General features: G+C 43.8%; 1 protein-coding gene across 8 annotated transcripts; it reads right to left on the bottom strand.

Annotated features, from left to right (window-relative positions):
* Positions 1-110,294: 110,294 nt before the first annotated feature.
* Positions 110,295-287,667, bottom strand: TMEM241 (transmembrane protein 241). 8 transcript variants are annotated; one of them, XR_012221268.1, is made up of 16 exons: positions 287,418-287,662; positions 284,608-284,654; positions 280,513-280,590; positions 258,882-258,963; positions 247,168-247,245; positions 239,868-239,893; positions 234,358-234,430; positions 215,314-215,362; positions 212,119-212,164; positions 207,014-207,049; positions 186,273-186,307; positions 174,817-174,886; positions 173,271-173,364; positions 125,261-125,325; positions 111,774-113,619; positions 110,295-111,688 (listed from the first exon to the last, which is right to left on the bottom strand). XR_012221268.1 is itself a non-coding variant. In XM_073550835.1 (15 exons), the coding sequence occupies exons 1-15, from the start codon at positions 287,487-287,489 to the stop codon at positions 113,559-113,561; spliced, it is 912 nt and encodes a 303-aa protein (XP_073406936.1). In that variant the 5' UTR covers positions 287,490-287,662; the 3' UTR covers positions 110,295-113,558. The 8 variants fall into 8 exon arrangements, 6 of the variants coding, with proteins under 6 accessions (XP_073406936.1, XP_073406938.1, XP_073406937.1 ...); XR_012221269.1 differs by lacking the exon at positions 110,295-111,688 and adding an exon at positions 164,432-164,579 and having other exon boundaries at positions 113,499-113,619; positions 287,418-287,666; XM_073550835.1 differs by having other exon boundaries at positions 110,295-113,619.
* Between the last annotated feature and the right edge of the window lie 494 nt (positions 287,668-288,161).

Below are 288,161 nucleotides of genomic sequence, written 5' to 3'. Positions count from 1 at the left end.
AACGCAAGATTGTGCGGATGTTGTATAAAGAACCTCGAATAACATCCAAACAAATTCAAGCTGCCCTGCAGTCCGAGGGTACAACAGTGTCAACCCGTACTATCCGTCGGTGTCTGAATGAAAAGGGACCCTATGGTAGGAGACCCAGGAAGACCCCACTTCTTACCCCGAGACATAAAAAAGCCAGGCTGGAGTTTGCCAAAACTTACTTGAAAAAGCCTAAAACATTTTGGAAGAATGTTCTCTGGTCAGATGAGACAAAAGTAGAGCTTTTTGGGCAAAGGCATCAACATAGAGTTTACAGTAGAAAAAAAGAGGCATTCAAAGAAAAAAACATGGTCCCTACAGTCAAACATGGCGGAGGTTCCCTGATGTTTTGAGGTTGCTTTGCTGCCTCTGGCACTGGACTGCTTGACCATGTGCATGGCATTATGAAGTCTGAAGACTACCAACACATTTTGCAGCATAATGTAGGGTCCAGTGTGAGAAAGCTGGGTCTCCCTCAGAGGTCATGGGTCTTCCAGCAGGACAATGACCCAAAACACACTTCAAAAAGCACTAGAAAATGGTTTGAGAGAAAGCACTGGAGACTTCTAAGGTGGCCAGCAATGAGTCCAGACCTGAATCCCATAGAACACCTGTGAAGAGATCTAAAAATGGCAGTTTGGAGAAGGCGCCCTTTAAATATCAGGGACCTGGAGCAGTTTGCCAAAGAAGAATGGTCTAAAATTCCAGCAGAGCATAGTAAGAAACTCATTGATGGTTACCGGAAGCGGTTGGTCGCAGTTATTTTGGCTAAAGGTTGTGCAACCAAGTATTAGGCTGAGGGTGCCAATTCTTTTGTCTGGCCCATTTTTGGAGTTTTGTGTGAAATGATCAATGTTTTGCTTTTTGCTTCATTCTCTTTTGTGTTTTTTCATTTAAGACAAATTAAATGAATAAATAGAGAAAGGCACCGCGCTCACAGGACGATTCAAAGATGATAACGTGAAAGTGAAAGTCCTGCCAGGACTTTCACTTTCACGTTATCATCTTTGAATCATCCTGTGAGCGCGGTGCCTTTCTCTATTTACTTATTTAACCCTTTTTTGGCAGAACAAGCACAGCTTCTGTCTAGGCACCAGCAGCCCTCCTTTTCTATTCGTAGCGCTGGTGTATATCTGTATACAAATTAAATGAAGATAATAATACCAAAGAATTTGTGATTGCAATCATTTTCAGGAAGAAACTGAGTATTATCTGACAGAATTGCAGGGGTGTCAATACTTTTGGCCACAACTGTAGCAAATGGGTATACCGAAGTACCAAAGATTTTATACAAAAACAAAAAGTGGCTATACTCAAAAAAACATACAGCTTTTGGGAAAAATATTGAAAAAATCATACAAAATATATTGTAAAGAAATAAGCCGGATATCCTATACTGAGGAAGGCCAAATAGCGAGAGAAATCTCTTCATGCTAAGGATATAGCAACCAGCAGAAAAGCTCGTATCTTATGTGCCAAAGCCTGATATAGATTTTCAAGGATAATGTTCCAGAGATGTATCCTAAGGCCACATCTAGAAGAAAAAAGAGGGGAAAGAAAAGGGGGTAAGACAGTACATAGACACATATGGACCGTCAATAGGTGTAGCCAAAGCAGGACTAAGAACGGACCACACACAGGAAAGTTTAAAGTTGTTTATAAAATCCGGTGAAGAGAAGCTCTTCATTAAGGCCATGGGGGGTAAGACTCTTAAGATTGTTGATCCATTTCGATTCACATCTGAGAAGTGTTTTAGTGAGATCCCCCCTCTGATGTTTACCACTACCGACTCAAGGCCCATCACATTCAGTCACGTGATTCGTCCCTGATGGGCATCTAAAAAATGTGATGCTACCGACTAAATACTCTTGCCTTTTTCCAGGTCCTTCTTTGCTGTGGAAACATTGGAGATATGTTGTTGTACTCTGCGACGAAGTTCTTGTGTCGTCTGTCCCACATATACTCGCGGACAATTGCAGATTAAGGCATAGACCAAATTCCGTGTCTTACAATTAAAGAAGGTCCTAGCGGGTTTGATCTGAAAAGGAAAGACAGAGTGTGAAGCCATCCTGGGCAACCATCAGTTGACAAATGTTGCAATTCCCGCAGGGGTAAGTGCCATAGGTCCTGATCCCTCTGTTCAATCTCACTTTTGAACGGACATTGTTATCACGTGAAGTCATTATTTCCCTCTACTCCTCTTTGGTCAGACCTCATCTGGAATATTGTGTCCAGTTTTGGGCACCACATTTTAAAAAAGACATCAACAAACTGGAGCAAGTTCAGAAAAGAGCGACCAGAATGGTGACCGGTCTGCAAACCCTGTCTTATGAGGAAAGGTTGCAGGATTTGGGAATGTTTAGTTTGCAAAAGAGAAGACTGAGAGGAGACTTAATAGCTGTCTACAAATATCTAAAGGGCTGTCACATTGTAGAAGGATCAACTTTATTCTCATTTGCACAAGGAAAGACTAGAAGCAATGGGATGAAACTGAATGGGAAGAGACACAGATTAGATATTAGAAAAAACTTTTTGACAGTTAGAGTGATCAATGAGTGGAACAGGCTGGCACGAGAAGTGGTGAGTTCTCCTTCAATGGAAGTCTTCAAACAGAGGCTGGACAGACATCTGACTGGGATGATTTAGCGAATCCTGCTTTGAGCAGGGGGTTGGACCAGATGGCCCAGGAGGTCCCTTCCAACTCTACGATTCTATGATTCTATGATTGAGTCACCGTAGGAGGCAAAAATAGAAATGCTAGCTAAGTCCAGAAAACCAGAGAAGTTGGCAGCTATCGGATTGCAGACCCCTGAACCTATCAACACAACTAGCAGTAGCCGTGGGGGGCTCCTACGATGCCCTAGGCCCCTCGATCACAGCCGGAGGACTACATAGCCTAAAGACAGAAAGGGAAATCTAAACTGCCCCAGAGCAGACCCCAAAGCAAAAGGCAGCCCCCCACATATAATGACGGTGAAGCAAGAAGAACAAAACACAGGCAGAAAGACTGAGCAAAGATGGGGCCCAAGCTAGCTTAGATAGGAAAGGACAGGAAGGCTGCTGTCTGCAATCCGTGAAAAACCCTATGAAAATAAGCGCCAACAAACTGACAGTAAAAAAGACCCAGAAGACGCTAGGCTTCAAAAAAGGCTATGTCAGCACTCAGGAATATTCTGAAGACAGAGCAACAGGCAAAAGGAGATTCAGCTCACCCCAGCAGGGAATGGCAGAATCCAGAAAAGCAAGGAAAAACAAAACACCAATGCAAAAAGGCAAAGCAGAAATCTTAGCTTTAGATGAGCAGGAATCAGACTGGTTTCCTAGAAGTCCACAGAGAAATCACCCGCAGGCCAGAAGGGCGTCGGCAGCCTTATATCCAGTCATTAACTCCACTCAGCCAGTCATCATCATCAGCCCCAGGTGTTTGACAATCAGGCTCACTACCTTTCTTCACCAGAAGAGGGAGTTCCTCGGGCCTCAGTAGTGAAGGGGAAAATGAACTCACAACAGGACATAATGGCTATGACAAAGCCAGTCCTTCAGATTCCTGTCACGCCTCGCTATCAAATTAGGGGAGGATGAGATGTATGGGGCCAATTTTGGTTCGCCCAATAAAAATGCCCCAGCTGCGGTTCAGAATTTTACGGATGTCTTGCCATTGGTTGTTAAAAGTAGTGACGATGCCCAGGAGCCTAGCCGACTCACCTGTCTTTCTTTGAAGTAGTTCCGGACGTGTGTTCCTAACCGCTCTTTGATATGCAGTGGAGATAACCTTCTTAGGGTAACCACGATTTTTGAAACGGTCGGTCAATTTTCTGGCCTCAGTCGAAGTCCAACATGCTGCTGCAATTACGTCTCAATCGCAAAAATTGATTGACCTGTAGGGATACCATTTCTGAGATGTCTAGGATGGAAGCTGGTGTAGTGTATCAGGCTATTGGTAGCCGTTGGTTTATGAAACAAACTTGTGGAGATATATGAACCCTCAACGGTAAGTCTAAGGTCCAAAAATTCCACAGAGGTGGATGAGATGTTGGAAGTCAACTTGATATTAAGAAGATTAGTGTTCAGTTCCATGATGAAGTTTTTGCAACTCTCTTCGGAGCCTGTCCAGAACAAAACATCATCGATGTATCGTAACCATTGACAACAGTGTAGACGGAAATCCTTGTGTCGATACACTACCAGCTCCTCCCACCACCCCAAAAACAGATTAGCATAAGCGGGAGCACAACGTGCTCCCATGGCGGTCCCTGTGGTTTGTCTATAGAAATTTCTATCAAAGACAAAGAAATTTTTATCCAGGACAAAGTGCAATAAGTTCAGAAGAAACAGGTCATGGTCCCTATCCCCTATAGATTTCTGCTCTAGGAAATAGGAAACAGCTTCTAGGCCTAAATCATGGCCGATACTTGTATAGAGGGACTTGTCGTCCAAGGTGACCAAAAGTGTATGTGGTGGAATACAAAGGTCACCCAGGAGTTGAATCAAATGCGTTGAGTCACGTATAAAAGATTGAAGTGCCATGGCCAATGGTTGTAAATAGAATTCTTGGTATATACAAGGTTTTTCCAATAACCCCCCTATACCCGAGACAATGGGCCTACCTGGAGGATTGTCCAAAGACTTATGCACCTTTGGCAAGAGGTAAAAAGTTGGTGTAACAGGCTCATCAGTCGACAAAAATTTGACTACTTTCTTGCTCAGGACACCTCGTCTTGATGCTTGTCCAATCAAACAGTCCTGTCGTGAGCTCATCTGTTCATTCACCTTTTGTGTCCGAAGACCTCCCTCTTCTGTTGAAGGAAGGTAGTGAGGCTGATTTGGATGAAAGAAACCAAACACCTGATCAGGTGGATTGTGACTGGGTAACAGGAACTTCAGACTGGATATAAGGCAGCCAACGCCCTTCTGAGTGGCTGGTGATTTCTCTGCTGGATTCTTGGAGACCAGTCTGATTCCTGCTTCCCAAAGGTAAGTTTTTGCTCTGCTATGGAACTTATTAGTTTTGGTTTTGTTTACCTTGTTTTTTGAGTTCAGCCATCCCCGGCCGGGGGTGTGCTGGATTCTTATTCCTTGATCAGTGTTCTCTTTTGCTCTGCTTTCAGAATATTCTGAGTGCTGATATAGGGTTTGAAGTCTAGTGACTTCAGGGTCCTTTTTGCTTATCAGTTGTGTTGGTAATATTTTTAGCAGGGTTTTCTCGGATTGCAGACAGCAGCTTTTCTGTCCTGTCCTTTTTGGTTAGTTTGGGCCCCATCGTTTGCTCAGCCTATCTTTCTATCTGTGTTAGTGTTTTCATCTCATTTCACCATCATTATATGTTGGGGGCTGCCTATCGCTTTGGGGTCTGCTCTGGGGCAGTCAGTTTTTGCCTTTTCTCTCTTTAGGCTTATTTAGATCTCCGGCTGTGACGAGGTGTCTAGGATCACCGTAGGAACACTCCACGGCTACTGCTAGTTGTGTGATAGGATTAGGCGTCTGCAATCCGCTAGTTTCCAACCTCTGATTTTCTGGGCTGAGCTTGTGTTTTGTTTTTTCCTCCTCGGTGACTCAATCATAACAGAATCACCAGCCATACCGCAGATTCTAGGGTACTCAAAAGCAGGAAGGAATTGTTAAAAGGGAAGAAAAAAAAGTGGGTTTTTTTTGTGTATATTTTTTCCTCTTTTTTTCTGAGGCCGTAGGAGGATTTTTTTTTCTGATGGAGTTTAAGCAATTGTCTGATCGTGTGAAGCAGCTTGCTGCTGAAGTGCGAGGAATTTCCGCCTATCTTGCTCATTCACACGCTGCTGAACCAAAAATCCCCACTCCTGATGTGTTTTTTGGGGATCGGTCTAAATTTTTGAATTTTAAGAATAATTGTAAATTATTTCTTGCCTTGAAGCCTAACTCATCGGGGAGCTCTGCGCAGCAGGTTAAAATTGTCATCTCCTTGCTGCGCGGCGATCCCCAGGATTGGGCGTTTTCTTTAGTACCAGATGATCCTATTCTAACTAATGTGGACGCATTTTTTCAGGCCTTGGGGTTGTTGTATGATGAACCTAATGAGATTGATCAAGCTGAAAAGACCCTGTTGGCATTGAGCCAGGGTCAAGATTCTGCAGAACTGTACTGTCAAAAATTCCGAAAGTGGGCAGTCCTCACCACTTGGAATGATGGTGCCTTGGCAGCTCTCTTTCGGAAGGGTTTGTCAGAAACCGTAAAAGATACTATGGTGGGATTTCCTGTTCCCTCTGGTCTTGACGATTCTATGTCATTAGCCATTCAGGTTGATCGGCGTTTACATGAACGTAAAATTACACGGGAAATGTTGCCACCTGTTGAACAAATGTCTGAACCTATGCAATGTGATAGAGTTTTGTCTAGGGTGCAACGTCAGGAGTTTAGAAGGCGTAATAAGCTGTGTTTTTTCTGTGGAGATGCCTCTCATATTATTTCTGTCTGCCCTAAACGAGAGAAACGTTTTGCACACACATTTGCTGTAGGTGGTGTACAACCTAAGTTTCTTCTGGCAAATACTCTGATCTGCTCCCTGTCCACATTTTCTGCTAAAGCCTTTGTGGGTTCAGGAGCGGCCTTGAACCTAATGGATTTGGATTTTGCTAAACGTTGTGGTTTCCCTATGACACCCCTGTGGACGCCTATTCCTTTGAGGGGTATTGATGCTACTCCCTTGGAGAAGAATAAACCTCAGTTTTGGACCCAGGTGGTAATACGGGTCGCCCCAGACCATCAAGAAAATTGCAGATTTTTCGTGTTGCATAATTTACATGATACCATCATGCTGGGGTTCCCCTGGTTGCTAATCCATAATCCAGTTTTGGATTGGAAATCTGTGTCTGTGGTGAGTTGGGGTTGTCGGTGTGCTCTTAGTGACACTCCTGTTTTCTCCACCTCTCCCCAGACGCATGAGGTTCCTGACTATTTGGCTGATTTTTATGATGTGTTTAGTGAGAGTAAGTCTGCGTCTTTGCCTACTCATAGGAGTTATGACTGTGCAATTGAGCTGAGTACGGGGTGTAAATTTCCCAAGGGTCGACTTTTTAATTTGTCTGTGCCCGAACATGAGGCTATGCGTTCTTATATTAAGGAGTCATTGGAGAAGGGTCATATTAGACCATTCTCTTCACCCTTGGGTGCTGGTTTTTTTTTTTGTGGCCAAAAAGGATTGTTCATTAAGGCCCTGTATTGACTATCGCTCCCTTAACAAAATTACTGTTAAATATCAGTGTCCGTTACCCCTGATTTCTGACCTATTTTCTAGAGTTGAAGGTGCTTTACTGGTTTACCAAGATTGACCTCAGGGGGGTGTATAATCTTATTCGCATTAAGCATGGGGATGAATGGAATACAGCGTTTAATACTCCGGAGGGACATTTTAAGTACCTGGTGATGCCTTTTGGGCTCACTAATGCCCCTTCTGTCTTCCAGTGCTTCATGAATGATATTTTCCAGGACTTTGTGGATAAGTTTCTGATCATCTATTTGGATGATATTTTGATCTTTTCCAGGGATTGGGACTCTCGTGTGGAACATGTTCGGACTGTGTTCCGGACTTTGAGGGAAAACTCCCTGTATGTTAAGGGATCGAAATGTCTTTTTGGTGTACAGAGGATTTCATTTTTGGGATTTATTTTGTCTCCGTCAACTATTGAAATGGACCCGGCCAAGGTACAGGCCATTTATGATTGGGTTCAGCCCACTTCTTTGAAGGCTCTCCAGAAGTTTTTGGGTTTTGCTAATTTTTATCGTAAGTTTATAGCCAATTTTTCTGTTATTGCCAAACCATTGACTCATTTGACTAAGAAAGGCGCTGATTTGCTGAATTGGTCTCCAGAGGCTGTTTCTTCTTTTCAGGAGCTGAAGCGGAGGTTCACCTCTTCTCCGGTTTTGCGACAACCCGATGTCTCACTTCCATTTCAGGTGGAGGTGGATGCTTCAGAGACTGGTGCAGGAGCTGTTTTGTCCCAAAAAGATCCTGTAACATCTAAAATGAACCCCTGTGCCTTCTTTTCCCAAAAGTTCTCTCCTTCGGAACGCAACTATGATGTGGGGAATCGAGAACTGTTGGCCATGGAGTGGAGACATTGGTGGGAGGGAGCTAGACATCAAGTTGTGGTCCTCACTGACCACAACAATTTGATCTACCTTCAGTCGGCTAAACGCTTGAATCCGAGACAGGCCAGGTGGGCCTTGTTTTTCACACGTTTTGATTTTGTGGTGTCCTTTCTACCGGGCACTAAGAACGTTAAGGCTGATGCCCTCTCTAGGAGTTTTTTGGCTGATTCTCCTATTGTGACCAAGCCTGCTACCATCTTCGGTAAGGGGGTGGTTCTTTCTGCCATCTCGCCTGATTTGAGACGTGCTCTGGAGAAGTTTCAGGAGGATAAGCCTGAGCGTTGTCCCAGTGGTAGGTTGTATGTTCCTGACCAGTGGAAGAGGAAAGTGATGTCTGAGGTTCATTGCTCCGCGTTGGCTGGTCATCCAGGTATTTTTGGTACTAGAGATTTGGTGAGTCGGTCTTTTTGGTGGCCTGCCTTGTCTCGTGATGTCAGAAATTTTGTGCAGTCCTGTGGGACTTGCTCCCGATCTAAGCCTTGTTCTCGTTCTAGTGGGGTGTTGATGCCTTTGCCGGTGCCCAGGAGGCCATGGACCCATATTTCAATGGATTTTATTTCTGATCTGCCTGTCTCTCAGAGGATGACTGTTATCTGGGTGATTTGTGATAGATTCTCTAAGATGGTCCATCTTGTACCACTCCCTAAGTTGCCATCTTCCTCAGAGTTGGTGCCCTTGTTTTTGCAACAGGTGGTTCGCTTGCACGGGATTCCTGAGAACATTGTATCGGACAGAGGAGTTCAGTTTGTCTCTAGATTTTGGAGGACCTTTTGTTCCAAGTTGGGAATTCAGTTGTCCTTCTCCTCTGCTTTTCACCCTCAGACCAATGGGCAGACGGAGAGAACAAACGAGACTTTGGAGGCTTATTTGAGATGTTTTATATCTGCTGATCAGGATGATTGGGTCTCATTTTTACCCTTGGCCGAATTTGCTTTAAATAATAGAGCTAGTTCTGCCACTTTGATCTCACCTTTTTTCTGTAACTTTGGGTTTCATCCTCGATTTTCTTCAGGGCAGATTTGGGACCAAGTGGTGGATAAGTTGTCTCTTTCCCAGGAAAAGGCCCAGCAGTTTTCTAACCGGCATAGGACCATTGGTCCCCGGTTTAAGGTGGGTGTATGGTCTGGTTGTCATCAAAGAATATCTCTATGAAAGTGGCTTCACCAAAGTTTAAACCTAGATTTATTGGACCTTACAAGATTTTGGAGATTATTAATCCGGTCTCTTTTCGGTTGGCTCTTCCTGTCACATTTAAGATTCATAATGTGTTGTGAGTTCATTTTTCCCTTCACCATTGAGGTCTGATGAACTCCCTCCTCTAGTGAAGGAAGGTAGTGAGACTGATTACCAAACACCTGGGCAGCTAGATTATGACTGGGTGGCTGGAATTGAGGACTGGATATAAGGCTGCCGACGCCCTTCTTCTTGGCTGGTGATTTTCCTGCTGGATTCTTGGAGACCAGTCTGATTCCTGCATCTCAAAGCTAAGTTTTTCTGCTCTGCTTTGTACTCTTCAGTTTTGTTTTTGTTTTGCTTTGTTTTTTGGGAGTTCTGCCATCCCTGGCCGGGGGTGAGCTGAATTCCATTTTTGTCTCTGATCTGTTGATATTTTGCTCTGTCTTCAGAATATACCTGAGTGCTGATATAGTCTTTTGAAGCCTAGCGACTTCAGGACCTGTTTTTCCTATCAGTCGGTTGGCTCATTTTGATAGGGTTTTTGCGGATGGCAGACAGCAGCTTTCCTATCCAGTCCTATGTAGTTATTGCTCATTTGCTCAACCTATCTTTCTATCTGTGTTAGTGTTTTCATCTTGCTTCACTGTCATTATATGTTGGGGGCTGCCTATTGCTTTGGGGTCTGCTCTGGGGCAGTTTAGTTTTTCCCCTTTCTGTCTTTAGGCTATATAGTTCTCCGGCTGTGATCGAGGGGTCTAGGGCACCGTAGGAACCCCCCACGGCTACTGCTAGTTGTTGTGGATAGGTTCAGGGGTCTGCAATCCGATAGCTGCCAACCTCTCTGGTTTTTCTGGACTTAGCTGGTATTTCGTTTTTTCCTCCTTCGGTGACTCATCATAACATAATGTGTTTCATAAGTCCTTGTTGAAGAGGTTTGTTGAACCAGTGGTTCCTGTGGCGGCACCTCCTGACCCTGTGTTGGTTGAAGGTAACATGGAATATGAGGTAGAGAAGATGCTGGATTCCCGTCTGGCTAGACGGAGACTCCAGTATTTGGTTAAGTGGAAAGGTTATGGTCAGGAGGATAATTCCTGGGTCTCTGCCTTTGGTATTCATGCCGAAAGATTGGTGCGTGCTTTTCATCGGGCTCATCCTGATCGGCCTGGTGGCTTGGATGAGGGTTAGGTGACCCCTCCTCAAGGGGGAGGTACTGTTGTGAGCTCATCTGTTCATTCACCTTTTGTGTCCGAGGATCTCCCTCTTCTGGTGAAGGAAGGTAATGAGGCTGATTTGGATGAAAGAAACCAAACACATGATCAGGTGGATTGTGACTGGGTAACAGGAACTTCTGAGTGGCTGGTGATTTCTCTGCTGGATTCTTGTAGACCAGTCTGATTCCTGCTTCCCAAAGATAAGTTTTTGCTCTGCTATTGAACTTATTAGTTTGGTTTTGTTTACCTTGTTTTTTGAGTTCAGCCATCCCCGGCCGGGGGTGTGCTGGATTCTTATTCCGTGATCAGTGTTCTCTTTTGATCTGCTTTCAGAATATTCTGAGTGCTGATATAGGGTTTGAAGTCTAGTGACTTCAGGGTCCTTTTTGCTTATCAGTTGTGTTGGTAATATTTTTAGCAGGGTTTTCTCGGATTGCAGACAGCAGCTTTTCTGTCCTGTCCTTTTTAGTTAGCTTGGGCCCCATCGTTTGCTTAACCTATCTTTCTATCTGTGTTAGTGTTTTCATCTCGTTTCACCGTCATATGTTGGGGGCTGCCTATTGCTTTGTGGTCTGCTCTGGGGCCATCAGTTTTTCCCTTTTCTCTCTTTAGGCTTATTTAGCTCTCCAGCTGTGACGAGGCGTCTAGGATCACCGTAGGAACACTCCACGGCTACTGCTAGTTGTGTGATAGGATTAGGGGCCTGCAATCCGCTAGTTTCCAACCTCTCTGATTTTCTGGGCTCAGCTTGTGTTTTGTTTTTTCCTCCTCGGTGACTCAATCATTACACAGTCCAATTTGTCTTTGAGCACAACTGTAGGATCCGCCGGAAGTCGAGTGTAACAGGAGGAATCCTGTAGCTGTCATGTTACATCCTGTAAATAAAGGGAGTTAGGCCATAAAACTATATTACCTCCCTTATCCGCTTCCCGGATAATAAAGTCCTTGTTCTGAAGATCTCGGATAGCTTTGTGCTCACTCTTGCTCAAGTTCTGATACCTGTTGCCATCAAGACGAAGGTCCTGGATGTCCCGACATACATTGTGGAAAAAGATGTTAACTGCAGGGAAGAGGGAGAGTGCGGGAGTGGCCTGAGAGGGGAGTCGTCCCGTAAATTTTCCTCTTGAGGATGTCCCTTTGTTCTCCTGAAGTAGATCAAGCAAGTCTCTAAGCGCTTGACGTTCATCGGTGGGAAGATTGTCAGCTGAGGAGGGATGGTGATACAACAATTTAAATGTTAATTGATGACAAAAAAGGTACACATCTTTGACAACCGTGAATTTATCCAAGATACTTGTAGGGGCAAATGTGAACCCCCATTGTAGAACCGATTTCTCAGGTTCTGTCAAAATATGTGTGGTCAAATTGATAATTTGCAAGTTACCTGTGTCATCGGACCCAATTGTATCAACAGAGGATCCAGGGGCATTTAATGTTTCCTTCGATTGTATCGAGTTTCCTGTTTGTACACTGGGGATGTCTGCTTGTAGCCCCTGTTCCTTTTCCTGGCACCTCTTAGTCTTCCGTCTACCCCTCCTACAGCTCCTTCTGGATCGCTTAGATCCGATGATAAAAAATCACTAGAAGATTGGTCTTGTCTCATATTCACATCCCTGTGTTTGGTCAAATCAAAGGAGACTGCCCGCTTATTGCCCCGATGTCTCCATTTAAAAGCACAATCATTATTGAAGTTAATGCCGCATCCCCCATGTCTCCTGTGATGTCTATACCGCAGCATCCATGTCTCCCATGATGACTATACCGCAGCCCCATGTCTCCTGTAATGTGTATATTGCAAGCCCCATGTCTCCTGTAAGGTCTATGCTACAGCTCCATGTCTCCTGTGATGACTACCGCAGCCCCCATATCTCCTGTGATTTCTATACTCCAACCCCAGTGTATCCTATTTGATGAATATTCTCCAGCACCATGTCTCCTCCTACGTTATGTACAGTGGGGCAAAAAAGTATTTAGTCAGCAATAGTGCAAGTTCCACCACTTAAAAAGATGAGAGGAGTCTGTAATTTACATCATAGGTAGACCTCAACTATGGGAGACAAACTGAGAAAAAAAAATCCAGAAAATCACATTGTCTGTTTTTTTTTCATTTTATTTGCATATTATGGTGGAAAATAAGTATTTGGTCAGAAACAAGCAATCAAGATTTCTGGCTCTCACAGACCTGTAACTTCTTTAAGAGTCTCCTCTTTCCTCCACTCATTACCTGTAGTAATGGCACCTGTTTAAACTTATCAGTATAAAAAGACACCTGTGCACACCCTCAAACAGACTGACTCCAAACTCCACTATGGTGAAGACCAAAGAGCTGTCAAAGGACACCAGAAACAAAATTGTAGCCCTGCACCAGGCTGGGAAGACTGAATCTGCAATAGCCAACCAGCTTGGAGTGAAGAAATCAACTGTGGGAGCAATAATTAGAAAATGGAAGACATACAAGACCACTGATAATCTCCCTCGATCTGGTGCTCCACGCAAAATCCCACCCCGTGGGGTCAGAATGATCACAAGAACGGTGAGCAAAAATCCCAGAACCACGCGGGGGGACCTAGTGAATGAACTGCAGAGAGCTGGGACCAATGTAACAAGGCCTACCATAAGTAACACACTACGCCACCATGGACTCAGATCCTGCAGTGCCAGACGTGTCCCACTGCTTAAGCCTGTACATGTCCGGGCCCGTCTGAAGTTTGCTAGAGAGCATTTGGATGATCCAGAGGAGTTTTGGGAGAATGTCCTATGGTCTGATGAAACCAAACTGGAACTGTTTGGTAGAAACACAACTTGTCGTGTTTGGAGGAAAAAGAATACTGAGTTGCATCCATCAAACACCATACCTACTGTAAAGCATGGTGGTGGAAACCATGCTTTGGGGCTGTTTCTCTGCAAAGGGGCCAGGACGACTGATCCGGGTACATGAAAGAATGAATGGGGCCATGTATCGTGAGATTTTGAGTGCAAACCTCCTTCCATCAGCAAGGGCATTGAATATGAAACGTGGCTGGGTCTTTCAACATGACAATGATCCAAAGCACACCGCCAGGGCAACGAAGGAGTGGCTTCGTAAGAAGCATTTCAAGGTCCTGGAGTGGCCTAGCCAGTCTCCAGATCTCAACCCTATAGAAAACCTTTGGAGGGAGTTGAAAGTCCGTGTTGCCAAGCGAAAAGCCAAAAACATCACTGCTCTAGAGGAGATCTGCATGGAGGAATGGGCCAACATACCAACAACAGTGTGTGGCATCCTTGTGAAGACTTACAGAAAACGTTTGACCTCTGTCATTGCCAACAAAGGATATATCACAAAGTATTGAGATGAAATTTTGTTTCTGACCAAATACTTATTTTCCACCATAATATGCAAATAAAATGAAAAAAAAACAGACAATGTGATTTTCTGGATTTTTTTTTCTCAGTTTGTCTCCCATAGTTGAGGTCTACCTATGATGTAAATTACAGACGCCTCTCATCTTTTTAAGTGGTGGAACTTGCACTATTGCTGACTGACTAAATACTTTTTTGCCCCACTGTATATAAAACAGTTTCAGTGTCTCTTGTGTGATGTGTACAGCAGTCTTGGTGTCTCCTATGTGATGTATATGCAACAGTCCTGGTTTCTCCTATGTGATATATGCACTGCAGTCTTGGTGTCTCCTATGTTATGTATACTGTAGATCACCCACTGCTTGAGTTCTATTAATGTAACGTGAGCAATGATGAACTTGTGAGGAGACCTGCAGTGTAATATACATCTGTGTTCAGTACAACTTACTGTGCGTGTTATTTACAAAGCGTATTATTGCAAAGAGTTGCCTGTGCTCCAGATCAACGTAAATCTGGAAAAGCAGTTATGAGTTTCAACATCATCCATACCACCTAACATCGCAGCCGCACCAAACAGAAGCAGTTCCAGCCATCACATTAGGGGTGAGTTCATTAAATGTTTGACCCAATATAGCAGGATAATTTTCAAATTGATAATTTTGCACAGCCCCTGAAGGATGGTCCAAATGGCCCTTGGTAGAAAAAAATGTTCCCCAACCCTGCTTTAAAGTCTCTTAAAGTCTCCATAGCCAACTTCTTTCAAGCTCTTTAACCCGTTTCTGACATCGTGTGTAATAGTAAGCCAATGTCGGACTCCAGTTTGGTGTGGGCTCTGGCACTGAGCCCGCACCTTTCCGGCCACATGACAGAGCTTATTTATACAGCTGACATGTGCTTGCAACAGCCACGGGTGGAATTGCGATCCAGCCGCGGCTGTTAACCCGTTAAATGCCGCTGTCAATTTCTGACAGCAGCATTAACTTGCGCTTCTGGCAACTTGATCGCTGGTCAATGATGGGTTGGCATGACAACCAGAGGTCTCCAGACCTCTATGGTTGCCACTACCGGATTGCTAGGAGCGCCGCCCTTGGTTGGCGCTCATAGCAAGTGAGCATTTCTGCTACATACAGGCGATCTGATCATTGCCTGTATGTAACAGAACCGATCAAAGTATTGCAGCTTCTAGTCTCCCATGGAAACTATTGTAGCATGCAAAAATTTAAAAAAAAAAATGTTTTTTAAAAAAAATATTAAAAAAAATAATTAAAGTTCAAATCACCCCCTTTCGTCCCATTCAAAATAAAACCATTAAAAAAATACACATATTTGGTATCGCCGCATTCAGAATCACCCGATCTATTAATACAAAAAAAAAATTAACTCGATTGTTAAACGGTGTTAACGAGAAAAAAGGTCAAAACGCCAGAATTACCTTTTTTGGGCGCCACAACATTGCATTAAAATGCAATAACAGGAGATCAAGAGATCGTATCTGCACCAAAATGGTATCATTAAAAAGTCAGCTTCGGCACGCAAAAAATAAGCCCTCATCCAAATCGAGATCACAAAAAGTGGAGACGCTATGGGTATCGGAAAATGGCAAATTTTTTTATTTATTTTTTTTAACAAACTTTGGAATTTTTTTTCACCACTTAAAAAAGAACCTAGACATGTTTGGTGTCTATGAACTCGTAATGACATGAAGAATCATAATGGTCAGTTTTAACATTTAGTAAACATGGTAAAAAAAAAGTGGGATTGCACTTTTTTGCAATTTCACCGCACTTTGAATTTTTTCCTGTTTTACAGTACACGCTATGTTAAAACCAATGGTGTCGCTCAAAACTACAACTCATCCCGCAAAAACAAGCCCTCACATGGCCATTTTGACTAAAAAATAAAAAAGTTATGGCTCTGGGAAGAAGGGGAGTGAAAAACGAAAATGCAAAAAAACAAAAATACCTCTGGTCATTAAGGAGTTAAAGAGGTTGTGATACCAGGTGAAAAGTGGCTAGTTTTTTTCTCGCATTTTTTATTCCTACTGCTCCAGTGTTTGTTTTTTTTTCAACCACCATATGGTTCTCGAGAAAATCCTTTGAGCACTGCTCCCTTGAAAAACATTATATACATATAGCGCTAAATAAAAAAAGCCCATATCTCTGAAACCATATGGCGCATATAAAAGAAAAATATATTTACTCAGGAGCAACAAAAATAAAATAAGCACAAAAACTGGCCACTTTTCACCTGGTGACAGGTCCTCTTTAAATAAAAGACTAAACTTAGTAATGTCAAAGTGACATCATATATATAGCTATGGATCCTACATGGAAGTAGTAAGCGGCCTGTGTTTTTAGAAACCTTGAACTGTTCTAAAGAAAAAAACAGTCCAAACCCCAAAGCTTTTAGGGAGCAGGTGCCTGCCAGAGTTTATACAAATCGAGACCTAGCTGCAGACCCAGAAGTCCATGGGGTCAGGGCTCAGGGCCTCTGCCGGTGAAAATGCACAGTCCAGATGTGACTGACCTGGTTGTTCAGGCGCCCTATCTGCTTATTGTTAGGTTGGTGCAGCAGATTAAAAAAAATAATTGGTCCATCATGCTCAAGAAACTGTATTGGCTGCTACTGGAGCAACTTTTTGTAGGAATAGCGCTGGCATAGGCGATGAAGTGGACAGAAGCCTTATGGCCAGCAGGAATCTTCTAGGAGAAAGCTAGTGTAAGGGGAAGAACCAAGGCAGGCGTACCTTTTCCGTGATGGAACCGGAACTGTTGGGGCTGTCACCTCTGTTGCACAGGGGAAAGCTTAAGGTCCCGGACCGACTGTTGATAGGGGACGCGACTAAGTTAAAAAGGCTGCAACGCGTGGGAAACAGGTCAGACTTGGCGGGAATGCGCAGCGCACAGGTGGACAGTGTGAGTGCTCTGATCCCAATCCCGAAGAGCCACAGCACCACTATTGGAGACTTCGACAAACACTTGCCTCGTGTCCACCGACTCCACTGCTATCGCTGACACCATTGATGTCTCTGACAGTGAGTCATTAGACCCGTGGAGTAGCGTAGACTCGCGCCCATACTGGTAGGAATGCTGGGTGACCCGTTTTGAACTGTGCCCCGATAAGTCTATATATAGTTGTCGCGCAGTGATAAACACTGCCCAGGATAGAGACTTTATCCTCTCCGTTCCCTCATCTTCCAGACCCAGGACTGTCACCAGGACCACGAGGAACCACCGCTGTCACCAGGATCCAGGGCACCACCTTCTCCAGGACCCCATATGCACAACGGCCTTGGTGTCAAAGTTTACACCCAGGACTCCCACTGCTGAAGTCGCTGGTTTGATAAGTTTAAGGCCGGAATCACACTACCATGTGTGATGCGAGAAACTTGCACGAGTCTCTCGCATCAACACCCGACACTGCCGCCGGCATTCAGGACCAGAGCTGCGGCTGCATGTAAGCAGCCAAGCATGCAGCTTTCCATACTTGTCAGAGTAACAGAGGAACACATCCAACTTTTCCACTGAGATTGTGTGGGTCTCCAACAGCCACAGAGCAGCAAGCAAGATTTAGAAACTGCTCTTTCTACATTCTTTGTTACATAAATGTGAGCGTTGGCTCTAATATAAATATAGGTGGGATGATATTGTTGATGCCACAGTTGTCTCTACTCACAAATTTGGTGGCCCTTTTTGAAATAGCTGAGAAGGTGACGTGTCCCTTATGATCTGCCAATGGTTGATCTCAAAATAACACCTCCTCCCTGTTCTCTGATGCATAATGAATCATTAACCGCTTTACTCTGCTTCTATCGATGGCCCAGGATATGCAAGGTGGAATTCCTGCAAGTCTAGGAAGGCGCTCTTAGCCACATAAGAATGATTGAGATACATAGTATAGTGGCAATTGACACTACCTTTCTCATGCTATCTTTTTAAAGAGAAACTGTTGTTTTCAAAAGCGCTGTTTACCTGTAGATATAGGGTTAATCTGCAGGTAAATAATGGCAAACCTGCCTGACTGCCTGCAGATTAACCATACATTTACAAGCAAATAGTATTTTAAGACATGAGAGATTTCATTTAAAAAAAAAAAAAAAGTTACCTCATTAAACTTCCAAATTAGGACGTGCACCATTCAGAGTCAATATGCCCAACTGAAATGCAGCCACAATGTTACTGCTTTTTTCACAGACTAGGACTCCGAGTTGTAGTTGGTGAAAAGATGTGGCGCCCCCAGGAGTATGGCCCCCACAGTGACTTTGCCTTCCTCCAGGGAGGGTAATGCCAGGCTTGGAAGCAGTGAAGGGTCTCTCTCGCCGTTAACCTATACATGCAACACAGTTCCACTCCAGGCCAGCAGGGGGGACTCTGAACCGGAATTGAGGGGAGGAGTGCTCTCTGAGGGCCAAGAAGAAGGAGTGGTCAGTTAGTGTGAGGAGGTCCACGTGTGCAGACGTGTGGAGAGAAGCTGGAGGTTGAGCTGAGGAAAGAGAGCTCCCTCACAGTGAGAGCGCATGAACTGGATCCTGGTCTCCTCGGTTGTACGGATACTAACGGTCCTGCGACAGATACCAGAGGAGTAGGAGGCTGTAAATGCCCTACTCCCATCTAAGACTTGGAGGCACAACAGCACGGAGTGAGCCAAGGGAGGAATACGGCTACAGCTGTCTGCCATACAAGGTAGTTCTAAGAGACAATAAGAGAAGTAGGAAGAACTTCAGTGTAACTCAGTACTAGGAGTACTTCACTCAAATAAGCGCTAAGAAGGAGACTGCACAGCCCATCTGCTGAGAGAGAATCCCTGAGCTGCTTCCAGGTTAGCCTGCTCCAGTACCATCTGTAATCAGGACTCTGGACTGCATTTATCAAGTAAAGGTACAGAAATTGCACCCTGCTGTGTCTTTGTCTGCTTCCTACCCTTCCGGCATTGCCACATCCCCGTGCCAACCACATGTACACTGCCCTGGGACTACAGCTTCACCTGTGGGGAGCTTTTACATCTTTGCTGCACCATACCATCAGTCCCAGTGGAGCTGCAGGCAGCGTCGGCTTAACATCTCACTTGCTGAACACCACAGGTGGCGTCAAGAACTATTCCATTAACTACATTCCACCATTCAACTTCCCCTATTACTTGGGCGCCCAGGGCCACGGACTGGGTCACCACTGCTGTGACACATCCCGCTGACACCGGCCTGGTACCAAGCACCCCACAGCCCTGGGAGGGCAACCCAACTTGGCGTCACGAACAGGATTACGGAGCCCGGTACCCCCCGGGTCCTGTGTGCCAGAGACTGTTGTGTGCTATAGACTGAATTGGCGCCAATTGCCGCGCTGCTTGGTGCGCGCGTGAAGAAAAAAGGGGCAGGCCTTCATGGGCGGAGCCTGCCACAGAGCGCGAAGAAGTGAAGTGCCACGCAGGAAGAGAGGACAGCGAGCGAGAAGGGGAGGAGCTGAGGCCTACAGCCCGGAGCGTCGGGCCTGCGAAGCGGCCGCCGGTGAGCTCACACAACCCCCGGCCTTGGCTAACGTTAACTAGGGGGGGAGAGAATGTCTGTGCCAAGCAACAATGCAGCAGCGGACACCGTCGCCAACCCTGCAGCGCCGCAAGGTGTAGCGCCCGCCGCAGCGGTCCCCATAATGCCACTGTCTATGCCCTACCTCCCGGGAGCGGCCTGGCTACCGCAGTACTTGGGTGAGTCACATACCCTGAGTGAATTTAAAGAGACTGTGCAGTTTATTTAAAGTATACCCTCTGTCTGAAAGCCAGAAAGTGAACATCCTTATTGGACAGCTAATGGGTGCAGCACAGAGAGAGGTGAAAGCCTGGCAAGACACTGACAAAGAGACTGTTAAAAAGATTTTAGCCAAGCTGAGAAGCACCTTTGACACCTGCCTGCAGCTGAAATCAAGATGCGATTCTTTGGATGTAAGCAGAGAGCGCAGGACAGTATCAGGGATTATGCTCTTAACCTGCAGGAGGCGCTGCGAGCAGTTAAGCAAGTTGATCCTGACAGTGTGAAGGAGGAAGATAAACTGTTAAAGGAGCAGTTCATTGAAGGACTCCTATCCAGTACCCACAGAGGACAGTTGCGCATCATAACCCTGCAAAACCCTGATCTGGACTTTGCTGATTTTAAGGACAGGTCTATTCGGGTACTGCAGGAATCAACTGACAGCCGTCCAGCGCCCCCTAGGCGCCCAGCGATCACCTACCATCAGGAAGCAACATCTTTTCCTTCCATCCCTGTGGAGGCTGACGCACAGACTCTGGATAAAGATCCTACAGAAGAGCTGTGTCTTCAGGTCCAGGAGTTGACCAAAGGGATGGCCACACTTACTAAAACCGTGCAGTCCCTGCAGGTGTCCTCCAAAGAAAAGATCCAGCTTGCTTCAAGTCTAGAGGATGTCCCGTGGCTCCAGAGGAGGCGAGCCCCTCCACTTCGAGGAAGGATCAACGATCGCTATGACCAGGACGGACGTCCCATCTGTCGTCGCTGCTACAAGGCAGGTCATCTTGCAAGATTTTGTCCTTTAAACGAAAAACCCCTGGGGCAGCGGGCCAACCCCCAGGAGTAGGACCACAAGGCCCAAGGAACTGGCGAGCCAAGTATGTGATTGACGGCATCCCCATGAACGCTTTGCTGGACACTGGCTCCCAGGTGACCACTATGCCCTATATCCTCTACAAGCGGTATTGGGCTGATTCCGAACTCACCCGTGACCCCACTGATGAACTATCAGTAGTTGCCAGTAATGGTCAGTCTTTACCACAAGTGTGATGTAAAGAAATTACTGTTAAAGAGGGAAGGGTGCAGTTAAAATCTCAAGGTCTGATAGTTGTGGATATTGATCGACGAGAATGTAATCCCATGATGACTCTTGGTACAAATGTAATTGAAAATTGTCTTTCCGAGGTTATTGTCTTGTTGCAACAGGTGGCTGAGACTGCTGGTTCCAGTGAACAACGAGTCCTGCAGAAGGAGATCAAGGCCCTGATGCAAAGACAACAGGTAGAACTCTCTGGCGGGGAAATTGGTAGTGTCAGAGTGAGTGATGCTTTCCCCATTGCAATAATCCCCAGAAATGTTGATTTGGTGTCGGGCAGCCATAGGCCTCAGAGGGAAGGATTACCAGGTATTGGTAGAACCAGTATATTCTGATAGCAGGCCCACTGTCCTGACAGCCAGAGGGGTGGTTGATGTACGTAAAGGGAGAGTACCTGTACGCCTTTTGAATTGTGGGGAGGAGGAGGCCACAATATCTTGGTACACCACAGTTGCTAAGCTGCTCACTGTTAATACCAACTCTTTGCAGGCAGCAGAGCCCTTGGTCTCATCCGACCAGGTGGAGGACAATGGCTCTGGAAAGCAGCTAGAGGAGTGGTACCAGCAACTGCAGGTGGGGACTGACTCTACACCTTCATACCAGAAAAATGGGGTTTACAGAGTGACACAAGAATATGAGCCGGTATTCAGTAAACACCCACTAGATTTTGGGCAGGCAAAAGGGGTTCAACATCATATCCCCACTGGAGATCATCCACCCATTAAAGAAAGGTACTGGCCTATACCCCCAACACAATACCAATGTGCAAAAGGGATGTTGAGAGAGATGAAGGAAGCAGGGGTTATCAGAGACAGTTGTAGCCCCTGGGCAGCTCCAATAGTTTTTGTAAAGAAAAAGGATGGTACCATGACAATGTGTATTGATTACAGGAAGATTAACAGTATCACACATAAAGATGCTTACCCATTGCCTAGAATTGAAGAGTCATTAGCTGCACTTAAAACTGCTAACTACTTTTCCACCTTGGATCTCACCAGTGGGTATTGGCAGGTTCCTGTGGCAGAGGCAGACAAGGAGAGAACAGCATTTACCACTCCAATGGGTCTCTGTGAGTTCAATTATATGCCATTTGGGCTCTGCACTGCCCCAGGAACATTTCAACGGCTGATGGAGTGCTGCCTGGGACACATGAACTTTGAGACAGTCCTGTTGTACCTTGATGTCATTGTTTTCTCCAAGACTTATGAAGACCATCTGGAGCACCTGGCTGAGGTGTTTAAAGCCTTGTCCAATTTTGGACTAAAGGTGAAGCTTTCCAAATGCCACCTCCTGAAGCCCAAGGTACAGTACCTCGGTCATGTAGTGAGTGCAGAAGGAGTGGCACCAGATTCTGACAAAGTCACAGTCATCCGGGACTGGCCAAAGCCCAGCAACCTCCATGAAGTACGCCAATTCCTAGGGTTGGTAGGCTACTACCGAAGGTTCATCAAAGGCTTCACTGAAATAGCCACTCCTATGCAAAATCTCCTGGTGGGGCAGTCCAAGAAAGCCAAACAGAAAAGTTCCACATTTTAATGGACTGAGGAGTTGGGAGAGGTCGTTCACCAGACTGAAGATGGCTCTCACAGGAGATGAAGTACTGGCCTACCCAGAATATGACAAACCATTTGTGTTGTATACGGATGCCAACAACGTGGGACTGGGAGTACTGTCACAGGTACAGAATGGCAAAGAAAGAGTGATCTCCTATGCCAGCAGGAAGCTTCGTCCCACTGAAAGGAACCCAGACAACTACAGTTCCTTCAAGCTGGAGTTCCTCGCCATAGTCTGGGCTGTGACTGAAAGGTTCAAGCATTACCTAGCTTCAGCCAAGTTTACCATCTTCACGGACAACAACCCGTTGACTCACTTGGACACTGCAAAACTAGGTGCACTCGAACAGCGATGGATGGCTCGGCTGTCTATGAGTTTACTATCAAGTACCGGGCAGGGCACAAGAATGCCAATGCTGATGCGCTATCCAGAATGCCTAATCTGCCAGATGCAGGAGAAGACCCTGAGGCTCTTGAAGAAATAGAGTTGCCTCCCTTCCACCGGCCACTTGCGGCCCAACGTGCCCAAGGAGTGAGATACAGACGGTCTGGCTTGAAAGAGGTCACCCTAAATCCATTGCCCCATTATGACTGGGCAGAAACTCAGGATAATGACCCCGCAGTCCGCCTGGTGAAGGAGCTTCTGTCACAAGCTGACTCACGCCCAGATTCGAATGCTCCTGAAGAAACCCAGCAGTTGTGGAAGGAAAAAGGTCGGCTGTTCATTTATGAAGGAAAGCTGTCGGAGGAGTATCAATGCCCGCACTCATGAGCTGGTTTGGCAGGTGATAGTCCCAAAGAGAGAAGCATCAATGGTCCTGGAAGCATACCACAATGGAGCTGGACACTTCGGATGGAAGAAGTTGGAAGCATTGCTCCGGGAGAGGTTCTACTGGGCTGGTATGAGGAAAGTCATTGAGAGGTGGTGCCAGGAGTGTGGACAATGTAACCTGCGCAGAAAGGATCGACACAGCCAGAGAGCTCCTCTACAGCCAATCATCACCAAACTGCCACTTGAGTTGGTAGCCCTGGACCATGTGAAGCTGGTTCCAAGCCGGACAGGCTACATCTATGCTCTTACCATTGTGGACCACTACTCAAGATTCCTGGTAGTTGTGCCTGTTAAAGATCAAACAGCCAGGACAGCAGCCAGTGCATTCCAACAGCACGTCTGTAGACCACATGGATATCCTGAGCAGGTGCTTACAGATCAAGGTCCCGCCTTTGAGGCAGAAGTGTTCCAGGAATTCTGTAACTTGTATGGTTGTAAGAAGATCCGGACAACACCGTATCACCCACAGACCAATGGCATGTGTGAGAAGATGAACCAGGTAGTGATTGACCTACTGAAGACCTTGCCTTTGGAAGAGAGGAATCTGTGGCCAGAAAAGTTGCCAGATCTGGTGGACCTCTACAACCACATTCCTGTGAATTCCACTAACTGTACTCCAGCCTACCTAATGAGAGCAAGGCCTGGGAAACTGCCTATTGATTTGGACATGGGAGTCCTGACACCAGAAGTAACGTCACCAGATGCTGACTGGGATACAGAAAGACAACAACAGTACAGAAGAGTTCAAGAATGCGTGGAAAAGAGTCTAGCTCAGGCAAGACAAAAGCAGGAAAGGCACTACAATCAGCATGCACCTTCAGTTCCCTTGTCACCAGGAGAACAAGTCCTCAAGAGGAAAAGATGACTGCATAAGCTGGATGATCAATACGAAGCTGAACCCTACACCATTCTACCCTCAAACTTTGACAATACCAAGGTGTGCCTAATTAGTAAAGATGGAGGAGAAGCCTCAGCAGTCGTGTCAAGGGATCATTTGAAATTTTGCCCCGACCAGTTAAGAGAAAGAGTTGAAGAACAAGATAACATCCAACCCATAGAGGAAGAGAAGGTCAGCACCATACTTGGAGAATTCCCTGCAAATTGGACTAAAGTAAATGATGCAATAGTGGTGCCAGTGTTGACCTTTTCCCAATTGGTAGCATAGGAAGAAGTGACTCAAGAAAATCCTGAAGATCAGGAAAATCAGGCAGCAGATGCCACACCAGCAGTGGAGCCAGAGAACCCTCGCCCTGCCAGTGGTGAACCGGTTATGCCCATGGTGAGTCTAAGAGTTCACAGACTGTCTAGTATCCCTGTGCCATGCAGAACCACCAGTAGAATATCCAGTACGTTACACACCACACCAGTATTACGCAGGTCTACCCGTACTACACAAGGTATACCATCCATCAGATATCGTATCTAGCTAAGTATATGTAAATGTTTAAATTGTGTATATATGTAACTGTTTTCAAGTTTTGTGCCTACAGGTAACCTGTAAGAGTTTCCTTTGAATTTGCCAGTTGTGTTTTATGGACACTGAACCACAGGACTGTGTGTGGTCAAAAACTTTATTTGTAAATAGTTCACCATTTGCCCAGGAATGGACCATGGACATTGATGCTTGGACTTATCATAGGACTGTTTTTGGATCTTGTGGTTTTTGTAAATTTTTCCCTTTTTACAAATCTTGTACAATTATAATTGTTCACATTGTCTAACTGTTTATATGTTTTTCATGTTTTGTACAACCCAGGAGTGCTGACTTGCACTAGGGGGGAATGTGGCGCCCCCAGGAGTATGGCTGCCACAGTGGCTTTGCCTTCCTTCAGGGAGGGTAATACCAGGCTTGGAAGCAGTGAAGAGTCTCTCTCGCAGTTTACCTATACATGCAACACAGTTCCACTCCAGGCCAGCAGGGGGGACTCTGAACCAGAATTGAGGGGAGGAGTGCTCTCTGAAGGCCAAGAAGAAGGAGTGGTCAGTTAGTGTGAGGTCCACGTGTGCAGACGTGTGGAGAGAAGCTGGAGGTTGAGCTGAGGAAAGAGAGCTCCCTCACAGTGAGAGCGCATGAACTGGAGCCTGGTCTCCACGGTTGTACGGATACTAACGGTCCTGCAACAGATACCGTAGGAGGCTGTAAATGCCCTACTCCCATCTAAGACTTGGAGGCACAACTGTTATGATTGAGTCACCGTAGGAGGCAGACACAAAAATAGAAGCTACGTCCAGAAAACCAGAGAAGTTGGCAACTATCAGATTGCAGACCCCTGAACCTATCAACACAACTATGTTATGATTGAGTCACCGTAGGAGGCAAAAACAGAAATGCTAGCTAAGTCCTGAAAACCAGAGAAGTTGGCAACTATCAGATTGCAGACCCCTGAACCTATCAACACAACTAGCAGTAGCCGTGGGGGGTTCCTACAATGACCTAGACCCCTCGATCACAGCTGGAGAGATAAATAGGCCTAAAGAAGGAAAGGGGAAATCTAACTGCCCCAGAGCAGACCCCAAAGCAATAGGCAGCCCCCCATATATAATGACGGTGAAGCAAGATGAAAACACTTACACAGACAGAAAGACAGGCTGAGCAAAGACGGGGCCCAAAAACTACCTAGATAGGAACGGATAGGAAAGCTGATATAAAAATGGCCCTGAAGCAACTAAGCTTCAAAAACTAAATCAGCACTCGGGTACCTTCAGAAGACAGAGCTCACGGAACACTGCACACTCCAGCAGGGAGTGGCAGAATCCAAAAAGCAAGAAAAACAAAAACAAATCTTAGATGCAAAAGGCAAAACGGAAAACTTAGCTTTAGGAGAGCAGGAATCAGACTGGTGTCCAAGAGTCCACAGAGAAATCACCCGCAGGGCAGAAAGGGCGTAGGCTGCCTTAAATCCAGTCAGTGACTCCACTCAGCCAATCGTCTTCATTAGTCCCAGGTGTCTGATAATCAGGCGCACTACCTTCCTTCACTAGAATAGGGAGTTCACCAGGCCTCAGTGACGAAGGGGAAAATGAACTCACAACACAACTAGCAGTAGCCGTGGGGGGTTCCTACGATGCCCTAGACCCCTCGATCACAGCCGGAGCGCTAAATAGCCTAAAGACAGAAAAGGAAATCTAAACTGCCCCAGAGCAGACCCCAAAGTAAAAGGCAGCCCTAAACATATAATGACGGTGAAGCAAGATGAAAAAACACTCACACAGATAGAAAGATAGGCTGAGCAAACGATGGGGCCCAAGCTAGCTAAACAGAACAGGAAAGGAAGGTTGCTGTCTGCAATCTGCCAAAATCCTATCAAAGACATAAGCCAACAAGCTGATATGAAAAAGACCCTGAAGCAGCTAGGCTTCAAAAACTAAATCACCACTCAGGTATTTTCAGAAGACAGAGCTAAAGGAATTCAGCACACCCCAGCAGGGAATGGCAGAAATCCAGAAAAGCAAAGCAAAACAAAGTCTAAGCACAAATGCAAAAAGCTGAGCAGAAAACTTAGCTTTAGAGGAGCAGGAATTCAGACTGGTCTCCAAGGATCCCACAGAGAAATCACCCGCAGGGCAGAAGGGCGTCGGCAGCCTTATATCCAGTCAGTAACTCCACTCAGCCAGTCATCATCATCAGACTCAGGTGTTTGATAATCAGGCTCACTACCTTTCTTTACCAGAAGAGGGAGTTCCTCGGGCCTCAGTAGTGAAGGGGAAAATGAACTCACAACACACAACAGCACGGAGTGAGCCAAGGGAGGAATACGGCTACAGCTGTCTGCCATACAAGGTAGTTCTAAGAGACAATAAGAGAAGTAGGAAGAACTTCAGTGTAACTCAGTACTAGGAGTACTTCACTCAAATAAGCGCTAAGAAGGAGACTGCACAGCCCATCTGCTGAGAGAGAATCCCTGAGCTGCTTCCAGGTTAGCCTGCTCCGGTACCATCTGTAATCAAGACCCTGGACTGCATTTATCAAGTAAAGGTACAGAAATTGCACCCTGCTGTGTCTTTGAGTGCTTCCTACCCTTCCGGCACTGCTACATCCGCATGCCAACCACATCTACACTGCCCTGGGACTACAGCTTCACCTGTGAGGAGCTTTTACATCTTTGCTGCACCATACCATCAGTCCCAGTGGAGCTGCAGGCAGCGTTGGCTTAACATCTCACTTGCCGAACACCACAGGTGGCGTCACAAATTATTCCATTAACTACTTTCCACCATTCAACTTCCCCTATTACTTGGGCGCCCAGGGCCACGGACCGGGTCACCGCTGCTGTGACACATCCTGCTGACACCAGCCCGGTACCGAGTACCCCACAGCCCTGGGAGGGCGACCCACAGATACCCAGCAAGAAATTTGCTGGTTGATGCAAGGTGAAACTACTTTGCATAGCTGTGCTAACCAAGACTCAACAGCTGTAAGTCTGGCAGCTCTTCAGCTTACTGTAGGCTTGCAGCTGGGCAGGTACTGGATGGATTGTATGTGTCAGCGAGGTGCCTAGCCTTGGTGATGTGAAACCTGGAGAAAAAGTCTCCAACACGGAAAGGAGTGGAGAGGTTGGTTAATGAGCCTTGATTTTTGGATCCTGGTTTTAGGAACGACTAGTAGAGCTGGGCGGGACTGGTCGATCAATCCTCCGATCCATGAGATTCAGCTGTGTTAAAAGGGAAGCTGAACTGTCTGAGGGTGAAGCAAAAAGACCTCTGGGACTTGACTCTGTGAGTGAAAGTCAAAGACTTGCTGTATACTGGTCAGCTAATGTCAGTGGCTATATAAGTCAGGGTATACTTTTGAAAGGGTGAGCCAGCTCTGTGAAGCCATAACTGCTACATAGATAGTTTATTTTCTGTTTACCTGAAAAGGCTGTTTTGCTTTTGTTTGGAAAGTTTGAGTTCTAAAACCTCCAAGTTTGCTTGGTGCCTGTGTGAACGCTACCAGCAGGGTCGAACTGACCTGGGGAGTATCAGCCCTTGGCTGTGGGAAGAAGGAGAGGGGGAGAAGGAGAAAAAAAAGTGTGGTTTTTAGTGGCGCAGACCCTTTAAAAGCGCAGGCAGAGTATTGCAGGGACGCGCACACGCAGCTTTTATTACATGAACTGCCGCTGTGCGCGTCCCGATCAATACTGAAGAGTGTGCGCCCATCGTCACCAGCGTATGATGTCAGTGTCATGCGCCACATGCGAAGGGTGCACACATTCTGCGCCGGCCTCTGCTATGTCGGTAGCTATTTTACTATGAGCGCAATAGACCTACAGAGGAGGACGCTGCCCTGCACTGGGAGCGCAGGAAGGTATGAGGAATCTTTTTTTTTCTTCTCCTCTCTCTCTTGCTCTCTCTCTGTGTGCATGAAGCCAGGACAAGGGGCCAGGATGGATACATATGGGGGGAGGCCAAGATGGATATATGGGGGCTCAGTATTGAGCAGAAGCACCCTTTTGAGCTAATACAGCCATGAGTCTTCTTGGGAATGATGCAACAAGTTTTTCACACCTGGATATGGGGATCCTCTGCCATTCTTCCTTACAGATCCTCTCCAGTTCCATCAAGATGGATGGTGAATGTTGGTGGACAGCCATTTTCAGGTCTAACCAGAGATGCTCAATTGGGTTTAGGTCACGGCTCTGGCTGGGCCAGTCAAGAATGGTCACAGAGTTGTTCTGAAGCCACTCCTTTGTTGTTTTAGCTGTGTTCTTAGTGTCATTGTCTTGTTGGAAGGTGAACTATCAACCAAGTCTGAGGTCCAGAGCACTCTGGAAGAGGTTTTCATCCAGGATATCTCTGTACTTGGCCACATTCATGTTTCATTCAATGGCAAGCAGTCCTGTCCCTGCAGCTGAAAATCACCCCCATAGCATGATGCTGCCACCATGTTTCACTGTTGGGATTGTATTGGGCAGGTGATGAGCAGTGCCTGTTTTTTCCACACATACAGTTTAGAATTATCACCAAAAAGTTCTATATTTGTCTTATCAGACCAGAGAATCTTATTTCTCATAGTCTGGGACTCCTTCGTGTGTGGTTTTTTGTTGTTTTTTTTAAGCAAACTCTATGCGGGCTTTCATATGTCTTGCACTGAGGAGAGTCTTCCATCGAGCCACTCAGCCATAAAGGCCCGACTGGTGGAGGGCTGCAATGATAGTTGACTTTGTGGAACTTTCTACCATCTCCCTGCTGCATCTGTGGAGCTCAGCCACAGTGATCTTGGGGTTCTTCTTTACCTCTCTCAACAAGGCTTTTCTCAAGCGATTGCTCAGTTTGGCTGGACGGCCAGGTCTAGGAAGACTTCTGGTGGTCTCAAACTTCTTCCATTTAAACATTATGGAGGCCACTGTGCTCTTAAAGGGAATCTGTCACCTGGTATTGGCGGGCTATTTAAATGAGGTCTGTCCGGTCCGATGGGCGGTGTTTCGGATCTTTGCCGCCTCCCCATCCTTGGCCGCCATCCACAGTTTTTTCATGAATAGGAGTAGGTGTCCGCCATCTTTCGCGCGTGCGCTAAGCATTCTTGGCTTACTCATGCGCAGTATGCTTTGCCCAACTGCGGGCAAAGCCGAAAAGCCTTACTGCGCATGCGCTGGTTAACTAGGCCCCGGAACACAGCAAAATACTTCCGGGGCTTAGTTAACCTGCGCATGCGCAGTAAGGCTTTTCGGCTTTGCCCGCAGTTGGGCAAAGCATACTGCGCGTGCGTGAGCCAAGAATGCTTAGCGCACGTGCGAAAGATGGCGGACACCTATTCCTATTGATGAAAAAACTGCGGACGGTGGCCAAGAATGGGGAGGCGGCAAAGATCCAAAATACCGCCCATCGGACCAGACAGACCTCATTTAAATAGCCCACCAAAACCAGGTGACAGATTCCCTTTAAGAACCTTGAGTACTGCAGAAATTCTTTTGTAACCTAGGCCAGATGTGTGTCTTGAAACAATTCTGTCTCTGAGCTCCTTGTCCATTTCCTTTGACCTCATGATTCTCATTTGGTCTGACATGCGCTGTGAGGTCTTATATAGACAGGTGTGTGCCTTTCCAAATCAAATCCTATCCCTTTAATTAAACACAGCTGGACTCCAATGAAGGAGCAGAACCATGTCAAGGAGGATCACAAGGAAATGGACAGCATGTAACTTAAATTTCTGAGCAAAGGGTCTGAATACTTATGACCATTTTTCTTTTTTAATAAATTTGCAAAAAGATTTACATTTCTGTTTTTTTTCAGTCAACATGGGGAGCAGAGTGTACATTAATGAGAAAAAAATGAACTTTTTTGAATTTACCAAAAGGCTGCAGTGAAACAGAGTGAAAAATTTAAAGGGGTCTGAATACTTTCAATACCCACTGTATTTGTGAACAGGTGAGCAAGCTCTGTTAAGCCATAATTGCTATATGGACTGTTTATTTTCTGGGGGGTTTTTCGGTTTACTATTTTTTTGCCGGGAAAAGGTTATTTTGTTTTAGTTTGGAAAATTTATGAATTCTAATAAACTTTCAAGTTTGCACCAAGAAGCTTTGTACCTGTGTGAACAGATACCAGTGGCCTAAAAGTAAGTGAATCCTTACATTATACAAATGAAAGTGAGGGGAAATGGAAGCCACGTTCTGCCCTATTACTGCTGGTGATGAGATTGCCATTGAGGATTATAGTGGAGTTGGATAAGTGCCACTTAAATGTGGAACCAAACCTGCACAATAAAGGAAGTGTCACAAATACTTGGACTCATTGCTGTGGTGCATCGTCAACACTGCCTTGCAAAACATTGACCTAGTGAGTTGAGAAAGGCAAGTAATTGCCCTTGCTGTAATTGCTGCTGCACATGATGATGCAGTGTAGCTTCATGCACAAATATTCCAAATGAGAGATACAAATTCTCCGCTTTTGACAGTAAATGGCAGGAATGGCTTTCTTGGAGAAATAATAGTAGTGGATTCCGCTAAGTGCATTACCAGCAATTTGATCAGAGATAATTGGATGACTGGGCTCATGTTTTCTGGCTATGCATTCAGGTATGGACTACTGATGATGAACAAAGGAATAGTAAGACAAGCAGTAGATGATTATAATGACTGTGTAAGGCCGGAGTCACGCTAGCGAGAAAAACAGACAAGTGCAATGCGATAAAACATTGCATTGCACTCGTCCCAATGTTAATCTATGGGGCAGCTCCCATCATCTGATTTTTTTCTCGGCCGTTTTAATCGGGCTGAGAAAATCGCAGCATGCAGCGATTGTCACCGATTAACGGCCCTGACTCGCCCATGCAAGTCTATGGGTGCAAGAAAAAAATGGATTACACATGGACCACAAGTGTGACTTGCGAGAAATGCGCATCGGTGTCCTTTAACAAAAGCCGGCAATTCAGTGCATGATACAGTAAAATCACACTGACATGCTTAATAAAGAATAGAGAGAATAGAGACATAGAATATATATATATATATATACACTCACTGGCCACTTTATTAGGTACACCTGTCCAACTGTGTGTTAAGACTTAATTTCTAATCAGCCAATCACATGGCGGCAACTCAGTGCATTTAGGCATGTAGACATGGTCAAGACAATCTCCTGCAGTTCAAACCGAGCATCAGTATGGGGAAGAAAGGTGATTTGAGTGCCTTTGAACGTGGCATGATTGTTGGTGCCAGAAGGGCTGGTCTGAGAATTTCAGAAACTGCTGATCTACTGGGATTTTCACGCACAACCATCTCTAGGGTTTACAGAGAATGGTCCGAAAAAGAAAAAAAATCCAGTGAGCGGCAGTTCTGTGGCCGGAAATGCCATGTTGATGCCAGAGGTCAGAGGAGAATGGGCAGACTGGTTCGAGCTGATAGAAAGGCAACAGTGACTCAAATTGCCACCCGTTACAACCAAGGTAGGCAGAAGAGCATCTCTGAACGCACAGTGCGTCGAACTTTGAGGCAGATGGGCTACAGCAGCAGAAGACCACACTGGGTACCACTCCTCTCAGCTAAGAACAGGAAACTGAGGCTACAATTTGCACAAGCTCATCGAAATTGGACAGTAGAAGATTGGAAAAACGTTGCCTGGTCTGATGAGTCTCGATTTCTGCTGCGACATTCGGATGGTAGGGTCAGAATTTGGCGTAAACAACATGAAAGCATGGATCCATCCTGCCTTGTATCAACGGTTCAGGCTGGTGGTGGTGGTGTCATGGTGTGGGGAATTTTTTCTGGGCACTCTTTGGGCCCCTTGGTACCAATTGAGCATCGTTGCAACGCCACAGCCTACCTGAGTATTGTTGCTGACCATGTCCATCCCTTTATGACCACAATGTACCCAACATCTGATGGCTACTTTCAGCAGGATAATGCGCCATGTCATAAAGCTCGAATCATCTCAGATTGGTTTCTTGAACATGACAATGAGTTTACTGTACTCAAATGGCCTCCTCAGTCACCAGATCTCAATCCAATAGAGCATCTTTGGGATGTGGTGGAACGGGAGATTCGCATCAGGGATGTGCAGCCGACAAATCTGCGCCAACTGTGTGATGCCATCATGTCAATATGGTCCAAAATCTCTGAGGAATGCTTCCAGCACCTTGTTGAATCTCTGCCACGAAGAATTGAGGCAGTTCTGAAGGCAAAAGGGGGTCCAACCCCTTACTAGCATGGTGTACCTAATAAAGTGGCCAGTGAGTGTATATATATATATATACACATGTCATTGAGACACACACACATATATATATATATATATATATATATATTTCATAGAGTTCTACATAGCAGAATAGCCGCTAAATCAATTGCCGGCTTCTGTAAAATCAATACAAAGACCAGCATGAAAGGACACATGGTTAACATACAGTAAAACATTTCATTTCATTTAGCTTTTTATATGTCTTTGACTAATAATTCGATTAGGGTATGTGTGCAAAATTTGGGACATGTAGGTGTTAAAATAAGGGCTTAATTCGTTGAAAAAAATTGTGTGGGCTCCTGCGGTAATTTATCCACCAGAGAGAGAAATCCAGTGAGTGAGGGCAGATATTAATAGCCTAGAGAGGGACTATTGTGTTTGCCCCCCCCCGGCTAAAAAAAATCTGCCCCCAGCCACCCCAGAAAATGCGCATCTATAAGATGCGCCTTTTCTGGCACTTAGCCTCTATTTTCCCATTGCCCTGTAGCGGTGGCTAATGGGTTAATGTCAACTTGCTATTGAAAGGTGACATTAAGCCGGGTTAATAATGGAGAGGTGTCAATAAGACACCTCTCCATTATTAATGCTAGAATAGTAAAGGATTAAAAAAAACAGAGATATTAATTAAAAATTCTTTTAATGATATAATCACACCAAGTTTTTGACAAAATTTATTATTCAGCTAATCCAAAAAAAGACCATGTTCTGTAAAAAAACAAAAAAAACAATATACATGCCTCTCCGCTGTTCAGTTAGGTCCCCCGCTGCAATCCATCAGAAGGGGTTAACTAGTTTACAACGGGGACCGGTGCTAATGCGACCGGCCCTGCTGTAAACCACTGCAGAATGAATTAGTTCATCTCTGTGCAGCCTCCTCTGCTGACCGGAGATGAACTAATAAGCTTGGGAAAGTTTCTGAACTTTTTCCCACGCTCATTAGTTCACCTCCGGTCAGCCAGGGACTCCGCGCAGCCTCACTGACGTCAGCGGTAGTCAGTAGCGGGAGAAAATGGACCACAAAATTTGTTGCGCAATTTCTCTCGAGTATGCAGATACCCCATATATGGGGGGAACTACTGTTTGGGCGCACAGCAGGGCTCAGAAAGGATGGAGTGATGTTTTGGAGTGCAGATTTTTCTGGAATGTGGAATGCGGGTGTCATGTCGCATTTGGAGAACACCTGATGTGCCTAAACAGTGGAAAATGTGTTGTGCAATTTCTCCACAGGTCCTATTCAGGATGCTAATAAACGTCTCCCATTTTCTTTGTGTATTTTTATGTCTCAGGATATCATCCCAGTTAATTGCACCAAAATCATCTCTCATTTGTTGGAAATTTGCCTTCCTGAAGTTTAGTGTCCTTGTAACCCCTCTACTGCACATCTTAATAAAGGATACATGAAAACTTATTAATTTGTGATCACTATTACCCAAGTGACCCCCAACCTTTATATTTGATATGTGGTCTGGCCTGTTGGTTAATATTAGGTATAGCAGTGCCCCCCCTTTTGTTGGGTCCTAAACCAGTTGTGAAAGGTAATTGTCTCTTCCTCAGGTTGACAATAGTTCTCAGAGAACCGTATGGCTTTTGTTTTAAAAGCGGAGGGTATAAAAATCCCCTTCCTTCCTCTTTCCTCGGGACTTCTCGTAGAACCTGCATTTGCACCAGTCCAAAACCTCCGCCTCCAGGGCTAGTTGTTCTGGAAACTTCCTGCAGGGTGTTAATTCAAAAGTCTGTTGGGGTGGATGGATGAAGTCTATCATTAGGCTATCCCTGATGACACTCAGGACCCAATAACTGGAGGAGATGTTCACCCAGGCAGGGAGAAAGAGAGAGAGCCTCCCCCTACCACTGACCTGACGTAATTGGGGGGGCTTTTATGATGATGTGGAGGGTCCTCTAAACATATGACCAGACCCATTTCTGTCTTTGAAGTCCCAGCTCTTCCTTTCTCCAGGGGGACGACCTCTATTAAATTTTCTCCTACGAAAAGAAGGCTTCCTGGTCTCCCCCGGGAAACGGAAACCCATTCTTTTTATTCCTTGCCTGCTCTAAGATGTCCTCCAGCTTCTGACCAAAGAGAAACTGACCATCACACTGAATGGAGCAGAGTCTATTTTTCGAAGGCAGGTGACCCGGACACCCTTTTAGCCACAAGGCCCTTCTAGCCGCATTAGGTCTGCCGCCCTAGCTGCCAACCTTACCGAATCTGCTGAGTCTGCTAGGAAGGCCGCTTCTCCTTGCACCAGAGTCATTGTTCTGCCCATTCTGTGCAGCTAGATATTACAGTTATGGCCATTAGTTGTCATAAGTTGCCCTTTTCCTTTATTCATGTGTTTGGAATTTTCTGTTCCCCAAATGGTTAATTGTTCAGAACCGCCCCTTCTTTCTGCCCTGGTCAACAACATGTAACCATTCTCCAGCCATCTCCTGAGTAGCTCCACCTGCTCAGCTCAGCTCTTTGCAAAAGCACTGCTATAACTAGCGGATTCCGGTAAGGATAATGCAATTATTAGTTATGCATCTGTGTTAGCAGCCATAATGCAACCCCCCATGATGTTTGCAATGCATGCTCAGCTCCTGTGATGTTATTTCACTGCATGTTATAAGCATCCTCTAGTTAAGCATCCTCTGTTCAGTCAGTGCAAGCTTGCAACCATTAGGTGTTTTAGACATCTTTCCCTTTTCTGGGTACGTTGTATTGCTCAACTCTTCTATAATGCATGATAACAGCATCCTGTATCATTGGCTTCTCTTGTGATAATACCCTGCATTGCTATTAGCTGCCAGTATTTGTGTATTGTATACTGTCTACAAGTACTTACATGCTGTATTATCTGTCTCTTGTAGTTTTTACCTGAATCATCCACATTTTGTACAACAATCTGCTGAATTATCCATAACTGTGTTCTACTATACCATCTGTTATCTCCCATCGTTGTCCATATCCCAATATGTCCCAATAAATAATAGACTTAAGCTCCTATACAGTCTTGTTTCTGGGAGTGGATGAAAGGTTAAGTCGTATGCTGGAATCCACACAGCGTCATACGTGGAAGACGGCAGAACAGTAAAAACGGAACCGCCGGTCACAAGCCGGTCCCATAACTGTGTTCTACTATACCATCTGTTATCATCTCCCATCGTTGTCCATATCCCAATATGTCCCAATAAATAATAGACTTAAGCTCCTAAACAGTCTTGTTTCTGGGAGTGGATGAAAGGTTAAGTCGTATGCTGGAATCCACACAGCGTCATACGTGGAAGATGGCAGAACAGTAAAAACGGAACCGCCGGTCCCAAGCAGTGGTTACCCAGGCTATATGGCACCGCTACCACCCAAACTGCTCCGCATACGGGTACTGCAGCAGCCGCAATACAGCCGCAGGGACAAGAGCACGGAGCTCAGTAAAAACGGAACCGCCGGTCGCAGGCGGTGGTTACCCAGGCTATACGGCACCGCTACCACCCAGACTGCTCCGCATACGGGTACTACAGCAGCCGTCATACAGCCGCAGGGATAAGAGCCCAGTAAAAACAGAACCGCCGGTCGCAGGCGGTGGTTACCCAGGCTATACGGCACCGCTACCACCCAGACTGCTCCGCATACGGGTACTACAGTAGTCGCCACACAGCCGCAGGGACAAGAGCACAGAGCTCAGTAAAAACGTACTGCTGGTCATAAGCGGTGGTTACCCAGGCTATACGGCACTGCTACCACCCAAACTGCTCCGCATACAGGTACTACAGCTGCCGCTACACAGCCGCAGGGACAAGAGCACAGAGCTCAGTAAAACGGACCGCGGTGGTTACTCAGGCTATACGGCATCTCTACCACCCAAACTGCTCTACCACCAGAAACTGCACGTCTGCAAGCAGAGAGAGAAGCCAAAACCGCACGTCTGCAAACAGAGAGGCTGAAACTGCACATCTGCAAGCACAAAGAGAGGCCGAAACTGCATGCCTGCAAGCAGAGTTAGAAAAACTTATGGCAGACAAAGACAGCAGCTGCAATAGCTAAAGCAGAGTATTTGGAAGCTATGAAAGGTCCTGATTGAAAGACGCAGCAATATTCTCGGACCAGATCTAGAGCAGCAAGATCCAGCGCAGCGTGTCGCAGAGTACGTCGGTCAACTTTCCGGCGTGGATGACAGCCCTGAAGCATCATATCAATCAGCCCATGCCGATTACCAGCGATCCGAGCATCACTACCATAGGCGAGGAGACATCCAGCACAGAGATGTCGATCACAGCTACCGTTCCACTGAGAAGAAGAGACAGCTCCCATCCTGCCTTAAAGATACACCTTCTTCATCGACAAGGTACCGCACAGATTATCCGGAGTCAGAAGCATCTTACAGGTATGGTGACACACTACACACTAGACATGACTATTACACACCGGTTCATGCCAGCACTGACGGAGCCACCATGGACCTTGCAAAGTTCCTTGCCCGCCGAGAACTGGTTGCAAAGGGACTTGTAAAGTTCTCTGATAAACCCGAGAACTATCGGTCATGGCGAGCCTCGTAGTGAGGAGTTAGATCTCCTGGTAAAGTGGCTCAGAAGTGAGTCAGTCGATCATGCCAAAAGACTGAGAGGCATAAATGTAAAGCATCCTCCCACAGCCCTACATAAAGTGTGGGAAAGACTTGAATGCTATGGGACAGTAGAAGTCATAGAGAATGCTTTATATAAAAGAATTGATGATTTTCTTAAGATAGGACCTAAAGGTTATCGAAAGCTTAGAGAACTGAGAGATTATTGAATGAGTTGCAGGTTGCCCAGCAGGAAGGAGACTTGCCCGGATTGGCATTCTTAGACACCGCTAGAGGTGTCAATCCAATAGTACAGAAATTTCCTTACAACCTACAAGAAAAGTGGATTACATGTGGTTCAGAGTATAAACAAAATCATAATGTATCATTCCCTCCTTTCACTGTATTTGTTGATTTTGTCACCAAACAATCTAGGATTAGAAATGACCCTAGTTTTGACTTTACTGTGTCATGTTCCACTGCCTCCTATCACTTCGCCAGGAACTGTGAAGCTAGCGTGAAATGTGCAGAATGCAGCAGCACGGATCACAATACAGCCTTGCACCCTGGATCACCTCCACGAATGTCGCAAGCAGAGGAGAACAATGAGAAGCAGGAGGACACTGACGAAGACACCCCTGTGGTCAGCTCTCAATGTACGGAGATCTGTAAGGGACTCACAGGAGGAAGGTCCTGTTCAAAAATCTGCCTTGTCCGAGTCTATCCTGCAGGCCGGAAGGACAAAGCCTTCAAGCTTTATGCAATCCTGGATGACCAAAGTAACAGGTCTCTAGCCAGGTCCATCTTCTTTGACAACGTCAACATTGTAGGCTCTGGTTCTCCCTACACCATGAGGACGTGTTCAGGTACCGATGAGACGGCGGGGAAAAAGCAACCGGATACAAAGTGGAGTCCATAGATGGCCAGACCTGCCTATCATTACCGTCCATCCTGGAGTGCAACCAGATTCCTGACAATAGGTCAGAAATACCTTCACGGGAGGTGGCGAGACATCACCCCCATCTAAAGCATATAGCCCACCTTATGTCTGAGATGCATACAGGAAACCCAATAGCTCTACTCCTGGGAAGAGATATACTATGAGTCCACAAGATTAGAGACTGTATAAATGGCTTTGGGAACGCTCCGTATGCACAGAGGCTCAACCATGGATGGGTCATCATAGGAGACGTCTGCCTAGGATGAGCACACAAGCCGGCCTCCGTCAACAGAATTCTTACCAGCACACTAGAAAGTGGATGTCCATCTCTCTTCTGGCCATGTCACAATAGTCTGCTGGTAAAGGAATTGCCAATCAGCACTCCACTACCAGGCCTGTGAAGGTGAACAAGACCACATGGGAGGTATGGTCTTCCACAGGACAAAGGAGGACGACAAGGTAGCGATGTCAATAGAAGATAGGATGTTCCTGGACATCATGGATACACAAGTAGTCAAAGACAACCTCAACAAGGGACAACCTATTCCTGGAGACAGCGTGCTAAAGAAGCTCGATCCAATTGTTGACCAAGACGGGCTGCTGAGAGTAGGTGGCCGTCTTCAAGAAGCCGAGGTAGAAGTTTCAAAGAAACACCCGGTAATAATCCCTGGACGTCATCACGTCACAACCCTGCTCATTCAACATCATCATAACTTAGTGAGACACCAAGGCCATTTGTTCTGCGGAATCTGCGGGTGGCTGGTCTATGGATAGTCGGCGCAAAGAGAAGCGTTAGCAAACTCATCTTCAACTGTGTTACGTGTCGCAAACTCCGTGGCCCGTTCCAAAATCCGAATATGGCCAATCTTCCATCCGACAGACTCAGTACCAAACCCCCTTCACCAATGTTGGACTAGACGTATTCGGTCCTTGGTCAGGGCTACTCGACGCACTAGGAAATCCAATACTGAAGCAAAGTATTGGGCTGTTCTATTCACTTGTCTGTCCATCAGAGCTGTTCATATCGAAGTAATCGAATCTATGGACACTTCAAGTTTCATAAATGCATTTTGATGCTTCATTGCAGTCAGAGGCCCTGTGAAGCATATTCGCTCCAACAGACGTACGAATTTCATTGGAGCGGCAAGAGAACTTCAAATCCCTTCCAATTTGGACATCGCTAATGTTAAAAGGTACCTAGGCGAGCAAGGATGCACATGGACTTTCAATCTGCCACATTCTTTGCTCATGGGAGGTGCCTGGGAGAGAATGATGGGCATAGCATGCAAGATACTAGACTCTATATTCTTGCAAACGAACACCAGTCTCACACTTGAGAGATCAACCAAGCTCTTGGCCGAGGTATCGGCTATCATGAACGCCAGGCCACTGTCAGCACTCTCCAGCGATTCCAGAGACCTGACTGTCCTTACTCCGGCAATGCTACTCACGCAGAAAACCTGTGTCCCGAGAGCTCCACTCGGAGAATTCAAAGATAAAGATCTCTTCAGACGCCAGTGGAGGCAAGTACAAAGCGTGTTCAATGTCTTCTGGGACAGATGGAAGAAACAATATCTATCCACTCTACAAACCAGGACAAAGCGGCAAAAAGACGGTCCAAACATCCAACCAGGCGATGTGGTACTTGTCAAAGACACTCAGTCACATCGTAATGAGTGGCCACTCGGCCTATTCACCAAGCCTCTTCCCAGCAAGGACGGGAAAGTGTGCAAGGTAGAGGTCAAAGTGAGCAAACTTGGGGAGAACAAACTGTTCCTCAGGCCAGTTACTGAACTTGTATTGTTATTATCCCCAAAAGAGCCAAATAGTGGCATCCGTTGATGCCAAGCAGGGAGTGTTCTGCCCATTCTGTGCAGCTAGATATTTTTAAGTGCTGTTACAGCTATGGCCATTAGGTGTCATAAGTTGCCCTTCTCCGTTATTCATGTGTTTGGAATTTTCTGTTCCCCAAATGGTTAATTGTTCAGAACCGCCCCTTCTTTCTGCCCTGGTCAACATGTAACCATTCTCCAGCCGTCTCCTGAGTAGCTCACACCTGCTCAGCTCTTTGCAAAACCATTGCTATAACAAGCAGATTCCGGTAAGGATAATGCAATTATTAGTTATGCATCTGTGTTAGCAGCCATAATGCAACCCCCCATGATGTTTGCAATGCATGTTCAGCTCCTGTGATGTTATTTCACTGCATGTTTGTTATAAGCATCCTCTAGTTAAGAATGCTCTGTTCAGTCAGTGCAAGCTTGCAACCATTAGGTGTTTTAGACATCTTTCTCTTTGCTGCTGGGTACATTATATTGCTCAGCTGTTACAGGATGCTATCATGCATTATATATCATTGCTTCTGTTGTGATAATACCCTGCATTGCTATTAGCTGCTAGTATCTGTGTATTGTATATTGTCTACCAGTACTGACATGCTGTATTATCTGTCTCTTGTAGTTTTTACCCTAATCATCCACATTTTGTATAACAATCTACTGAATCATCCACATTTTGTACAACAATCTGCTGAATTATCCATAACTGTGTTCTACTATACCATCTGTTATCTCCCATCGTTGTCCATATCATCCCAATAAATAATAGACTTAAGCACCTATACAGTCTTGTTTCTGGGAGTGGATGAAAGGTATGCTGGAATCCACACAGCGTCATACGTGGAAGAAGGCAGAACTGTCATATTGGCCAAGATCTCGTCCTTTGGAACCTTACTCCTCAGCTGTTCCTCTATCTGCTGCAACCAGACCATAAGGGAGCGGACCGTACGCTTCCTAGCTATTGCCGATTGCAGACCCCCTGCGGCTGCCTCCCAGGTGTGTCTCAGGAACCCATCAGCTTTTTTGTCTAATGGGTCTTCCAGCATGCCAGTCCTCTAAAGGCAGGGACAATTTTTATAGAGGGCGTAGCCACTGCCCGTCGGTCTTAGGGATTTTAGCCTAACTCTCCGAGTTGTTTTCCTCCAATTGGTATCTCCTTTTGAAAGACGAGGTCAGGCTACCAGACTTCTCCAGCTTCTTCCACTCCTTCTCCATGAGCCCTTTTACCCTAGAATTCACTGGAAAGGTGCGCTTCCATTTTTCCTTCAGGCCCCCAAACATAACATCCTCTAAGGCAGTGGTCCCCAACCTTTTTTGCACCAGGGACCGGCTTCAAGCAAGACCATTCTTCCATGGCCCGGCAGGGCGGGGATGGAGGTGTGGCAGGGGCGGGCTTTGGTCATAAGGGGGTGGGGCTATGGATGCGGCTGTAGTTCAGCAGTGCATACTTATTTCATTATAACATTTATAATGTGAATGTGACTCCACTCACCGTAGGTTTTGAATGAGTGGGAGCACCAGGCTTGTTTCCCTGTATCAGTGGGAGCACTGGGCTTGTTTTCCTGCAACAAGATGGTCCCATCTAGGGGTGATGGGAGGCAGCGAAACCCTTGTATGCATGGCTCTGCTCCCACCCTTGTATGCATGACTCTGCTCCCACCCTTGTATGCATGGCTCCACTCCCACCTGTTGTGAGTTCATTCTCTGGTTCACCAGTTGTGAGTTCTCCTTCTGGACTCCCTCTGGTGGTGACAGGAGGTAGTGAGGCTGATTTGATCGGTGGAGATCTGCCACCTGAGAATGAGGATGACGATTGGACCTCAGGAATCTCATATTGGATTTAAGTCAGCCGACGCCCTATTCAGTTGCTGGTGATTCCTTCTGGCTTGTAAGCAGTTGGTTTTCTCCTCTGTTCCAGTCATCTAAAGCTAAGTTTTTCTGATAATGTTCACACTTGATTTTGTTGGTCTATTCAGTTTTTGTGTGGTCAGCTAGCCCCGGCTGGGGGCTGTGCTGAATTTCCACTCTTATTTTGCCGATTTGCTTTTTGTCCCTTACTAGTTTGGCCTCTTTTTGCTCTGTCTCAGAATATTTCAGAGTGCTGATATAGTGGGAGAAGTCTAGTGACTTCAGGGTTAATTTTGCTATCAGAAGTGTTGGACATTATTTTTGTAGGGTTTTTTTGCAGGTTGCAGACAGTGTCTTTCCCTTTCCTTTCCTTGCTAGTTAGTTTGGGCCCCATTGTTTGCTCAGCATATTTTCCTGCCTGTGTTTGTGCTTTCATCTTGTTTCACCGTCAATACATGTGTGGGGGCTGTCTTTCCTTTGGGGTCTGCTCTGGGGCAGTTAGTTTCCCCTTTTCTTGCTTTAGGCTTATTTAGTCCTCCGGCTGTGCCAAGGCATCTAGGATCATCGTAGGTACGCTCCACGGCTGCTGCCAGTTGTGCGGTAGGATCAGGGATCTGCAATCTGCATAGATACCAACCTCTCTGGTTTTCTGTGACTTAGCTTGTTTTGCTTTTTTCTCCTCGGTGACCCATTCATAACAGAATCACCAGCCATACCACAGATTCTAGGGTACTCAAAAGCAGGAAAAAGTTGTTAAAAAAAAAAATTGTCAGAATTTTTTATTTTATATTTTTTCCTCTTCTTTCTCTGGGGCCATAGAAGAATTTTTTTTTTCTTTTTCCTAATGGAGATTAAGCAATTCTCTGATCATGTGGAGCAGCTTGCTGCTGAAGTGCAGGGAATTTCCACCTACTTAATTCAGTCACATGCTACTGAACCTAAGATCCCTACTCCTGATGTATTTTCTGGGGATCGGTCTAAATTTCTGAATTTTAAGAATTGTAAATTATTTCTGGCCTTGAAGCCTAACTCATCGGGAAACTCTGTGCAGCAGGTTAAAATTGTCATCTCCTTGCTGCGCGGCGATCCCCAGGATTGGGCTTTTTCTCTGACACCGGAAAATCCTATTCTGACTAATGTGGATGCATTTTTTCAAGCCTTGGGGTTGTTGTATGATGAATCTAATGCTGTTGATCAAGCTGAGAGAACCCTGTTGGCATTTATCCAGGGTCAGAATTCTGCAGAGTTATACTGTCAAAAACTCCAAAAGTGGGCGGTCCTTACTACATGGAATGATAGTGCATTGGCAGCTCTCTATCGGAAGGGTTTATCAGAGACCGTAAAAGATGTTATGGTGGGATTTCCTGTTCCCTCTGGTCTGAATGATTCTATGTCATTAGCCATTCAAGTTGATCGGCGTTTACGTGAACGTAAAACTACACGGGAGGCGCTGCCACCTTTGAACAAACGTCTGAAAATATGCAATGTGATGGGGGTTTGTCTAGGGCGCAACGTCAGGAATTTAGAAGGCGTAATAAGCTGTGTTTTTTCTGTGGAGACGTCTCTCATCCTATTTCTGTCTGCCCTAAACAAGAGATAAGTTTAGCACACACTTGCTGTGGGCAGTGTACAACCCAAGTTTCTTTTGGCAATTACTCTGATCTGCATCTTATCCACGTTTTCCACGAAGGCTTTTGTGGATTTAGGAGCAGCGTTGAATCTGATGGATTTGGACTTTGCTAAACGTTGTGGTTTTTCCATGACGCTTCTGCGGACGCCTAGTCCTTTGAGGGGTATTGATGCTACTCCTTTGGCGGAGAATAAACCTCAGTTTTGGACCCAGGTGACAATGCGAGTTGCCCCAGACCACCAAGAAAATTGTAAATTTTTGGTGCTGCATAATTTGCATGATACTATTGTTCTGGGTTTTCCTTGGTTGCAAACTCATAATCCAGTTTTGGATTGGAAATCTGGGTCTGTGGTGAATTGGGGTTGTCAATGTGTTCTTAGGGACGCTCCTGTTTTCTCCACCTCTCCTCAGTCTCATGATATTCCTGATTATCTAGCCGATTTTTCTGATGTATTTAGTGATAGCAAGTCTGCGTCTTTGCCTCCTCATAGGCGTTATGACTGTGCAATTGAGTTGATGCCTGGGTGTAAATTTCCCAAGGGTCGGCTTTTCAACTTATCAGTACCCGAACATGATGCTATGCGATCCTATATTAAGGAGTCGTTGGAGAAGGGTCATATTAGACCATCCTCGTCACCTTTAGGTGCTGGTTTATTTTTTGTGGCCAAGAAAGATGGTTCATTAAGACCGTGTATTGATTATCGTTCCCTTAACAAGATGACTGTTAAATATCAGTACCCGTTATCTCTGATGTCTGATTTATTCTCCAGAGTTAAGAATGCCTGCTGGTTTACTAAGCTTGACCTCAGGGGGGCGTATAATCTTATTCGCATCAAGCACGGGGATTAATGGAAGACGGCGTTTAATACTCCGGAGGGACATTTTGAGTACCTGGTGATGCCTTTTGGGCTCACTAATACCCCTTCTGTCTTCCTGTCCTTTATGAATGATATTTTCCGTGACTTTGTGGTTAAGTGTTTGATCATCTATCTGGATGATATTTTGATCTTTTCTAGTGATTGGGATTCTCATGTGGAACACGTCCGGACTGTGTTCCGGATTTTAAGGGAGAATTCCCTGTTTGTTAAGGGATCGAAATGCCTTTTTGGTGTACAGAGGATTTCATTTTTGGGATTTATCTTATCTCCATCGACTATTGAAATGGACCCGGCCAAGGTACAGGCCATTTATGATTGGGTTCAGCCTACTTCTTTGAAGGCCCTCCAGAAGTTTTTGGGTTTTGCTAATTTCTATCGTAAATTTATAGGTAATTTTTCTGGTATTGTCAAACCACTGACTGATCTGACCAAGAAGGGCGCTGATGTGCTGAATTGGTCTCCTGAGGCTATCTCAGCATTTCAGGAGCTTAAGCAGAGATTTACTTCAGCTCCAGTTTTACGGCAACCTGATGTCTCACTTCCATTTCAGGAGGAGGTAGATGCTTCTGAGATTGGTGCAGGAGCTGTTTTGTCCCAAAAAGACCCTGTGACTTCTAAGATGAATCCCTGTGCCTTTTTTTCTCGAAAGTTCTCCCCATCTGAACGCAACTATGATGTGGGGAATTGGGAATTGTTGGCTATGAAGTGGGCATTTGAGGAGTGGAGACATTGGTTGGAGGGAGCTAGACATCAAGTTGTGGTCCTCACCGATCACAAGAATTTGATTTATCTGGAGTCGGCCAAACGCTTGAATCCTAGACAGGCTAGATGGGCCTTGTTTTTCACGCGTTTTAATTTTGTGGTCTCTTTTCTTCCAGGCACTAAGAATGTCAAGGCAGACGCCCTTTCTAGGAGTTTCTTTGCCGATTCTCTTAGTGTGACCGAGCCTACTACCATCCTAGGTGAAGGGGTAGTTCTTTCTGCCATTTTGCCCGATTTGAGACGCGCCCTGGAGAAATTTCAGGAGGATAAACCTGAGCGTTGCCCTATGGGAAAATTGTATGTTCCTGACCAGTGGAGAAAGAGAGTGATGTCTGAAATTCATTGCTCCGCATTGGCTGGTCATCCAGGTATTTTTGGTACCAGAGATTTGGTGAGTCGGTCCTTTTGGTGGCCTGCCTTATCTCGTGACGTCAGGAATTTTGTACAGTCCTGTGGGACTTGTTCTCGGTCTAAACCCTGTTCTCGTTCTAGTGGGTTGCTGATGCCCTTGCTGGTGCCCAAGAGGCCATGGACCCATATCTCAATGGATTTTATTTCTGATCTTCCTGTCTCTCAGAGAATGACTGTTATCTGGGTGATTTGTGATAGATTTTCGAAGATGGTCCATCTTGTACCACTCCCAAAGTTGCCATCTTCTGCTGAGTTGGTGCCCTTGTGTTTACAACAGGTGGTTCGGTTACATGGGATTCCTGAGAACATTGTGTCCGACAGAGGAGTCCAGGTTGTTTCCAGATTCTGGAAAGCCTTTTGTTCCAATCTGGGAATTCCGTTATCTTTCTCCTCCGCGTTTCATCCCCAGACCAATGGACAGGCTGAGAGAACAAACCAGACCTTGGAGTCTTATTTGAGATGTTTTATATCTGCTGATCAGGATGATTGGGTCTCATTTTTGCCCTTGGCCGAATTCGCACTTAACAATAGAGCTAGTTCTGCCACTTTGGTGTCACCCTTTTTCTGTAATTTTGGGTTTCATCCTCGATTCTCTTCAGGGCAAGTGGAATCTTCGCCCTGCCCAGGAGTGGACACTGTGGTTAAGAGAATGCAGCAGATATGGGATCAAGTGGTGGATAAGTTGTCACTCTCTCAGGAAAAGGCCCAGCGATTTTCCAACCGGCATAGGACCATTGGTCCCCGGTTTAAAGTGGGTGATATGGCTTGGTTGTCGTCTAAGAATATTCCTATGAAGGTTGCATCTCCTAAATTTAAGCCAAGATTTATTGGTCCTTCTAAGATTTTGGAAATTCTTAATCCTGTTTCGTTTCGATTGGCTCTTCCAGTTATGTTCAAGATCCATGACGTATTTCACAAATCTCTGTTGAAGAGGTTTGTTGAGCCAGTGGTGCCTATGGCAGCACCTCCTGACCCTGTGTTGGTTGAAGGCAATGTGGAATATGAGGTAGAGAAAATATTGGATTCTCGTTTGGTTAGACAGAGACTCCAGTATTTGGTCAAATGGAAGGGTTATGGTCAGGAGGATAATTCTTGGGTCTCTGCCTCTGATATTCATGCCAATAGATTGGTTCGTGCTTTTCACCGGGCCCATCCTGGTCGGCCTGGTGGCGTGGATGAGGGTTCAGTGACCCCTCCTCAAGGGGGGGTACTGTTGTTCACCATTTGTGAGTTCTCCTTCCGGACTCCCTCTGGTGGTGACGGGAGGTGGTGAGGCTGATTTGATCGGTGGAGATCTGCCACCTGAGAATGAGGATGACGATTGGACCTCAGGAATCTCAGATAGGATTTAAGACAGCCGACGCCCTATTCAGTTGCTGGCTTGTCAGCTCTTGGTTTTCTGCTCTGTTCCAGTCATCTAAAGCTAAGTTTTTCTGCTAATGTTCACACTTGATTTTTTGGTCTATTCAGTTTTTGTGTAGTCAGCCAGCCCCGGCTGGGGGCTGTGCTGAATTTCCACTCTTATTTTGCCGATTTGCTTTTTGTCCCTTACTAGTTTGGCCTCTTTTTGCTCTGTCTCAGAATATTTCAGAGTGCTGATATAGTGGGAGAAGCCTAGTGACTTCAGGGTTAATTTTGCTATCAGAAGTGTTGGACATTATTTTTGTAGGGTTTTTTGCAGGTTGCAGACAGTGTCTTTCCCTTTCCTTTCTAGTTAGTTTGGGCCCCATCGTTTGCTCAGCCTATTTTCCTGCCTGTGTTTGTGCTTTCATCTTGTTTCACCGTCAATACATGTGTGGGGGCTGTCTTTCCTTTGGGTCTGCTCTGTGGCAGTTAGTTTTCCCCTTTTCTTGCTTTAGGCTTATTTATTCCTCTGGCCGTACCGAGGCGTCTAGGATAATTGTAGGTATGCTACACGGCTGCTGCTAGTTGTGCGGTAGGATCAGGGATCTGCAATCTGCATAGATACCAATCTCTCTGGTTTTCTGTGACTTAGCTTGTTTTGCTTTTTTCTCCTCGGTGACCCATTCGTAACACCCACCCTTGTATGCATGGCTCCGCTCCCACCCTTGTATACATGGCTGGGCTCCCCCGTCCTCCCCCATCAAACTTACCCTCACACTGTCGCTGAACTTCCCTGCATCTCTATCCTGGCGCGTCAGCTTCTTCCTATACGCAGCGGTCACATAGTACCGCTCATTATGGTCATGAATATGGGCGTCACACCAATGGGAGTGGAGTCGCGTCCATATTCATGACCTTAATGAGCAGTACTACGTGACCGCTCAGCACTGGATGAAGCTGTCGCGCCCGACAGGGATGCAGGAACTGAGGGTGAATATCGGTGTCTTCTGGAAGCCTGCGGTTGCAGCTGTCACTAAAGTGCTACAGCCACCGACTCCCCTTGTGTCCAGCATTCTGAGCCATGGCTCCGCCGACCGGCAACAGAACTGCAACGGCCCGGTCCTGGGCCGCGGATCGTTGGTTGGGGACCCCTGTTCTAAGGATTTAAGTGTCTCTCCTCCTTTAGGCCCATTATAGACCTGACTGCCCTAACCAGTCTATCCGTGGTCTTCGGCCAGAAAGCAAGGTCGGCCACCTAGATCACTGTCCGAGGAGGAGGAGGAGGGAGACGGGGATTCCCCATGATATTCCCAACTGGATTGTGAGGCCTCAGAATCCGTGATAAGCCCCCGGGGCTCTCTTGCCTCCCTTTTTCAAGGCTGACTTCAGGGAACCTTTTACCTCCGCCTTGATTATGGCCCTAAGGCTCGCGCCGAAGTCAGGGGTCTCTTCCCGTACTGTTTTTTTGTATACAGTCAACGTAGAGATCCTTCTGCCACTGAACTTCCAGCAGGGTTTTGCAAAGGGCACATTTCTTATTCTTTACTTTGGTGCTAGCCTTCCTCGACCCCTGGTGATTAAGCAGAAAATGGCCCCCAGTGCAACAAAGGTGACATTCTCGTAGATCACTCACCACCCACTTTCAATTAAGGATTCAGAGGCTGATCAGGGGTATGAACAACTTCCCTCCTGGATACAGAGGAGTCCCGTGACCTCTGCCACTCCTGCCACTAGAGTGCCTGCTCCTCTTAGTTCACCCTATCTGGTGACCAGGCATGCAACCTGGTGAGAGCTCCTGCTGCTGCTGTCCACCACAATCCTCCATAACGGGGAGCTTCGCACATGAGTGCCTCTTCTGTGGTCATCCCTCCCTATAAGAGGGATTCACTGAGCTCTACGCCTCCTCCGGGGCCCAGCTATGCCCCGCTACTCCGCCAGGTGGTGGGGTACAGAGTCCACGAGCCCCGGCCGGCATTTTCACCCTGGGCGCCACCATCTTGGTTTCGGTGCACACCCACTGAGGTCACGTGGGTGCGTCCATTCCCAGCGTGCCTCACGCGCAATGTCAGCAGCGTGTTCCCCGGAAACCCAGCTCACTGGAGCGGCGGACAGCAGGCAGAGGAGGGAGAGCAGTGCGGCAGCTTCAGAAGTGTCACAGGACCACTGACTGCGCAGCCCCACACCTGCACGTGCGTCGAAGCCCCACCGTATCCACGGATGGCGTTTCCACCACCTAAAGGTCAGCATACAGGTGCCCTGCCTGTTCTTCCAGAGCTGGGACAGGCGTTGGTGAGTGGATAAAGGTCTGTCAACTGCCGTTTTCAGCACAAGGGTCCCCGTCAGGACAGAAAACCCAACTGAAGTGAGAGAGAGGTACCGCCCTTTTATTTTCAGTAGGTTTTCTGTTCTGGCTGGGCAGATCCCGCTCTCAGAAGGGGAAAAACTACTTTTGAGGCACACTGCAAAACTCAAAAAAGAAGGAGCGCCATATTGGAGTTCAGATTTTGCTGGACTGGTTTGAGAATGCCATGTCACATTGGTAGAGCCCCTGAGGTGCCAGAACAGCATAACCCCCTATAAGCGACCCCATTTTACAAACTGCACCTCTCAATTAATTCATATACGGGTGCAGTGATCATATTAACACCACAGGTGTGTCACAGAATTTTATACCATTGGGCAGTGAAGAAAAAATAATTACATTTTTACCACCAAAATTTTGTTTTAGTGGCAGATGCTACATTTTCACACTGATAAATGGGTAAAAATGGAATCAAAGTTTGTCCCACAATTTCTGGTGAATGTGGAAATATCCCATATGTGACTGTACAGTACTGCTTAGCTATACGGAGAGACGCAGGAGGGACGGAGCGCTATTTGCTGGAATACTTTGCATCCTCCACATACAGAGTCCCTAAGTGCTAGAAGAACAGAGTCCCCCCTCAAGTGAACCCATTTTTGAAATAATACCCCTTTGCAAATTTATCTACAGGTGTAGTGACAATTTTGACTCCATGGGTGTTTTCCAGAAACAAGGAGCAGTGAATGTTGTGGAGTATTGTATTGCCCACTACATTGTAGTCAATAGTACGTTGTAGTCTCCGGTACATTGTGGTGCCCAGCTCATGCTTCTGGAGACATGCACCCATAAATTAGGCAGGCTGTCATCGCTACAGAAATGCCAAACATGTGCACGCTAAACGTGGTTTAGGCACATTGGGGCTCAGAAGGGAGGGGGCATTTGGATTTGGGAGTGCAGAATTTACTGAATTTGCTTTTCCAGAGCCTTTGTACTACCAGTAATGTGGAAGCTTCCTATATTTCCGTTAACAGATGATGGAGCTGAGTGGGGACTTTTTTTTTTGTGGCTTGAGTTGAAGCTTTTGTTGGGAACATTTTGCATAACATTTGGGATCACATTTATCCAGCGCTCTACGCTGAGGCTGAGCACGTAGATCGGTGTTTACATCTAAATCTCTAATGATTGACATGATTGAGATGAAGCCCCTGAGGGAGCCACTCAATATAATGCAGCAGCAGAGTTACTTTGGACTCCGTCTGGCCTCTGCTCAGATATGGCCTTCTTTTCAGAGGTACAAAAACTGTGGCGGATGGCGCTTTTATGCACATCTAAAAAGACCGTCACTGCCGGATCATATAAATAATTAGATTAGCGTGCACACTGTGTGAAATTCTGAGGTGTCGGTGTAATGGACTCAAGGTCCCAAATCGTAGGCCAGACAACATTTACAGTACCTCAATCTGCCTCATTATAGTGAATCTTACGCCAGCGGTTCTGTCTGAATCATGTGTTTCAGAGATTTACATGGAAACCCTGATGCAAGCACTCAGCGTAGAGCCTAGGACAAATGTGAGTCGAACCTTACTGCAATCTTTTGGAGGCGGAATTAAAAATATCAACAGCAGGTGAAGAACTGGTTTATTTTTTTACGCCGTTCCTCGTGCGGTATAAGTGATTAGATGCCTTTATTCTTCGTGTTGGTGCGATTTACAGTGATACCACATTTATATTTAAGTTTTGGCGCGTTCACGCAATAAAACTATATTATAGAAAAAATGATTATTTTTGCATCACTTTATACTAAGAGCTCTTTATGTTTCTGCTGACAGCTGTATGGTGGCTTTTTTTTTTGCAGAACAAGATGACGTTTTCAGCTGTACCATTTTTCTTTATATTTGTCTTTTTGATCGCGTTTTATTCCACTTTTTGTTTAGTGAAGTATTAAAGGTAATAGGGACTAAATCTGGGAAAGTATTTTATGATAAATAAACCTTAAAAACATCAGACCCCTCAGCCGGACTTAGCAGGTACAGGGAGTGGTTTTACCTTAAAGCTTTATTTTAATAACCAAGAACAAGTTCAAATGTTAAGACTTTATATTAGGAGAGATGTTATTACAGAGACTTTACTGTAGATTATTGGTTTAACTTTAATAAGTCTGCCAAAAGCAATGCAATGTTTGTAATTAGAAAAGTTTATCCATCGTTTTCTATTATGTAAGATGTTCAGAACACACATATGTGACTTATTTATTACTGTTTTTAATCTGCAGATTTTGCCAACTAAACTAACAAGTTTAGAAGCACAACATTATTTAAAATGAAATATTTAAAAATATTTACTCCCCTACCCTCATTCAATACAAGTTTTTACAAGGCCACAACTCTGAATCTGTTCTCACCACTTTGTTTAGAGTATGCTTCATGCGAGCGTGTCAATCAGCGCTCCCTCGTTGATGGTGTTATGTGCTACATGTAGCAGAATTGGAGCATGGCATGACATGCTTCCCTAAAGCCATGAACTCAAGACTACTGGGGTACATGTAAGGGGCGCTTCAATGGCAAATATCAGAGTATGGAGTGAACTTTTCTGCGTTATGTAACCATGAACCGCCACTGTAGAAGCTGTTGGACGTGTCATATTATGTATAGTTCTCACATGCTATGTGAAAGAGTGGTGCTTGAAAGTTTGTGAACCCTTCAGAATTTTCCATATTTCTACATAAATTTTTTTACACACGCTCCTAAAAGCAGATAAAGAGAACCAAGTCAAATGAGTGAAAAATATTTGACTGTGCTATTTTGTATTGGAGAAAATGATCCAATATCATGTCCTTGAGTGGCAAAAATATGTGAACCTTTGTTTCTCAGGATGTGGCGTGACTCACAATAACTGCATCTTAACATTTCCAGTATTTGTGGATTAGTTCTGCACTTTAGTTTAGGCATTTTAGCCATATCCTCCCATCAACACAGCTTCTGCTCCGTTAGTGGGTTTTCTCTAATGAACCACTTACTTCATATCTTTCCATAACATTTATACAGGATTTAACCATTGTTTCATAGCTTGACTTTGTGCTTTTGGTTACTTTGCTGCATGACCCCAGTTCTGTTATAACGCAGATCATGGACAGATGTTCTGACATTTTCCTTTAGAATTTTATGGTATAATTCCGAATTCACTATTCCATCAATGATGTCAGCCGTCCTAGCCAAGATGCAGCAAAGCAGGCTCAAACCATATTACTATCATTGTATTTCCAAGATGGTGTGAGGTTTTTATGTTCTAACGTAGTATTTGTCTTTCTCCAAACATAGCACTTCTCATTTAAGCCAAAAACGTATACAGTGGGTACGGAAAGTATTCAGACCGCTTTAGATTTTTCACTCTTTGTTTCATTGCAGCCATTTGGTAAATTAAAAAAAGTTCATTTTTTTCTCATTACTGTACACTCTGCACCCCATGTTTACTGAAAAAATAGAAATGTAGAAATTGTTGCAAATTTATTAAAAAAGAAAAACTGAAATATCACATGGTCATAAGTACTCAGACCCTTTGCTCAGTATTTAGTAGAAGCACCCTTTTGAGCTAGTACAGCCATTAGTCTTTTTGGGAATGATGCAACAAGTTTTTCATACCTGGATTTGGGGATCCTCTGCCAATTTTCCTTGCAGATCCTCTCCAGTTCCGTCAGGTTCGATGGTGAACATTGGTGGACAGCCATTTTCAGGTCTCTCCAGAGATGCTCAGTTGGGTTTAGGTCAGGGCTAAGAATGGTCACAGAGTTGTTCTGAAGCCACTCCTTTGTTATTTTAGCTGTGTGTTTAGGGTCATTGTCTTGTTGGAAGGTGAACCTTCGCCTAAGTGTTTTCATCCAGGATATCTCTATACTTGGCCGCATTCATGTTTCCTTCAATGGCATCCAGTCATCCTGTCTCTGCAGCTGAAAATCACCCCCATAGCATGATTCTGCAACCACCATGTTTCACTGTTGGAATTGTATTTGGCAGGTGATGAGCAATGCCTGATTTTCTCCACACATACCGCTTAGAATTATCACCAAAAAGGTCTATCTTCGTCTCATCAGACCAGAGAATCTTATTTCTCATAGTTTGGGAGTCCTTCATGTGTTTTTTAGCAAACTCTAGGCGGGCTATCATATGTCTTGCACTGAGGAGAGTCTTCCGTCGGGACACTCTGCCATAAAGGCCTGACTGGTGGAGGGCTGCAGTGATAGTTGACTTTGTGGAAATTTCTCCCAACTCCCTACTGCATCTCTGGAGCTCAGCCACAGTGATCTTGGGGTTCTTCTTTACCTCTCACACCAAGGCTTTTCTCCCACAATTGCTCAGTTTGGCTGGACAACCAGGTCTAGGAAGACTTCTGGTGGTCCCAAACTTCTTCCACTTAAGGGTTATGGAGGCCACTGTGCTCTTAGGAACTTTGAGTACTGCAGAAATTCTTTTGTAACCTTGGCCAGATCTGTGCCTTGCCACAATTCTGTCTCTGAGCTTCTTGGCCAGTTCCTTTGACCTCATGATTCTCATTTGGTCTAACTGTGGCGCCCCCAGGAGTATGGCCGCCACAGTGGCTTTGCCTTCCTCCAGGGAGGGTAATGCCAGGCTTGGAAGCAGTGAAGGGTCTCTCTCGCAGTTAACCTATACATGCAACACAGTTCCACTCCAGGCCAGCAGGGGGGACTCTGAACCGGATTTGAAGGGAGGAGTGCTCTCTGAGGGCCAAGAGGAAGGAGTAGTCAGTCAGTGTGAGGAAGGCCACGTGTGTAGACGTGTGGAGAGAAGCTGGAGGTTGAACTGAGGAAAGAAAGCTCCCTCACAGCGAGAGCGCATGAACTGGAGCCTGGTCTCCACGGTTGTACGGATACTAATGGTCCTGCAACAGACACCAGAGGAGTAGGAGGCTTTAAATGCCCTACCCCCATCTAAGACTCGGAGGCACAACAGCACGGAGTGAGCCAAGAGAGGAATAGCGGCTACATCTGTCTGCCATACGAGGAGTGCTAGTAGAAGAGAATTAGGAGGAACTTCAGTGTAACTCAGTACTAGAAGTGCTTCACTCAAATAAGTGCTAAGAAGGAGACTGCACAGCCCATCTGCTGAGAGAGAATCCCTGAGCTGCTTCCAGGCTAGCCTGCTCCAGTACCATCTGTGTTGTGAGTTCATTTTCCCCTTCACCATTGAGGTCTGATGAACTCCCTCTTCTGGTGAAGGAAGGTAGTGAGGCTGATTACAAAGCACCTGAGCAGAATGATGATGACTGGGTGACTGGGATTGCTGACTAGATATAAGGCAGCCGACGCCCTTTTGCCTTGCTGGTGATTACTCTGAGGGATTCTTGGAGACCAGTCTGATTCCTGCTCCTCAAATACCGCAGATCCTAGGCTACTCAATAGCAGGAAAGAATTGTAAAAAAAAAAAAAAAAAAGTGTGTATATTTTTTCCTCTATATTTCTGAGGCCGTAGGGGGAATTTTTTTTCTCTCAATGGGGATAAAGCAATTGTCTGATCGTGTGGAGCAGCTCGCTGCGGAAGTGCGGGGAATTTCTGCCTACCCTGCTCATTCACATGCTGCTGAACCAAAGATCCCTACTCCTGATGTGTTTTTTGGGGATCGGTCTAAATTTTTGAATTTCAAAAATAATTGTAAATTATTTTTTGCCTTGAAGCCTAACTCGTCAGGGAGCTCTGCGCAGCAGGTTAAAATTGTCATCTCTTTGCTGCGTGGCGATCCCCAGGATTGGGCGTTTTCTTTGAAACCAGATGATCCTATTCTGACTAATGTGAATGCATTTTTTCAAGCCTTGGGTTTGTTGTATGATGAACCTAATGCTATTGATCAGGCTGAAAAGACCCTGTTGGCATTGAGCCAGGGTCGAGATTCTGCAGAATTGTACTGTCAAAAATTCCAAAAGTGGGCGGTCCTTACTACCTGGAATGATAATGCCTTGGCAGCTCTCTTTCGGAAGGGTTTGTCAGAAGCCGTAAAAGATACTATGGTGGGATTTCCTGTTCCCTCTGGTCTTGACGATTCTATGTCATTAGCCATTCAGGTTGATCGGCATTTACGTGAACGCAGGACTGCACGAGAGGTGTTGCCACCTGTTGAACAAGTGTCTGAACCTATGCAATGTGATAGAGTTTTGTCCAGGGAGCAACGTCAGGAGTTCAAAAGGCGTAATAAGCTGTGTTTTTTTTGTGGAGATGCCTCGCATATTATTTCTGTCTGTCCTAAACGAGAAAAACGTTTTGCACACACGTTTTCTGTGGGTGGTGTTCAACCTAAGTTTCTTCTGGCAATTACTCTAATCTGCTCCCTGTCCACATTTTCCGCCAAGGCTTTTGTGGATTCGGGAGCAGCCCTGAATCTAATGGACTTGGATTTTGCTAAACGTTGTGGATTTCCGATGACACCTCTGTGGATGCCTATCCCTTTGAGGGGGATTGATGCTACTCCTTTGGTGAAAAATAAACCTCAGTTTTGGACTCAGGTGGTAATGCGGGTCGCCCCAGACCATCAAGAAAATTGCAGATTTTTGGTGTTGCATAATTTGCATGATACCATTGTTCTGGGGTTTCCCTGGTTGCAAATTCATAATCCAGTTTTGGATTGGAAATCTGTGTCTGTGGTGAGTTGGGGTTGTCTGTGTTCCCTTAGTGAGGCTCCGGTTTTTCCCACCTCTCCTCAGTCGCATGATGTTCCTGACTATTTGGCGGACTTTTATGATGTATTTAGTGAGAATGAGTCTGCGTCTGTGCCTCCTCATAGGAGTTATGACTGTGCAATTGAACTGAGCCCGGGGTGTAAATTTCCTAAGGGTCGGCTCTTCAATTTATCTGTACCCGAGCATGAGGCTATGCGATCCTATATTAAGGAGGCATTGGAGAAGGGTCATATTAGACCATCCTCTTCACCCTTAGGTGCCGGGTTTTTTTTCGTGGCCAAAAAGGATGGTTCATTAAGGCCTTGTATTGATTATCGTGCCCTCAACAAAATTACTTTTAAATATCAGTATCTGTTACCCCTGATTTCGGATCTATTCTCCAGAGTTAAAGGTGCTTGCTGGTTTACCAAGCTTGACCTCAGGGGGTTGTATAATCTTATCCGCATTAAGCATGGGGATGAATGGAAGACGGCGTTTAATACTCCGGAGGGACATTTTGAGTACCTGGTGATGCCTTTTGGGCTCACTAATGCCCCTTCTGTCTTCCAGTGCTTCATGGACGACATTTTCCGAGACTTTGTGGATAAATTTTTGATTATCTATCTGGATGATATTTTGATCTTCTCCGAGGATTGGGAGTCTCATGTGGAACATGTTCGGACTGTGTTCCGGATCTTGAGGGAGAATTCCCTGTATGTCAAAGGATCGAAATGCCTTTTTGGGGTACAGAGGATTTCATTTTTGGGATTTATTTTGTCTCCGTCAACTATTGAAATGGACCCGGCCAAGGTACAGGCCATTTATGATTGGGTTCAGCCCACTTCTTTGAAGGCCCTCCAGAAGTTTTTGGGTTTTGCTAATTTTTATCGGAAATTTATAGAAAAATTTTCTAGTATTGCCAAGCCATTGACTGATCTGACTAAAAAGGGTGCTGATGTGTTGAATTGGTCTCCGGAGGCTGTTTCTTCCTTTCAGGATTCACTTCCTGTTCCAGGTAGAGGTGGACGCTTCTGAGATTGGTGCAGGAGCTGTTTTGTCCCAAAAGGATCCTGTAACATCTAAAATGAATCCCTGTGCTTTCTTTTCCCGAAAGTTCTCTCCATCTGAACGTAATTATGATGTGGGGAATCGGGAACTGTTAGCCATGAAATGGGCATTTGAGGAGTGGAGACATTGGTTGGAGGGAGCTAAACACCAAGTCGTGGTCCTCACTGACCACAAGAATTTGATTTACCTGGAGTCGGCCAAACGCTTGAACCCTAGACAGGCTAGGTGGGCCTTGTTTTTTACACGTTTTGATTTTGTGGTCTCTTTTCTTCCTGGCACTAAGAATGTCAAAGCAGAAGCCCTCTCTAGGAGCTTCTTTGCTGATTCTCCTGTGGTCACCAAGCCTGCTACCATCTTAGGCGAAGGGGTAGTTCTTTCTGCCATCTCGCCCGATTTGAGACGTGCTCTGGAAGAGTTCCAGGAGGACAAACCTGAGCGTTGTCCCAGTGGAAAGTTGTATGTTCCTGACCAGTGGAAGAAGAAAGTGATGTCTGAAGTTCATTGCTCTGCATTAGCTGGTCATCCAAGTATTTTTGGTACTAGAGATCTGGTGAGTCGGTCTTTTTGGTGGCCCGCCTTGTCTCGTGATGTCAGGAATTTTGTGCAGTCCTGTGGGACTTGCTCCCGGTCTAAACCTTGTCCTCGCTCTAGTGGGTTGTTGATGCCTTTGCCAGTCCCCAGGAGGCCATGGACCCATATTTCAATGGATTTCATCTCTGATATGCCTGTCTCTCAGAGAATCACTGTTATTTGGGTGATTTGTGATAGGTTCTCTAAGATGGTTCATCTTGTACCACTCCCTAAGTTGCCATCTTCCTCTGAGTCGGTGCCGCTGTTTTTGCAACAGGTGGTTTGCTTGCACGGGATTCCTGAGAACATTGTATCTGACAGAGGAGTTCAATTTGTGTCTAGATTTTGGAGGACTTTCTGTTCCAAGCTGGGAATTCAGTTGTCCTTCTCCTCTGCTTTTCACCGTCAGACCAATGGGCAGACGGAGAGAACAAGCCAGACCTTGGAGTCGTATTTGAGATGTTATATTTCTGCCGATCAGGATGATTGGGTTTCATTTTTGCCCTTGGCCGAATTTGCTTTAAATAATAGAGCTAGTTCTGCCACTTTGATGTCACCTTTTTTTTGTAACTTTGGGTTTCATCCTCGATTTTCTTCAGGGCAGGTGGAGCCTTCTGCCTGCCCAGGTGTTGACACTGTGGTGGAGAGAATGCACCAGATCTGGGACCAAGTGGTGGATAAGTTATCTCTCTCCCAGGAAAAGGCCCAGTGGTTTTCCAACCGACATAGGACCATTGGTCCCCAGTTTAAGGTTGGTGATATGGTTTGGTTATCATCAAAAAATATCGCTATGACGGTGGCTTCTCCTAAGTTTAAGCCAGATTTATTGGACCTTACAAGATTTTGGAGATTATTAATCCGGTCTCTTTTCGTTTGGCTCTTCCTGTCACATTTAAAATTCATAATGTGTTTCATAAGTCCGTGAGGTTTGTTGAACCAGTTGTTCCTGGGGTGGCACCTCCGGACCCTGTATTAGTTGAAGGTAACATGGAATATGAGGTAGAGAAGATACTGGATTCCCGTCTGGCTAGAATGATGATGACTGGGTGACTGGGATTGCTGACTGGATATAAGGCAGCCGACGCCCTTCTGCCTTGCGGGTGATTACTCTGAGGGATTCTTGGAGACCAGTCTGATTCCTGCTCCTCAAAAGCTAAGTTTTCTGCTCTACTTTTTGCATTTGTGTTTTGGTTTTGTCTTGCCTTGTTTTTCTGGATTTCTGCCTTTCCCTGCTGGGTGAGCTAAATTCCTTTTTGCTCTGTCTTCAGATAATACCTGAGTACTGATATAGTCTTTTTGAAGCCTAGCGTCTTCAGGGCTTTTTTCCACTATCAGTCTGTTGGCTCTTGTTTTTGAGAGGGTTTTGGCGGATTGCAGACAGCAGCTTTTCTATTCTGTCCTATTTAGTTAGCTTGGGCCCCATCATTTGCTCAGCCTATCTTTCTATCTGTGTGAGTGTTTTTTCATCTTGCTTCACCGTCATTATATGTTGGGGGCTGCCTATTGCTTTGGGGTCTGCTCTGGGGCAGTTTAGATTTCCCTTTCTGTCTTTAGGCTATGTAGTTCTCCGGCTGTGATCGAGGGGTCTAGGGCACCGTAGGAACCCCCCACGGCTACTGCTAGTTGTTGTTGTTAGGTTCAGAGGTCTGCAATCCGATAGCTGCCAACTTCTCTTGTTTTCTGGACTTAGCTAGTATTTCTGTTTTTGCCTCCTACGGCGACTCATTCATAACACATCTGTAATCAGGACCCTGGACTGCATTTATCAAGTAAAGGTACAGAAATTGCACCCCTTTGGGTCTTTGTCTGCTTCCTACCCTTCTGGCACTGCGACATCCCCGTGCCAACCACATCTACACTGCCCTGGGACTAGAGCTTCACCTGTGGGGAGCTTTTACATCTTTGCTGCACCATACCATCAGTCTCAGTGGATCTGCATGCAGCGTCGGCTTAACATCTCACTTGCCGAACACCACAGGTGGCATCACAAACTATTCCATTAACTACATTTCACCATTCAAACTTCCCCTATTAATTGGGCGCCCAGGGCCACAGACCGGGTCACCGCTGCTGTGACACATCCCGCCGACACCGGCCTGGTACCGAGTACCCCACAGCCCTGGGAGGGCGACCCAACTTGGCGTCACGAACAGGATTACGGAGCCCGGTATCCCCGGGTCCTGTGTGCCAGAGACTGTTGTGTGCTATAGACTGTGTGCGAAATTGGCGCCATCGCCGCCATTATCCCTCTGATTGGCGCACGGGAAGAAAAAGGGGCAGGCCTTCGTGGGTGGAGCCTGCCACAGAGCGCGAAGAAGTGAAGTGCCTCGCGGGAAGAGAGGACAGCGCGTGAGAAGGGGAGGAACTGAGGCCTACATCCCGGAGTATCGGGCCTGTGAAGCGGCCGCCGGTAAGCTCACTCAACCCCCCGGCCCTGGCTAACGTTAACTGGGGGGAGAGAATGTATGTGCCAAGCAGCAATGCAGCAGCGGACGCCACCGCCAACCCCTCAGCGCCGCAAGGAGTAGCGCCCGCTGCAGCGGTCCCCATAATGCCACTGTCTATGCCCTACCTTCCGGGAGCGGCCTGGCTACCGCAGTACTCGGGTGAGTCACATACCCTGAGTGAATTTAAAGAGAGACTGTGCAGTTTGTTTAAAGTATACCCTCTGTCTGAAAGCCAGAAAGTGAACATCCTTATTGGACAGCAAACGGGTGCAGCACAGAGAGAGGTGAAAGCCTGACAGGACACTGACAAAGAGACTGTTAAAAAGATTCTAGCCAAGCTGAGAAGCACCTTTGACACCTGCACTGCAGCTGAAATCAAGACGCGATTCTTTGGATGTAAACAGAAAGCGCAGGACAGTATAAGGGACTATGCTCTTAATCTGCAGGAGGCGCTGCGAGCAGTTAAGCAAGTTGATCCTGACAGTGTGAAGGAGGAAGATAAACTGATAAAGGAGCAGTTCATTGAAGGATTCCTATCCAGTACCCACATGGGGCAGTTGCGCATCATAACCCTGCAAAACCCTGATCTGGACTTTGCCGATTTTAAGGACAGGGCTATTCGGGTGCTGCAGGAATCAACTGACAGCCGTCCAGCACCCCTTAGGCGCCCAGCGATCACCTACCATCAGGAAGCAACATCTTTTCCTTCCATCCCTGTGGAGGCTGATGCACAGACTCTGGATAAAGATCCAACTGAGGAGCTGCGTCTTCAGGTCCAGGAGTTGACCAGAGGTATGGCTGCACTTACTAAAACTGTGCAGTCCCTGCAGGTGTCCTCCAAAGAGAAGATCCAGCTTGCTTCCAATCCAGAGGATCTCACGTGGCTCTGGAGGAGGAGAACCCCGCCACTCCGAGGAAGGAACAACGACCGCTATGACCAGGACGGACGTCCCATCTGTCGTCGCTGCTACAAGGCAGGTCATCTTGCAAGATTTTGTCCTTTAAACGAGCAACCCCTGGGGCAGAGGGCCAACCCCCAGGAGTAGGACCACAGGGCCCAAGGAACTGGCGAGCCAAGTATGTTGGAGGGAGACCGGTCCTTCCTGTGGTGATTGACGGCATCCCCATAAACGCTTTGCTCGACACTGGCTCCCAAGTGACCACTATGCCCTATATCCTCTACAAGCGGTATTGGGCTGACTCTGAACTCACCCGTGGCCCAACTGATGAACTAACAGTAGCCAGTAATGGTCAGTCTTTACCACAAGTGGGATGTAAAGAAATTAATGTTAAAGTGGGGAGGGTGGAGTCAAAATCTCCAGGTCTGATAGTTGTGGATATTGATCGATGTGAATGTAATCCCATGATGACTCTTGGTACAAATGTAATTGAAAATTGTCTTTCCGAGGTTATTGTCTTGTTGCAACAGGTGGCTGAGACTGCTGGTTCCAGTGAACGACGAGTCCTGCAGAAGGAGATCAAGGCCCTGATGCAAAGACAACAGGTAGAACTCTCTGGCGGAGAAATTGGTAGTGTCAGAGTAAGTGATGCTTTCCCATTGCAATACCCCCCAGATGGGAAATGTTGATTTGGTGTCGGGCAGCCATAGGCCTCAGAGGGAAAGATTACCAGGCATTGGTAGAGCCACTATACTCTGATAGCAGGCCCACTGTCCTGACAGCCAGAGGGGTGGTTGATGTACGTAAAGGGAGAGTACCTGTACGCCTTTTGAATTGTGGGGAGGAGGAGGCCACAATACCTCAGTATGCCACAGTTGCTAAGCTGCTCACTGTTAAAAACAACTCTTTGCAGGCAGCAGAGCCCTTGGTCTCATCCGATCAGGTGGAGGACAATGGCTCTGTGAAGCAGATGGAGGAGTGGTGCCAGCAACTGCAGGTGGGGACTGACTCTACACCTTCATACCAGAAAAATGAGGTTTACAGAGTGACACAAGAATATGAGCGGGTATTCAGTAAACACCCACTAGATTTTGGGCAGGCAAAAGGGGTTCAACATCATATCCCCACTGGAGATCATCCACCCATTAAAGAAAGGTACCGGCCTATACCCCCAACACAATACCAATGTGCCAAAGGTATGTTGAGAGAGATGAAGGAAGCAGGGGTTATCAGAGACAGTTGTAGCCCGTGGGCAGCTCCAATAGTTTTTGTAAAGAAAAAGGATGGTACCATGAGAATGTGTGTTGATTACAGGAAAATTAACAGCATTACACATAAAGATGCCTACCCATTACCCAGAATTGAAGAGTCATTAGCTGCACTTAAAACTGCTAACTACTTTTCCACCTTGGATCTCACTAGTAGATATTGGCAGGTTCCCGTGGCAGAGGCAGACAAGGAGAAAACAGCATTTACCACTGTGATACCTATGTGATATGTATGGTGTGTGCATGAAGAAGATAGGTATCCAGATTCCAGATTAGGTGATCACGAGTCTTATTGTTCACTTTTTGCATTTAATTCAGCACAAGTTTAGAGGAGCTGAACTTGACCGATACATGACCTGTTAGGAACACGGTGGTTTCAGTGAAAAACAACCACAATGCGCCTGGGTAACACGAGCTGGCCACGAGCTCAAAGATTAACCACGCAGGCGCCAAGCATGAACGTGTTATATAAGCATTACTTGCAGAAAGTACTGCGCATGGTTGAACTGATATCTGATTATAAGCAATATAAAACAAAGGGGATTTTCACTGGTAGGGAGGGACGTTTCCAGGAGGCTTTATGGACGCATAACTTCTGTGATGTTGTGTTAACTGGATGTTTCCTCGTTACCCGTCGAGTCCCCCGAGGGAGGAGTGATGCTACAATATCCGGTAAAAAACGAATTGATGCTTACTTTTCTCTATTTTATAGATGATAATGATCAATGTAATGTTAGACTAGTGCTGCTATAATTCATGTGCCTATAACACACATATCAAAGTGTTACCTAAGTCATTAATTACTTAAATGTTTTCTCGTTACTAATAAAATATAAATTGTTTTACCGAAATAAAGACCTAGTAGTCTTTTTGCCTAATTAGTATATTAGTGAGTGCTATGTAAGTAAGGGGCTTGCCCCTCTCTAAGTAAAAATTCGGTAAGACATAAATTGGCGTAGTCGGCAGGATCTTTTTCAATATGTTTAAGAAATGAAAGGAAAAGCAGGAGGATGTAGTGGATGTGCCCGGTTGGACTGAGGCACCGTATAATATATTGGCACATGAGTTGAGCAGTTCTGGACTGGCGGAACAGTGGTCTAGTAAGCTTAAAGGTAGTGAACCCGCTGATGTTGTTAATGTACTCAGGGGGGTCCCCGCCAAGGCGGGTGAAGTTGTGTCGCTTGGGCGACGAACTTGGATTCTGCTCAGTGCATATCGCGCGATGCATGAGCGGAATCAACAAATGCAGAGGAAATGCTCTCAATTGGAACAAAAAGTTGCAGAGCTAGGAGGGCAGAAAGTGGTTCTGGATTGCAATACCCGTCTGCTCAAAGATAAGTTGGAACATTACCAGAGTGTAGCAGAGAAAGCTGCTATCAAAGTTGCTCAAAATAAATATCGTAAGAGAAGAGGAAAAATCAATAAAGAAAAAGTACATAAAAGTATAGCCACTGCATCTGTAAATTGGGACCCAGATAAGTGGGATGGGGATGTATGGGATACTTCCTCATCAGATGATTGGGAGAATCCACCTGATCCCGTTATTGATCCCCCAAAAGGATCTAAGGTAAAAGCCAATCCAATTCAGAGATGGATGGAACGGACAGAAAATGAAATTATTCGAGAGCAGGTCCGTGATGCAGGTGGCCGGCTCCAAATGGATGAGCACGGACAGCCTATTATGGTGGAGCGAACAGTTCCCCACACCCGTACTAGAGTTTCTGTGGAAGATTACACCCAAAATGAAATAGATAGCATTTTGACGCAATTTAAACAGCGGTCGGGAGAATCTGAACTCTCCTGGCTGGTCAGGATGCATGATTATGGAGGAATAGGAATAAATGTAGACCCACAGGATATTTCTAAATTTGTTACATTGTCCCGGGATCCAGTGATCCAAAGATATTTCAAAAATTACTTTAGAGAAAATGCAAAGGATAACATGCAGAATTTAGTGATCATTTTGGCTCGAGCAATTATGGATAAATATCCCACTGAAGCTGATATCCCAGCTAATGATAAACCATGGTATGCTTTACGAGATGGAATTGATAGACTAAAGGAGGAAGCGATGCGAGGTGTAGTGGCTGTACTTAATGTGGATGATGATTACTTGGAATTTCCAGTGACAGCTAGTATGAGGAGTAGGTTAGTGAAAACCGCCCCTCCTGCCTATAAAGCCATTATATTGACGTTAACTGTGGCTATGACAGGGAACCCAGTGAGTCAAGTAATCACACGTATGAGGGAATTGCAGGATATGGGTGATTGGAAGGAAACAGATCGTTTAGCCTCCTCTCAGAGTTCCTCTCAAAAACATCCAGGTAACAGTAAATCGTATAACCCTGAGTGGAAAAAAGATGGAAATACTACAAATCAAACAGATAGAGTGTCCAGGAAAGAGATGTTTCAGGCACTCTTAAAGGCTGGAATGAGCAGAGAATCTATAGATGGAAAACAGACAGGTGAATTATGGAGGTTGTATAAACAAAAGGTGCTGTCGGCAAAGAAAATTAATGCGGAAAAAGGAATTATCAAAACAAATAAAGCTGAAGATCAGGGTAAGACCCCCACAGCACCTGAGAAAGTGTCTTGGGAGGACTTTAAAAATGTCTATCCGTGGGAAGAATTAGCTGCAGCAGTAGTCACTCGAGTAAGTGATGGATGGGGTAGGAATGCCTATGAGGCAGCTACCGGGAAGGAGGATGTGGACTCCGATGAGGAGATCCCATAGGTAGCCAGCCAAGTCCCCGTATGGATAAAAGCTGATCAGCGTCCATACGTAAATTTAAGTATCCATTGGAAAGGGGGCAATGTGCAGAGAGTCCCTGCTTTGATTGATACTGGGGCGGAGGCTACTCTAATATATGGAAACCCCACGAAATTCAAAGGCCCAAAAATTAAAATTGCTGGACTAGGAGGACAGGTAATCACCGGAGTACAAACACAAGTTGCTTTGAAAATAGGAAACTTACCGATAAGAAATTACCGTGTTTTAGTAGTACCCATTCCAGAATATATATTGGGAATTGATGTTTTAAAAGGAATGACTTTAAATTTATCGGCTGGAAAATTCTCCTTTGGAGTAAAAAGGGCAAAAATACAAATGAGACCTGTAACGGTAGGAAAAGTAAAAATGCCCCCTGTACATATCCCTCCTGCTAACAAAATGGTGGCAATGAAACAGTATCGAATACCAGGGGGACACAAAGAGATTACTGAAACAATTAAAAATCTGGTGGACGCAGGAGTCATGCGTACCACTACTACTGCATGGAATTATCCAGTCTGGCCAGTTAAAAAGAGTGATGGCTCCTGGCGTATGACAGTGGATTACAGGGAATTGAACAAATGTACCCCTCCATTAACAGCTGCAGTGCCAGATACTATCACTATAATAGAAAATATACAGAGTCATAATGGAACTTGGTATGCAGTGATTGATTTGGCTAATGCCTTCTTTACAATTCCAATAGAGGAAAAGGCGCAGGATCAATTTGCTTTTACCTGGTTAGGTCGACAGTATACCATGACCAGATTGCCTCAAGGATGGCTTCATAGCCCTACTATTTGTCACCGGACGGTGGCAGAACATCTAGATCAGTTCTCCTTGCCCTCAGATATGCAAATTTCTCATTATATTGATGATATAATGATACAAGGAAATGAAGAGCAGGCAGTGAAATCACAATTGGAAAAACTTTTGGTGCATATGAGGAGCAAAGGATGGGAAATAAATGAGGCAAAAGTCCAAGGACCGGCCCAAGTTGTAAAATTCCTTGGAATCCAATGGAATAAAGGACATAGGGAAATCTTGCCACAAGCTAGACAGAAGATCATTAATTTCCCTACCCCAAAGTCTAAACAAGAGACTCAATCTTATATTGGGCTATTTGGATTTTGGAGACAGCATATACCTCATTTAGGACAAATGCTGTCTCCTTTGTATAAAGTTAAGAGGAAGAAATATGAATTTCATTGGGGGGAAGAACAACAAACCGCCTTTGAAATGGTAAAAGAGGCCATACAACAAGCTGTAGATTTATGGCCAATGGCAGCGGGGAGTGTAGAATTGCATGTATCAGTACAAAATATGTATGCCAATTGGTCACTATGGCAAAAACAAGGGGGAAAAAGAGTCCCCTTAGGATTTTGGAATCGAAAACTCCCTGATGCTGGAGAAAAGTATACTCCATTTGAACAACAATTGCTAGCTTGTTATTGGGCATTGGTAGAAACAGAACAGCTAACTTTAAGGCCTCTTTCACACTTCCGTTTTTTACAATCAGTCACAATCCGCCAGGTTTTGAAAAAAAACGGATCCTCAAATTTTTTTTGAGGATCCGTTTTTTTCCCATTGACTTGCATTAATGTCGGATTGTGACGGATTGCTGTCCGTTGCATCCGTTTTTTGTGAGGATCCGCCAAAAGTTGCTGTCCGTCACCATCCTGAAAAATTTCAAAACGGAGCTTGTAACGTTTTTTTCTCTGGCGGATCCTGCAAACACTGATTTAACCCGAATTTCTTTCTGGGTGCCGGACAAAAAAAAAAATTCTCTCTCTCTCTCTCTCTCTCTCTCTCTCTCTCTCTCTCTCTCTCTCTCTCTAAAAACGGATCCTGTGCCATCCGTTCACATCAGTTGAGAACGGATCCGCTTGTCCGCCTTTTTGGCGGATTATAACTGATGCAAAAAACTGAAGTGTGAAAGAGGCCATGAAGTCTTATTAAGACCAGCAATACCTATAATGCAATGGGTATTGTCTAACCCTAAAACCAATAGGGTAGGACATGCACAGGAACAAAGTATCATAAAATGGAAATGGTACATTTCTGAAAGAGCAAAGAAAGGAGAAGGCGGGATCGCCTCCCTCCATGAGAAAATAGCTGAAATAGGGGAAGAAATCAAATCCCCTATGAAACCAACTGTCCTGGAAGAGTCCCCTGTAAAATGAGGAAAATCTTATGAAGATTTAACAGAACAACAACATGCTTGGTTCACTGATGGGTCAGCTCGATATGTCAATGGAAAGCGACATTGGAAGAGTGTGGCCTATAACCCAAAACTAGAAAAACATTTGATTATGGAAGGTCACGGTAAAAGTAGTCAATATGCAGAATTATATGCTATCTTTCTGGCATTGAGTTTTGAACAAGGGAAGGAGTGTCACCTTTTCACAGACTCGTGGTCTGTGGCTAATGGTCTTGCAACTTGGATGATGGGATGGAAGAAATATGGTTGGTTAATACATGGTAAGGAAGTGTGGGGAAAAGAGGTGTGGGAATTTATAGAAGAAATGGTTCAAATCACACTTACTACTGTTTTTCATGTTGATGCACATATGCCTGCTGACTCACTTGATCGTTTGTTTAATTCTGAAGCAGATAAAGCCGCCGCTATTAGACAGACTTCTGAGGTTGATCAAGAAAAAGAAAAATGGCTGCAAGGTACAGCTGTTTGGACGCACAACAAGAGTGGACACCTTGGAGAAAAAGCCACTTACAGGTGGGCCCAAGAAAGAGGTGTTCCACTAACCATGGACATTATAAAACAAGTCATTGCACAGTGTCCAGTATGTCAACATTCACAAAGAAGGGAAGTTCCACATACAGTAATGGGACACACAGCTCGAGGGCAATTACCAGCTCAAATTTGGCAAATGGATTTTATTGGTCTACTTACTGAGAGTAGGGGATGTAAATATGTCTGTACAGCGGTAGACACCTACTCAGGACTCATGATAGGATTCCCTTGCAAAGCTGCCACACAGTGGAGCACATTACGTACACTGGAGATTATCACACAGTACTATGGTGTTCCACTGCAGATACAGACTGACAATGGGTCACACTTCACTGGTCAACAGATAAAGGATTATGCTAATGAGCATAATGTCCAATGGGTATATCATATGCCTTACTATCCCCAAGCTGCAGGGTTAGTGGAAAGGATGAATGGACTCTTGAAGTCCACTCTGAAAAAGATACACAATGCGGAAGGAGGATATGGCCAGTGGAGAGACAATCTAAGTGAGGCTTTACAAATTATTAACAATAGGCCAATTACTGATTCCATGACACCATTGATGAGAATGCTGACACCCAATCTTACCATACACGAAACTCATATTGTACATACAATTACTTGGTGGAAGATGAATCAAGAGGCTAAAATACCTGAAAGAGCAACTCCCCTATCTGCGGGATTGGATCTCAGTGCAATAGAAGTGACTATTGTACTTCCAGGTAAGACCGTTCCTATACTAACAGGATTGGGATGTCAAATGCCTAAAGGACATTATGGTCAGTTGGCAACTCGGTCTAGTTTTGCTTTAAAAGGGGCCATAGTGGTGGGAGGAGTAATTGATGCTGATTATCAAGGAGAAATCAAAGTTATTATGTCCAATTTAGGACAAGAGCCGCTAGTTATTTCTAAAGGACAAAAGATGGCTCAAATGTTGGTAATACCTATTAGTTTAGATCAAGCCATCGAAGGACAAGCTCCACTAGAACTCTCCTTACGGGGGGATAAAGCATTTGGGTCATCAGATGTGACCAATGTAGGAGCTAGAATTTGGGTACAGAGTCCTCAAGGACCGCCATCGGCGGCTGAAGTTATTGCTGTGGGCAAGGATCGTACTTTGCTAATCATGAGACCAGGAGTGGAAAAATGGGAATATGTTCCCCAGGAAAAATGTTATTTGCGTGAATAAATTTTTTTTTCTTTTCTCCCTTTAACAGATATTTCTGGGAATATGTGGAATTATTGGAATCCTTGGAAGCGAGTGTTTGGTGAAAGTTGAAGGATGGACACCGGGTACTCAAATCCAAAGTCAAAACACCAGTCGGATAAGGTGGTTGTGGAAGAAAAGCACAAAAGAACGAAAACATGAGGATTTTATTTGCCCAGAAGGACAGAACTGTAACATAGCTAATGTAACAGTGGAAGGATATGTATGGATAGGCCCCCGTGGGACCACCTCATTTCAAGTAGCATATATGTTACACAATATGCACGGAACTGTGAATATTACCGCTAAGGTGAACTTAACATGTTGTAACGCCGGTGGGGGTTTTGAGTCTTTGTCTTCAACTCAACAAACACGGATCTATAAGAACTGCACCCCCACCATTGGAAGTGGAACAGAATTAGTATTCAATATTAGTGTCCTACAGACTTTACTTTGTCATAATGCTACTAGTATAACAAATAGAGGTACTTGGGCACAAAGTATAACGTTTGTTAATATGAATTCGTCAAAAACGGAACCGGGACATATGAAGAGGATCCCCTCGTCCTGTGTAAAGACTGGGACTCAATCACAAAAGACTGTAGTAACAGCTATAGTGATATTTCCATCTAATGTTCTCTGCCCTATAAGACAAAAAAGGGCATGGTATGATATGTTGCTGGGGGGAGTGGGAACTGTTACTGGGACTTTGAATTCTTTTGATATTGAAACTCTAGCAAATCGCATGAGTAAAGCAGGTGCAGGAATACAAGATGTTTTAACTTTACAAGGTAAATGGATGACTACAATATGGCACCCACTGACACAAGCTTGGCAAGCAGATACATTTTTACTAGATATGCAGAATATTTCAAATTCTTTTATATTCAAGGAAGGATCAAATATTAGTGCGATTCTTAATTGGACTATGTGTACAATGCAGGCTATTTATCAGATGCAGCAGAAGGCAACAATGCAGACTCATCTTATGACAGGAAATGAATGGGTATGGAGGACTATGTTTAATAACACAATTCCTGGAGTTTCATGGCTTAAAATTGAAGCTCCCAAAATGGTTTGCAATGACACAGTATGTCAAGGGATATTGAATATATATAATGTAACCAACCAGCAAGTAATGTGTAGATATGTAGTTTTACCACTATTATTGTGACCCCCATGGGATCAATGGTTGTGGATGCCTAAAATGAATGGCTTATATATTGATGACAATAATCGCACGCATGATTTAAGCTTATGTGAAGACATATTAGAAGGTAAAATTTGTAGGTTGCATTCTGCTGTATATGAACCATGTTTGCTACAAGAGACTGTGAATATTTGTGAGTTCACCATTCTACCAATATCCTACAAGATGTTGGTGGAGATAGGTTCACAAGAAATTTGTGTAATAACTGATGTCCCTATTGTTCCTGGGATGAAAGTTCCTTACGTGGGGTGTTTACAGAATGTTTCCGCTTTACAGTGGGAAGACCAAACCTTCCTTCTCACTCATGACCGGGAAGTACAGAAAACAGTGCAGTGGCAACCGACCAAGTTGCAGGTAAAAAACTGGGAATTGAATATGACCCGGCTCAGGAATATTATGGAGGCATCTGAAGAAGGGAGTAGAATAATTCAAATGTTAAATAAAAGAATATAATATCATGTTGTTAGTACCACCATAGTGGCAGGGAAAATTATTAAAATGGGATCGGCAATTGCTGATGCCACTTCTCATCATTGGTATGATATTTTCATGGGTCATTCTCCTTCGGCTCAAAGGATGTTAAATTGGATCATTCACCCAGTGTTGGTGCTTGTCCTTGTAGTAATAATTCTATCCATATGGAATTGCTACATGGCATACAAAGTCTTCTGTAGGAAACCAAAAGTGCTGATGGTGACCTATAAAAGTGGAAAATAATTCCCGTGATCAAGGACCGATTGTGATACCTATGTGATATGTATGGTGTGTGCATGAAGAAGATAGGTATCCAGATTCCAGATTAGGTGATCACGAGTCTTATTGTTCACTTTTTGCATTTAATTCAGCACAAGTTTAGAGGAGCTGAACTTGACCGATACATGACCTGTTAGGAACACGGTGGTTTCAGTGAAAAACAACCACAATGCGCCTGCGTAACACGAGCTGGCCACAAGCTCAAAGATTAACCACGCAGGCGCCAAGCATGAACGTGTTATATAAGCATTACTTGCAGAAAGTACTGCGCATGGTTGAACTGATATCTGATTATAAGCAATATAAAACAAAGGGGATTTTCACTGGTGGGGAGGGATGTTTCCAGGAGGCTTTATGGACGCATAACTTCTGTGATGTTGTGTTAACTGGATGTTTCCTCGTTACCCGTCGAGTCCCCCGAGGGAGGAGTGATGCTACAATATCCGGTAAAAAACGAATTGATGCTTACTTTTCTCTATTTTATAGATGATGATAATGATCAATGTAATGTTAGATTAGTGCTGCTATAATTCATGTGCCTATAACACACATATCAAAGTGTTACCTAAGTCATTAATTACTTAAATGTTTTCTCATTACTAATAAAATATAAATTGTTTTACCGAAATAAAGACCTAGTAGTCTTTTTGCCTAATTAGTATATTAGTGAGTGCTATGTAAGTAAGGGGCTTGCCCCTCTCTAAGTAAAAATTTGGTAAGACAACCACTCCAATGGGTCTCTGTGAGTTCAACTATATTCCATTCGGGTTCTGCACTGCCCCAGGAACATTTCAACGGCTGATGGAGTGCTGCCTGGGACACATGAACTTTGAGACAGTCCTGTTGTACCTTGATGATGTCATTGTCTTCTCCAAGACTTATGAAGACCATCTGGAGCACCTGGCTGAAGTGTTTGAAGCCTTGTCCAATTTTGGCCTAAAGGTGAAGCCTTCCAAATGCCACCTCCTGAAGCCCAGGGTACAGTACCTCAGTCATGTAGTGAGTGCAGAAGGTGTGGCACCAGATCCGGACAAAGTCACAGTCATCCGGGACTGGCCAAAGCCCAGCAACCTCCATGAAGTACGCCAATTCCACAGGTTGGTAGGCTACTACCAAAGGTTCATCAAAGGCTTCACTGAAATAGCCACTCCTATGCAAAATCTTCTGGTGGGGCAGTCCAAGAAAGCCAAACAGAAGAATTCCACAATTGAATGGACTGAGGAGTTGGAGACGTCCTTCACCCGGCTGAAGATGGCTCTCACAGGGGATGAAGTTCTGGCCTACCCAGATTATGACAAACCCTTTGTGTTGTATACTGATGCCAGCAACGTGGGACTTGGAGCAGTACTGTCGCCGGTACAGAATGGCAAAGAAAGTGATCTCCTACGCCAGCAGGAAGCTTCGTCCCACTGAAAGGAACCCAGACAACTATAGTTCCTTCAAGCTGGAGTTCCTCGCCATAGTCTGGGCTGTGACTGAAAGGTTCAAGCATTACCTAGCTTCAGCCAAGTTTACCATCTTTACGGACAACAACTCGTTGACTCACTTGGACACTGCAAAACTAGGTGCACTGGAGCAGCGATGGATGGCTCGGCTGTCTAACTATGAGTTTACCATCAAGTACCGAGCAGGGCACAAGAATGCCAATGCTGATGCGCTGTCCAGAATGCCTAATCTGCCAGATGCAGGAGAAGACCCTGAGGCTCTTGAAGACATAGAGTTACCTCCCTTCCACCGGCCACTTGCGGCCCAGCGTGCTCAAGGAGTGAGAAACAGATGGTCTGGCTTGAAAGAGGTCACCCTAAATCCATTGCCCCATCATGACTAGGCAGAAACTCAGGAGGGCCCCGCAGTCCACCTGGTGAAGGAGCTACTGTCACAAGCTGACCATGCCCAGAGTCGAATGCTCCTGAGGAAACCCAGCAGTTGTGGAAGGAGAGAGGCCGGCTGTTCATTTATGAAGGAAAGCTGTGTCGGAGGTGTATCAATGCCCGCACTCATGAGCTGGTTTGGCAGGTGATAATCCCAAAGAGAGAGGCATCAATGGTCTTGGAAGCATACCGCAATGGAGCTGGACACTTCAGATGGAAGAAGTTTGAAGCATTGCTCCGGGAGAGTTTCTACTGGACTGGTATGAGGAAAGCCATTGAGAGGTGGTGCCGTGAGTGTGGACAATGTAACCTGCGCAGAAAGGATCAAAACAGCCAGAGAGCTCCTCTGCAGCCAATAGTGACCAAGCAGCCACTCGAGTTGGTAGCCCTGGACCATGTGAAGCTGGTTCCAAGCCGGTCAGGCTACCTCTATGCTCTTACCATTGTGGACCACTACTCAAGATTCCTGGTAGTTGTGCCTGTTAAAGATCAAACAGCCAGGACAGCAGCCAGAGCCTTCCAACAGCACTTTTGTAGACCACATGGATATCGCGAGCAAGTGCTTACAGATCAAGGTCCCGCCTTTGAGGCAGAAGTGTTCCAGGAATTCTGTAACTTGTATGGTTGTAAGAAAATCCGGACAACACCGTATCACCCACAGACCAATGGCATGTTTAAGAAGATGAACCAGGTAGTGATTGACCTGCTGAAGACCTTGCCTTGGGAGGAGAGGAATCTGTGGCCAGAAAAGTTGCCAGATCTGGTAGACCTCTACAACCACATTCCTGTGAATTCCACCAACTGTACTCCAGCCTACCTAATGAGAGCAAGGCCTGGGAAACTGCCTATTGATTTGGACATGGGAGTCCTGACACCTGAAGTAACATCACCAGATGCTGACAGGGATACAGAGAGGCAGCAACAGTACAGAAGAGTACAAGAATGTGTGGAAAAGAGTTTAGCTCAGGCTAGACAAAAGCAAGAAAGGAACTACAATCAGCATGCACCTGCAGTTCCCTTGTCACCAGGAGAACAAGTCCTCAAGAGGAAAAGAAGACTGCATAAATTGGATGACCAATGGGAAGCTGAACCCTACACCATTCTACCCTCAATCTTTGACAATACCAAGGTGTGCCTTATTAGTAAAGATGGAGGAGAAACCTCAACAGCAATATCAAGAGATCATTTGAAATTATGCCCTGATCAGCTAAAAGAAAGAATGGAAGAACAAGATAACATCCAACCCATAGAAGAAGAAAAGGTCAGCACCATACTTGGAGAATTCCCTGCAAATTGGACTAAAGTAAATGATGCAATAGTGGTGCCAGTATTGACCTTTCCCCAGCTGGTAGCACAGGAAGAAGTGACTCAAGAAAATCCTGAAGATCAGGAAAATCAGGCAACAGATGCCACACCAGCAGTGGAGGCAGAGAACCCTCGCCCTGCTAGTGGTGAACCTGTTGTGCCCCTGGTGAGTCTAAGAGTTCACAGACAATCTAGTATCCCTGTGCCATGCAGAACCACCAGTAGTGCATCCAGTACATTACACACTGCATCAGTATTACGCAGGTCTACCTGTACTACACAAGGTATACCACCCATCAGATATCGAATATAGCTAAGTTTATGTGAATGTTGAAAATATATATATATATATATATAAATCCAACAATGTAGACCAGCTCACTCCTGTGAACCACCTGGAACCTCAGCTGACCTGGTTAACTCCGTTGTGCCCGGGTCTGGATGTAGGAGTCCATCCATACAAATGTGAACAACGACAAAGCAAAGTCCAGCAATAACGTGAGCAATCCAGGATGCTGTTAAAAATGTTTTTCTTTTTATTCATAAATCCATTAAAATGCAATGGTCCAAGCAGTTCAAAACAGCAATAACGCAGGAAAGTCATGCAGATAGGACTACGCGTTTCAGCGGTAGAACCCGCCTTCTTCACGGTCCAGAATCTGCCTACAAAACTTGAAAACAAGTTTCCTTTGGAAAGTGTATAAATATATATACACTTTCCTTTCCTTTGGAAATGCAATGCCGAGGCGACTGTGTGGATGACACAGGGACATGTCATTCACATGAAGCAAGCAGGAGGACGACAATCGCAAGAAGACTGGAGGTGCCGGACCAAGACCTGCAACACCCCTCAGACCAGACCTCCCCGCAGGTGAATATAATAAAAGTTAATTTTCTTCTCTTTCAGGTTGGGCTGGGGGCAGTATACAGCATTATAGAATGCTGTATATCATCCCTAAAAGGTGATGGACTTATGTCATATTGGCCAAAACTAGTGACAGGTTCCCTTTAAATCCTGCACTTTTCCACTTTTTTGATATTGTGGCATGGAATTCCATCCTAAACCACAGTGTTGTAATATAGGTGTAACACCCCTTTAAGCTGCCTCTGAGGGCAGGGTGTTTGGTAGTTCTCAACTCAATATGGCGCAGTGCTTCCACCCGATTCTTGGTAGGAGATGTAGTGGGATGCAGGAGAGTTTTCCTCTTCTCCCAGGGGTCGACTTGGGAAACCCCTGTCCACATTCCATATGCAGTCACAAGAGATGAGGTTGGAAAAATTAAGAGGTTTATTTATAAAGCAGATAAATGGTGAATATGGTAAGGGAAATATCAAGTAAAACAATAATATTACACAATCTACAAATGTAATATAGGGCTTTGCAGTTAACCTCAATGTTAGGGATAAGGCTTCTTCTTTAAATCGCAACAAGCACACGCCTAACTAATACTGACTAAACTATAAATGGCTGCAGCAATGGAAACACCATTCAATGTTGAGACGCAGTTGATGGCGTGCTGGAAGAGTCCATTGGTGCACATAGTGCCATAGGAACAAGATCCCCTCCATGGTTAGTTCTATTACAACTCTAAGTGTGTTAGGTCACAAGTCCCAGCAATGCTCCCTTATAGATAACTCTTTTATAATTGTTCCCAGAGGAACCATAAGTCCCAGCAAGCTACTCACTCCTTGATGTGGCTGTTCTGAAGTCACACAGGGTTGCAACCTGGAGCTTCAGGATTCAGTTGCTTAGGGATACAAGGCAGAGTTCTTCTCCTTGATGGGAAGTGAGGAGGAGGTAGGCAACCTGACTGGTCTGTAGTTGTGGTGCAGCTCCAAGACTCACTGTCCTCTCATATGGGGCTGCAGAACGATCAGTCCACACACTGCGCTCTCCTCCTGGATCACTGCTGTCTCTTCTCAGTAATGGCTGACAACACTCATGTTCTTTGGTACTGTAACATCCTCCCTTCTCCAGATTGCTCAGCAAATCAGCCCTGTCCTCTGCGGCTGCCCCTCTGCATCCAGATTGCCAAGACAATGTAGGTAAATGGGAATTAATGTCTGTTAGGCTAGGTTCATATTGCGTTAGAGCAGTCCGTTCAACGCATGCGTTAAACGGACTGCTCTAACGCTGCTTAATTTTTTTGATCGTGTAATGTGATCGCGCTAGCGTAGCGTCTCCATCTGCGTTAGCAATGACAGACCCTTGAATGCTGCAGACCGCGTCCGAGGGTTCGTCACAGCATGACAGCACATCACTAACGCATACTGATTTTGACATGCGTTAGCGATGGGGCATATTATGGCAGTCTATGGCTGCGTTAACTGATGCGTTACATCGTGTTAATGCCGCGGTGTAACGCAATCCGTTAAACGGACTGCCATAACGTTATGTGAACCTAGCCTTCCTGAGAACCGCTGTCTGCTCCCATCAGACTCTATACACCAGTCTTCCCCTACAAGTGTTACATAAGTCACAGTGCTATGTAATTAATCTTTTTTAGAGTCAACAGTTCTACATCTCATGTGTTATTTGCATTGAACAATAGCAAGAACATAACGAATGTTCTAATAGCCGACATTAGGAAGAGCCAAAAAGATTAAAAGCAAAACAAATATAAATATTTTTTGTAAAGCCCTTGACTTTCAGATCAAGTTGTGTCCAACCAGCTGTTAACTATCCAATCCTTTAACACTGGTTTTGTTGAGCAGAGATTTTGCCTTGTCAGAATATGGGGTCAGGGAGAATGATCTTAATTGAAATATCCCTGTAATGCATTCCAGGCTTACTGAGAATATTCTACTTTGTTATTTGGTAGTACATATTGTGGGCTTGTGTTAGTCTCCGGCAGAATACTGATGTATGCGGTTTCCAATCACTTCCAGCTCATAAGAAACATGACATGTTAGCATGTGTGCTGTGGCTCGCTCATTCGGCCAGCATGTTTGCCTCTGAAGTCACACTTGTGGTTAGAGTTTCTTCCAAAAACATTTAGCTCAGCTATGCTGCTCTAAGTAGTGGAAATTCCCAGCTCCCAAATCAGTCTTCCCAGCAGCGTCAGCCTATAATTCCTAACAGCAAGAAGCGACTTATCCCTCATGGCGCACAGTGAAAGTACCCCAACTATGCATGTGTATAACTCAGTATGGCAAATATATACTCATACTGTACTAAAATACTGACAAAGGAACACTTATTTTTTTCAGGCAGAAGTGGTCTAGTTTTTGCATCATTTTACATTTATAATCCACCAGTTCTCTTTGGGCTCGTCCTCAGAGAAGTTTTTTTATCAGAATCAAAAAACGTTGAGTTTTCTAGAGCAAGCCATTTCAGGATGCGATCTTCCGCTTGGTGATTTTTTTGGAGGAGTTTTGTAGTTTCCTGGAGTGGTTTTGAGCAGTTTTTGGAGAGGGTTTTTTTTTTAAATTTCCCAAAGCTTTTTTTTACCTTCTACAGAATGTTTTCTAACATAACACGCTTTAAACATGCTTTTTCCCCACCAAACATTTTTTGGAAACCTGAAGCCGCCAAAAAAACAATAAAATAAAATAAAAGACGACGAGATCCAAGATGGCCTCTGACATGAACAGACACACATAGAGGAGCTCCAAGACTGGGCTTATCAATCCACTCCATCCAGCTCAATCAGGGCCCCCACAAATAACAATTGGAATACACCTAAACTCAGGATCCCTGAAAGCCCATTATATTGGGATCTGGACTGTAAATTCTTGCCCAGGGGAGTCAAAGGCATAAAAGCAGATGTGAGGCCTGCGGCCTACACCGACAGATGAGAGCCTGACCAAAAGTGATTGCTGACCCACAGAAGAATCCGGACAGTAGAAAGGAGCCCCCGGGGTGAGCTCACATAGACCCACCACTGGATGCACAAAGCCTGGACAATGATCCCACCAGATGAACCCTACAGCAGATGGGACTAAAAACATCCTCCTCTCCACCTTTCCTGAGGGAATCTGACTCACCCAGCCTGGCAGTGGATCCACAGCAGCACTCGACTGGCAGGTGCAGGCACTAGGGAGAGAGAGGGCAGTGCAGAGCCAGTGAGGCCATAAACGCTGAGGGGTGAGAGGCAGGAGGCCAGGGAGTGCTGGCAGACACACACAGGCTGGAAAGTCCCCAGCACAAGCTGGAACTTTGGCAGCATCTTGTGGCCAAGAGAGGAAAGCACACTATAAATTTATATTTGGTGTTTGTACACTACATAATAATAATAATAACAATAATAATAAAAAAAAATTCTATAGCGCCGACATATTCCGCAGCACTTTACATTTCAGAGGGGACTTGTACAGACAATAGACATTACAGCATAACAATAATCACATAGATCATAACAGATACCAAGAGGAATGAGGGCCCTGCTCGCAAGCTTACAATCTATGAGGAAAAAAAGTAGACACGAAAGGTGGGTGGCAACAGTTGCCCTGATTGTATGGACCAGCCATAATGTTAAGTGTGTGACAGTACAGACACAGAGGGCTAATGGATGCATAAAGCATGTGGGAACATGATGTGGGGAACCTGGTTATGGTAACATTTTTTGGCTGTGCCACATAGGGATAGATTAGGTTAATGTGTTGAGGCGGTAGGCCAGTCTGAATAAATGAGTTTTCAGGGCATGCTTAAAATTGTGGAGATTGGGGACTAATCGTATTGATCTGGAAAGTGCATTACAAAGAATTGGCGCAGCATGTGTATAGTCTTGGAGACGGGAGTGAGAGGTGGGCGCGAGTAGGATGGTATACTGAAACAAGGGAGATGTAGGGTGGTGCTGAGCCATGAAGAGCTTTGTGGGTGAGGGTAATAAGTTTGTACTGGATTCTGGAGTGGATGGGTAGCCAGTGTAATGACTGGCACAAGGTAGAGGCATCAGTGAAACAATTGGCGAGGAATATGATCCTGGCAGCAGCATTCAAGACAGATTGGAGGGGGGAGAGTTTGGTAAGAGGGAGACCGATTAGAAGACAGTTACAATAATTCACCCTCTGTACAAATCACTCGTCAGACCACACTTGGAGTATTGTGTGCAATTTTGGACGCCGGTGCTCAAGAAAGACATTAGTGAACTTGAAAGGGTTCAAAGGCGGGCTACTAAAATGATAAATGGAGTTGGTTCACTACAATACCCAGAAAGGTTATCAAAATTAGGTCTATTTACTCTAGAAAAGAGAAGACTTGTGGGAGACTTAATATACAGTGGGGAAAAAAAGTATTTAGTCAGTCAGCAATAGTGCAAGTTCCACCACTTAAAAAGATGAGAGGCGTCTGTAATTTACATCATAGGTAGACCTCAACTATGGGAGACAAACTGAGAAAAAAAAATCCAGAAAATCACATTGTCTGTTTTTTTTTTCATTTTATTTGCATATTATGGTGGAAAATAAGTATTTGGTCAGAAACAAGCAATCAAGATTTCTGGCTCTCACAGACCTGTAACTTCTTCTTTAAGAGTCTCCTCTTTCCTCCACTCATTACCTGTAGTAATGGCACCTGTTTAAACTTGTTATCAGTATAAAAAGACACCTGTGCACACCCTCAAACAGTCTGACTCCAAACTCCACTATGGTGAAGACCAAAGAGCTGTCAAAGGACACCAGAAACAAAATTGTAGCCCTGCACCAGGCTGGGAAGACTGAATCTGCAATAGCCAACCAGCTTGGAGTGAAGAAATCAACTGTGGGAGCAATAATTAGAAAATGGAAGACATACAAGACCACTGATAATCTCCCTCGATCTGGTGCTCCACGCAAAATCCCACCCCGTGGGGTCAGAATGATCACAAGAACGGTGAGCAAAAATCCCAGAACCACGCGGGGGGACCTAGTGAATGAACTGCAGAGAGCTGGGACCAATGTAACAAGGCCTACCATAAGTAACACACTACGCCACCATGGACTCAGATCCTGCAGTGCCAGACGTGTCCCACTGCTTAAGCCTGTACATGTCCGGGCCCGTCTGAAGTTTGCTAGAGAGCATTTGGATGATCCAGAGGAGTTTTGGGAGAATGTCCTATGGTCTGATGAAACCAAACTGGAACTGTTTGGTCGAAACACAACTTGTCGTGTTTGGAGGAAAAAGAATACTGAGTTGCATCCATCAAACACCATACCTACTGTAAAGCATGGTGGTGGAAACATCATGCTTTTGGGCTGTTTCTCTGCAAAGGGGCCAGGACGACTGATCCGGGTACATGAAAGAATGAATGGGGCCATGTATCGTGAGATTTTGAGTGCAAACCTCCTTCCATCAGCAAGGGCATTGAAGATTAAACGTGGCTGGGTCTTTCAACATGACAATGATCCAAAGCACACCACCAGGGCAACGAAGGAGTGGCTTCGTAAGAAGCATTTCAAGGTCCTGGAGTGGCCTAGCCAGTCTCCAGATCTCAACCCTATAGAAAACCTTTGGAGGGAGTTGAAAGTCCGTGTTGCCAAGCGAAAAGCCAAAAACATCACTGCTCTAGAGGAGATCTGCATGGAGGAATGGGCCAACATACCAACAACAGTGTGTGGCAACCTTGTGAAGACTTACAGAAAACGTTTGACCTCTGTCATTGCCAACAAAGGATATATCACAAAGTATTGAGATGAAATTTTGTTTCTGACCAAATACTTATTTTCCACCATAATATGCAAATAAAATAAAAAAAAAACAGACAATGTGATTTTCTGGATTTTTTTTTCTCAGTTTGTCTCCCATAGTTGAGGTCTACCTATGATGTAAATTACAGACGCCTCTCATCTTTTTAAGTGGTGGAACTTGCACTATTGCTGACTGACTAAATACTTTTTTTCCCCACTGTATATGTACAAGTATATCAGAGGGCAATACAGAGATCTCTCCAATGAACTGTTTGTATCAAGGACTGTGACAAGAACAAGGGGGCATTCTCTTCGTTTGGAGGAAAGACAATTTCTGCACCAGCATAGAAGAGGGTTCTTCATGGTAAGAGCAGTGAGGCTCTGGAATTCTCTTCCTGAGGAAGTGGTGATGGCCAACTCACTGAATGAATTTAAGAAAGGAATGGATGCTTTTCTTGTGAGTAACAGTATAGAAGGTTACGAATAACAGAATATTATAGGTAGATGGTTGACCCAGCTTAGGGGAAGGAATTTTTTTCCTATGGAGAAAATTGGCTTCTACTCTGTGGGTTTTTTGCCTTCCCCAGGATCAACAATGCAGAACAGCTGCACTAAAAATAGGCTGAACTATATGGACATAAGGTCTTCCTTCAGCCTTCAAAACTATGTTACTATGTATGTTACAATAGTCGAGACGAGAATGAATAAGAGAAACAATAAGAGTTTTTGTGGAGTCAAAAGTAAGAAAAGGTAGAATTCTAGAAATGCTTTTAGGTGCAGATAACAAGAGCGAGCCAGTGATCGTATGTGAAGGACAAAGGAAAGCTCAGAGTCAAGTATGACCCCAAGACAGCGGGCATGTTGCTGGGGAGTAATAGTGGAACCACACACGGAAATGGCAATGTCGGGTATAGGTACATTAGTAGCGGGAGGAAGCACAAGGAGTTCAGTCTTTGACAGGTTCAGTTTCAGATATAGTGAGGACATGATGTTAGACATAGCGTTTAGACAATTGCCAGTGTTTTCTAGAAAGGCTGGCGTGATGTCAGGAGAAGAAGCGTATAATTGGGTGTCGTCAGCATAGAGATGGTACTGGAAACCAAATCTACTGATTGTTTGACCAATAGGGGCAGTATACAAAGAGAAGAGGAGGGGCCTAGGACTGATCCTTGAGGAACCCCAACAGTAGGGGGAAGATGAGAGGATGAGGAGCCAGCAAAAGATACAGTAAAGGAGCAGTCAGAAAGATAGGAGAACCTGGAGAGAACGGTGTCCTTGAGGCCAATGGAATGGAGCATAGTGAGGAGGAGCTGATGATCCACAGTGTCGAATGCTGCAGAGAGATCCACGAGAATTCGCATGGAGTAATGACCATTTGATTTAGCTGTTAGTAGATCATTAGAGACTTTAGTGAGGGCAGTTTCAGTAGAGTGTAAAGAGCGGAAACTGGATTGGAAAAGGTCGAGAAGAGAGTTATCAAAGAGATAGCGGATAAGACGGGAGTGGACCAGGCATTCCAGGAGTTTAGAGATGAAGGGAAGATTGGAGACAGGTCTATAGTTAGCGGCACAGTTTTGGTCGAGGGATGGTTTTTTAAGTAGTGGATGTATGATGGCATGCTTAAATGAGGATGGAAAGATACCAGAAGAGAGAGAGAGGTTAAATATTTTAGTTAGGTGAGGGGTGACAGCAGGGGAAAGGGGCTGGAGTAGATGTGATGGAAATGGGTCACTGGTGCAAGTGGTTGGGGCGAGAAGATGCAAGGAGCCTGCTTACTTGTTCTTCTGTGACTGGTTCTAAATCAGAGAGTAAGCTAGATGCAGTGGGGGAGGGAGGACAGTGCATGGTATGAGGTGATTGGGAGAAAATTTCATGTCGGATCTGGTCAATTTTTTCTTTGAAGTAATTGGCCAGATCGTCAGCTCGAAGCTCCGTGGTTGGGGCCTGTACTCTTGGGTTGAGTAGATAATGAAAAGTGTCAAAGAGACGTTTAGGGTTATTGGACAGTGAGGTGATGAGGGTGTTGAAATAGGTTTGTTTTGAGAGGTGAAGGGCAGTGTTGTATGTTCGAAGCATAAACTTATAATGGATGAAATCTTTGGGTAGGGTACATATCCTCTTGATCATAACACCGAGGGATGAAAACTGAAAATGCCACTACATAGCCAGTTATTGAGATAAACTTCCAGAGGTCAGCGCTGAGCAGCGACTACTGCTTTTTTTTTTATAACGGCGCCTGCTTACACCTACACGTGTTTGGATAAATAACAGATAAAGCCCCCTTTTATCAGGGCTCACCTTCCGTATTGAGGTTGACTCCGGTCCAATTTGAGATATACCTTCGATAACAGGACTATGTAAGCTTCTTTAGCCATATCTTGGCTGTGGTATCCCCCCCTCTCTCTCTCTCTGTATACCTCATGGCTGCATACTCTGCTCCACCATCCATGGATAAATTTATGAATCAGGGTAGCTCCAAACCGGTCAAGCCCAGAGCTCAGGTTGCCAAATCTCCTCCTAAAACATCTGACTCTAACACCACCATGTCTGAAGAATCCCTGCAAGCAATTGCTGCTTCTATTACAATGAAGCTCATGCTGGTGATTGATGCCAGACTTCAATCATCACTGGAATCAATCACATCACAGCTAACTGAGCACACCAATAAAATTTCAGAGGCAGAACCGCGGATTTCTGACTTGGAGGACACAGTACAATCCTTTGATACTCAGATAAAAGACAGAGACCACGAGATAGAACAGCTTCGGGAAAAATTTGACCTGGAAAACCGGAGTCGTCGTAACAATCTACGGATCATCGGTGTTCCTGAATCTGTAAAGGACCTACACCACCTTACTTCCTCATGGCTCCCACGAGCACTTAATGTGCCTGACATACCTGGCTCTATGGTGGTGGAGCGAGCGCACAGAATTGGACCTGAGCGCTCTGATCCGAAAGTTCGTCCACGCCCGGTAATTTTCAAGTTACTCAATTACCAGGACAAACTTCAGTTGCTCCGGGTGTACCGAGCCACCTCCTCATTGAAATACGAGGGCCATTCCCTCCTTATGTTTCAAGATTTCTCCCCCTTGGTGGTGACCTAGCTCCGTTCTTTTTCTTCAGTATGTAACTATTACATGGCAAAGGCAATCGTTTTGCTCTTCTCTACCCTGCATAGATGTCCAAGGTATGATAAAATCACAAATCTTTATTAGATAACACAGGTAGAAAAGCACAAACAATGACAAACAAAGGGTGACACAAACAGAAGCAGAGCAAAGGGGTATACAGTGTCAAAAACCTCACTCTGACCCTTGTGAGTAAACACCTGGTGGTAAAGATAAATAAGTATCCAAGTATACACACCCGATATATAACAGGCAGACCAGTGAAAAGCAGTAAGGGGTAAAATCCCCAGCTGGACAGCCATATAATCAGGGGTGAAGTTACAAAGACACAAAAGCAAGGAACATACCAGGAGGGGAGAGGGGAGAGACATTGAATCCAAAGCTCAGCTGGGGTCAGCTGTGTTTGTCATTGTTTGTGCTTTTCTACCTGTGTTATCTAATAAAGATTTGTGATTTTATCATACCTTGGACATCTATGCACTGATTTCCTTTTGCTGCTTCTTATTGATTACAGTGTGTCCTACACTGATTTTCCATGGGCTGATTGTGTTGGTTTTCTTTTCATCTGCACCCACATGTAATATATGATGTTATACTGTTTCAGCCTTGTGGTCTGTCATTTTTATTTATCTTCTCTACCCTGCACGTCTTCGGGTGGTGCTTCAAGGAAAACCGGTATTTTTTGATGACTCAGATAAAGCATTAGAGGAAGTTGAGCGCTCTTTCCGGGCTTCCTCTCCGGTCACTTGACTCTGATTTGTAGCCATGTGTTATTTTGCCTTTAAGATTTGATTTTGAGCTTATGGTTTGATCTATATTGAACTTTTGTTCTTATCTCATGTTTTTTCCTTCTAGGGGATAACCCGATGTTTAACTTTTTGGTTTATATGTTGTTTCTCAGTTCAGTTGGGGTTTGGGGGTGGGTTCCCTCTCCTTGGGCACGCTCTATGTCCGGTCTTTTTGGCTAACTTGTGTTGGTAGGTTTGCTCGCTGGGACAGACCTTTGCCCAACTACTCTTTTTTTCTCATTTCTACATTCTGGCCCCAATGTGGGATAGGTTAACATGGCCGCCCCTAATAACATAGCTTCTCATATTAATATACGCTCCATTGAACTTCTATCATGGAATGTGGCTGGCCTCAATTCACCGGTAAAGCGCAGAAAAGTACTAGATCACATTACTCATTACTGGCTATGCAGGGGTCACCCAGCACTCCGTAATAGATATTATGCGGAGTGTTTGGAGGCTTCCTTTACACAGAAAAAACGTGGTGTGGCCATTTTGTTTCATAAGGTTCTCGATTATTCTATACAGGATGTGATGAGGGACCAGGCAGGGCGATATATATTAGTCAGAGCTATTATTGAACAGCGGGAATATTGCCTTATAAATGTTTACGCACCCAATACTACTAGCCCCTCCTTCTTTGCTAAACTTGAAGAGATGTTTCACGGCTGGCATCCTACCAATATATTATTGGGTGGAGATTTAAACACCCTTCATGCTTTTTTGGACAGATCTTCCCCCCTGCCCGCATCTCACCCTCCATCCAGAGTGATTTCTACCTGATTTCTACCTTGTTAAACAGGCTTGACTTGGTTGATGCCTGGAGGTGCTGCCACCCTACAGAAAGAGAATATACCTTCTATGCTAGGGAACATGATGTTCACACTCGAATTGATTATTGGCTAACTTCTGACTCTCTTCTTTCCCTTCTAAAAACAGTTGACATTCTCCCTTCAATTATCTCAGACCACTCGCCGGTCTTACTTACTCTGGAACTCCCCACTAATAGATGTGTCTTTGCGCTGGCGCTTCCCCTCATCTCTATACTTTAGATGATTTCAAGCGCTATATGACAGGCTGGTGGGAGACTTTCGTAGAGGACAACTTGGACAATATCAATCTATTTTGGGCCACTGCTAAAACAGTACTTAGGGGACATGTTATCTCTTACGTGTCCCAGAAAAAAAGGAAGTTGTTGTCCTCATTGCGGCCTCACCTAGACCAGCTCCCTCAGTCGTATAGAGACTTTAAATTACATAATACTCCCTCCTCCGAGAGGCTTACCTAACAGCTAAACAAAATTTAAATACCCTATTACATGAGCAGGCACACAACCAATTAGCTCATCAATGTAGCCGTTATTTTCGTTGGGGTAACAAACCAGGCCATCTCCTGGCATCTTTAACGAAGCCATTCAAAGCGGCTACTAGGGTTCCCAATATTGTCTTACCCGATGGCTCTATCACTCGTGACCCAACCTAAATTTGTGCGGTTTTTAGAGACTTTTATGCAGATCTTTATGGCCCATCCCTGGACTCAGGAGGATGGATATGCATTCCTACGCAAGGCTTGTCCACCAAGGCTTTCTCTCAGTTGAAGATCCTAAACCAACCAATTTCTTCTGAGGAGGTAAGATCAGTCATTAAATCTTCAAAACTGCATAAAGCCCCTGGCCCTGATGGGTTCTCGGTAGAGTTTTATAAACTGTTACAACCCTCAATTACTCCACACCTCACCTTTCTTTTTAACCATATTTTGGACTCGGGTTCTCGGCCAGATCGATTTAATGAAGCCTGTCTGTCATTACTACTAAAGCCGCTTCTCCCTGCCTCGTACCGCCCGATTTCCCTTTTAAATGTTGATTTTAAATTGCTCACCAAAATCATGGCTAATAGATTACAGTCTATGCTTCCTGTTTTTCTTACCTCATCTCAAACGGGCTTTGTCCATGGTCGGTCTATCACTTACAATATCAGGACAGTGTTAGCAGCCATCAAACATAGTTATCAGGCTAAGGCCAAGCAGAATATACTGGTCAGCCTCGACGCTAAGGCTTTTGACCGTGTGTCCTGGTCTCATTTTATCAAAACTCTGAAGTATAGACTGTTTGGCTTTACCTTTTTTAATTTTACACACACAATTTACACTAACTCCCAATCTTCAATTTGGCTTAATGGTATCCAGTCAACCCCTTTTTCCATCTTCAGGGGGACGAGGCAGGGCTGTCCACTGTCACCTTTGTTATTTAATATTGCCCTTGATCCCTTACTAAGATATCTGGAGATGATCCCTTCCTTTGGGGGCATAGGGGTCGATCAACATACACTTAAAACGTTGGCATTTGCTGATGATATCTTACTCATGATATCCAATCCTAAGGAATCCATTCCCTCTATAATGGACTCCTTTAATGAATTTGGAGCAGTTTCGGGATTTCGTATAAACTTTAATAAATCTCATGCTTTAGCTATTTTTAAAATTGCTCAGAAACGGTGGCTATTCCCTTTTCCCTTTCAGTGGAGGAGAAATTCTTTACCTTATCTTGGCGTTGACCTACCATGAAATCCTCATGATAGCTATAAATTAAATGTTCAGCCTCTTATTTCTGTAGTTTTACAAGAAATTCAATCCTGGAAATCCCTTTAATTATCCTTTGCAGGTAAAGCCCATCTAATTAAAATGATCTCTTTCCCTAAAATACTCTCCTTTACAGACGCTCCTGGTTCTATTTTCTAAAGCTGATGATAGGCTACTGACACGAGCTGTCCGCCAATTTATTTGGGGCACAGAAGGGGGCTCTAGAATTAGTGTTTTTAAGCTACAGCAAACCAAATCTTTGGGTGGACTAAATCTCCCAAATTTATGCCTCTACAGTATAGTGGCTGCTTTTCGCCATTCCCTTGATTGGATATACGCCTTTAATCGCTTCACTAATACCCCAATAGATGAGGCCAGGTGTACACCCTTCAGCCTCCCGGCATTGCTTCACCTATGAAATTCTGAAATTCCAGTGGAGGTTAGAGATAATCCTCTATCATGGTCAGTAATCTTGGGATGGCGTCAAGCTAGACGAGTTAGCGGTCTTGACCCCCACATCTCGATGTTTCTTCCCTTTCAAAGGTAAGCCCTCTTTTCTACAAGGCAAGTCACCTCCCATTTACAAGGTACTTGGAAACAATGGGTGTAGCCTGGTCCGAGATACGTTAACAAATAATCAATGCCTTCTTACCTTAGAGGACATGGTTTTCAAATACACAATCCTTACAGAAGACAATTTTACTATCTCTCAAATTAGACATTACGTAAGCTCAATATTGCGAGACATACCGGATGATGCTAGAACACACCCTCTAAATTTAATATCCATTAAAGCCCAAATGGGAACTTATTCTATGAGTCTTATATGTAAATCATTAAAGCCTTCTATACATTGGTCAGACTCTTCACCAGGCCCTGGAAAATGGGTTGCTCAATTAACGAACTGTCGGGTAAATTACCTTTTGAAAGCCACACTGCGTATTAACTCTATATTACCATATGACAGTTACATAACCATGTCTCTTATGATATTTCATAGAGAATACATCTCCCCAGAGGTCAAGTCTAAAATGTCCCCCTCAGGGGACTCTCCCTGCCCTAAATGCTTACACTCTCCAGCTGATATTTTCCATTGCCTTTGGAACTGCCCAAAAATAAGGGAGGTGTGGGATACACTTCTGCAACATCTCATCAACACTTTTGGCATATCTATCTCTCTCTCTCCCTGGAGTGGGCCATATTTAATATTCTCGCACAGGACCAGTTGGTGAGGCTTTCTGTCCAGCAGCGCCGCATCTTGTTCATATGTGCGGCAGCCACACGTAAAAGCATTCTCCATTTGTGGGCACAGGATGTAACACCTTCTTTAAGCTTAATTACTACAAAAGTAACATATCTCTTCAAAATGGATTGGATAGAGGCATTGCTCAATAAAGAAAAAGACACTGAACACTTTTTTCCACATGGTCCTCTTTTATCAATACTCAGACATCTTCCACACGCCAGGCGATACATAGTTGTTTCCAGCTCACCAACTGGTATATGAGAGAGGAGCTTGTCGGTAATATCCCTGTTAGACTGGATTGAAATTGTGGTGCGAAGTTATGGAGTTTGCCCGGGGGAGAGGATGGGGAGGGGCGGGGGGTGTTACAGTTGAAAAAGTGCCATCTAATGTTAATATTGCATAAATGTTCTTGTTATGTTATTGGACATCATATGTATACTTTGTATTACACTCGATAAAGACGGTTTAAAAAAATAAATAAAAGACGACTCATCAGATGAACACGAAAGTTGTTTTACAATATAAATAAATAGGAAAAGTCAATTGTTTTGGGCAGACATGCTGCAAAAGATTCTTAAAAACACCCCTGAGTTTGCACATAACCTCAGACTTCTTCAGTGATGCGCCGATACTATGCACTAAGTATCTTGTATGATTTTTAAAGAGAATCTGTCATGACTCATCTAATAGAAAATGCACTGGAGATTACACAGATGGGAGATTCATAACTGCAGCTAATTAGCAATAGAGGACTTACAATTATGAACTGTAGTTATAAATCTCCAAAAGCACACTACCTGTCAATTCCATCCAATTTCTGCGAATATAATCTCTAGTATATTGCTACAAGTTGTACGTGGAACATCCTGAAGAAGGGTTTGTATGAACCTTGAAATACATTGAATAAACCAATGCTAAACTTCTACCATATTCTGGGATTTCATCATTTGGGCAGCGCCGACGTGAATCCACATCCTACCTTGCAGTATACTAGATATAAACTGAACAGAGTGCTGATGGAGCATGGTAGTGCTTCGTTTCTAATGGAGGTGGCTGATGAACTTGAGTTCTGGTCAGATATTGCCCCATCAGCAGCTATTTTATATCTAACAAGGGAGGACTCTAAGTAATAAAGAGAGTGCGTTGTGAATACCAAAAATGAAAATATGCTATGTAAAGGACAAGAGACAATATTATGTAATAATGGGCAGTGCTGTACATAAAGAATGCTACATAAAGGACGGCACCATAACTAGAAAGGATGGGATTTAGTAAGGGATGGCGCTATACATAATAAAAGAAGAAATTATGTAATTAACCCCTTAACCCCCATGGGTGGTTTGCACGTTAATGACCGGGCCAATTTTTTACAATTCTGACCACTGTCCCTTTATGGGGTAATAACTCTGGAACACTTCCATGGATCCTGGAGATTCTGACAATGTTTTCTCATGACATATTGTACTTCATGTTAGTGGTAAAATGTCTTTGATATGACTTGCGTTTATTTGTAAAAAAACAGAAACTTGGCGAAAATCTTAAATTTCATAATTTTCCAACTTTGAATTTTCATGCCCTTAAATCACAGAGATATGGCACACAAAATACTTAATAAGTAACATTTCCCACATGTTTACTTTACATCAGCACAATTTTGGAACCAAAATTTTTTTTCGTTAGGCAATTATAAGGGTTAAAAGTTGACCAGCGATTTCTCATTTTTACAACACCATTTTATTTTTAGGGACCACATCACATTAGAAGTCACTTTGAGGGGTCTACAGTATATGATAGAAAATACCCAAAAGTGACACCATTATAAAAACTGCACCCTTCAATGTGCTCAAAATCACATTCAAGAAGTTTATTAACCATTCAGGTGCTTCACAGAAATTTTTTGAATGTTTAAAAAAATGAACATTTAACTTTTTTTCACACAAAAATTACTTCAGGTCCAGTTTTTTTTTACCAAGGGTAATAGGAGAAATTGGACTCCAAAAGTTATTGTGCAATTTGTCCTGAGTACGCTATTACCCCCATATGTGGGGGGAACCACTGTTTCTGCGCATGGCAGAGCACGGAAGGGAAGGAGCGCCGTTTGACTTTTTCAACACAAAATTGGCTGGAATTGAGATTGGATGCCATGTCGTGTTTGGAGAGCCCCTGATGTGCCTAAACAGTGGAAACCCCCCACAAATGACACCATTTTGGAATCTATACCCCCCCAAGGAACTTATCTAGATGTGTAATGAGCACTTTGAACCCCCAAGTGCTTCACAGAAGTTTATAACGCCCGGGCATGAAAAAAAAAAAAATTTTTTTCACAAGCATGATATTTTAGTCCCCAATTTTTTATTTTCCTAAGGGTAACAGGAGACATTGGACTCCAAAAGTTGTCCAATTTGTCCTTAGTACACTGATACCCTATATGTGGGAGAAAACTACTGTATGGGCACACATTCGGACTCGGAAGGGAAGTAGCGATGTTTTGCAATGCAGACTTTGATGGAATGGTCTGCGGGTGTCATGTCACGTTTGGAGAGCCCCTGATGTGCCTAAACAGTGGAAACCCCAACAAGTGACCCCATTTTTGGAAACTAGACCCCCCAAGGAACTTATTTAGGTGTGGTGAGCACTTTGAACCCTCAAGTGCTTCACAGAAGTTTATAACATAGAGCCATAAAAATAAAAAAAATCTTATTTTTTTCCACAATAATGATATTTTCACCCCCAAATTTCTATTTTCCCAAGGATAACAGGAGAAATTGGACCCCAAAAGTTGTTATGCAATTTGTCCTGAGTAGACCGATACCCCATATGTGGGGGTAAACCACTGTTTGGGCGCATGGCAGAGCTTGGAAGGGAAGGAGCACCGTTTGACTTTTTCAACGCAGAATTGGATGGAATTGAGATCAGACGCCCCAATTCTAACTTCAACGCTAACCCCAACACACCCCTAACCCAAATCCCAACCATAACCATAACCCTAATCCCAACCCTAGCCCTAACTTTAGCCCCAACCCTAACCTTAAACCTAATGAGAAAATGGAAATAAAAACATTTTATTTTATTATTTTTCCCTAACTAAGAGGGTGATAAAGGGGGGTTTGATTTACTATTTATAGCGGGTTTATATGTTTGGCAGCTGTCACATGCTAAAAGACGATTTTTATTGCAAAAAAACAGTTTTTGCATCACCACATTTTTAGAGCTATAATTTTTCCATATTTTGGTCCACAGAGACATGTGAGGTCTTATTTTTTGCGGGACTAGTTGACGTTTTTATTAGTACCATTTTCGGGCACATGACATTGTTTGATCGCTTTTTATTCTGATTTTTGGGGCGCAGAATAAACAAAAAACAGCAATTCATGAATTTTCTTTTGGGGGGCGTTTATACCATTCCACGTGTGGTAAAATTGATAAAGCGGTTTTATTCTTCGGGTTAGTACGATGACAGCGATACCTCATTTATATAATTTTTTTAATCTTTTGGCACTTATGCAATAAAAACAATTTTATATAAAAAGTTATTTTTGCATCACTTTTTTCTGCGAACTATAACTTATTTTTTCGCTGATGACGATGTATGGTGGCTCGTTTTTTGCGGGACAAGATGACGTTTTCAGCGGTATCAAGTTTATTTATATACGTCTTTTTGATCGCGTGTTATTCCACTTTTTGTTCGGCGGTATGATGATAAAGCAGTTTTTTCCTTGCTTATTTTTTTTAAGGGGTTCCCTAAAGGGGTTAACTACTGGGACAGTTTTATAGGGCGGGTAGTTACGGACGCGGCGATACTAAATTTATTGGGGAATATTTTTTTTTTTTTCTTTATTTAGGAATTTAAAAGAAAAATATTTTTACGTTATTTTTTTTTTGTTTTTTTTAAAAAACTTTTTTACATGGTCCCAGGGTGGGAAATTACTATGCAAAGTCAGATTGCTGATCTGACACTTTGCAGAGCACTGTGTCAGATCAGCGATCTGACAGGCAGTGTAGGAGTCTTCGCAGCGCCTGCTCTCAGCAGGCACTGAGAAGCCACCTCCCTGCAGGACCCGGAAGAACCCCGCAGCCATCTTGGATCTGGGGGCCTGCAGGGAGGAAGCCCTTGGAACAACGCGATCACACCGCATTGTTCTGAGGGTCTCAGGGAAGCATGCAGGGAGCCCCCTCCCTGCGCAATGCTTCCCTATGCCACCTGAACACTGCGATCATGTTTGATCGCAGTGTGCCGAGGGTTAATGTGCCGGGAGTGGTCCGTGACTGCTCATAGCACATAGTGCCGGGTGTCAGCTGTGATAGTCCGCGATCCCCCCCGTGAGCGCCGCTGATCGTTGATGATGTACTATACCGTCCATGGGCATTAAGGTAAGTCAAATGTCGTGAAGCGGTTAAGGATGGCATATATAGCAAGAACGTACACTATATACTAAAGGATGGCGCTATATATAGCGAGAAAGTAGATTATAAACTAAGGGACTGTACTATACATAATAAGGCTACATTTCTGTATCTGTGTGAAGTGTCAGTGTGGTGCCTGATTTCTTTTTTCTCGGACAGCGCACAGACCCACAGAGTATGTGCTATTCTAATCCTCAAAATCAGACCAGAAAAGGACAGATCTCATTCCCGGATATATTATTTTCACAGATATGTAACATAGTATTTAAGGTTGAAGGGAGACTTTAAGTCCATCTAGTTCAACCCATAGCCTAACATGTTAATCCAGAGGAAGGCAAAAAAAAAAAAAAAAAAAAAAACATGCGGCAAACCCTAAGCTCCACATTGGGGAAAAAAAATTCCTTCCCGACTCCACATACGGCAATCAGACTAGTTCCCTGGATCAACGCCCTATCAATGAATCTAATACTCGTATATACCCTGTAACATTATACTTTTCAAGAAAGCATCCAGTCCCTGCTTAAGTTTTAGGGTATGTTAGGGTATGTTCTCCTGCGGATTTTTCCGCACAAAAACCGCAGCTCTTGGCAGAAAACGCAGGTGCGTTTTTGCCACGGTTTTAATGCGTTTTTGCCGCGGTTTCAGTGCGGTTTTGCCTGCGGATTTCTATGCTTCTTTGTAAGCTAAATAAAGATATGTTATTTAGCAAAAAAAAAAAAAAAAAAGATTTGTGATGTCATTTCTGTCCAACCTCCTCTTTTACATTTGTCCAACCCACACTCCATTACACACACAGAGACCGATAGATAGATAATAGGTAAATATGGGATATAGATAGATATGGGATAGATATATCCATATAGCTGTCTATATCTAACTATCTATCCATCCATCCCATATCTATCTATAGATATTTCCAGAGATGTATCTACAGACATATACATAGATATATCTAAAGATATATAGCCATATATATTAAAGAAAAAAAACGGGGAAAAAAATGGTGTGGGCTCCCGCGCAATTTTCTGCGCCAGGGGGGAAAGCCGACGACCGGGGGGCCAATATTTGTAGCCTGGGAAGGGGGTAATACCCATGGCCCCTTCCCCAGGCTATGAATATCAGCCCGCAGCTGTCTGCGTAGCCTTTACTGGCTATTAAAATAGGTGTCCACCCCCCAAAAAAATGACGTGGGGTCCCCCCATATTTTATAACCAGAAAGGCTACACAGACAGCTGCGGGCTGATATTCATAGCCTAGGAAGGGGCCATGGATATTGGCCCCCCTGGCTACAAATACCAGCCCGCAGCTGCCCCAGAAATGGTGCATCTTTAAGATGCACCAATTCTGGCACTTAGCCCCTCTCTTCCCACTCCTATGTAGTGGTGGGATCATTAAGCCCGGTTAATAATGGAGAGGTGTCAATAAGACACTGATCCATTATTAATCTTTTGAAAGGGTTAAAAAAAACACACACATAAGAATAAAGTCGTTTAATGAAATAAAACACAACACGGTTTTCCTATGTTTATTGTATGCCCAGATCCAAGCAACGCCCTCGTCTTGTAGAAAAAAACAAAAAATAAGAAACCAACTGTATACTCCCTGTCCGATGCAGTCCAATTAATAACGAGGGTCCCACATCATCACATCAGGTGATGTCACTGCTCTACGGGGCCTCCCAGTGATGAACTGACAGGAGACAATGCCTCCTGCAGTCCATCACTGAGGTTACCGGAGTTTAGAGTCTCACTTTACAGCACTGCTGCGTGAGAATTAGGGTTAGGGTTAGGGGACCTCTTTCCCGGCAGAGGGATACACAGTGGAGGATTACCTTCTCCTGTCATTTCAGTGCTGGAGCCCCTGAAGAGCGGTTGCATCAGCTGATGTGGCTGTTCTCCACGGGAGATCGTCGTGGGACCCTCGATATTAATTGGACTACGGCGGAAAGGTAAATATAGGTTGGTTTATTATTATTTTTTTATTACAGGAGATCGAGGGCTTCGGGGAATTAGGTGTGTGTACATACTCTATGTTGTGTGTTGTATGTTATGTTCTGTATGTTGTATGTATGTTCTGTATGTTATATGTTCTGGATGTTATGTTGTTTTTTTTTCTTTTTACATTCAACACATTAGCCGGATGATGGGACTACTACTGTCCCATCATTGGCTAATGTGTCACTCACTGTCAGGGTAGCAGGCATGGCCTGATGGGACTTGTAGTCCCATCAGACGATGCCTGCATACACATACATACAGCCCCCCTGCACACCCACCGGACAGACTGATGACCCACAGGCAGCCCCCCTGCAAGACCCCCGACAGCCCAATGAGCCACGCACAGACCCTGACATCCCTGCTCCATCCCCCGACAGCCCGCTGAGCCATGCACAGTCCCCTGACAGCCCTGCACTGTCCCCCGACAGCCCAATGAGCCACGCACAGACCCCCGACAGCCCGATGAGCCACGCACAGACCTCCGACAGCCCAGAAACCCCCCCAACAGGCCCAGCCAGACCCCCGCATACACACATAGCCCGCACACATATACATGCCCAGTCACCGCCCACACAGTCTCCGCCCACACAGTCACCACCCACACTCTTCCCCCCTCCCGATCTGCAGCGCTTCATCTGTAGCAAAGCCGCAGATCTTTTTGAGACCTGCGGTTTTGCTGCGGATCAATCCAAGTCAATGGGTGCAGAAACGCTGCAGATCCGCCCAAAGAATTGACATGCTGCGGAACTAAACCCGCAGCTAATCCACGCGGATTTTTCCGCAGCATGTGCACAGTAGTTTTTGATTTCCATTGCCTAACATTGTACTGTACATGACTTGCGGATCTGCAGCGACAAATCCACTGCGGATCAGTGGGAGAATCCGCACTGTTTGAACGTGGCCTAAGTAGGGAATCACTCATTACAACATCATAAGGCAGAGAGTTCCATAGTCTCACTTACAGTAAAGAATCTGCGTCTGTGATTGATTAAACCTTCTTTCCTCCAGACGTAGAGGATGCCTCTTTATCATCGTCACAGGTCTAAAGCCCCCGTTACACATAGCGATATCGCTAGCAATATCGCTGTAACGTCACCGATTTTGTGACGTAGCAGCGATATTGCTAGCGATATTGCTATGTCTGATACCTCCAACCGGCTCCCCCGCTGCTCATCGCTGGTCACGCGAGAACGTCCTGGATCATTTCTCGTCGGGCGCTTCCTGTGGCGACGCGTGGACACGGGCGGGAGGACGTCAGGATCGCCGCTTCTGACAGGTAAGTAGCAACCCCCGACCGCTGCTATGTCGCTGGTGAGATCTGCCTGTGTGGCAGCTCACTAGCGACCACTTAGCGATGTACCAGCGATCCTGACAGCATCATATCGCTGGTGCATCGCTAAGTGTAACGGTACCCTAAGAGTAAAAAGATCATTAGAAAGGTCTTTGTACTGTCCCCGCATATATTTATACTTTGTAATAAGATCACCCCTAAGCCTTCGATTCTCCAAACTAAATAACCCCAAGTGTAATAACCTGTCTTGGTATTGCAGACCCCCTAGTTCCCTAATAACCTTGGTCGCTCTTCTCTGCACCCGCTCCAGTTCAGCTATGTCTTTCTTATACACCGGAGACCAAAACTGTGCACAGTATTCTAAGTGTGGTCGCACTAGTGACTTATATAGAGGTAAAATTATGTTCTCCTCATGAGCATCTATGCCTCTTTTAATGCATCCCATTATTTTATTTGCCTTTGCAGCAGCTGCCTGACACTGGCCACTAAATGTGAGTTTGTCGTGCACCCATTCACCCAGGTCTTTTTCAGTGACAGTTTTGCCCAGTGTCTTACAATTATGCACATAATTATACATCTTATTTCTTCTGGCCAAGTGCATGACCTTACATTTATCCCCAGTAAAGCTCATTTGCCATTTATCAGCCCAAGCTTCTAGTTTACATAAATATTCCTTTAATATTAAACTGTCCTCCTCTGTATTGATTACCCTGCAGAGTTTAGTGTCATATGCAAATATTGAAATTCTACTCTGTATTCCCCTATAAGGTCATTAATAAATATGTTAAAAAGAAGCGGGCCCAAACCCATCCCCTGTGGTACCCCACTTGCTAACCGTGACCCAGTCCATATGCTCCATTAATAACCACCTTTTTATTTCCTATCCCGGAGCCAGCTCTTAACCCACCTACACATTTTCCCCTATCTCCATTGTTCTCATTTTATGTATCAACCTTTTGTGTTACACCGTATCAAAAGCTTTTGAAAGGTCCATATACACCACGTCCACTGCGTTCCCTTGGGTCCAGTCCAGAACTTCTTTATAGAAACTCATCAGATTAGTCTGACAGGAACGGTCCCTCGTAAATCCATGTTTGTATTGGGTCATGAGGTTATTCTTGTTCAGATACTCCAGTATAGTATCTCTTAGAAAACCCTCCAGGATTTTACCCACAGTTGAGGTTAAACTTACTGGCCTATAATTTCCAAGTTCAGTTTTTATCCCTTTTTTGAATATTGGCACCACATTTGCTATACGCCAGTCATGTGGTACAATATGCAAAACACAAGCCGCGGAGACACCATCACATGTTTCTCAACGCAAGCAATGACTAGCCAGGTCTTTCCCCGGGAAGGAAGACCCACGGGAAGGGCAGTCTCCAATGAAGGAAACCACCTATGCCAAAACATGGTATCCATCCATAGACAGCTGTTTCGGGGGTATTGCCCCTCATCAGTGTGGAGTAGGAAACTGGCCAGTAGGAGCAATGCCTAGTAGAATACTGTGAAAAATGAGAATGAATGAACTCATGGAGATCAACATCCAACACTGCGGAGACACCATCACGTTTCTCAACGCAGTGATTCTAGAGCAATGCCCCCATCCCTTATGGGAAATATGTAAAAATATGCAAAACACAAGCCTGGCTAGTCATTGCTTGCGTTGAGAAACGTGATGGTGTCTCCGCGGCTTGTGTTTTGCATATTTTTACATATTTCCCATAAGGGATGGGGGCATTGCTCTAGAATCACTGCATTGAGATTCATGTGATGGTGTCTCCGCAGTGTTGGATGTTGATCTCCATGAGTTCATTCTGTAATGCTGTAGATAAGCCCCCGATGTACCCTGAAAGAGAAGAAAAATGGGTTATATTATACTCACCGGGGAGCGGTCCGGAGGGAGTCGCGGTCCAGTGCCTCCCATCTTGCAGCGATGACATCCTCTTCATTCCTGCCCGTCGCGGCTCCTGCCTTTTGAGGGCAGAGCAGATTACTGCAGTGCGCAGGACCTATTCAGGATGCTAATAAACGTCTCCCATTTTCTTTGTGTATTTTTTTGTCTCAGGATATCGTCCCAGTTAATTGCACTAAGATCATCTCTCATCCGTTGGAAATTTGCCTTCCTGAAGTTTAGTGTCCTTGTAACCCCTCTACTACACAGCTTATTAAAGGATACATGAAAACTTATTATTTTGTGATCACTATTACTCAAGTGACCCCCAACCCTTACATTTGATATGCGGTCTGGCCTGTTGGTTAATATTAGGTCTAGCAGTGCCCCCCCTCTTGTTGGGTCCTGAACCAGTTGTGAAAGGTAATTGTCTCTCATAGTTGTCAGAAACCTATTACCTTTGCTGGAACTGCAGGTTTCGGTTCCCCAATGTATTTTAGGGTAGTTGAAATCCCCCATAATAATGACTTCTCCTTGAGTGGCTGCTTCATATATTTGTTTTACGAGGATATTCTTCTTTGCTTCCATTATTTTTGGAGACTTATAACAAACCCCTATCAATTTATTTTTCCCCCTCCCCTTATCTCTACCCACAGGGACTCTACATTTTCATTAGATTCATATATATTATCACACAGGATGGGTTTTAAGGATGATTTTACATATAAACACACGCCTCCCCCTCGCTATATTTGTACGGTCATTTCTGAACAGATTATAGCCCTGTAAATTAACCGCCCAGTCGTGGCTCTCATCCAGCCATATCTCATATATCCCCACCATGTCATAATTACGTTCCAACAAAGTTAACTCTAATTCCTCAATTTTGTTGGCAAGGCTTCTGGCATTAGTATACATGCACTTTATGTATCTCTGTACCTCTATTCTTCCCCAAGATCTTAATTGTTCTAAACCCATCCCCCACGTCACCCCCAATTTCTTTATTTGTGCCCAGATCACTCTGCACTATCATCCCCTCCTATAAAATTAATACCCTCCCCCCAATCCCTAGTTTAAACACTCCTCCAGCCTTCTAGCCATTTTCTCCCCCAGCACAGCTGCACCCTCCCCATTGAGTTGCAGCCCGTCCCTAGCATGGAACCTGTAGCCAACTGAGAAGTCGGCCCAGTTCTCCAGGAACCCAAACCCCTCCTTCCTACACCAATTCCTGAGCCACTTACTAACCTCCTAATCTCCTGTTGCCTCTCTGGCGTGGCACAGGCAGTATTTCAGAGAATACCACCTTGGAGGTCCTTTAAGCTTGCGGCTTAAATCCCTGAAGTCATCTTTAAGATCTTCCACCTACCTTTAACTTTGTCATTTGTGCCAATGTCCACCATGACCGCTGGGTCCTCACCAGCCCCTCCCAATAATCTGTCAACACAATCAGCGATGTGTTGGACTCGAGCGCCAGGTAGGCAGCACACCGTTCGATGATCCTTGTCTTTGTGACAGATTGCCTTATCTGTTCCCTGTGTGAATGGATCTGTGAAATTTTGAGTTTGTAAACTGTCCAATAAAAATATCTGACATCACACGGTCATTTCACACGAATGTGGTCTAAGGGATGTTTTACATATAACAGAATTACTACCAAATCACACAGTATAAAGCAGGGGTGGGGAACGTACGGCCCGCCATATCATCTGATCTGGCCTGCAGCCACTCTAGAGCCGCGATCCGGTACCTTGCTGCAGGAGCCAGAGGAGCAGAGGAGGACCCGAGCTCTGCTTCCTTGCCCCACCCACCGGATACCGCACACTGATACGTGCACGCACTGACCGGGACTGAGTATACCCCGCCGGATCCCAGCGCCCCCCGCGCACTGATACCGGCTAATCATGGGTATCTGGAGGAGTCACCACGCGCCGCTACCCAGTGTAAGCTGTGCTGGACTGTCTGCGGCCTCCCTTTTTCATCACTCCAGCCTGCCTTCATCACCCCGGTCACCGGTGCGGTGGTGACCGTGTGCTGCTGTGTGTGCGGTGCGAGGCCTGGTCAGCGGGACTTACTTCCGTCACTGTGGACTCACTGGACCGCTCAAACACCAGGTCAGTATGTGCTGCCTAAGGCTACTTTCACACATCAGGTTTTCGGCTTCAGGCGTGATCCGGCGTCGTGCCGGAATGCCGGATCCGGCAAATGTTTTGTAAAACCTGATGTGCCGGATCCGGTTTTCTGCCGGATCCGTCTTGTTCTTGACAGACAAAACCGGATCCGTCTCATCCGGTTCATCCGTTTTTCTATCCGTTTTTCGACGGATTACGCCGGATCTGGTTTTTAAAATTGACCCTTGTGGCCTTCCGAACGGGATCGGCTACTGGAAAACTATATATAGCATGTTCCTACAGCCCTTCTTTGACAGGTTGTAGAGGAGAAAGTGCAGGTTGGAGAGAAGAGCAAGTTACTGGCGAAGATGGATGTTGTCATTGGAAATATTACCACTAGAAGTTCTGTGACGGTTTCAGTAATGAGGGACAATTTTGCACTATACTTTATGTCACCTCAAGGCAGAGTACACTGGCAGGATGACAGAGTGTGAAAGATTTGTGCCCTAACCAAACTTGTGTACCTTCTGGACCAACAGTATATACCTTTGCCAACCAAAGTTGGCTATCTTGTCATGGTCTACTATTTTTAGCTTTAGGCCACAGGTGTGTTCCTTGGTTGTGTTTTATGCAAAGTATTTCACCTTTTAACAAAAGTTGTGTTCATTGTTAGGAAATCACCAACAATAAACACAACTTTTCAGGTGAAATACTTTGCTTCAAACACAACCAGGAACACAACTGTGGCAAAAAGCTAAAATTTACCCACAGTTATATACCTGGTTTTGAATACCTTTTTACCTTTTAAATACCCTGTATTTAACCCTTTTTTTTAAACATATTTCGCCGCAGAAAGAAATGACAGACAACCAGTGTAAACAATAATTTAACTTTTATTTAAAATATTGTTTTTTGTGTAAACTGTTTTTAAAGTTAAAAAAACTTTTTTAATAAAGGTTTGAAACCAACCAAATGGGCATTTTTATTACAAAAAAAACATTATAACTCGGTGTAGTGTGGGGTGGAAATACTGCTGGAGGGGCTGCGGGACACTTCGACAATGGGAGTGTGGAGAGAGGACTGGGATCGTGGTGGGGAAGGTACAGTTAGAGGTGATGGTGTGGAAAAAGCTACAGAATGGGTGGACATGTGGGAGGCAGAAGAGGTGGTGGGCGGTGGAGTGGAGGGTTGGGCAGGGACTGTAGGAGCAGATGATGTTGATGGAAAGTTGTATGGGGAAGGAGTTTGGTACGGGGAAGGAGTTTGGTACGGGGAAGGAGTTTGGTACGGGGAAGGAGTTTGGTACGGGGAAGGAGTTTGGTACGGGGAAGGAGTTTGGTACGGGGAAGGAGTTTGGTACGGGGAAGGAGTTTGGTACGGGGAAGGAGTTTGGTACGGGGAAGGAGTTTGGTACGGGGCAGGTTGCTGGAAGTGGGGAGATGTCTGGTACTGGGGAGGTTGCTGGTACTGGGGAGGTTGCTGGTATGTAATAGGAGGGGGAGGATGGAAAGTGGCTGGAGGGGGTGCAGATGTAATAGGAGGGGGAGGATGGAAAGTGGCTGGAGGGGGTGCAGATGTAATAGGAGGGGGAGGATGGAAAGTGGCTGGAGGGGGTGCAGGTGGAGGAACTACAGTGGTGGGAGGTGGAGGTTGGGATGTAACCTGCTGTAGCGCACCGTGGCACGAATGCATTACATGCATCTGCTGGGTAGGAGATAGTGTTGCCATGCGCTCCACAACAGACCTGAAAAAGGTGTGGTTTGGCGAAGATCTTGCTTCTGAATGCATGGTTTGCAGAAGTGTCTTCACCTCCAGAATGCTGGAGTTGATCTGCTGAAAGCCTGCGGAGATTTGCTCTGACAAGACTTTTAGACAGTTCTGGAAAGATGCATTCAGATGCAAGAACTCTGGCGCATAACTCTTTTCCTGACCCCTCTGCCGCTGCCGCCCAGTACCCGCAGGTGTACTAGAGGTGGCAGGGGCAGAAGGGTGGGGTAAAGGGAAAGATCTCCTCACCAGCAGCTTCATGTAATGTAGGCGGCCACGATGCTCCTGTGCTGGTGGATGGGACAGATGGGTCGAATGTGTGGGAAGGCTGGGAAGGTGCAGATGTACCGGGTCGGTCGAAGTGTCCCTCGGTGCCGGTCTCCTCAGGGATCGCCTCAGAAGGGTCCAATCGTGCAGGCTCCCGAGTGCTGCTCACCGTGCTGTGGAATAAAGAGAAAAAAAAACAATTAAAATACTGACATGGTATGGCCCTGGCTGAAAAAAAAAAGTTACATCTAACATTTTTTTTCACATGTGGTGTGTAATATTTACCTTCTAGTGACCATTGTTTCCCGGAGGAACGACAGGGCTTGTGCGTACTTGTACTTGCTCCTGCGTCCTCCAGATCCACTCGGGGCCCGCATCTCTTTATTGAACTCCTTCTTGAAACGATCCCTCACAGACCGCCACCGATTCACAATTCTGTTCCCTGAAACGAGAAAGGAGTGGTTAGTATACAACATCAGTGTTTCACAAACTCCAGTCCTCATGGTCCCCAGGGGTCATGTTTTCAGGATTTCCATAGTAAATAGAAATCCTGAACACATGATCCGTGGGGACCACGAGGACTGGAGTTCGGGAAACACTGGTTTACATCAAGCAACCGGTACTGTATATACTTACGCTCTTTAATCTGGGCCCGAACATCGAGGTCCTCCCAGCGGCCCACAAGGAGCGAACAGATTTCCTCCCAGAGTCGTCGGGTAACGATAAGGTCAGCGTGGCGGCGGTCAGCCATATTCCAGAGCGGCTCCCTTTCTCTGACGAGATCGATGAGGTGGTCCACATCGAGTCCTCCATCCTCACCGTCAGAGTCGGGAGCACGCTGTGAAGGCTGTTAAAGAAAAAGACAAAAATAACATAATTAGCCTCCACAAAAGAAATGAAATAAAAAGTGCAAAAAAACAAAGCAAAAATATTTATACTTACACGCTGGTGACCGCCGCGTTGATGTCGCCGACGACCCTGGGAGGCACTGCGAGGACCTCTTGGCCGAGCACCAGATTGGGAAGACTAGAGAAGAAAACAAAAAATGTTATGTCTTTGGATGTAGGCATTTGTTTGCTGTGTGTGGTCTGCAGAACTTTGTTTTCTATGTGTTGTGTGTAGTGTGATGTTGTGTTTGATGCAAAAAACTTACCAATTGTGAGCCCACTCCAAGTGTCTGTCCACCCCTTCCTTCTTCTTCTGGGAGCTCCTCTTCATCTTGTGAATCCTGTTTTGAAATAAAAGGCAATGAATAGACATATATTACAGAGATGATGGATTTTGGAAATAAAAACTTACCGTCAAACGCTGACGATGCGAGGGAGGGCTCCCAGAAGATGATGTGCTGTCTTCCTGGTGGCCACACTCCATGCCTGTGGGTGGTGTTCCAGCTGCTGCCATTGCTGCTGCTGCTGCTGCATCTATTGGGCGGCTGTTGAATAAAGAGAAACAAAGGGCCAATGAATATCTTGATATTCAATAGCCCTAGTTTGGAGGAATGGGGGATTTGATAATTACCGTCTCTCATCTGCTGCTGGCCTCCCCTCCTCAGCATGTTCCATTTGCTGCTCCATTTGGGGTGGTGGTGCTGCTGATGGTGCTGCAGTGGTCTCCTGCCTTCTCCTGCTGCGCTTGGTTGCTTTCTTGGGTGGCATGTTGGGTGTGGCTGTGGCTGTGGGTCCCACTGTCTTGCTTTTATATATGTCTTGTGGGCAGAGCTACTGAGCATGCTCAGACCAAAAAAAACGGATCCGGCTTTCGCCGGATCAGTCGCATTGCGGCGCTCATAGGCTTTCATTGTGTGAAAAAGCCGGACGCGCCGGATCCGGCGTGTCCGGCTTTTTCGCCGGAGACAAAAAACGTTACAGTAGCCGTTTTTTCCAGACGCCGGATCGCGACACATTGCCGGATCCGGCGAAAACCGGATGAAACGCATGGCCATCCGGCGCGATCCGGCGCAAATGCAAGTCAATGGGGGGGAAACCGGATCTGGCATTGCATTTCGCCGGATCCGGTTTCTGTCAAAAGCGCCGGATCGCGCCTGACGGCGAAAACCTGATGTGTGAAAGAGGCCTAATGGGGCCTGTGCTGCCTAATGGGAACCTGTGATGCCTGTCTATTTGGGACCTGTGCTGCCTATTGGGGACTTGTGCTGCCTAATGGGGACATTTGCCTGCCTATTGGGGACCTGTGCTGCCTAATGGTGACATTTGCCTGTCTATTGGGGACCTGTGCTGCCTAACAGGGACATTTGCCTGTCTATTGGGGACCTGTGCTGCCTAATGGGGACATTTGCCTGCCTATTGAGGACCTGTGCTGCCTAATGGTGACATTTACCTGCCTATTGGGGACCTATGCTGCCTAATGGGGACCTGTCCTGCCTATTGGGGACCTATGCTGCCTAATGGTGACCTGTGCTGCCTAATGGGGACGTTTACCTGTGTAATGGGGACCTGTGCTGCCTAATGGGGACATTTGCCTGCCTATTGGGGAGCTGTGCTGCCTAATGGGGACATTTGCCTGCCTATTGGGGACCTGTGCTGCCTAATGGGGACATTTGCCTGCCTATTGGGGACCTGTGCTGCCTAATGGGGACATTTGCCTGCCTATTGGGGACCTGTGCTGCCTAATGGGGACATTTGCCTGCCTATTGGGGACTAAATATAGTTGGCTAATGTTTAAGTTGTTAATGAGTGATGAGCGAGTATACTCGTGCTCAGGTGTCCTCTGAGTATTTTGGCGCGCTCGGAGATTTAGTTTTTGTCGCCTCAGCTGCATGATTTGTGGCTGCTGGACAGACTGAATACATGTGTGGAATGCCTGTTTGTTAAGGAATCCCCACATGTATTCAGGCTGTCCAGCAGCTGCAAATCATGCAAATGCGTCGACAGAAACTAAATCTCCGAGCACGCCAAAATACTCAGAGAACACCCGAGCAACGAGTATACTCGCTCATCATTATTAATAATTTTATGCGGCCCCCGAACGCTATAAAATTCCAAATGGCCCTCGGCAGAAAAAAGGTTCCCCACCCCTGGTATAAAGAATACTTACAGCCAGTGACCGCTGACATCTTGTCTGATTAGAGCCATTTTCTGTTTCTTCTCCATCTGGTCAGACCTTATGTCGACATCTTTCAGCCACGACTCATCTTGTCACACTAATCGCTGCAGCCCTGAAAATAACAAAGTCTCATTTTGCATACATACATTTGTTTCTCCCATACTACAGATCTGTACCACACTAATAATATACAGGTGCTTCTCAAAGTTATAATATCAAAAAGTTTATTTATTTTAGTTCTTCAATACAAAAAGTGAAACTCACATAGAGGCATTACAATCAGAGTGATCTATTTCAAGTGTTTATTTCTGTTAATGTTGATGGTTATGGCTTACAGCCAATGAAAACCCAAAAGTCATTATCTCAGTAAATTAGAATACTTTATAACACCAGCTTGAAAAATGATTTTAAAATCTGAAATGTTGGCCTACTGAAATGTATGTTCAGTAAATGCACTCAGTACTTGGTCGGTGCACCTTTTGCATCATTATGCATCAAAGCGTTGTGGCATGGAGACGATCAGCCTGTGGCACTGCTGAGGTGTTATGGAAGCCCAGGTTAATTTGATCGCAGCCTTCAGCTCATCTGCATTGTTGAGTCTGGTGTCTCTCATCTTCCTCTTGACAGTACCCCATAGATTCTCTATGGGGTTAAGGTCAGGTGTTTGTTGGCCAATCAAGCACAGTGATACTATTGCTTTTAAACCAGGTATTGGTACGTTTGGCAGTGTGGACAGGTGCCTAGTCCTGCTGGAGAAATAAATTTCCTTCTCCAAAAAGCTTGTCAGCAGAAGGAAGCATGAAGTCCTCTAAAATTTCCTGGTTGACTGTTGCACTGACTTTGGTCTTGATAAAACACAGTGGACCTACACCAGCAGATGACATGGCTCCTCAAACCAGCACTGATTGTGGAAACTTCATACTAGACCTCAAGCAGCTTGGATTGTGGTCTCTCCACTCTTCCTCCAGACTCTGGGACCTTGGTTTCCAAATGAAATGCAAAATTTACTTTCATCTGAAACCACCACCTTAGATCACACTGAGCAACAGTCCAGTTCTTTTCTTCTTGGCCCAGGTAAGACACTTCTGGCATTGTCTATTGGTCATGAGTGGCTTGACACAAGGAATGTGACACTTGTACCCCATGTCCTGGATATGTCTGTGTGAAGTGGCTCTTGAAGCAATGACTCCAGCAGCAGTCCACTCCTTGTGAATCTCCCCAAAATTTTTGAATGGCCTTTTCTTAACAATCCTTTCAAGGCTGCGGTTATTCCAGTTGCTTTTGCATCTTTTTCTACCACACTTTTTCCGTCCACCCAACTTGCCATTAATATGCTTGGATACAGCACTCTGAGCAGCCAGCTTCTTTAGCAATGACCTTTTGTGGTTTACCCTCCTTGTGGAGTGTGTCAATGATTGCCTTCTGGATATCTGTCAAATCAGCAGTCTTCCCCATGATTGTAGAGCCTACTGAAACAGACTAAGGGACATTTTTAAATGCTTAGGAAGCCTTTGCAGGTGTTTTTTGTTAGTTATTCTAATTTACTGAGATAATGACTTTTGGGTTTTCATTGGCTGTAAGCCATAATCATCAACATTAATAGAAATAAACACTTGAAATAGATCACTGTTTGTAATGACTATGAGTTTCACTTTTCGTATTGAAGAACTGAAATAAATTAACTTTTTGATATGCTAATTTTGTGAGAAGCACCTGTATGTCCATGCTGGGTTTAACCCCTTCCCAACGTTGGACATCTCAGTGCTTCCTATTTCGCAGTGACTTCCCGACATTGAACGGATCTCGGTACATCCTGGCGATCGTGTGGGCACAGGAGCGGTGCTTGCACAATCGCAACTAGGAGCTCAGCATAAGTGATAGCAGAGAGCTCACTCTCCCCTATGATTGGTACCCCTGTGACATCACAGTGCATGGATGGTTGCCATGACAGCAGGAGGTCAAATGACAACCTCATCTGTCGGCTACAGTAGCCTTTTAGACCATGCCAGGAGTATGGTCTAACAGGCGTTCTGTCAGTGCAAAGCCTCTTTCACACATTCAAATGACTCTATATGAGTTTCACCTTTGTATTGTCAGGTGACATCAAGCCCACGGCTTAGTAATTGAGAGGCGTCTATAACACACCTATCCATTACTAATCCTATAGTTAAACAAAAAAAAACTAAAGTTCTTTATTAGAAATAAAACAAAACACTTTTACATTTTTATTTAAAAATAACAAACAGTTATACTCACCTAAGGCCTAATTCCATTGAATCACTTGTCTCCTGTAATAAAACAAAAATACAAAACCAACAATATCCCTCACCTGTCCGTCGTTCTGTCCCACACAGTAATTCATATCTGGAGGATAAATAGTTTTCAACCTGGACAGTGCCAATATGCGACTGTCCAGGCCGAGGACCAATGGTGAATGAGCTGGTCATTGACCAGCGGTGACATCATCAAGGTTACCACCGGTCAGTGAGGCTGCATTCCCAGCCGGGCTGAACTTCGGTGACCTCAGCACCATGGGGAAAAGTCAGTGACGACTGACAATATAAAGGTGACATCAGTCCCACAAATATTATCCCACTTGTCACCGCAACAGGGCAAAAAAAGCCAGGCAAAGCGCCAGAAAATGACCTGCATTTTACCTGCGGGTTTTCTGCGGATTTCGCTTGCGTTTTTACACCTGCTGATTTCCCAAAATGGAATTGGTATAAAAACACTGCCGATTTCGCACAAAGAATTGACATGCAGTGGAAAATAAACAGCTGCGTTTCTGCACGGAATTTTCCGCAGCATGTGCACAGCGTTTTTTGTTCCCCATAGGGTTACATGGTACTGTACACCACAAGGAAAACTGCTGCGGATCCGCAGGGCCAAATCTGCTGCGGAACCGCAGCCAAATCCGCAACGTGTGCACATACCCCAAGTTGTTTTTTTTCTTCTTATTTAATTTACAGATATGTCCTATACTTTGTCCTAAGTACACATGTAGTGGTGATGGTATATTGTTCTCCATCACAAACTATATGTATTTGATATTTACCATTGTTTACATGTGCACATAGCCTTTGAGGTATTTTTTCCCAATTAACTCTCTCAAAAGTAGTTTTCGACCACATATGCCATGCTCAGGAGAAATTGTATAAAACATTGTACCACTCATTTTCTCTTATTATCCTTTTTGAAAAATAAAAACTTGGGCCCAAAGTAACATTGTAATAGATTTTTTTTTTAATTTTCTATTTACTCAGCCCAATGTTATACAATTCAGTGAATCGCCTGAGGGTTAACAATACTCATTAATTACACCCTTAGAAGAATTCCTTGAGAGGTGCAGTTTCCAAAATGGAGTCACTTGTAGGGATTTCTGCTGTTTTGGCATGTCAGAAGATGTTCAAATGTGACATGGCATCCGCAGTCTATTACAGCCAAAATTGCGCTCTAGCATTCAATTGGCGCTCCTTTCCTTCAAAAAGGTAATTTTGTCCTGTTACCATTGTAAAATTTTAAAAAAAAGGCAGCTAAAGAAACATTTTGTGGGGAAAATGTGATTTCTTATTTACACGGCTCAACGTTCTAAAATTCTGTGAAGCACCTGGGGGGGGGTTCAAGGTGCTCAACACACATCTAGATAAGTTCCTTGAGGGGGTGTAGGTTCCAAAATGGGGTCAATCATGAAGGGTTTCTACTATTCAGGCACATCATGGGCTCTGCAAACATGACATGGGGTCCGCTATTGATTCCAGCCAATTTTGCGCTCGCAAAAGTCAAATGGTGTGCCTTTTTTTTCCCAGAGCCCTATCGTGCGTTCAAGCAGTAGTTTTCCACCACATATGGGGTATGGGTATACTGAGGAGAAATTGCACAACAAATTGTATAGTGTATTTTCTCCTGTTACCCTTGGGAAAATGAAAAATCTGGGGCTAAAGCAAGAATTTTATGGGAAATTTTTTTTTTTCATTTTCAACGTTACAAAGTTCTGTGAAGCACCTGTGTGTTTAAGGTGCTCACCACACCTCTAGATCAGTTCCCTGCGGGGTTCAGTTTCCACTGTTTAGGTACGTCAGGGGCCCTGAAACGCAACATGGTGTCCGCTATCTATTCCAGTGAATATTGTGCTTCTAAAGTCAAATGGTGCTTCTTCCCTTCCGAGTCCTGCTGTGCACCCAAATAGTAGTTTTCTAATCACACATGGGTATTGGCGTACTCGAGAAATTGCACCAACAAATTGTAAGGTCCATTTACTCCTGTTACCCTTGTGAAATTAAAAATTTCAGGCTAAAGCAACATTTTTGCGGGAAGAATGTATTTTTTCATTTTCACGGTTCAGTGTTAAATTCTTTGAAGCACCTGCTTCTAAATAAGTTCCTTTAGGGGTCTAGTTTCCAAAATGTCACTTGGGGGGGTTTCCCACTGTTTAGGTACATCAGGGGCTCTAATTAATCCTTTCGCATTACTTCAATTCCCGTGAAGTTAATAAACTTATTGAATGTGGTTTTGAGCACCTTGAGGGGTACAATTTTTAAAATGGTGTCACTACTGGGTATTTTCTGTCATGTAGGCCCCTAAATTTCACTTCAAATGTGATTTGGTCCCTAAAAAAATTGGTTTTGTAAAACTTTGCTGAAAAAAAAAAAATCTGCTGAATAACCATTCTAACTTCCGAACAAAAAATAGCTATTTTTTTTTAAATGATGCTAATGTACTGATGTAAAGAAAGACATGTGGTAAATGTTATTTATTATCAATTTTGTGTGATATAACTGGTTTAAGGGCATAAAAATTCAAAGTTTAAGAATTATGACAAATTCACAAATAAATGCAAAAAATATTGGCTCAATTTACCACCAACATGAAGTATAATGTGGAACGAAAAAAACAACCACTGTTATCTGTTGAAGTGTTCCACATTTACAACCACAAAGTGACACTGGCCAAAATGGTAAAATTTGGCCTGGTCAGGAAGGCGAAAGCAGGTGAAGGGGTTAATATTTGCAAAAATTATTTTTCCATTGGAAGAGAATGTTCATAAGTTTTGAAAATCATTCTAGAAAGGGTTTGCATTGCTAATTAAGGCACGCATGCGCAGATAGTGTAATGTGGTTACAAATTTCACACCAATTCACAAACGTATGAAATATATTTTAATCAGAACAGACATACGGTATGTATTTAACAAAATGTTCTATTTGACATGGACAAACTATATTCTGATATGCACAAATATATACAAAGACCATGTTGGAGCACTCAGAAAAATATGGTCATGGTTATTCGTAACATTTATACTGATTAACAACTGTGCCTCTACCCCAATTGGCATGATTGCATCATTATTTCAACATAAACACATTTATAGAAAAAAAAACTTAATGGGGTTGTCTAATACTAGGACACCCCCTTCTCATACCCCACACTTGGCCCTGATAAAATAAAAAAAGCTTATACTCCTTTCCTGTGCCGTTGCATGACACATGAGCCCTGCACCCAATCATCGCTGGTGTCACTGTCCCACCTTTGGACAATATGAACATGAAGAGGAAGTCAGAGATTAGAGTTATTGGGCGCCAGGCTCACGTGTCATTACAACCGCATGGGCACCAAGCGGAGAGCAAGTGCCGACACCGTGGGAACGGCGTCGTATGTGAGGAGAGTAGAAACTTTTTTATTTTATTGGGCCAAGTGTGGGGTATGACAAGGAGTCGTCCAAGTAGTGGACAACTTCTTTAAGGTGCATTTAAGCTGCATGATTATCCGTAAATGAGAATTTCTAGTAGCTCCTCTTCCAGATAGGTGCACAGTATGGACAGGCTGACTATCAGCTGACAAACAAGCAAAATGCTCGATCTTTGGGTGAAATTAGCTTTTGGCTGTCTTTAAAAAAAAAAATAAATAAATAAAAATATAAAAATAATAATCGTTCTCGGCAGTGCATCATCTGTTCTTCTGAGAAGAATGGCGCACTGAACAACCGATTACTGATATTTGTGTGCATATTAAATGCGATCTGACTGTCTAAACAGACTATGAATTACCCCAATTGGCAGAAGTTTAATGTCGCTAATCACAATGTTAATGAACCCTTTGGCTATGTTCACACGTTGTGTTTTTGTTGCATTTTTTTATGTACATTAAAAGCTGCTTTTTACAGTACCAGGAAAAGCTCTGAGATTTCAGAAATCTCATGCACACACATTGGTTTTTTTTCCCTGACTGAATTGGAAAACTTCAGCGTGTCAATTCTTTCAGCGTTTTTCACCCATAGAAAGCAATCAGAAAGTGCAAAAAAAAAGCCGTACAAAAACAATGCCATCAGTGTTTGCTACATTGTTTGTGAAAAAAGCAGGTAAATGTGAAAACCATTTATATTTGTGAAGGTCTCCTCCCCTGAGAATGGCAGTTTGGATGAGTACGGTTTACTTAAATTAGTGATGTGTGAAACGGAGCTTGGCCTGAGCAATGTGTGAAACGGAGCATGGCCTGAGCAATGTGTGAAACGGAGCATGGCCTGACCAATGTGTGAAACTGAGCATCGCCTGACCAATGTGTGAAACTGAGCATGGCCTGACCAATGTGTGAAACTGAGCATGGCCTGACCAATGTGTGAAACTGAGCATGGCCTGACCAATGTGTGAAACGGAGCATGGCCTGACCAATGTGTGAAACTGAGCATTGCCTGACCAATGTGTGAAACTGAGCATTGCCTGACCAATGTGTGAAACTGAGCATTGCCTGACCAATGTGTGAAACTGAGCATTGCCTGACCAATGTGTGAAACTGAGCATTGCCTGACCAATGTGTGAAACTGAGCATTGCCTGACCAATGTGTGAAACTGAGCATTGCCTGACCAATGTGTGAAACTGAGCATTGCCTGACCAATGTGTGAAACTGAGCATTGCCTGACTAATGTGTGAAACTGAGCATTGCCTGACTAATGTGGGAAAGTAAACATTGCCTGTCCTACAAATTCTCTGCTAATGTCTTGGGTAAACTATTCCAGACCAATCCAACTCCCTCTATTATATTTATAATTGTGCATTTTTCATTAACTTTTTGTTCAGAATAGTCATTAAGTTCAGACATAAAACCTTTTTCCACCAAATAATTTGATCAATTTGCCCTTTAATCTAAAAATGTTTTATGGTGTCACATATGACTTGCATTGGTGGCCTAACATCTTGTATTATTCATGCTTGTATGGTGGAAGCTAAGCTAAACTTTGGGTACCTGAAAAACACAGCAAGAAAATCAACAAAACCTGATTTTTGGCTGCAGCTTGTTACATACTGCCAAAAGCTCAGGTTTTCGCTGCAGAAAAAAGCAGCAGAAAAGATCCGTGTGAACATGGCCTTAGGCTAGATAGTCTTTAAATTAGTGGCATTAGATAATAAATTTAGTGCATCTTTAAGTCTCTTGTTTACTTTACACTACCTGAAGCTGGCTTACTTTGTGCTAAAATGTTGGCAAAATCTTGGTGCATAGTACGGTCTTCCTTATGGAGCAAGACCAAACAAATGTATAAAACACAGACAATTCTGTTGAAATTTAGCTTAGTAAGTCTTCCCCATTGTTACTTTAGCTAATGTACAATAAGTGTGTCATACAATTTATGATTCAACAAACCTTAGTAAAAATATATTTTTTGATGGTCTTTATGTCTTAAGGTGGCCATAAATAACAACCGTTGGACAAATAATCAATAATATAATCATGTAGTAAATAATCGCTACAAATTTATACACATTTTACTCCATATTAGCTAGTACATTCAATCTGGCCATAAAAGTTTAATAATCCTGGTGGATAACTTTTTTTTTTTTTTAAATTGATCTGGGAACAAAATCTAAAAGATCAATGTCCATAGACTTCCGACCATCAGAAATCACAGACAGCTTCTTTCCATACGAGAACTCGGAATCAGACATCTAAAACATTTGTTCATTGAAAAATGCCATCGGTTTCCCTTTAAAGCATCGGTTTTGATCAATTAAACAATTATTTTGAAAACTGTGGACTTATTTTATCATATGTTTTTGGACATTTACATTGAACAGAATGGAAACTGTGGAACTGAATCTTTATAGAGAAATTCTATATTAATACAGAAATCAGGCAGCCATTACTTGGTGGGTGTTCATGTCTCCCCATCTGGGCTGTAGAATGCCATTCGCCTTATCTTCTGAATTTTCCAGCTATAGTCCATTTTCATGTAATAGAGGCAGCTAAGCCTACTATCACTTGAGCGCGCCATGGTGATCACCAGCGCATGGTGTGAAACAGTCATACTGTTACTGAAGTCAGATAACGGTATAAAATCCAAGGTAAAGCTTGCTCATTAATTTCACGGAAAAGCCAATTCTGTAAAACATTTTTTTTCTTTTTGTGAATATCTTCTCATGCACCTGTCCTCTCTGTATACACAAGGAGAGCCTCTCCAAGAGCGCATGTCAGGAAACTGCCAAAACAAAACATAAAAAAATTACAAGAGAGAAAATCCTCTTCGCAGAGGTTCATCAAATTCAAGTAACATTGGTTTGACGACTTGAATTGAATTTTGGTCTCATCTTATTACATGAAAATTACAGTTTAATCAATCTTAATGGTCAGCAATTATGATAACCCACTGATTATACATAAAATTAGGTCATGTTAACCCACCCCTTTAGGTAAAATATCAACCCCATTGGGTCTTTAGACTCCTAGAATCAGCTATGAAACTAACTTTACTTAAAATAAACACGCCAAACACAACAGCGAAGAGATACTAAAAACGTAAATCTACTTGGCTCGAACAAAATGTCCTGTCTGCCTGTGCCACCAAGTCAGATCTACAGAATCTCACTATACTCCAAAGCGGAGGTCTGCAAGAACCATAAGGAGTAGTCAAAAGGATAAAAAAAATAACCTAAGTAGCAGGCTTATTTTGGCATGAAAGGGAATCTTGTCAGTAGGATTTCATATGCATATGTAGCTCTTTCAAAGAAATCCAGCAATACCTTTATATGGCCAGCCCGTTCCTGAGAAAACGACAAATGAGGCTTTAGAGCTATTGTAAATCTGAAGCCTCTGTCACTCCAGCTCTTTTCCTCGCCCAGCGCCACCACATCCTCCTGCTTGCCTAACTGCTCCCCTGCCTGAAGTCACAAGGTATAGAGGCTGCAAAGCAGAAGGAGGTTGTGCTGCGCAGGGAATAGAGCTGGAGTGATTAGGTATTAGATTGATATCAATACACATGTTGATTTCTCGGTGACAGAGAAAAGGACTGCTCATGTATAAGGCAATATACAGTATATGTCTTAGAAAGAGCTACATGTGCATATAAATGGGAGTGGGGGAGAATTCCTGCTGGCATTATCCCTTTAAAGGGGGATCAGTCACCAGATTTCACAATACAAACTGTAGAGTGAATTTTATTGGTCAAAAATTTTTCAAAAAAGGATGATACAACCATTTTGACATGGATTAGGCAGGTGGGTGGAAAAAAAAACACAAAGTAAAAATGCTTACAAGAGTAGAAGTATTCATTTTTTTTTTTGTTAATTGTTAAAAGAAAATAAACTAAGTGGATATGGCAAAAATATAGATCAGCTGTATATTGGATACAGAAAGTCCTATTAGGATGTAATGTTAAAAGGAATGGTCCGCAGGATTTCATATCTCAAACTATTTATATTCACATGTAACTCTTCCAAAGACAAGTCCAGCAATACCTTTACATGGACGGTCTGTTTCTCTTTTACTGAGAAATCAGCATTAATATGTAAATGTGGTTGAAGGAGTAAAAAGTAGATCTGAAGCCTCCACCACTCCAGCCCTTGCACCACCTTCTCCAGCTTGACTGATAACCTTTAGGCATGAGAAGGTGGCAATGGGTGGGAAATAGAGCCGGAGTGACAGAAGCTTCAGATTGAGTCTCATTTGCAAATCAATGCAAACAACAATTTATCAGTAACAGAGGAACCGATTGGCCATGTAAAGATATTGTTTGACTTGTCTTTAAAAGATCTACATGAACATATAAATAGCTTGAGGTGTGAAATCCAGTCGACAGAGTTCCATTAACGAAAAAAAAAAAAAAAACAACACATTTTTTTGATTGTTACATTTCACAATTCATAATTTTTTGGTGTAGCTGTATGAGGGATTATTTTTTTCCTGAAATCAGTTGTATTAGTCAGTGGCATCATATTGGGGTACAAATAATTACAGCACCACTCCAGCATTGCTTTTTTTTTTATTGCACAGCTGGAGTGGTGTTTTAAATGTTCGTCATCTACCCCTACATCAGCAATAGCAAAAATAGGGCGGACACACCATTGGTGCAACCTACACAGCCGCACAGGGGTCTGGGAGTTAAAGGGGTCACTTCCACCTCAAAAAGCAGCTTCTGTCACAGTCACATACAGGGTTCATTATGAGCAGTTATTGGACTGTAAAGGGCCCCTAGACTGGTCCTGCACACTGGCCTTCTTCTCTCTGGGTCCACCCCTGAATGAAACAGTATTCTGCCTCACTATCAGGTCATCTGTATTATAAAGATATCGCCGCTATACCACCCCTTGTCTGGCTAACAGTGGAACACAGGAAACCCATGTAAATAATGTCTGACTTGTGACCTGGTTTTGGCATGAACTGAATATGATGGTACAAGCTTTATGATTAAAAAAAAAAAAAAAATTACCCATCCTAAATTTGATAACATTGTTTGCATTTCTACCATTAATTTCTCTAATTGCCAGCGTGAACTTGGCTAGTCTACACGTCTTGCATCACAAAATCCATGTAAAACTAAAATGAAAGCAATCTTGGCTTTAAATTTTGCAAACACTTGATTTAAGAACCATTAAAGCGCCGTACTATGAAATAATTGTACATGTAATTTGGATGGCGTTGTGTCTGGGCGCTCAGCCCTTCACAACATGTGAACCTCTTGTAAGGTTTTGTTTTTTTCATGCTTCGCTGCCATCTACATAACACTAATCACAAAAACAGTTCTTGTCAAGTGTTTGGTATCGGCCTGCAGAACAGGACCAAGCCGTAATCCATAATCCCTGATTGACGGGAAGCAATCGGATGGCAAACAAATCGCTCACATGGCCTCGGATAATAGTTACAAATGTACATGCACAATGTATACTACGGTATATTTATTTTTTTCCATTATTGGCTTAGTCTTGGGAGAATGCAATTAGCAATACTTAAAAGGTGAATTGCCATCTCGTAGATACCCTATGGATGATAGTTTAATGTTCCAGATGTTGAAGCAGCACCTGTGACCCACCTAAATTAAAATGGTCATTAGCAGCTGCTGTTCACTCTAAAATTAGTGGAGAAGTGCCAGCCAGCCCAACATGTTAGGTTTCTATGGAGTTTAAAAAGCACCGATGTCATATTCTGTGGGGGTACAATAAGACCAGGATCCCAAATGCGAGAAACACAGCCGAGTCTCACATGTTAATACCCGGCACTCGGGAGTGGAGCCTGCGGCAACATGTATTGCTATGCAATGCGGCCGCACGCTCCGATCTGAGTGCCGGCCGCAGTGCCGCTTATTAACATGCGAGACTCGGCCGTGTTTCTCGCATGTGTAATCCCGGCCTAATAAGTCCAACCTAAGCAGATTGGAGCTCGCTTTTTCTGGTTCACTGCTCCAAATCTGTTTGATCAGTAACTGTCCCCTAGTGGCGGCTACAGGCACTGACTTATCACTGGGTACATTGTATCATCCATATATAATAATAATCTTTATTTTTATATAGCGCTAACATATTCCGCAGCGCTTTACAGTTTGCACACGGGGAGAACATTCAAACTCCTTGCACATGTTGTCCTTGGTGGGATTCGAACCCAGGAACCACTGAGCCATATATAGAAAGCTCCTATTCCCGCTCTAGTGGTGGCTGCGGCTGGCCAGAATTTATCAGGGAATTTTAAAGGGGGATGTCCATGCATAAGTCAAATGTCTGCAGTCAAGGAGATCACATGACAGTAAATTGCAATTGTATGTTCTGCACCACAACTACCGAGGATTTCTGACGGTCAAGATTTAGCTGTTTGCAGTCTCACTGACTTGATACTTTAGTCTCAAGCCTCGACCTTTAAGTTCTGAATCAGCACAATTGAGTTCTTATCAACATAAAGATACATGTAAAGAATGTAGACCGTGACTCTCCACACTTGCACAAAATTTTTTAGCGTACTTTATTGAAATTTCAAGTTAATAAATAAAATAATGACGGCTATGCTGACAAAATTCAGCACAATATTTCCCACTTGCAGTTCAAGAGCGTTACATGCTGTGTGTGACCTTTGAAACTTTTCGCCTTCCTTCATTGAGCGCCGTGCCTGGGAAAGAAGCCAAGTTAAAGTCATGTAGATTAGAGGAGATCAGAGCAGCAGGATTGTATTCCCCTTCATGAAACAAGTGAGAAGAGGCCTTTCTGAAACACACCAGAGATATGGGGTTTGCGGAACACAAGATGAACATTTTTCCATTGATCCACTGGTTTAATCTACACTGGCCCGTGTCGCCTATGGAAAAATTTAACCTTTCCTCTCCCAGCAATGAAATTATCAGCATGTTCCAGAGCAGAAAGCCAGTCACAGCGCAGATTGAAAAAAAAAAAACCTTTGAGGGAAAAATTTGTTCCTCCATAACCAATGGAAGGTTATTCTAACTGAAAATGTTATGTTAAAATGTGTGGACTAATTATATATTGATGACCTATCTTTAAGATAATCAGATGGATGGTGATTAGCCACCAAACACCCTCCACCGATCAGCTGTAGTGATGAGCGAGTATACTCGTCGATCAGCTTTTCCCGAGCATGCTCGGGTGGTCTCCGAGTATTTTGTAGTGTTCGGAGATTTTGTTTTTGTCGCCGTAGCTGCATGATTTGTGACTGCTAGACAGCCTGAATAAATGTGGGGATTCCCTAACAAACAGGTATTCCACACATGTACAGTCAAGGCCAAAAGTTTTGAGAATGACACAAATATAAATTTTTACAAAGTCTACTGCTTCATTTTTTCTAATGGCAATTTGCATATACTCCAGAATGTTACAAAGAGTGATCAGCTTAACAGCAATTACTTGCAAAGTCAATATTTGCCTAGAAAATGAACTTTATCCCCCAAAACACATTTCAACATCATTGCAGACCTGCCTTAAAAGGACCAGCTAACATCGTTTCAGTGATTGCTCCATTAACACAGGTGTGGGTGTTGATGAGGACAGGGCTGGAGATCAATCTGTCATGATTAAGTAAGAATGACACCACTGGACACTTTAAAAGGAGGCTGGTGCTTGGCATCATTGTTTCTCTTCTGTTAACCATGGTTATCTCTAAAGAAACACGTGCAGTCATCATTGCACTGCACAAAAATGGCCTAACAGGGAAGAGTATCGCAGCTAGAAAGATTGCACCTCAGTAAACAATCTATCGCATCATCAAGAACTTCAAGGAGAGAGGTTCCCTTGTTGCCAAAAAGGCTCCAGGGCGCCCAAGAAAGACCAGCAAGCGCCAGGACCCTCTCTTAAAAGTGTTTCAGCTGCGGGATCGGGCTACCAGCAGTGCAGAGCTTGCTCAGGAATGGCAGCAGGCAGGTGTGAGTGCATCTGCACGCACTGTGAGGCGGAGACTCTTGGAGCAAGGCCTGGTCTCAAGGAGGGCAGCAAAGAAGCCACTTCTCTCCAGGAAAAACATCATGGACAGACTGATATTCTGCAAGAGGTACAGGGAGTGGACTGCTGAGGACTGGGGTAAAGTCATTTTCTCTGATGAATCCCCTTTTCGATTGTTTGGGACATCTGGAAAACGGCTTATTCGGAGAAGACCAGGTGAGCGCTACCACCAGTCTGGTCTCATGCCAACTGTCAAGCATCCTGAAACCATTCATGTGTGGGGTTGCTTCTCAGCCAAGGGAATGGGCTCTCTCTCAGTCTTGCCTAAAAACACAGCCATGACTAAAGAATGGTACCAGAATGTCCTCCAAGAGCAACTTCTCCCAACCGTCCAAGAGCAGTTTGGCGATCAACAATGCCTTTTTCAACATGATGGAGCACCTTGCCATAAAGCAAAGGTGATAACTAAATGGCTCAGGGAACAAAACAGAGATTTTGGGACCATGGCCTGGAAACTCCCCAGATCTTAATCCCATTGAGAACTTGTGGTCAATCATCAAGAGACGGGTGGACAAACAAAAACCTTCAAATTCAGACAAAATAAAAGCATTGATTTTGCAAGAATGGACTGCTATCAGTCAGGATTTGATCCAGAAGTTGATTGAGAGCATGCCAGGGAGAATTGCTGAGGTCCTGAAGAAGAAGGGTCAACACTGCAAATATTGACTTGCTGCATTAACTCATTCTAACTGTCAATATAACCTTTTGTTACTCATAATATGATTGCAATTATATTTCTGCATGTGATAAAAACATCTGACAAACACACATAAAAACCAGAGGCCAGCAGATCATGTGAAAATATAATATTTGTGTCATTCTCAAAACTTTTTGCCATGACTGTATTCAAGCTGTCTAGCCGTCACAAATCATGCAGCTGAGACGACCAAAACTACATCTCCGAGCACACCAAAATACTCGGAGACCACCCGAGAATACTCTGTGAAACCCGAGTAACGAGGATACTCACTCATCACTAATCAGCTGTTCTAAACTACAGCGGCAGCCCTGCACAGCTCCATTTAATGCGGAGAAGCTGCTTCTCAATAGGAGCTGTGCAGAACCAGTCATCATTCGATATATATGGAACAAAGCAGTGCTGTCCAGCACTGTTCAAAGGTTATATCCGGCCGCCACAGGCGTTAACAACAGGTGATCAATGGGGGTGTCCGACCAGCACCGATCTGATAACGATTACATATCCTAAGAATGGGTCATTAATACCATATGCTTGGTCATCCCCTTTAACGCTTTCTGTAAGGAAAGAAGGTAATTTACTGTTGTGACCTCATTCAAAACTAACTGTTATTATTTAGACTTCTGGTGCGGAGTTTGCTTTCAGTTTCTGTTGCACAACTTATTCTCCTTTTCAACATCATTAAACACAAGGGTCTACAGGGTGCTGGGCCTACGAGGAGCTGGGCCCACCCCCCCAGGAAGCCCATTTGTGTATCTCTGAATGACATTGTGTATTGTATGCTGCAGCACTAAGGTAGGCAAGCTGTTCGACAATGATAGAATGAATGCATGCATGTGGGGAAGCAAGTGAAAGGAAGTTCCAGCAGCTATAGTGCTGGCAGAATACTTATGAAGAGAAAAAAAAACAAAAAACACTAAAAGTAGAGCAGATGGCAAGTTGAGGAGAACGAAAATCAAGTAATTCCTGGTCATATTAGATTGTTATATGCACCAAACGCAGTATTAACTTGATCAGGGCATTAACACAGCAAGTTTTTCAACAGGCTGTGTGAAAGTTTAAAAAGTAAAATTGACTACATTAGTTTATGGTTGTGGTGTGGTTACTAGAAAGAGAACATTTTATTATCAAGGTTGTATGCACCGTTCTACATCATAGCGGTTCTCATTCCTAAATGTGTTACTAATATATTCGGAATCTGATACACTACCGTTCAAAAGTTTAGGGTCACCCAGACAATTGTGTTTTCCATGAAAACTCATACTTTTATTAATCAAATGAGTTGCCAAATGAATTTAAAATCTAGTCCAGACATTGACAAGGTTGGAAAAAAAGATTTTTATTTGAAATAATAATTTTCTTCTTCAAACTTTGCTTTCGTCAAAGAATGCTCCCTTTGCAGCAATTACAGCATTGCAGACCTTTGGCATTCTAGCAGTTAATTTGCTGAGATAATCTGGAGAAATTTCACCCCATGCTTCCAGAAGACCCTCCCACAAGTTGGTTTGGCTTGATGGGCACTTTTTGCGTACCATACGGTCAAGCTGCTCCCACAACAGCTCAATGGGGTTGAGATCTGGTGACTGTGCTGGCCTCTCCATTACAGATAGATTACCAGCTGCCTGCTTCTTCCCTAATTAGTTCTTGCATAATTTGGAGATGTGCTTTGGGTCATTGTCCTGTTGTAGGATGAAATTGGCTCCAATCAAGCGCTGTCCACAGGGTAAGGCATGGCATTGCAAAATGGAGTGATAGCCTTCCTTATTCAAAATCCCTTTTACCTTGTACAAATCTCACACTTTACCAGCACCAAAGCAACCCTAGACCATCACATTACCTCCACCATGCTTAACAGATGGCATCATGCACTCTTCCAGCATCTTTTCAGTTGTTCTGCATCTCACAAATGTTCTTCTGTGTGATCCAAACACCTCAAACTTGGATTCATCTGTCCATAACACTTTTTTCCAATCTTCCTCTGTCCAATGTCTTTCTTTTGCCCATATTAATCTTTTCCTTTTATTAGCCAGTCTCAGATATGGCTTTTTCTTTGCCACTCTGCCCTGAAGGCCATCATCCGGGAGTCGCCTCTTCACTGTAGACGTTGACACTGGCATTTTGCGTGTACTATTTAATGAAGCTGCCAGTTGAGGACTTGTGAGGCGTCGATTTCTCAAACTACAGACTCTAATGTACTTGTCTTGTTGCTCAATTGTGCAGCGGGGTCTCCCACTTCTCTTTCTATTCTGGTTAGAGCCTGTTTGTGCTCTCCTCTGAAGGGAGCATTGCACACCGTTGTAGGAAATCTTCAGTTTCTTGGCAATTTCTCGTATGGAATAGCATTCATTTCTAAGAACAAGTATAGACTGTCGAGTTTCACATGAAAGTTCTTTTTTTCCTGGCCATTTTGAGAGTTTAATGGAACCAACAAATGTAATGCTCCAGATTCTCAACTAGCTCAAAGGAGGGTCAGGTTTATAGTTTCTCTAATCAGCCAAACTGTTTTCAGCTGAGCTAACATACTTGCACAAGGGTTTTCAAGGGTATTCTAACCATCCATTAGCCTTCTTACACAGTTAGCAGACAAAAAGTACCATAAGAACACTGGAATGATGGTTGTTGGAAATGGGCCTCTATACACCTACAGTTGTGGCCAAAAGTATTAAAACCCCTGCAATTCTGTCAGATAATAGACAAAAGTATTGGCACCCTCAGCCTAATACTTGGTTGCACAACCTTTAGCCAAAATAACTGCGACCAACCGCTTCCGGTAACCATCAATGAGTTTCTTACAATGCTCTGCTGGAATTTTAGACCATTCTTCTTTGGCAAACTTCTCCAGGTCCCTGATATTTGAAGGGTGCCTTCTCCAAACTGCCATTTTTAGATCTCTCCACAGGTGTTCTATGGGATTCAGGTCTGGACTCATTGCTGGCCACCTTAGAAGTCACCACTGCTTTCTCTCAAACCATTTTCTAGTGCTTTTTGAAGTGTGTTTTGGGTCATTGTCCTGCTGGAAGGCCCATGACCTCTGAGGGAGACCCAGCTTTCTCACACTGGGCACTACATTATGCTGCAAAATTTGTTGGTAGTCTTCAGACTTCATAATGCCATGCACACGGTCAAGCAGTCCAGTGCCAGAGGCAGCAAAGCAACCCCAAAACATCAGGGAACCTCCACCATGTTTGACTGTAGGGACCGTGTTCTTTTCTTTGAATGCCTTTTTTTTCCTCCTGTAAACTATGTTGATGTCTTTGCCCAAAAAGCTCTACTTTTGTCTCATCTGACCAGAGAACATTCTTCCAAAACATTTTAGGCTTTTTCAGGTGAGTTTTGGCAAACTCCAGCCTGGCTTTTTTATGTCTCGGGGTAAGAAGTGGGGTCTTCCTGAGTCTCCTACCATACAGTCCCTTTTCATTCAGATGCCGACGGATAGTACGGGTTGACACTGTTGTACCCTCGGACTGCAGAGCAGCTTGAACTTGTTTGGATGTTAGTTGAGGTTCTTTATCCAACATCGGCACAATCTTGCTTTGAAATCTCTTGTCAATTTTTCTTTTCCGTCCACATCTAGGGAGGTTAGCCACAGTGCCATGGGCTTTAAACTTCTTGATGACACTGCGCACGGTAGACACAGGAACATTCAGATCTTTGGAGATGGACTTGTAGCCTTGAGATTGCTCATGCTTCCCCACAATTTGTTTTCTCAAGTCCTCAGACAGTTCTTTGTTCTTCTTTCTTTTCTCCATGCTCAATGTGGTACACACAAGGACACAGGACAGAGGTTGAGTCAACTTTAATCCATGTCAACTGGCTGCAACTGTGATTTAGTTCTTGCCAACACCTGTTAGGTGCCACGGGTAAGTTACAGGTGCTGTTATAATTACACAAATTAGAGAAGCATCACATGATTTTTCGAACAGTGCTAATACTTTTGCCCACCCTCTTTTTTATGTTTGGTGTGGAATTATATCCAGTTTGGCTTTAGGACAATTCTTTTTGTGTTTTTTTCATTTAAGACAAATTAAATGAAGATAAAATACCAAAAAATTTGTCTTTGCAATCATTTTCAAAAAGAAACTGAGTATTATCTGACAGAATTGCAGGGGTGTCAATACTTTTGGCCACAACTGTACGAAGATATTGCATTACATACCAGACGTTTTCAGCTAGAATAATCATTTACCACATTAACAATGTATAGAGTGTATTTCTGAATCATTTAATGTTGGCTTCATTGGAAAAAACTGTGCTTTTCTTCCAAAAATAAGAATTTTAAGTGACCCTAAACTTTTGAACGGTAGTGTACTTTTCATCTTAATTCCTTTGATTTTAGTAATTTTTAGTTTAATCTCAGAGGTGTTTGCATACTGACTCCGATGTGAGAGATTATTTTTTTGACATTTGTATCACACAGGGGTAGGGGGAAAAACTACATAAGGAAGACATCATCAACAAGTAAAGAAATCTTTATGAAGCCATGAGGGTAAAACAAAGCGGTATCTTGGCGTGTGCCAGTATCAGGTTTAAGGAATTGTGCCCACTGCCAAGTATGGCTGACATGTCTGCTTTCTATCACAGAGACATTGCACAAAATGGACACTTGTAAGGCAAAACAGCAACCACAGTATTCTGCAAGGAGAGTGTCCGTGATAACTATGTGGCTCCGCTAACTGGCCAACAGCATCCCAAATATACGGGACCTCTGCTCAGCAATGCAGACCTCGGAGAGCAGGAGACTTGTTCAGATCTGCAGACATATGTAGCACTCTGGATGTCATGGTTTGGTAGAGTACATGCAGCTCATGGTGCTTGAGAGCTAAAGTTCATCAGTGGTGGATATAAAGGCTCTGCCCCACCTGTGTCTGCTGCTTACATTCAGGAACCAAGAGCATAGGCCGTCATTGTAAAAGTGAATGATCACTGGGTATATATGGGCACCCAACAATCATCCGCAAAATTCAGTAAGATGATGAAATTTCACAAATATGTTACAGAAACACTGCAGAAAATTCACATCAAATTCTCCATGCATACCAGAGCAGCCTAAAACTGCAGTCACACGTTGTGAAACCGTGGTATAAAAAAAAAAAAAAACCACAACAAGGCCCCAATTATTAAAGCAATTTCGCCAGAATTCTAGTGTACATTGGTTTTGAAAAGCAGCAACAATTCATTTTGAGTTATGCAAAGATGATACGACTTGATGTTTTCACACTAGATTCTCCCAACTTTGACAAAATGGACGGAGCTGCGGCACAGAGACTGGAGTAAGATTTCTGATGTGGCGCACGCCAATTTTCAGACTACAGTCTTTATGGATTGGGTCCCAAATTTATTTTTTTTTTAATTTACTGTATATATAATTTTGCAAACTCGTTAGAAAAAAAAACTATGCAGATTTGCTACAATTTTGGAAAATTTGCAACAAAAATACTGCAGTTTTTCTACAATTTCTCAAGGTGTGAATATAGTTGTTAGGATGTTTCCATACGGTATAGGAAATTTGTTTGTCATGGATTCGCCACAACATCTACATTTTACACTAAAGCACTGCAAAGAGTGAAATCCACAGGAAGAATTGACAAGTTTTTCTAGAGTGAAACCCTCCGACAGTCTACAAAGTATGGAGGTTCCTTCTTTATCCAAACTGAAATCAGACATTCTTTTTCTTGAAACTACTGTAAAATGTATAGCAAATATAGTTTCCTTACCATAGAGCCAAAGGAACATTCACAATCATGTCAAAAAGAAACAGTGATAAAACCGCTGTCAGAACCTAAAACAAACAGAAGAAAAAGCTCATGACCAAAAACATGTAAATTTGCATTTGTTTGAATTATTGAGAATTAGTTTAAACTTAGAAATTACTGGTTTTAAAGGGAGAGACTGGCATCTGTACAGTCATGGCCAAAAGTTTTGAGAATGACACAAATTATATTTTCACATGATCTGCTGGCCTCTGGTTTTTGTGTGTGTTTGTCAGATGTTTTTATCACATACAGAAATATAATTGCAATCATATTATGAGTAACAAAAGGTTATATTGACAGTTAGAATGAGTTAATGCAGCAAGTCAATATTTGCAGTGTTGACCCTTCTTCTTCAGGACCTCAGCAATTCTCCCTGGCATGCTCTCAATCAACTTCTGGATCAAATCCTGACTGATAGCAGTCCATTCTTGCAAAATCAATGCTTTTATTTTGTCTGAATTTGAAGGTTTTTGTTTGTCCACCCATCTCTTGATGATTGACCACAAGTTCTCAATGGGATTAAGATCTCTATGTTTTGTTCCCTGAGCCATTTAGTTATCACCTTTGCTTTATGGCAAGGTGCTCCATCATGTTGAAAAAGGCATTGTTGATCGCCAAACTGCTCTTGGACAGTTGGGAGAAGTTGCTCTTGGAGGACATTCTGGTACCATTCTTTATTCATGGCTGTGTTTTTAGGCAAGACAGAGAGAGCCCATTCCCTTGGCTGAGAAGCAACCCCACACATGAATGGTTTCAGGATGCCTGACAGCTGGCATGAGACAAGACTGGTGGTAGCGCTCACCTGGTCTTCTCCGAATAAGCCGTTTTCCAGATGTCCCAAACAATCGAAAAGGGGATTCATCAGAGAAAATGACTTTACCCCAGTCCTCAGCAGTCCACTCCCTGTACCTCTTGCAGAATATCAGTCTGTCTATGATGTTTTTCCTGGAGAGAAGTGGCTTCTTTGCTGCCCTCCTTGAGACCAGGCCTTGCTCCAAGAGTCTCCGCCTCACAGTGCGTGCAGATGCACTAACACCTGCCTGCTGCCATTCCTGAGCAAGCTCTGCACTGCTGGTAGCCCGATCCCGCAGCTGAAACACTTTTAAGAGAGGGTCCTGGCGCTTGCTGGTCTTTCTTGGGCGCCCTGGAGCCTTTTTGGCAACAAGGGAACCTCTCTCCTTGAAGTTCTTGATGATGCGATAGATTGTTTACTGAGGTGCAATCTTTCTAGCTGCGATACTCTTCCCTGTTAGGCCATTTTTGTGCAGTGCAATGATGACTGCACGTGTTTCTTTAGAGATAACCATGGTTAACAGAAGAGAAACAATGATGCCAAGCACCAGCCTCCTTTTAAAGTGTTCAGTGGTGTCATTCTTACTTAATCATGACAGATTGATCTCCAGCCCTGTCCTCATCAACACCCACAAATGTGTTAATGGAGCAATCACTGAAACGATGTTAGCTGGTCCTTTTAAGGCAGAGCTGCAATGATGTTGAAATGTGTTTTGAGGGATAAAGTTAATTTTCTAGGCAAATATTGACTTTGCAAGTAATTGCTGTTGTTAAGCTGATCACTCTTTATAACATTCTGGAGTATATGCAAATTGCCATTAGAAAAAATGAAGCAGTAGACTTTGTAAAAATTAATATTTGTGTCATTCTCAAAACTTTTGGCCTTGACTGTATATGTGCCCATGAACAGGAAAGGCTGTCATTAACCAAGAGGGACATTTGTGACTCATCCCAGCATAGAAAAATATTCAGAATTGAGAGTCCTCAGTGGTTGATAGCCATTAAAAGGTAACTGAAAAGATGGTAACAAATTGCAAGCTTTAGAGACTACTCAGGTCTCTTCATCAGGCATTGACTAATACAAAGTCGGAAGAATCACATTTATGCACAATACAGCACAGAAATAATGCAATAGATAAGACAAGTGACGCGAAGCAGAATTGTCATTATGGGAGAATGATAGACAGTTTTGGCCATAAATATTGGAACAGTTCATTAGAGATAAGGAGTATGAATTTTTTTTTATTGTCCTCTGATTTGGGTCTGGTTCTGTGTTGTGATGCCCCTACAAGAACCAGAACACAGGACCAGACCCCAATCAGAGGACAATACACGCCTTATCTATGAACTGTTCCAATATTTATGGCCAAAACTGTATCACTCTCCCATAATGATAGTTCTGCTTCATGTCACTTATCTATTGCGTTATTTCTGTGCTGTGTTGTGCATAAATATGTGATTCCTCAGATTTTGTATTAGTCAATGCCTGATGAAGAGACCTGAGTAGTCTGGAAAGCTTGCAATGTGTTACCATCTTTTCAGTTAGCCATTAAAAGGTATCAACCACTGAGGACGCTCAATTCTGAATATTCTTCTATCTACTGGCTAACCCGGTACAAAGATATACATCTTTCCCGTATCATCCCAGAATAAGCAGACATAACCTACATGTTCAACCCATGTTTTTTTACAGATAGAACATGCATCCATCTATGCAGCTATTCACATTTCCTTTTTTTGCATCAGATTGGTCAGCAAAAAAAACAAAAAACAAAACTGAAAGACTAACCAATCAATGATGAAAATCAGAATGTTTGTGGAGTGTCAGAAAGATAACTGAAAGAGGCCCAAACATAACCGCAATCTTTGAAAGTAAAACAAATTCAAATATTAATAGCTTTGGCAATTACTTCTTTCACGCTATAGAACGTGGGGGAATTATCGTTTTACTTAAATGCGTGAATTTTTGGCTTAAAATAATTAATCCTAACATTTTTTGCGTCTAGGATAAAATACTCAAATAAGAATTCAAGCCCAAAATACATGCAAATCAAGTGTAAAAAAAAAAAAAAAAATCAGGCATGTGGCATTAGTGTTTAGTTTTGTGCAACTGCAAAATATGTGCAGAATGAAGGAGATGGCGAAAAAAGAAAGGGAATCAAGATGAATATAGTCTGTGCTAAACTTCTCAACCTTTTCACACTTTTGAAACAAAAATAGTATTGTCGGAATGTATCTTTTCAAACATGATTAAAGCAAGTGGCTTGCTCAATAACTACAATCATAACCGATCAATATTGTAGACAGTCAGCGTGATCTCAGACATAAGTTCTGATAAAGAAGAACCAAAATCATTATTTATCCGACATATAAAAACTTCACACTCCATTGTGGGTCCTGTACTTTGGGAAGAAATGATAACATGCTCTTTTTGTCTTAAAACACAAGAAGGAAGAAGAATGTAACGTCACAATGGCTGGCCGGAGAGGAACAGATTGTTCTCCTGTGTCCTTGCATGACTTCCTGACCGATGCCAATTCACAAATAGGGATCACAGGTTGAGGCCAGGAGAAATCATGTGCCTACTTGTTTAGAAAACACAATTAGAAAAGTTGGCAATCTAAATGCAGGGGGAGTGATTTGGCCTCGTTTCTTTGGCGACTTTCCTCATTTAGTGTTGTTCAGATGTTTCCACTAAAATATTTGCACAATGGTTCCTTGCACTGTTTAGGGAGGCTCTAGAAAAAACACCAATTCTTATTTTTCTTTTTCTTCAGGAGATTCAATATTTTTGCTTGTTAGTAGGCATTCTTATCAAAAAGCTCTCCGTAACGTCACTGTCTTCCAAAGCTTTATACCACTAACAGCTACTTAGTCAACGTACAAGAACATAAAAGTGCATGTCTGGGGCCCTTGTACAAAATACCTAAGAGTAATTATTGAGAAGGGAAGGACATGTAATAAATACGGCTTGGTAAAGTGATTACTATTAATACTACAGCACAATTCAAGAATGCTATATAACAGCGCCAAGTGGTTTACAATACGTACAGTTGAAACTATATAAAAAGACACAATCATGTTTTTGTCAATATCCGACATGATTAAGGGCAATGGTACCAAATACTAATGAAACGTGCAGTACAGACCAAAAGTTTGGACACACCTTCTCATTCAAAGAGTTTTCTTTATTTTCATGACTATGAAAATTGAAGATTCACTCTGAAGGCATCAAAACTATGAATTAACACATGTGGAATTATATAATTAACAAAAAAGTGTGAAAACTGAAAATACTGTATGTCTTATATTCTAGGTTCTTCAAAGTAGCCACCTTTTGCTTTGATTTCTGCTTTGCACACTCTTGGAATTCTCTTGATGAGCTTCAAGAGGTAGTCACCGGAAATGGTTTTCACTTCGCAGGTGTGCCCTGTCAGGTTTAATTAGTGGGATTTCTTGCCTTATAAATGGGGTTGGGACCATCAGTTGTGTTGTGCAGAAGTCTGGAGGATACACAGCTGATAATCCTATTGAATAGACTGTTAGAATTTGTATTATGGCAAGAAAAAAGCAGCCAAGTAAAGAAAAACGAGTGGCCATCATTACTTTAAGAAATGAAGGTCAGTCAGTCTGAAAAATTGGGAAAACTTTGAAAGTGTCCCCAAGTGCAGTGGCAAAAACCATCAAGCGCTACAAAGAAACTGGCTCACATGAGGACTGCCCCAGGAAAGGAAGACCAAGAGTCACCTCTGCTGTGAAGGATAAGTTCATCCGAGTCACCAACCTCAGAAATCGCAGGTTATCAGCAGCTCAGATTAGAGACCAGGTCAATGCCACTCAGAGTTCTAGCAGCAGACACATCTCTACAACAACTGTTAAGAGGAGACTTTGTGCAGCAGGCCTTCATGGTAAAATAGCTGCTAGGAAACCACTGCTAAGGACAGGCAACAAGCAGAAGAGACTTGTTTGGGCTAAAGAACACAAGGAATGGACATTAGACCAGTGGAAATCTGTGCTTTGGTCTGATGAGTCCAAATTTGCGATCTTTGGTTCCAACCACCGTGTCTTTGTGCGACGCAGAAAAGGTGAACGAATGGACTCTACATGCTTGGTACCCACCGTGAAGCATGGAGGAGGTGGTGTGATGGTGTGGGGGTGCTTTGCTGTGACACTGTTGGGGATTTATTCAAAATTGAAGGCATACTGAACCAGCATGGCTACCACAGCATCTTGCAGCGGCATGCTATTCCATCCAGTTTGCGTTTAGTTGGACCATCATTTATTTTTCAACAGGACAATGACCTCAAACACACCTCCAGGCTGTGTAAGGGCTCTTTGACCAAGAAGGTGAGTGATGGGGTGCTACGCCAGATGACCTGGCCTCCAGCCACCAGACCTGAACCCAATCGAGATGGTTTGGGGTGAGCTGTACCGCAGAGTGAAGGCAAAAGGGCCAACAAGTGCTAAGCATCTCTGGGAACTCATTCAAGACTGTTGGAAGACCATTTCCGGTGACTACCTCTTGAAGCTCATGAAGAGAATGCCAAGAGTGTGCAAAGCAGTAATCAAAGCAAAAGGTGGATACTTTGAAGAACCTAGAATATAAGACATATTTTCAGTTGTTTCACACTTTTTTGTTAATTATATAATTCCACATGTGTTATTTCATAGTTTTGATGCCTTCAGAGTGAATCTACTATTTTCATAGTCATGAAAATAAAGAAAACGCTTTGAATCAGAAGGTGTGTCCAAACTTTTGGTCTGTACTGTATGTAAACTTTTGACTTTGCAGTAAGTACCCTAATAAAAATGCCTTAAAACATCCCCCTCTCTCGCTCTCATTATTCTGGCATTTAGCAAATATTAAAGATTATGGTAATCCTAATTGACCTAAAACGGGAAAGGTTTATTGTGATTTCATGTCAGATATTGTATTGAGTAGCTCCAGATACACAGTTAACTGGATGAAGAAAGTCCGGTGAAAAACTCTCCATTAAAATAAATGTGAGGTTTTATGGTACCAGGACTAAGGCCGAAAAGTGTAGGTCCACTACTTTTATTATGTGAACTCTACTCAATGAAACCCTTTTCAGTCATTTACAATAAATGCAATTTTATGGCCACGAAGAAATCCTTTTGATAAACTTTCTATATCTATTAACCCATACAGAACATAGGTATAGAACAAAAAGGCGAAAAAAACAAGAACATATCCAAATGAATAAAAACCTCATCCTCATTAAAGAGTTCATAACATATCTTGTAAAACCTTAGTTAAAAAAGTACTCCCATCAAAATTTTTATCCTCTTAATATATTGTAGTCATGATTAAGCACTGTGCACTTATAATTGCTCATTATGCATTCTACCATGCTAATTCTTCTGTTTTCTCTATGTAGAAGCAGGAAGTCTTTTCACTGAATTTTTCATTCCTTTCTTCAACCCTTTCTTCAACTTATGACCAGCTGCTCTTTCATCCCCCCTGACAGGGACTTTTGCAGTGACTCCTGATTCATACAGGAAAAACAGACTTTGTTTCTATTTTGAGCTTAGGATTCAGCTAGTCAGTTTTTAGTCATGTGATGTCATAGTCCTAATGGAAAAGAGAAGAATTAGCTGTGTAGAAGGGCAAAATGAGCAATTGTAACTACACGGTGCTGTATAATATGATGATTGCAATATATTCAAAGGATAAAAATGTGGATGGGCGTGCTTCTATTACAGAGCCACCTAGAAAGGACATGCTGTTCTGTTCGTTTCCACTATACACTTGTACTGCTCCGGTCATTTTTGACCGGACCTATTAAAATGCTGTTTTAGCTACTTAAAAAAATTTTTTTGAAGACCTGTTGCATTATTATACTGTATGTGAACATGGTTGGTCATTAAAAAAAAAAAAATACGTAAAAAACTCAATTTTATTTATTTTGTGTTTATAAAGGTTACAAGGGCTTATTGAATTCTGCACAGAAATTACAAATTTGAGCTTAACTAACTAAAACTACTACTACTACTACTACAACTATAATTAACTATAACTAAAATTAACTATAGTATAAATTGCGTGCAAACTTTTTGAAAAAAATAGTAAAAATAATAAATTAAAAAAAAAAAACAACAACTGACAACTGAGTTTATTTATTTTTAGAGGAAAAGCAGGGTAAATAACAGAGAAAAAAAATTGCACAGAACTGTACTGAAAGCATGTGTAAATCTGCACCTAAAGCAACTGTTTACTTCATAAACAATAGTAGATGCAATATGTAGTCTCAAAAGAAATAACTCATTTGTTTTACTCAAAAAATAGCTGAAATTAGCATAAAATGCTATTCGGTCATTTTTGACCGGAACAGTACAAGAGTAAAAAAAAAATACCCTTAGAAAGAACCCCTCAAATTAGGAAAATAGAAGTAACCACAAGTTTCAGAACCGCATAATGAATTTTTTTAAAAATATCAAAGTTCAAAAACGGTCATTTTTGACCGAACAGAACAGCAGGGTTAAGTTATTTCTATATTCAGTGAAGGGACCTGACCTGTTTGATCCCTGTTAAATGGAGTGGATGTCCGTGCAGAAATAAAATGAATAAAAAGTCCCACTAAAGTCTGCTACAGTCTCATATCAATGATAACATCTTGAGAAGTGTATTGGGAAGAGGAGAAGACTTTTTTTTTTTTTTTTTTTTTTTAAGCCAGAAATGCACAGCAATGTTGGTTAATAGTTCGGAACGGATGGTATTCTAGCACACAAGAAAACATTATGTGAGCAAAGAAATTTTGTTTGTGACACGTTACAGGGGTTGTAGAGACGTTCTACTTTGAATGCATCATAGGCCCCCTTCACATGTCAGTGTCTCCTGTATGTGGTAACCGTTTTCAAACATACTTGAGACACTTACATACATAGACCCATTCAAATCTATGGGTCTGCAAACATGTCAGTGTGTTTCCACGGAGCATTTTTTGCCAGCAGCACGGTCCACAATAAGTCCAGCACACTGATGACATGCATGTGACATGTACCATAGATTGTATAGATTGTATCATAGATTGTAAGCTTGCGAGCAGGGCCCTCATTCCTCTTGCTATCTGTTATGATCTATGTGATTATTGTTATGCTGTAATGTCTATCGTCTGTACAAGTCCCCTCTGAAGTGTAAAGAGCTGCGGAATATGTCGGCGCTATAGAAATAAAATTTATTATTATTACCAGTATCTGGGAAAAGCAGTACAGTTATCGCTGTTCCCAGCTCTCATCAATGTCGCCTAGTCTCCTTGCGATCAGCGCAACCAAGTGACAGGAGTCAGCACCCACTGTGTATTGTGCGTATTAAAAAAAAAAAAAAAAAAAAAAGCGCTGTGGGGGACCCCCTTACTTTTCCAAACTAGCTGAGGGAAAGCTGACAGCTTGGGGCTGGCGTTAATATTTTTGGAAAGGGCCAGGCTATTAACAGCTCACAGCTGTTTGCATTGCCTTTACGGATTATTAAACGGGGGAACACACAAAGGAAAGGACATGGGGTCCCAGTAGTTTTACTAACCAGAAAAGGCTAAACAGACAGCTACGTATTGATATTAATAGGCTGGGAAGGGGCCATGGATATTGGCCCGCTCCCAGACTAAGAACTCCAGCCCTCAACCACCACAGAAATGGCACATCCATTTGATGAGCCAATTCTAACACTTAGCCTTGGCTCTTCCCATTTGCCTTGGTGCACTGCAAATGCGTCACCTCATTTGCCAATGCACCAGGGCATTTAGGAAGAGCTGAGGCTAAGCTCCAGAATTGTCACATTTATGAATGTGCCATTTCTGGGGCGGCTGTTCTTAGTCTGGGAGTGGGAAAATATCCATGGCCCCTTCCCAGGGTATTAATATCAGCCTGCAGCTGTCTGCTTAGCCTTTGCTGGTTAGTCAAAATAGGGGGGACCCCACGTCCTTTTTATGGTCCAATTTTCGCTAACCAGTAAAGGCTATGCAGACAGCTGTGAGGTGAGGTGTTATTAATAGGCTGGGAACCTTTATGGCTATTGGACCCTTCCCAGAATATCAACAGCAGCCACCAGCTGTCTGCTTTCACTCAGCTGGTTAGGAAATTTAAGGGGGACCCCATGGCATTTTTTAAAAAAATTATTTAATAAGCGCGATACACAGACGGCGGGTGTTGACTACAACTGTCATCAGCGTTGCCTGGTCACACTGAACCTACGAAGACCAGACAACAATGATGAGAGATGGATTCAGCACCCAGAGCCTGGGAACAGCTCTAACCGTACTACTCTTCCCAGATGTCAGTACGTGTCACAGTGATGGCACACACAGACGAGTGCTCTAATACTACTGTATGTTAGGCAATGCCTGCATATGATGCGGCTGTCATGGAGCCACGGCAACTAGAACATAGTATTAGAGCATGCCGAAGATACACTATTAGCACTCAAGCACACTCGTTCATCACTATGATTTTTTTTTTGCTTGCAGAAACTAAGAAAGAATGCTTAAATGTTTACCAACATTTATAAATTAGTTCATTTTTAAAAGTATTTCTCAATTAATTTTTGGAATTTTAATGTATTAGTGTGCTTTTTTCCTTTTCCCCACTGGGTGTGTTGGCGTAGTGATATTTCATTTTTGTGTTGTTTCTGCATCTGAAATGCATCATATGATGGATCTGGCATAGTACGGGTCACATCCGTTACGAAAGAAAGAAATAACATTGAAATCATAGTTATACTTCACCATGATGCCAGGTTTCCAACCCAGTAAAGTTGCAGTCCTGCTTAGGGATTATCAAAATTAGACCAGGATAATTATTTTGCCTGCAAAACTTAAAGTGGCTTAATGTGAACTACACCCTACATAAAAAAAAAAAAAAAAGAGTCTCATACCAATTAAAAATAAATTAGGACTGAAGAAAAAAAAAAAAAAAAAGAAAATCCAGAAGGCCCTTAACATCTGCCAATGTTGTGTAAACTCTAAGCTTGTGGCTTCCAACTATAAATGTCTTTATATACAGAGAGCAGTGTTGGTTTTTTATGTTCTGCCAAGTATTTTGCCTTCATACAAGACAACAAAAATGAGACCTAATAAAAGTGAAATACAAATGGGTCTATATACCGCTTATAATCTACACTTAAACTCTCAACAACTATATTACTTGCATCTGGTCACAATCTACTCAAGTCAAAAATCAAGAAATGAGCGGGGAACAGACAGTCACAAAGAAATTGGAAAGAAGCTTTATTGAAGCCTCGCTAGATGTTAAAGCTCCACAAATTCGGAACGCTGCCAGCAGCAAAAAATGTAATTCTTTTTCAAGTCCAGATAGCAAAAACAAGATAAAGCGAATACCAGCTGGTGACTATGTTTAGTTCATACACATTCAGCATAAAGGGCAATTAACTGTGCCCAAGGGATGAAAGGATCTCCAAGCCAAAAAAAAAGATCCAGTCCTTAAACCCCCAACACTGTTTAATGAAACTGAAGGGCTACTGAGAGCAGGCAGGGGCACGGTTAAGGCCTCTTTCACACATCAGGTTTTCGCCGTCAGGCGCGATCCGGCGCTTTTGACAGAAACCGGATCCGGCGAAATGCAATGCCGGATCCGGTTTCCCCCCCATTGACTTGCATTTGCGCCGGATCGCGCCGGATGGCCATGCGTTTCATCCGGTTTTCGCCGGATCCGGCAATGTGTCGCAATGTGTCGCGATCCGGCGTCTGGAAAAAACGTCTACTGTAACGTTTTTTGTCTCCGGCGAAAAAGCCGTACCCGCCGGATCCGGCGCGTCCGGCTTTTTCACACAATGAAAGCCTATGAGCGCCGCAATGCGCCGGATCCGGCGGCCGGATCCGGTTTTTTGGTCTGAGCATGCTCAGTAGCTCTGCCCACAGGAGATATATAAAAGCAAGACAATGGGACCCTCAGCCACACCCAACATGCCACCCAAGCCAAGAACCAGGAGCAGGAGAAGGCAGCAGACATCTGCAGCAGCAGCACCATCAGCACCACCCCAAATGGAGCAGCATGCTGAACAACGGGAGGGGAGTCCAGAAGCAGATGAGAGACGGTAATTATCAAATCCCCCATTCCTCCAAACTAGGGCCATGGAATATCAAGATATTCATTGGCCCTTTGTTTCTCTTTATTCAACAGCCGCCAAAGAGATGCAGCAGCAGCAGCAGAAATGGCATCACTGGCAGCAGCAATACCCACAGCCATGGAGTCTGGCCATCAACAGGACAGCACATCTTCTTCTGGGAGCCCTCCCTCGCATCGTCAGCGTTTGACGGTAAGTTTTTATTTCCAAAATCCATCATCTCTGTAATATATGTCTATTCATTGCCTTTTATTTCAAAACAGGAATCACAAGATGAAGAGGAGCTCCCAGAAGAAGAAGGAAGGGGTGGACAGACACCTGGAGTGGGCTCACAATTGGTAAGTTTTTTGCATCAAACGCAGAAACACAACATCACACTACACACAACACATAGAAAACAATGTTCTGCACACCACACACAGCAAACAAATGCCTACATCCAAAGACATAACATTTTTTGTTTTCTTCTCTAGTCTTCCCAATCTGGTGCTCGGCCAAGAGGTCCTCGCAGTGCCTCCCAGGGTCGTCGGCGACAGCAACGCGGCGGTCACCAGCGTGTAAGTATAAATATTTTTGCTTTGTTTTTTTGCACTTTTTATTTCATTTCTTTTGTGGAGGCTAATTATGTTATTTTTGTCTTTTTCTTTAACAGCCTTCACAGCGTGCTCCCGACTCTGACGGTGAGGATGGAGGGATTGATGTGGACCGCCTCATCGATCTCGTCAGAGAAAGGGAGCCGCTCTGGAATATGGCTGACCGCCGCCACGCTGACCTGATCGTTACCCGACGACTCTGGGAGGAAATCTGTTCTCTCCTTGTGGGCCGCTGGGAGGACCTCGAAGCTCGGGCCCAGATTAAAGAGCGTAAGTATATACAGTACCGGTTGCTTGATGTAAACCAGTGTTTCCCGAACTCCAGTCCTCGTGGTCCCCACGGATCATGTGTTCAGGATTTCTATTTACTATGGAAATCCTGAAAACATGACCCCTGGGGACCATGAGGACTGGAGTTTGTGAAACACTGATGTTGTATACTAACCACTCCTTTCTCGTTTCAGGGAACAGAATTGTGAATCGGTGGCGGTCTGTGAGGGATCGTTTCAAGAAGGAGTTCAATAAAGAGATGCGGGCCCCGAGTGGATCTGGAGGACGCAGGAGCAAGTACAAGTACGCACAAGCCCTGTCATTCCTCTGGGAAACAATGCTCACCAGAAGGTAAATATTACACACCACATGTGAAAAAAATGTTAGATGTAACTTTTTTTTTTCAGCCAGGGCCATACCATGTCAGTATTTTAATTGTTTTTTTTTCTCTTTATTACACAGCACGGTGAGCAGCACTCGGGAGCCTGCACGATTGGACCCTTCTGAGGCGATCCCTGAGGAGACCGGCACCGAGGGACACTTCGACCGCCCCGGTACATCTGCACCTTCCCAGCCTTCCCACACATTCGACCCATCTGTCCCATCCACCAGCACAGGAGCATCGTGGCCGCCTACATTACATGAAGCTGCTGGTGAGGAGATCGCTTTCCCTTTACCCCACCCTTCTGCCCCTGCCACCTCTAGTACACCTGCGGGTACTGGGCGGCAGCGGCAGAGGGGTCAGGAAAAGAGTTATGCGCAAGAGTTCTTGCATCTGAATGCATCTTTCCAGAACTGTCTCAAAGTCTTGTCAGAGCAAATCTCCGCAGGCTTTCAGCAGATCAACTCCAGCATTCTGGAGGTGAAGACACTTCTGCAAACCATGCATTCAGAAGCAAGATCTTCGCCAAACCACACCTTTTTCAGGTCTGTTGTGGAGCGCATGGCAACACTATCTCCTACCCAGCAGATGCATGTAATGCATTCGTGCCACGGTGCTCTACAGCAGGTTACCTCCCAACCTCCACCTCCCACCACTGTAGTTCCTCCACCTGCACCCCCTCCAGCCATTTTCCATCCTCCCCCTCCTATTACATCTGCACCCCCTCCAGCCACTTTCCATCCTCCCCCTCCTATTACATCTGCACCCCCTCCAGCCACTTTCCATCCTCCCCCTCCTATTACATACCAGCAACCTCACCAGTACCAGCAACCTCCCCAGTACCAGACATCTCCCCACTTCCAGCAACCTGCCCCGTACCAAACTCCTTCCCCGTACCAAACTCCTTCCCCGTACCAAACTCCTTCCCCATACAACTTTCCATCAACATCATCTGCTCCTACAGTCCCTGCCCAACCCTCTACTCCACCGCCCACCACCTCTTCTGCCTCCCACATGTCCACCCATTCTGTAGCTTTTTCCACACCTTCACCTCTAACTGTTCCTTCCCCACCACGATCCCAGTCCTCTCTCCACACACCCAGTGTCGAAGTGTCCCGCAGCCCCTCCAGCAGTATTTCCACCCCACAGTACACAGATTTGTAATGTTTTTTTTTTGTAATAAAAATGCCCCATGGGTTTAAAACCTTTATTAAAAAAGTTTTTTGCACTTTAAAAACAAAAAAAAAATTTAAATAAAAGTTAAATTATCGTTTCACAATGGTTGTCTGTCATTTCTTTCTGCGGCGAACTATGTTTTAAAAAAAGGTTAAATACAGGGTATTTCAAAGGTAAAAAGGTATTCAAAACCAGGTATATAACTGTGGGTAAATTTTAGCTTTTTGCCACAGTTGTGTTCCTGGTTGTGTTTGAAGCAAAGTATTTCACCTAAAAAGTTGTGTTTATTGTTGGTGATTTCCTACCAATGTACACAACTTTTGTTAAAAGGTGAAATACTTTGCATAAAACACAATCAGGTACACACCTGTGGCCTAAAGGTAAAAATAGTAAGACCATGACAAGATAGCCAACTTTGGTTGGCAAAGGTATATACTGTTGGTCCAGAAGGTACACAAGTTTAGGGCACAAATCTTTCACACTCTGTCATCCCAGTGTACTCTGCCTTGAGGTGACAAAGTATAGTGGAAAATTGTCCCTGAAACCGTCACAGAACTTCTAGTGGTAATATTTCCAATGACAACCTGTCAAAGAAGGGCTGTAGGAACATGCTATATCTAGTTTTCCAGTAGCCAATCCCGTTCGGAACGCCACAAGGGTCAATTTTAAAAACCGGATCCGGCGTAATCCGTCAAAAAACGGATAGAAAAACGGATGAACCGGATGAGACGGATCCGGTTTTGTCTGTCAAGAACAAGACGGATCCGGCAGAAAACCGGATCCGGCACTTCAGGTTTTACAAAACATTTGCAGGATCCGGCATTCCGGCACGACGCCGGATCGCGCCTGACGCCGAAAACCTGATGTGTGAAAGTAGCCTAAGGGATCTGGGTCATCAACGGGGAGAAAAAAAAAACACTACAAGTGAAATAAAAATAACTGTTAGATTTATTGAAGGAACACTAATCCTAAAAATGATAGAGATCAGTTAAATGGAACCTGTCACTAGGTTTTCCCTATATACGGTAAGCTAACCTGACCCTCTAAAAATATTCTTTACTAGCACTCCAGTGTGGTCTGGTTCAATGTGTGACCTACTCTGTGCTCGGCGCCTTCTCAGTCATCGCAATTGTCACCCTTCCTGCCTTGATAGACGTCTGCAAAATGGAGACTATGCCGGTGGAACAGACGTCAAACCCGTCAATGAAGGCAGGAGATTGCAGGAGCAGAGGAGGCGCCAAGCACAGGCCAATGACGCCCACAAAGGACTATAAAAGGTATTTCCTTTGATATCTGGGGAGATGGGCTTTTATAAACCGGATGCTAGAGTGCTAATAAAGAGGACTTAAGGGTGGTGGACTTAGTTTACATGGGAGAAACCGGCTGACAGGTTGCCTTTAAGCGAGGAAGTGCTGGGATAGTTTACAGTAGTTTTTGTACTTTATGTTGTTTAGGGTTTCTTTAAAGGTAAAATGTGCTAGCCATTTGTCCTATGATTTATTAGTGGCTTGTTTTCTACAAGGACAAAAGAACATATTCATAAATGGTGGCCAGAAATAGTGACAGCACTATACCACTAATCAAGAAGTTGTAGCAAGCTTAAGTGGTTCCAAAATCTGCTTTAATGCTTGCAATGTGAAAACCATACATGACATTTTCACATATACATTTTACAAAGGGTTATTAGATTCTTTAAAATTAAAGCCCTATACTTCGGATATGTGAACACAACCTCTTTTCTTTTTCAGGTGGGCGAACAAGACCCGTTTTTCAAGAAGAATACGCTCCAAGAGATGCAGGTTTTTTTTCCCCCACAAACATCTTTAGTATTTTTAGTTTTTTTTAATTCAAGTTTTTTTTTCTCTCAACATTTTTGACTGGTGTTTTTTCCCAGCATTTTTTGCCATCTTGTTTTACTGGCATATTCTGGTTGTTGTTTTTTCTGTTAACTCCATTCAAAAATAAAGAAACTGCTACCAATAAAAACACTGGCAAAACTCTCAAAAAGACTCCAGGCCATCTTTTGAGTCTTCCCACTGACTTACATTGTAAAATATATCAAAGAGTCTTTAAAGGGGAAAATGTTTGAAGAATGATCTGCTCAAAATACTCAACATATAAACAACAAAACTTTCCTACATAAAAATGCATGTTAATTCTTTTGAGCATTTAGCAAGTGCTTTTTCAGGGGGTTGTGAATAGAGTTGAGTGAATATCTTAGGTTCCCCGATTATTCAGCAAGTTATAGCGCTTGCCGAATAAGCTACAGCGGGAACCCGACCTCCTCGATCGCGCCGGCTGAACAGCTGACCGCCTCCGCAGCTACATGTGTCGTGGCTGTGTCACAGCACATGCATGGAGAGCCTGTTTGTTGGGCTCTCCATGCATGTGCTGTGACAGAGCCGCGACACAAGCAGCTGCGGAGGTGGTCAGCTGTTCAGCCGGCATGATCCGGTGTAGTTTATTCGGCAAGCTATAGCGGGGAATCGAAGATATTCGCTTAACTCTAGTTGTGAAAGAGAATTGTGTAAGCCAAATGGTGGTATACAAGGTTGGTGCCTGGGGCAGCAATTAAGTTATGCTCGCAAAATGGAGCCAATTTCATAGGCTTTACATACCTTTTAACCTCTTCGCGACCGCCCACAGTAGATAAACGTTGGCGCTTGCTGGGCTTTGTGCAGCGCCGACGTTTATCTACTGTCGGCGGTTTTGTGCCCCCCGGGACCCCCTCATACCTTATAACGCAGGGATCCCGGTGCACAATGCATGCTGGGACCCCCGACGTCATCGAGACCTGATTGGTTCAGGTCCTGATGACGTCGCGTCACAGCAGCCAATGAGAGAGCTCGCTGGGAAAGCTGCTTGTTTCCCGGCGATCTCCCTCATTATAACGCGACTTCTCCTCTGAGCTCATGCTGACAGATGAGCAGAGGTGAAGCAGCGTTACAGTGTGACTAGATCGCTGCCTGGCACAGCTGATCGCTGCCTGGCACAGCTGTGTCAGGCAGCGATCTTGTCACACAGTAACGCTGCTTCTCCTCTGATCATCTGTCAGTGTGAGATCAGAGGAGAAGTGGCGTTACTATGTGCCGGGCAGCGATCTTGTCACATAGTAATGCTGCTTCTCCTCTGATCATCTGCCAGTGTGAGATCAGAGGAGAAGTGGCGTTACTATGAGTCAAAAATACAAAAAATAAAAAACACAAAAATAAAAAAAAAGTAAAGAAAAAAAAAGCAGGTAGGCAGGCTAGGGCTATGTCTAGTGTTAGGGTTAGGGTTAGGGTTAGGGCTAGGGCTAGGGTTAGGGCTATAGTTAGGGGTGTGTTGGGGTTAGGGTTGGAATTCGAATTGGGGGTTTCCACTGTTTAGGTACATCAGGGGCTCTGTAAATGCAATATGACGCCCGCAGACCATTCCATCAAAGTCTGCATTCCAGAACGTCACTACTTCCCTTCCGAGCCCCACCGTGTGCCCAAACAGTGGTCCCCCCCCCCACATGTGGGGTACCAGCGTACTCAGGACAAATTGGACAACAACTCTTAGGGTCCAATTTCTCCTGTTACCCTTGTGAAAATAAAAATTGGGAGCTAAAAGATCATTTTTGTGGAAAAAAAATGATTTTTTTATTTTCACGGCTCTACATTATAAACTTTAGTGAAACACTTGGGGGTTCAAAGCGCTCACCACACATCTAGATAAGTTCCTTGGGGGGGTCTAGTTTCCAAAAAGGGGTCACTTGTGGAGGATTTCCACTGTTTAGGCACATCAGGGGCTCTGCAAACGCGACATGACACCCGCAGACCATTCCATCAAAGTCTGCATTCCAAAACGTCACTACTTCCCTTCCGATCCCCACCGAGTGCCCAAACAGTAGTTTTCTTCCACATATGGGGTACCAGTGTACTCAGGACAAATTGGACAACAACTTTTGGGGTCCAATTTCTCCTGTTACCCTTGTGAAAATAAAAAATTGGGGGCTAAAAGATCATGTTTGTGGAACAAAAATGATTTTTTATTTTCATGGCTCTACGTTATAAACTTCTGTGAAGCACTTGGGGGTTCAAAGTGCTCACGACACATCTAGATAAGTTCTTTAAGGGGTCTAGTTTCCAAAATGGGGTCACTTGTGGGGGTTTCCACTGTTTAGGCACATTAGGGGCTCTCCAAATGCGACATGGCGTCCTATCTCAATTCCAGCCAATTCTGCATTGAAAAAGTCAAACGGCACTCCTTCCTTTCTGAGCTCTGCCGTGTGCTCAGACAGTGGTTTAGCCCCACATACGGGGTATCGGCGTATTTGGGAGAAATTTCACAAAAAATTTTGTGGTTCATTTTCTGTTTTTACACTTGTGAAAATAAAAAAAATGGTTCTGAAGTAAAATGTTTGTGAAAAAAAGTTAAATGTTTATTTTTTCCTTCCACATTCCATTCATTCATGTGAAGCACCTGAAGGGTTAATAAACTTCTTGAATGTGGTTTTGAGTACATTGAGAGGTGCAGTTTTTAGAATGGTGTCACTTTTGGGTATTTTCTGTCATATTGACCCCCCAAACTCACTTCAAATGTGAGGTGGTCCCTAAAAAAAATGGTGTTGTAAATTTTGTTGTAAAAATGAGAAATCGCTGGTCAACTTTTAACCCTTATAACTTCCAAAAAAAAAAAAAATTGTGTTTCCAAAATTGTGCAGATGTAAAGTAGACATGTGGGAAATGTTATTTATTAACTATTTTGTGCGATTTTTGCCAAATTTCGATTTTTTTAACATATAAGCGCAGTTCATATCTAAGAAATTTTACCACTATCCTGAAGTACAATATGTCATGAGAAAACAATGTCAGAATCAGCAGGATCCGTTGAAGCGTTCTAGAGTTATGGCCTCATAAAGTGACACTGGTCAGAATTGAAAAAATTGGCCTGGTCACGAAGGCAAAAACAGGCTCAGGCGCGAAAGGGTTAATACATAGACCATAAGTCTAAATTGTTGACAGCATCCAGTCCATTTGACCTTATTTATAATCTGGACATGGAATCATTCCAATCCTGCCTCAGCCTACTGCACTGGAAAGAACCAAGACATTACAGTAACATGCAGACACCATTAACAAGAAGACCTTATGACGTCATTATTATATTTATATATCATTACACTCTTGTTAACTTATCTGCACGTTATGATCAATGTATATATATATAAATCACAAATGCATACACTATGAATCGCAGTGTGATTTACCTCTATTTACTTTCAATGAACATTCAGTTCTTTCCTCTGCTCTTTGTTTGCAGTGTATGTATCACAGCTGGAAGGTCCGGCCAATATTGCACAATATTATCTATGAATTGGAGCGGTCTCTTGACAAAGCAAAAACATGCATATTCGCACTTGTTGAGGAATGCCAGCTGTCTGTATTCTCAGACAGTGAATAAATACTTTCTTGGGCATTCAACACAAGGGTCTCTGATAACTAACCAATATGTCAACTGTTTGTATGCCAAAAAAAAAAAAAAAAAAAAGATGACAACTAAAAGGCAGATAATGTTACTCTCGGAGTGTCATGTTTTCACATACTACATCATTTCTTTTATGATGCCCGGTATGTATCAGCAGCCTGAACGGTTTTATATTTTCCATGCAGACATCTGCATTAAATTGTAACACTGTTTAATCCGACAATGCAATGTAGGAGGGCTAAAGTAACAGTACCAAATGTGAATTTTTTTTTTTTTTTTTCCCCAGAACAGCTGTATTCCAAGATTAGACCGGGATTCTAACCATCTCTGAACTTAAAAAAAAAAAACCCAAATATGATGCAAATGTGTTGTGTCACGTGCAGTATCGTAGGGGGCAGCCTGTGATACAGGTTAAAATAACTCCAAAGATCGAGGTATTGCTACACCTTACAGTTAAGGCCTCTTTCACACTTCAGTTTTTTGCATCAGTTATAATCCGCCAAAAAGGCGGACATGCGGATCCGTTCTAAACTGATGTGAACGGATGGCACAGTATCCGTTTTCAGACGGATCCTGAAAATGAAGAAATTTAAAGGAATCGCTGGCTGGCTGGCTGGCTGGCTGGGAGAGAGAGAGAGAGAGAGAGAGAGAGAGAGAGAGAGAGAGAGAGAGAGAGAGAGAGGGGGAGAGGTAGAGGGAGAGAGAGAAGAGAGAGAGAAGAGAGAGAGAAGAGAGAGAGAAGAGAGAGAGAAGAGAGAGAGAAGAGAGAGAAGAGAGAGAGAAGAGAGAGAGAAAAGAGAAGAGAAAAGAGAAGAGAAGAGAAAAGAGAAGAGAAGAGAAAAGAGAAGAGAAGAGAAGAGAAAGAGAAGAGAGAGAGAGAGAAAAGAGAAGAGAAAGAGAAAGAGAAAGAGAAAGAGAAAGAGAAAGAGAAAGAGAGAGAGAGAGAGAGAGAATTTTTTTTATTTTTGTCCAGCACCCAGAAAGAATTTCGGGTGAAATGAGTGTCTGGAGGATCCGCCAGAGAAAAAAACGTTACAAGCTCCGTTCTGAAATCTTTGAGGATGGTGACGGACAGCAACTTTTGGCGGATCCTCACAAAAAACGGATGCAACGGACAGCAATCCGTCACAATCCGCCATTAATGCAAGTCAATGGGAAAAAAACGGATCCTCAAAAAAAAATTGAGGATCCGTTTTTTATTCAAAACCTGGCGGATTGTGACTGATTGTAAAAAACGGAAGTGTGAAAGAGGCTTAAAAGTTACTTGGGTGGGGGGCGTGGCTGGTCTGGCCGAGTGAAGACGTGCTTTCTGCTTCTCCCAACCACCATCCACGTAGCAATCAGTTCCAGTACCTCAGCATGGGCAAATCAGGGGCTAAAAAGACAAGGACCTGGCCCTCCATCCGTTCTGCATCCCCCAGGCCGATACGGTACCTTTCCTCACCAGGGCACAGAGACCGGACCAGGCACCATCTCCATCATCCCCCCTGGAACACAAGGAGCCAGGAAGTCCTCGTAGTTTCTGCACTGGAGCTTGGGGACAAGTCTTCAGAACACCATGAAACCGGGAGGAGAGAGGAGGGTCCCCAGTGAGATCCTCGGAAGCAGCACTGCAGGGTATCACATACAGCGTGCAGGAGACACCAGTGAGACGGAGCCGTTGGCTGCCTGCTGTGCCCCCTCTGACACTCTTAATGAGGGCGCTGGATCACACAATGAGGAGGACACTGAGCAAACTGGGATGTGGGGTGAGCAGAGTATTGATTCCCTTAATCATATAACTGTGTGCCAGCAATATCAGGGGAACACTCAGTCGTTGGGGTGAAATATCTAGCTGTGCCCAAAACACCCTACACCAGGAGTCTCCTCATGCTCCCATCCCCACAGCTTCCCCTTACACATCCACTGAGGGATCAGGCTTGCTCACCTCAGGAGAAAGAGGAGTGCAGCAGTGGATGCAGATCCCAGATGAGACTTGTCCTGCTTCCCCATAAAGATGGTCCACAGGCTCTCATCATGGGGGGGGGCACCACCACGTTCAGCAGACAGACCTGAGGTGGTCCTAAATACTTTAAACAATGTGGTTTACTAGTCCTTTAAATGCTGTGGACATTTTACCAATTCAACAAGATTCTCAACCCTCTAACTATGGCTATAGTGGGCAGGACATCAGCCTTGTGCAAATCTGATCTCTGCAACTCCACAACATAAAATGAATACCACACAGAAAGGCCACTACCCCCCTCAAATACACCTATGGGGATGAGGAAAGATCCTTAGCAGATCTCCGGGCCCTTCTCCAGACAATCCCAACTAAAAGTGACATTTCAGCTTTGAACTCTCAGGTGGTGGCAGAGTGTAAACAACAGTTTGCACAATTCAGGTCAGGTCTCTCATCTCTTAATTCTAGAGTTGACGTAATAACCTAAACTCAGGAGAACAATGTGTCAGCTATACAGGTGTTACAGGACACTGCACACAAGCAGTCCCTGCAATTATACTCACTTCAACAAAACCTCAATAATTTTGAAAACAGAAACAGGAGAAATAATCTCTGCATCAGAGGATTACCAGACTCAGTCAGTACTAAAGAAATCTGATTTGTTCTTTTATCTATTTTCAACAACTTCCTCAGAAGTCCCCCAGGGACCCCAACAGAAATTGATAGAGCACATAGAGCCCTGTGCCCCCAAACCTGGATGAATTTCGCCCCAGGGACATAATTTGGCGTGTTCATTTCTATACCATTAATGAATCCATTCTTCAAGCTGCAAGGAGGAAGGCCAATCTGACATACCAAAACAAATCTATCAGAATTATGCCAGATCTCTCGCGCCATACCCTGGCAAAATGCTCAGCGCTTAAACCCTTGCTGGATGTCCTGTGGAAAAAGGAGATTCTCTTTAAATGGGGTTTCCCCCTCTCGCTGTATGTCCAAAGAGGATCAAAGTCTTTTTTTTTTGCTTTCACTTGAAAATCTACCAACCTTTCTATCCAGCTTGGACTTGCCTAAGGTTGTTATACCCCACTGGCCTACTTTAAGATTTAACTCAGCTGGCCCTGGAGGCAAGGAAGGAACACCTAGTGGTCTTTCCACATATTCATCCGATTCTTCATTTTGTCCAGGCCTACATCCTGGAATGGGGCGCCGAGGAGCAAGTGGCTGTCCTCCTTCCAGGTATCAGGATTCAAGATCCGCTACTTGACTTTGAATCGCCCACGGTAAAATAACATACAAGATCCCCTTTTCTTTTCCATGGAACTTTTGGACTCTGGAGGTTTTAAATTGGACGTAGGGTGCCCATACCATGTTTATAACCCTTCGGTTTAAATCGCCAATTGCTATTATCATTTTTTTTGGATTAAGTGACTTAAGGGGTAACAATATATGATGTTTAGCTTTTAGGGTGGGAGCCTCTGACGTGCCAAATGAGGGCTTGCACACTCCCGGTATGGACTGTTTCCTATATAGTCTTTTTTTGCTTTTCCTATGCTCATGTTTGTTATTTCTTTGGTTAAGATTTTTTCTTCCCTATCCTTTCCCGCACTTTATCTCATTGACCATGAGGACCAGGCAGCTCGGCCATCTTACACAATATTTATAGATGAAGAATTCTCATTATGGTTATGAATGGCGGACCTAAATATTGCTTCTCTGAATGTGAAAGGATTCAACATGCCAGAAAAACACACACAAATCCTTCATCATTTTCACAAGAGAAAGGCACTATTGTATGTTTCCAGGAGACACACTTTAAGATGAACCATGCTCCTACAATTAGACACAAATATTACACCATTTTGGCACTTTGCTCATAACCCTGAATCTCGCTCAAAAGTAGTTGCTATAGCGATTCACAAATCGTTAACGCATCAGGTCATCAACTGTGCAGTAGATAAGGAAGCGAGGTATATAATCTTAAGGCCCCGTTACACGCATCAATGTCCCAGCGATCCCACCAACGATCTGACGTGGATGGGATCGCTGGGACATAGTTAGCTGATCGCTGGTGAGCTGTCACAGACAGACCCACCAGCGATCAGGACCAGCGTGCACGCTGGTTTCCAAGGTAAACAGCGGGTAACTAAGAGCCGCGTGGCTCTTAGATACCTGCTGTTTACATTGGAAACCAGCTCCCAGCGTCGCTGATCTTTGCTCTCCCACTGCCACACGCTGCGATGCGTGCTGGCCAGCGGGAGACCAACGATCAAAAAACGGCCCAGGACGTTCAAGCGTGATCAGCGATACCCGGCAGGGGGGCCGGTCGCTGATACATGTCACACACAGCGATATCGCTGGCGTCACAAAATCAGAGATCTCGCTGTGTGTGATGGGGCCTTTAGTGTTAGTTATCAGTGGCCAGTTATTTACAATCTTAAATGTATACACCCCTAATCAGGATCAGGCCAATTTAACTGATAAGCTAGTAGACAATGCCCTTCCCTTAATCCAGGGTGGGGATCTAAATGTTACTCTTAACCCGGTGTTAGATAACTCTAAAAGTAGATCGCATCTCACTTATGCGGTTATCAAGCGTATCAGGACAGCCTTTTTGCGAATGCAGCTTTATGACATCTGGAGGCTCCAGCACCCATCAGATAGGGATTATAGTTTTTACTCCCATCCGCATGATTCTTATAGTAGGTTAGACTATATCCTCCGCCAACAAAATGCCTTATCTTGGCTTTCAGATTCTAGTATTGGTAACATATTTGGTCAGACCAAGCCCCTGTATGTTGCTCACTAAAAGTACCATCCCTTACCAAAACATCAGGGTCTCGGCGTCTCAATGAGTCGTTATTAGATACATTCTGTGCCTCGCACATACGACTCTCCAGATCTAACTTTATTGTTGATCATGAAACTGATGATATAGCCACCACAATTAAATGAGAAGCCCTCAAGTGTGTACTTAGAGCAGTCTTTATCAAACATGGGTCCCAAATAAAAAAAAGACAGGTCAGGCCATAAAACTAGCTTTACAGAGAGTCACTAATCTGGAGTTAATTCATATAAAGGAACTCTCCACTGCAACCATCAGAGATCTTCTCAAAGCAAGATTAGAAGCTAAAAAATTACTTAATTCTTCATGTAAACGTTTATTTCAGTTTGGTCAGAGTGGGTTCTACGAGTTTGGTAACAAACCGGGAAGAATGTTAGCTAAAGCCCTTAATGCTAAAAAGACCCAAACAAATATTCTCTGTATTAAGAATACTCAAGATAAATAGGTTCATACCCCACCCGAAATTGCAGCTGTCTTCCATTCATATTATTCAAAGCTATATAACTTGCCTACACCTGCCCTATACACGTGAAATTATATTTATACATCAGCCCTCTCCAAAAAAATTGGAGGATGAAACAGTAAAATTCCTGGAACATCCTTTTTCACATCAAGAACTAGAATAAATAATAATACATTTTATTTCTTTAGCGCCGACATATTCCGCAGCACTTTACATTTCAGAGGGGATTTGTACAGACAATAGACATTACAGCATAACAATAAACACATAGATTATAACAAATACCAAGAGGAATGAGGGCCCTGCTCGCAAGCTTACAGTCTATGAGGAAAGAGGTAGACACGAAAGGTGGGTGGTAACAGTTGCCCTGATTGTATGGCCCAGCCATAATGTTAAGTGTGTAACAGTACAGACACAGAGGGCTAATGGATGCATAAAGCATGTGGGAACATGATTCGGGGAACCTAGTTATGGTAATACTTTTGGCTGTGCCACACAGGGATAGATTAGGTTAATGTGTTGAGGCGGTAGGCCAGTCTGAATAAATGCGTTTTCAGAACACGCTTAAAATTGTGGGGATTGGGGACTAATCGTATTGACCTGGGAAGTGTATTCCAAAGAATTGGCACAGCACGTGTAAAGTCTTGGAGACGGGAGTGGGAGGTTCTGATTATTGAGGATGCTAACCTCAGGTCATCAGCAGAATGGAGGGCGTGGGTAGGGTGGTATACTGAAACATGTGAGGAGATGTAGGGTGCTGCTGAGCCATGGAGGGCTTTGTGGGTACGGGTAATAAGTTTATACTGAATTCTGGAGTGGATGGGTAGCCAGTGTAATGACTGGCACAAGGTAGAGGCATCGGTGTAACGACTGGTGAGGAATATGATCCTGGCTGCAGCATTCAAGACAGATTGGAGAGGGGAGAGTTTGGCAAGAGGAAGACCGATTAGAAGAGAGTTACAATAGACGAGACGAGAATGAATAAGAGAAACAGTAAGAGTTTTTGCAGAGTCAAAAGTAAGAAAAGGTGAATTCTAGAGATGTTTTTGAGGTGCAGATGACAAGAGCGAGCCAGTGATCGAATGTGGGGGACGAAGGAAAGCTCGGAGTCAAGTATGACTCCAAGACAGCGGGCATGTTGCTGGGGAGTAATAGTGGAACCACACACAGAAATGGCAATGTCAGGTATAGGTACATTAGTAGAGTAAGGAAACACAAGGAGTTCAGTCTTTGACAGGTTCAGCTTCAGATATAGTGAGGACATGATGTTAGACACAGCGTTTAGACAATCGCGGGTGTTTTCTAGAAAGGCTGGCGTGATGTCAGGAGAAGAAGCGTATAATTGGGTGTCATCAGCATAGAGATGTTACTGGAAACCAAATCTACTGATTTCTTGACCAATAGGGGCAGTGTACAAGGAGAAGAGGAGGGGCCTAGAACCGATCCTTGAGGAACCCCAACAGTAAGGGGAAGGTGAGAGGAGGAGGAGCCAGCAAAAGATACAGTAAAGGAGAGGTCAGAGAGATAGGAGGAGAACCAGGAGAGAACGGTGTCCTTGAGGCCAGTGGAACGGAGCATAGTGAGGAGGAGATGATGATCCACAGTGTCGAATGCTGCAGAGAGATCCAAGAGAATTAGCATGGAGTAATGACCATTTGATTTAGCTGTTAGTAAATCATTAGAGTCTTTAGTGAGGGCAGTTTCAGTAGAGTGTAAAGAGCGGAAACCGGATTGGAGAGGGTCGAGAAGAGAGTTATCAGAGAGATAGCGGATCAGACGGGAGTGGACCAGGCGTTCCAGGAGTTTAGAGATGAAGGGAAGATTGGAGACAGGTCTATAGTTAGCGGCACAGTTTTGGTCGAGGGATGGTTTTTTAAGTATTGGATGTATGATGGCATGCTTAAATGAGGAGGGAAAGATACCAGAAGAGAGAGAGAGGTTAAATATTTTAGTTAGGTGAGGGGTGACAGCAGGGGAAAGGGACTGAAGGAGATGTGACAGAAATGGGTCACTGGTGCAAGTGGTTGGGCAAGAAGATGCAAGGAGCCTGCTTACTTCTTCTGTGACTGGTTCAAAATCAGAGAGTGAGCTAGATGCAGTGGAGGAGGGAGGACAGTGCATCGTATGAGGTGATTGGGAGATAATTTCTTGTTGAATCTGGTCAATTTTTTCTTTGAAGTAATTGGCCAGATCGTCAGCTCGGAGGTCCGTGATTGGGGCCTGTACTCTTGGGTTGAGTAGAGAAAGAAAAGTGTCAAAGAGACGTTTCGGGTTATTGGACAGTGAGGTGATGAGGGTGTTGAAATAGGTTTGTTTGGAGAGGTGAAGAGGTGAACTAGAAGCCTCTGTCCTAGATTTCTCCCTAGCACTAAAATTCCTGGGACTGATGGTTTCGCAGCAGAATTCTATAAAGTATTTTTCGAACACTTGTCTCCGTTAATATTACAATCGTTTAATTCCATATCAGAGTCTACCTTCTTTCATCCCCATTCCACAACAGCATATGTTGCAGTCATTCCCAAGCCGTGGAAAAATCCCACTCATGTAGTAGCTATAGGCCTATATCTTCATTAAATGTAGATTTAAATTTATATGCCAAGCTTTTGGCCAATAGACTTACATCCCACCTCCCTCACTTTATATACCCAGACCAGGTGGGTTTTGTACCAGGAAGAGAGGTCCGAGATAACACTTTGAAAACAATAGATATTATTAATCATGCACACACTCAAAAAAAAAACAAAAAAACTTTAAAGATACTATCGCTTGATGCCAAAAAGGCTTTTGATAGGATCTCACGGTCTTCTCTCTCAAACTCTGAGCCACATCAGTTTGAGCCCTGTATTTACTTAAAAAAATCTTGGCTCTCTACCACTCCCCCTCACACCAGTTAAAAATTAACGGCTCCCTTTTGGCCCCCTTTACTATATGGAATGGTACTAAACAACGTTGCCTCCTCTCCCCAATGTTGTATATCCTGATAATGGAGCATCTTATGGAGGCCATACGTGCTAATACGGATATACGGGGAATCAAAATAGCGGGTTCTGAGTATAAGTATTCTGCATTTGCTGATGACCTGCCAATTTATTTAACTAAGTCACATATCTCACTTCTTTCCCCGATGTCTGAGCTGGAACGTTTTAGTAGTCGGTCCAATTTTAAGATCAATCTCGAAAAATCTGTAGCCATGAATATTTCCTTACCCTTGCAAATGGTGAATGCTCTGAAATCTATTTTTCCATTTAAATGGCCCTCAAATAATCTCATGAACTACTTGGGCACCCTTATTTCGGCAGATTTATCAATATTTGTTTGACTTGAACTTTGGCCAATTTTTATCCATATTGGAAGGAGCTGTGGAGAGTTCTCCTGGCCAAGTTAACATCCTCAAAATTATTGTATTGCCTAGACTTTTGAATTTACTACAAACCATCCCGATATATATCCCATCCTCCTTCTGGATGAGGGTCCAATGTAAATTCAGCCAATTTGTTAGGTCGGCGGGACGCCCAACAATTCGTAGTACCGTTTTGGTGCTTCCAAAAGATTTGGGGGGTATAAGTTTGCCGGACAACCGAAAATACTATCTTGTGTCAGCCCATGCAAAAATCCTAGATATTTTGCACTGTAGGTACGTATGGCCTATGAGTCTTGTCATATATCAGTTTCCACTGTACCATGGACTTGGCTTATTTTGGCCTGAAATAACATCTCTATTCCATTTAGTCTCATGCAAACACTCAAAACTATTCATTACCAGTATAAAGGGAATTCTAATTGACCCATTAGGACCCTTATACCCCAATAACAGTTAACCTAAAATTCCCATCCAGTGTCTCCTCAAGCCTTTTTCTGGGTAGCTCCAAGAGAAACCCCTTGCATCTTTTAACATGTGGCCCCTGAGGGTGTATTGCTTCCTCCCTCAGCTATTGTAGGTGATCGTCCACAGAAAGCGAGATATTCTTTTGAATATATTCAACTAGGGCATTTTTTCTCTACATTTGCCAATCATTTAGAATGGGTGCGCACCCTTTCTTCATTTGAATCCCTATGTATGGCTTCCACTAACCATGTACATGCAATCTCAGATATCTATAAGCTTCTAACTAGTGATCCGTATACGCTTCCCCCATTTGTTATGGGAAAGGGAGCTCCATCAAACCTTTACAAGAGAACAATGTTATACATGCTTCCATCTCTCTCATAAATCTAATATAGCCACTAAAGCTCAGGAAACTAGTTATAAAATAGTATCTAGGTGGTATTTGTTCCTTCTATCTTGCATAAATGGTTCCTGGGAGTATCCAGCTTGTGCTGGCGATGTGGGGCTCATGTGGGTTCGATGTCGCATATATGGTGGGCGGGGCCGGCCTTGGTGGCCATCTGGTAGGAAATGACAAGGGTGTCAATCCCTTACAGCATGGAAACAATTCTACTATTTATATTTCCCATGCCTAAGGATGCTTTCAAGAAATCGTTATTGAGGCACCTTCTTCAGGCCACTAAGGTGGCAATTCGACAACACTAGAAGTCTTTAGACCTGTCTTCGCTAGAGGAATGGTTTGGGGAGGTGGCTAGAGTTCACCGGATGGAATCCCTGATAACTCATACGCAAAAGGCAGCCAACCAAGTGGCTGCAAAATTTTTTCATTGGGAATCCTTCTTACCCTCACTAATATACCAAAATATGTTAAGATAATTTCTACCTTTTCCTTCTATGATATTTGATATGTCGGTATCATAGTACACACTCTGTCTGCCTTAGTGATGTCCTCATGGTCCCTATAAACATTTCTTCCCTTTTCTCTTCTCCTTCTTGTTATTTAGTTTAACAGGTTGTCAATTGTCTTTTGAAAACTAGTGTTGATACTGTATGGAGTTGTTTGTTTTCATGTAATTAATCAAGTCTGTATTTCAGCAGCTAACATGCCATATGGTGTGTTTGTATGAACCTGTTGATATGATTTTTTTTGGGTATTATAAAAACAAAATATTTTGAATGAGAAAAAAGTTACTTGGGTAACTTATTCACTCCCATATCTGGGGTATCGGGATTGGTCCCAGTCAGAGCTGTAGGCGCATATGCGCAGTCACTGTCTAGTTCTAGTTTAAAAAATAAAAAACAAAACATCTCTCCGATTTACGTATAACTAGTGTGAAAAACTAGAGCATCACCGAAAATAACACTAAATATAAAACAATACCTCATCACCTTTATTAAAGATATATTAAAACAAGCTTTAAGTGGTAACAATATACTATTTTGGCTGAATATATTTTTTTTTTAATAAAGTGTCTTTATTGAAGTTTTCTAACAACTTTCAAACGAACATATTGCCCACTTCAGGCAAACACAGAAAATTAACAACAACTGGGAAGGGGGAAGGGGGAAGGGGGGAGGGGGGAGGGGGGGTGGGGGATGGGACATGGAAAGGGAAAGACCAAATTATATTAAAACAAAAATTCCCACTCTAAAGAAAAACCCTAAAAACCATAGTCATCACTGCTGTAATGTCTACAAAGAAAACATCTCCTTTTGGAGCTTCTAGTCGTGCAATTATTATTATTGTTCATGGGATAAACATGGATCATATATCTCGTAATCCTCTTTATTAAATCAAGCCCAATTCATCTCACTAATTCCCTCGACGGGAGCCCTGGATCATCCATCCAGGCAGCCCAAAGCATGGCCGAATATTAGTCATTCATCTAGAAGGTAGTTAGAAAGTATACACTCACCCTATGCCTGGTCTAATATCAACCTGCCTTGCCGCGGAGGTTGTCACCCTACACCTGCACAACGGTGCCTCCGCTCATTCGTCGACTCTCCCTGTTTGACCCTATAACGCCCTGTAAAGGGAGGCAAGGTAAGAAAACAGACAGCAACAATACGTAAAGACATTCTTATAAATTTATCCTGTAATAGGACAAATACGATTAACATCTAATCCCAATAGAATAAATACAGATGTGTAATCCACATACGGCCAGAATCTTTATGGCTCATCTGAAAAGAAAAAGGTAACCCTATAAATGGTCTAATATTGCCCTATCTTGCTGTGGAGGTTGGCACCCTACACCTGCACAATGGCTCCCCCCCTCGGACGTCGACTGTCCCTATCTGACCAGTGGTAAGGCCCTATAGAAGGGAGACAGGATCAGAAAAACAGACATCATCAGACAGTACAAAGAGAAAGATCTCATACTAGTATCCTATAGTGCCCCACTGGATCATTTATAGGGTTACCTGTCTGTTTTCTTACCTTGCCTCCCTTTACATGGCCTTATAGGGTCAAACATTCCTATTTTGACTACTTTCCTGAAAAAGCTTGGTGTGGTTTGTGAAGAGCAAGGAAAAACATTTCATCAGCATATGAAGGAGAGGGAATGATGATACCAAGGTAGATGGAATGTGAACATGATGGGGGGAAACTACTGCTGGATGCTTCACAGAGAAGGTCCGCAGGCCTTCTATCAAGAGAAGCTTTGAAGAGAAAAGGAAAAGGCACAAGAATTTCCAATAGCGTTGCAGAATGAATGTTCAATACATTTTCATATATAATATTATGCACATTTTTAACTACAATAAATATTTTTCTGGTTCATCTCACTTGTACGCAATTTCATGCGCGTTTTGTGCAAAATCCAGACGTGAAGGTTAAAATTATAAGTGTTGTTTGAAATCAAGGCATAAGAAAACATAAGAATCAGTCATTTAGATTTCAAAAAATTTCCATAAACCCATATTTTTCATACCTGTGTTATCACGGTCAACCATCTGCAATCTTTACCAGAAAAGGACAATCAAAAACAGATCACCAGTTATTTGTTACAAATACATGGTTTATCAAACAATACTGGGGCTGAAAAGGTTATTCTCATCTTGTGTTAGGAACAACACACAGCTCGCCAGCCCCCCCATATACCTGATACTTTGGCAAACACTTCTCACAGAGTGAACTTTTTCATTCAGTACCATCATCCTACTGTTTCGTTCACCCTGCTACTGTGACACCTTACGATCTGTGGGTGCTTGTTCTGAAATCTATCCTGTTGTCACTATATTTGTTTAATAAGATAACAGAGCTTCTGAACAAGCATCAGCTCAATTGAGTAGTGATATGGAGAACTCTGAGGGTCAGGGACGGAGTAAAGGGAGAAATTTTATTTTGCAGGACTGATCGCAGCTTGGTCATCAGCTGTGAGGGAGGGGTAGGTGAGCACCTAACTGCTGTATATGCATCAATGGGCAGGAAATACACTTAGGTCCATATATATTTGGACAGAGACAACATTTTTCTAATTTTGGTTCTAGACATTACCACAATGAATTTTAAACAAAACAATTCAGATGCAGTTGAAGCTCAGACTTGAAGCTTTCATTTGAGGGTATCCACATTAAAATTGGATGAAGGGTTTAGGAGTTTCAGCTCCTTAACATATGCCACCCTGTTTTTAAAGGGACCAAAAGTAATTGGACAATTCACTCCAAGGCTATTTCATGGACAGGTGTGGGCAATCCCTTCCTTATGTCATTCTCAAGCAGATAAAAGGCCTGGAGTTGATTTGAGGTGTGGTGCTTGCATTTGGAAGGTTTTGCTGTAAAGGAAACATGCGGTCAAAGGAACTCTCCATGTTTCATCCTTAAGCTGCAAAAACAGAAAAAACCCATCCGAGAAATTGCTACAACATTAGGAGTGGCAAAATCTACAGTTTGGTACATGCTGAGAAAGAAAGCACTAGAGAACTCATCAATGCAAAAAGACCTGGGCACCCACGGAAGACAACAGTGGTGGATGATCGCAAAATAATCTCCATGGTGAAGAGAAACCCCTTCACAACAGCCAACCAAGTGAGCAACACTCTCCAGGAGGTAGGCGTATCAATATCCAAATCTACCATAAAGAGAAGACTGCATGAAAGTAAATACAGAGGGTTCACTGCACGATGCAAGCCACTCATAAGCATCAAGAATAAAAAGGCTAGACTGGACTTTGCAAAAAAAAAATCTAAAAAAGCTAGCACAGTTCTGGAAGAACATTCTTTGGACAGATGAAACCAAGATCAACCTCTACCAGAATGATGGAAAGAGAAAAGTATAGCGAAGGCGTGGTACAGGTCATGATCCAAAGCATACCACATCATCTATAAAACACGGCGGAGGCAGTGTGATGGCTTGGGCATGCATGGCTGCCAGTGGCACTGGGTCAATAGCGTTTATTGATGTGACAGGACAGAAGCAGCTGAATGAATTCTGAGGTATTCAGAGCCATACTGTGTGCTCAGATCCAGCCAAATGCAGCCAAACTGATGGGTCGTCGTTTCATACTACAGATGGACAATGACCCAAAACATAAAGCCAAAGCAACCCAGGAGTTTATTGAAGCAAAGCAGTGGAATATTCTTGAATGGCCAAGTCAGTCACCTGATCTCAACCCAATTGAGCATGCATTTCACTTGTTAAAAACTAAAGTTCAGACCGAATGGCCCACAAACAAACAGCAACTGAAAACCACCGCAGTGAAGGCCTGGCAGAGCATCAAAAAGGAGGAAACACAGCGTCTGGTGAGGTCCATGAGTTCAAGACTTCAGGCAGTCATTGCCAACAAAGGGTTTTCAACCAAGTACTAGAAATTAAAATTTTATTTACAATTATTTAATCTGTTCAATTACTTTTGGTCCCTTTAAAAACAGGGTGGCACATGTTAAGGAGCTGAAACTCCTAAACCCTTCATCCAATTTTAATGTGGATACCCTCAAATGAAAGCTGAAAGTCTGAACTTCAACTGCATCTGAATTGTTTTGTTTAAAATTCATTGTGGTAATGTCTAGAACCAAAATTAGAAAAATGTTGTCTCTGTCCAAATATATATGGACCTAACTAAGTCCTTGGATCACGGGAAACAAATTAGTCTCCTGCAATGTAACTACTGTGAACACTGGGTCAGGCTCTGGTGTTTGATCTCCTTGGCAAAAAGCTGTACAGTATGCAAGATAAAAGCTCTAATAGCATGAGAATGACAGCAGACAGAAAAAGCAGGTTGATTCTAAACTTGCTTATTTTCATGCTAACCATAGCAATTTCATATCAAGAGAATACCCCTTCTATGTATCACTTGGCATACTGGTCGTTTGCAATATGTATGCAATAGGTGTTTCCATATCTGAAGAAGATGCTGCTGGCAAAGTATCTAAAAAGGTTTGTCAAACTTGTATGCTTTTTAATGTATGGTATGTTTGGGCCTTTATTTAGCATTAGTTTGCCAGTTTAGTACTATGATACACAACCAATCAGACAGGAAGACCTTCTTAAGGGTAGTGCACAATAAGTATTTGCAGCAGACATTTCTGCACTACAAAGGTGTCTAGTGGCAGGAAAAATACTGTATAAAATAGGCGCTTTTATATGCATTCTTTCCCCAATCATTTGAATGGGTGAACAAAGAGGCAAAATCGCTGAAAGAATTCACATACTGCAGATTTGAAACAGATTCAAATATGAAAGGAAGAACATAAGAAGCACGTACATGAGATTTCATTCACTTTGCTTGTACAGTAAAATGCTGTTTTTTGTGAAAAATGTAGGGGATTAAAGAAAAAAAAACACAACGTGTGAACAAGCTCAATGTAGTTTTCTGCTTTTCTTGTACCAGTGTCTGTTAGTAAAAGGATATATACTTTTTTTTCATATAGTGGCTAAAAGCCCCATCAGCACACAACTGTAGCTCGATACAAAATAATAGGGTAAGCGATATGATTTTCAGATTTCCTTTAGGCTATGTTCACATTTCTCTCTGACCATTCTCTTAGTCCATGTCTTGCAGAAGTACAAATAGGATTCATGTTAAAGACACATGCATTGCCTAACTGCTGTAAACGGAAAATAATACACTCCATTGATTTCTATGGTGTACGACTGGGTTCCATTTTTTGTCAGTTTTTAAAACTTAAGAAAAAAATGTAGCATGCAGAACTTTTTTTCTTCCATTCACAGAACAGGGAACCCAGACGGACACCATACTGATCAATGGAGTGGCCTCTGTTTCCGTTAACATCATTATTGCAATACATCAGTTTTGCACATGAATTCTGTATGTCTATACCTCTAAACAGAACATATAACCTAAATGCAAATGTGAACTGAATACTACGTATACTGCAAAATGTACAAGTCCTGACAATCCACCACAAGAAGCAATGCAAGGGTTAATTATCTAGTCCCAACTAGCCATCCCACAGAGTGCAGACTTTCTGCTTCTGAAAAAAAAATTACATGTTACTCTTAAATAACAACTCCACCCAGAATAATTCAGAAAGAAAGTGAAGGGCACCATTAGAGAGCAGCCAGGCAAGGAGCACGCGGCAGCACCACGACTAGATCGCATCCACACTTCCCCTTCCTATGACTAACTAGCACTACCCGCACAATACAAACACAAATCTGCTTCATCTGACTCAGCTAGAAATAGAAATGACTGGAAATGCAAAAACAAATGCTTATTTCCTGTATCCCAACAAAAGCTGAAAACACAGCAGACGATGGGTCTGGTCTCTAGGTCAGCCTAAACCTGGGCGGAACAGAAAGACCATGATCCATTCAGTGACCTGCTGATATAGTATCCAGTACAGGATACAGTACCCCCATACTGGATTAACCAAGCAATAGGAGATGAGGGCAATCTGTCAACAAGATGAAACCTCCACTCCCAAAATGCACGCACGTCATTGAATTATAAATCCATTGTCACCTCTATATCTTCCATCTGTTGCTGCATTCCTGATTATTAGCATTTTCATTCATATGCAAGTGAGATGCTCAGTACTCTGGGCGTGACAGAGCACTTCCTAAGTGTCTGCCTTTCAAGGTCATTTCTATATCACCACTAGCCTCCTTAGCTAGATTGATAGCTCACTGGTGGTGTGGTGTCAGACACTAAGCAAGGAAATGAGACCATGAGCCATCAATCAAGGTAGAGAGGCTGGTGCTGGGGTAGGAAATAAGCTCTGGGAGCAGTAGTTCTGTAAGTGCCATGTCACACCCAGAGCACTAAATGCCTCATTTGAATATGAGTGAAAACAACAAAGTGCTCTTTGTGGGACAAAGCACTTAAGGAGCGCCTGCCTCCAGCGCTTTAGCTTGATTGATAGCTCATGGTTTTTTTCCTTTCCTTTCCTTTTTGCTTGATGCCACACAGACACCGAGTTAAGGAGACTAGTGCTAGGCAGGGAAAGGACATTGTGAGGCAGAGGCCTGGGGAAGTGCTCAGTCACACCCAAAGCATTGTCACTCATATGCAAATGAGACACTAATTACTCAGGAATGCTGCAAAAGATGTTGAAGGATTTACATTTCAAGGACCTGCATGCCCATTTATGCTGTCTGCAGGCAGGAGAGGTAAGGTTTGTCTTACTGACAAATTAGCGTTTTTTCCCCCTAGTCACAAAAAACATGCAAACTCTGTAGGCAGATATTAAAATCAGAAAGAGTTAATATAATATACTAGTACAAAGATCAACAAGTATGAGCTTATCATCTAATAAGGCTTATGTACAGGGCTTGTCTTCAGGAGCCAACCCCTTTAGTCATTTAGATATGATCTCTATTTAGGAAAGTCTTAATTTAAGCCAGATAACAATTTTCCAAGATTTATTATTATTTTTTATTAAAGGCATTATTCAGGTTATTCATTAATAGACAATCCCTTTTTGAATTGCCCCAGTACACTGTATAAATATTAAAAAAAAAAAAAAAGTATTTACCTCCCAGACTAGCACCTCTCCTCCGTACCTAGCCCTGTGTCCTCAGCTAGTCTCATGGCATAAACAATGGGCTCAGAGTGGAGGAGCAGCACCAGCCCAGTAGGACAGTATGTATATATATGTATGTGTATATATCCCATATGAATGTGTGTGTGTGTGTGTGTATATCGCCAACCAATCTCGAAGCATCTTTCATTTCACCAGGGCTGTTTAAAAGAAGCTGAGCTGTGATTTGTTGCTATGAGCAACAGTTTTCTCACTCCATGACAACACCTCAGCAGACACTGCCATGGTGGGAGAGATCTAATATCCCCGGGAACATACGCTCCTAGCCATTGTCTGCTCCTAGAAAGGAGCAAAGAGCACATGACAGAAATGAATCCCCCCTCCCTGCCCATATCCCCATCACACACCCTCCATCATTTAGGCACATCTTCCCTCTTAAATGGATACCCGGTATGGAAGTTAGGATGTGGGATATTAGGTGTAATAGTCCGGTGGATCTGGCTGACGGGATGATGTGGGATATTAGGGGTAGTAGTCCGGCGACTGACGGGATGATGTGGGATATTAGTAGTAGTCCGGTGCCTCTTGCTGACGGGATGATGTGGGATATTAGGGGTAGTAGTCCGGCGACTGACGGGATGATGTGGGATATTAGTGATAGTGGTCCGGTGGTTCTGGCTGACGGGATGATGTTGGATATTAGGGGTAGTAGTCCGATGGCTTTGGCTCACTGGATGATGTGGAATATTAGGGGTAGTAGTCCGGTGGCTCTGGCTGACGGGATGATGTGGGATATTAGGGGTAGTAGTCCGGCGACTGACGGGATGATGTGGGATATTAGTGGTAGTGGTCCGGTGGTTCTGGCTGAAGGGATGATGTTGGATATTAGGGGTAGTAGTCCGATGGCTTTGGCTCATTGGATGATGTGGAATATTAGGGGTAATAGTCCGGTGGCTCTGACGGGATGATGTGGGATATTAGGGGTAGTAGTCCGTTGGCTGTGATGGGATGATGTGGAATATTAGTGGTAGTCCGGTGGCTATGACTGACGGGATGATGTGGGATATTAAGGGTAGTAGTCCGGTGGCTTTGATGGGATGATGTGGAATATTAGTGGTAATTGTCCAGTGGCTCTGGCTGACGGGATGATGTGGGATATTAGGGGTAGTAGTCCGGTGGCCCTGGCTGACGGGATGATGTGGAATATTAGGGGTAGTAGTCCGGTGGCCCTGGCTGACGGGATGATGTGGGATATTAGGGGTAGTAGTCCGGTGGCCCTGGCTGACGGGATGATGTGGAATATTAGGGGTAGTAGTCCGGTGGCCCTGGCTGACGGGATGATGTGGAATATTAGGGGTAGTAGTCCAGCGGCTGTGACAGGATGATGTGGGATATTAGTGGTAATTGTCCAGTGGCTCTGGCAGACGGGATGACGTGGGATATTATAGTGAATGTGGCTATGCGGTGTGGGTGGGCCTGTACACACAGAGATATACACATACATACATACATAGACACACACACATACATACACACATACATACATACATACATACATACATACATACATACACACACATTCACACAGTGCCTTGCGAAAGTATTCGGCCCCCTGGAACTTTTTAACCTTTTCCCACATATCATGCTTCAAACAAAAGACACCAAATGTAATTTTTTGGTGAAGAGTCAACAACAAGTGGAACACAATTGTGAAGTTGAACAAAATTTATTGGTTATTTTAAATTTTTGTGGAAAGTCAAAAACTGAAAAGTGGGGCGTGCAATATTATTCGGCCCCTTTAACTTAATACTTTGTTGCGCCACCTTTTGCTGCAAGTCGCTTGGGGTATTTCTCTATCAATTTTGTACATCAAGAGACTGAAATTCTAGCCCATTCTTCCTTGGCAAACAGCTCGAGCTCAGTGAGGTTGGATGGAGATCGTTTGTGAACAGCAGTTTTCAGCTCTTTCCATAGATTCTCAATTTGATTCAGGTCTGGACTTTGACTTGGCCATTCTATCACTTGAATATGTTTATTTGTGAACTATTCCATTGTAGATTTTGCTTTATGTTTGGGATCATTGTCTTGTTGGGAGACAAATCTCCATCCCAGTCTCAGGTCTTTTGCAGACTCCAATAGGTTTTCTTCAAGAATGGTCCTGTATTTGGCTCCATCCATCTTCCCATCAATTTTAACCATCTTCCCTGTCCCTGCTGAAGAAAAGCAGGCCCAAACCATGATTCTGCCACCGCCATGTTTGACAGTGGGGATGGTGTGTTCATAGTGATGAGCTGTGTTGCCTTTGCGCCAAACAGTTCGATTTGGTTTCATCTGACCAGAGCACCTTCTTCCACATGTTTGGTGTGTCTCCCAGGTGGCTTGTTGCAAACTTTAAAGAACACATTTTATGGATTTCTTTGAGAAATGGCTTTCTTCTTGCCACTATTCCAAAATGGCAAGATTTGTGCAGTGTACGACCGATTGTTGTCCTATGGAGAGACTGTCCCACCTCAGATGTAGATCTCTGCAGTTCATCCAGAGTGATCATGTGCCTCTTGGTTGCATCTGTGATCAGTCTTCTCCTTGTTCGAGATGAAAGTTTAGAGGGACGACCGGGTCTTGGTAGAATTGCAGTGGTATGATACTCCTTCCATTTCAATAAGATCGCTTGCACAGTGCTCCTTGGGATGTTTAAAGTTTGGAAATCATTTTGTATCCAAATCTGGCTTTAAACTTCTCCACAACAGTATCACGGACCTGCCTGTTGTGTTCCTTGGTCTTCATGATGCTCTCTCTGCTTCAGACAGAACCCTGAGACTATCACAGAGCAGGTGCATTTATATGGATTATATTTATCATCATTAGTCATTTTGGAGTACATTGGATCATTCAGAGATCCACAATGAACTTCTGGAGTGAGTTTGCTGCACTGAAAGTAAAGGGACCGAATAATATTGCACGCCCCACTTTTCAGTTTTTGACTTTCCACAAAAATTTAAAATAACCAATAAATTTTGTTCAACTTCACAATTGTGTTCCACTTGTTGATACTGCACCAAAGATTTACATTTTGGATCTTTATGTTTGAAGCATGATATGTGGGAAAATTTTGAAAAGTTCCAGTGGGCCGAATACTTTTGCAAGGCACTGTATTAATAATTTGTTATAACTAACCATAGTTAGTTTCAATGCCCGGGCAGCGCCGGCTATTCAGCTAGCTTATTTATAAAGCAAACTGAGGGAAATGTTTTATTGAGTTTAGCTTACTAAGCTTGTTACTGAATTCTAGTTACTGTACGTATAGGACGGCCCAATTTATAGACTCTGGAAGCAGAACTGGTGAATAATGAGCATACCTGCTATTCAAAAACAGTCACCGTGTTGCAGATGCAGGTAGTTTTTTTCTATCAAAATTGATCGATGAAGATTCCATCTTCCAGAATTCAAACATCCAAAGCAAACTAACAATCCTGAGTCACCATGGAATGCTGGGAGATTTTAGCTCTGCGAACAGCAGAATATTAAATGTAATTCTGAGCTATATTACAAGTTATATACCATGAGTGTGATAATAGAAACTACTACATATAACTAGATGTATCACACCACATTGAATCACAATGGGGGATTGGTCTGACTTCATGCATATTAATCAGTCCTCTAAACTAAACAGTCATTGCAAATAAAACCCAATTACTGAAATGACAGAAGTGTATTATAGCATGACTATGTAATAAAATGGCCATAGACATAAAGACCATTCCCACTACAACCATTGTATCTTTGCAGTATCCAACATTACTTTGAACTGAGGAAAAACTAAAGTAAATTATTGACTTTCCATTTCCATCCAGAAAAATGCAGGATTTCCAAGTTGTAATGACATGTGGCAGCAAGGACTCCAACAGGTCCCTCGAGCACCCACGATACTCTGTGAAGCGTAGGCAGACTCGGGGACCGAGCACTGGCGATCATTACTACTTGGAAAGCATGCCCATCTTGGCAGTTTCGGTAGCTCCCATAAAGTTGAATGGAGCATTTCACATACTGGGCCCTATACATTCCCACCTCACTGCAGAGTGGCTGGAAAAGAGCGAACTGGGAATTATGGAAGTCTCAGCTTTCATATACTCACTTTAAAGACATTACCTACAGTATCCATAGGTAATAAATGTAGGTAATGGCTGGAAGGCTCCTTTTAAATAGCTTAGAATAATTCTTTAAAATGAAAGATCTACATAACAATAAAAAATAGGGAAAATCAGGCGGCAATAAAAACTTCCCAACACAAAAACAAAACAGGATGCACATTTCTACTTTGCAGGCAGTACAATATATTGTGCAAATGAACAATACGTGAACCACGCTATCAACATGGAGCAAAAATATCCAAAATGAGAACTTCCCTGACTAACAACACCAAAGACCCAACAACGCCAGTGGGATACGACTTCCTACAGCATCTATTAACACATAGTAAATCTGCATTACACATATGTACGTCTTCTTCGCGACTCTGATGCTGTAATATAATGAAGCACATGGCTCCACAGGAGTCTGCATGTCTATATTAAAACAAAGGGAGCGGAAAGACATACCCGAGGCAAATCCAAAGCCAAATTGTTCTCATACTTTCGCATCTCTGAAATATCTGGATAGGTCATTGCTCCCAAGAAAAGTGTACAAGAAACTTGCCTGCTTTGTTACAAAGTAGCCTGCTCCAGTTTATCAAGTAGTTTAACCCCTTCCGAGTTAGCTCTCTGCAAGTGACAAGCATCATTAAAAGTTAATCATGTAACATACACCTCACAGACACTGTCTATTAAAAGCACTTAAGTGCGACTCTGGTGTACAAAACCACTTCCTATTTCCTTAAGCGTCAATGGATTTTAATAGAAATGCAAGAATGTCACTGGCAAATAGCAAAGAGAGCTGAATCCTGAGCAGTCTAGAGAGCCCGAGCCTTCATATAGGGTCACACTGTTTTAGGAGTGATGTCATGGAAAGAACAGGCATGCTAATTAGAGACTGGAAAATCATGGTTCTGGGGGATTTCCAATCTCTAAACAAATACAATTTTTTTTTAAAAGAAAGAATAAGGAATCATTCATACTAAAGTATTCAACTCGCACAATAACATTTCCCTAACACACTTCATTCCTTGCACGACTTCTACAAGTCAAGATGTACAACAGATAGGATGTGTCACATCAACTCAACGGAAAGAGATAGGAGTTTTCACATGTACAGCAAAAAGTTATTTTTTACTGACTATTTAACCAAAACTTCGGCTTTTGTGTAAGAAAAGTATACTGAATGATTTTTTTTTCTCTAAGGATAAATACAGGGTGGTCCAAAAGCAGGTGGACAGTATGTGTAATAGAGTTATTAAGGGGGAGATTTCAAGTTTTGGTGCTTTTGGACCTTTTTTTTTTTTTTTTTTTTTTTTTATGAAACAGTCACAGGAGATAAGCATCTCAAAATTCTAATGAATCAAGTTGTTTCTCAGTTACAGCAACAGCCTAATTCAAATGACCTTTATTTCCAACAAGATGGGGCCCCTCCACATTATTCAAGAGTAGCCCATGAGTATCTTGATGAAACATTTCCTAATAAATGGATTGGCTGGCACGTTCATCAGACTGGACCCCAATGGATTTTTTTCTTTTGGGGAGAACTCAAGGAAAAAGTTTATAGTCGAAAACCAAAAAGTGTCAGTGATTTGAAAATTTACATAAGAGATGCATTTCAAGAAAGTAATACCCAAAGAGACTTGTGCAAAAATGTTTGTCGAAGCGTAAGAGGCAGACTTCAAAGCTGTGCAAATTGTGATGGAAAACAGTTTGAGAGCCTGCCTTGATAAAATTTAAGGGCTTTTTGTATTACAGTATTGTTCAGAATAAAATTTAATTTTCAGTGTTATGCTTGTGTTAGTAAATATAAATTTTATATATAAATCAAAATAAATGTTATTTTCTGTCCACCTACTTTTGGACCACCCTGTATGTACAGTGTCTTGGAACGTATTCACCCCATTGGCATTTTACCTATTTTGTTACATTACAACCTGTGTTTAAATATTTTTGCAATCAGAGTATAAGGTGGTGAAGTTAGAAAAAGACAGGCATAAATTAAATTTATGGGACAAAATAACTAAAAATTGGCATGTACATATGTATTCACCCCTTTTGCTATTAAGTCCCTAAAAATTTCTGGTGCAAGCAATTACCTTCATAAGTCCCATGTTAGTTAAAGGAAGTCTACCTGTGTGCAAGCTAAGTGTCACATGGTCTGTCAGTATATACACAGCTTTTCTGAAAGGCCACAGAGGCTGCAACAACAATGAGAGGCACAACTAACCAAATAACACCAGGAGGATCAAGGAGACTCCAAACAAGTCAGGGACATAGTTATTGAGAAGTACAAGTCAGGGTAGGGTTATAAAAAATAAATATCCCAATCTCTGATGATCGCCTGAAGCAACATCAAATCCATTATCATCAAATGGAAAAAACATGGTACCACAACATGCCTGCCAAGAGATGGACACCCACCGAAACGCTCAACCGGGGCAAGTAGAGCATTAATCAGAGAGGCAGAGATCAAAGGTAACCCTGAAGGAGCTGCAGAGTTCCCAAGCAGATACTGGAGAATCTGTCCATACGATCACAATAAGGCTATGTGCACACGCTGCGGTCTTTGCTGCGGTTCCGCTGCGGTTTTGGCCGCAGCAGAACTGCAGCAGTTCTGCAGACAGTGTACAGTACAATGTAAGTCTATGTGACTTACAATCTGCTGTGCACATGCTGCGGATTTTTAACTGCGGAAAAGTTGCGGTTTTGAATCCGCAGAAAGAATTGACATGTCAATTCTTTCTGCGGATTCTGCTGCGGTTTGCCACCTATTCCATTGTCCAGGTGGCAAACCGCAGGCCAATCCGCAGATCAAACCGCAGGTCATTTTACCTGCGGTTCCGCAAATAAGAATCCGCAGACCAATCCGCAGTGTGTGCACATAGCCTAAGGCTGGTTTCACACTTGCGTTTTTGCGCATAAATGCACATGCGGTTTTTCCTATACTTAACATGGGTGCGCATTGTCATGCGTTTGTACACGCATGCATTTTTTTTTTTGTAGTGTGCGCCCGGGCGCACAAAATGCATCCTGCTGCATTTTTGGTGCGTCCAACCTGTCTAAAAAAAAAAAAAAAAAAACGCATGCACACAAAATTCACCCAAAAACCCATTAAAGTCTATAGGAGCGCTGACATGCGCATGGTCATGTGCGCGTCAGCGCAAAAAAAAGCATGCTTTTTTTGCAAAAACCATGCGCAAAAAAACAAGAAAACGCATAAAAAAATGCATGAGCATGATGTGTTAGTAGCCTTAGTGGGCAGAAAAAAAGCCTTTACTTACACAAACAAAACTGTAAAGGCCCCGTTACACATAACGATGTCCCAGCGATCCCACAAACGATCCGACATGGATGAGATCACTGGGACATCGTTAGACAGCCCCTCTAGCGATCAGGACCAGTGAGCAAGCTGGTTTCCAATGTAAACAGCGGGTATCTAAGAGCCGTGTGGCTCTTGGATACCCGCTGTTTACCCTAGATGCTCTGGAATCTAGGGTAAACAGCGGGTATCCACGAGCTGCGCAGCTCTTAGTTACCCGATGTTTACGTTGGAAACCAGCGTCGCTGATCGCTGGTCTCTCGCTGCCACATGCAGCGATGAGCGCTGGCCAGCGGGAGACAAACGATCAAAAAATGGCCGAGGACAATCCTGCACGATCAGCGATACCTGGCAGGGGGGCCGGTCGCTGATCCCCGACACACAGCGATATCGCTGGCGAGATCGTTGATGCGTCACAAAATCAGAGATCTCGCTGTGTGTGACGGGGCTCTTAGGCTCGATCTTAGTTTGCTTAGGGAGATTCCGCAAATGTATGGAGGAAGGTGCTATGGTCAGGTGAAATCAAAACTAAAACTTTTTTTGCCACCAAGGTAAACGCTATGTCTGGTGCCAAACAAGCACAGCTCATCACCCACCCCCCACACACAATTTTTTTTTTTTTTTTTTTTTTTTTTAAGCTAAACAAGCCCAACTTTTCCAACTTCTCATCATATGAGAGGCCTTCATTCCCTTGTAATAATCTAGTTGTCCACTTTTTGAACTGACTCATTACTGTCTTTTTTTTTTTTTTTTTTTTTAAATGTGGAGCCCAAAACTGGATCCCATAATTTAGATGTGGCCCCACAAGTGATCTATAAATGAGTAACCAATACGTTGGGATCACAGGATTGTCTCTTTTTATACAACCTAAAACCTTTTGCAGCTGCTGCTTGACATTGAGTACTGCTGCTCAGCTTGCTTGTAACCAGAATAGCCAAGTCCTTCTTCTGTTCTGTAGTCCCGAGAATTCTCCCATTTAATGTATATGCAGCTATAGGATTACTCCATCCCAGGTGCATTACTCTACATTTATCTACATTAAACCTCATTTGTCAAGTGTTTGTCCATTCAGGCATCTTATCCAGATCGTCTAAGCAATATTATACTGTCAAGGTCAGATTTTAGTATCCTACATAGTTTGGTGTCATCAGCAAAGACTGACACTTTACTCTCAAACCCATCCACAAGGTCATTAATAAAGAAATTAAAAAGAATCGGTCCTAGCACAGATCCCTGCCGTTTCCACTGATGACTATAATCCATTTAGAAAATGTGCAATTTACGATGACTGTTTCTTGTCTTTTAGCCAATTCCTTACCCATCTGCATATAGTTTCCCCTGGTCGCTGCTTCTATAGCTTCAGTATAAGGCTGTTATGTGGTAGAGTATCAAATGCCTTTGCAAAGTCCAGATAAATCAAATCAGCCGCATTACCAACATCTAGATTTGTTCTTACCTCCTCATAGACACGATCTTTCATGAATCCGTGCTGGTTGTCAGTTATTATATTATTCTCTGCAATATATTTCTGCAGGTCATCTCTTCCAATGCCCTCAAAAATTTTAATAAACTAATTGCTCAAGATGGATATAATTTATCTAATATTGTTATGACAGCCTTTTATTAATTGCCACATATAACAAGCAATGGTCTGGAAACCCCAATAGTCTCATTACAGATTAGTGAAAAAATATTATTTTAGTCTGGTAATGGAACGGGCTGCAACTCTATTAAAAAAACAAAAAAAAAGTTATACGCTATATAATATGATGAATAACTACTACTATATAGGAATTTCCCATGCTAAGGATTTACATTGTGGCTTTGAAAAAACAAAACCTAAATTAATATACCGTATATACTCGCGTATAAGACGAGATTTTCAGCCCATTTTTGGGGGGCTGAAAGTCCCCCTCTCAGCTTATACGCGAGTCATATACCGGGGGAGGGGCAGCGGGGGTGTCAGAGACCATACTCACCCCCTCCTGGCATGTCTCTGCAGCCCCTGCTTCTCCCTCAGTCATCTTCTTCCCGTGTTCAGCGGTCACGTGGTACCACTCATTAAACTCATGAATATGTGCATATTCATGAGCTTAATGAGCGGTACCATGTGACCGCTGAACGCAGGACGACGACGACCGAGGGAGAAGCAGGGGCTGCAGAGAAGACCGTGCGCCAGGAGGGGGTGAGTATGACGGGGGCAGAGCAATATTCACCTGTCCCCGTTCCATTGCCGTGCACCGCTGTGTCTCCGGGTCCTCCTGCAGTGACATTCAGCAGAGGGCGCGATGGCGTAGTCAGTGAGCGCCTTCTGCTGAACGTCACTGCAGAGACCTGGAAGACACAGCGGTGGATGGCGATGGAACGGGGACCAGTAAATATCGCCAGTGCCGGGGGCTCAGGACACTGGCACTCGGCCCCCAGCAAGGAGAGGCGAGTATGCAATTTATTTATTTTTATTGCAGCAGCAAATAAGGGGTATTTATGGAGCATCTTATGGGGCAGCGTTAACCCTTGTGCAGCAACATATTATGGGGGTATTTATGGAGCATCTTATGGGGCAGCATTAACCCTTGTGCAGCAGCATATGGGGGGTATTTATGGAGCATCTTATGGAGCAACATATGGGGGTATTTATGGAGCAGCATTAAACCTTGTGCAGCAGCATATGGGGGGTATGTATGGAGCATCTTATGGGGCAGCATTAACCTTTGTGCAGCAGCATATGGGGGGGTATTTATGGAGCATCTTATGGGGCAGCATTAACCCTTGTGCAGCAGCTTATGAGGGGTATTTATGGAGCATCATCAACCCTTGTACAGCAGCATATGGGGGGTATTTATGGAGCATCTTCTTGGGCCAGCATTAACCCTTGAGCAGCAGCATATGGGATTTTTTTTTTTTTTATCTATGGAGCATCTTCTTGGACCACCATTAACCCTCGGCTTATACATGAGTCAATAAGTTTTCCCATTTTTTGTGGCTAAATTTGGGGGGGGGGGGGGGGTCGCCTTATACACGAATATATACATTACACAGATTAATTCATGCACAAGGAGAAAACCTGATCTCAGAGCCTGTAACATCTGATACAGTAAAAGCGCTCTATGGCATGTTGGTAATATCAAGTATCAAAACATCTTAAAAGAATTATAAAGGAAAGTCTCAATATTTCCACAGTATAATTATTGTTGGAAGTAACAAACAGTGCTGCTGTAGCAACCACATTACATTAATGCAATATATATTTAGTGGTTGACTGAACTCATGGTCTAAAGTAATGGGGGGCAAGACATACATTCATCAAATAGGACATGTGCAGCCATAAAAGGAGCAGCTATGAACAGCACCCCATAAATACACGACACAGGTCTAATCCCACGGCTAATGTAATCGGTGGATCCCATGAATCATTGGTAATGTTTATGTTTGCATTGTGGATACCAAGGCTGCAGGCCTACCTGTAAAAATACATTCAAGTGTGACGGTACCATGATAGTCACTTCACTTGCCTGTTGTGGCTACCATGGCACTGCGACAGTAATTCCATAATATGCCATCACTTTGCACTGGTGAAGGTCTCAGAGGTCTGAGCTTAGCCCTGATTTATCACTGTGGCCTCACTGTACAAAGAAATGGCGCCATCGTCCCATGGTGCAGGGAAGTATAGCACAGCTCCGTTTAAAGGGGCATTCCCATCTCCAAGATCCTATCTCAATATGTAGCAGGTGTAAAAATAATATTATATACTGTAAATCTCTCCAATTAGAAACGTAGTAGCTTAGATATCCACCATGGTTATGACCACTCATCTTGTGACCATTAGCTAATTTATAGTGGTCGTAATCATGGATACCTGAGCTATTGCAATGCCTGCACATGAAGAAACAGAAAATGAGAATAAATATATTACATTTCTAATTGGAGGTATTGGCTAATATTATTATTACACTTACTACATATTGAATAGGATCTTGGAGATGGGAATACCCCTTTAAGTAAATGGGGGAAGCAGCAGTGCAGCGAAGAAGGCTAAGAATGCTGCTGTGATGAGAAAAACAGTGGTGAGGACACAGTGTTGACTCAGTAGTAGAGTTGAGCAAATTTGTTTGGGTTCCGATCTTCACGATCTTCCCGGCTTCCTGGATCGTGCCGGCTGATCAGTGCCGCAGCTGCACGTGTCGTGGCTGTCTGACAGTACAGGCATGGAGAGCCCAACAAACTGACTGTGTGTTGTTCAAGCGTTGAATAGTGTATAGGTTTTAATAAACGTGTGTTCAGAAATACATTAGAATGGATCCAGCGGCAAACTGTTGATGAAAGAAGTTCTGCAGACAACTCTTTAGTCCAACTAAAAAAAAAATAAGATTTCAACTTGCTAACAAATGGTTATTTACCAGATCTTTTTTCATAGACTTCAGTGGTAGATGCAACAAGGTGAAAGTATCAACATATACATTGGGGTACTATGTGGAGTAATTGAAGAAAAGACAAAGTTTTGCTAGTTAACATTATTTGCAATTTTTTTTTTATGGCAGGGGCGCTCCCTCTAATGACATACCATTGGCACTGAATTTCAGCACGCTGCACTCCTCAGCATGAAATGTCGGATACATATTCTTGTATTCAGAGTTCATCACCAGGTCTCATGTATTAGATTCTGTATACAGCCTTGTTTTCAGAGATCCAGACAATTGAGAATGTATATTGATATCATGACAATCACCTCAGTAGGCGACTTACCTTAGCAAAGAAACTCCATGAGAGATGAAGTGCAGAAGAGAGGCTACTCCTTAACTTCACTGACAGCAACATAAGCAGGAACCCAAAAATTCCACTGCAAGGAAAGAATACAATTGTACTAATCTTGGTAAAACTATGAAGGGCCGATTCAAGACGCCCTCTTCTTCAGAAAATTGGTGTAGAAAATTCACAATTTTTTGTGCAGCACGTAAATTAGCAAATTCTTATGGTTTTACGTCAGCAGTGCACTGTAAACTTTTTTTTTTTTTTTTTTTAGGTGCTGAAGCCTAGCAGGACACGACAGACTCACTCCAATTTATTCCACAAAAGTAGTGTAACATAACTGATGTATATAAAAACACATAGAATTTCCCCTGAATATCAGAAAATAGTCATTAAAATATTAGAGCTCAATAGGAAGGATGAAAATAGAAAAAAAGGCACGGGAACATCTAGAACCCCATAGCACACAAACCCAGGGCTCATTTAGACATCCAATTTTTGCATACAAGGGCTAGCTGTGATTTTCATGGACAGGTCCTCGGAAGATCTTGGAGATCTATCCGATCCTGATCCGAGGGTCTACACTGCAAGTCAGTGGGTCCATGAAAAGATAGGATTGCACTCGGATGACATCACAGTGTGGTCTGATTTTCACAGACTGTCAAAATGGAGATTTTTTTTTTTTTAAATTTCTCCAAGTACGAGAAAATTGGATGACACTCGTATCGCACAGATCGTACCACACTGATCAAACTGATCAGAATAATCTCTTAAGTGGAAAAATCGTAAGTTTGATTGCGAACTATGGAGGATACAGCTGAATGAATGACAACATTTAGACTACAAATGCAGTACGTTTTCAATTATCTATCCTTGATATAATGCCACTTATTTTAAACTAGGAGCCTTCTCCAGCTGCTAGGCTACCATCTTCAGGGTGGAAGCGAGTGTCCTAAGATTTTACAGCGGTCGCTGCTTAACTGAAGGCTGCTGGCCAAAAAAATAACAAAAAATAAAAAATCATGATGTAACGCCATTAAGGTTTCTGCACAAAAAAACGCAGCAAAAACTGATACCTGCCTTTTTTGCTGCATTTTTGCAATTACCCATTGTTTCCTATGGGTGAAATAACGCTGAAAATATGCAGAAAAAAAAACATTGAAAGAAATGACGTGCTGCAGTTTTCCAAATCTGTCAGGAAAATAAAACCAATCTGTGCACATGAGATTTCTGAAATCTCACAGACTTTGATTGTACTGTAAAACGCAGCTTAAAGTTTGCATAAATAAAAACGCAGCAAAAACGCAACGCGTGAACATAGCCTAAGAGTGATTTGGCAAAAAAAAACAAAAACAAAACATTTACACTGCAAAAGTCCTGCATAATCATAGTGATGAAAATGTAGCTATGTTTTAATCACAAGGATGCATTCACATGTTGTAGTCAAAGAACATTCTTTTGACAAGCCTTTCAAATTTTAGAAAACTACTAGAGATGCGGATTTATCATAAATTGCTGTTACATTAAAAAAAAGGAATCTTACCTAGCACAACATCCACTGTGAAAAGTATGAAAGTAGAGGAATGGAAATTCCAAGGCACTGATCAGGTCACCTAAGGGTACAAGAAGAGACTGCATGAACAAGCCTGGATAGCAGTGAATTAATAAAATGTGCAAGACCGCATGAAACAAACGGCATTTACTCATGAAGCAGTGATCACCAGTATTAGGTGTGAACTGCAGCATGCAATAGTCCCAACTAATAATGTGTGACATTTTGGAAGCAAAATCGGAATATTTTCCTAACTACTTAATTTGATAAATGAGCAGTCGGGTACGCGTGATATGTAAAGGAGTTTGTCCGAGATTTATTAACTACCACTTTTATCTAGACTGGTATATTCAATAAAAAAAAAAATAAAAATAGTCCAACACGTAACAAATGTTAAGGCCCTCATACACAAATATTGTCCGAAACCTCACACGAGACATGGGGGCTGCGGCATAGACCTCACACGAGACATGGGGGCTGCGGCATAAACCTCACACGAGACAAGGGGGCTGCGGCATAAACCTCACACGAGACATGGGGGCTGCGGCATAGACCTCACACGAGACATGGGGGCTGCAGCATAGACCTCACACGAGACATGGGGGCTGCGGCATAGACCTCACACGAGACATGGGGGCTGCGGCATAGACCTCACACGAGACATGGGGGCTGCGGCATAGACCTCACACGAGACATGGGGGCTGCGGCATAGACCTCACACGAGACATGGGGGCTGCGGCATAGACCTCACACGAGACATGGGGGCTGCGGCATAGACCTCACACGAGACATGGGGGCTGCGGCATAGACCTCACACGAGACATGGGGGCTGCGGCATAGACCTCACACGAGACATGGGGGCTGCGGCATAGACCTCACACGAGACATGGGGGCTGCGGCATAGACCTCACACGAGACATGGGGGCTGCGGCATAGACCTCACACGAGACATGGGGGCTGCGGCATAGACCTCACACGAGACATGGGGGCTGCGGCATAGACCTCACACGAGACATGGGGGCTGCGGCATAGACCTCACACGAGACATGGGGGCTGCGGCATAGACCTCACACGAGACATTGGGGCTGCGGCATAGACCTCACACGAGACATGGGGGCTGCGGCATAGACCTCACACGAGACATGGGGGCTGCGGCATAGACCTCACACGAGACATGGGGACTGCGGCATAGACCTCACACGAGACATGGGGACTGCGGCATAGACCTCACACGAGACATGGGGGCTGCGGCATAGACCTCACACGAGACATGGGGGCTGCGGCATAGACCTCACACGAGACATGGGGGCTGCGGCATAGACCTCACACGAGACATGGGGGCTGCGGCATAGACCTCACACGAGACATGGGGGCTGCGGCATAGACCTCACACGAGACATGGGGGCTGCGGCATAGACCTCACACGAGACATGGGGGCTGCGGCATAGACCTCACACGAGACATGGGGGCTGCGGCATAGACCTCACACGAGACATGGGGGCTGCGGCATAGACCTCACTGGAGACATGGGGGCTGCGGCATAGACCTCACACGAGACATGGGGGCTGCGGCATAGACCTCACAGGAGACATGGGGGCTGCGGCACAGACCTCACAGGAGACATGGGGCTGCGGCATAGACCTCACTGGAGACATGGGGCTGCGGCATAGACCTCACAGGAAACGGGGCTGCGGCATAGACCTTCACAACAGCTCTCAGCCTGAGGTTCACCACCCTTGAACTATGGGAATGGCTTAACATCAGTGCAGAGCTTGCTCAAGAATGGCAGCAGGCAGGGGTTTGACCATATGTATGCAAAGTGAGATGAAAGCTTTAGTTAGCTGGACTGGTGTCAAGAAGGTAGCAAAGAAGCAACTTATCTCCAAGAAAAACATCAAGAACAGATAGACTATGCAAAAAAAAAACAAATCCACAGGAATTGGACTACAGAGGACTATGGAAAATTTATTTTTGCTGATGATGCCACCTTTAAAGTGTTTGGGATATCATGAAAAATGATTGCTCGGAGAACAAAAGGTGCGTGCTAACATGAATCCAGTGTACAGTCAATAGTAAAGCAGCCTGAGAACTTTCATGTGTGGGTTTTAGTGATAATCGAACATGCTCAGATGCTAACTTGGTGTCTTCGGTGTGCTTGAATATGTTCCGAGTCCCCGTCGCTGCATGTCTCGAGGAGTTCTACAGCCGCCACACATGCAGGGACTGTCTAACAAAGAGGCAATAAATGCAGTGCAGGGCAAATCAGTCTCCATTTTGCCCCCCCCTCCTTTATGATTTTGACCCAACTGATATTTTTGTCTGTTTGCATCTAGGTGCTGTGAGTACCTGATTTTAAAGGTCAATTTTTAATAGAGATACATTTTTAGGGGTTCTGTCTTTCGGTTGAACATTTATAAGGGCCCCGCACCTATATTTTTCTGTTGGACATTCACTTCATAGTAGTCAATTGCGTTCCCCAATCAAAGATGGACAGCCATTTTTGTATGCATCTGTCAATCACTGATTAGGACAAAACTTGATTACAAAACCCAGAATGAGCAGGAAAGTGAATGAATAAATACAAGATAAACGTACTGAATATATTAACCAGGTCAGCTTCTCAGATTGTACAGCATGCTGCTGGTAGATTAGATCTACTTTCATTTTTTTATGTCATTTTTATGAACATTTCAACAGATTTTATCGATAAGAAAACAAGCTAGCATATTATATGAGCTTATAGCAGTAATCACATACATGTCACATACTGTATGATCAAACAAAAGAAAGATGGTCTCCATAAATAACAAAAAATAACTTTCCACATAAATTACAAGCCAAAATTAAGAACAAAGAGAAAACACGTGGATATAGACAACGGATAGGGAGGGTGGAGGCTGGGAAGAAAAACGGAGGCTTAACAAAGGAGTTCACACACAATGATGCGCCCAGCAGTAGTCCCACGGAACCCACCCACTTTAAAAAGATCTAAAAAATTTTTGGAGTGACAGGTTACCTTTAGAATCAGGTTTTTATGTTAAATGCATTTCTAAAGAATATGATAACATTTCTAGTTGTAGGCCACTGCAGATGCCCATGACCTGTATTATACACTCAAAGGGAAATTGTAAGTAGGATCAACCCTCCTAAGCAGTCTACATGGAAGCTGAAGAAAATGAGAGCAACATCCTATTCTAGAGGTATTCATGTTATCCTGTAGAATGAGGTGCCCAAGATCTCATTACTCAGCTTATTCTGATGGGAGAATTTATTTTTATTTTCCAAGAGTGTCGTACCGTAATTTATGACCAAAGTCCACAGCTGATTTGCCTAAATCAGCTCACAAAAATACTGATAATACTCAAACTCAAACTCCGGCAAAGGGATTTTACACCTTAAGGAAACTGGATCTGAAACACGACTATACAAACAGAGCAGGCACTTGCCTTTCTCCGGGGTTTAATCTGACCTTCCACTGTGGCTTGGGTCTAGGTGTTTTGTCAGCAGCCTAAACATCACTGCTGCAGACAATCAATGAGCCAAAAACACTGCATAAGCCGATAAGCTAATTAATTGACAGTACACATCACTGCTGCAGCCAAAGTGACATCACCACTGCAGCCAAAACTCTGAGATCTGACCAGCAGCAGGGAGCCAGCAGTGGACCCTAGAAGGGCGAGTACCTGCTCTGTTTGCAATTTTAGGTATACAGGAGTGTTTGGGATCCACTTTCCTTGCAATGGAAAACATTTTAAAGTCTTTGCGCAGCCAGCAATGTGCAGGAAACAAAGCTTACAAAAGCCAAGCAATGCAAAATTTAAAGAAACTCAACTGCAAAAAGGATTTTCTAATCAGTCCAAAGTACAATATTTTTTTTTTTATTTTTTAAATAAAAGTGTCCCCAAAAGGTATATACACCTCTTGGAGCACGGGCATCCATCGGAAGTGTCTGGCAGCAGATTAAGACCCTTCTTCCAACTGAGAACAAGGCTCGGCTGTTTGAGTATGTGTAGGCTGAATATATGCTAACAGAGTATTTTGTTTTCTATACTCTTTCTTTCATGGGATAGTTTAGGCAGGAAGCATTTTTCCTCTTTGTTAAACTGTGGGTTTTCTGTCTTAATAAGGAAAGTTACATAACACTCAAGTTCCCTTTCATCATATCATGAAACTCTAGTGAAAAATCACAAAAACAAAGCATCATGAAAAATACCAAACAGTGCTCCCAGATAATGATGAGTTGGCCCTACATTGTATACTTCTAGAAGAATATCTGTTTGGCACACATTTGGGCATTACAGGGGACAATGTTATTTATTTTTTTAAACAACAGAACACAGAATTCTTCCACTTTAGCAGAATGCAGGGTGCTAATAAAGTGTGTGTTGCTGTTGAGATCTCACATTAATAAACAGCATGTCTACTAAAGTGCTTCATCAGTTGTTGTCGATGTCCGCAGCCAGAACGGCTCAATTGCAGAGCTGCTCCATCTTCTAGTAGTGGCCATGGCAGAGTACTGCACATCTGCCCCCTATTCACGTCAATGAAAAGATGGAGAAGATCCGTAATGGGGCAGCTCATGCCGATGTCCACCACCACCAACGCCATGAGCAGCTGATCGACACCCGACCAAGCAGACATTGATGACCTATCCTAAGAATAGGTCATCAATGATTAAGTAGTGGACAACCTATTTAAGGCCAGCTGCAGACTAGCATATGAAAAATAATCCAGCTTCATTTGGAGAACTTTGGACGTTCATTCTAATTTTCATCCAATTTTCATACAGTTCATGTCCATTTTTTACATCCATCTGACACTCCATTTTCATACATCCACACACACAAAAATAGAATTTATCAAATACAGCTTCCTAGGTTTATAGCAGAAATGTATCTGTAAAATGCTACACGGATGGGCGGGGCTTGTTCACCTGCTCCCGCCCTCCCTGTCTTGCTCTACACAAGAAGAAATGCGTAGAGCAAGACAGGGAGGGGGGGAGCAGGTGAATAAGCCCCGCCCAGCGGACCGGACAGTGGCAATTTACATACATCTGAACCGATATAAAAAAGGTATTTATGCATGAAAGGTGCGGGGTCAGGGGGAAGCAAAAGTACTAAGAGAATCCTTATGTGACACACAATTGAATGATATCATTATATGATATCTCAAAAAAGGGGTGACAGATTCTCTTTAAATATTTTAAAACACTAGTGTGAAACTAGCCTTACCTGAGGGCCGGCAGTGGTAGAGCGGGGTCAGGGGAGGCACTGTCCCTTCCTCAGGAAGCCGGCGGTGGCAGAAATAGGGCAATGCCGAAGTCCAGGGGTGCAATGCTGATGGACCGGTGTCAGCAGTGAGGCAGAGCATGGAGCAGGGTCCTTTTCTCAGGATGCCAGCAGCAGAAATATGGCGACACCGCAGCCAGGTGTCCACGGCAAGCAGAGCCGACTGCAGGAAAATGGCCGCAGAGATCTCAATCTGCGCACGCGAAGCCTCCGGTGGACATTTTCCTGAAGTGGAAGGCCGCAGCGATCTCAATCTGCACATGCGCCACCTCCGGCCGCTCATGGCTTCAGGAAGATGGCCAAAGGGAAACCAGTGATGCATTCGGCTCTTCTCGCCGTGGACACCGGGCAGCGGCATCACCATATTTCTGCCTCCGGCATCCTGAGGAAGGGACCTGCTTAGGTGCACTCCGCACCGCCCACACCGAGCCTCAGCATCACCATACTTCTGCCGCCGATTCCGCTGCTACACCACTGCCGCAACCCCCCTGGTAAGCCTGCGTTCGGACTTCAAGATGCACCCTCCTTATTCTCCGCCCAAATTTTGGGGGGAAAGTGCGTCTTATAGTTAAAAAAATATGGTAATTTTCTGAAGTCTCTCGCCAAGTTTGATCAGATTTTGTGGTGGGGGTTTACCATTAATAGAGAGTCTATCATATTGTCCCAAGAAAGGCATATTAAAAATTCACCACCAACCAGCAAAGCTGCTGGCAGAAGGTTTTGAATCAAGGAAAATACCTGTCTCAGAAATTTGATCTGACCTGTTTGGGGCATATAAGCTACATAGAATAATGGGCCTGCCTCTCAAGGAAGCCTCCAAAATGACATATCTGCCCTTAGGATCAATGTGTAATCTGTTCACATGTAGGGGACAACTTGAGGAAACTAAGATGGCCACTCCCCCTCTATTATTAAATGAAAACGCAGAATAAGACATGGGAAAGGAGTTGAAGGCGAACCTGAAAGAGCCGGTTTTAAAAAATGTGCCTCTTGAAGGAAGGCAATAATGGCCTTTTGGGACTTAAGCTCCCCTAGAACAAGCTTCCCCTTTTCTAGGGGAGTTAATTCCCTTGACGTTTAGGCTATGTGCCCACGTATGCAGAAAATTTCTGCTTCAAAACTAGACTCCTTCCCAGAATTCCGCATGTTTTTTGCGTTTTTTCCCTGCACTTTTTTGCGGAAAAAACGCGCGTTTTTGATGCGTTTTTTTCCTCACGTCTTCTGACTTATAGAAAATAGCTAAAAACGCAGACTTTTCCACAAAATTAATGAGCATGCTGCGTTTTTAACCACTAAGGCTGTGTGCACACGCTGCGGATTAGGTGCGGATTCATCCGCGCGGATTTTGTAAAATCCGCAGGTGAAACCGCAGGTCAAAATACCTGCAGTTTTACCTGCGGATTGCTCTGCGGTTTTGCCCTGCGGTTTTTCATCTCCTCAATGGAGGAGATGGCAAACCGCAGGAGAATCCGCAGAAAGAATTGACATGTCAATTCTTTCTGCGGATTGAAAACCGCAGATAATCCGCACGGAAAATTCCGCACAGTCTGCATTGCGGTTTTTGATTCCCATAGGGAATCATGGTACTGTACACCGCAGTAGAAACTGCTGCGGGTCCGCAGCAAAATCCGCAGCGTGTGCACACAGCCTGAGCGTTTTTTGCGTGGAAAAAAAACACATCAATGTGCACAAAAAATGCGGAATTCATTTAAAATTAATGGGATGCCTCTACTATGCGTTTTTGAACCGATTTGACTGGGACAAACGCTTCAAAAATGAGAAAAAAAACGCTTACGTCACGTGGGCGCACAGCCTAAAGGATATTACAAGAGTCATATGGAATTGCATAGTGTACCCACAAGCATATGATCAGCAGGAGACAGCACCCACTCCCACCTCCCTCGAAATACAGAACCGGACCCTCTCCTCCAGGATACTCAGCAAGTGGATATCCGGAGGTTGAAAACAGGTGATTGGAACGGGAGGAAACAGTAGGGGAGGGGGGAACAATGACAACGAAGAACATAGAGCTAAAAAATATACAATATTATTAAATAAAGTACCATATTTCACAGGGATAAGAAGCCTGGTCCGTGACTGATCTTGTGGAAAAATGTCAAGCCCACAAGGTTAATAACAAAAAAAAGCACAACTGCCATGGAAAAAAATTCATGGGGAGCTGTAGCCCAACACGTAACCACCCAAGGGGAAAAACAGCAATTAAAAAAAAGTCCCCTGTCAAATGGCCAACCAGGACTCCCGCAGGCACACAACATTATTAATTTGCAGATCACCCTTTTAAGGAGAGTGAAATGAGGAACTTATAAAACTTTTACAAAATACTATAGAAATGTGCTTGCACAGGCTAGTACTATTAAAGAAACTCAAACAGTTTTTGAAGCCAAATTTTAGGTTGTCTAAAAGAGAAAATGCAAAGAGCAGAAAAAAAAATTTCTGAACAAGAAGTCAGCGGAGGCCCTTTGTTCCCCTCTTCCCTCCTCTGCTACCCAGACAGTCTTTCCTCTTTCTGGGTCCAAACTGGAGGTGGAGGGAGACGCATAGGGACAGGGATGTTCCAATCTGAGATCTTGGGAACCTGGAGATTTAATTTCTCGCAAAAGGATTGCAAATCTTCCAGTGAACACAACGCCGTCAAAACACTCTCTCTTTGGGCTGCTAAGGCCTCTTTCACACATCAGTTTTTTGCCATCAGTCAAAATGTGATCCGGCGACTGATGCAGCTGAATCCGTTTTTTTCTCATAGACTTGTATTAGCGACGGATGGCCTCGTGTTTCGTCCGTCGTTCGTCGGATCCGTCGAAAATGTTTTGTCCGGCGGCTGGACACAACGCAAAAAGCAACGTTCTGGAACATGCATACCAGGATAGACGGGGTGAGAGGACCATGCATACCAGGATGAGGAATAGGGTGCCATGCTTACCAGGATTGGGGGGGGGGGGGTGAGGATACCATGCTTACCAGGATAGGGATGAGGGGTGCCATGCACACCAGGATAGGAGGGGGCAGCACACACCAGGATGGGAGACCATGTACCAATAAAAATGCTTGCCGCCCGGGAGTAGAACAGGTTCATAGCATATATATATATATATATATATATATATATATATATATATACATGGCTAAGGGTTGTATAGTTGATGGGAGGTATGTGTCTCAGAAACGGCTTGTTTCTGTAATGTAGTGTGAGCCCTATTTAATATCACTATATTACTAATGTTTTGCAAGGATCGGTGGTGAAGTCACAATCACGTGACCAGTCAGCTGCTGGGTTCGTGGGTGTGGCTATACCCTTATAATGTAGGCGGCTCCTGAAACTGGTAGTTGTATGTGGGGAGGACTAAGCCTCCCGTGTGTGCTGAGGCTCCCGGTCTGAGCCTGAAGTAACGGACATTTGTGTTCTCTTTTGCCTAAGCTAAAGGCTATTTCTTTTGTGATGTGCTGCTTTATGGGTTTATGATGCAAATAAACCTCATAAACTTTAAAAGAACCTGCCTCATGATTGTCTCCCGCTGCACCTGAGCGAGTAGAATCCCTACAATATATATAACGGAAGGAAAGGATGGAAAAAATGATGCAACGGATCCGTTTTTTCGCCGGATCCCCTAGTACCCTAACTGAACCTGCAGGTCTGTGACCATTTTTTTGCTGCATAACAGATGTCTGGTGCAAATCAGCCACATGGGATCTGGTTTCATCATGCTCTCCTTCCAAAGAGTCAATTCTGCCCGCCAAAAGCTGCAGGTCCTGTCGCACACATGCGATTTCTGACCTGCATGCATTCTTGACCTCTGTTATTAAAGCTTTGAAATCCTCTTTTGATGGGAAGCGAGAGAAAAGCTTCAACCACTGTGGAGGGAGAGATGATAGTCCAGGAGGTCACCCTCCTCATCAGAGGACCCCTCTAAATAATCGCTCCCATCATCAGTACAGGGGTTAATTTAGAAGGATCTTTATGAGGGACAGAGACCTGTGTGAAAAAGTGATTGGTTTAGGGGGCAATCACTTTTTCACACAGGGCGCTGTAGGTTTGGATCTCTTTTCCCAGTCATTTAAAAACTTTATTCAGCATTCGTGTTCTTTGTCATGATCCCAATGCAGGTTTTGACCTGCACGTCAGGGGTTAATGTCTTGAGCTCAGTGCAGGCTTTGACCAGCACACCTGGGGTTAATTATTGTGGCCTCTCTTTGGTTCAGGCAGAGCTTTTTATTGCCCTGAGATACTCCAATCCCTGTCTGTTATACTTTTTCCTTTGGCCGAGTGTGTTGACCCCTGTGTGCCTGTTCGTTGTCTTATAGCTTGCTTATATGGTTCTGATCCGGTTCTGTCCCTCGTTGTGAGTTTACCTGTTGATTCTGTACTGTATATCTGCTTCTCTGGTTTCTGACTTCTTGGCTATGTCTTGACTATCCATTCTGTCTTGCCCTTTGGTAATTGTGGTGCTATCTCGTGCTTTGACCCCGGCCTGATCTGGTTTATTTCCCTGTCTATGCCTATTAGTAACTTTGTTCCGTAGTTACCATTCTAGGAGTTTTACTGCAGCTCCTAACTCTCGGGAGTTTAGGCCACGCCCCCAGCAGTCACATGCTTCAGGTCCTGTGGGTCTGAAGCACGCATCTTCTCTGCTGCTGCCCGCTCCACAGGTATCTCTGAGCACAGGTTGTCTTACTCAGGACACGCGCACTGGCTCAGTAAGCAAGTGCAGTGCGGTGTTCCTGACATTCTTTTTGTGTAATATTTACATTTCTTTGGTGATCTGAAACATTTAAGTGTGACAAACATGCAAAAGGATAGGAAATCAGGAGGGGATAAACTTCTTCACACCACTGCAGTACATATTATATTTTACATTAATGTACCCAATTTCATTTTAGCAGTCTGGTAAGTGCTCCTTGTTAAAAAAAAAATTTTCATTGGGATCTCCCATATTATGATTATATTTGTGCCATGGATATGATGACTGCTCTGTGATCCTTATTTAGCTTTTGTAACTGTACTAGAGCTTATCACTAATGTTTGAATGCTCTATACATCTGATTATGTTTTCAGTTGGATACTACTACTGGACAATCTTCCACTAAAGTTCCTGCTCATTGCAAATCATGTGTGAATCGCACTGTCTCTTATATTTTGTTGTCAATGGTTTTGTCATGAAATTTTTGTGAAAGTACCATGTATTCTCCTTTATTCGACATAAAACATGAGTTTCTTTGTGTTTTTATGATCTTTACCAAGGATCTCATAGGGTAATAATGAAGAGCAGCCTAAAGACTACCAAAGTTTGGAGGGGGGTATATCTCCTAGCTTTTATGGGGTAAAGACCACAAAACTTAGCATTAAACAAAAAGGTCCATGTCTCTGGAATGACATGTAGTATTAAAAGAACAAATACAATACAAAAACACGCAACATACAACTGAATACTCAGGGAGAAGCAAGAATAAAATAAGAGGAAAAACTGGCCACTTTTGGCCTGGTGGTGGCAGGTCTTCTTTAAAGGGAGTCATAAATAGGTCTTGAGAATATAGGGTAATGGGTACCCCCCCCCCCCCCCATCCTCCTTGTGTCCTTATAGTATTGCTTTAGCGCTGGAAATGCCAGTCTGAACATACAATCTAATGAGACTGGAAGAGCATTGGAAAGGAGTGTTGATCCACAGGGAGTGCAGACAACCAATGGGAGGAAGGTAGCGCCAAAAGAGGAGTAATAAAGCAGACTGATGTATTAGCTGTATATTGGTCCACCCCAGTACCCTTACAACATCATTAGCATAGCCGTTCAAAGTAGGATTTCTCAGGGCCACATTCCCAATTATAAGAGGGTGCGCACACTTATGCAACCACATTTTAATTCTTTTATTTTTATTTTCTCTCTCAAAATGATTTTGGTTTGTTTCTCAAAGAATTTGCACAGGTGAAGTGTGACATTGCTTTTTGGGAGTGATTTTTACATGACAAAAACCTGGCATCTTAACAGGGGTGCAGAGGCTATATATATCCACTGTCCGCCACGAAAATGCCATATGCCATAAATAAGTATGGTGAGATAACCCGTTATAGCATATGTCAGCTCTAGAGAACAACACAAATGATAAAAACCATTAAATTATCCTTTTTTAACATTTATATTTGACTTACCAGTAGGATGTGAAGCTAAGGCCAATAGTAAAATACTGCAAATACACACAAAAAATAAAAGATGAGGTATAAATAAAAAACATTGTACTGGCCCTTAAACACTGGTAACACTGGGTGCAGAGTTATTTAACCTGTTGAATACTTAAAGGGGTTCTCTGAAAATGGTTATAATATAAATACACATTTATTTATTAACACATTTTCCAAATAACATTATTTAGCAAAAAGGCATGCTTCATCTACTGCACTCAGTCAGGATTTTGACCCCTTTACCCCAGAGGGTCGTTTGCACGTTAATGACCTGGCCAATTTTGAAAATTCTGACCACAGTCCCTTTAAGAGGTTGTAACTTAAACTCTTCAACGGCTCCCAGGGATTTTGAGACTGTTTTTTCGTGACATATTGCCAAGTCTTTATTGTTCAACCACCACAACCCCTTTGCATACCAGACCAATGCCCAAACTCCATAACCTTCCTCTCCAACATCACTGAAGGGGAGCTTAATTGTCTCCTCTCCAAATTACACCTCACCATTTGTGCACTAGACCCCATACCCATCCCACCTCCTCCCCAACTTCTCCACCACACTTATCCCATCCTTAACCCACCTCTTCAACCTATCACTAACTTCTGGTACCTTCCCTTCTGCTTTCAAACATGCCACAATCACGCCTATCCTTAAAAAGCCAACCCTCGACCCAACCGCTATGTCCAGCTATCGCTCAATATTGCTGCTCCCTTTTGTTTCCAAACTCCTGGAGCAGCACATCCACGCTGAAAATCTCTCATCTAACTTGCTCTTTGACAATCTACAATCTGGTTTCCGTCCCCATCATTCCACTGAGACAGCTCTGACCAAAATTACTAACGACCTACTTACAGAAAAAGCCAACGGACAATACTCTATACTCCTCCTTGTAGACCTGTCCTCTGCTTTCGGCAGTTGACCACTGCCTCCTTTACTGATCCTCTCCTCCTTTGGCATCAAAGACCTTGCCCAATCCTGGATCTCCTCAAACCTTTCCAACCGCACATTCAGCGTCTCCCACTCCCACACTACCTTCTCATCCTACTTTCTCTCTGTTGGAGTCCCCCAAGGCTCTGTTCTAGGACCCCTACTCTTAGTCTATACACTTAGCCTGGGATAACGCAAAGTCCCATGGCTTCCAGTACCACCTGTAATGATGGTGACACTCAGATCTACCTCTCTGGCCCAGACATCACCTCTCAGCAGTCCAGTATCCCGGAGTGTCCTTCAGCAATATCCTCCTTCTCTCGCTTCCTCAAACTCAATGTGGACAAATCCGTACTCCTCATCTTTCCTCCATCCCACAGATCTTCCTTACCTCATCTATCACAATTAATTACATCATGTTTTCCCCTGTACTGGAAGTCCGCTGCCTCGGAGTAACCCTTGACTCTGCCCTGTCCTTCAAACTGCACATCCAAGCTCTTCCACCTCCTGTCGCCTCCAGCTCAAAAATATCTCCAGAATTGGTCCTTTCCTCAACCCTCAAATCTACTAAAATGCTTGTGCATGCCCTCATCTCCCACCTCAACTACTGCAACATACATTTCTGTGGCCTCCCTAACACTCTCGCACCTCTCCATTCAATCTTTAACTCTGCTGCCCGACTAATTCATCTCTCTCCTCGCTACTCCTCTGCAAATCTCTTCACTGGCTCCCATTCCCTCAGCATATCCAGTTCAAATTACTAATACTGACCTACAAAGCCATCCATAACCTGTCTCCTCCATATATCTCTGAACTACTCTTCCGATATCTTCCCTCACGTAATCTTCGGTCCTCCCAAGACCTCCATCTCTCCACCACACTTAATCGCCTCCAAGACTTCTCCCGAATATCCCCCATCCTCTGGAATTCTGTGCCCCAACACGTCCAACTATCAACCACATTAGGATCCTTCAGATGGAACCTTAAAACCCATCTCTTCAAGAAAGCTTACAGCCTGCAATGACCCCACTGTCTCTGCTCCACTACCGGAGCTACCGCCTCACCAACACCGGAGCTGCCGCAACCCCCCCAACCTACTGTCTCCTTCCCCACCATCCTGTAGAATGTAACGGCAAGGTCCTCTCCCCCTGTATCAGTCTGTTATTGCTAGTTTGTTTACTGTGATATCTAATTTGTATGTAACCCCTTATCATGTACAGCACCATGGAATCAATGGTGCTATAAAAATAAATAATATTGTAATTCATGTCAGTGGTAAAATTTGAGATGACTTGGCGTTTTTTGAGGAAAAACGGAAATGTGGTGAAAATTTGGAAAATTTCAAAATTTTAATTTTCATGCCCTTAAATTACAATAATACAAAATACTTAAGTAACATTTCACACATGTCTTCTTTACATGAGCACAATTTTGGAACCAAATTGGTTTTTTTGCTAGGACGTTATAAGGGGTAGAAGTCGACCATCAATTTCTCATTTTTAACAACATCATTTTTTTTTGTTTTGTTTTAGGGACTACATCACATTTGAAGTCAGTTTGAGGGGTCTATATGATAGAAAATACCCAAAAGTGACACCATTCTAAAAACTGCACACCTCAAAGTGATCAAATCCACATTCAAGAAGTTTAAGGCTGTGTGCACACGCTGCGGAAAAGGTGCGGATTCATCCGCGCGGATTTTGTACAATCCGCAGGTGAAACCGCAGGTCAAAAGACCTGCGGTTTTACCTGCGGATTGCTCTGCGGTTTTGCCCTGCGGTTTTTCATCTCCTCAATGGAGGAGATGGCAAACCGCAGGAGAATCCGCAGAAAGAATTGACATGTCAATTCTTTCTGCGGATTGAAAACCGCAGATAATCCGCGCGGAAAATTCCGCACCGTCTGCACTGCGGTTTTTGATTCCCATAGGGAATCACTGTACTGTACACCGCAGCAGAAACTGCTGCGGGTCCGCAGCGGCCAAAACCGCTGCGGAACCGCAGCAAAATCCGCAGCGTGTGCACACAGCCTAAATCTTCAGGTGCTTCACAGGAATTTTTGGAATGTGGAAAAAAAATGAACATTTAACTTTTTTCACAAAAAATTTACTTCAGATCCAATTTTTTTTATTTTGACAAGGGTAACAAGCAAAAAGCAATGGACCCCAAAATTTGTTGTGTAACTTCTCCTGAGCATGCCAATACCCCATATGAGGGAGAAAACCACTTGTTGGGCACACAGCAGAGCTTGGAAGGGAAGGAGCGCAATTTGTCTTTTGAATGCAAAATTTGCTGGAACAAATGGCGGATGCCATGTCACATTTGAAGAACCTCTGATGCCTAAACAGTGAAAATCCCCCACAAGTGACATTTTGGAAACTAGACCCCACAGGGAACTGATCTACATATGTATTGAGCACCTTAAACCCCCAGGTGCTTCACATAAGTTTATAACGTTGAGCCATGAAAATAATAAAACCACATTTTCCTAACAAAAATGTTATTTTAACCCAAAATTTTGCATTTTCATAAGGGTAACAGGAGAAATTGCACCATACAATTTGCTGTGCAATTTTACAATTTTATATGTGGGGGAATACTACTTTGAGACACAATGCAAATCTCAGAAGGGAAGAGGCACCATATTGGAGTTCAGATTTTGCTCCACATGTGCCTCACAGAGTTTTACACCACTGAACAACTGAGCAGTGAAGAAAGAATAAATTACAATTTTAACCACTAAAATGTTTTATCCCAAGTTTTTAATTTTTCTAAGGACGAATAGGAATTTTTTGTCTTTACAACAAACGGAGGTTCTTTATTTCCCCCCCATGCAGGAAACAAGACAAGACGTGAATTCAAGGTATCTTCATTAAGGCAAACTCAGGGTTACAACAGGCGCAAAACGTGATAGCAGGGAAAACACAGCAAGGTGCGTGTGAGGGCACGTCAAGGTCCATGGCATGGTACGTGCTAGATGGCACGCCTAGGTACAAGCAAGACTCAATGGCATCGGACTCCGGACAGCTGGTAACGATAGACAGGATCAGGGCATCAGGCTGCGGACATCATCTCCGGACCTCAGGCCGCAGTCATCAGGCTTACGATCTCTGGCAGCGATCGGCAGGTTCCGTGCATCCGGCAGGCAAACTAGGGTTCAGGCAAGGAGGCACGACAGATCTCCAGACATGGTGCATGTTAGGGAACACGCCAAGGTCCAAGGCAAGGTTCCAGGCAGGGTGCGTGCTAGGGGCACACCAGGGTCCAGGGCAAGGTGCAGGGCAAGGTGCGTGTGTAGGGAACACGCCAGGTTCAAAGTACAAAACACGGTGCGTGTGTAGGGGACATGCCAGGGTTCAAAGTTCAAAGTACAAGACATGGTGCGTGTGTAGGGACACGCCAGGGTTCAAGATCCAAGGCAAGGTCCTGCGCGTGCCGAGGGACACATCAGGGTACAAGGCATAGTCCTGCACGTGCAGATGGGCACGCCAGGGTCAGGTTCAAGTCAGGGGTCTGCGCGTGCTAGGAGAAACGCCAGGGTTCAGGCTAAGGCAAGGGCATGTGCGTGCAAGAGGGCACGACAGGGTACAAGCTAGGGCCTGTGCGTGCTAGAGGGCACGACAGGGTACATGGCAAGACCTGCGCGTACTTTTACAGAAGCACGGGGAGGTATGCCAAGGAGCAGGCTAGGGCCTGTGCGTGCTATTAGAGAAGCACGCAAAGCACAGTGCAGAGACAGCGTAGGTGCAGGGAAGCACAGAGAGCACGGCTGGGACACTAGCTAGCTGGTCGGGCTGAGGCACAAACCGGCAGGCAAGACTGAGGCGAGCACGGCTGAAGCACAACAGGCGGACACAACTTAGTCACTGGCTGACGAGCACGCTGTGGCACAAACAGGCGGGCACGTATAGCGTGGCACGACTGAGGCACAAACAGGCGGGCGAGGGAAGGCCAGGCGCATACAAAGGGCACGCGGAGAAACAAGGCAAGGCAACAAAAAAACAAGGCAAGGTACAGAACATGGAGCGGAACGTAGGCAGAAGCACAGAGTCGGGTCAGAAAGAGAATAGAGCTAGCAGCGGAGCGTAGGCCGAAGCCCAGAGCCGGGTCAAGGGAGAACCTTGAGACTAGCCAGGAAATGTGCTAGAGTGCACCATAGGACAGAGTCTAGTAGGGGAGCGTAGGCCGAAGCCCAGAGCCGGGTCAAAGCAGAACCTTGAGACTAGACATGGAATGTGCTAGCGAGCACCAGAAGACAGAATATGGAGAACCAGGCAAAGACAGGGAACATGAGAAGTACTACAAGGCTCAGATTAGCAAAGACCAGACATGGCGAAACAGGCAAGGCAGAGAATATAGGAAGTACTACAAGGCAAGGCATAACAAGGACAAAACACGACACAAGAGACAACACAAGACAAGGCACGAGACGAGAGGCAGAATACAAGCACAGAGCGTGTGCAGAGAAGCACTACAGGTCAGAGTGCAGGGGCACAGAATACAGAGAGCGACCGAGCAGACCAAGCAACCATGCAAGGAAGCAACACGATACTTAGGCCCTGACCATAGGAAGGGGCAGTCTGATATAGGGCATTAGCACCTGCACTTCCGGGTCAGGACCAGGAGAGGACTTCCAGTTCATTCCTCCAGGATTATAGAGAGGCTAGCTAGATCAGATTCTGCTGGACCATAGAGAGGGTCACATGATCAGGGAGTCCAGGACCATAGGGAGGATTACTGGATCAGATTCTGCTGGACCATAGTGACGATCACAGCAGGCAGAGCAGAGATGGATGGTCACACAGCAACGGCGTGTTGCCATGAGATAAAACACACATGCGCACTGGCAATGGCAGGCAGCCATGAGATGAGGCGCGCGTGCACACTGCTCCAGGCATCTTGCAGCACAACAGTCATGAGGTGCGTGTGCACACTGCTTCCTGGGATCTTGCAGCATAAGACATAACGGGCATGATATTTCAGTGCACATTGCTCCAGGAGTGATGCAGCATACCAGATATGGCGGGCATGATAGTTCGGTGCGCGTGCACACTGCTCCAGGGGTCATGCGACATAACAGACATGGCGGGCATGCTAGTTCGGTGCGCGTGCACAGTGCTCCAGGGTTCATGCGGCATAACAGACATGGCGGGCATGACAATTACACACAGGTTTATGGATTATATTTATCATCATTAGTCATTTAGGACAACATTGGATCATTCAGAGATCCACAATGAACTTCTGGAGTGAGTTTGCTGCACTGAAAGTAAAGGGGCCGAATAATATTGCACGCCCCACTTTACAGTTTTTGACTTTCCACAAAAATTTAAAATAACCAATAAATTTCGTTCAACTTCACAACTGTGTTCCACTTGTTGATTCTTCACCAAAAATTTACATTTGGTATCTTTATGTTTCAAGCATTATATGTGGGAAAAGGCTGAAAAGTTCCAGTGGGCCGAATACTTTCGCAAGGCACTATAGATGCAGGTCACCACAAGGAAGAACAGTGCTGATCATGAAGGATCCTCACAAAGGAACAGTTCCATCCAACTACCGCCGAATAACCTGCCTTACAACAAACTGGAAACTCCTGTCAGGCATCATAGTCACCAAGCTGCAGAACCATATGAACCAGTACATGATTCAGCTCAGAAAGGCATCAGAACCAACACCAGAGGCTCCAAGCACCAGCTCCTTGTAGAAAGAGCAGTCACTCAAGATCTAGTCAATGCAGGCTGTGCCGAGACTGGTCTGTCTACAGGAAAGCCTATGGCTAAATGCCACACATGGATCTGTGAATGCTTGGCTCTCTACAATGTCAACAGGAAATTAAGAACCTTCCTCAGAAACTCAATGAGGCTATGGAGAACAACATTGGAAGTGAACTCAAGACAACTAGCACAAGTATCCATCAAATGCGGCATACACAGTTGTGGCCAAAAGTATTGACACCCCTGCAATTTTCTCAGATAATACTCAGTTTTTCCTGAAAATGATTGCAATCACAAATTCTTTGGTATTATTATCTTCATTTAATTTGTCTTAAATGAAAAAACACAAAAGAGAATGAAGCAAAAAGCAAAACATTGATCATTTCACACAAAACTCCATGGGCCAGACAAAAGTATTGGCACCCTCAGCCTAATACTTGGTTGCACAACCTTTAGCCAAAATAACTGCTACCAACCGCTTCCGGTAACCATCAATGAGTTTCTTACAATGCTCTGCTGGAATTTTAGACCATTCTTCTTTGGCAAACTGCTCCAGGTCCCTGATATTTAAAGGGTGCCTTCTCCAAACTGCCATTTTTAGATCTCTCCACAGGTGTTCTATGGGATTCAGGTCTGGACTCATTGCTGGCACCATAGAAGTCTCCAGTGCTTCCTCTCAAACCATTTTCTAGTGCTTTTTGAAGTGTGTTTTGGGTCACTGTCCTGCTGGAAGACCCATGACTTCTGAGGGAGACCCAGCTTTCTCACACTGGGCCCTACATTATGCTGCAAAATTTGTTGTTAGTCTTCAGACTTCATAATGCCATGCACATGGTCAAGCAGTCCAGTGCCAGAGGCAGCAAAGCAACCCCAAATCATCAGGGAACCTCCGCCATGTTGGACTGTAGGGACCGTGGTTTTTTTTTCTTTGAATGCCTCTTTTTTTCTCCTGTAAACTCTATGTTGATGCCTTTGCCCAAAAAGCTCTACTTTTGTCTCATCCGACCAGAGAACATTCTTCCAAAACGTTTTAGTCCTTTTCAGGTAAGTTTTGGCAAACTGCAGCCTGGCATTTTTATGTCTCGGGGTAAGAAGTGGGGTCTTCTGGGTCTCCTACCATACAGTCCCTTTTCATTCAGACGCCGACGGATAGTACGGGTTGACACTGTTGTACACTCGGACTGCAGGGCAGCTTGAACTTGTTTGGATGTTAGTCGAGGTTCTTTATCCAACATCCGCACAATCTTGCATTGAAATCTCTTGTCAATTTTTCTTTTCCATCCACATCTAGGAAGGTTAGCCACAGTGCCATGGGCTTTAAACTTCTTGATGACACTGCGCACGGTAGACACAGGAACATTCAGGTCTTTGGAGATGGACTTGTAGCCTTGAGATTGCTCATGCTTCCTCACAATTTGGTTTCTCAAGTCCTCAGACAGTTCTTTGGTCTTCTTTCTTTTCTCCATGCTCAATGTGGTACACACAAGGACACAGGACAGTGGTTGAGTCAACTTTAATCCATGTCAACTGGCTGCAAGTGTGATTTAGTTATTGCCAAAACCTGTTAGGTGCCACAGGTACCGTATTTTTCCGACCATAAGGCTAGTTTCACACTAGCGTTTTTGAGCGCAGCCACGGCCTGCGCACGGCCGCAGCTAAGCCCCGCCCCCTGCCGCACCTCCGCCGGTAGCTCCGCCTACCGGCGCATGACGCTGCATGCGCCCTGCGTCCCCTATCTTTATCACTGGGGGCGCAGGCCGTGCGCAGTATGCGTTTGGCGGCGCATGCGTCCTTTTGACTGTGTGCCGACCTGTGCCAAACGCAACCTGCTGCAGTTTGGTTGCGCCGGCACACCGTCAAAAAGGCGCATGCGCCGCCAAACACATACTGCGCACGGCCTGCGCCCCCAGTGATAAAGATAGGGGACGCAGGGCGCATGCAGCGTCATGCGCCGGTAGGCAGAGCTACCGGCGGAGGCGCGGCAGGGGCGGGGCTTAGCGGCGGCCGTGCGCAGGCCGCCGCTGCGCTCAAAAACGCTAGTGTGAAACTAGCCTAAGACGCGCTTTTTTCCCCCAAAATTTTGGGGGAAAGTGGGGGGTGCGTCTTATGGTCGCAATACACGGTACTAACCTGGTGGCAGCGGGCGGCACTCTGCGGTGCGGTGGTGGCAGCGGGCTGTGCTCCGGTGCAGGGGCGGCATTTCTTCGCAGCCCGGAGGCCCCCCGCACTTCCCTTGCTGGCCGCCGCCATGTTGCGGTGGCCTCCGGGAGCATGGACGCCGGGAAGATGGACGCCGGTCCGGGGACGGCGCATGCGCAGCTTCAGATCTCGTCCCGAGATCTCAGGGGACGAGATCTCGTTGCCGAGATTTGAATCTCGTCCCCCGAGATCTCGGGACGAGATCTGATCCCGCGCATGCGCCGTCCCCGGACCGGCGGCCATCTTTCCAGCATCCATGCTCCCGGAGGCCACCGCAACATGGCGGCGGCCAACAAGGGAAGTGCGGGGGGCCTCCGGGCTGCGAAGAAATGCCGGCAGAGCCGCCGCCCCTGCACTGGAGCACAGCCCGCTGCCACCACCGCAGAGCCCACCTGCCCCAGAACAGCTGCCCCAGCCCCAGCACAGCTGCCCCAGCACAGCTGCCCCAGCACAGCTGGCCCTAGCCGCCACCGCACGAGCCTGGACCACTGAATGACCCCTGTGACTACTTCTCCACCTGTGCCGGATCCCTTCCCAGGTAAGCTGAATTCGGACTGTAAGACGGACCCCCATTTGACACATTATTTTTTTTCCCCCCTATTTTCCTACTGAAAATTGGGGTGCGTCTTATGGTCCGGTGTGTCTTATAGTCCGAAAAATACGGTAAGTTACAGGTGCTGTTAATTACACAAATTAGAGAAGCATCACATGATTTTTCGAACAGTGCCAATACTTTTGTCCACCCTCTTTTTTATGTTTGGTGTGGAATTATATCCAATTTGGCTTTAGGACAATTCTTTGTGTTTTTTTCATTTAAGACAAATTAAATGAAAATAATACCAAACAATTTGTGTTTGCAATCATTTTCAGGAAGAAACTGAGTATTATCTGACAAAATTGCAGGGGTGTCAATACTTTTGGCCACAACTGTACCAAGGTGATACACTGTCTCCACAGCTGTTCTGCATAGGCTTGAACCCCCTCAGACAGATAATTACAGAGTCTGGCAATGGACACAAGTTCAAGAGTAGAAGCACCATCAGCCACCTCCTCTACATGGATGACATCAAGCTGTATGCCAAAAACGAACAAGACATCAATTCACCGATCCACCTGACAAGGATCTGCAGTGAAGACATCGGGGAGTCATTCGGACTAGAGAAGTGCGACCGGTTGGTAATAAAGAGAGGCAAGGTAGGCATATAGCCGATATACAGACATGCAACAAATAACTCGGCATCCCACAGGGGTACGGTAACCATGATGAGGAGTTAAGGAAAGCATCCAACATCCAAATACCATCAAAGGGTAAGACAGGTCCTGAAGAACCCGCTCAATGGGAAGAATAAAAACCACACCATCAATACATATGCCCTGCCAGTCATCAGATACCCTGCTGGCATTGTGTGCTGGCCAAAAGAAGAGATGAAAGCAGATGTGAAGACACAAAAGCTCCTCACAATGCATGGAGGTCTCCACCCCAAGTTTAGCACCCAAAGATTGTATACCAACAGAAAGGGTGGTCGAGGCTTGAAAAGCATCCAAGCCACCATCACGGATGAAACAAGGAGTATCCAGGAATACATCAGAAAAATGGCACCAAAATATGAGCTGCTGAGAGAAAGCCTAAGGCAACAACAGATTTGGAACAAGCGCCATGGGAAGACAAGCCTCTGCATGGGATGTACCATTGACAGATAATGGAGGTGGCTGACATGGAGAAATTCTACCAATGGCTGGAGAAAGCTGGACTCCGAGACAGCACAGAGGCACTAATTATAGTGGCACAAGAGCAAGCACTAAGTACCAGATCCATAGAAGCAGGAATCTACCACACAAGACAAGACCCAAGGTGTAGACTATGCAAAGAAACCTCAGAAAACGTCCAACACAGTGTCAGGAACAGTGTATACTGAACGTCACAACCAAGTAGCGGGAATTGTATACATATACAGGAACGTCTGCACAGCCTATGGGCTAATTCCTCCTAAGTCCAGGTGGGAGACCCCAGAAAAAGTGGTGGAAAATGAAAGGGCTAAAATCCCGTGGGACATCAAGATCCAGACAGATAAGCAGGTGTTGGCTAACCAACCAGACATTGTCATAGTAGACAAGGATCAGAAGACAGCAATGATAATGGATGTGGCAGTACCAAATGACAGCAACATCAGCAAGGAGGAATATGAGAAGCTGGAGAAATACCAGGGCCTCAAAGGAGAACTGGCGAAGATGTGGAAGGTGAAGGCAACAGCGATTCCAGTGGTTATAGGAGCACTTGGAGCAGTGACCCCTAAGTTGGAAGAATGGCTACGACAGATCCCAGGAGCAACATCTGAGCTCTCAGTCTAGAAAAGCACAATGCTGGGAACAACCAAGATCCTGCGCAGAACCCTCAAACTCCCAGGCCTCTGGTAGAGGACCCGAGAAGCAAATTATATATACATATTGCATACCAACAGAAAGGAGGGTGGTCGAGGCTTGATAAGCATCCAAGCCACCATCATTTAATTTTCAACTTGCTTAAAAGGGAACCTGTCAGCAGTACTGTGCTGAGTAACCTACAGATTGTGTCAGGTTGGCGCAGTTACACTGATTAAAATGTGCCAACCTGACACGGTCTGAAGGTTACTCCGCACAATCCTGCTGACAGGTTCTCTTTAACTTTTCATAATAACAGTAATTTTGACCAGAGGTGCCCAAACTTTTACCACTGTATATAAAATCAGTATCAGTTCTACATTTATTTCATAGACAAGTCATAGCCTGATGTTTCAGAAATGTTCTGCTCCTTTAAATAAACAGAAATCACTTCCCTAAAATATATATAATTAACCCCTTCACGACCTATGACGCCTACGTAGGCGTCATGAAAAGCAGTGCCCAAACGACCTATGACGCCTACGTAGGCGTCATGCTATAAATAGCCCCCCTGCGGGTCGGGTGACCGGGGTCACTGAAAGGTCACCCGACCCGCACACAAAGGACCCTTCAGAGTTAACACCTGGGGGTGTGGCTTAGCCCCCACGTGCCTACGATCGCTCTGATTGGCTGTTAAAAGTGAAACTGCCAATCAGAGCGATTGTAATATTTCACCAATGAAAATTGGTGAAATATTACAATCCAGCCATGGCCGATGCTGAAATAGCATCGGACATGGCTGGACACCGAGACCCGACCCCCCCCACACCGACTGACGGCACCGATCGGCTGCCGCCACCTTCTGACGGCACCGATCGGCAGCCGCCGTCATGATCTGCCCCCCCGCCTTCTCTCTGCCCCCCCAGCCCTCCGATCATCCCCTCTCACCCTCCGATCACCCCCTCACCCTCCTTTGTGCCTCCGATCTCCCGCTATCCGTCCCGGTGTCCTGCCGTCCAGCGTCATGGGCGCCGCCATCTTGCAAGATGGCGGGCGCATGCGCAGTGCGCCGAATCGAATCTGCAACGCTGCAGATTCATTCATTTATTTTGATCACTATGATAAACTTTCATAGTGATCAAAATAAATAAAAAGTAAATCACCGCCCCCTTTATCACCCCCATAGGTAGGGACAAATAATAAAATATTTTTTTTTTTTTTTTTCCATTAGGGTTAGGTCCAGGGCTAGGGTTAGGGTTAGGGTTGGACTAAGGGTTAGGGTTGGACTAGGGGTTAGGGTTGGACTAGGGGTTAGGGTTGGACTAGGGGTTAGGGTTGGACTAGGGGTTAGGGTTGGACTAGGGGTTAGGGTTGGACTAGGGGTTAGGGTTGGACTAAGGGTTAGGGTTGGACTAAGGGTTAGGGTTGGACTAAGGGTTAGGGTTGGACTAAGGGTTAGGGTTGAATTTAGGGTTAGGGTTGAATTTAGGGTTAGGGTTGGAATTGGGATTAGGGTTGGGGTTACGGTTAGGCTTGTGGTTAGGGTTAGAGTTGGGATTTCGTTAGGGGTGTGTTGGGATTAGGGTTGTGGTTAGGGTTATGATTAGGGTTGGGATTAGGGTTAGGGGTGTGTTGGCGTTAGGGTTGGAGATAGAATTGAGGGGTTTCCACTGTTTAGGCACATCAGGGGCTCTCCAAACGCGACATGGAGCCAACATTTATTCCAGCCAATTTTGCGCTCAAAAAGTCAAACGGTGCTCCCTCCATTTCGAGCCCCGACGTGTGCCCAAACAGTGGTGTACCCCCACTTATGGGGTATCAGGGTACTCAGGAAAAATTGCACAACAACTTTAGGGGTCTAATTTCTCCTGTTACCCTTGGGAAAATAAAAAAATGGGGGCTAAAATAATTATTTTTGTGGAAAAAAAAGATTTTTTATTTTCACGGTTCTGCGTTATAAACTTCTGTGAAGCACTTGGGGGTTCAACGTGCTCACCACACATCTAGATAAGTTCCTTGGGGGGTCTAGTTTCCACAATGGGGTCACTTGTGGGGGGTTTCCACTGTTTAGGTACATCAGGGGCTCTGCAAACGTAACATGACGCCCACAGACCATTCCATCAAGTCGGCATTTCAAAACGTCACTACTTCCATTCCGAGCCCCAACGTGTCCCCGAACAGTGGTCCCCCCCCATATATGGGTACCAGCGTACTCAGGACAAACTGGACAACAACTTTTGGGGTCCAATTTATCCTGTTACCCTTGTGAAAATAAAAAATAGTGGGCTAAAAATCACTTTTTGAGGAAAAAAAAATATTTTTTTATTTTCACAGCTCTGCGTTATAAACTTCTGTGAAGCACTTGGGGGTTCAACGTGCTCACCACACATCTAGATAAGTTCCTTGGGGGGTCTAGTTTCCAAAATGGGGTCACTTGTGGGGGGTTTCCACTGTTTAGGTACATCAGGGGCTCTGCAAACGTAACATGACGCCCACAGACCATTCCATCAAGTCGGCATTTCAAAGCGTCACTACTTCCCTTCCGAGCCCCAACGTGTGCCCAAACAGTGGTCCCCCCCACATATGGGGTACCAGCGTACTCAGGACAACCTGGACAACAACTTTTGGGGTCCAATTTATCCTGTTACCCTTGTGAAAATAAAAAATAGTGGGCTAAAAATCACTTTTTGAGGAAAAAAAAATATTTTTTTATTTTCACAGCTCTGCGTTATAAACTTCTGTGAAGCACTTGGGGGTTCAAAGTGCTGACCTCACATCTAGATTAGTTCCTTAGGTGATATAGTTTCCAAAATGGGGTCACTTGTGGGGGGTTTCCACTGTTTAGGTACATCAGGGGCTCTGCAAATGTAGCATGACGCCCACAGACCATTCCATCAAGTCTTCATTTCAAAGCGTCACTACTTCCCTTCCGAGCCCCAACGTGTGCCCAAACAGTGGTCCCCCCCCACTTATGGGGTACCAGCGTACTCAGGACACACTGGACAACAACTTTTGGGGTCCAATTTATCCTGTTACCCTTGTGAAAATAAAAAATAGTGGACTAAAAATAATTTTTTGAGGAAAAAAAAATATTTTTTTATTTTCACGGCTCTGCGTTATAAACTTCTGTGAAGCACTTGGGGGTTCAACGTGCTCACCACACATCTATATTAGTTTCTTGGGTGATCTAGTTTCCAAAATGGGGTCATTTGTGGGGGGTTTCCACTGTTTAGGTACATCAGGGGCTCTGCAAACATAACATGACGCCCACAGACCATTCCATCAAGTCGGCATTTCAAAACGTCACTACTTCCCTTCTGAGCCCCAACGTGTGCCCAAACAGTGGTCCCCCCCACATATGTGGTACCAGCGTACTCAGGACAAGCTGGACAACAACTTTTGGGGTCCAATTTATCCTGTTACCTTTGTGAAAATAAAAAATAACAGGCTAAAAATTTATTTTTTGAGGGGAAAAAAATATTTTTATTTTAACGGCTCTGCGTTATAAACTTCTGTGTAGCACCTGGGGGTTCAAAGTGCTCACTATGCATCTAGATAAGTTCCTTAGGGGGTCTAGTTTCCAAAATGGGGTCATTTGTGGGGGAGCTCCAAAGTTTACGCACACAGGGGCTCTGCAAACACAACATGGTGTCCGCTAACGATTGGAGCTAATTTTCCATTCAAAAAGTCAAATGACGCTCCTTCCCTTCTGAGTCATGCCGTGCGCTCAAACAGTGGTTTTCCCCCACATATGGGGTACCAGTGTACTCAGGACAAACTGGACAACAACTTTTGGGGTCCAATTTATCCTGTTACCCTTGGGAAAATAAAAAATAGCGGGCTAAAAAATCATTTTTGAGGAAAAAAAAATATTTTTTTATTTTCACTGCTCTGCGTTATAAACTTCTGTGAAGCACTTGGGGGTTCAAAGTGCTCACCACACATCTAGATAAGTTCCTTCGGGGGTCTAGTTTCCAAAATGGGGTCACTTGTGGGGGAGCTCCAATGTTTAGGCACACAGGGGCTCTCCAAATGCGACATGGTGTCCGCTAACGATTGGAGCTAATTTTCCAATCAAAAAGTCACATGGCGCTCCTTCCCTTCCGGGCCTTGCGGTGCGCCCAAACAGTGGTTTATGACCACATATGAGATATTGATGTACTCAGGAGAAATTGCCCAACAAATTTTAGGATCCATTTTATCCTGTTGCTCATGTGAAAATGAAAAAACTGAGGCCAAATAAAATTTTTGTGAAAAAAAAAGTACTTTTTTTTTTTTACAGATCAATTTGTGAAGCACCTGGGGGTTCAAAGTGCATACTATGCAACTAGATAAGTTCTTTGGAGGGTCTAGTTTCCAAAATGGGCTCACTTGTGGGGGAGCTCCAATGTTTAGGCACACAGGTACTCTTAAAACAAGACATGGCAACCGCTAAACATTCAAGCATATTTTACATTCAAAAAGTAAAATGGCGCTCCTTGCCTTCTGAGCCCTGCCGTGCGCCCAAACAGTGGTTTATGACCACATATGAGGTATCAGTGTACTCAGGAGAAATTGCCCAACAAATTTTAGGATACATTTTATCCTGTTACCCATGTGAAAATGAAAAAAATGATGCTAAAATAAAATTTTGGTTGGAAAAATTAAAATGTCCATTTTTTCATTCCATGTTGCTTTAGTTCCTGTGAAGCACCTGAAGGGTTAATAATCTTCTTGAATATAGTTTTGAGTAGCTTGAGGGGTGCAGTTTTTAGAATGGTGACACTTTTGGGTATTTTCTGCCATATAGACCCCTCAAAGTGACTTCAAATGTGAGGTGGTCCCTAAAAAAAATGGTTTTGTAAATTTTGTTGTAAAAATAAGAAATTGCTGGTCAACTTTTAACCCTTATAACTTCCTAACGAAAAAAAATGTTGTTTCCAAAATTGTGCTGATGTAAAGTAGACATGTGGGAAATGTTATTTATTAACTATTTTGTGTCACATAACTCTCTGGTTTAACAGAATAAAAATTCAAAATTTGAAAATTGCAAAATTTTCAAAATTTTTGCCAAATTTCCATTTTTTTCCACAAATAAACGCAAAAATTATTGACCTAAATATACCACTATCATGAAGCCCAATATGTCACGAAAAAACAATCTCGGAATCGCTAGGATGCGTTGAAGCGTTCCTGAGTTATTACCTCATAAAGGGACATTGGTCAGAATTGCAAAAAATGGCCAGGTCATTAAGGTCAAAATAGGCTGGGTCATGAAGGGGTTAAAAAAAAAAAAAAAAAAGATTCTGAACACGAGATCCTGTTGGAGACGCTGAACTTTTTCCTTATTATAATCCTACCACATTCCTGTGGCTTGAAGAAATCACACAGTCCGTCATCTATTAACAGTAAATCTCTGCAAAATGATTCAACCGCCGCGCTATCACCTCATAATTAAATTTTTCATGAGGGCAAGGGCAGCCATTTAGGCAGAGACCGGAAACCAAGAGAAAACATTTACGAAAGGTCACATCAAAATTTTCTAGAAAGTATTTCCCTCTGGGTATTTAGAAATCTAGTACTACTAAAAAAGCAACAGCAAGTACATGAAATCATGAACAGTAGGACGTGAAGAATCACACTGTTTACAGAATATTGATACTAAAACACACTGCATTAAAGATATACAGTATCAACCGAATATTGTGGTGCGGTCCTTATTTTGGGACTTTTTTTCCTTACATAAACGCATGTACTTTTGGCAAAAAAATCAAATTAAATGTATTTCATTAGAAATTTAACCAATTAGCCTTGGATAGCCTGTGTCCTGCACTATTTATTACTACCTGTAGAATGGGTTAACTGAGAATATGTCAGCGAGCACAGTTCTGATGGTTTAACCACAAAGTTTTTAACTGTCTTTTTTCAGCTCCTATTTGCAGTTTATGACCATAGACCACATGAAAGTTTAATGTGCAGGGAAACAAGCCTGCATAAACCACATTTGATAAAAACTGCATAACAATTTGTCCTGTGGATTCTCTCTTAATTACCCCATGTGTGAATTAAAACTTTGAGGCCAATATATAATGTAATGAAAGTTTACCAAATGGGATTACTTGTGGGTGTTTGTTTTTTTGCACATCAGGGGCTCTGTAAATGCAATACACAGTTTCAAAATCTAGATGGCGCTCTTCGTTTTCAGAGTTCTGTCATGTGGCCAAACAGTATTTTTTGACCACATGAATTGTGTTCGGGAGAAAATCCATAACAAATTATAGGGTCTTTTTCTTCAATTACCCCACGTGTAAATTATGCATTTAGTGATAAAACCATATTTTAGTGGAAAAAAGGTTTTCAAAATTGGGTCACTTATGGGGGTGGGGAGCGTTCTGCTGTTTTGACATATAAGGGGCCATTGCAAATAGCAAATGTAGCTCCTTCGCTTCCGAGCCCTGCAGTGTTTCCAAACAAAACTTTTTGATTCCATGTGGGGTATCGCCACGCTCAGAAGAAAGTTGGTAACAAACTGCAGGGTCTATTTGTGCATGTTACCTCTCTTTCAAAAGTAAAAAAATTAGGGCTGAAGCAACATTTTAATTAAAAAAAATTTAAACTTTTTCAATATGAAAACCTAAATGTTATCAAATTCTGTATAGTACCTGTAGGATCAAAATGTGCACTATAACTTTGAATAAAATCCTCGAGGGGCATAGTCCCCAAAATGGGGTCAGTGGTGGGGGTTTTCTGCTGTTTGAGTGCCTAAAGGGTCATGCAAATGTGACATGGTGCCCGCAATCTATCTCAACCAAATTTGTTTTTACAAAATTCGAAGGGTGCGCCTTTTCTTCCAAGCGCTGTCCAAACTTAGGTTGCCAATCACATGTGGGGTCTCCGCATATTCAGAATTAACTGTCCATTTTATCATGCTATCCTTTGTAAAAGTTAAAAATTTAGAGCTAAAGCAACTTTGTTTTTTTCATTCCACTTTACATTAATTCCTGTGTAGAACCTGAAGAGTTATCAAATTTCCTAACAATGGTTTTGAAGTATTTGAGGGGTGCGATTTTTAAAACTGAATCACTTTTGGGGATGTTCCAATATATAAGCCCATAAAAGTCCATTTAAATCCAGGTTTAAGGTGTAAGATTTCTCCTTGTGGAGAGTGACAGATCAGCTCTGACTTGTCAAGGTAAGGAGGCTTATTCGCCGTGCAATGCTCCTCTGGGAAATTTAATATGCAAATTGCCTCTTCAGAGAGAGAAAGAGGACTTGAACTCTATAGCGCCACCTGTTGGTAGTAGCGATCCTACAAGTCACAATGGACCCTTTAACGAGTCTTGTAATATGACTTAGGCCGGAGTCACTCTAGCGATTAAATCGGACGAATGCAATGCGGGGGGGAAAAAAAAAAAAAAAAAAAAAAAAAAAAAAAAAAAAAAAAAAAAAAAATCGCATTCCATTCGTCCCAATGTTATTCTATGGTGCTGCTCCCATCATGCGTTTTTTTATCTGATCCGTTCCTCGGACCGAGACAATCGCAGCATGCTGCGATTGTCACCGATTTTCGGATCGGATTCGACAATGCAAGTCTATGGAACGCACCACACGTGTGACTTGCGATTAAATCACAAGACTTCTCCAGGTCAACAGGAAAGGGCATCAGGCATTGGCATGGGATGTCAATTTGATGCTTAGATGCGAATAAAATCGGTTCATCGCCGGAAAATGGGATGACAGACGGATCCCTGGACAAGAAACCTTTGTGCGATTTCGTACCGTAAAAATCGGTCCGAATTTTTAATGGCTGTGTGTGACTCCAGCCTTAGGATAAAACTCAAATCAGAATCTCAATTTGCAGACACGGTGTTTCGGGCTATTGGCCCTCGTCAGTGCAAAGTACAAGAACTGATTTGGCTAGGCGAGAGGCTCTGGACTGAGGTCTAAGTGGTAAGGTTTCTCCTTGTGGAGAGTGACATACCAGCTCTGGCTTGTCAAGGTAAGGAGACTTATTTGCTGTGCAATGCTCCTCTGGGAAATTTAATTTGCAAATTGCATCCAAAAAGTTCCTTAAACAAAAGGTTTTGTACATTTTTTTAAAAAACGAAACAAAAAATTATGCTGGTGTAAAGTAGACATATGGGAAATGATACTAAATTATTTTGTACAGCATGTCTAACTGGTTTAAGGATATAAAAATTTTCAGTTTGAAAATTGCTACTTTTTCAAAAATTTTGGGGAAAAAATCCCATATTTTCACAAATAAACGCAAAACATAATCAACCTAAATTTACCACTTACATAAAATGCGTGTCATGAGAAAAACTGTCTCAGAATCACTGGTATATGTTGAAGCGTTCCAGAGTTATTACCACATAAATCGACACTGCTCAGATTTAAAAAATTGTGCTGTGTCATTACAGACAAAATTGCCTGTCACTAAAGGGTTAAAGGAAATTATGTAGAATCATTGAGCATTGTAAAATATGAATTCAGACCTGGGATGAGTTAAAAGACTTGTTAGAAAGCTCAGCACAATCTGTTTCTCCCTCGTCGTCTTCCCATAAAAATAGGAGGTTTAGCCTCATTGTGTTGGCAGTCAGTCTTGCATTGACAAAGATGGATATGTGTTGATTTTATCCCCCCCCCCCCCAGAGTGGATGTAACATAGTAACATGACATACATAGTAACATAGTTAGAAAGGCTGAAAAAAGACATTAGTCCATCCAGTTCAACCTATATTCAGTCAGAATAAATCCCCAGATCTACATCCTTCTAAAGAACCTAATCACTGTAAGATACAATATCGTTACGCTCCAGGAAGACATCCAGGCCTCTCTTGAACCCCTTGACGGAGTACGCCATCACCACCTCCTCAGGCAGGAATTCCAGAGGAGAATTCCAGTTTTTTTTCCTTTCTCCCCCCCCCAGAATGGATGCGAGTTCAGGAGTCAAGGGAGAGGGGAGAAGCAAAGAAAGCAGAATTTATAATTTATGCAGATACAATTTACATATTTTATTAGCTTGTACAATTGACTTATGCGCTCCCATTTAAACCGCATGGTTTCAAAAACACATTTTTGTTGCTGTAGAGAAAAAAATGATGTGATACAGGTAGGCCATAGTGTGTACTACATATAAGCAAAAAGAAAAAAAGACACAAGACGTACAATAATACTTTTCTAGTATGTTTAGAAAAATTAAATAAATCAAATCTCATTCCTGTGTCAAGTTATTAATGGTTTACGTCCTGCAAGTCAGCACTTCCTGTGTATGTGCGCTGGAACAGGAGTGTTATCATAAGGATATGGAGTCTCACAAATCATTGCTAAAATAATTTATGTTGGAGTTTGATAGATTGCTCTGGGGCCTAAAGTCCCCAGATTGAATTGGAGCTGCTATAGTACAGAGTTAGGAAAGTACGGTAAACACACAATTCACTTGTATTTATTCGCTCTGGTGACTTGGCACGGGTATAGAATATTACAGTAAGCACTTACACGATATCAGTACTAGAGAAATAACATCCATACCTGAAGAAATAGTTTATATATTGCTGATCGAGGTCACTGTAAAGAGAAAAGCAAGACTTAATCAAAGTGCTGTTCCACGTAACCTTTAGTGGCAAATTAATTATTACGGTACTAGATTCCAACAGACAAACTAAACCAGGAAAGCATAAAATAACAAATGCACAGAGATTGAAGTTTCAGAGACTGGGAGTTCTGTGGAAACTGTTTGGGTAAGAATACAAGGACAGAACAATGGAAAGGACACCATTGTAGGCATTTACTATAGGCCGCCTGTGCAAGCTGAAGATATGGATGAACTCTTTATGCATCAAATGGCCAAGTTCTCAAAAAATATGACATAGTGGTCATGGGAGATTTCAACTATCCAGACATTTGTTGGGAATCTCTCTCAGGCAAAACTAACAGGTCAAGGAAATTCTTATCCTCTCTTGCTGACAACTTTATCTTCCAAAAGGTAGGGGAGAAAACAAGGGGAACTGCTTGAGGAGGTAAAAGTGGCTGGGACCCTAGGAGGTAGCGATCATGCTAATTTAGAATTTTGGATAACTAGAGGCGGAAGACCTGTGAAGACTCAGACGTCAAGGTTAGATTTCAGAAAGGCAGATTTTAAGGGATTCAGAAAGAGAATTGGAGGGATTCAATGGCTGAATATCCTTAAAGACAAAAATGTCCAGGAAGGATGGGAAATCTTGAAAAATGAAATTCTCAAAAGCACAGTTGTTAACAATTCCAAAAAGAGGGAAGAATAGGAAGCATTTAAGGAAACCAGGATGGATGAACACAGAACTTAAGCACATGCTAAAAAGGAAGAAAAAAATGTTTATAAAATGGAAAGAGGGAGGCATATCTAAAGAAGAATATAATGCTGTCTGCAGAACCTGCAGGGCACAAATCAGATTATCTAAAGCTGAAAATGAATTGAGGCTTGCAAGAGATGTCAAAAGCAATAATAAAGGATTTTGGGGATATGTCAAAAGTAAAAGAAAAGTCAAAGATGCTATAGGATTTTTACAGGATGAAAATGATGAAATGGTAAGACAGGATGTTGAGAAGGCTGAACTTTTAAATTCCTATTTTGCATCTGTTTTCTCTCAGAAAGGAAATGTAACATCAACTGTTCTTCACTGTCCTATTAAGGGAATAGAAGAATCCAGGATATCTATAAACAGAAAGATAGTGAGGAAACACTTAGGTAACCTAAATGAATTCAAGTCTCCAGGTCCAGATGAATTACACCCCAGAGTACTGAAGGAGATAGCAGAAGAAATTTTTGAACCCCTCTCCATAATCTTTGAAAATTCTTGGAGAACAGGAGAAGTGCCAGAAGACTGGAGAAGAGCAAATGTTGTTCCTATCTTCAAAAAGGGGAAGAAGGTGGACCCAGGCAACTATAGGCCAGTGAGTCTGACTTCTATACCAGGAAAGATCTTTGAACAAATTATTAAACATGTATGTCAATACCTGGATAATAATGAAGTGATTAAACAGAGTCAGCATGGGTTTGTAACTAATAAGTCATGTCAGACTAACTTAATTTCCTTCTATGACGGTATCACTGATTGGGTGGATCAAGGAAATGCTGTAGATATAGTATATCTTGACTTCAGCAAAGCATTTGACAAAGTCTCTCATACAATCCTTATTGAAAAAATGACTAAGTATGGAATGGACAAGGCAACTGTTAGGTGGATTCATAACTGGCTTAGTGATCGGACCCAAAGAGTGGTCGTAAATGGCTGCACATCCAGTTGGAAGAATGTCTCAAGTGGGGTACCACAGGGCTCTGTCCTGGGCCTTGTATTGTTCAACATCTTTATCAACGATTTAGATGAAGGAATTGAGGGTAAACTGATTAAATTTGCTGATGACACAAAGCTAGGAGGGATAGCTAATACTAGAGAAGAGAGAGGATTCAAAAAGATTTAAATAAACTGGAGAAGTGGGCAGCAACTAACAGAATGGTTTTTAACAGGGAGAAATGCAAAGTACTACATCTGGGCAATAAAAATGAAAAAAGCATATACAGAATGGGAGGAATAGGGCTAAGTGACAGCACATGTGAAAAAGACTTGGGTATACTAATAGATCACAGACTGAATATGAGTCAACAGTGTGATGCAGCAGCAAAAAAAGGCAAATGCAATTCTAGGATGTATTAACAGAAGCATACAGTCTAGATCACGTGAAGTCATTATTTCCCTCTACTCCTCTTTGGTCAGACCTCATCTGGAATATTGTGTCCAGTTTTGGGCACCACATTTTAAAAAAGAAATCAACAAACTGGAGCAAGTTCAGAAAAGAGCGACCAGAATGGTGACCGGTCTGCAAACCCTGTCTTATGAGGAAAGGTTGCAGGATTTGGGAATGTTTAGTTTGCAAAAGAGAAGACTGAGAGGAGACTTAATAGCTGTCTACAAATATCTAAAGGGCTGTCACATTGTAGAAGGATCAACTTTATTCTCATTTGCACAAGGAAAGACTAGAAGCAATGGGATGAAACTGAATGGGAGGAGACAGAGATTAGATATTAGAAAAAACTTTTTGACAGTTAGAGTGATCAATGAGTGGAACAGGCTGCCACGAGAAGTGGTGAGTTCTCCTTCAATGGAAGTCTTCAAACAGAGGCTGGACAGACATCTGACTGGGATGATTTAGCGAATCCTGCTTTTAGCAGAGGGTTGGACCAGATGGCCCAGGAGGTCCCTTCCAACTCTACGATTCTATGATTCTATGATTGTATGATTCAAATGCATCCCAATTGTGCCACAGTATAATAAATGAGCACATCTTTCAGAGGAATATGTCTTGTTGGTTGCCTACTTGACACCAGCAGTGTCATGTACAGTTTATAAGTCTAGTGCATTTTAAACTCTTCTTGGCATCTGACGTATATAGCGTTACTTGAAAGTTTGTGAACCCTTCAGAATGTTCCATTTTTCGGCATCAATTTAACCTAAAGCTACATCAGATTTTCACACAAGCCCTAAAAGTAGAAACAGATTACAAAATAAAACAAAATGAGTAAAATATATTAGACTTTGATCCTGATTCATTAAACCACCACTCCAGATTTTTTTTTATTGCACTACTGGAGTGGTGCTTTAAATGAATTTCTCTTGCCCCCTGTCTCATATTTCTCTACCATCGCCTTAATAGTTTTCCAGCGTTGCTCCAGCTAATCTCCTACGAAAAGTGACCTGTCGACTGCTCCAGTGTTTTACGGAGTGGCGCGGAGGTCATTTTTCAGTACAAGTCTGAGAGCCTTGTTCCGGCTCTCATAGACTTGCACTGAGAGCTTGTGACGTAAGCTTCTGAATTCGAGACAGTCAGAAGCTGCGCTCACAAGATGGCGCTGCGGGACCTGGACGGTGCTAAAATACAGTGAAGATGTTGGACTGCGAGTATATGACTGGGGGCAGGGGTTTTACATTTAAAGAGTTAATCAAGAAATGGAGAAGAAAAAAAACAAACAAACATTGAAATGGTGCTTTAAAACAATTTCACCAGAATTCTCCCAAAAATTACTTCAAAAGTTGCAAAATTTTAGAGAATCATACTACCAGGTCATGTTTACCACACAAGGAACGCGGTGGAAAACAAAACCCAAAAAACAAATGGCAGAATTGCATTTTTATTTTTTTGCAATTTCACCCAACTTTGAATTTTTCCACCCCTTGTAAAAAGGGGTGGAAACAATGAACATGCAAAAACAATTTATGACCTTAAAGAGTTAATGTAACCGAACAATAAAACCCTCCATGCAAAAAAAATCATGACATGGTGACATGCCTGAAGATTTCACTTGCTGCGCTGTAGAATATGTCCACATGGGATATTTCCACTGTTAAAAGAGAAGCAGTCCGTAGGGTCGTACATATTAAACTAAAGCTATGCCCATAATGACGCAGTTGTACTGATTTAATACATACATTCAGTGAAGTACGGTAGTTTGGGTCTCTGTGCATCAGTGCGGGCCCGTGGGTAGTGCTGTCACTATTCCTGAAGACTGTCAGGAGATCAATCTGCGCAAGTGCAGCCCATGGCTAGGACGGCGCAGGCACAAAATTTAAATAAGATGATGAAAGACACCTGAGGCTGCGGAGGGGATGTTGCAGAGCTGAAGACCATACAGTCAGTCCCGCCCCGATGCACGAAGACCAAAACCTCTAAAGGTACTGTCACACTTAGCGATGCACCAGCGATCCCGACTAGCGATATGACGTGGTCAGGATCGCTGGTACATCGCTAAGTGGTCGCTAGTGAGCTGCCACTGCCACACAGGCAGATCTCACCAGCGACATCGCTGGGGACGGGGGTCGCTACTTACCTGTCACACCAGGCGATCCTGCGTCCTCCCGCCCGGCTCCACGCTCGTCTCTCCACAGGAAGCACCGCAGGAAGCTGACGACGAGAAACAGTCCTGGACGTTCTCGTGCGATCAGCGATAACCAGCGGGGGAGCGGGTCGGAGGTAAGTATCAGACATAGCGATATCGCTAGCAATATCGCTATAATGTCGCAAGTTATAGCGATATTGCTAGCGATATCGCTAAGTGTGACAGTACCTTAATGAGGATTTTAAAACAACCAGGCTGTGGATTTCTTCACTGAATGTATGTATTACATCAGTATAACAGCGCCATTATGGGCATAGTTTTAATTTAATATGCACGACCCTGATGACAGGTTCTCTTTAATTCTGTAGTTTTAATCCTGCAGCAAAAAGTGACATTTTCAGCAAAGCCAGGTAGGTTGATCATATTATATCCACATAGGTGCTCAATTCTGCTGCTGATTTTCTCTGCAGTTTGTGTAAGATCTTGTACAATCACATGAGCACCACGGGTACTGTAATAGGCAGCAGACTTTCTGCGGAACAGGCACTAAAAAATAAAAATAAAAATAAATAACCAAAGAGGAATTACCACACTGCAGTAATGTCTGGGATGATGCTTTGCTCTACTGCAATGAGACCTGGATTTTACACCCAGAAACTCCTCAGTGCCTCCACTGTGTCAGCACACACTAAATCTCTCCCTTTTCCAATGTTTCTGGATATTTGTCAGATCATTATATATGTGTAATGAAATAAAGCCGAGCACTCACCTTAGTAAACTGGACTTATGAGACTTCTGGAAAACTTTGTAACATCCTGATAATAGGAAATGATAGACGAGTAGAAATGATGAAAATGTATACAACCTATTAGTCCCATATACACTTTAATTCGTTAGGACGTGAATAATTGAATTGCCATGCTTTCATATATAACAGCAGAATTATCTCACAGTGAAATCAAGATACTCTGCCGAGCCTGAGGAAAAGGCAACTGAAGTTTAAAGGGGAATGTGCTACTAGACAGAATGTAGAGATCACATCATTGAGAAGGCTTGCAGCTTTATTCAAACACTTACAGCGCTGCTCACCATTATTGGCACCCTTATTGATTTTACTCACATAGCGCCATTAATTCCATGGCGCTTTACATACATCATTAGCACTGTCCCTATTTGGGCTCACAATCTACATTCCCCATCAGTATGTCTTTGGAACGTGGGAGGAAACCGGAGAACCCGGAGGAAACCCACGCAAACACGAGGAGAACTTACAAACTCCTGACGTCAATAGTGATGAGCAAATTTGTTCAAAAAGCGATCGCCGAACATAAAAGCGGTACAGTTATGGCATATTCGGATTCGTGATTGAAAACGTAAGCAAAATTTTCTAAAATTGGAAACATTTGGTAAAAAGTGCGGGAAAATATTTGCGTCGTCTCTAAAGCATTTGGAGCACTTTGGCTATGATAATGGTGGGGTATGATGAGCGTGGGGCAAGTGTTTGAGGTTTGCTTAATTTTTTTCATAGACTGTATAATATCTTCAGAAATAAATGGGAAATGTAACAGTTATAGTCTCAGGATTTTTTAATTAGTTATCCAAAGTAGTTGGTATTTTCTCCCACTTTTCCTTTGCAGTGTGTTCAGGTTTTTGAATGGAATGTTTGCAGAGTTCTTTTTTTGCAATGGCAGATTTCAACTCACCCCAAAGATTTTCAATGGGATGGGAGGTCAGGACTCGTCGCTGGCCATTTTAAAACAATTTATTTTTTTCTTTTTTCAACCATTCCTGTGTACTTTTGGATGCATTGCTCTGGGTCATTATCCTTCTGGGGAGGACTCATGATCTTCGACTCAAAGTTTTCTCACAAGTTTTGCTCTAAAAACGCAATAATTCTCTGATTTCATTATTCCTATGATATGGGTCAAGGCCTCCAGTACCAGACAGCAAAGCAACCCCACTATATTATGGATCCTCCACCATGCTTAACTGTTGGTAGGGTGTTTTTTCTTGCTTTGCATTGCCAAAAAGCTCTATTTTTGCTTCATCTGTCCATAGAACATTTTCCCAGAAGGACTGTGGTTTTTCTATTTTTTTTTTTTGTTTCAAGTTATTGTTTATCATTTTCACTTTCATATTCAACAAGAGTGCTCTATACAAAAAAAAAACAACAAACTTTCACTTGATTTGTTTTTTTTCCCCAGGAGATATTCCACATTATGTACTTACGCTTCATGGGTGCCACCAATACTGAGCAGGATTGTAGGCCTCATTCATAAATCTGTAAGTCACGCATGTGTTCTGTGCTTTTCACATACAGAACACGTGCCCACTGCAGTCTGTGAGGCTGTTCATTACGGAAACATGTCCATATTTGATCTGCATCAAGGATGAAATTTACCTATAAGGGTCTATGGGCCACATTCCTCAAGGACGGTGTTATGAAGGGGCATAATTGAGTCAAATGTCTCAGATTCATGAAGGAGGTTCATACCTCTTAATGTGGAGCATCTGATGTGTGGCTTGCGTGTCCATGTGTCATGACAGAAACCTCACTCCAGTCAGGTACTGAAGTGAGATTTCTGGAGTAGGAACTCAAATTAGATGACCTGTGGAGACCTACCCCACCCTAGCTCAGCCCATTTTGTTGGAGCTGGAAGTAACTGTGGTAAAAACGCCAAAAGTTTCAAAGTTTTGGCTTTACTCTGAAATGTGTCAAAATATTGCAACGTTTCAAAGCTTTTACGCCACAATTCTGGCATGAATGCAGCGCTGAAGCGAGCCCTAAGGATCTGTGAAGATCACAGACTGCGTACGAATGACATCAGTGTGCAGTCCGTGATTAATATTGTGGATGGTAGAAGCTGTCATTTATATTTTCATGCATGAATATCACTGATGAAACAATTATGGGAAAAACGGACACACTGACCAACCAGTGATGAAAAACAAAAAACAGTGATGATCAAAAACAATGAAACATGGACTGTTTTTTTTGTATGTAAATAAAAAAAAAAAAAACATGGAAGTCTGAATGAGGCCTTATAGATGGTAAACAGGATAAAAAAGGATCTGTCTGGCATCAGTAGGTATTTAAGTGAATGATTCTTTTTCCATTTTACCTGCTGTTTTAATTTTCTGACAACTTTAGAAGAAACCTGTCACTTCGGCTAATGCCATTAACCTGCAGATATAGGGTGCAGGGAGATGTGACTGCAGCCGTGCTGGCGCACCTGTGCGGGAGAAAGCTGGCGGCTCTTGGAAGGAAAAAAGTTCATTTTTTTCCCCAGATAATGCACTTTCAGCACAGCGGCTTGGCAGAGTTTTAACACCATAAGGCCAGGGTCACACTTGCGAGTGCAATGCGAGAAACTTGCGTGAGTCTCTCGCCTCAATACCCGGCATTCAGGACCGGATTTCTGTGAAGTTGAACGCTCCGATCCAAGTGACAGCGGCCGTGCCGGGTATTGATACGCAAGTTTCTCGCATTGCACTCGCAAGTATGACCCCATCCTAAGGTATGTGCACACATGAAGTTGTTGGTGCAGAAATGTCTGCATCTCTAGGCAGGAAAAAGCGTGTAAAATAGGTGCCTTTTTTATGCATTTTCCCCACTCATTAGTATAGGTGAAATCTGCAGTAAAAATACTGAAATAATTGAAATCCTGCAGATTTAAAATCAGAAAAAAATATGCAGGTCAAAAATAAGCAAACTCTGCATGAGATTTTTCACTTTGCTGCCATTCAGGTATTGTGACAAATCTGTGCAGAAATAGAAAATTGCAACAAAAGATGCAAACAAAAAAAACAAAAAAAAATTCGCAAAGTGTGCACAGGCCCTAAATCTGCAGATTTGTCCTGTATCTGTAGGTTAATAGGATTATCAAACATACCAAGGTTCCTTTAAGTTTATTTAAAAAAAAAAAAAAATATATGTAAAACTACCCTGATTATACTGACTTACCTGAGCAAACCAGGTGAATGATAGCCCAGAAATAACCATCTACATCAAACTACAGAAAAAGATAGAAATTATATATTACACTCAAGTTTGTATAAATATACACTGTGTGTATATATATATATATATATATATATATATATATATATATATATATATATATATATATACAGAGCCTACAAGTAGTATTCAACCCCCTGCAGATTTAGCAGGTTTGATAAGATGCAAATAAGTTAGAGCCTTCAAACTTCACACAAGAGCAGGATTTATTAACAGATGCATAAATCTTACAAACCAAAAAGTTATGTTGCTCAGTTAAATTTTAATAAATTTTAAACATAAAAGTGTGGGTCAATTATTATTCAACCCCTAGGTTTAATATTTTGTGGAATAACCCTTGTTTGCAATTACAGCTAATAATCGTCTTTTATAAGACCTGATCAGGCCGGCACAGGTCTCTGGAGTTATCTTGGCCCACTCCTCCATGCAGATCTTCTCCAAGTTATCTAGGTTCTTTGGGTGTCTCATGTGGACTTTAATCTTGAGCTCCTTCCACAAGTTTTCAATTGGGTTAAGGTCAGGAGACTGACTAGGCCACTCCAACACCTTGATTTTTTGCCTCTTGAACCAGGCCTTGGTTTTCTTGGCTGTGTGCTTTGGGTCGTTGTCTTGTTGGAAGATGAAATGACGCCCCATCTTAAGATCCTTGATGGAGGAGCGGAGGTTCTTGGCCAAAATCTCCAGGTAGGCCGTGCTATCCATCTTCCCATGGATGCGGACCAGATGGCCAGGCCCCTTGGCTGAGAAACAGCCCCACAGCATGATGCTGCCACCACCATGCTTGACTGTAGGGATGGTATTCTTGGGGTCGTATGCAGTGCCATCCAGTCTCCAAACGTCACGTGTGTGGTTGGCACCAAAGATCTCGATCTTGGTCTCATCAGACCAGAGAACCTTGAACCAGTTTGTCTCAGAGTCCTCCAAGTGATCATGAGCAAACTGTAGACGAGCCTTGACATGACGCTTTGAAAGTAAAGGTACCTTACGGGCTCGTCTGGAACGGAGACCATTGCGGTGGAGTACGTTACTTATGGTATTGACTGAAACCAATGTCCCCACTGCCATGAGATCTTCCCGGAGCTCCTTCCTTGTTGTCCTTGGGTTAGCCTTGACTCTTCGGACAAGCCTGGCCTCGGCACGGGAGGAAACTTTCAAAGGCTGTCCAGGCCGTGGAAGGCTAACAGTAGTTCCATAAGCCTTCCACTTCCGGATGATGCTCCCAACAGTGGAGACAGGTAGGCCCAACTCCTTGGAAAGGGTTTTGTACCCCTTGCCAGCCTTGTGACCCTCCACGATCTTGTCTCTGATGGCCTTGGAATGCTCCTTTGTCTTTCCCATGTTGATCATGTATGAGTGCTGTTCACAAGTTTGGGGAGGGTCTTAAATAGTCAGAAAAGGCTGGAAAAAGAGATAATTAATCCAAACATGTGAAGCTCATTGTTCTTTGTGCCTGAAATACTTCTTAATACTTTAGGGGAACCAAACAGAATTCTGGTGGTTTGAGGGGTTGAATAATAAATGACCCTCTGAATAAACTTTTCACAATTTAAAAAAAAATTAAACAAAGAAATAACATTCTTTTTTGCTGCAGTGCATTTCACACTTCCAGGCTGATCTACAGTCCAAATGTCACAATGCCAAGTTAATTCCGAATGTGTAAACCTGCTAAATCTGCAGGGGGTTGAATACTACTTGTAGGCACTGTATATAAAATTTGTTTTACATATACACAAGAAAACAAAAGACTTTGCGCCAAATAACCTGACATCAGATTGTGGGTTAGGAATACATCACCGCTGTCTTAGTATAATAAACAGATGCTAGACAGGGTGCGCTAAATTATATGTGTAAGCTGTTCGTCTGTAAACACATGTTATCATAAGGAGTACCACAATCCAATTGCTGACTGAATTTAATGGCCATATTCTTTTGTTATTTCAGTTTTGTTTTTTTCCTACCCTTCTTCCAAGAGCCATCGCTTTTTTTTTTTATATTTGTGTCAATGTGGCCATGTGAGGGCTATTTACCCTGTTCACTAAATGGTTAAACTGACCTGCCATTATCATTCCCCAAGTCAGTACATACCAAACATGTAGAGTTCTTTTTTTAAGTGATCAAAAATAAATAAATAAACAGACCAAAATATGTATACATTTGTTTTTTCCTTTTGTCACCATTTTCCAAGACATTTCCATTTTTCGGGATCTGGGTGATAGCTTACTTTTTTGTGCCTTGAGCAAACATTTTTATTGATAGCATTTTGGGGTAGATATGATGTTTTAATTGCTTTTTATTGTATTTTATTGCAATGTTGTGGTGGCCAAAAAACAGAATTCTGGTGTTTCTTTTTTTCTCTCGTTACGCTGTTTACCAATATGATTAATTTATTTTATATTTTCATACATTGGACATTTCTGAACACCAATACCGAATGAGTATTGTTTTATTTTCAGTGGGGCAAAAGGGAGGCAATTTGAGCGTTTTTTTTTTTGTTTTTGTTTTTTTAAATTTAAAAATAGTCCCTTTAGGAGACTTGAAGCTGCGATCGTCTGATCGCCTGTGATATACATAGCACTGCTATGTATAGTAGAAATCACAATCTCCTATGAACGCCAGCAACATGCCGGCGTTCACAGGAGTATTGGAATGACAGGCACGGAGATCTTCTACAGGCCCCTGGCTGTCATGACAACCCATCGACACCTTGCGATGAGTTACTGATAGCAGGATTTAACTGGTTAACAGGCGCGGGTGGAGCTCAGATTCAGCCGTGGCTGTAAAAGGCACATGACCGCTTATTAAATCAGCGGTCATGCGAAGAAAAAGATGTGGGCTTAGTGTCGGAGACAAGACATATGACGTGAATATACGTCACATATCGTGAACATTTCATAAACGATACATTATGTGAACGTTACATAAAACTTGTGCCGACAAACTCAAAGGCGTCATCACTATCTCCGTTTATGCTGTAGCATGGCATGGTGTGACAGTATACATCTAAAGTCTGAACCTCTAAAGACACTGAACAATGGATCTACATAGGGAAGCGCGGCCTCTAAGCTATCAAATTCTTGAGAAGAATACACTCCACCTTGGCAAAAGGGTCAATAATATTTTATGTAGCCTTAAAGAAGATTGGTCTCCACATCTCACAGTACAAATAGGATACACTAGTAAACCTGCTGTCAGGTAGTATTCCATGTTCACGAGATCTGTATGAGCCTGACTGCACGACTGATTGGCAGCTTTCTGTGCACACCAGGGGTGCACAACTTCAGTCATCAAGGGCCACCAACAGTGCATGCTTTTAGGATTTCCTCACTATTGCACAGGTGATAATTAAATCACCTGCACAGGTGAGGATTCCAACACGTGTGCAATAGTAAGGAAATCCTGAAAATATGCTCTGATTGTGGTCCTTGATGACTGAAGTTGTGCACCCCTGGTGTGCACTGTAAGGCAATGTGCACACGTATGCAGAAAATTTCTGCATAAAAATCGGGCACCTTCCTTGCGCGTTTTTGCCGTGATTTTTTCCGCGCGTCCCCAGACACACAAAAAATAGCTAGAAATGCGGAATTTTCCGCGAAATTAATGAGCATGCGAAAAAAAACGCTGTGTGTGAACACAGCCTAAATATACAGAGCTCCGCATTCAGAGCACTGCTAGATCTGCAGAAGAATACAGATTTTTTTATTTTTTTTTATAAAAATGAAAGCAAGCAGATCAGTCAGTGATACATTGCTGGAATGGTGGTCTATGCTCTACATTATGCTCAAATGGGGTAGTAAAATCCTGGCTTTAATATCAGGATTATACAGCCAGTCTCAAATTGATTTAAGTATCTACATCAGTCGCATCAGGTCTTAGAGATCCATTTACTATGTATACAGTTTGTATTGTGACATCTGGTTTCAGATCAGTTTAAGTAGAGAGAAAGGACTGGAATATGCAGTTTAGTGTGTGGCCAGCTTGGTCAGCACACATTTGCCGATTTCAGAGAACTTTCTTAAATCAAAAGATTTGTTTCCTATATTAAAACAACCCAGAACATAACCCCTCGTTACCGACATGTTGATTTAACCAGATTCATACAGTTATTTATCACCTGCTATTACTACTCACCATGAGGTTTATGGAAATTACAGACAAGAAATCTGTATTCGGGTAAACTTTTAGACACTGCAGTGTTAAATTGTTGCTTAATTACTAAAAATCCACGTGGTGCTCTCCACATTGATGTAAAGCACAAAATAAACCTGGTAATTTAGCAGAAGCCAGTTTGTACAGTTTCATATGAAGAATTCCCTGCAGTACAACATGCAGCTTGGCTAATTGCCACTTCATACGGCTTGCCAGGCAAACACTCTGCCTCCATTTCTGGTTTCAATGAACAGATGTGAAACAAAATGTTTTACTGCTGTGGAGAAAAACATATTGCTGGTCCTCTGCTTATTCATTACTAACACAAACTCACTTGGAAAGATGGAACACAAGTGAAAGGAGGCAGGCACAAGTGCAATCTGGGGATTTCCTATAACCAGAATTTAGACTGGAGCAAAAAACATGCTGACAAAGAGCATGGACCGCACCTCCAAAAAAAAAAAAAAAAAAGTCATACATTGATCTAATGCCGCCAGGCAAAAATATAACTAAACATGAGGTTCTTAGTGCGTTGTGCGCCATCCACTGCTGCAGTGACAATGCAGCAGTGGGGGGGGGGGCGGCCTGGAGTCATGGGGACTCAGTCTTGCAGCATGGGCGCTGTGAGACACCAGATCAATGTGTGGTTTTTGGAAGTCCGGTCCATTCTCTTTTTCAGCATAAAACTATAAAACAGTTAAAAAAATATTATTGACATGAATGTGCAGCATTGGAGAAACTGGCAGGCGGCACTGATTTCTTGCCTTTCCTCGTGTTCTTTATCAACCCTAAGGTAAGGATAGGAAGATAAGATTTTGAGCTACATTAGGTTGCAGACCTCAGCTTTATGTATTAAACATTGCCAATTCTGTATATTACATTGGTATATAGAGGGAATGTGTGACCAAAAATTAAATATCAAGTTTTTTTATCTTAAATCTATTTCCCAATTTTGTCTGTTGCTCAATTTTCCATACAATTAACTATACAAAATAAAAACTCTTGCTATTTTAATATTTCCTGCTTCGTTCAGATGACTTTACAAGTCTCATTATCATCACAGACATGATCACAATTAAAGATAACTACCTATATAGATAACAGAGGATGTAGAGTGGTGAAACTTGAAGCATGTAGGCACCACTGAAAAATCTTCAACTGGGTGCCTAATTATAATGGGTCTTTATTCCCTTAATGACCGCCAATACGTCTTTTTACTGACCTGAGATGTAAGACTAGCATCCCTATACAGGTGACAATCCAGCAGCTGTCAGCTGTACACTATAGCTGACAACTTGCGGCATTAGCCATTCCATTGGCACCGTCCATATCTGTTTAACCCCTAAAGGCCCCATTAAACGCTTCAATGTCCCAGCGATCCCACCAACGATCCGACGTGGATGGGATCACTGGGACATAGTTAGCTATCACATAGACACTCACCAGCGATCAGGACCAGCGAGTAAGCTGGTTTCCAAGGTAAACAGCGGGTATTCAAGAGCCGCGCGGCTCTTAGATACCCGCTGTTTACCTTGGAAACCAGCTCCCAGCGTCGCTGATTGTTGGGTCTCTCACTGTCACACGCAGCGATGCGCGCTGGCCAGCGGAAGACCAACGATCAAAAAATGTCCCAGGACGTTCGAGCACGATACCTGGCAGGGGGGCCGGTCGCTGATCCATGTCACACACATAGCGATATCGCTGTGGCTTCACAAAATCAGCAATCTCGCTGGCGATCTCACTGTGTGATGGGGCCTTTAGATGGTGCTGTCAATAGTGATTACATCGTATAAATGGTTAAATGTACATGTACGATGCATGTAGTGAAGGGGTTAATGTCATGTCTCCCCCTTTGATGTGGGCTCTGGCGATGAGCCCACATCTTTCCTGTCACATGTCAGCTGATTTGAACAGTTGACATGTGCCCCTAACAGGTGGGGGTGGAATCGCGATCCACCCGCTGCTGTTAATTTGTTCAATGTCGCTGTCAATCTCTGACAGCAGCATTTAATGTATCTCACCGGAAGTGCGTCACTAATCCCGCCTATTGGCGCCCGTGTCACATGACCGTGGGTCACTGATGGTTGGCATGAGAACTCGGGGTCTGCAGCAGACCCCTGTGGTTGTCATTGCCATGAGCACCGCCCAGCCATCAGCGCTCGCCGCAATTGATCATTTCAGCTACATAGAGCAGGGCTACACCCCTGATCTATGTAGCACAGGTGATCGGATGATCGCAACTTCTAGTCTCCCATGGAGACTACTATTGAAGCAAATGTAAAAGGTAAAAAAAATAAAAATATTAAAAAGATAAATACAAAAAGTTCAAATCAACCCCCATTCAAAATAAAACAATTAGAAAAAAAATAAAAAACATATTTGGGAAGAAGGGGAGGAAAAAACAAACACAAAATGGGCTGCGGAGTGAAGGGGCTCCCTCTTTATCCCCATCAGCACCCTGAGATCATGATTGTGTGGTCCTGATGTTTGCCATGGTAATTCATGACCAAATAACGGTCTTAGTCTGCCGGCTATAGCAACCTGTTCAGAAGTTAGCGACATTTAGGCCATGTGCCCACGGTGCGGATTATGCTGCGGATCCGCAGCAGATTTAGCTGCATTGTACAGTACCATTGATTTCAATGGTAAACTGAAAAACGCTGTGCACATGCAGCGGATTTTTCCGCGCGGATTTGCGGCGGGTTCAATTCTTCATGCGGATTCCGCTGCAGTTTCACACCTTCTCCATTGTAGAGGTGTGAAACCGCAGGGCTAAACCGCAGGGCTAAACCGCAGGGCTAAACCGCAGGTCTTTTGACCTGAGAACTTACCTGCGGATTTTTCCAAATCCACGTGGAAAAATCCGCAGGACCTAAAACTACATGTGCACATAGCCTTAGGTGGTAAAATACACTTATTCCTATCATGCCACTTTGTATTAATTCCTGAAAAGCACCTGAAGGGTAAATAAACTACCTGACAACAGTTTTGGATATATTGCAGGGTGTGGTTTTTAAAATGGTATCACTTTTGCGGGGTTTTTGTAAATTTCCTTGGAAAAAGGAAAAATTACTGCTACATTTTTAAGGGTATGTGCACACGTTGCAGATTTGGCCCTGTGGATCCGCAGCAGTTTTCCATGCGGTGTACAGTACCATGTAAACCTATGGAAAACAAAAACCGCTGTGCACATGCTGTGGAAAATTCCACGCAGAAACGCAGCAATTTTCCACAGCATGTCAATTCTTTGTGCGGATTCCACAGCGTTTTTACACCGATTCCATTATAGGAATCCACAGGTGTAAAAACGCAGGCGAAATCCCCACAAAATCTGTAGGAAATCCACACTAAATCCACAGGTAAAACGCAGGTCATTTTACCTGCGGATTCTGCGCGGAAAAAAAACCCCACAGCAATCCGTAACGTGTGCACATACCCTAAACCTCCTAAAATGCTAACAAAGTAAAACAACATTTTACAAATGGTCCCGATGTAAAGAAGATATGAGGGAAATGTTATTTATTAATGTTTTGCTATGGTATGACCATCTTGATTAAAGGGATAATGAAAGTTTGCACAATTGCAATTTATTTCAAAACATATGACCTAAATTTAACATGATCATAAAGTATAGTTAGTCATGAAAAAATAAACTCCAAACCAATGGGATATGTTGAAACGTTCCAGAGTTATTACCACAAAAAGTGATGCTTCAGATTTAAAAAGTGTGGCCCGGTCACTAAGGGGTTAATATTAGTCTTCTCATATGGCCCAAAGGGACCTTTTGGGCTTTCCTAGACTCCAGTGGCCAGGTGTGAAAGGCAACCTCTGCACTATGTATAATTAAGCCCTTGGATGCACCATTTACAGTAGGTGATGTCACAGCTCACCTCCTCCCCCTCCCTTCACAATGACCTCTGCTCAAAATACCTCAAGACAATTCTGAGTCAGTCTACTGCTCCCTGTGCCCAACAGGCACAAAAATCTAATATTAGGCTTTGTAAAGCAGTAAGGAATGTGAACATTGCACTTGGGTTTTTTCTCTGTAATTAGGAACAGGATTTTTTTTTTTTTTTTTTACACTAAAACCCAATTTAAACAAAAGGTCATTTTCTAAAAATACATTCCTTTTAAGTAAATAACATGTATTACCGATCCACTGAATAGTTGGCAAATGTAAGATCAGTGGGCGACTATCTGCTGGGACTCCTAGGCCTTAGACCTGATACACACCAGCATGGGAAAAATCATTCGTTCTATATCCATCAAAGCAGTATCTAAGGCTGGTTTCACATTAGCGTTTTTTTGCGCATGCGTACCTATGTTTAACATGGTGTGCGCGTGGTCTTGCGTTTGCACGCGTTCGGCTGCGTTATCATGCGCATGCGGTTTTTTCAGGTGTGCGTCTAGACATGCCAGATGCAACCTGTTGCCTTTTTGGGTCCGTCCAACGGCGTAAAAAAACGCATGCGTTCGCATGCGCATGGAAAGCGTAAAAAAACGCATTACAGTCTATGGGAACGCAGGAGTGCGCATGGACATGCGTTTGCATGCATTTTAAGAGTAAGCATGGCTAGAAACTGGTTAAAACGCATGCGCATAAAACCGCAAACGCATGCAAAAACGCATGATGCGTTTTTGCATGCGTTTCTATTGCGCACGATGCGCTGCGCAAAACGCTAATGTGAAATTAGCCTAACAGGTGCAAACCATGCAGCCGCAGGGACAAAGACATATTATCCGAGCACGCCCAGGATACTCGGATAACAACCGCATATCAATACACGCATGTAAGCTACCACAGTGACTTGCATTAGTCCATGTGCTGTCCGTATGCCATCAGTTTTGCATACAAAGCACAAACATTTAATTTATTTATTATTCTTTGCTTATACAGTGCCATCACATGCCACAACGCTTTACAGACATCATCACTGCTGTCCCCATAGGGGCTCAATCTAAATTCCCTATCAGTAGTGTTCAAAATAGCAGTCCATTATAACCAACCAGATTAATCACGGTTTTTGGTATAAATTATATCATCACGTCAGACAATTTACCATTTGGTGCAGTAGATTCTAAGAAAACCACCAGACTCCGCATTCATGATCTGCAGGTTTTTAAGTCTGTGTATTAGATTAATTAATTGAAAAGGGGGGTTAAAAATAATAGCAGTGTGGAGGTCAATCAGTGAGGTCAATCATTATGTGAAGAAACAGATGTGAATCAGGTGGCCATTATTTGAGGGTGAAGTTGTACATGCATTTCTCCTTGAAAGCCTAAGAAATATGGGTTGATAGAGACATTGTTCAGAAGAATAGCGCAATTTGATTATACGTTTTACCCTCTCCAATCAACTTTCAAAGAAGTGCAGCTTTTCAGCTAAAACAATCTCCAATTCTTTAAAATGGAAAAACAAACCAGAGAGACGTGGAAGAAAACGGAAGACTACCATTTGAATGGCTGGAAGAATAGCCAGAATGGCAAAGGCTCAGCCAATGATCAGCTCCAGGATGATCAAAGACAGTCCCAACTCACCGGTGAGTACTGTGACAGTTAGGCCGGAGTCACACTAGCAAGAAATACGGATGAGTGCTATGCGCAAAAACAACACATTGCACTCGGACCAATGTTAATCTATGGGGCAGATCCCATCAGCCGATTTTTTTCTCGGCTGTATTATACGGGCTGAGAAAATTGCAGCATGCTGCGATTGTCAGCGTATTACTGATTACCGCTGACGTCACTGAGGCTACGCGGAGTCCCCAGCTGACCGGAGGTGAACTGACAGCGTGGGAAAAAGTTCAGAAACTTTCTCACGCTTACTAAATCATCCCCGGTCAGCTGGGGCACCTGCGCAGACATGATTTCATTCATTCTGCACTGGTTTATAGTGGGGCTGGTAGCATTGGCACCGGTCCCTGTTGTAAACTAGTTAACCCCTTGTGATGCATTGCAGTGGGGGACCTGACTGAAAGGCAGAGAGGTATGGATATTGTTGTTTTTTTATTTTTTGTCTTTTTACAGGACAACAAGGGATTCTGTTGGATTAGCAGAATAATAAATTTGGTCAAAAACTATGATTAATTAAAATAATTTCTAATTAATGTGTGTGCGCCTTTTTTAACCCTTTACTACTATAAGATTAATAATGGATAGGCGTCTTATTGACACCTCTCCATTATTAACTCGGCTTAATGTCACCTTTCAATAGCAAGGTGACATTAACCCATTACTAACCCATGAGCCAACGCTAAAGGAAATGGGAATAGAGAGGCCAAGTGCCAGAAAAGACGCATCTTATAGATGTGCCTTTTCTGGGGTGGCTGGGGGCAAAAACAATGGTCCCTCTCTAGGCTATTAATATCTGCCCTCGCTCACTGGCTTTCCCTCTCTGGCAGAGAAATTACCGCGGGAGCCCACGCAATTTTTTTCAACGAACTTACCCATTAAATTAACACCTACATGTCCAAAATTTTACACACATACCCTAATATAATTATTAGTCAAAGACATAAAAAACTAAATGAAATGGTTTTCTGCATGTAAACCATGTGTCATTTCATGTCGGGTTTTGTAATGATTTTACAGAAACCGGCAATGGATTTAGCGGCTATTATGCTATGTAGAACTCTAGGAAATATAAATCTATCTACACACACACACACGTGTCTCAATGACACACATACATATATCATATATTATTATTATTAATATATATTCTTTTGTTTGTGTTTTAACCTGTCATTGGGATCCATTATATGTCCATTTTGCAAGCCGGCGAGAAAGTCTCGGCATACGGATGCTTACATGCGCAAAATACGCATCCTAGCCTTGCCAACGGATGACATACGGATCACTGTTCAGGGAACATTTCTGCCTATTAAGACGGTAAAATATGGACCGTATTTTTATACGTTGTGTCTGACTCCGGCCTTAGAAGACGCCTGTGTGAAGCTAATCTAATTAGCAAGAAGTCCCCAAAATGTTACACTGCTAAAAAAAAAAAAAACGAAAAACGACATGTACTGAAGTGGACACAATTTGCCAAAGAACACATCAACTGGCCTAAAGGGAAATGGAGGAACATTTTGTGGACTGATGAAAGTAAAATTGTTCTTTTTGGGTCCAAGGGCCACAGCTCGTCAGATGACCCCCAAACTCTGCATACAAGCCACAGTACACTCTGAAGACAGTGGAGCATGGTGGTGCAAGCATCATGATATGGGCATGTTTCTCTTACTATGGTGCCGGACCTATTTACCGCCTACCAGGGATCATGGACCAGTTTGCATATATTAAAATACTTGAAGAGCTCATGTTGCCTTAAGCTGAAGAGGTTATGCCCTTGTAATGGGCGTTTCAGCAAGACAATGACCCTAAACGCACCAGTGATCAAGCAATATCTTAACTCCAGTCCAACAAAATTGAAATTACGGAGTGGCCAATCCAATCCCCTGACCTTAACCCCTTCACCCCGAAGCCTGTTTTCACCTTCCTGACCAGGCCAATTTTTACAATTCTGACCACTGTTACTTTATGAGGTCATAACTCTGAAACGCTTCAATGGATCCCGGTGATTCTGACATTGTTTTCTCATGACATATTGTACTTCACTTTAGTGGTAAAATTTTTTCGATATGACTCGTGTTTATTTGTGAAAGAACAAATGTGGCGAAAAATTTCACAATTTTCAAACTTTTAGTTTCTATGCCCTTAAATTAGAGAGTCATATCACACAAAGTAGTTAATAAATAACATTTCCAACATGTCTGCTTTACATCAGCACAATTTTGGAAACAATTTTTTTATTAGGAAGTTATAAGGGTTAAAAGTTGACCAGCGATTTCTCATTTTTACAACAAACTTTGCAAAACCTTTTTTTTCTAGGGACCACCTCACACTTGGTGACTTTGAGGGGCCTATATGACAGAAAATGGCTAAAAGTGACACCATTCTAAAAACTGCACCCCTGAAGGTGTTCAAAACCACATTCAAGAAGTTTATTAAACCTTCAGGTGCTTCACAGGAATTTTTGGAATGTGGAAGGAAAAAAATAAACAAACATTTACTTTTCTTTCACAAAAATGTTTATTTAGACTTAACGTTGCGAAAGTAAAAAAAAAAAAAAATAATTACAGGAGAAAATTGACCATACATTTTGTTGTGCGGTTTCTCCTGAGCATGCCGATACCCCATATGTGGGGGAAATCTACTGTTTGGGCACACAGCACAGCTCGGAAGGGAAGGAGCGCTATTTGACTTTTTGAATGTAAAACATGCTGGAAAAATTAGCGGATGCCATGTCGTGTTTGGAGAGCCCCTGATGTGCCTAAACAGTGGAAAGCTCCCAATTCTAACTCCAACCCACCTCTAACCCTAATCCCAACCCTAACGGGAAAATGGAAATAAATATTTTTTTTTCTTTTATTATTTTTCCCTAACTAAGGGGGTGATAAGGGGGGGGGGGGTTGATTTACTAGCTGTCACATGCTAAAAGAAGCTTTATATTGCAAAAAAATAGGTTTTGCATCACCACACTTTGAGAGCTATAATTTCTCCATATTTTGGCCCACAATGTCATGTGAGGTCTTGTATTTTGCGGGACGAGTTGATGTTTTTATTGGTACCATTTTCGGGCACATGACATTTTTTGATCGCTTTTATTATGATTTTTGGGAGGCAGAATGAACAAAAATCGGCATTTTTTTTTTTATTTTTTTTTGGGGGGGGGGGGTTTATACCGTTCCGTGTGTGGTGAAATTGATAAAGCAGTTTTATTCTTTGGGTCACTACGATTACAGCGATACCTCACTTATATCATTTTTTTATGCTTTGGCATTTTTACACAATAAAATCTATTTTATAGAAAAAATTATTTTTGCATCGCTTTATTCTGACAGCTGTAACGGTTTTATTTTTTCGCTGATGACGTTGTATGGGGGCTTGTTTTTTGTGGGACAAGATGAAGTTTTCAATGGTGCCATGTTTATTTATATCAGTCTTTTTGATCGCGTGTTATTCCACTTTTTGTTTGGCGGTATGATTATAAAACATTGGTTTTTGCCTCGTTTATGGTGTTCACTGAAGGGATTAACCAGTGGGACAGTATTATAGAGCGCGTCGTTACGGACGTGGTGATACCAAACATGTGTAGATTTATCTTTTCTTTTACATAAATATTTATTTGGAAAATTTATTTATTTATGGAATTTTTAAAAAAATATATTTTTACACTTTTTTTACATTGTCCCAGGGTGGGACATTACTATATATAGTCAGATCGCTGATCTGACACTTTGCATAGCACTGTGTCAGATCAGTGATCTGACAGGCAATGCAGGAGGCTTCTCAGGGCCTCCTCTTAGCAGGCACTTGAGAAGCCACCTCATGCCAGGACCCGGAAGGACCCCACGGCCATCTTGGAGCCACGGGGTCCATGGAAACTACCGGAACAACGCGATCTCATTGCGTTGTTCCTGTGGAAGCACACAGGGAGCCCCCTCCCTGCGCAATGCTTCTCTGATGCTGCTGTCACTACTGATAGCCGCAGCAGAGGGGTTAAACGCCTGCGCCGATCGCGGGCATTGCTGCGGGCTATCAGCTGTCACATACAGCCGACACTAGCACGTGATCGCTGCGGCGCTCACCGTGAGCCGCATCGTTCAGGTACTGCTGTTTGAGGGAACTCAGTTCCCGAAGAGCAGTACTAGTACGGCGAATGTCGGGAAGGGGTTAATCCGATAGAACACCTGTGGGGTGACATCAAAACTGCGGTTTCTGAGACAAAGTCAACAAATGACTATGCAAGATAGATGTAAAGCAGCTCTAAAAAACTGTGGATATACACCTAAATATTAGGTTAGTGATTCACAGGAATGCTAAATCCACAAAAAGTACATAATGTGAGTTTTAAAGACAAATGCAGACATCGCTATTGTTTAGAGCAGCCCAAAGTTCATTTTTTGTTATTTTCTTTAAAGTAGGTAAAAATTATATCCATTTCTCTTCATGTTTTGAATTAGAAATCAGTGTGCAATGTTCCCAATGCTGGAAATAAAAACTAGTATAAAGATTTTGTGATTAACTCATGTTTTTAACACTACTGTATGTCTTTTCCTCAGTATGTGGGAGGAAACCGGAGTACCTGGAGGAAATCCACACAAGCACGGGGAGAACATGCAAACTCCTTGCAGATGTTGTCCTTGGTGAGATTTGAACCCAGGACTCCAGCGCTACAAGGCTGCTGTGCTAACCACTGAGCCACCGAGGTGCCGTTAGCCTGTTCCATTCAAGCAGCCCAATAGTGTGGTGGTGGAGTTATACTGAAACGCTTGCACCCTATACAACTCCATTGGAGACATGGAAACAGCTGGGTGGAACATTATTAAGGCTAAAGTATGTATTCGGTGTTACATTATGGTGGTATTCTATGTCACGTAGCTGCAGTAACGACTGTATACACAGAGGTAAGGAATGATAAGCAGAGCACCGTACAACTTAGTATAGCACCTGAGAAGGAAAGTGCATTAGGGTCACTTACACAAGAACAGACCATGTCGGCTCCACTTACACCATCATCTGGCTCGGTGCACTATATCAGACCAATGTAAAGTGGCTGCAGTCATTACTAAATTAAAGCTTCTGCTCTGTATTTTATTCTCTGCAGATGGCCGTCTCTGAAATAGGATTTGTACATTCCATTACACTAGGAAAAATGAAACCAGTCTTTGCATGCTGGGTCCTTCAACGCTCAGTTTAATGCTGTAGAACAAAATGAAATCTCCATTTCAGGGACCTCTGGTGAAAACTAATTTGAGGTGCATTAAAACAGCCATCTGCCAACAGTATCACTGTCACCAGTGTAAGGTTTAAAAAAGTAAAAAAAAATAAATTAGAACATACTGTAAGTAAAGTAAGCAACATAGTGGCCACGGTCTTAAGCCATTCAGAGGCAGAGTGTCAGCTATTCTCAGTTTTAAGGTTTAACCCTATAATGCACATCTTTACTTAAAGGGGATATCAGGGACTGAGATCTAATACAGTCATAAAACAGTTCAGGAACAGAATTTTGATGGCGAATTTTATTGATTCCATTTTGAATCTTTTATTTTTGACATATCCATTCAGTTTCTGTAAATTTATTATTGTCCGATATGTGCCATCTGGTTTGGACACTAGAAATAGCGGGGAGTAAAACCCTTTGCCCACCTCCTGAGGGACTGCTTTTTCTACCAGATTTAGGAACTCGCATTCTAAAGCTTTTTGTTCTCGTGTAGAGGATCTTAGAGGAGTTACCACGTATTTTTGAGGAGGGAGAGAGAAAGCCTGTCCGCAAACCCGACTCGATTAGATTTAAGATCCAGGGGCTGTTCCGAGATTTTTCCCCAGGCCCGGAAGGAAAAGGGTTAATCTTCCCCCACCCTGGGAAAACTGTCACTTTGAGGACTTTTTGTCCCGGGAAGAATTGCCTTCCCGAAGAGGAATCCTCTCTCTTTCTCCCCTCATCCCATCTGTTCTCTTGAGGTTTTTTTTTTTTTTTTTTTTTTTTTTTTTTTTTTTAACAAAAATTTTTTTTGCTCCAAAAGGACCATTTAAACGCCACAGGCCCCAGGTTCGGGAATCCCTTTTTCTTAACCCCCACGTTCTGGAGGAGATCATTCAGTGTCTCCCCGAATAAAAATTTTCCCTTACATGAAATAGAGCATAATTTGAGTTTAGTTTGTAAGTCCCCTGGCCAGCATTTAAGCCATAGTGCTCTCAGGGCTGCGTTTGAGAGGGCTGCCGATTTAGACGTTAAGCGGACCGAGTAAGCCAATGAGACCTCCAAAAACGCTGCTGCTCTTCTCATCACTGGGATGGATTCTAAGATCTTATCTCTAGGTGCGCCCTCCCTCAGCTGTTTCTCGAGTTGATCCACCCATATCATTAGGGATCTGGAGGTACATGTTGCCACTTTGGCCAGCCTAAGGTTTCCCCCTGCTGATTCCCAGGCCCCCTTGAGGAAGGTGTCAGCTTAAGTGTACCCATGTCCTCAAAGGGAAGGGCAAGCTTTTTAGAGGCCCTGGCTACAGCCACGTCAAGATGTGGACACCTCCTCCTCAAAAGGACATTTCCTTTTAAGGGAAGGGACCGGAGAGTTCTTCCTGTCTGGCTTCTCCCATTCTTTTTTGATTAGGGCCTGTACATTTTCATTTAGCAGAAATACCCTGCGTATCTTTTGGCCCAGTTCCCCCAAACATTATGTCCTGAACTGACCTATCAGGAGGAGGGTCCAACACCCCCATGGTAGATCTCACTGCTTTCACTAGTGTGTCCATCTCGTCTAGGGGAAAACAATGACGTCCCCCCCCCCCCCCCCGTTTCCTCGTTCGAGGATGAGGAGGAGTCCGATATATCAGAGTTAATATTTCCGGAGGTAGAGGGATCCGATTGGGAACCTACTAAGGTGACCTTCTTTTTTACTTTATCCCCCTGTTTTAGAGACTTAAAGGCACTCTGGACCTCTGATCTAATTACAGCTCTAATATCAGAGGCAAAATCCGAGGTTTCCTCACAGAGTACTTCTTGTATACAAGATTCACAGAGCTTCTTATCCCAGGATTCTGGTAAGGCTCTGTCACAAGTGGGGCATTCCCTGTTCTTCCTTTTCCCTAATAAGGGAAAAGAAGCCCATTACAATGGTGAACTTTCTTGAAGGTCCTTCACCAGATGGATGCGGTCACAGGTACCGGTCCGGGAGGCAGAATCGGATCCTGTATTAGGATGATCCAGGGATGGTGACTTGCTCCTTGCAGCTGATCTGCTGCGCTGCATGGAGTGGCTACTAGACCGGGTACCTCGCTTGTCCCGAACCTCCTGTCGGTGGTGATGCTGCTGCTGCTGCCTAAGCTGCTGCTCCTGCTGCTAGTCGCTATCCTCCATTTTGCAAGGGACAGCTTCCAGCCGGGAGCATTCTCTTATGCCCGTTTTTAAATTTCCCGGCGTGTGACGTCACTTCCTCCCATCCTGCACCGCGTTTACCCGGGAAGTGCGCACCGCGAATGCGTCGACTCGGGGACCCAGAAGGAGTCTTCAATTTTCAGGACAGCGGCCATTTTGGTCCACCGTGATGTACTCAGGCACCGCTATCATCTGTCCGGAGCCCCGCCAGCCTCCTTTCCGGAGCTCACCTTGCAGACCCATTGGTCCCAGCGGTGGCGGCTTCGGGAACCGCACCAGCCGTGACAGGGGCCTCCCCGCTGCCAGTACCCGAACAGGCCGGCCCCGGATCTTCTCTTCATCCACTCAGGTACCGCAACCTGTAGGACACCCGTCAGGTACAGGATACCAACTGGTGCGGATGAGAAGAAGAACTGCCCTTTTAACTGTAGGTTTCCTATCCCTGAAGGGCAGATCCTCGCTCTCTGTGGTGCTGTCATGGGGGAAAGAGAAACGAGGCAACCACCTGTCTGTTGTACTTGGTGCCGTTATTGACCGCTCCTGCCAGAGATATAGCTATTCCCTCTCAACAGAGCAGCAGTTTCTCTTCCTGCCGACAGGGCAGGACTACTTGTGTCATGCTGATTGACAGCCTGATCTCTAGTGCCTAATTGGGGGAGGCCAGCTGTCAATTAGCAGGACACTAGTAATTCCGCCCTGTCAACAGGAAGACTGCTGCTCTAGTGACAGGGAGTGGCAGAATCTCTGGCAGGAACGGTAAATGACTGACACCGGGTACAACAAGCAGGTGGTTGCCTCTGTTGGCTATTACATGCCTTTTTTTTTTATAACACCAAATATCCAATTTAAAGGGGACACTTTATGTGACTGTAGACTTTCTGCACGCTGTGAGGATTCTCCGCTGTCGGGAACATGACCGCACGTATGCAATTTGAAGTCACGTGCATGGCTTCGCTCAAATCAAGCGTATTGCGAGATCAGACATGTCTCGTCAGCACACGACTGCATGTATGCAAATCATTCTTGCGGTCATGCGTCCTCCTGCTACGGGCGACTGAGAATGCTCACAATGCGTTTGGCGCAGGTCACCGCACCGTCAAAAGGACGCATACGGCGGCAAAAGCATACCTGTGCACCCAATGCTAAAGATAGGGTACGCAGGTACCCTAGGTCATAGGCCCCATAGGTACCCTAGGCCCGCCCATAGGCGGAGCTGACTGGGGGAGGAGCGGCAGGGGGCGAAGCTTCACGGTGAGCGTCTGCTGCGCCTCCAAACGCTAATCTGAAACTAGGCTTATTCTTAAATTCATAATGCCGTCTCAGTTTTCTGTACCTACATTAATCATGTGTTCCAATACAACCCATTTTTAAGTCTGTAGAGATTTGCTTCCATCAGCTCTCTAATAGTGACCTTATTTACCCTCTGTTGCAACTGGATCCATCGTCCAGGAACTCTAACGCTGTCACATACTCAGATGCACCTAATGACCCTATCCAACAAAATATCTGAGAGCAGGGTTGTAGCTCAGTGATACCCATGCTGAAGATACTAGCTGCTTGCATCCAATGACCCTATCTAATTAATGAAAAACAGATGCACCCATGACCCTGTCACATAAAACATCCCCAAGAAACTTACTGCATCCAAATAGCCTTGACAGCCATTTTGTACCACAGCTCAGAAATTCTATGCTCAACTATATGATGCATGCAGGAAAGCGTGTGATCATGTTCTGAAGATCGCTATGAGAAAACAATGAAGTGTGGAGTTTGTGAATGAATACCATGAAATTGTGATCTGCAGCAAGTCTACACTAGATTGTACATCTAAAAAAGCCACAATGAATCTGTTTGTTACAAACCCTGCACTAACTGTAGTGAAAAAAAAAAAAATTATACCTGTTTGTCATGTATTGGAAGGGATCCAGCCGATATAACCAACAAAGTGACACTGGGAGATAAAAAAGAAATACTATGAAAGTTAATACGCTGTAAAGAGACAAAATTGTAATTAGAAAGGAAGATGTAGAGAAAACAATACAACATTCTTCACAACAGAATTTAGACAGTATGAGCAGCATGTAAAAGCTGGTAATACCGTGCCCTAAGCGAAAAATGATACCTGGGCTGCCAGGAATGCATGCATCGGTGACAAGATGTATTATATCAGATAAAGTTCACAATTAGCATCAAACAGCAACGGAGAAGGAAAGAACTTTAACAGTAGACACATTTCTAGATATCCTTACAGAGGCTGCCCGTACTTGGGGCACTTTGTGACTGCAGCGTGCTGCGAGGATTCTCCGATGCAAGCAGCGGACAATCAAGTGACTGCAAGTATGCGATTTGCATACTGTTGGCCACAGTCTGACTAGACGCCACACATGACTAGTCGGCACATGACCACATGTATGCAAATAGTACACTTGCGGCCACGCGCCTGCCGCCACTATTGGAGAATCTTGACAGCACATACTGTGTGCGCTGTGAGGATTCACAAGTCTACAGGCACAGAGTGACTGCAGACCTGCAAGCTAAGGCCGGACAACCCCTTTAACTAGTTGAAAAACCCACCTCCCTGTCCAGGGACACTTTGGGGTTTTAACGTACATATTCTTTTAATGGCTCCATAATTTGTTTTCTCGCTCAGATATTAAAATATTTTTTTTTCCTAATTTTTTTGAATAATGGGGCTTTTTGGGCTATTTTTTATATTTCTGAGGGGCATTTTAACACATCAACAAATGTTTTTTGCCGATTTCATTTGGAGCTAGTATATCAGACAAAGCTACAGAAGAATTTCAGCCTCCCAGCTTATAAGCAGAGCTGTATGGGTTTCCAAGGATCTAGCAGCTCACGCTTCCTTGCCTGCATCCAGTAATCACATATTCACTGGGTTTGGAGATGAAAGCAGGGTTAGTGCTTCCTAATCTGTATAGGGGTTGGACAGAGGTCTGCACTGTTTCCCTTCTGAAACAGCGTTGCTCTTGTGCAGCTCTGTACTGAGTCTGAATTGAAATATCAGACAGACCATAAGAACTGCCAAACCTTACACTAGTAAAAAAATAAATAAATAAATAAAAAAATTGCTCATTTCAAATCTACATTGTGAAGTTGGGTACCTTTACAAACTAGCTCTTATACACAAGTTCACACTGCCTAACCCATGGCAGTACACTGGATCCATTTACAAAATGGCAAACCTTGAGACACCCCGATGCTTCCCTCTGCATTTTGATAATGGAGATGACAAATTCAGAGCTACAGGCTTGCCTTATTCTTTTCTATTAATAGTAACAAAACCGAAAAAAGAACCTCTGCACACAAGAGCGAGTCCAAGGTCATCGAGATCAATTCAGATTTTGCGCATTTGTTGGTAATTTTCTACAGTTCTTGAAAGATGGTCAAAAGTACTTTTCAGCCTCTTCGCTGCAAATTATTTCCTTAGAGTGGCAACGCTTTATTCACCAACAGGAAACCCAAGTGTCAGAGGAGAATTTTCTTGGACGAAAGAATCTAAATGATAGTAGTATTGTAGCCATGTGTATACAAGACAGACGTTATCAGCATCTGCTGTTAGTAACAACCCCATATTTCACATTTAGCAGCTTTTGAAAAGGGAACATTTATTGGAGTAAACGTAATTACGGTAGTCTTGTTTTTCTTCTAAACCTTGCGCAAATTATTGCTCCATCCTCCGCTTTTTTTGTTCTGCAAGCAATTTTGTGTTTTTCCAAGACAAATGGCTATGGTCCAAGGAACACATGCCTTTTTATAACAGCGGTTTATTTCACTACCACAAAAGAGGCAGTAACACTTAAATTATGTTCTGTAAAAAAATCCCAGAAAGTAGACTTACAGTTTTAATATAAGGGGTCATCTGTTTCTTAAACCGAACACGAGGTCAGATAGACTGGCTATTGTTTCATGTTCAGTGCTAAAGTGAATGCGATTACTTCATGAAATCTGCATAGAATAAGTATGAATTTACACACTGCTTATTTGGTGTGAATTTTTCATGTAGATTTCTTAAAACGGGAACCTATCTGCACAATTTCACACCCCAAATTATTTATATGTGCATGTAGCATTTTCAAAGACAAGTTCATTAATACCTTTACATGACCAGTCCATTCTGCCGTTAATGAGAAATCAGGTATTGAACTGATATGCAGATGAGACTGTAGCAGTACAAGAGATCTTAAGCCTCTGTCATTCCAGCTCTATTCCCTGCTCAGTGGGGCTTTATCTTGCTTGACAAGTTCTTGGACAGAAATCGCACAGCACAGAGGCTTGTCAGTCAAGCAGGAGGAGGCAGTATTGGGCAGGCAATAGAACTGGAGTGATCAAGTCTTCAAGTCTATAGCCTCATTAGCATATTAATTCTGAAGCCTCTGTCACTCCGGCTCCGTTCCTCCTGCTTGTGTGACAGCCTCTATACTGTGTGACTTCAGGTACGGTGCTGTCAGTCAAGCAGGAGGGAGGAGTCACTTCTGGCAGAAAATAGAGCAGAAGTGACAGAGGCTTCAAATCTTCAGCCTCATTTTCATATCAATTCAGACATTGATTTCTCAGTAACAGAGGAACAGACTGGCCATGTAAGAGGTATTTCTGGACTACTAGTTAAAAAAGCTACAGATGCATACCGGGGGGGGGGGGGGGGGGGGGATTTTGTGGAGATCCCCTTTAACTGAAATCTGCAGTTACTCCACCTAAAATCCACACATTTTCCACACTCATTCATGCATTTTTTTTCTGTTGTGAAATCACACCAATAAAATTAAACAAAATTATCCAGGCCAGCAGTTTAATCTGCAGATCTAGGGTCCACCCTGACATGAAGAAGCAAAATCCACATTAACCAGGTGCATTTGATCAACAAAAATTGACATGCTGCAGATAAAAAAAAAAAAAAAAAAAAGAGAAACATGTGGATGACATCAAGTTAAAACTCATCCACTTTGATGGTACATTAAGCTGCAGAAAAGATTTTACATTCGGATAATCAACATGCAATATCAGCACCAAATACATGATGCGTGAACCTAGCTTAACCCCTTCACAACATATAATTACGCCATATGTCGTGTTTCTGCCTTTGATGTGGGATCCATCGCTGAGACCGCATCTTTCCCTGCACATGACATGATTTAATCAGCTGTTATGTGCCTTTAACAGCAGCAAGTGGATTGGAGCTCCAGCTATGGCTGTTAACCAGTCAATTTCTGACAGCAGGATTTAACACGTGACAGCCAGCAGCACATCACAAATCACCCCCATCAATGTCCCTGTGACATGATCAAGAGCGTCGAAAGGTTGTCATGAAAGCCAGCTGTCTGCTGATGGACCCCCATGTCTGTCATTATGATACTACTGTGAACGTCGGTTCGTGGCCTGCGTTCAGAGGAGATTGTGATATCTGCTATACATAGCACAGGTGATCAGACAGGCAGCTTCAAGTCCCCCAGAGGGACTATTAAAAGATTTCTGGCTCTCACAGACCTGCAACTTCTTCTTTAAGAGGCTCCTTTGTCCTCCACTCATTACTTGTAGTAATGGCATCTGTTTGAACTTGTTATCAGTATAAGAGACACCTGTCCACAACCTCCAATAGTCACACTCCAAACAACGTGAAGACAAAAGGATCTGTCGTAGGACACCAGAAACAAAATTGTAGCCCTGCACCAGGCTGGGAAGACTGAATCTGCAATAGGTAAGCAGCTTGGTGTGATGAAATCAACCGTGGGAGCAATAATAAGAAAATGGAAGACATACAAGACCACTGATAATCTCCCTCGATCTAGGGCTCCATGCAAGATCTCACCCCATGGGGTCAAAATGATCACAAGAACGGCGAGCAAAAATCCCTGAACCACATGGGGGGACCTAGTGAATGACCTGCATAGAGCTGGGCCCACCATAACAAAGGCTACCATCAGTAACACACTACGCCACCAGGGACTCAGATCCTGCACTGCCAGACGTGTCCCCCTGCTTAAGCTAGTACATGACCGGGTCTGTCTGAAGTTTGCTAGAGAGCATTTGGATTATCTAGAAGAGTACTGGGAGAATGGTCATATGGTCTGATCAAACCAAAGTAGAACTGTTTGGGAGAAACAAAACTTGTGTTTGGAGGAGACAGAATGCCAAGTTGCATCCAAAGAACACCATACCTACTGTGAAGCATGGTGGTGGCAACATCATGATTTGGGGCAGTTTCTCTGCAAAAGGATCAGGACGACTGATCCAAGTACATGAAAGAATGAATGGGGCTATGTATCATGAAACTTTGAGTACAAACCTCCTCCCATCAGCAAAGGCATTGAAAATGAAACATGGATGGGTGTTTTAGCATGATAATGATCCCAAGAACACCGCCAGGGCAACGAAGGAGTGGCTTCGTAAGAAGCATATGAAGGTCCTGGAGTGGCCTAGCCAGTCTCCAGATCTCAACCCTGTAGAAAACCTTTGGAGGGATTTGAAAGTCCGTGTTGCCCAGCGACAGGCCCAAAACATCACTGCTCTAGAGGAGATCTGCATGGAGGAATGGGCCAACATACCACCAACAGTGTGTGCCAACCTTGTGAAGACTTACAGAAAACGTTTGACCTCGGTCATTGTTAATAAAGGATATATAACAAAATATTTAGATTAACTTTTGTTAATGACCAAATACTTATTTTCCACCATAATTTGCAAAATAAATCTTACCAAATCAGACAAGGTGATTTTCTGGGTTTGTTTTTTCATTTTGACCCTCATAGTTGTGGTCTGCCTGAGGTCAATTACAGGCCTCATCTTTTTAAGTGGGAGAACTTGTTTAATTGGTGGCTGACTAAATACTTTTTACCCCCACTGTATTTGGACATTTCTGAACTTGGTGATATCAATCTATCAAAATATAAAAGGAAAAAAAAAAAAAAAATTTAACTGAAGGAAAAAAAATAAATAAAATAAAATAAAAAAAAAAAAAAAAAAAAAAAGGAGAATAGTTTTTTTTGTTTTACTGGCACATTTTGGTGCACCTTACATATAATGCATCGGCAACACAAAGAAGCTGCCTGAAAACATTAAGAGCCTGTGTGATTAATATGTGATGCTTCCTGCAGAATTTCAGTCAGGTGGCCATATGGCAGATTATCAACCCAATACTTTTAGAGATGTTACTGTATGTGCCTAATAATATATTTAGCCTGTTCATCAAGATGTGAAAACTTGTACATATCTAGACAAACTGGGTACAAGGCATTTTGTTTACTATATGCATCACATGACATGCCTATAAAAGCAGAAGTATGGTAGATTTTAGACAGAACCTTGGATTTGCAAAACCCCTGTCCTGTAATCCATGCTTCCTCTACACATTCAAACAATCATAGTAACAGTTAAGTGTTTGGAAACTGACCTACCTGCACAATCGCATGTAAGAACTTTGCTGCAATTAAAAAAAAGTAAAGAGCATTAGGCCCTATTTACATAGCTGGACGTTCTTAAGAAAGTCAATTTATGTAACCAAAAATGGAAGGTTTAGAGCACCATCGCATAGTGACAGAGGTCGCTCTAGTGGTTACTTTTACTTCTCATCCGGTAAGCATGTTTGAACATATTTCTATGATATACAGTACAAGTCAAAAGTTTGGACACCTATTTATTCAAAGGATTTCCTTGTTGTTATTGGAACGTACACATTGTAGATTTAATATGAAGACCGCAAAACCATGAAGCAACCCATATGGAAACAAGGAGTAATAAGCAAGTGTGAAACCAACCAGAATGTTTGTTAAACCTTAGATTTCTCAAAGTACCTCCTTTCACTCTGAAACATCCCTTTGGCGTGCTCTCAAGCAGCTTCATCAAGTAGTCAAATGGAACGGTTTCCCTACCGTTTTGAAGGAGTTCCCAGAGGTGCTGAGCAATGGCGGATCTTAATAGGGGCGGATGGGGCGGTCGCCCCGGGCCCAAGGTTTTTTGGGGGCCCAGGGGCAGGGGCGGGCTGGGCCGGGTGGCAGAGAGGCAAATGCCCCCCGGACCGCTCCCCCAGCACCTGTACAGGGCCGGCCGTGCCCTGTGCTGTGACGCCGCCGGCAGCAGACAGCCGCCCGCGTCACATCCTATGAGGGGCCGGGAGCTGTGCACGGCCGTCACCTTGACGGCTGCTCAGCTCCGGCTGTACTTCCGGGTCAGATGTCGGGCGTGCGCGATGACGTCATCTTGCACGCGCCAACATGTCCCGGAGGATGCTGAAAGCAGAGGCGCTGCTGGGGAGCGAGCCGGCTGTGAGGTAAGTATGGGGAACTTTTTTTTATTTTTTTTTATTTATAAAATGAATTAAATGGGGGAGGGGGTGACTGGGGCCTGTATACGATGAAGGGGGGGTGACTGGGGGCTGTATATGATGAAGGGGGGTGACTGGGGCCTGTATATGATGAAGGGGGGGTGACTGGGGCCTGTATATGATGAAGGGGGGGTGACTGGGGCCTGTATATGATGAAGGGGGGGTGACTGGGGCCTGTATATGATGAAGGGGGGGTGACTGGGGCCTGTATATGATGAAGGGGGGGTGACTGGGGCCTGTATATGATGAAGGGGGGGTGACTGGGGCCTGTATATGATGAAGGGGGGGTGGCTGGGGCCTGTATATGATGAAGGGGGGGTGACTGGGGCCTGTATATGATGAAGGGGGGGTGACTGGGGCCTGTATATGATGAAGGGGGGGTGACTGGGGCCTGTATATGATGAAGGGGGGGTGACTGGGGCCTGTATATGATGAAGGGGGGGTGACTGGGGCCTGTATATGATGAAGGGGGGGTGACTGGGGCCTGTATATGATGAAGGGGGGGTGACTGGGGCCTGTATATGATGAAGGGGGGGGGTGACTGGGGCCTGTATATGATGAAGGGGGGGGGTGACTGGGGCCTGTATATGATGAAGGGGGGGGGTGACTGGGGCCTGTATATGATGAAGGGGGGGGTGACTGGGGCCTGTATATGATGAAGGGGGGGGTGACTGGGGCCTGTATATGATGAAGGGGGGGGGTGACTGGGGCCTGTATATGATGAAGGGGGGGGTGACTGGGGCCTGTATATGATGAAGGGGGGGTGACTGGGGCCTGTATATGATGAAGGGGGGGTGACTGGGGGCTGTATATGATGAAGGGGGGTGACTGGGGGCTGTATATGATGAAGGGGGGGTGACTGGGGGCTGTATATGATGAAGGGGGTGACTGGGGCCTGTATATGATGAAGGGGGGGGGTGACTGGGGCCTGTATATGATGAAGGGGCGGTGAGTGGGGCTGCACATGATGAAGTGGGGGATAAGTGGGGCTGCACATGATGAAGTGGGGGATAAGGGGGACTGCACATGATGAATTAAGGGGTAAGTGGGACTGCACATGATGAATTAAGGGGTAAGTGGGACTGCACATGATGAATTAAGGGGTAAGTGGGACTGCACATGATGAATTAAGGGGTAAGTGGGACTGCACATGATGAATTAAGGGGTAAGTGGGACTGCACATGATGAATTAAGGGGTAAGTGGGACTGCACATGATGAATTGGGGGTAAGGGGAACTGCACATGATGAATTAAGGGGTAAGTGGGACTGAACATGATGAATTGGGGGTAAGAGGGACTGCACATGATGAATTGGGGGTAAGGGGGACTGCACATGATGAATTGGGGGTAAGGGGGACTGCACATGATGAATTGGGGGTAAGGGGGACTGCACATGATGAATTGGGGGTAAGGGGGACTGCACATGATGTGGGGGTAAAATTAACTGCACATGATGATGGGGGAGTGGGGCTGCACATGAAGTTGGGGGGGAAGGGGACTGCACATGATAAAATGGAAGGGGGGATAAGGGGCTGCAAATGATGAAGCGGCACTGCAGATGAAGTGAGTGGGTGATAGGGGACTGCAATGGATGAAGTAAGGGGACTTCAAATTAAAGTGGGGACATTAAAGTGGATCCCCTATGGCCAGGATCACGTTGGGCGATTTTGTGCGTATTGGCCGTAGGACTACAGCTTATGTGCAACGTCTTTTTAGGCCATGTCCACACGTGGTGGAATGGTGGCGGGTTTTCCGTATGGACCCGCAGCAAACCAAGTGCTGCGGTCCGTACGGCTGTCAATTCCCGCACGGGGACCGCAGCGCTCAGGTGGGAAGGGGGGTACAGGGGCCCAGGTTTTATGAACAGCCCCGGGCCCATAGTCCACTTAATCCGCCACTGGTGCTGAGTATTTGCTAATTGCTTTGCCTTCCCTCTGCAATCAAAGTCATCCCAAAGCATCTCAATTAGGTTGAAGTTGAGCGATTTTGATAGAAATTACTTCAATTTGCACTTCTTTGCAGCAATTTGACCATAAACCCCTAATTCAGAGTGTCTCCTTTGGAAAGTTGATATTGAGATGTGCCCAATACTTGATGTCTGTTATTTATGAGGGATGCTATTTAACCCCTTTATCCCCAAGGGTGGTTTGCACGTTCATGACCGAGCCAATTTTTACAATTCTGACCACTGTCTCTTTATGAGGTAGTAACTCTGAAACGCTTCCATGGATCCCACTGATTCTGACATTGTTTTCTCATGACATATTGAACTACAAGTTAGTGGTAAAATTTAATTGCTATAACTTGCGTTTATTTGTGAAAAAAACGGAAATCTGGCGAAAATTTTGAAAATTTCGCAATTTTCCAACTTTGAATTTTTATGCCCTTAAATCACAGATATGGCACACAAAAAACTTAAGTAACATTTCCCACATGTTTACTTTACATCAGCACAATTTTGGATCCAAATTTTTTTTTTTTTTGCTAGGAAGTTATAAAGGTTAAAAGTTGACCAGCGATTTCTCATTTTTGCAACACATCACATTTGAAGTCACTTTGAGGGGTCTATATGATAGAAAATACCCAAAAGTGACACCATTCTAAAAACTGCACCCCTCAAGGTGCTCAAAACCACATTCAAGAAGTTTATTATTCAGGTGCTTCACAGGAATTTTTTGAATGTGTAAAAAAAAAAAAAAAACAATGAACATAACTTTTTTCACAAAAAAATTACTTCAGGTCCAATTTTTTTATTTTACCAAGGGTAACAGGAGAAATTGGACTGCAAAAGTTATTGTGCAATTTCTCCTGAGTACGCTGATACCTGATATGTGGGGGGGAACCACTGTTTCGAGCTCAGAAGGGAAGGAGCTCAGATCGGACGCCATGTCACGATTGGAGAGCCCCTGATGTGCCTAAACAGTAAAAACTCCCCACAAGTGACCCCATTTTGGAAACTAGACCCCCCAAGGAACTTATCTAGATATGTGGTGAGAACTTTGAACCCACAAGGGCTTCACAGAAGTTTATAACGTACAGCCGTACAATTAAAAAATCATATTTTTTCCACAAAAATGATCTTTTCACCCCCAATTTTTGTTTTCCCAAGGGTAACAGGACCCTGAAAGTTATTGTTCACTTTGTCCTGAGTATGCTGATACCCCATATATGGAGGTAAACCACTATTTGGGCACAAGGCAGAGCTCGGAAGGGAAGCAGCGCCATTTGACTTTTTTGGCTGGAATTGAGATCGGACACCATGTCGCGTTTGGAAAGCCCCTGATATGCCAAAACAGTGGAAACCCCCCACAAATGACACCATTTTGGAAACTAGACCCCCCAAGGAACTTATCTAGATGTGTGGTGAGTACTTTGAACCCCCAAGGGCTTCACAGAAGTTTATAATGCCCGGGCGTGAAAATAAAAAATCATTTTTTCCACAAACATGATCTTTTAGTCCCCAATTTTTTTTATTTTCCCAAGGGTAACAGGAGAAAATGGACCCCAAAAGATGTTGTCCAATTTGTCCTGAGTACGCTGATACCCCATATGTGGGAGAAAACTACTGTATGGGCACACATCGGGGCCCGGAAGGGAAGTAGTGACGTTTTGGAATGCAGACTTTGATGGATTGGTCTGCGGGTGTCATGTGCGTTTGGAGAGCCTCTGATGTACCTAAACTGTTGAAACTCCCCACAAGTGACCCCATTTTGGAAACTAGACCCCCCACGGAACTTATCTAGATGTGTGGTGAACACTTTGAACCTCCAAGTGCTTCACAGAAGTTTATAACGCCCGGGCGTGAAAATTTAAAAAAAAAAAAAAAATCAATTTTTTTTCCACAAAAATGATATTTTTACCCCCAATTTTTTATTTTCCTAAGAGTAACAGCAGAAATTGGACCCCAAAAGTTGTTTTGCAATTTGTCCTGTGTAGGCTGTTACCCCATATGTGGGGGTAAAAGCTTGAAAGGGAAGGAGCACCATTTGACTTTTTCAACGCAGAATTGGCTGGAATTGAGATCAGACGCCATGTTGCGCAAGGAGAGCACCTGATGTTCCCAAACAGTGGAAACCCCCCAATTCTAACTCCATCCCTACCCCCAACACACCCTTAACCCTAATCTCAGCCCTAACCCTAACGAGAAAATGGAAATAAATACATTCTTTTAATGTTATTATTTTTCCCTAACTAAGGGGGTGATAAAGGGGGGGGGGTTTGATTTACTATTTATAGCGGGTTTTTATGTTTGGCAGCTGTCATGCGCTAAAAGACGCTTTTTATTGTAAAAATAGTTTTTGCATCACCACATTTTGAGAGCTATAATTTTTCCATATTTTGACCCACCGAGTCACGTGAGGTCTTATTTTTTGTGGGACGCGTTGACATTTTTATTGGTACCATTTTTGGGCATGTGACATTTTTTTGATCGCTTTTTATTCTGATTTTTGGGACGCAGAATGAACAAAAACCAGCATTTCAAGAATTTCTTTTGGGGGGGTGCGTTTACACCGATCCACGTGCAGTAAAATTGATAAGGCGGTTTTATTCTTCAGGTCAGTACGGTTACAGCGATACCTCATTTATGTCATTTTTTATGTTTTGGCGCTTTTATGCGCTGAAAACAATTTTATATAAAAAATAATTATTTTTGCATTGCTTTATTCTGCGAGCTATAACTTTTATTTTTTCGCTGATGACGCTGTGTGGTTATTTATATACGTCTTTTTGATCGCGCGTTATTGCACTTTTTGTTCGGCGGTATGATAATAAAGCATTATTTTTTGCTTTGTTTTTTATTTTTATTTTTTAAGGGGTTCGCTAAAGGGGTTAACTAATGGGACAGTTTTATAGGGCGGGTCGTTATGGATGCGGCGATACTAAATATATGTACTTTTATTGAGTTGTTTTTTATTTCCAAAAACGAATTAGGGAATTTTTTTTTTTTTTTTTTAAATTTATTTAGCGATTTTTTTATAAAATATTTTTACACTTTTTTAAAAAAAAAAAAACTTTATTACATTATCCCAGGTGGGACATCACAGTCATGTGACAGATCGTTGTGACAGATCAGCGATCTGTCACAGGCAGTGCTGCAGGCCTTCTCATGCCGGCACTTTGCCGGCATGAGGAAGCCGCCTCCCTGCAGGCCCCCGAAGGTCCCCGCCGCCATTGTGGATTCGGGGACCTGCAGGGATAGAGGCCCCCGCAGCAGCGCTGCACATTGCGCTGCTGCAGGGGTCTCAGGGAAGCACGGAGGGAGCCCCCTCCCTGCCGATGCTTCCCTAAACCCCTGGTACACTGCGATCGTGTTTGATCGCAGTGTGCCAGGGGTTAGCGTGTCGGGGGCGGTCCGTGACCGCTCCTGACACATAGTGCCGTGTGTCAACTGTGATAATCAGCTGACACCCGGCCACGATCATCTAGACATACTATCCCGTCCATGGGCATAGGGGCCTGGGTCCCATGGACGGGATAGTAAGTCTCATATCAGAAAGGGGTTAAGGTGTTGACAATTTGCAGTTCTTGAGGCTGGTAACTGATGAACTTATCCTCTGTAGCAAAAGTAATTCTTGGTCTTCCTTTCCTGATGCTGTCCTCATTAGAGCCAGTATCATTATAGCAACTGATGGTTTTCATGACTCCACTTAACGAGAATTAGAAGGTTATAGTAATTTTATAGACTGACTGACCATCAGGTCTTAAAAGCAATAATGGATTGTCAATCCTTTTTTTTTTATTTATTCGAGAGCTTCCTGCCAAATTCTGGCTTAGAATACTTGTGGAATACCATTCAGAACTGTATGGAGCTGTGTACCAACACAACTTCAGCAAAACACATCTGACAGTCGCAAACATTTTCTTAAAGTTAAAAATTCCACAAATTAACTCATGATGAGGCACACCTGTTCATTATAAGCTATTTCAGGTGACTACATGATGATTGTACCTGTTACTGGTACGGGTGCCAGATATAACACTTAATTGATAAGCAAATGAGAAGGTTTTGGTGCGCCGTTGGTGTGACCAAGACATTGGTTACAGACCCTTATTTGCACCCTACCCCCACTTCTGATGGATAGTACTCACTTCCCAGAGAAAGCACTGTATGAATACTACCGGCTTGGGCACTCTAGGAAGCGAGCACTGTCCATCAGAAGGAGAGGAAGGGCTCCAACATGTAAATGCCTAACAGTTGACCGAGCCTTTCATTTGCATATGACCTAAAAGTTATTTTCTAAGGATGCCTTTAGGGAGTGACAGACTCCCTTTAAAACAAACAGTCTTGTCAAATATGTTTGTAGCTTTTGAAGATTATGTGTTTACATCAGTTAAAACAACCAAGAAAAATCTTAAAAGAAAGAATAACCTACCTCTCTGAAGAAAATTCTCTGGACTACATAGGCCACAACATCAGAGGCATTGTGCAAAGTCAAAAAAATAGGAATTGGCTACAAAGAAAGGAGAGAAAATACAAGTTTAACTCCGTTTACACATTGCATCTGTAACAATGGCTGATATGTGAAGAACAGGACATTCCTCACTCATTATTTATATTTAGTAGTATTACAGTATATCAGCTGGGCAGTGCTCTGGGCATTAGGCATGTGTCATTCAGTTCATCTGAAAACATGTATGTAATGATGTAATCACAGAGCGGTACAAGGACAATAAACCCATAGCAATGCCTGCAAAAAAAAAAAAAAGCAAACAGAATGGGAGCATCACTGCGGTTCTGAATGGAGGGAGACTGGTTGCTGTCACTGATTGTCTGATCTGATTCTTTTTCTTGTTGGCAGCAGACATCTTTTGGTGGGCACAGTGGAAAGTGACTTGACTGCTGCTGCAGAGTTATGGATGGCGGGCGCGTTACTGTTAGGTTATTTATAGTGCATTAGTGCTGAGACCTGGGCAGACTATCTGGATGCCACAAACCCATGTAGTAAAAACATGGCGGCAACACAGGTGCAAAATACTGATAAGACAACCACTCAACCTACCAATTCATGGAGGGAGGATTGCTTAGTATTAAATTGCACAAAAGAAGCTTGTATAGAGCACTGGTCACACACTGGTTGCTTTTAAATTTTATAGTGTTAGGACTAGCAAGTGTGAGGACTCATGACGTGGGTTGCGAGTTTGCGTATCTTGGCCAAAATAGCAACCAATACCTCATTATATTATGAATATTTTCTACACATCAATTTCAGGGTGCAGCCAAGCTCAGCAGTGATGGTCTTGTAAACTAGGGTGTCTGTTGTCATGGGATGCACTTAGATCAGGCGGGCTGCCCAGCGCTAATAGTATGGGCTTCACTAATAAGCTGTAAGCCAGACACTGTGCATTACCAATGTGTGACCAGCGTCCTATATGGTCCTCCATTGTGTAGTTTAATACTAAGCAATCACCCCTCCATGAATTGTGAGTGGTTATCTCATCAGTATTTTGCACCCGTGTTGCCGCCATCTTTACTACATGGGTATCCTGATAGTGCATTAGTCCTGAGACCTGGGCAGGTAACACAGTAACATAGTTATTAAGGTTGAAGTAAGACTTTAAGTCCATCTAGTTCAACTCATATCCTATCCTAACATGTTGATCCAGAGGAAGGCAAAAAAAACCCATGTGGCAACAAGTAAGCTTCACATTGTGGAGTCGGGAAGGAATTTTTTTCCCCATACGGCAAACAGACTAGCTCCCTGGATCAACGCAATATTAAGGAAACTAGTGTATATACTTTGTAATATTATACTTTTCAAGAATGGCCTTGTCCCCCCGTATTTTCCTCTGTACTAAGGGGATGAGAGATATTGGAGGGAAAGCGTAGGCCAGATGGTAATCCCAGGGTATCGTTAAAGCGTCTAGAGCTACTGGGCCCCCCTGGGGATCGATTGAGCAGAAGGTTTCCAATTTCCAGTTCTGACTATTCGCAAATAAGTCTCTCTCTGGCCGGCCCCAGAGTTTCACAATCTGGTTGAAGACTAACTGGCTTAGTTCCCACTCCCCCTGTTTTAGGCGTGTCCTGCTTAAGAAGTCCGCCGTTCGATTTTCTGAACCTTTTATGTGAAGGGCTGTCAGGGATTCTAGATTGTGTTCTGCCAGGTGGAAGATGGACTTTGCTACCTTCATCAGTGCTCGAGATCTGATGCCACCCTGGTGGTTTAGATATGCTACCACTACCTCTTTGTCTGAGAAGACCCTTGTGTGATGGGAGCAAAGTGAATCTAGAAAATGAATGAGAGCTAGTTTTACTGCCAGCAGCTCCTTCATATTTGAGGAAGCGGACTCTCTTCCCTGGGTCCAGGGCCCTTGCGCCACCTGGTTGCCTAGATGTGCACCCCACCCCCAGGGGCTTGCGTCCGTAGTTAGGATCTTTGTCGCAGGCAACGCCCAAGGAATCCCCTTGGTTAAGTTGGCTGGATCTGTTCACCACGTTAAGGAGTGTATTGTCTCTGGTGAGATGTTTAATTGCGTGTCTAAATTCCCGCGTGGGGAAACGTCTGCGCCTAATATTTCCCACTGTAAGTCTCGAGTATGGCTCTGTGCCCACTGAACTGCTGGCATGCAGGCTTTCATTGACCCCAATAGTGACATTGCTTTTCTCAGGGTAGTGTTTGGGGAGGCTATCATTTGTGACGACATCTGTGCCATTTTTTGAACCTTTGTCTGCGGAAGGTAACATTTCTGTTCGATTGAGTCCAGTGTTATCCCCAAGTACTCCTGCACCTGACTTGGTACGAGTCTGGACTTGGACAAATTCAGCATCCATCCTAGACTCTGTAGAGATCTCATGACCATCTCCAATTGTTGTTTGCAGTGGTGAGAGGTGACACCTATTATTAAGAGATCGTCCAGGTATGGGACTATCAGGATGTTTTGCTCTCTTATGTGGGCCATTGCCTCAGACATTACCTTCGTAAATACTTTTGGAGCGATGGCTAGCCCGAAGGGGAGGGCTCTGAACTGATAATGTTTCATCTCCCCATGGATTGTCACTGCCACCCTGAGGTATTTCCTGTGGTCTCTAAATAGGCACATGGTAATATGCGTCCCACAAGTCTAATACGGCCATGAAGCAAGATGGGGGAAGCATTTTTATACAAGATTTTATTGTCTCCATTTTGAAGTGCTGAATTTCCAGGAAGTTATTCAACCTTTTTAGATTTATGATCGCCCTGTACGATCCATCTGGCTTCTTGCGAAGGAAGACAGGGGAGTAGAAGCCTTTTCCCCTGTCTTGGTAGGGGACTTATTGTAACACATTTTTCTCTCTTAGATTCGTTATTTCTTGTTGCAGAGCCAGCTGCTCGTGTGATGTCCTTTGGAGCGTTATCACGAAAGAGTTGTTTGGGAGGGTAACGAATCTTAGCCTCAGACCTTCCTTTATTATGTTTAGTATCCACGAACTCGGATATTTTTTCCCAGGCCTGGAGAAAGTAGGATAATCTTCCCCTGACCCGGGGAGTACCTTCATTGTGGCTTCTTGTTGTAGGGGGGTTTGTTAAACATAAAGCCTTTATTCTTGTTCCTTCTATCCTCCCATCCTTCTTTGTTCCCTTTTGGGGGCTTCCGTCACATAAACCTTCTGTTCTGAAACGGCCGTTTGTATGATTGGCTGGGGAACCCGGGAAAGGATTTCTTCTTGTCCCCTGCCATGTCTAAGATGTCGTCCAGTGTTGGGCCAAATAAGAATTCCCCCTCGCATGGGATTGAGCACAATTTGGTTTTTGTTTGCAAATCTCCTGGCCACCATTTCAGCCATAAGGCGCGTCTTGCGGCATTCGAGAAGGCCGCTGTCATGGCCGCCAGCCTGGTTGAGTCTACCAACGCATCCGCCAGGAAAGCTGCTGCTGCTCCCTTCACTACCAAAACTGATCTCTGTATAGTCTCTCTTGGGACTTTCCCTTTTATCTGCGAATCTAAATGGTCCAGCCAGACCATTAGGGTGCATGCCGTACACGTGGCTGCTACGGCTGGCTTTAGCCCTCCTCCTGCCGCCTCCCAAGCGTTTTTTAAAAAAGTTTCAGCTTTTTTATCCATTGGGTCCTTCAGGGTACCCATGTCTTCGAAGGGCAGGGCAAATTTTTTTAGAAGCTTTTGCGACCGCTGCATCTAATTTAGGTGCTTTGCTCCATAAGGAGCCGGCTGGGTCGTCAAAGGGGTATTTCCTGGCCTGAACAAAATTCCTCATATTCTTAGAGGTACGCTGTCACATATTTTGATAGCTGCTAGAGTGTTGACAGCGGCTAGATGGAAAGATCCCACCCCCCCAGAGGTTGCAGGACTAATTGATAGAATTAACACTCACTGCCAGCTTGAACTAGCACTAGCTCATGACCGCCATAATAAAAAGACAGAACATCTGGCACCCCTGGATACATAGTAGACACTCCACGTTGCCCCGCTCCAGCCTGCTTAGCCGTATATAATTAAGATGCCGGATATTGGATGTTGTCTGTTTTCTTTCCTTTTTGGAATATATTACTGTACTGCAGAACACAGACTTATTATGTGTACTTGCTGTTACACATAGTTCTATCGATGCCACTAATGCCTGTTCCTCCCCTCACCCCTTCCCCTCCCCCCTTCCTTTCCTGTTTTTCATTTGTCGGTCCCCACTTTCTGCTCCTTATTTTCTCCTCTTGTTCCCCTAGTTTCATATATATGGTGGTTGTAACTATGGTTGTCATTGTTTTGACTTGTTTTCTTGTTCAACCTCAACAAAAATAATTGAGAAAAAAAAAAAAAAAAAAAGGGGTATTTCCTCTTTGGTGTTAGGAGGGCTTTTTCCACTCTCGCTTGATTAGGGAGTGGATTTTCTCATAAACCGGGAAAGCCCTCAGTTTTTTTTGCTCTAGCCCTCCGAACATTAGGTCTTGGGCAGTTTTCTTAGGGCGTTGGTCTACCAGCCCCATGGTTGTCCTCACAGCTTTTACCAGGGCGTCCGTCTCCTCAATAGGAAAGCAGCTGCGTCGCCCTTCTGAGGATGATGAAGAGGACTGGGAGGATGATGAATTACTTGAGTCGGATAGTTCACTTCCTGACTCACTAACGCTGGACTCTGGGGATCTATGCCTGGACCTGCGTTTTTTCTTTGAGGTTCTGGCGCTCTTAAGGGCGTCTTCAACCTGGGTTTTTATTAATGTTTTGAGGTCTAAGGCAAACCTCGGGGATTCCTCCTGTATTGGCTGCTCTATGCAAGCCGCACAGAGCTTTTACTCCCACGTAGGGGGCAACTCCTCCGTGCATATAGCACATACCATGTGTTTTTACGCCCCTGAAAAAGAAAAATTAATAGTCACACATTAGCGAGCGGGCATTCACGGAGATCACTCACCCTCCTGTGGAACGAGCGATACCGTCTCGGGCGTAGGGATTATCTCCACTGCTGAATCCACTTCTGGCTGTGCCGCCATGGTGGAGTTTTGGCTGCGCCGCGATCCCGTACGACCGCTGCTGCTGCGCTGCTGGGAAGAGTCGCGCTGGCGCTGTTCCTGTGTTTGCTGTGGTCCCTGCTTCGGGGACCGCCGCCGTGTCTCCTTCTTCTTCTACGGTCTCCCACTCATTGACCGCTTCTTCCCCTTCAGCAGGGCTTTTTTAAACCTTATTCGCTTTTTTTAAATTTGCCGCCACCCTCTTCCCAGGGCTCCCTGCGCCCCAACGGAAGTCTCGCGCGTGCGCACAGCGAGATTACCCAGCGGTGCACCGCGCCTCCCTTTATTAAGGGAGCTGTAATCGCACGCGCCTGCGTACCGGCGTCCTGCACGTCCCGGCGCCGGTATCCTGCACCCTCCCGGCCTGCTCAGTTGCCCGCAGCTCCGGTGGCTGCCGCCGCCCCTGCTCCGCGCTGCAGAGGCCTGCCCGCCTCGCGGTTTCCGGTGGCCGCCGCCGCCGCCCGAGGTCTGGCAAGCTCTGTCCTGTGGCCCTCGGTGACTGCCGCCACCTGCACAGGCTGCATCGCCGCCTCTGCAGGGCTCTCCTGCCGTCACTACCTGCAGGAGACAGCCCCATTTTTTTTTTTTTCTCCCCTCTTTGGGATCGGATATTTCCTGGCTTCTTCACTGCCTCTCCCCACTCACCCTCAAGGCCCGCCGACCCAGGTGGTGGTGCTTCGGGGAAGCCTGTCTAAGGCCTCGACCCAGCCGAGGCAGGGAGCCCCGCTGCCTATCACCGGACTGGGTCGGTCCCCAGAATCCCGCGTCGACCTGTCAGGTACGTGCTGTAGGTTCCCCGTCAGGGACAGGAAACCAACTGATGTGGGAGAGAGGTACCGCCTTTTTCATCTGTAGGTTTTCTGTCCCTGAGGGCGGATCTCTCTCTCTCCGTGGTGCCGTCATGGGGAAAGAGAAATTATGCTCTCCTCATGAACATCTATGCCTCTTTTAATGCATCCCATTATTTTATTTGCCTTTGCAGCAGCTGCCTGACACTGGCCACTAAATGTGAGTTTGTCACCCACCCATACACCCAGGTCTTTTTCATTGACAGTTTTGCCCAGTGTTTTACAATTAAGCACATAATTATACATTTTGTTTGTTCTACCCAAGTGCATGACCTTACATTTATCCCCATTAAAGCTCATTTGCCATTTATCAGCCCAAGCTTCTAGTTTACATAAATCCTCCTGTAATATAAAATTGTCCTCCTCTGTATGGATTACCCTGCAGAGTTTAGTGTCATTAATAAATATGTTAAAAAGCAGGCCCAAAACTGACCCCTGTGGTACCCCACTGCTAACCGTGACCCAGTCAGAGTGTGCTCCATTAATAACCACCCTTTGTTTCTTATCCCTGAGCCAGCTCTTAACCCACTTACACATATTTTCCACTATCCCCATTGTTCTCATTTTATGTATCAACCTTTTGTGTGGCACCGTATCAAAAGCTTTTGAAAAGTCCATGTACACCACGTCCACTGCATTCCCTTGGTCCAGTCCGGAACTTACCTCTTCATAAAAGCTTATCAGATTAGTCTGACAGGAACGGTTCCTCGGAAACCCATGTTGATATTGGGTTATGAGGTTATTCTTCTTCAGATACTCCAGTATAGTATCTCTTAGAAAACCCTCCAGGATTTTACCCACTTACTGGCCTATAAGTTCAGTTTTTGTCCCCTTTTTGAATATTGGCACCACATTTGCTATACGCCAGTCCTGTGGTACAGACCCTGTTATTATGGAATCTTTAAAGATTAAAAATAATGGTCTATCTATGATTGTGCTTAATTCCTGCAGTACTCGGGGGTGTATCCCATCTGGGCCCGGGGATTTGTCAATTTTAGTGGTTTAGAATTTGAGGTTTCTCCTCCGACGTTGGCCAATCAAGAAATACAACTGCGCCCAAAGAGAAGGCAACAGCTGCAGATGTCTCCCGTGGCCATGCTGAGAACGCCGCAGTCACCGTTTCCCTTCTGCTATTGTAGCACTAGAACACAGGAGAGCAGCAGCGCTGGACCTGATCATCAGGCCATGAACAGTGCTGCTCTTCTCATGTGCTCCAATAGCAGTTGGTTGAAGGAAAAAAATAGAACTTTTATTACCAGGGAAAACCACACCTGTTACCAGGGCTGTGGAGTTGGTAAGCCAAACCTGCGACTCCGACTCCTCAATTTCCCTTACACCGACTCCGACATATATTGCTTATATTTAAGTGAAAAATTTATTGTAGTACAATTTGAACATCAGACATTAAATCATTTTTATGATACAATAATCAAGATATTTAGATAGAACATAATACAACTTTAGAACACAAAAAACTAATAAATTCTAAATGTGTAATACACTATGTAATATCGAATATATATCACTATGTAATAAACTATAAGTGGCAAAAAACAGTTTTCAACAAAAACATACTAAATAACATTTGTGCAGTCTATGAATTTGTTCTAAGAAATAGAATTGCCTCCATCAGATCCTCCTTCATAGATGACCTCAAATCTGACCTAATAATTTTAAGGCCAGAGAACAACCTCTCTACAGTAACTTAGGTTGGAGGCAAAGCCGTAACCACATGGATATTGTTAGAGATGCTGCCCAAGTATAAAGGAATTGCCTCATGCACAGTCAGTTTTGATGAACGGTTGAATTATTCTATTTCTTTGAGAGCAAGTGAAACATTTTGCTGAAATATGGTCAATCTGCTTGCTATAGGAGACAGAGTGAAATCTTTTTCCTTGCGGCAACGCTTTGCCTGCTCCATGTCATACAAATACTTGTCAAAGTCAAACTCCTCATCTGATGAGGATGAAGATATGGCAGCAGTAGCACTGTCAGGACCCGAGTCCTCTCGCGCCTGGCAGTCCTCCTGTAGGCACTCTTCCTAACTGCTACCTCAGTCAGAGCTTCTTTCCTTTAGTAAGCTGTTGATCATCAAGCAGTATACGATGACTTGGGCCCACATAAAACAGCTGCCAGAAAAATTTTATTTTACAATAGCTGTGTCTCTCTCCATTTCATTGAAGCAGAAATGTCATCTGCAATTAAACAGCAAAATAGCAAGTTCTTCCACTCCCTCATGAAAATGCCAGGAGTTAAATCCTTAGCTTGTAATTTTTTAGTCACGGTAAATGGGTGATTAAGCAATTCCTTCAATTCAGCCACCTGTGTCCATTGACCTTCATTTATGGTTACCTGAGGGTTCGCCATATCTATAAGAAACGGTTTTAGTTCAAGCAATCGCTCAAATCATTAAATAAGGGCTGCCCCACCGAGCGGCTTGATCAACAATTGCCCCTTTCCCAGCACGTCTCTTCAAAATGGAATCAATTTTAGGGGTTCTGGCGGCAATAACCAATTTCCTCACGTTGCTAATCAGATTTCCAGCATGTCCCTCTTGCAGACTCTCTCTTATTGCCAGCTGCAGCGTCTGCACAACACAGCGGATGTGATGAATAGGAAAGTGTTTTGAAGCAGCTTCAACAAGATCATCTATTTCTACAGTATAATTTTGCTGTTCTTCTGTAGTAATAGCTGTTTGTTCCTCAGTTACATGAACAGCACTGTGGCCTTCCATCTCAAACATACCGAATCCTAAATTTTCTTCTAGCTGTTGTTCATTACTCTCATTCATCAGTGTAATTGTACTTACGCTTGAAGCATTGTCCGTTACAATAGTAAGAACCTGTTCTTTTTTGAGTTTGTAATCTTGCAGAACTTTTTCCACTAAGGCCTAGAGATACTGGCTGCTGTGATGAGCTTTAGTATCTTTTACTGCCAGCGTGTTGGTAACAATTTTTGTTGTCACAAACATATCGAACATTGATGGCAAAATAGTTCACTCTGTGACGTGTGCAGGCATCCATTTTAAGAAACATGAAGCGTCTTTTGAGAGTCTTCTTAAGATCTTCCTTTTGTTTAAGGGCTTCTTCAATCACTAATTTTCTAATACTTTCTCTTTCCAGAGAAACACCAAGTTTGGGGGCCATTTCTCCATTAAGAGCTGTAAAAGCTGGTCGTGCAAATAATAATAATGGTACATCGTCCTTAACAAGCTTGATGAGTTGTCTTTTAGACATATCTGCTGTCATTGTTACGGTAACTTTGTCACTTACAAAATATCTTGTTAATGATATTTGAGACGCTCTTTCCTCCTCCTTTGCCTGGCAGGAAGTGTTAAGGGGGTTTTACACTAAGCGATATCGCTAGCAATATCGCTAAAACGTCACTGGTTTTGTGACGTTATAGCGATATTGCTAGCGATATCGCTATGTGTGATACTTACCAGCGACCGGCTCCCCCGCTGTCCATCGCTGATCGCGCGAGAATGTCCGGCTCCATTTCTCGTCGGGCGCTTCCTGCTGAGACTTCCTGCTGTGCCGACGAGCGACGCTGGACGCGGGCGGGAGGACGCAGGATCGCTGTGTGTGAATGGTAAGTATCGTGCGCTGCGTCGCTGCTGCATCGCTGTGAGATCTTTCTGTATGAAAGCTCACTAGCGATCATTTAGCGATGCACCAACGATCCTGACCGGGTCGGATCACTGGTTGGATCGCTGGTGCATCGCTAAATGTAAAAGGGCCTTTAGTCTGTGTGCTACCCAGCTTTCATTCTTTTTGGTACAGATAAGATATGGAGACAGATATGGATAAATGGATACATAGATAGAGCAGATTTCTAATCTCCTTTTGATATTGAAAACATTATCTATGAGCTCAAAAACCTTTCAGGTGATGCGGTTTTTTAAAAATCTGATCGGCTTTTGCAGCTGAAAAACGTATCCTCAAAAAACGCAGCAAAAATGCTGTGTGTGAATGTATCCTTAGATCAGGAATAGAACAGCCATTATAGGACATTTCATAACTTTCCCAAATTCCTATGAAAAAATATTCAGCACATTCTGCATTGAACTACTGTACCCAATTTATTATATATTTTAGGAGTCGGTCCATTTTATACCGACTCCAACTCCACCAAAATGAGCACCGACTCCGACTCCACAGCCCTGCCTGTTACAGAACTGCAGATTGGCAGCAATTCGAGGTGGCGCTAAATTAAATTAAAAATTGCAGTGGCAGCTCCTCTGTAACAGTCAGCTCAGTCTGTCCGCCATAAGAGGACACACACCCCTCTGCTCTCCGCCAGGCCTCGGCCCTGGGACACCAGTGATATAAGGGGCCTTGTCCAAGTCTTTTTTTTTTTTTTGCATTTTGCATTCAGACTTGAGAAAAAAAAAAAAATGTTTGAGATCTTTAACATTACATTTTCCTAATGTGTCCTTGAGTTCTTTGGATAATCCATGACTTTTAGGTGACTTGTCCAGAAATAACTGAAGAGCAGGGTTGCAACATTGCATTGAGTCTTAGTGTTGATTTCCGGCCAAAGCACACACTAAGGCTATGTTCACACGTTGCCTTTTTTCTGCAGGCAAAACCTGCTCTCTTGGCAGTAAAGAATCTGCTTATAAAAAGCAGGCTTTACTGGGTTTTTTTTTGTCTCTCGTGCTCGCTGATATCAGTACCCCCTCCCCCCCCCCAAAAAAAAAAAAAAAAAAAAAAAATCATGATGCAACTTCCTTAAGGTTTTTGCACCAAAAATGCAGCAAAAACCTGATACCTGTGTTTTTGCACTTACTAATTGATTTCTATGAATGCAAAAATGTAGCAAAAATTGCTGATAGAAGTGACATGCTGCAGTTTGCAAAAAAAGCACGAGTTTTCCAAATTACTCAGGGAAAAAAAAAACAAAACAATGTCTTTGCATGAGATTTCTGAAATCTCCTACTCTTTGCTGGTACTGTAAAAAAACAGCTTAAAATTTGCAGGAAAAAAACAGCAAAAATGCAACATGTGACCATAGCCTTAAGGACACCAACTGAAATGGTGGTCTCAAATGAGCCATAAAAGAAAATTCCTATTTAAGATCCCCTCTTGGAGCCAGGAAGCACAGCCGTAATAGACCCCGGACATGTAAGGCAAATAACTGAAAAGCTGTTTTTTTCTACTTCTGTTACCATGAGAAAATATACAATTAGCCATAACTTCTACTGTGATAAAGTCAGTCATTGGGTGCAAGAGAAATACAAGTGGTGAAAACTTGTCAAAGGAGAGGTGAGATGCTACTTAAGGGAATCTGTCACCTGGTTTTTGCCACCAAATTAAATAACTGCATAATGTAGAGGCATTTACTGGTCTACTTGCAGAGGTTTTGAAAATCTGCTGGGAAAAAAAAAAAAAGTTTTTTTTTTTTTTTTTTCATTCATTAGAGGACTAGTAAACTTGCTGACATTTTTATGAGCACTGTATAACACGGCCTCCCACGACTGAGTGGCCTATTTCACTGAATTCTGCCAATTAGTGGTGTGAACGGAGTTATATAGAGCGCAGCATTCAGAGGACGGCTAGATCTGCAGCAGAGAAAACAGCGATTTTATCAAAACTGCAGCAAGCAGCCCAATAAGTGATACATCACTAAAATCAGAGTCTCTGAACCTACATTATGCTGTTTCCAGAGGAGGTAGCAAAATCCTGCTGAAAGGTTACCTTTAAAGTAGCATGCAGAGAAAGGGATAGGTGTATAAGAGGTTATCAAAACCAGACTTCACTGGTTACCAGGATGAAAGTACAGAACATGGGCAATGTCACATACCAGCCTTGACAGAGCTCTGGAACCTGCATAAATAATGCCCACAAAGAATGCAGACGCTGGAAGCCAAGACACAATGTCAGCCCTGTAAAACAGTTAAGAAGTGGTCATATAATGTGCAGATCTCAAACATTTTATTTACACTCCAGCCAGAGAAGCACTAAATCACACCACAAAAGCTTATAAAATAAGCATGTTTTTCTGGTTGTAAATATAGCATAAAAACTAATTACAATTCCAAAGACATGCTACAACTTAAATGTGACCAGCTTTTTGCAACAGAGATAAGCATGATGTAAGGGCAGAGACCCTGGATCCAGCGATGTATCATTTACTGTGCTGCATTGCTGATAAAAATCACTTTCATCTGCTGCAGATCTATCAGTTCTCTGAATGCGGACCTCTGTATAATCCAGCCCACAGCACTGATTGTGTGCACTGTGCATAGGCAAAATTCTGCCAGTGGTGAGGGTGTGGCTATAGAGAGCTCATAAATATGAAGAACTACGCGGAAGGAGCCTTACTAGCTCTTTATTAACAAAATCATTTTTTTTCAGCAGAAGTTTATGACTACAGCAAACAGCCCAATAAGTAACATCGCTGGAATAAGGATCTCTGCCCCTACATTGTGCTGCTCTCAGATTTGTGACAGATTCCCTTTTAGGCCTGTTTCACACTTCCGTTTTTGTGTCCGCCAAACGGATCCGTTTCCGTTTTTTTGACGGAAACTGATGCAAACGGATCCGTTTTTAAAAAAACGGATCCGTTTTTTTGACGGATCCGCGGTAACCACTAATGGAAGTCTATGGGACAAAAAAAACGGATCCTGCAAAAAAATGGCGGATCCGTTTTTTTACGGAAACCAACGGATTTTGACGGATTTGAAAAAACGGAAGTGTGAAACAGGGCTAAAGTGGTTGCCCAAGATTATCCTTAGCATCATCAGTCTCACAACAGTGGGGTCTGATACCCAACACCACCACTGATCTGTTAGCAGCTAATGTGTTTGAATGTGAACAGTGTATAGAGCTCCGCACTCTGTGTACTGGCTGTACTCAAATATGGCAGCACAGCTCCCATTCACTTCATTAGGAGCTGAGCCATAGTACATGAGGCCACTACACTTTGTAGGAAGCCAAGTTATTCCGGCTCTGTACAGCAGGAGAAAAAAATGACAAGGATCCAGTGTAGGAGATCTTAATCTTTGGGGTGGGATAGGACCCTCAGCAATCACTAATTGATATGTCAAGCTTTCTCTCAGGGAAAAAAAATTTTAAAAGGAAAAAAAAAAAAAAAAAAAGTTGTGCATGGGTCAGGGTATGCATGAATAGGTGTTTGGTGAGGTGAACATTAGTTTCTTCTAATTGGAGATTTCATAAATTACCCAAATACAAAGTGATATTTCTCCAATATTTCCGCACAATCATTTACAATGTCTAAAAGTGGTTTGTCCCCCTCAAATTCTCCATCCACACAGGTGTAGGTTACAGGCTGCACACTAGGCACACACACTTATTTCCACAGAGTGTAACACCATTTTTGAAAATAATGAAAACCCTGATGTAACATACTTGCCCATCCCTCTTGGTTTGTGACATGGCTCTATCAGGGCATTATATTCTCTGGTGACTGAGAGGTGTTTGTAAAGATACACGGCTCTGCTCCATCACAGAAGATGCTGGTAGTGGAGTCTGTGCCCTGCTTTGCCATATCACACACAGAAGTCTGGGGCTGACCTTTTCAGGGGGAGGTTTTGGCTTTCCTGCACGATGAGGTCTACTTATGATTGGTCAATGTTTTTCAGGGGAGAAAGTAAATGCCCCCAGAGAAGAATCTCTACTAACATCCCCTTGGTTATACTGGAAATGAGCATAGAACCTTTACAAGCCAACATCAGAGGAGGGAACAAAAACCCTCAGCTCTGCAGCCACTATTCTGTAACATGCCCAACTTGGTGAACAGTTCTCTTTACATATTAATTACTATTTGAAACCTTCATAGCATATAAAACATAGAAGTATGACAGGTGGAAGTGGAGATGGTATCAGAGAGGGGAGGGCCACATGAGACACCATGATTGTCGTGGTGAAGGGCCAAACCAATAGGCTGAAATCAATTCTGCTGAATATGAAGATATTAAGTACGCTGAAATCCCCACACACAGCGCAAGCCCCGCGCAGCCCCCCCTACGCCCAGCACGAGCTCCCCCTACACGCAGCGCGAGCTCCCCCCCTACACGCAGCGCGAGCTCCCCCCCTACACGCAGCGCGAGCTCCCCCCCACTACACGCAGCGCGAGCTCCCCCCCCTCTACACGCAGCGCGAGCTCCCCCCCAACACGCAGCGCGAGCTCCCCCCCCTTACACGCAGCGCGAGCTCCCCCCCCCCCCCAACACGCAGCACGAGCTCCCCCCTACACGCAGCGCGAGCTCCCCCCCCTACACGCAGCGCGAGCTCCCCCCCTACACGCAGCGCGAGCCCCACACACGCAGCGCGAGCCCCCTCATTTTCCCCACTGTATATGGAGGCTAAGTATTTGCTACACTGCCGATTTGCAAGTTTTCCCACCTACAAAGAATGGAGAGGTCTAATTTTTATCGAAGGTACACTTCACTTGTGAGAGACAGAATCTAAAAATAAAGACCAGAATATAACATTGTATGATTTTTAAATAATTAAATTGCATTTCATTGCATTATTAAGCTTTTGATCACCTATAAAACCAGCAAGAATTCTGGCTCTCACAGACCTGCTAGTTTTTCTAAGGCCGGGGTCACACTACCGTAGAATACGGGCGAGTGTTATGTGAGAAAACATCACATAGCACTCGGCCCAGTGTTATACTATGGCGCAGCTCACATCAGCATTTATTTTTTCAGGCGTATTCGGCATACGTATATTCACACAGCACTCAGACCATGCGAGTGCTGTCCAATTTTTACGCACCGGTGTCCTTCGAAAAGCTGGCAATTCACGTGCTGCTACAGTAAAATCACACTGGCATGCAAGAATAGAAAAGATACATACAGTACATATAGAATACATAGATATCAGTGATACACATTATATACACCTGTTCACGTAATCAATCACACGACAACCTCTCCACCATGGCCCAGGCCAAAGAGGTGGCTAAGGACACCAGGGACAAAAATTGTAGACCTGCACAATGCTGGGATGGGCTACAGGGCAATAGAAAAGCATCAACTGTTGGCCCAATTATTAGAAAATGGGGAAGAAAAAACAAACAAAAATAAAACACAAGATGACTGTTAATCTTCCAGTATTCTAGGGCACCATGCAAGATCTCGATTCGTGGGGTAATAATGATTCTGAGAAAGGTCGGGAATCAGGCCAGAGCAAATCAGGAGTACCTGGTCAATGACCTGAAGAAAGCTGGGACCAATTTCTCAAACAGTACCATTAACAACATACTACGCCGTCATGGATTAAAATCCTGCAGGGCACGCAGGTTCACCCTGCTCACGCCAGCACATGTCCAGGACTGTGAAGTTCGCCAATGACCATTTGGATGATCCAGAGGAAGCATGGCAGAAGGTCAAATGGTCAGATGAGATCAAAATAGAACTTTTTGTTATTAACTCGACGTGTTTGGAGAAAGAAGGATGAGTACAACCCCAAGAACACCGTCCAAACCTTAAAGCAAAGTGGAGGGCTTCTTCTGCAAAGGGAACAGAGGAAAACTGCAACATATAGACGGGAGGATGGATGGGGTCATATATCGTGATATTGTGGCCAACAACCTCCTTTCCCTCAGTAAGAGCACTGAAGATGGGTCGTGGCCGGGTCTTCCAGCGTGACACAACCAGCGCTCCGTAAGAAGCATTTCAAGGTCTTGGAGTGGCCTATCCACTCTACAGACCTAAACCCAATAGAAAATCTTTGGATGGAGCGGAAACTCAATGTTCTCCAGCGACAGCCCCGAAACCTAAAAGATCTGGAGATGATCTCTATGGAGGAGTGGGGGGAAAATCCCTGCCGCAGTGTGTGCAAACTTAGTCAAGAACTACAGGAGACGTCTGACCTCTGTAATTGCAAACAAAGGTTTCTGTACCAAATACTAAGTTCTTTTTTTCTATTGAATCAAATACTAATTTCATGCAGTAAAGTAAAAATTAATATATGTAAAAAAAAATGGTACAATGTGATTTTTAGATTCTGTCTCTCACAGCGGAAGTATACCTATGGAAAAAAAAAAAAGTTGTGTACCAAATACTTATTTTCTCCACTTCTTACAGTATGTGCCCCACATAGCCTCCTATATACACACACACACGAAAATATCCCATACACATGAAAAAAAAAAAAACCATACCACATACTCGTCTCCTTGCTCCTGTGCACCAAGTCTCAGAAGCAGTATCATGAAATCATGTAGTTGTGTCTCCTGTCTGACACGCTGATTGGTGGAAGATGACCCGTCCGCCACCATTGTACTCTCTGATGTCTGCATCCTGAGAATGCAGTTGGCGGTGGATGGACAGCAGATAGGGGAGGTCATGGTGCGGCCCCTGGGCCACTGCGTCAGTGGCTGTCTCAGTCCGTGGGCCGAACAGGGAACTGCCAGAGGGCCGGAGGTGGCCCGCAGGTTGCAGTTTGCCAATGTGTGTCTGTATTAGAGAATATGGGTTTTCTTCTTCTTTCTCCTTTTACACTCCAGAAACACCAAGCATGCAAATGACTCGCCACTCCAGTCAATTCGATTTGCGGAAACAGCAGTGTGTTTTACAGCTCCCACAGACCTTCCATGAAGATGGCCATATATGAATATCAATTTTCTGGAGTGCTACCCAAGGATAAGGATAACTAAAGTCTGCCAACATCCCCCTGATGACCATAAGATGCATTATTAGTATTCACCCATTTCTGTCCTGGTGATAAGCATCAGTCCTGTTTTCTCTGATAAGGAAAATACATGTCAGGTGTCACACAGAGTGGGCTTTAGGTTGTACAACACAGATTTACAGCAAGCTGCTGGTACTCCTCTAAATTCAGCTACTTGGATTGTTGTCCATTCAGGGAAAGTCATGTAAATGGCCTCTCGCCTAAACTGAGAGCAGCAGGATGTAGTGACTGAGACCCTAATGACAGCGATGTGTCACTTACTGGACTGCTTGCTGTATTTTTAATTCCTGCACATAAAGGACTAGTAAACCTGAATCCATGTAGTTCTCAAAATTCATGAGCTCAGTATAACTTCACCCACATCACTGAATGCACAGGGTACACAAAAAGCTGTCATAGCAGTGTGGGTGGGGATAAACAGAGCTCAGCATTCAGAGAACTGCCAGATATGCAGCAGAGAAAACAGGGATTTTATTAAAAAAATGCAGCGAGCAGCCCAGTAAGGCCGGGGTCACACTAACTGACGCAAAATACAGTCCGTAGTTTACAAGCATAATACGGATGAATGACCCCTAAATAGTGCTCCGTATGTCATCCGTAAGCAAGGTGTGGTCGCGTATTTTGCGCATGTAAGCATCCGTATGTAATCCGTATGCTGAGATTTTCTCGCCGGCTTGTAAAATGGACATATAATGGAGTCCTATGCCAGGTTTTATAACACAAACGAAAGAATAGTTATAGACATAATATATATATATATACACATACATACACGTCATTGAGACACACACACATATATATATATATATATTTTTTTTTTTTTCACAGAGTTCTTCATAGCAGAATAGCCGCTAATTCAATTGCCGGCTTTTGTCAAATCATTCCCCAACCCGACATGAAATGACACATGGTTTACATACAGTAAACCATTTCATTTCATGTTTTGTATGTCTTTCATTAGTAATTAGATGAGGGTTGATGTGTAAAATTTGGGAGGTGTGAATTTAAGGGGTTAATTCGTTGTCAAAAAATGTTTGGGCTCCCGCGGTAATTTATCAATGCGGGAGCCCACACATTGGGTGCGTATTTCTCGCAAGTCACATCTTTTCCGTGTGTAATGCGTATTTTTTGCGCACCCATAGACTTGCATTGGCTTATTACGGGCGTAGTACGCTGACAATCGCAGCATGCTGCGATTGGCACGGATCGTACAATACGCCCGAGAAATATACGGCTGTTGGGAGCAAACCCATAGAGAATCATTGGTCCGTGTCTAATGTGTGCTTTTAAGGCCTCTCACTCGTCCGTATTCCTCGCCAGTGTGACCCCGGCCTAAGTGATAAATTGCTGGAATCAGGATCTCTACCTCTACATCATACTCCTCTCAAATAAGGTGGTAAAAAGCTGGTGAAAGACTCCCTTTAGAGCAGGGGTCCCAACCTATAGCTCGGGAGCCACATGTGGCTCGCGGTCCCAGGAATTGTGGCTCGCGACTGTCTGCCAGCTTGGTGCATTAGGTCCCGGTCTAGCAAACAGGTAGGAGGAGTCGATCTCAAAATGGTGAATTTTGTGAGTAGCCCTGCACAGAAGAACAGATCTGGATGCACATTTACTGGTCTTAGGGGTTTAGAGATATTTTAGGTATGGTACGCTGGAGGATGGTACTACCTGTTAGAGGAGGTGCTCAAAGCTGGATGTGACAGTGTGTTGGGAGTCCTTGATGGGAACGGGGGTATTGTGGGAACCCCTGGATCTCAGTGTACTGCTTTGGAGTGATTTCTGTGGAAAAGCTTTGTTTATCATTATACCTGTAATGGGGGCTTTGGTTGACACTACTTTGAAGGGGGTGGGAGCTGGATGTGGCTCGTGACCCTCTGTCTAAGCTGAATGTGGCTCTCAAGGTCAGAAAGGTTGGGGACTACTGCTTTAGAGGCTGCACAATTCTAAAGTTGAATAGCAAAATCGTAGAAACTTCATTGCAAGGCTCTCTCTGTAGTGAAAGGGTGAGCTTGTGCCTCTGTTTTTAGGCAGAAGGGGAAATGCTGGAATCAGAACTAAAGAGAACACTTTATCAGTGTGTGTAAGGGCGCTTTCACATAGCGGTTTTCTGCACGTTCATGGGTCCTGTCGGGGTTTGCACCCAAACACACACTCCTACCTGTAAAACAGGATCCGGATGCATGTGCTGATGGGGCCATAGGCTATAATGGTGTCAACAGGCGAATGTGCGCTCTGTCGTGCATTATTTTTGGGCGTAAAAGCCTACAGGAGGGGGGGACACCCAGGCGCAGTCTACTATTTCTGTATGTCTGCCTTAAGTAGGTGCACACACTCCTGAAAATAATGCACGTTCACTCTGCCGCCACCATTATAGTCTATGGCACCATCTGTGCATGACTGTATCCCGTTTTGCGGGGGGGGGGGGGTAATCAAATGCCATGTTGTGACAAAAGGAAAGAGCAATGTGAACGCACCCTTACGGAAACGGCTTTGTTTTTCTCAGAAAGCAAGGGCGAAATATAGTTCTCTGCCAAAGTTAAATGCAGACATAGATTTTCTATTTTCAGTACAATGGAGACATTTCAGCTTTACTATCAGATGTGTATCCAAACAGAGGACAAAGTGTGACTGACCACAGAACGCCTCCTATAGAGTAAGCCAAGCTGACAAAACTGCCCTAGAAATAGTGTTGGCATATCTGCGCCTTTGTCCATACTCAATGACTTTCTAATGTTTACTACCACATACCATTGTTCTGAACTATGCGCAGCCGTTAGTCAAAGGGATTCTCTGCCACATGCTGCCCTCTGCTGGAGAGTAAAGGCAATAATCTGAACTCTACAGAACATGCTGCACAGCATGACGTTGTCATTTCCACAAGAAAAACATCACACGCTGCACAATTTTTTTTTTTTCACCAGTAAAACTATGAACCCCATTATAGTCAATGGCGACCGTCGGGAAACTTGTGTGAGGGCAGAATTTCTAACGCAGGTGTGACCACAGGGTATAAATACACAGACTATTATTCGGTTTGCTTATGAAGCTAAAACATTGTCAACAAATCGCTCCTCATTTCTAATAGTTTTTATTACCAAGTACAAACTGCAAGTCACTTATCAGAACTTCTAGAGAGTCCTTGGAGGAAAAAAAAAAAAAAAAAAAAAAAAGTCCCTGACTTGTCTGCTGGCACGTTACCAGCCGCCATGTGGCACGTCAAAGGCTTTTTAACCTGATCTGAGTTTTCCCGCTTTGAAAACTTGATTTTCACATATAATGTAGAAACATCAAATATCACATGGATTTCACAGCGATTAGCAAGTTCCCTGAACGCAGCCTGCGAAAGATGATGGATGTTCCAAAAATAATAAATTGCAACTTTTCAGAAAGTCCCAAAATGTGGTGCAATTTCACTGCAGTCTCTTCTGGAGGATTTTCAAATAAGTCATCATGCTATCGCATGCTATCGGAAAAAAAAAAAAAAAAGAAGCTTGTTTTTGCCACTTTAACAGGTTTTTTCCCCATTCACCTTCAAGGAAAAAAACAGCATCATGTGCATGAGCTATAAGAAATGTTGAGACCATAAAATGCTGCGTTATTTGCAAAGAAAATGTGACATGTGAACCTACCCTTACTGTCCTGATAAATAAATCAAAGTCCCCGCTAACCAATATTCACTATTTTATTTGAACCCTTTTTTGTCTATTTTTTTCCTTTTTTAACCCCTTACTGCAGAAGCCAGGTTTCACCCCCCTCCCGCCACATTTTTCAAACAAGATATTTAATAATTGGTAATAACTCAAATGCTCCTTTCAATTCCAGCAACTGAGATAATTTGCAATTTTCAGAACTTGAATTTTTATGGTCTACTAACAATCATACCACACCAAATAACATTTACCATATATCTACACTCTACATCTGCATTACTTTTAAAAGCCCCTTTAGTTTTGTTAGGATATTAGAAGGGTTAAAAGTTTAGCAGCAACTTTTTTTTTTTTTTTTTTAAACAGACCTAATGAGCTTCAGCTTTGAAGTGACTTTGAAGGGCCTTTATTTAAGGAAACCCCCAAATATAATACTATTTTAAATTTGCACCCGTACAACTATTCAAAACCGCTTAACTGGAATTAATGATAGTGAAATGGACAAAACAAAATTAAAATAGACCCAATACAAACATTAGGATGAGAATATATGCAGAGTTACTTTGTCATTCAGGAGACAAAGGAATAAATCAGATCTTAAAGGATATAATATCTATAAAATGGCCTAGTATAATAATGTATCAAAAGTGAGAAGAAAAGTAGGGTGAACCTAAAAAACTACCATGCATAACTGAATATACCACAAAAAAGGCTCAGTTCAGAATAGAAAAAGAAGACAATCAAAAGACCTAGTGGCCACAAGTAGTAAAGGCAAAAAAAAAAAAAAAAATCCATATAAAAGTGAACCCGTCAACAGGATTTTGCTAAACTACAGACATTGTCATCTTGTACTGATTAAAATGATCCCTGGGGTGAAGAAATCTGTCTTGTGGTTCTTGTACGAATCCGTTGTCGGCTTGAAACAAACGGCTATCACCGGACCGTTATTTTGACAGATCCAGATAAGGCAGAAATTTAAAGGAGAGCGGAGAGAGAGCATATGTCAAGTTCCGCCGGTAATGCAACTCAATGGGGAAAAAAAAAGGATCCGCCAAGAAAAATGGCAGATCTGTTTTTTTTAGCAAAACGGCGGATTTTGACTGATGGTGTCAGACGGATGTGTGAAAGAGGCCTAACAGGCACATAAAGATAAAGTAAATAAAAGAGACTTGAATGATACCAGTGTGTAAACCCCAACACGTGTCTCGCATTTAGCTTCAATCTATGGGGTGCGGGGGGTCAAGAGGTAGGGTGGAAGCAATGTTTTTTTCTGGTAAGACTTACGAATTGTCGTTATAACGGTTCAGAAGAGGCACTCACGCAGGCAGAGCTGGAGGCAGGATGTGCAGGTTTTGACATCCAACATCACCAGTCCACACCCAAACTGACGCATCAAGGTGGAGGCTTGGAACAAGAATAGATGGATTTTGGTATTCACCGTAAAATCTCCTTCTTGGAACCTTCATTGGGGGGGACACAGGTAACAATGGGGGGGGGGGGTGTTGGTGTCACTAGGAAGCTGACACTAGACAAAAAAAAGGAAAATAGCTCCTCCTCAGCAGTATACACCCACCCAATGGCACAAAGCACCTCAGTGTAAAAGCTGTAGGAGAAGCAACCAAAACGCAACATATGTACCAACCGAACAACAAAAGGCACATAGGCCCAAATAAGTACTAACAGTTAGGGAAAGTGCTGTGTCCCCCAATGAAGGCTCCAAGAAAGATTTTACTGTGAGTACCAAAAATCCCTCTTTATCACTTCATTAAGAGACATATTTAAACATGGGACGTCCCAAAGCAGTCCTAAGGATGGGAAACTGAAAGAATGCAAAGAAATCAAACTTAGGTCGGCCAGTGCGTAACCGCTGCATGCAGCACCTTCCTTCCCAGGCCTGCATATGAACCCTGTAAAACCTCACAAAGGTGTGCAAAGATGACCATGTTGCGGTCTTATAAGTCTGTAACACCAAGGTCTGATGGCAAACTTCCCAGGAAGCTCCCACCACTTGGGTGGAGCGAGACTTGGAAGCTGGGAGCCCCTTATGAAGACCTTCAGAGATGACAAATAGGGCATCAGAGTGGCGAAAGGAAGCAGTCCTTGAAAGGTTGTTCGGATAGCCATTACCAGATCCAACTTGTGGAGGGATTTTTCCAGGGGATCGACCAGAGAGGGACACAGAGAAAGAAGGACAATTTTTTCATTAATGTGAAATGAATAAACCACCTTCCGCAAGGAAGGAAGGAAGGAACGGGTCTGAGAACCACCTCGTGCTGATGTAGAATCAGGAACGGAGAATGGCAGGATAATGCCACTAAGGGCTCATACTCACTTGCGAGAGACTCGCACTATTCTTGTGCGAGTCTCTCCCATGAAAACCTGGCACTGCCGCTGGCACTTAGAACGGAGCGTGCGGCTGCATAGAAATACATGTAGCGGCACGCTCCGGTCCGAGTACCAGCGGCAGTGCCAGGTTTCCATGCGAGAGACTCGCACGAGAATGAGTGAGTATGAGCCCTAACTCAGAGACTTTCCTGATTGATGTAATGGCAACCTTCCATGACAGGAGAAAAGACAGAATGTCTTAGATGGGCTCAAAAGGAGTGAGCTGAAGTGCACCAAGAACAAGATTAAAATCCCAAGGAGGATGATAAGGAGGAGCCAGGTGGGCGTCTCCTTGAAGAAAAGTCTTCACCTGGGAAAGAGAAGCCAGATGATTTCATTGGAAAAGAATTGACAAAGCGGAAACTTGACCCTTAAGGGTACTGATAGACCAGAGACAACACCCGCCTGTAGAAAACCCAGGATGGAAGGAAGGGAAAAGGACAGAGGGATCAAATTGTTGTCCTCACTCCACCAAAAGAAAGACTTCCAATATCTGTGATAGATACGCGAGGATGCTGGTTTTCTCGCCCTAATTATGGTCTGAATGATCTGACGGTAAAAAACAGCCTCCCACAGGACTGCGGCCTCAACGGCGATGCCGTTAAACCCAGGGAGACTGCACTCTGGTGGAAAAGGGGGGCTTGGGAGAGAAAATCTGGATGGTCTGGAAGCCTCCAGGGGGCGTGCATGAGCATGTTCACTAGCCCGTGTACCAGGCCCTTCCGGGCCAGTCTGGAGCCACCAGGACGACGGGAATCCCTTCCGCCATTATCTTTTCAATGACTCGGAAATCAGGTGGAGAGGCGGAAAAACAAAAAAAAGGTAGCTGGAATTGGGACCATGGAATTACTAGAGAACCGAAACCGATGGCTAGTGGAATTTGGTGACCTATTCACCATATCATGCATGTTGAAACCTGTATCAGACTCTGACTGGGATTCCGCATCCGACCCGAAAGCCGCCTCCGAGGAGGGGGCATGGGGTGAGGAATGCATCCTGGAGGATGCAGAGGGCCCCAGAGAACTGGAAGAAGAACTGGAAAGAGCCCACTTCCTTTGCGTCATACACGATCTGTCCCTGCGAAAGTCGTGGTCAGGTGCGAGCGAATCACCGTGAGAGGCGTTCGGAGCACTGGTGGTAGTAGACAAAGAGTCGCTCCGGGACCTGGACCAGGGACTGTGATACTTGTCAGGTCAGAGACCGACTAACATGGCAACAGCCCACTCCGGGCTGAGGGGTGTACTCTCATCCCCGGCGTTAGGGAGTTCCTGTGGGGCAGACATGGTGGAAGGACTGCAGAACATGGAGACAGGGGAAAGCTGACCTGAAGACTACCTTTCTTTTGCAGAGGGCACAGGCATAGTGAATCACAGTAGGCTTTGAGGGGCAGAAAGAAGCCTCTGTAGAGTTGGGCATAAGTCAAGCCTTGGGTATACTGCTGTGGAGGGAAAGGCCAAGAGAGAGCAGAGCCTACGCAATGCCAGCGACAACCAGCAGAAAAAGTCTTAGTTACCGTAAACGGTATTTTTCGGAGCCCATGACAGCACCACCGTTTACAAAAAGGTCACCAAAAAAGTCCCTAAGAAATATCTTTAACGTGCGTCGGGGTGAGGGGACACCGAGCGGACACACTTCACCTGCCTTACCGGTAATTACCTTAAAGAAATCTCTTAGGGACTTTTTTTGGTAACCTTTTTCTAAACGCTGACTTATAGACACCAATTAGTATTTGGCCCTGTTTACATGTGCAAGGTCCAGTGTACCAGGCTCTGAATTTTCTCATTTAAGGGAAAGGACCTATGCCTCCTCTGATATAGTCCCTCAAACATGATGTCTTGCACGGAACGCTCGTTCTGGACTCTGCCACCCCCATTGTTCCTCTGACTGCCTTTACTAATTTGTCCATGCGGCCTAAGGGGAAGCAGAAGCGGTCAGAGTCCTCCTCCAAGGAAGAAGATGAAGGAGATGAGCTGGAAGAATCATCATTCCTCATGTAGTCAACAGAGGAGTCCAAATCCGAAAAGCCCGCTTTATGATCTTTCTCCTTCCCTTTGGAACTCACTCCCTGGGATTTGGACTTCATGAACTCCCTCATTTCTGTCCTAATGATCTACTTCAAACTTACGGCAAAGTTGGGCATCTCTTCTGCTACCTGTGGGGGGGTGGGGGGGTGAAGCATGAGGTAATGTATCTTACTCCAGTATCTGATGGTTCCCCCGCAGACCCCCCCGCTGGGACACAGGGGTAACAATCTTTTCGGACAGGAGTCCGGCAGGGGGCATCTACAGAAGGCACATTCCTTGTGTCTTGACTTTTCTGTACATTTCTTCCCCTAGTAGGACAAGAAAAATAAGGAGAATACTGCATCACTGAGTGAACAATAACGAAGATCACTTACCAGTGTTTGCAGTAAGTAGGTACCGGATCACGAGGGGGGCATATCTCAGTCGACGCTGCTGACCCGTCCACTCTAGAGGATCCCCATCAGGGAAAGGAAGCCAAGTGATGTGTGGGAGAGGTGCCTCCCTTTTGTATCTGTAGGTTTCCTGCCCCTGAAGGGCGGATCCCCTCTCTCGTGGTGCTGTCATGGGAGACCAAATAAACTGTGGATGGCTGTGTCCCTGTGTAGAGGTGTCCGCAGGACAGATGCAGACAGCGCAGGATATGGCGGTATAACAATCTGGACAGCCAGCTGCAGAGGCACAGAAGTGGATGTAGAATCGGCTTGTGTCACCGCACGTCCGATGCACTGCGGAGGGCGTGTGGTCTACCGGCCAGTAAAGAGAGAAAGTAAGCATCCTATTGGCTGTCACGCCGGCCGGTAAACATGAAAATCCCCCTCCGATTGGCTGACAAGCCGGGGACGTGAACAGCCAGGAAGGGGAAGCTCCTTGATAACAGAGTCGAACAAGCGTGGCCAGACTAAGCAAGGAGAGGAGGAAGAAAAGAGACCTCCTATTGGCTAAAAAGACCACATTATTCAAACGTGCAACGGTGACTGGCCATAGAAAGCAGGGAAGAGGTGAAATCAGCAAAAGGAAAGGGTGTGTCCGCAAGCACTGAGACCGGCCATGGGAGAAATGGCCGCGGCTGTGCCGGTTTATCACCCTCTACTAACATCGCCCTGTTCCGTATGAGATGAAGGGACAGTGTTCCCAGGGTTGATGCCTGCAGCTGCGGAGGGAAAGGAGGGAGATACACCTGTGCGGTGAGTCCCGGTCCTTCTGCAGCCATGAGGATACCTTCAGGAGCCCTCGGGTGGGTGAGGGTCACTAGAATCAGAAATCCTTCTTCCAGCACCGTCTCCAGACAGTGCAGAAGACTGTCAACCCCTTACAAGAGGGAAGGCCACAGCTGGTGACCACCATCTTCCTCTCAGCTGTCTCCGAGGAGACGGGTGGGGTGGGGAAAAAGGCAAGAAGAGGCCACCGGGAAATCGGGAATCACCCTGAAACACCCCTGAAGGGTCACCTGTCAAGGGGATTAGGTCCTGCCTTGCAGGTCCAAGAGTGGGCAATGTAGGTGACACCACACTGCTCTCTCGGCCGCCTAAATAAGGGAAAACAGGATGAGAAATTACACCGTTACGCTAAGAGAAAGGAACCTGAAAAACAAAAAGGAAAACATTAATAAAAACACAACAGGAAACCTGAAAAAGGAAAACTGCAGATCTGGGATCAGATCCTGTTCCGCCTCCTACTGACACCAAGCTTAACCCCTGTAGGTATTTTTGTGCTTTCATTTTTCTCTCCCCTTCTTCCCAGAGCCTTAACTTTTTATTTTTCCATCAACATGACCGTGTGAGGGCTTGTTCTTTGCGGGACGAGTTGTACTTTTAAAGACACCATTGGTTTTTACCATGTCCAGTACTAGTAAACGGGAAAAAAAAAATCCAAGTGCGAAAATTGCAAAAAAAAAAAAAAAAAAAAAGTGCAATCCCACACTTGTTTTTTGTTTGGCTTTTTTTTTACTAGGCTCACCAAATGCTAAAACTGACCTGCCATTATGATTCTCCAGGTTATTACAAATTCATATACACCAAACACGTCCAGGTTATTTTTATTTTATCTGAGTGGTGAAAAAAAAAAAATTCCAAACTTAAAAAAAAAAAAAAAAAGCGCCATTTTCCGATACCTGTAGCGTCTCCAGTTTTCGTGATCTCGGGTTGGATGAGGGCTTATTTTTTGCGTGCCGAGCTGACGTTTTTAATTATACCATTTTGGTGCAGATATTGTCATGTCCGCCATGTCTGTTTTGTCTTAAGAACTCCTGGAGCGATGTGCATGCGCATATCTTGTCTGCTATCCTGTTTTGCCCTTAGAACAGTGTGCACACTCACCTCATGTCTGAGCTGCAGGATGCCTGCGTTTCTGCTCTGCCTTCTGCAATCATCTCGTCATGTCTGAAATGCTGATCATGTGACCTTTCCTAGGATCCTGCACTGTTTGGTTCTGCAATCTCGTCATGTCTGAAACGCTGATCATGTGACGTTTCCTAAAGATCCTGCACTGTCTGGCTCGGCAATCATCTCGTCATGTCTAGAACTATGATCATGTGACCTGTCTAGGTTTCAGCACTGATTCTGCAGTCGTCTCGTCATGTCTGGATCTCCGATCATGTGACTACGCTCTGCTATCCTGTGGATCTCAACCCGGAAGTGCTCCCCTGGTCCTGACCTGGAAGAGAAGGAGCTATGCCCTATATCAGGCCGCCCCTTCCTATGCTCAGGGCCTGAGTATTGTGTGGTGTCCCTGCATGGCTGCTTGGTCTGTGGGGCGTTCCCTTTATTCTGTGCCCTTGCACTCTGCTCTGTCGTGTGTCTCTGCACACGCTCCGTGCTCGTATTCCGTCTTGTCTAGTGTTTGTCCTTCGTGCCATGTTTTGTCCCTGCTCTGCTTTGCCCTGTAGTCCTTGTTTGCTGATTCTGTTCCGTGTTTCTGTCCTCGTGTCATGTCTCGCTCTGCTTTGTGGCTTCATGTACCCTGCCTCTGTCTCTGTTCCTGGCGTGTCCTTACACGTGCAGGCCTCCGTCTCTGTACCATGTTCCTGACGTGTCTCCTCACACGTGCAGGCCTCCGCTCTGATCCTCTCCCTGGCGTGTCTCTACACGTGCAGGCCTCTGCTCTGAACCTGTCCCGCCTCTCTGCACGCGCAGGACTCTGCCTCGCCTGTCCCTGGCGTGCCTCTCTGCACGCGCAGGACTCTGCCTCGCCTGTGTATCCTGTCTAGTCCCAAGGTCCTTCCTTGGCCCGGCTCTGGGCTTCTGCCTACGCTCCGCTGCTAGACTGTCCCTGGCATGCTCTTTGCATGCGCAGGTCTCTGCCTAGTTCTTTGTATTGTCCCTGATGTTTCGTGCGCCCTTGCACATTTCGTACTAGGCTTTGCCATGCTGTCTCGCATGTGGCTCTGTCCTGTACCCTTTGCCTAGCCCTGCCTTGTGGCTCCGTGCACATGCCTCATTGCCTGTGTCTACCTGGTGTGCCTCTAGCCGTGCCGCCTCTAGCCGTGCTCGCCTGTGTGCCCCAGCCGTGCCCCGTCCAGTGCTATAGTGGTCTGGCTGCGTGGCCCCGCAGCGGTGCCGCCTCTAGTCGCGCCCGCTTGCAACTGCCATCGTCAGTACCACCTGCCGGTGCCCCCAGCCGTGGTCTCTGTGCTCCCTTGCACTCACACTGGTTCTCGCACTGTGCCTTTTCGTGCTACTCTTGCACAAAGCCTTTGTCTCCTTTTTGCTCCTTTCTGTACCCTAGCTTGCCTGCCGGATTCCATAACCTGCCGACCGCTGCCAGAGGTCCGGACCTAGATGACTGCAGCCTGATGTCCGGAGCTGATGTCCGTAGCCAGATACCTGGACCCTGTCGGTCGATGCCAGCATTTGGATTCCGATGCCACCGTACTGTGCCTCTCCCTGGCATGCCCCTTGGCATGCGCAGGCCACAGTCCTGTGAACCTGACCAGTCCCTGGAATGCCCCTCGGCATGCGCAGGTCTCTGTCCTGTGAACCTGATCCTGACGTGTCCGTTGACACGCACCATGTCACTAACTCTTGTTTCCTTGCATGGAACCCTGGCTAACTTCTGGATGTCCGGATCCTGCCGATCACCCTCTGAGCTACAGACCCTGATGCCCTGGTTGATCGTGGACTGTTGTCCGGAGTCCGAGTACCATCTGCACGTTCCATGCCTGGACCTCGGTGTGCCATTGCACGCACCCTGTTTCATGAACTGTGTGTTCACGTTTGCTCCTGTTGCACCCTGAAGAGTTCCTCAAGTCTTGGACCTCGGCGTGCCCTTGCACGCACCTTGTCTTATGTTCTGTGTGTTCACGTTTTGCACCTGTTGTACCTGAAGTCTTCCTGAATGAAGTTTCTTTGAATTAATGACTTCTCTTGCCTTGCCTTGTTTCCCTGAGCCGGCCGTCTGGTCCAGCTGCCGTGGTGGCTCACCCCCTTGGTCTTGCCCCTGACACTCCCTGTAAAGGAGGTGGTTCTCATTAGGTCAGCTCGCCCTAGGTGGGTGGGTGCCACGGCCCAGAGGGTCCACTCTTTCTAAGAAGAACGACTCAGCGTAAGCTGACACTCGTCACAGATATGATCTTTTTGTATTTTAAAACGTAATAGAGGCGATGATCAGTTCGCCTCTATGTAGTAGAACTATGTAGAGATTTATTTTCATCTGCTGAGCCTCTCCTATACCACAATTGGGGTGCACCAAAAAAAAAAATTGTAATAAGGGTTACCGGTAAAGGACTCATTTAGACGTTTTGCTCCTAGAAATGAACCCTCTGCGATATCCCATATGAAGTCGGAAACTATAATTTGGGCACAAAGAGCGCAATTTGACTTTTGGCGTGAAATTTCGGCTAGAATAGCTTGTGGAACTATGTCGCATCTGAAGAGGCCCTGTGGTGAGACAACAGCAGAAACACCCCAACAAGTGACCCCATTTTGGAAACTACACACTTCAAAAAAATTCATCTATGAAAAAAAAAAAGTAAATTTATCCGATAAGATATATTACAAAGTTGATATTGATGTATGGAACGAAAATGATGGTTACGCTTAAAAGGGAATCTGTAATCAGGTAATCTGAGTACACCATGATGTATGAGCAGAAACCCCGTTTCCAGTTGTGTCACATACTGGACCTGTATTTTGCCGTTTCACTGCGATCACTGTTTTATCAGCAAGAGATTATTGCTACAGGACAACTGGCCTCGTGCCTCCAAGTCCAACCAAGCTTCCAGCACCAATTAACAGTTTTATATCCCAAAACATTCTACACAGCAAGCTGTGCTGTGGATGGAGTTATACACAGCTCAACAGCTGAGCTCTGTAGCAACAAAAACTGTGATTCTATCATAACTAAGTGATACAAACCTGGAATCAAGGTCTCTATCCCTAATTCATGCTGCTTTCATTACACAGCAAAAACCTGCTGACAGATTCTCTTTAAATATTCATAATTAGTAAACGGATTTATTTCCCCAATTTGTTTATTGAGCTCTACATACAAAATAATGGTTTACCCCTTTAACTATTGTATAATTCTAGTAACGGTAAGATCACATTGCTTTGCACTGTTTGCAACATGTGTGTGGAAAACTGCCGGCGCATATGTGGGAGTGGTGAAGATAGTGTTCCAGTCTCTGGCACCCCAAGTGGCTAAATGTATCTTACAGTAATGCATGTTATCTGAGAGCAAATCTCCTGCAGCTGCAGTATAACCCAAGGCCCCGTCACACATAGAAATCTCGCCAGCGAGATCGCTGCGGAGTCACAACTTTTCTGACAACAGCGATCTCACCAGCAAGATCGCTGTGTGTGACAGCGCTCAGCGACCGCCCCCCCCTGCCGGTATCGCTGATCGCTGCAAGAAACCTCTGGACATTTTTTTGGTCGCTGATCTCCTGCTGGCCAGCACGCATCGCTGCGTGTGACAGGCGGGAGACCAGCGATCAGCTGTACTAGGATGTAAAAAATAAAATTGTTCTCACCTTCCGACGTCCTGCGCAGCATTCCCGCCTCTCTCCACGCTCCGATCCCAGTAATCCTTTGCAAGAATGACCGTGAGAACGGACGTCATCGCGGTCATTCTCGCAAAGGATTACTGGGACCGGAGCGTGGAGAGAGGCGGGAATGCTGCGTGGGACGTCGGAAGGTGAGAATAACAATATTTATTTTAATTCTATTTTTTACATGATCCATGGCATCAGCGCTAACGAACACAGCGATGCCACGCGTTCGGCATCGCTGTGCTAATCGCTGGTGAAGCTGTCTGTTTGACAGCTCACCAGCGATCACATAGCGACTTACCAGCAATCCTGACACGTTGATATCGTTGTCGGGATCGCTGGTAAGTCGCTATGTGTGACTCCAGCTTTATACAGGGTTAACTGTAACGGCCAGCCCAGATTGGGGAAGGGAATGGAGGGTTAGTGTGAGGAACGGTAAGTGTATGCATCACTTCCAGAGAGTGTGATGAAGTTTGCAGAGGTCTAGTGCAGTGGGCTGCTGGGACAACATGAGTCTATTACTAGGGGCAGCAGAATGCCATACAAGCATTCTGTGTAGACTCGTACCTTGGTCCTGGAACCTCAAGGCGGGCATCAGGGCTTTCATATGCAATCTCTTGCCACTTACACCTAAAGAACATCTCTAGAATCCGCCCTTTTCTCACCATGGAAACAAAAACCTTCACTGTCGCCCTGATCGACTCCCGCCTGGATTACTGTAACACTATTAATTGGTCTCCCCCTCATTCGACTTTTTCCTCTCCAGTCCATCGGACGTCAAATCTTCGCCAGTTGCTACACTGGCTGCCCATTCACTACAGGGTCCAATTCAAAGTACTTGTTCTCAACCACAAAGCTCTCAACAGTGCGGCACCCCCTTACATCTCCTCCCTCATTTCTGCTTATTGGCCTAGCCGATCGCTGTGCTCTGCAAACGACTTTCGACTAACCTCTGCACTAATCCGTACCTCCCACTCCCGTCTCCAAGACTTCTCCCACGTTGCGCCAATCCTCTGGAATGCTCTACCTCAAGAAATTAGGACTATCCACAAATTGTACAGTTTTAGGCGCTCCTTCAAAACACATTTGTTCAGAGCAGCCTATCAAGTACCCTAATCAAAGTCATTTTACGTGTAAGTGTAGCCCATTCACTATCTCCATCTATCCCCCACCCCCTCAAGATAGCTGTACCATCATTGTAAATACACACCTGTACTTTGTAACTCCCCCACCTCATTGTAGATTGTAAGCTCTCACGAGCAGGGGCGGCTTATTTTGCTTTAATCATTATATTATTGTTAATGTTGTTACTTATGACTGTTGTGTTTGAAACTGTTTAACTGTAAAGTGCTGCGGAATGTTGGCGCTATATAAAAAAATATTTTATTATTGGCGTACTCAGGAGAAATTGCACAACAAATTTTGTGGTCCATTTTCTCCTGATACCTTTGTGGAAATAAAAAAAAAAAAAAAAAAAAATAATTGGTTCCAAAGTAAATCTATGAAAAAAAAAAAAAAAAAGTAAAATGTTCATTTTTTCCTTCCACATTGCTTTACTTCTCGTGAAGCACCTGAAGGGTTAATAAACTTCTTGAATGTGGTTTTGCACACTTTGAGGGGTGCAGTTTTTAGAATGGAGTCACTTTTCAGTATTTTCTGCTATATTGACCCCCCCCAAATTCACTTCAAACGTGAGGTGGTCCCCAAAAAGAATTAAAAAAAAAAAAATGGTTTTGTAAATTTTGTTGGAATAATTAGAGTCAACTTTTCACCTTTATAACGTCCTAACAAAAAAAAAAAAAAATAATAGGCTTCCAAAATTGTGTTGATGTGAAGTTGACATGTGGGAAATGTTATATATTAACTATTTTGCGTGACACCAAATTTTTTTGAAGAAATTTTGCCACTAACATCAAGTACAATATGTCATGAAAAGAAAAACATTAGTAGAATCAGTGGGATCCGTTGAAGCGTTCCAGAGCTATAACCTCATAAATTGACAGTGGTCAGATTTGTAAAAATTGGTCATTAAGTACAAAATTGGCTGTCACTAAGCAGTTAATTAAAAAAAAAAATATTGATTATTATTTTCTTCTAAATATAGGCATCCTGAAATACAAAAAGGACACCCGAGGATATACCACTTGATGTGCATTTTTCCAACATAGCAAGTCACATCACCCATGGGATGCTATTCTCTGATCACTACCATTCCTGTCAATGTCCTGCCATAAGGAATGCAGAAACTATAAAGATTACTGCTACTTCAATTATTGGCTGTCATATGCCAAAAAAAAAATAAAATAAATAAAATCATCTTTGGGAAGACAAAAATGCCCACACTGATACAAGAGAATTAAAGAGATGAACCCTCGTGTTGTCCTTCACTGTTCCACTTATTTGCTACGTAAACCTGAGCCACCAAAGAATTCATACTAGGTCACAAAAGGCCTTGACGAGAAAGAAGACAACACAATTAACTGTCTTATTTACTAAGATTTATTTCTTGTATTGACAGTACAGTTTATCACTCACATCAGTCTTTCTACATAAAAAAAAAAAAAAAAAAAAAAAAATCTTAAAAATACACTCTTGGCGAAGTATTGTGTGTTACTTTATCATCATAGGTTTTAGTTTTCTCTGATTACTCTACAGATACCTTGTTCACATAATAAGCTATGACAAACGTTAAGTAAAGGCTGTGGTCAGAGAAACAGGGCGGATTACCTGGAACTGCAATTGATCTCCACCCAGCCTAGCTTCCAACATATGTGAAGAAGAATGCCACCCACTAAAGTCTGCCACCTACAGAAAAAAAAAAAAAAAAAGAAACATAAAACGAGCCATGCCAACAAATCGAGTAATTAAGCATCATTATAACTGGCCTATTAAAGTGAATCCGTCACTAGATTTCACAATACAAGCTGCGTACATTGAAGTAGCACTCGCACGAAGATTTTCTTTTTCATTAATATGTTTATGAGCATGTACTGCAGTGTGATAATATACTAACCTACTACGCCTTCTCCAGGATCTAGCGTCATTCTGCTCCTCTCCTCGGTCACCTCACTTCAGACAATCCAGCACTATATGCTCCATGCGTGAGCCGGAAGCCTCTATAATATAAGTCTGAAAAGCCTCGTTCTGATGATCCACATACTTGTATTGTAAAAGCTACTTCCAAGTCACAAAGGACGAAGTATGACCTGGATAGTCTACAGAGCGGTGATGTCACTGAGAAGCGGAGCAAAACAGCGCTGCATCCTGACTAAGGCAGCAATAGGGGAGTGCTTTTTAAATAAATAGACCTCTTATAAAATGATCATCAGGTCTAAATTCAGCCAAACTGCGAGCTCAGGAGTCCAAGAATATTCAACCTCCACCAAAGAAGCCTGACAGACAGCTGCAGCTTGTACTGAGCAGTGAAAGATCTCAGCAGCAGGAGGGACACTGTCAATTAAACTAAGGGAGTAAAGATGTAGGTAAAAGGACTGTTTGTTCAAACTAAGTGCCACTTCACATTGCACAAAGGTGTGGCCAATTAAATACACCTTCCTACCTGCTTGTTTGCCTTCCATCTCCACTCCCACTTCTCTGATTAACAGCTTTGACTTCATAGGCTAAGAGAAGGGAGGAGATAGAAGAAAAGGTGTATAGAAATGTTTGGCCACGCCATGATGCACCGAGCATCTGTACTTGGTTTGAACAGCATTCTGAGCTGACAGAGTCCCTTTAAACTTTTAGAATGGATGCACAATAGTGATGAGCGAGCCAGTGTGCTCAGATAAGGTGTTATCTGAGCATGCTCAAGTGCTAATAATATTAGAGCACGCCGAAGATGCTCTATGTTCCAGTCGCTGTGGCTGCATGTCTCACGGCTGTTCGACAGCTACAAAACATGCTGGCATTGCCTGTTTCTAAGGCAATCCCTGCATGTGTTGGGTTGTCAAACAGCTGCGAGACATGCAGTCGCGGTGACTGGAACATAGTATCCGAGCAAGCCGAAGATGCTCTATTAGCACTCGAGCATGTTTGGATAACACCTTATCTGAGCACGTTGGGTCATCACTAATGTACAACCATCCCTCAAATAATAAACAGCAGACACTCTCAATTAATGGCTTATAGCCAGGAAAACAAGTTATTCCCTATCTATAGGACAGCTGGGACTCCCAATAATCCCAAACTCATGGCTTTGTACCCTTGGTTTGAATGGAGCAGGGGGGTGTCTGCGCAATTTCCATTACATTCAATGTCTATGGCAGTGCCAGAAATAGAGACTGAGCATGCGCATCTCCACTTCATTCAAGAAGAATTCTGATCCTGGGGTTCCAGTGTCCCAGCAGTCAGCAAGTTATACCCTATCCATGGATATGGGATAGAGGGTTATTCCCCAAAAATCAAGTTTTATGCTCATTTATATCAACAACAATATTACAAATTGTACACACAAATCTACAATGTATGTAAGGGTTCAGTGTCATCTGCTGAGCATAATCCTACAGGACATCTAATAGGATTGACTGCGCTCTGATGGAAACCTTACATGCATTGAGGACTAGCATGTACAATAGCCATAAATGAGCTTGGAAGTTAAATGAGAGTACCGACTGTTCATCATTAGAGGTTACATTACAGCTGTCCTGCTGATAAAAGGTCATAAGGGGTAAAAGGGTGGAATTTATTCTCTATCTGACCCATTGCACAGCCATTCTATCATGGATTATCAGCATATGCACAGTATAATTATCAGGCCTAAGCTGTATAAAGATGGTAAAGGGAAATCTGGTGACCGGTACAGGTGACCTGAAAGGTAAACTGTATACTCTTTCATGTCCAAGATTCACTAGGACAATAATTGTACATTCCCACTGGGCAAAAAAATGCAGCGACCTCCACCCATTCCCAGTCAGGTAGAACTATAGAGTTACAGGTCAGTAACCTGAAGGCTTCAGTACACAAGATGCAGAAAATAACTACTTAAACAACATTTATTTAGCCAGCATGAACCCGCTTACAGAAAAGCAAGCATTGCTCAGTGTGGATGATCTCGAGTAGGTATCTCACTAACAGAATGACCCTATTGCGAAAAGTGGAGTCCACACTGGAAAGTTACATTTAATGCAAACACACAATACAATCTAATATCATAACTCTCAGGGACAATGTTAAAGGGGCGGTTTAATCTTAAGCTACAGGTCTTCAGTCACTCTGTTATTACAGACTTGTGAATCCTCACATCACACTCCACGCTGTGAGGATGAGTCGGGAGCAGCGGATATGTGACCACAAACATCCGATATTCATACTCCTGGCCACATTCCGACTAGAAGTGTCCAGCCTTGCTCATTGCAAGTGTATTAAGTGAAGCTGCAAGCAGTCTAGTTGGAGTGTGGCTGGTAGTATGCAAATCACATTCTTGCAATCACATGACCACCCAGCGCTGGTGAATCCTCCCAGCATGCAGTGCAAGCAATGTGAGGATTCACATGTGACTGCAGACTTGTGAATGCTCACATTGCTTGCACTGGGAAGATTTGCCAGCGGCAGGTGGTCATGTGATTGCAAGTGTGTAATTTGCACACTACCGGCCACACTCCAACTAGACTGTTTCCAGCTTCACTAAATACACTTGCAATCAGAGAGGCTGGACTTGTCTAGTCAGAATGTGGCCGTGAGTATGGCTATTGGATATTTGTGGTCACATGACCGCTGCTCCCGACTCATCCTCACAGCGTGCAGTGCGATGTGAGGATTCACAAGTCTGTAATAACAGAGTGACTGAAAGCGAACTCCCCTTTAAGAGTCAGAGATTTTCAGTGATACAAGTGCTTCTCACAAAATTAGAATATCAAAAAGTTAATTTCAGTTATTCAATACAAAAAGTGAAACTCATTATATAGAGAGTCATTACAAATGGAATGATTTATTTCACGTGTTTATTTCTGTTAATGTTGATGATTATGGCTTACAGCCAATGAAAACCCAAAAGTCATTATCTCAGTAAATTAGAATACTTTATAACACCAGCTTGAAAAATGATTTTAAAATCCTAAATCTTGGCCTACTGAAATGTATGTTCAGTAAATGCTCTCAATACTTGGTCGGGGCTCCTTTTGCATCAATTACTGCATCAACGCGGCGTGGCCCCAAAATTTTTGAATGGGCTTTTCTTAACAATCCTTTCAAGGCTGTGGTTATCTTGTTGCTTCTGCACCTTTTTATACCACAGTTTTTCCTTCCACTCAACTTTCCATTAATATGCTTGGATACAGCACTCTGAACAGCCAGCTTCTTTAGCAACAACCTTTTGTGGCTTACCCTCCTTCTGGAGTGTGTCAGTGACTGCCTTCTTGACACGTGGCAGGTCAGCAGTCTTCCCCATGACTGTGGAGCCTACTGAAACAGACTAAGGGTCCTTTATTAACGCTTAGAAAAATATTCAGAATTGAGAGTCCTCAGTAGTTGATAACTTTTAATGGCTAACTGAAAAGATGGTAACACATTGCAAGCTTCCGAGACTACTCAGGTCTCTTCATTCTTCTTTGTTATTAACGCTTAGGAAGCCTTTGCAGATGTTTTTTGTTAATTACTCTAATTTACTGAGATAATGACTTTTGGGTTTTCATTGGCTGTAAGCCATAATCATCAACATTAACAGAAATAAAAACTTGAAATAGATCACTCTGTTTGTAATGGCTCTATATATGTTTCACTTTTTGTATTGAAGAACTGAAAGAAGTTACATTTTTGATGATATTCTAATTTTGTGAGAAGCCCCTGTATTACAAGTGGATGTTTCATGCATATATACATACTTACCCTTGAAAAAGGGTAGGATAGGTGAATTTCAGAATAGACAGAACATACTGGAAAACAAAGATCAGGTTAATTTGACAGACACCAATGTTAAAACGCAAAGTCTAATAAGATACTAAAAAGCAAAAGACACAAACATATAAAATCGAGAAATAGCCCTAACAGTAGGTATTGTAAAAGTTAGGCCAGAGTCACACTACCGTATAACACGGCCGAGTATTATGCAATAAAACATCACATAGCACTGGGTCTAGTGTTGTTCTATGGGGCAGATCACATCTGCAATTATCTTCTCGTGCTGATTCAGCATGAGTGAACAATAGCAGCATGCTGTGATTGGCAGCGAGATTCGGCTCACTCTTACCCATACAAGTCTATGGGTGCAAGTGAAACATCGCACTGCACTCGCATATCACCCGAGTGCAGTGTGATTCATGCCGACACAGTCAGCAGAGGAGATGGAGGAATTACTTACTCCATCTCCTCCGCAGCTGTACTCCGATCCCATCATGCAAGAGGATCAGAGCACAGAGCACTGACAATCAACTCCTACTCGCAGCAGAGCAGGAGTCTAGTGTCATTAGCGCATTGGATCCTATACGCTACTGTGATCCCACCCTTACAAAGAAAAACATGTAGATATAAGACACAGTTCACACCTGCGCTTCTCATTTCTGTAATCTAGAAGAAGAGCGATACAAAAACAATGTCAGTGCTAGAGGCGAATGACCATAAAAAGGTTTGTTGTATGTCTGTCACTGTCATTTTACCACAATGAGAGTACAGCGGCTCCACTGCAGATCTGAGCACAGCCTTAAAGGAGTTATCCCGTCTAAGAAAATTTTACACTATAAAACTATAGTAGTTGAAATGAGGGGAAAAAAAAAAAAAAAAAGACAAAACTTAGAATACTTACGCACCCTCAGGCAGGGCTGTGGAGTCGGTAAGCCAAACCTGTGACTCCGACTCCAACTCCCACACATATTGCTTATATTTAAGTGAAAAATTTATTGTAGTACAATGTGAACCTCAGACATTTAATCATTTTTATGATCCAATAATCAAGATATTTAGATAGAACAGAATATATATTGGTGTACTACCCGGTTTTCATTCTTTTTGGTACAGATATGATATGGATAGACAGATATGGATAAATGGATAGATAGAGCAGATTTCTAATCTGCTTTTGCTATTGAAATTATCTATGAGCTCAAAAACCTTTCAGGTGATGCAGTTTTTTAAAAAGATGATCAGCTTTTGCAGCTAAAAAACGTATCCTCAAAAAAAACACAGGAAAAACGCTGTGTGTGAATGTAGCCTTAGATCAGGAATATAACAGCCATTTATAGGACATTTCATAACTTTCCCAAACTCCTATGAAAAAATATTCAGCACATCCTGCATTGAATTACTGTACCCAATTTATTATATATTTTAGGAGTCGGAGTCGGTCCATTTTATACCGACTCCAACTCCACCAAAATGAGCACCGACTCCGACTCCACGACTCCGACTCCACAGCCCTGCCCTCAGGTCTAGCACTGACCCATCACAGCTGCAGCCTTTTCTGCTTGCCTGCAGCGTTAACGTCACATCAGTGGCGGTGCTGCAGCCACAGGGAGCTCAGGTACTAGGGCTGTCTACACAGCAGCGTCACTGAGCTCAGCCAATGTCTGCGGCCTGACAACAGCGCTGCAGACAAACAGCAGAGACCTGCTGGCAGGATGGTAGCTGGGGTTTTTCTAGTGGAGAGTAATACTCTATTTCCCCCCCCCTTCTATAAACTACTGTAGTTTATAGCCAGGTTTTCAGAAATGGGACAAGGTATTTAATCAGCTCTTAACAGATGTATATGGCAGGTAGCACAAAAGAGTGTAACACCAGCCCCAAAGATCGGTGTGCAGGGTACCTGACAGGAGACATATAACACCAACCCCACAGATCAGAGTGCAGGGTACATGACAGGAGACAACACAAGCCCCACAGATCGGAGTGCAGGATACATATAACACCAGCCTCACAGATCGGAGTGCAGGGTACCTGACAGGAGACATATAACACCAACCCCACAGATCGGTGTGCAGGGTACCTGACAGGAGACATAACACCAGTCTCACAGATCGTAGTGCATAATGCCTGACAGGAGACATATAACACCAGCCCCACAGATCGGAGTGCAGGGTACCTGACAGGAGACATATAACACCAGCCCCACAGATCGGAGTGCAGGGTACCTGACAGGAGACATATAACACCAGCCCCACAGATCGGAGTGCAGGGTACCTGACAGGAGACATATAACACCAACCCCACAGATCGGAGTGCAGGGTACCTGACAGGAGACATATAACACCAACCCCACAGATCGGAGTGCAGGGTACCTGACAGGAGACATATAACACCAGCCCCAAAGATCGGAGTGCAGGGTACCTGACAGGAGACATATAACACCAACCCCACAGATCGGAGTGCAGGGTACCTGACAGGAGACATATAACACCAGCCCCACAGATCGGTGTGCAGGATGCCTGACAGGAGACATATAACACCAGCCCCACAGATCGGTGTGCAGGATGCCTGACAGGAGACATATAACACCAGCCCCACAGATCGGTGTGCAGGATGCCTGACAGGAGATATATAACACCAGCCCCACAGATCGGTGTGCAGGATGCCTGACAGGAGACATATAACACCAGCCCCACAGATCGGTGCACGGGCGTACGCATATGGCAGGACGCCGTGCACACGGATGTCTGACAGTCAGACACCGGAGCCGCTGACAGGAGGGAGCTCAGTCCGGGAGTTACCTTGTTAGTGAGGTAAAACGCCAGGTAGAAGCAGCTGTAGGTGAGCCCCACGGCAGGACCCCTAGAATACATCTGTCAGCGCATTACAGGTCTGTGCTGAGCGCAGGCAGCGCCCGGACTTCAGCCCACATCTACCTCCTGCACTGGCACAAGAAGCGATCAGCTGCAAGCTGCCATGACACCTCCACGTTTACCAAGAGCTGCACCAATCAGCGCAGGGGCAAGAGAGGAGAGAGCAGAGCAGGAGAGAGAAGAGCACGGACTGGTGAGCTCCCCCTACTGGCGACCAGCGTGACGGCAATCACCAGAGGAGCACAGAAGGAATGGTGTCTTGTGATGCGCCACATTTATCATCCACATCATTCCTGCGCTTCCTCCACATCATTCCTGTACAGGCTGTACTCCATCTACATCATTCCTGTACTCCATCTACAAAATTCCTGTACTCCATCTACATCATTCCTTCTCTCCCTCCACATCACTCCTGTGCTCCCTCCACATCATTCCTTCTCTCCCTCCACATCATTCCTTCGCTCCCTCCACATCATTCCTGCCCTCCCTCCACATCATTTCTGCCCTCCCTCCACATCATTCCTGCGCTCCCTCCACATCATTCCTGTGCTCCCTCCACATCATTCCTTTGCACCCTCCACATCATTTCTATGCTCCCTCCACATCATTCCTGCGCTCCCTCCACATCATTCCTGCGCACCCTCCACATCATTCCTTCTCTCCCTCCACATC

This window comes from Dendrobates tinctorius, unplaced genomic scaffold (genome assembly GCF_039654945.1).
Source record: "Dendrobates tinctorius isolate UK_male_01 unplaced genomic scaffold, ASM3965494v1 ptg000171l, whole genome shotgun sequence".
Lineage (NCBI taxonomy): Eukaryota > Metazoa > Chordata > Amphibia > Anura > Dendrobatidae > Dendrobates > Dendrobates tinctorius.
The sequence above is the reverse complement of the archived record's forward strand: the minus strand, read 5'-3'. Positions and strand labels throughout refer to the sequence as shown.

Bases quoted from the DNA above. Each gene is read 5' to 3' on its own strand.
- TMEM241 (XM_073550835.1), bottom strand. From the start codon at position 287,489: ATGTATTCTAGGGGTCCTGCCGTGGGGCTCACCTACAGCTGCTTCTAC. The intron at 258,964-280,512 runs GTAATCCGCCCT...ACTGTTTTACAG, and splicing joins GAGATCAATTGCAGTTCCAG to GGCTGACATTGTGTCTTGGC. The intron at 212,165-215,313 runs GTAAGTCAGTAT...TCCTATTATCAG, and splicing joins CATTCACCTGGTTTGCTCAG to GATGTTACAAAGTTTTCCAG.